The sequence below is a fragment of the Rhipicephalus microplus genome, chromosome 3, assembly GCF_043290135.1.
Source record: "Rhipicephalus microplus isolate Deutch F79 chromosome 3, USDA_Rmic, whole genome shotgun sequence".
Taxonomy (NCBI): Eukaryota; Metazoa; Arthropoda; class Arachnida; order Ixodida; family Ixodidae; genus Rhipicephalus; species Rhipicephalus microplus.
This window is the reverse complement of record NC_134702.1, coordinates 256018138-256302290: the sequence shown is the minus strand read 5'-3', so window position 1 is coordinate 256302290 and position 284153 is coordinate 256018138. Positions and strand designations below refer to the sequence as shown.

At 47.1% G+C, this 284153-nt stretch overlaps 2 protein-coding genes across 2 annotated transcripts in view; one reads left to right on the top strand and one right to left on the bottom strand.

Annotated features, from left to right (window-relative positions):
* The window catches only part of mRpL18 (mitochondrial ribosomal protein L18), a 36103-nt gene extending 24798 nt beyond the window's left edge, over window positions 1-11305 (top strand). The window contains exons 2-3 of the mRNA XM_037419980.2: window positions 1-179; window positions 11055-11305. The exon at window positions 1-179 is cut by the window's left edge and continues 56 nt beyond it. Coding sequence (XP_037275877.2) covers window positions 1-179; window positions 11055-11123 — 248 coding nt within the window. The 3' untranslated portion in view covers window positions 11124-11305. The remainder of the gene's footprint in view (window positions 180-11054) is intronic.
* Window positions 11306-42193: 30888 nt separating this feature from the next.
* Window positions 42194-262639, bottom strand: LOC119168590 (2-Hydroxyacid oxidase 1). Its single transcript, XM_075890919.1, has 8 exons — window positions 262416-262639; window positions 217119-217276; window positions 215515-215770; window positions 210409-210581; window positions 146826-146917; window positions 92539-92697; window positions 51177-51246; window positions 42194-42322 (listed from the first exon to the last, which is right to left on the bottom strand). Exons 1-8 carry the CDS (start codon window positions 262577-262579, stop codon window positions 42255-42257), a joined length of 1140 nt encoding a protein of 379 aa, XP_075747034.1. The 5' UTR covers window positions 262580-262639; the 3' UTR covers window positions 42194-42254.
* Window positions 262640-284153: the final 21514 nt, after the last annotated feature.

Sequence of the window (284153 nt, the reverse complement as noted above, 5' to 3'; positions counted from 1 at the left end):
GCCACGTGGTGCTGCGGGTGTCTAGCTCTGAGTGGGGCATACGGAAGCAGCTTGTCAGCGCTACTGACCGCAGTGCAGCTGCAGCTGTGGCATCTGTGCTGGCCAGGCGCTGCCTTGAAGCAGGCCTCCTGTGTGTAGAGGCTCCCACTGGTGATGGTGATCAGCAAGGCTCCCTGCGGGTGAGTGGGCCTTTCGAACCTCAGCTTTTCTTTGACACCACTGGAAGGAAAGGCCGAGCCTTTCCTTTTGTTTAATTTTCTTTAAATTTTGTTCAATTTCGCTGCAACACATCGCAGTAGTGTGACGTCATGAACCGGTAAGCTTTTTCTCATATTTGGGGGTTTAAAAAAAGTTCTTGCAGCTTGCAAAGTTCAGTGGTGGCTTCCTTGTAATAAGCCTTCATTAATGAGCAGTTGCTCTGGTGCCACTAATATCCACAATATGTGGGAATTTGAAGATGGCATTGCAACCTTTCCCTGTTTTGTTTTTGTCACTGTATTACTGCTTTTCTTGGAGGAATGTTGCCATCTTTAGTATAAAAGTATGTTTTACTGGTGCAGCCTCAGTGTTGCATCGAAGGGGCCGTTACATGCTCACCCAACAATTTCTAGTGTTCAGCGAAAATTAAAATAAGGTGGTCTCTAATGCTAGTACATAAATGAAAAGTGAGCCGTAAAAGAATATTTCAGTGTAAGACAGGCTCTAAAAATGGCTGGCTGTAAATGCTGCCCACCACTGGTGACCGCCATTTTGCAAAAGCGCCTGTAACATTACATGCAGCGAGGAGCGATACCGTTGTCTTCTAGCACAGTTTCAGCTGCTGCAAATAATTCAATTTCAGTGCAGGTGATGATGATGATTGCAGATTTACTGGCATAGGCGATTCCTTGCAGTCCAAGCTACATAGGTCATATAGAGAGGTTACAATTTGCAAGCAGCAGTGCATTTGGCACACTAAGAAAAGAATGGGCCTAAAACTGCAAAAACGAAAGAAAGCAGAGGCATTAAGTTTTCTGTTGGGAAAGCTTTATGTGGTCAGGGACGTCTTAGTGGTGTCGTCATGCCTGAAGTAAAAAATTTGCAAAAAGTGAGCATTACTATTTTCAGTGCTAAATCTGCTTCGGTGAGATGAAGAGTGGCTCATGACCATAATGATAGTAAAATAACTGCTATAGCTCTCATTGTTATGGAGAAAAAGGTACATAAACTTCGCCTAAAGTACATTGCGGGTATAGGGCGTATCCCGTTCCCTTAAAGTTAAAGATGTTAAAGGGGCGTTAAATGTTTTCCAAAAATTTTCAACTATGTTTGTATTCAGAATTCTGGCTGTCTTTTCAATGCTATACCTTGACTTGTTTGATTGTCTGGACTCGCTAAATAGCTAAAAAAGTGCAATTTCAGTTTCCCAGCTAATGTTTTCATCAACTGGGTAGCTGACGTCACTTTTAAGAGTCTCTGTCGTCGGCACAACGTGGCTATGCATTGATGTATTTGAGCCTTAGTTGACCGCAGTTTGCAGCATAATACTGTTTTCATTACGGCGCCGTCACCACCACGATACCATAACGTCACAAACACACAGCGTTGGATGGCCAACCTTCTCGAACTACAGCGTCATCTGCTAGAGCAAAGTCGGCTTTTGGGCTTTGAGCCGTATGCCAACGCACCTATGCGAGTGCAAGATCGGCCATCATCAGAGCAAGACGGCGGCAGCGACGGCGAAAAAGCCTGCGCCCTGGAATCATTTGTATCCGGACCGCGTGGCCGGATAGCAAGTTGAACTTCTGAGCTGTGCAGACGTGTCTTTGCGCCCTCTGCCAGCTTGGCAGATTTCACTATACAGCGATATGGGTTTAGCCATCGAGGAAGAAGAGCGAGAGAAAGGCTCTGGCCCCCACTGAAAGCAGCTTTCTGTCTGAACGCTGGATGAGGATTCAGCCTCCTCAGTCTTCACGATTGAGGAGTTGCAGCGAGAGTTGCCCACGGCCGAAACAGAGGAACTTCGGCGCCAGTGCCGCGAGCTCTGTAGACAGGCTCTAATGGACCTGACGAGGCAGGAGCAGGCGAAGAAGCAACAGCAGCTGCTTCAAGAGCCACAGGTGGTGGGCTACATTAGCAGGTAGATGGAGAAGGTGCAGGAGCACTTCCCGACACTGCAACCTCCGACACCTGCCCCAAACACCCCGACAGCAGCCACGACCATTCCCGACCTCGTGGGTGTTGCAGCCACCACAAGCCGTGCTGCCGATGAACCGGCTTCGTCTGCGCTGCCTAGCAGATCAGTCTCCCTGGTCGCCACGCCGCGCCTTCGCTTGAGCCCTCCTCTGTCTGCAGGGACGACTACGTGACAGTTGTCTAGAAGGCAGCCCAGCAGCAAGCAAGGACATTGGAGGCCACAGTCGTTGCGACCGATTTTGCAGTGGTGGTGACTGTACTCTACCATCTCACGACCCCTGGGGGCTCGTTCACAGGATCGCCACTTTTGACATTCGCGGCTGCGGTTGCTAAGCGGCCCAGGTAAACGGCGGTGCGCATTAACCATTGCTGAAACATCGTAGCTGCAGATGCGACGACGCTAGTGTGCTTGTCTGAGCTCCTGACCATCAAGGAGCTCAGCAGCGTTCCCGTCACTGCCAGGAAGCCTGCGGATTCTCGCAGTAGCGTCGCCTTCCTTCACAGCGTGGACGGTGACCTCACGGACTTGCAGCTGACCGCGGGACTCGTGTCGGCAGTTGTGGTCCTGGCAGCGAGCAAGGCAAGACAGACGGCAGTTGTGGTCCTGGCAGCGAGCAAGGCAAGACAGATGGTGCGGTTGAATTTCGTCGCCAGCTTACTACCGGATTGTGGTCTACAGCTGCGGGTGCGGCACGTTGGGCTGCGTCCACTACTCTGTCGGCAATGCGGGTGCTTTGGGCGCGTCTTCGAGGCATGCTCACATGCTGGCGCCTGTATCAGAAGCAACCGTCAACATCCGGCCGCCACTACCTGCCGTCACCGCTGTGTCAACTGCAAAAGGGGGCATCCTGCTGGCACGCTCACCTGTCTTCGCTGGCAGAAAGAGCGGAAAGTGGCCACTCTGCTGGCCTCGGTACCAAAGCCACTTTTGTGTTGCTTCTGTGTTGCTGCAATCAAGGCCAACCTTCTCGAGAGCCCCACCTAAGATCCCGGCTTGCAGCGCCCCACTCCAGTGACGCACCATCTACCCTGCCGCTGGTGAGCCCGTCCACTACGAGCCCACCTCCTGCTACACCCGCCAAGCCTCTCGAGGAGCCAAGTGACGCCCTCATTGGTGACCTCCTGGCGACTCTCCAGGCTGTTATGCAGTTCCTCCCTGAAAATCACATACTGCAGAATTCCTGCCTTCAAGCAGTGAGTGCAGGACTAGCTGGCGTGACTAAAGTCGCCCTTCGGCGATCCCACCACTCCTTCGAGACGCCCCCACAGGCCTCATTTCCAGCTGTTCCAGACTTCGTCTGCTACAGCCGAATGCCATTTCTGCCGTGACGGACTCGCTGCTGCCTTCTTCTGCGCCTTGCCTTTTTCTCATCTATCTTGTTCACCCCTATCCCCTTCAAGATGCTGCACCATGCTCCCTTAAGGGCTGCAGAAATTGGGCGTCTCTTCCTACCTCTAACCACAACCACCACCACCGCGTGGCAGAACCACCGTTTGCGGAAGCCCCGACCACGAGCCTCTACTACCACCGGGACCATTGTGGTTTATAGTTCGTAGCCACACTGCTCTGCGCTGTTGCTGGGAAGCTTGTAAAAGTGGACGTTGTTGGCACTTTCATAAGTTATGTGGCACTGTCTGATGACACACACAGTTGACATAGTGAGGACTAAGCCATCCAGAACTTGCAGTAGAAGACAACCTGAAGCAACAAGAAAAAAAAAAAACTAGGACGCTGCACTGGCTGTACTGATCAAGCCGAGGCAACTGGCTAGAAGGCTATGATACACACATGACAGAGCCTGGATGTACTTGGAAGTGGAACTGAGCAGTAATTACATAGCATGCAATTCAGAGAGCAAAAAGTGTTCTGTTATTTTCCTATTTTGTAGGTTTCTGTAAATTTATTTCTTTAGATCAAAATAAAGCTCTTTGTTTGTAACTTCTTTTACCCTGATGTTTCACTGACGTCACAATGTAGAGCATATAGGGGCCAATGGTGTCGCATGGTTGCTAGCGAGTTGAAAAAACTGTGGTTTCAAATGGGTGTCGTCAATTACAGACTGGGTGTTTTCCTGAAATGTTTCGGAAGTAGGGAAAATTGCAACCCGGAATTTAAATTTTCATTTCACGACCCCTAGTGTTGCATGTATATGACCGATTGTGAGTGTGCACCCTCTTGGTGCCTGTTACATTTTTCAGTAGCATATCTTCCCATTTTTGGCTTTACTGTGGGCAATTTGTTCCCATTTGCTGCGTTATATTCCTCTTTCATTTGCTTACGCATTCGGTTTCCGATGAGTGGCCTTAGGTCTCCATGACGACAGTTATAGTGCGAGAACAAAACGACGACACAGAGACAAGAAGGACACGAAAGTGTTGCATGTATATGACCGATTGTGAGTGTGCACCCTCTTGGTGCCTGTTACATTTTTCAGTAGCATATCTTCCCATTTTTGGCTTCTGTCTTTCGTGTCCTTCTTGTCTCTGTGTCATCGTTTTGTTCTCGTGCTATAACTATCGTGATGTCATACCAACTAGCCCAAGCTGCCACACTTCTCAGGTCCCCAGACAGGAAGACATCTACGTCTGCTGATGGGCGGAGTGGAGCAGACAGTGCAAGCTGGTCTGCTGCCTCATTGCCAGCAGTCAAGTCTCTACAGCCGTTTGTGGCTGTAGACAATTTCTTTAACTCAAGAGAATAAGAACAAGTTAACAGATGTAGCTCGGTTGTTGGAGTCACTACCAGCCCATGTTCAACACAGGGCTCGAACTTGTGCCACAACGCCTTTCAGTCGCACGCGCACTTCGTTGTTGTCATCTTCTAAGGTGTCATATCACTCTTCTTCCCTTAGACAAAGTCTCCATAGCAGTCTGGAGGGCGCCTAACTTCTGGCCGTCGTAGTTGCCAGTCGGTCACTGGCTGTGATGTCGATGGTTGCAAGGGAGTGTTGTCCTGCATAACGGATGAGTCGGACGGTTGAGTAGCAGAGCTTGACGGTGTCTCTTGTGGTGTTCTGTCCAATAGATCATCTGCTGTGCTGCACTCTGTCAACGATTTGTTTGTTTCTCTGGTCTGGCTCATTTTCTTCATGTGGTTGAGGTGATGCCAAACCTTTTCGTGGTTGCTTTTTACAAGCAAGGATCATGGTTCTATGCGGCGCACTATTTCGTCTTCAATCTGGCTTTTTAAACTGCCGGATAAGCACTTTACCGCCTACTGCGAAGAGGTGTGATTTGGTGAGTGTCTCTTGGCTCACAGGCATTTGTTTGTCTGCCTCCCGCTTGAAAGGATGGAGAGGGCAGAGGAGTTCTCGTCCTAACAGCACTCTCATCATGGGCTGCTGATAAAAAAATCTTGCAAATCAGCACTGCATGGACTTGTCTACAACTCAGCAGTGCTCTTTTCTGCTCCACCGCATAGCGTTCTGCCTAACCGTTTGTCGCAGGGTTGTACGCTGGTGAGGTTCCAGCCTCTTTTTCATTTGACACACAAAACTGTTTCATCTCATTGGAGATGAAGGCTTTTCTGTCGGAGATGTAGCACCATCCTCATTGACATTTATCATCATCATGCTTTTCTAGCTACAGCGCTGCTCCTCTCACGCAGCTGATGCTGGCAGCTCGAGGTGCGTGCTTGTCAGAACAGGTTCTCTTTCCTGGCAGTACAGATGCACGCAACCACTGCCACTCTGCTTTTACGAAGAATAAAGTGGGGTGTTCCACCATGTGTCTCTGCCTTGCGCTACAGTGAGGACCAGGGGAACAGGCCCTTCGGTGAGCATTCGCTGCTATGCTTCTGTGACAATGCCTGCCAGTGAAGCTCTTCCACCCGACCTACCCACTAAGATAGTTTATGCAGTTCGATGCCATTTTCACAATAACCGTTACTGCATGCCATCTTGCTCAATGTGCTGCCAGCAGAGCTATGCTATCTTGCTGCTGCATGTACAGCCAGCCCGCAGCCATATGATGCTCTCTGCGCTGTGATATTCGCCTGTTACTGCAACACCTACCGCCCGCTTCCGGGGACACGTGACATTCAAGTTTCCCCTCCATCACAGTGCGCAGTACCACCTGGCGCAAACTTCACTTGATCAAGGCTTCGCTTCCCCGGCTACCTCTGCTTTAACATCTTGTCCAGCCAATAGCGTAGCGAGTCCACCACGGAATCACATACCCGACGAGGCTCAAGATATTCCTGCTGCCATTTACCAGTCCGCCACGAGGTGCGTTTTTCGACGTTCTCGACCGATGGTCCTTCAGGCATGCTTGCCACCCACACGTCTTCTCCGACCTCCACAGCCCACGACCCCTCGGACACATAAGGCTCCATGACGGCTACCTCGCTCTACGCCCTGGAGTTTTCCACGACTAGTACGAACATTGTCACGGCCAATATTAGTTTCCCGATCCTGGAGGCTTCGCCGATGACGATGTCCAACGACGACTTTCTATTTACCTCGGCACTCTGCGCTTCCTGCCAGCAGCCACTAGCATCGCCCTCGATGTATCGTGCAGTAGAATGCTGCAGCTGTGACTGAAATTCTCGAGGTCCGCTCATCTGGCTCGCAACAAGTAAAGCAGACTACGTGTGCCCACCTAACCTTGGGGCAGACAACCTGTTTGCCTGGGCACATACATGCTCCCCTGATCTGGTCACCCAAGGTTTTTCGATGACTTCATTTGACGCACATTCCCGTCCCTTGTTCATATCCAATGTGTTTTCTGTTGACTCCAACATCTGTTCTGATGAGCAACTGCTGCTCAAGGGCAACTGACTGAACACTGGAACCACGAGCTTACCTGCAAAAGCACTGACTCCCTCTCCCATGTGCCGCAATTGCTCGTGCCAGTACAGAAAGTTTTGACGACAGATTGATTCACAGTTGGTCTCGCTATTGACTCGGTGCAGAGTCACTCTGCATACGAATGTCTGTCGATGGCTGCGCTTGTGCAGGAAACACGAACATCATCTAGTGAGATTCGTGCAGTGCAAATATTTAAACCTCTCTCTTTCGCACCCTGATTGCTTTCAGCATACACCGCGGCGTTGAGTTTAAGACCACAACGACATCCACGTTCATTCGTCTCTGCCATCCTTGAAGTGTCTCGCCTTCACGCAACTGTACCGAAGTGCGCACTCTAGTCGTATTTGTTGATTTGGCTTGCGTCTTGCCCACCACGAACCATGACGACATCCACGTTCATTTGACTCTGCCGTTCTTGAAGTGTCCCACCGTCATGCAACTGTTTACTCAGGTCAACTGTACCCAAGTGTGTACAGTGGTCATATACGTTGATTCGGCTTGTGGTTTATCCGCCAGGTTTCCTTTGTCCAGCCATGACACCTGTGTCCCCAACACCAACCGTTGTTTCCGTCAACTTGAATTCGTCACGACTCTTGCCCGCTGCCTAACTCCCAAAGCCACCCACCAGAGACCCACTGGTTCGCGATGACCCTTCTAGATTGATGACCTGCACTGTCTACAGACCCTTCCGTTTCGGGACGTAAAAACTATTGTATATACACTCTCATAGTTTTCTTTTTGGTTTAATTTCTGCGGATGTGGGGGGGGGGAGAAAGTGATCAGTAGCTCATCTTCATCGACTTTTATCATCATCATTTTGTGGCTCTTGTGCAGCTGATGGCAGCTCTAGGTGCATGCTAGATGCTAGTCGGAACGGGTTCTCACACTTGGCGGTACAAACGCACGCTGCCGCAGCCGCTTTGCTTTGGCCCTGAAGAATAATGTGGCGACATTCATCATGTCCCTCTGCCTCTCTTGACAGAGATGACTTTTTTTGAGAGATGCCAATAGTTGCGAAGAGGCATCGGAGCACGTCGATGACAGCTGTGGGTGTTGCTTGCGTCACATGCCAAACTTCCACCCACTTTGTCTGTGCAACCACAACAACCAAGTTCATACCTGCTGAAAGTGGCTGCCGGGGCTGAGTTTTTTCTTCCACCAAAGGTCGGATACTTTTCTAATAGAGCAACTGAATGTTTATTGAACAACTGCACACAAACCCAACATGAGCTACACAAAGATACGCATTTAATTTTATTGTTGTTTCACACTTTTCATGCTCTGTAGGGTTAGGCATGCATGTTTGACATGGCTGAGATGGTCCTTTTTTACGCATGCGCTGCTGTTTCATGTGTTTGGGTTGTGTGCAATTCCTCAATAAATATTCAGTTATAAGTCCAGCGCTTGTCCTGTATGGTTGTTCTTTTTCGCTGGTTTCTTCTTTCTTATATAGCTTGGGTAGAAGCAAATGCTGGTGTGAGCTCAGAAGAAGGAGGGTGGGGGTCAAGCGTGCCTTTCACACACTCCTGCCAACGGCGATGTATTAGACTTCAAAGCAAACATTGGTGGCGCTGCTGTCGTGGCATTGTGACCTCACGTCATGGACTCGTCTGCTTCGCCCCCGCTTTTCGCCCTTCTTTGCACTCGTCCCCCCACTACTTTAGAGATTAGATGGTGACTGATTACTCTCCAATTTCACGTTGCAAACTTTCAAAGTACCTGTTGGAACGTTTCATAACTAGTGAAATTTATGTAAGCTGTAAAGAGTTTTTATAGTAAGGCTTAGGATAGACGAACTCCCATCTGAATGGGAGACTCACTGTGAAAATCAAGTTGTTTGAAAGTAAGAAGCTTCTGGTTTACACTGCGAACTCCGAAAATGCATGCTATGAAAACATGCTGAGTGGTTTTAACTTCAGTACAACTTTCGGGGCTAAAACATGTGTGCCGAAGTATTCTAAATGATATTTGGATGTTTTCAGTTCAATAACTTTGTTGTGGTTTGCCATAAAAGTTATGTCTGCCTCTGCGAAAAATTGGGGTGATTTGGCAGAATGGTTCGTTCTCCAACGTCATGTGAATCTGTGTGTAATGAATCATTTAACATATTTAGAAAAATTAATAAAATAATACGGCTGCACTCACAACAGTTTAAAAAATGCTGAGATGTTCGTTTACTCAAATGCTGTGCAGATTTCTGAACAATCGTCACGGATTATCTAGTTGTAAACCTTATTTGCATGAAATTCTGGTTCGATGTACTGCTGCGTCACAAAGAATTAGGTTCAGGTGCGAGCACCGCAAATATTCACATTTGCAAAACAAATGCAATGGCTGAAATGAGCGCACTCAATTAGGTACGTGTCTCTTGCACCTTTCACCTCACTGAGGTGACTACTGGTCTCTCACGTCACGTCTGTCTACAGGTTCATGCTCAAGGGTAATCTACTGAGAGAAAAACCACTTTACAAGGTGGCTGCGTAAAGTGGTAATTCTGAGCACACAGCAGCTACGATGCTGCACGATGACACAATCTGACAGCAATGTAAGTTTACAGGCTTAGGCTCAATCATGCGTAACCTAAATAATTTGAGTGAATCAAAGCATTGAAATTATTGCAAGAAAAACAGGAAATTGAAGACCACGGTGACTGAGCAACTATGCGAGAGAGAAACGGACACAACAGCTGTGGTGCTATTTTAGGGTGAGCCTATCGCAGATATCTTGCAAGACACGATGCTGCACACGTGCACAGTGCTTGAGACAGCAGGAAAGACTCTTTTCGTAGATAAGCAGATGCGTACTCCGATACGAATACTAAGCCCAGTGCAGGTGAAGCCCTCAGAACTCTTAAAATCTCCCGTGAACAACCTAACCCTATGGCGCAAATTCAGTCTCGCAGATCGAAACTACGACATGATTATGCGGCAGTAATACGTTAGCAGAAACGTGATCTTTCTCTTCACCCCCGTCGTCTACCGTGACCCCCATTTTCAGCAGTGCGACACAAATTTGATTTCAATTTTCATATGACCGAGCTCTGGCACCATTGGCAGAATCTTTTTTTTTCAATTCTTGTATTACTAGGAACATTATCAATTATGTTTTCGTCATTTATCTGTGGCTTGAGACAAAGAGAAAGTGAATGCAAAAGGGGGGGGGGGCGGCAGCGTATTAAGGGAATGCATGTCATGTAGCTGCACGCAAGTGTGGGGGTCGAAAAGTTCTTGACGTGACGTCACCCAGGCCTCCTACCAGGCGGCACTGCTGCAAATTCTCAGGGGTAATAATAGCTTGACACCTGTAGTAATAAATAATAATATATTGGAGCTTCATGTTCCAAAACCACCATATTGTCACAGGGATGTGACATGGCTGAAGGCAGGAGACTGGATGGCCAGATCAAACTGTTTATTGGGGTGAACCTATGCCCGGTAAATGGAAAGTTGGGTTACAGTAGCATACTTGCACTGATAGCGGTGAACGGAGCATCGGCCGTCGATCAAGTGACGGCCAAACGTGTTGGCATTTATATACTTGCCATCAAATATTCTAGCGCTATCGCTAGCGGGGACATAGATTCCAGAATAATCTGTAATGTTCACGAAGTAGGCATATTCTTAAAATGTTCTTCTGCAGTCCCGAAGCGTATCATACAGTGTAGGTGCGGTTTGTGCTGAGAGTTACTGACATTGAAATTGGGTGATGACAAAACTTTAGGAGAGATTGTGGCAATATAATTATGAGCGACACCGTAGTAGAGGGCTTCGAAAATTTTGGCCACCTGGGGTTCTTTGACGTGCGCCTCAAACCTGAGCACACGGGCCTCAAGCATTTTGCCTCTCTTGAAAATAGTGCAGACGCGGCCGGGATTTGATCCCCTGACCTGTGGGTCAGCAGCTGAGTGCCCTAGCCACTAGAACACCGTGGCAGTGACACCTCTAGTGGAAAAATAAAGTTTCTTTCATATTAACGCCTCATGTTAATTATGCTAAATTGCTTTTACACTGTCCTTAACCTGAAGTGCACTGTCTATGTGATTGTGCATATTTGCCTTTTTTTCTGATGCAGCTTCAAGCTTTCTTGGATGGCATGAAGGAAGGTGGCGTCCTGTTGACTGAATCATGGAGTCCTCACTGACAGCAGCGCAAAGTAGTCTCTGTTTAAAAATTTCATGCTACTGATATTATATGAGAGGCGTGTAGTCAGTTTTGTGGTAGTTGAGTGTTGAAAATCTCACTTACTGGTGCCAAAAGCTAGCTAGATTGAGATTTTTTTGGTGACCCATTTGTGAGCTGAATAAAATATATTTCATTACTGTTTTGCAGCGTGAATATTCAGAACTTGAATATGTCATGTGTGAGTAATGTCATTATGTTGAAAAGCATGAGAAAGTGGGAGAGAAGGAATGTTCCGACAACCGGTGCTTACTTAATATGATTTCCAATTCTGAAGCAGCCAGCACATTATTGGCAGCTACCTTCACCTACGTATAGCAGTTTGATTTATAGGCACTAAGATATCGAGTTTTAGGCACCAAAAGTAGACGGGCAAAACACAGTTTTAGGCCCCCAAAATTGTAAATATATAGACATAATAAATTTTCACAATACTTTTTGAATAAATGCATGCGGGACCTGTATCTACGACAGGAAAGCAAATAAGCACGTTGCCGTGTCCATTTTCGGGATGGCTGAGAAGTGCAGCACTGAGAAGTGCACTTTTGCCTTTGCTGGCTTTCAACAATGAATTTTGAAGCTCAAATAATTGTGACAAGCTCTGCTGCTGTAGGCGATGTTTTTCGAAAAAGTTGGAAAACTTTTTCTATTTTATATGCGTGTATATGAAAAGTCGCAGTCGACGTTTCGTTAATTGTAGAGTCATCGGTGAAAACAAGTGTGAAATGATCTCGATGATTTCACATTTATTGATGTGTTAAAAATTTGGCTTCAAGGTAATGTATCGAGGATTTTTTCTTGCTCCCTTTGATGCCCAAAGTGACTGGAGGTCATGCAAGCTGCCAAGGAGCAAAATTGATGTCTGGACGCAACAAGTATTGTTCGTGTTGAAGGGCCGCCTCACAAGCTCGCAAGGCATCACTAATCAGCCCGCTTCTTTGCATACGTTTTTCACGAAGTGGATGGGCATAATGCTTTGGGATAAGCGGAGGAAGTAGGGGCAGACTTCTTGAATGCGAAGAACTTTAATTGGCGGTTGTCTTGCTTCTGCGATTAAGAGGCCACTGTGAGTTGAGCGGGGTAAGCCCAAGTAAAAATGAAGACTGTGGGCTATGATGTTGTTTAGTCTACGCTCATTTGCCTGAGACATATTTTGCATCACTGGTAATGCATACGTGATGGCTTGTCGAACAAGAGCTCTATGAACTTTCAGAAGTAGTTTTGATGTGCCACCCCATTTGGTTCCTGTAATACTTTGTAGAACATTCAGTGTCTGCTTGACCCGCTCTTTAATGTTGAAAATATGAGGTCCCCAGGTTAGCATGTGGTCCAATGTTATGCCTAGGATACGATACTTGCGCAAAACAGGTACTACGGACTGGTTGACGGAGAGGCTGAGCTGGTCGTGACGTTTTCTGGTAAAAGGCAATACCGCAGATTTCTCTGCTGAAATGTCCATGCCGCATTCTGTCAGGAAGCGCGTCGCTATATCCATGCCTTCTTGAAGCAGATGCTGTACTTCCGGGCATTCATGCCCAGACGACCAGAGGCAGATATCGTCTGTGTACATTGAAATATGTACTGATGATGGTAATTGAGTTGGCAGTTGGTGCATTACTATGTTAAATAGTATAGGGCTTAATACACTTCCTTGAGGTACACCTGCTATGAGGCTTTGTAGCGTGCTGCTGCCAGTGCTTGTCGCCATGAATACAGCTTGGCCGCTTAGGAAATCAGAAATCTAACGAAGTAGGCGTCCCTTCATTTCTAGACTATATAGCCCGTGCGAAACAAGTACGTGGCTGACTGTGTCAAAGGCACGCCTAATGCATAGGAAAGCTGCAATTTTTATTTTTTCGATTGTCCTCTTGTGCTCCACATGAGTGACAAGGTCTAAAACAGTGTCTAAAGCACCGCGAACGAAAACCAGATAATTGGTTAGCTTAGCGAGCATTCAGCCCATCGACCACTTCGAGAGACCCGCTTGCAACTCTTCAAACGATAGCACATTGCAGAATACCGACCGATCGGAGCGCCACAAGCGGATTGACCCTGTTTGTGCTTCACTTTTGATACATCGGTGCTGCGGCCGTTCTGAGCTCTCCACTGTTCTAGTACACTCTAACGCAGCATAGTTACGTGCCTCACACGATCGGCTATCCGCCCTGTTCTGTATGATGTGCTCCGTGCGTGCGCGCGCCTGTTGAATGCCGTGAAACGTTAAAAAAAGGAACGCCGCTGCAGTTGACCTGAATGAAACGGTGGTGTTCCTCCCGAAAGGAACTAGTTCCTGGAACGCCATGTAACTGGGCAGCTTGAATATAGCAATTTTATTACTGCTCAACGTTTCAGTGAGCATTATGGCCGAGTACTTGAATGAAAACTCAGTGAAGAGCTCTTTGGGACACGACACCTGATTTTAAGCAATGAAGCATTTAATGTTACTTTTTTTGAAGCATTTAATGCATTTAATGCACACATGTAGGTAAATGAATTAGAAGGTAGCTAACATACATCATTCAGATCATTTGGTAGTTCTTACGGTAGCTTGTAGCACAACATAAACACGGGAAGAACAAGCTTCTCTCGTGTTTATTTCGCTCTGAAAGCTACCGTAAGAATGAACCAACTCTTTCTACAAGTCACTCTAGTCATACAGACTCCACTGAAGTCATTTAGTAGTGTTGCGGTTTCCGCTACAGCAGGTCTCATTTTAATTGCGGGACATTTTTAAGTCCCACCATCTCACTCGTCGGCGGCGTCCACACCCCCAGTGCGCATGCTTGGCTCGTCTCTCTTCCCCCTCTGCCCTTTCATCCCTTCTCTCTCCCCCTCTATGGCTTGACTTCACATTTTGCTTGACTCGAGTAGATGCGATGGAAGCAACAGATGGCAACAGTACTCTGAACCAGTACTGTGGCACAACCCAACATCATCGTCCCACCGCTCGTTCGAGGCAACGTTTCCCCACCCTCACTGTCTTCAGGGTCAACAACAGCAAGTAACGCAGGAGACAAGACTGCGAAGAGATGAGCATACGACGCTGAACGCAAGCCTTTGAAGCGAGCTGCGCATCCTTCACTCGGAGAACGAAAAGCAGCTGCGAAACGGCAACTCCGAGCTGCGAATTCCGAACTTCGTGCACGAGAAGAAGCGGCGAAATGTGAGCAGCGAGCTTTAAGACCAGAGGTGCAGGAGCGAGAAACGGCGTGCAAACCTTGTCAACGAGAGGTGGCTCCCGGAAGTTGCTCGTGAACGCGAGCGTGTTGCGAAAAAGGTGGGGTGAGCCAAGTAGTTTGTGCAGCTGGTCGCTTGTTTCAAACGCGACTTAGCTGTAGGGTATGCGACCGACTGTGGTTCGACAACAACATTACGCTGGTCGGGATTGTTACATGTGTAGATTAACGGATGGCCAGGCGGTAGTGACTACCGTGAACAGTGGGCCATCAGGCCCGTGAAGAACACGAGAACATGTTGAGCCCTTTGCCCAGAACGAACTGTGTTTATAGTTTCCAAAACGGCCACCCACCACTGTGCCAGGCTTGCGCAGCTCAACACAACTGTCAGCGCCGCATGGGGGCGCTGCAATTGAGCTAACATTGTAACACTCCTCCCATCTTTGGAGGAAAACTACGGGGAGGACCTATTCACTGGTTTCCTAGTCCTCGTGCCACGTCGCAACTTCGGCGTGCTAGGCACAGGCACGACAAAGTCACTGTTCACATGCACACCACTGTTGAGCGCAGTCCCATCGCTCTCCGTGGCACAGCTACTCCCAGAGAAGCTAGTTCCTGGTAGCTGTTCCTGATGAGGCACTTCCGGAACAGCTGGTGCATTGAGAAGCGGCGGCTCCAACTGTGGTAGAGCTGCAGCGATAACAGTTTCAGGAGAGGCCAATGTTTTTGTCTGCACAAGGCGCAAGTGGTCACTGTGTCGGTTCCCCAAGGTGCCATCTTGAAAACGGACTCTGGCTGATGATGGAGTGACGTTAACAACACTGGCAGGCACCCAGGGTGTACCCCTGCGAAAGTTTCGAGCGTACATGTCATCACCTGGCTGCAGTGATGGAGCCTGCCGGGACCCTCTGTCAACTTCTGCTTGGGTTGTTTTAGGAATACAGAGGCCTGCAGGCTTGGCCTCATGACATTCAACGGATTCTTGAACATTCTTCCCGTCAAGAGTTCACCCGGTGGCCGACCTGTCACTTCATGTGATGTGGTCCTATAGTGGAACAGGAACCTGGAGATCTGCGTTTGGAAGTTCCCAGAGCCAGACTTCTTGAGTTTGCTCTTCACAGTTTGTACAACTCATTCAGCTGCGCTGTTTCAGGCAAGGTGATACGGTGGTACAAGTATGCGGCGTATTCCATTTCGAGTTAAGAACTCAAGGTACTGGGCAAAGATGAAGGCAGGACCGTTGTCGGAAACTATGACATCAGGCAGGCCATGCTGAGCGAATGCGATTCTCAAGGCGGAAATGGTAGCTTCTGCAGATGTGGAAGACACAGGAAAGACTTCTATCCACTTTGAGAATGCATCCACAATAACCAAGAATGTGTGACCTAGGAATGATCCCCCAAAATCAATGTAAAGCCTTGACCAGGGTCGTTGTGGAAAAGGCCATGGTGTCTGCTGAACCGGCTGTGCAGCTCGATGTTGAGTCTGGCACGTCTCGCAGCTCTTCACGCTGTTGGCAATGTCATTGTCAATGCCTGGCCACCAAACATGGCTCCTGGCAATCATCTTGCGCTTCTGGATACCTGGGTGGCTGGCATGAAGAACATCAAGAACTATGGCCTGCAATGACTTTGGGATCACTGCTCTTGATCCCCTTAGTAGGCAACCTTTATGGAAACTGAGTTCTGAGCTTCTGGTATTGAAAGGGTCCTACTCTGGTCCTACTGGGAGGCTTTCTCCTTTCAGAACAGCAAGAACAACATGGCGCAGAACTGGATTATTTTGTGTGGCTTGGGCCACAACAACTGGTGTAAAGAGTCTCGGATATGCCTCCTCTAGCAAGATTTTAGCAGGTCGTGGTAATGCAGTAGTGTCAGTTGGGAGATGCAGTATACTAAGAGCATCAGCGTGGCCGAGCTCTTTGCCAGGCTTGTATACAAGTTCGTACTTGTAAGCAGAAAGCTTCAGAGCCCACCTGACCACTCGAGGCGAAGCTTGCACGGGAACGGGCTTGTTGGCACCCAACAGTCCAAGAAATGACTTGTGGTCAGTGTGTGCTTCAAATGAGATGCCTCACACGTACTAGTGGAACCGATCCACACCAAACACTAGAGCCAGTGCCTCCTTGTCGAGTTGACTGTAGTTTTGTTCTGCTTTTGACAAGCTCCTCGAGGCAAAAGCAATGGGATGTTCCCGGCTATCAGCATCTTTGTGCGCCCGAACTGCACCTATACCATGAGGCGATGCGTCAGAGCTGAGGCGAACGGCCCTGGCAGGGTTGAAATGCATAAGAACTGGAGCTGATGTCACCAAGTGCTTGCAGGTAGTGAATGCATCTTGTTGTTCTTGTCCCAACTCCCACTTCTTCACTTCACAAAGAAGGAAGTACAGAGGAAGAAGGAGTGACAAAAGATTGGGTAAGAAGCGCCTGTAGAAGTTGACAAGTCCCAAGAAACTCTGAAGTTCTCTGACATCCTGAGGCACAGGAGCATGCAGAATGGCTGCTACCTTGTCAACATTTGGGGAAAGGCCTTCCTTGCTGATGATGTGCCCGAAATACTCAGCTTGTGGCATGAAGAAGTGGCATTTTTCATGAGGCCAGATTCCTGAAGCTTGCTAATCACAGCACGAAGGTTGCGAAGGTGCTCAGCATCATTTGCGCCAGTCACAAGAATGTCGTCGAAATAGACTGCTACATGTGGCAGTCCCCTGAGCAAGTTCTCCATCTCGCGCTGAAATATGGCAGGAGCAGATGAGATGCCAAAAGGCAACCGGGTGTACTGAAATGATCCCATATGCGTCGAAATGGTGACGTTCTCCCTGAAGGCCTCGTCAAAGACAACTTGCTGGTACGCATCTTGCAAATCCAATTTTGTGAGTTTCTCACCTCCAGCAAGCACAGCCCACAGGTCCTTGATCCTTAGAATGGGGTACTACTCCACTGTTGCCACTGGGTTTGTGGTGACACCAAAGTCTCCACAGATGCGTACATCCCTTTGGCCACAGGAACAATAGATGCAGCCCACTTTGCTGTCTTGACTGGAACAAGAATGGAATCTCTTCTTAGTCTATGGATTTCTTGAGTTACTACATCTGTCAAGGCATACGGCAGTGGACGTGGCTTGAGGCGGAGCATCTGAAGAAACATATAGAAAAGCTTTAGCGCCCTTGAATGTACCCAGGCCTTCTTCAAACACTTCGGCGTAGTCTTGGACTAGGTGTTTGACGTCAGAAAGTGCGTGGACATTCACTTCAACGTCGGAGACACTGATGCCCAGCCCACGCATCCAGTTCCGTCCAAGAAGAGTGGGCGATCCGTCTCCAATCAGAAAAATAGGTAGGTCGGCTTCTTTGCCATGAAACTTCACGTTGACGTCAGCTTTGCCCTGAACCTTTTTTAGTTCTCCGGAATAGCTTCACAGAAGCACTTGTGATGGCTGCACAGGAACCGAAGGCAAAAGCTAAAGAAGGCGCGACTTGGCCATGACAGAGACACTTGCCCCCGTGTCCACTTCTATGCGGAGCGGCTTGCCGCAAACGTCAACATTGACGGTGAAAGGCGGAGGCGGTGTGGCGTAGTTGACCGACCACATGTCAAAAACTTGGTTAGATGAAGTGATAGCGGCGTCCTACTTGCGAACAGTATTAACACGATGACCGTTACTCGACGATGGTGAACTGCAAGCCGAGAACGAATGTGTCTTGGTAAGGCTGTTGCTTTGGGCTTGGCTGTCCCTTCGTCTTGAATTGTACACCTTCGCCAAATGACCTCGTTTGTGGCAGTAATTGCAGATTGTCTTCTTATGCTTGCATTTTGATGCAAAATGCCCATCCCCGCAGCGGTAGCAGGTGACGCCCCTGAACCTGACGAGACACGGTGAGTTGAGAAAGTGGTGCTTGTGTTCGCTTGCGCTATCCCACCTGTGTCCTTTTTTGCTGCTTCCTTTGCCAGGGCAGTCTGCACGGCGTCATCGAAGGTGATGTCCGGTTTTTCCAGAAATCTTGTCTGGACATCCACGTTGTTTATGCCACATATGACGTGGTCGCGGCGCATGTTTTCGAGTTCAGCCCCGAAGTTGCAGTGCCCGGATAGGCTTTCTAGTGCTGCGATGAAATTGAAATTGCTGACGGATTCCCCTTCCGCACGAATGCGCGAGTTGAAACGAAAATGCTGCACAACGGCAGAGGGCTTCGGACAATAATGGTTTCCAAGGAAGAATCTTGTCCAGTGTCTTGTCACTGGGCTTGACCAAATTGCGGAGCAAAGCATACGTTTTCTGCCGCAGCAGCTGATGAACACGGCAGTACGCTTGTCTGGGGCGACATCATTCGCTAGGAAACATGCTTGGAGCCGGTCCACGTTAACAGGGCCAGTCGTCTCCTCCCCCCTCGAACGGCTTGAGGTTGCCGAAACTTGGCACGGTGAACAGATGGCAGAGCGATGCGGAAACAAAGAATTACATGAAACTTCTTTTCATCTTCGTCGCCAGTCGTTACATGTGTAGATTAACGGATGGCCGGGCGGTAGTGACTACCGTGAACAGTAGGCCATCAGACCCACGAAGAACATGGGAACATGTTGAGCCCTTTGCCCAGAACGAACTGTGTTTATTGTTTCTAAAATGGCCACCCCCTGCTGTGCCAGGCTTGCATAGCTCAACACCCCTGTCAGCTCTGCGTGGGGGCACTGAATTTGAGCTAATATTGTAAAAGGGGCATCAAAAACAAAGCGAAGCATACCAACGGGCTACGGGTTCTTTGGAGCACGTGTGGCAACAAGGGTAGCGCCGTCAACGACAACGTTAATAGGGACAACGATGACGACGAGAGACTGCTGGAGCCGTTCAAGTTGTACTTGATGTGCGCATCGTCTAAGGACTTGTTGGTACATGGGCATGTAACGTCAGCGAACGTGACCTACGGTTACCGTTGGCCGCCTCGACCCGCTCACCTATCGAAGATGAACGCGGTGGAAGAGCGGCTCATTTCACCTCGGCTACCGTTCATGAGCATCCGTTGACTGACGCGTGGCAATGGTCAGTACGGAATCAAGGGGCAGGTGGTGAACGTTCTAACCGACGTCCTCACCGTCCTTCAGTGCCTGCCGCGTAACGTTCCCGGGACGTACCATCGACGTGCACATCAAGCGCAGGCTCGTGAGTCCTTTTAATTCAATGTAAACATTTAGACAGTCTAAGAAGACACCACTTCCCACTATCCTACCGACAACATATACCTTTACACCCTGCAATGTTCGTCGGTAGGGAACCGCTTTTTAGTCACAAATCACTATTAGAGTTTTTAAAGGAAATTCATAATTTTCATATCATATACCCGGGCATACCGTAGCACGACCTCTCTTGAGAGGTTTTTGCTGCGGTGGCTACACAGGAAAGCACATGCCTCACGGCCCTTGGACGCAAGGGTATGAACGAGTGAGGCACTTGTGCTAATGCCATACATATCCACCATCGTCTTATTATCACCAACTTTTGTCATCATTCACACCACACACATCTTTCACGGCATGGTCATCATTTTATTACTTGTATGTTCTTACCCGCCTTATCGCGAGGAATTTTATGGCCCTTATACAGCCGCTTATCACAATCATTGTCCATATTTTTAGTAAGATGAAATGGCGCTCTTTGGCCAACAAATGGCCCTTGCGCCAAAAAACACCATATATCATCAGGCTCGTGAGTCCTGCGTTGAACAAGCGTGGCAGCATTCTAGCTTGGCTCCTTCTCCTGCATTGAATAAATAAGAATAATGAAGACAAAATAACAATTAAGCATTCCCAAACTATACGCAATTATGCAATAATCACGAGATATGCCCATCACTCTACGACGCATTTACTTGAGTTCCTCCCGTGTAAAGAGGCGGGTGGCTTTTTTTTTTGTTGCGGGTCCCTGTCGTAGGATTAATCGTTCAATCACTCAGATGAGGCGCTCGTACAAACAACAATTTATTTACATGTTTTAACTAAGGGTTTAGTAACGTAGAGTTTTGGGCGTGTTGGTACATGATACTGTAGTTTGTAGCGCATGAAAAAACACAGACAGATGCCCGCATTTACCTCTCCATGTTTTTTGTGCTCTAGAAAATGGTCAAGCTTGTCAGATTCATTGACAGACACTTGTTACATCGTGACCAAAAAAAAAAATCCTGTAATGTTTTTCGTAAAATGTATACAGTCAGAATAATCACATGACTTTTGTGATAACCGGATGATGACAACAAAGATAACGCGTGCCTCGGTGTTTGTAGCTAGGTGATGTAGCTAGGTGACGTCACATCTTCCCCGTTTTATAAGCATCATTGGCCTGGGAAGAAAGTAAGACATTTCAAAAATAAGCCATCAATACAAAATCTTTTCGGAACTCGTATGATACGCCGATATCGTGTTATTTTTTGCTTTGGGCTTCAAGTTTCGTTCGATGAACGAGGCTAGCTGTTGGATGTCAGGTGACTTGGTAGCTACGATGTCTTTGTCCGTCCAATGCCACCTAGGTTACTTCAGGCCTGCTCACTGTGCCGGCCACAGGCTCTGACGCCACTCCGTTTTGACCAGTGTGTTGCTGCACAAATGTGCCTACACTTGCTCTCTTTGCTCGAAAGACATGGATTGCCAAGCCCGACGAAATTTTTCGTGGCGTGCTAGTGTTCTTGTTGCCAACTTGAAAAGACCACCTTTTTATGTGTTTATAAACTGCAGCGTGGATATGTGATGTGTTTTGTGCACTGGATATTTGCAATCTGTACGGCTGGAAATCCGAAAGGTTGGGGGGATGCTGCGTGGCAAATTGTCGTGGCAAAGGACCGATGCTGCGAGTGTCTTTGTTTCCTAAAGACAATCGAAGTACGAAATGGGTGCGTGTCGTTCGTTAATCTGACGTCAACATCCGTTTTCTTCGTGACCTTAAGGTACGTGTGTCCGTACTGCTTATTTTAAGTCGTTTCCATGGCCCTATCGCCACCATGTTCTGTTCTTGCTGCAAAACAAAGGTGTCATGTTTGCTTCCGAATTGTTGCCGTATATGGGCCTGGCATTAAATTAATAAACGTGCGTAGCGGTACATCTTTAGAACAGGCATTTTTACGTCAGGGTCAGTAATCATTTTTCAAGTGACGATTAGCGTCGCAGAGTTGCATTACCTCTGTTCACTTGGGTGTCAAAAAATGGAAGAAATGCTTTTGCATTACTTAGTGCCTCGGTTTTGTGCATGGTATGTTCTTGCCGGTGTTCATATCATGTCATTGCAGTATTATTGTGGTCAGAATTGTAGTCTTATATATTTCCTTGAAATATAGATGCATGTAGACACTTACAATAAAGCGTTTTCTTGATTGGTTTTCAGGCGTGTTATCTCTACTTCAGGGTAAAAATATCAAGAACCACTACCAAAAATACCGATCCAAGAACTGGCAGTTCGGTAGAAGCGCCAACGGGGCTACGTGGTTTAATGTAGACCCAGTACTAACAGTTTTCCCAGGCCTTAAGTTATATGACCGACTACGCACCACTGTGAGAGGGGCCAGAGCAAACAAGTAAGCGCTGCTTCTTGTGTATATCTCAAAAGATTTTTGTGAAACGGAACCTCGTAACCTAGTTTCTCTGTGTGCCTTCCCGTAACATTTTGCTGGAGGTGCTGGGTACCAAAGCACGACGGAGCTTCGCAGCGGACGCCAAGTTGCCGCTTCTAACATGTCTATTGACAGGATGCTGCGCCAACAGCCATGCCTCGCGCATCAACAGCGCCCACCTCACCTGTGGTCATTGTGACCACTCCACCCCGCGATCCTGGCAACTTTTCGGGCAAGGACAGCGAAGACTTTGATGAGTTGCTTCAGCTATACGAGCTCGTGAGGGAAAACCACAGATGGGACCCAACCATGATGCTGGCAAACATTATCTTTTACTTGAAAGGTGTGGCCAAGGCATGGTTCAACAACAACGCGGAAGAGCTCACCAGCTGGGACGTCTGTAAGATGAAGTTGCGCGAGTTGTTCGGCCAATCTTACATGGTCATCGTTTCACCGTCACAACTGATCACCACGCCCTCTTCTGGCTCTCATCGTCAAAGGATCCCACTGGGCGTTTTGGTCGCCGAGCACTACGGTTCCAAGATTATGACTACTCAGTGTCTTACAAATCTGGCCGTTTACACCATGACCCTGAGTGCTTGATCCGCCATCCAGTGGACCCTCCTGAGACTTTAGATGAAGCGCCACCATGTGTGCTCTTTTCTTGCTTTGAGCAAGATGCGTAATGAACAGCGCCGAGATCCCGTCTTGCGTTACATTATTGAAAAGCTGAACTCTCCAATGCTCCATCCGTCTACTCGACTGTTTGTACCTAAAGAAGGCACCTTGTACCGCTCCAATGTCAACACAAATGGGTGCGAACTGCTCCTTGTGGTGCCTTCTCACCTACGTTCGAGTGTTATCGCCCAGCTCTATGACGCCCCCACCGCCGGTCACCTGTGTCTCTCTCAGACCTATGACTGTGTTCAGCGTCGATTTTACTGGCCCAGGCTTTATCGCTCCGTGCACTGCTACGTCGTCGCATGCGACCAGTGCCAACGTCGGAAAAAAAACCCCTATGAGTCCTGCCGGACTCCTCAAGCCACTTGATCTTTTTATTGATCCCTTCTTTCGAGTTTTTTTGCCTCACAAACCTCTACTACTTCTTATTATTTATTTATTTTTTTATTTTTTTTATTTGGGCATAACACATACAGGGTTTGCCCGCGAGGTAAGGCAAAAGGCGGACTTCAACCCCCTGACTAGGCCGTACCTCGCTGGGGCAGCAGAGACAGCAGATTCGAAAGTTGCAATTTCACTAGAACACAATAAGTCAACATGAACATAATCACTAGTACAATAAGAACATGATCGCTAATTACAGTGAGAACGTAATGACAGTAATGATATAGTAACAGCAAGAACATAATCACTAAGCAATAAGAACATAACAATGCAGTGACCAGTAATGCTTACTTACAGTAACACTTAGTACCAATGCTAATGCAGTAACCAAAGATATTAACATTTACACAACACATCCTATTCCGAAGCAAGAAACATGTTCATTATTGACTGTTTGAATTCATGAATTGTTTTACAAATTCTGGCTATTTTAACTACATTAGGATACGTATTACCAGAGTCCTTTAATGCATTGAAGGACTGTGATATTACATAAATACATAGTTTCATACTCAATGGTTTGCACACCATACTTTGTCCTGGCCTTCTTCATTACTATTGATGTAAGGCGTAAACTGTACCCTGTGTCTCGACTGAGGTACCGGTTTGAAAATGTCTCAAAGTTGCTGGACACTTCTTTAAACAGCCGAATGCAAATCTTCGATCTGTAAGAGTTTCCAATGTCAAGGATATTGTAGCGCATCATTAATTTAGAAGACCCTATGTATTGATTTGAAGAGTTAAGCAAACGAACAGGACTGCTAGTTTTTCTATATCGGTTTTGTTTCCGTTCCCCCATACTAATAAGCCATAGCTAAGATGCGAATGTACGAGTGAAAAGTACAATTGTCTGATGAACTTGACAGGCAGATAGCATCGGATTCGTCGTAGTAGACCAATAGAGCGTGTTACCTTGATGCGGACCTTATTTATGTGCTATGACCAGCTTAAATATTTATGAAATATAACACCTAGAAAAGAATGGCTTGTTACATGCTCTAGTTGCGATCCACAGTATAAAAATTTTACATCGTAGCTTATTTCTTTATTCTTAGAACAAAAAACCGTAAACTTTGTTTTCTTCGCGTTTAAGTTAAGCTGATTTACATTTAGCCATTGGTGAAGTACTTTTAACCAAGAATTTGCAGTAACTTCTAGTTCCTGAAGGTCAGCACCAGAAAAAAACACATTAGTGTCATCCACGTACATGATCGTTTCATCTGTGAGTGGAATGTTTACTATATCATTTATATACGCGATAAACAATAATGGCCCTAAAATTGAACCTTGTGGTACCCCATATATAATCGAGCTTTTGTCTGAACTGTAATCCTGCAGGGAAGTATACTGCAATCGAGAATCAAGGTAACTATTCATAAGTGCTAAGGCTGCGCCGCAAATGCCATATACGTGGAGCTTGTTAAGCAATATTTTATGTTTTATAGAATCGAAGGCCTTTCGAATGTCTAAAAATATATCAATAGTGAGTTTTTTTGTTCAATATTACTTATAATTGTATCTCTGATTCTTAATAATGCCATTTCGGCTGACTTATTCTTTTGAAAGCCATATTGTTTATGCGAAATAATACCTTTATACAGTAGAAAGCTATTAAGGCACTTATATATAATACGCTCAGCTATTTTTGAAAATAATGGGAGTACCGAAATCGGTCTGTAGTTCTTTAGGTCATTGTGATTCCCACCCTTAAAGATTACTGCAACACGAGCTAGCTTCTTCTTTCAGGAAAAATACCAGTGGAGAGTATACTGTTGCAAATATGTTCCAATGGACCGCATATTATGTGAGCAACTGCTTTAATAGGTTGAGCTTTGATGCCATCCTCTCCAGCGGCTGACTTGTTACTCAAGGAATTAATAATGGACAAAATCTCACTTCCAGATGTAGGCGTAAAAAATATTGTCTCGCTGACACGATTACCAATGTAACTTTCATAATTTTGATTTTAGGAAAAACCAAATATAGAGTTTGGAGCACCAGCATTGATAAAATGATTATTAAGGAAATGAGCTGCATCATTACCGCAGTACTTAACATCGTTTACAACAATCTCTGACGGCACATTTTGCGAACAGGAACCTATTAGCTCGCGGTATATGTTCCACATTCTACGACCATCACTCATGGAAGTTTCAAATTTACGCGTATAGTATTCAGATTTTTCTTTCTTCAGATCACTGTTGAGGTTGTTCCGGACTTGTTTGAATTCTTTTATTATTTGGGGGTCTCTTGTCTTTAAGAAGTGATTGAATAATTTGTCTCTGTGTTGAATCCGTTTATATAGTTTATGATTTACCCATTCCTTTGTAGCTCTTTTAGGCCGGACCACAGGGGAGAAAGGAAATGCTGCATTGTATATTTCTTTCACTTTGGACACAAATAGATCATACGATGCTGAGGGATTTCCTTCAGCATAAACATCAGACCAATCTGCATTGGAAAGTAACACTTGAAATAGCTGTATACTTCGACTATTTATAACACGCTTGAAGTTGTGATTTCTATCAATGCGCATAGAGAATGGTAACGCAGCAAATATCGGCAAATGATCACTTGTGCTGGAGCTTAGCACTTCAGAACATGTTTCGTTTTTTGTGAAAGAAGTAAAACATAAATCAATCAATGTTTTTGAACTCGGGGTTATCCGCGTAGGAAGTTCTATAAGGTTTTCACAACTATTTGTTAACATAGTTTCAATAAGTTGGATACTTTCATTATTTTTTTAAAGTAAGTCAACATTGAAATCACCAACAATAATCAAATGGAATTTCTTCATGTTAGCAAGTACAAGCACTGAGTCCATATAATGAAGTAATCCTGTTAGCGCACCTTGCGGTGGGCGGTAGACAGAAACAATCAGAATGTTTCTAGAAACTACAGCAACACATTCAAAATCATCGGTCACACACGTAAATTCAGGCAAGATTTTGAAACCATGGCATTCGCGAGCATACAGAGAAACGCCACAGCCTCGTTTTCTGGAACGATAAACTGAAATGGGCTTATAACCCGAGAAATGTATGACGTCATGCTCAGCCGCGTACCACGTCTCTGAAAAAGCTAGGAAGTCAAAGCAACAATTTAGTTGCGATAGGTATGTCTCCATGTCAACTTGCTTATTTCTTAAACTTTGCGTATTCACATGGAACAGTGTAAGCCCTTTGGCACAAAAACAGCTATTCTTTGCTACCAAGTAGTTAAAAGATGCAGCACTGTGATGGGATTCCATATTTGTGGAAGTTGGCAGTTTTTTATAATCTTAAACAATTTTTTCCAAGTCACTTTCCGTGGCCAGCCTTATTGCGCGAGCATTCGGCTGCTTGCGCGCAAAGATAGTTCCCTGTGAACTCCAAACGAATTGACAGTTCAATTCCCTTGCCCGGGTTTTCGCAAGATATAGTAACCGCTTTTTTTGTAGGAGTCAGGTTATCAAAGAATTTAATACCCCGTGTATTGCTCCCGAGATTTTTTTCTTTTCGAACAACGCAGTTTTTAATGTTCTTGTGGCAAAGCGCTTAAGAACGACAGGGTCCCTACCCTCTTTTGCACACAGACGGTGCATTACGTCCATATCTTTTTCAGATAGTGACGGCAGGTCAAGCTGCGCGGCAATCTTATTTATTTCTGTTTGCAGGTTCTCTTCTTCTCGTTGAGCCAGACTATGAATTTCCATGTTCTGTCTGCGGCTGTACTGTTCTAGAGTGTCCATTTGTTCTTTTAATATTGAAAGCACTGTCACCTCTTGCGACTGTTCAACAGCCTCTATTTGGCGGCGTAATTCACCGATACCTTCCTCCTGCCGATTTACAGCATCTTTAAGGTGATCGTAGGTATCAAACAAATGCTGCACTGACCTTTCGATGCTCTGCACAGTTTCTTGCAAGCACATCATTTTATCTAACTTTGCTTCTAGCGCTTGCATTTGCGACAGTTTTTGTTTATTTCAGCAAGCTCAGTTTGAAGGTACACAGATTGGCCTGCTGTGTCAGTGTTCCCTTGAGCAATCTTACATGTAGGACATCTAAGTGACTTTTTAGTCGCATCTTTCATCGTCTTAAACGACCTAGCTTAGATGCCGCTACATTTCCCGATGTGGAAGTCACCGCTGCAGTCAACACATCGCATGATGACACCATCACCACTAAACGCTGTTTTACAAAAGAAACAAGCCTTTGCAGTCATTTTTGCTCGAGGGAAATGATACACATGTGAAGACAATTTAAACAGTTTTCTGGACAGCAGCAGCAGCGGAAGTGGTGAGTGAAAAATAAGAATGCAAAATAATATTGCAGACACTTTCCACCAACCTGCAAGAATATCAAGCGTGCGTTTAGACTGGATCCACCCACACCAACCGCTACCGCTGCTGCCCGAGTGAGTCCGTTGGCTAGATGTCGATCCTTTTGTAGGCTCCGTCAGTGGTAAGGTCACGTGTCTCGGTAAGGGTCACGTGCCTCGGCGATCCGTAGTGGCAGCAGTTTGTTGTGATGCAATTTGATCCGGTAGCGCAAAAACGTCCAGCGATAATTGTCTGTAAGAATATCAGGCGTGCGCTTAGACGGGATCTACCCACGCCATCCGCTACCGCTGCTACCCGAGTTGGTCTTGATCCCTTAGGCCTTTTTCCTCAGTCTACCTCCGGAAACAAATGGATAGCTGTCGCTACTAATCATACAACCCGGTACGCCATCATGCCGGCTTTGCCAACCAGCTGTGTGTCATCCTCCATCATGGTGCTCCATGCCAACACCTCACAGATCGCGGACGCTATTTTCTCTCCCGAGTTATTGATGACGTGCTTCGCTCTTGCAAAACCAGACATAAATTTACGATGGCCTACCATCACCAACTCATGGGCTTACCGAACGATTCAACCGGACTTTAACTGACATGCTCTCCATGTACCTCTCCTCTGACCACCTAGACTGGGACGTTGCATTGTCATTTGTCAAATTTGTATACAATTATTCACCCCACGATATCGCTCGGTTTTCACCATTCTATCTCTTATTTGGCCACGACCCAACTCTACCTTTCGACACCATCTTTCCGACAGCTATCGATTCGCCGACTGAATACGCCCGTGACACTATCACCAGAGCTCGCAAAGCACGAGAAGTCGCTCAGAAGCACCTCTTAGCATCGCAAGAGCAACAGAAGCAACGTTACGACGCACATCATCGTGACATCTCCTTTGCCTCGGGTTCCCTTGTGTTGTTGTGGACCAGGGGCGGCGCCAGGGGGGGGCAAGGGTGGGCTGCAACACCATAAAACACCATAAAACACCACTCCGCAACACCATAAAACACCACTCCGCAACACCATAAAAAGCACCGAGACGGTGCTTCTGTACCCGGGGGTCATGTTACAAGACTACATCACGCTGAAGAATCAAGACAGACAGCGAGAAAGACGACGTGATTCTAGGATGTGGGACACGCTCTCGCTTGCCATCTTGGCTTAGGCTTGGCATTGTGCAAATATATCTTAGCTGTAACCTCGTTTCTCTGTGTGCCCTCCTGTAACAATACCATACTTGTGGCAGCAGCAAACACTCTCCTCAATAACTATGTCTATGAAGACAGATGTTGAAAAGAGTACAATAAAACGGCAGAAACTTTGCAAATGAGGTAGGAACAGTTTCTCTGCATGCTCTAGATAGTGTGTGTATATGGGCGTGGAAATAAATAACGAATGAATAAAAGTTGCCATATTTAATTTGTCAATTTGTTGGTCCATCAAAGTTTGCTCTTATAGATTCACCACACGTTCTGTAGCGTCCATCTTAGGTTTTTTCATAAAAAAAAATGGCTCACAGGTGAATCTCCAAATGCTTTAAAGCGCAGTACATTACTTAAACCAGTGCCTTTTTTTTACCCAAAAGGCAGAATAAAGCTGTTAAAGCGTTATGCTTTATCTTTCAACAGGATACGATTGTGGCAATGGATTCACAAACTTCCGTACGAGCTCGTTCGGGCAAAATGAGCGACGTCACGGCGGCGGTGAGGAGGCCTGATAATCTATAGGCGGCATTGGTCCGTCGCGTCCATTGGCTCTCTGTTGCTTTGTTGATGCTGCTCACCCTTTACGGAGCTTGTTTCTCTTCCTTGCGGAAGAAGGAACATATAATGCCTGTTTTTTCGTATGGCTTTCCTTTCAATTCGTACCCAGTAGGATAGCTCGGTGTTTTGAAAGCTGAAGAACCGTCCCTTCGGCGCATCTGCCTTTCAGCCACACATTAGTGCCTGCGGGTGGACAGGAAAGAGGTATCGAAGCATGGCATTTGTCAAAATACATCTTTTGTTTTTTTGTCTATATTTTTGTCGTGCTCTTTTCAAAAAGTCTTTACTACTTCTAGCTTAGCGTTGATGGCATGTGCGGTAACTTTGAGCATGAACTGCGGCTCATTAGCAGTGGCGCTGGGCTATAGCCGGTTCGATACAGTGTGTTTTTATAGTACAGCAAAGTTATACAGGGATCATCTGCCTTCTTTAAAAGTCTTTTAGGAGTCCCTATCATGCGCTTAATTTCCTAGGTCAGCCTTCTTAAACAGTATTTTAAGAGTTCCTATCATGTGCTTAGCTTGTGGGTAACGAGGATTTGCTGTAACATGCATAAAGCCGCAGGTTCTTGCACAATCCTTGAACGTGAATGATATTAATTGTGGTCCGTTATTAGATATTACTGTTTGCTGTATTCCATGCCTAGCGAAGCAGCTTTGTAGATGCTGGGTGACCGAATTCGTCAACGTTCCTTGATCCAGCAGCGCCAGCTCAGGATACCTGAACAACAAGATAGACAAGACAGTCGACAACGATGAGATAGACGGCTCACTTCATCTGAACTAAATCGATTCCTATTCTCTACCGTGGCAGCCTAGTTATTTTTGATGAAATTATTGGTTCAGAAAATTGGGTGCACTCTGCGGCGCATGCTTGGCAGTTGGCCATGATTTGTGCAATGTCTTAGCGTATTCCTGGCAGCGTGTTCAGCGCTCTCGGCCGTGAAAGTGTGTCTGCCGCAGCGATGCTTCTTCCCGGGACACGTGTAAACGTAAACGAGTATCGCATTATACGCATCCTGAACCTTTGGAGCCTTGGCTGTAGAGAGTGAAAAGAATCTCAACCCAGTAGTAGGAGTAGAGGCTTGTTATCCGTCTCAAATAGAAATGTGAGGCCTCTTAATAATTCGTCGAAGCGTTCTGCAGCCCAAGTTCAAGCAAACGCATCTTTTTGATCTGTGAATACCTCTGCTCTGTTTTTGTAAGTGATGTGGAGGCATATGCTACTGCACGTTTCTCGCCAGACGACTGATCCTGGAGGAGTACTGCGCCAAGCCCTAGTGAAGACGTGTCCACTGATACGGGGATTGTCGAGTACCGGGCTTTGTACCTCGCTAGGACTCTGTCTGAAGTGAGAGTAGTCTTGATGTTCTCAGAGCTGCCTCTTGTTATAACCCCACGACCGTGATTGATCATTGATATGTTGGATTTAACGTCCCAAAACCACCATATGATTATAAGAAATGCCGCAGTGGAGAGCTCCGAAAATTTTGACCACCTGGGGTTCTTTAACGTGCACCCAAATTGAGCACGCAGGCCTACAGCATTTTCGCCTCCACCGAAAATGCAGCCACCACAGCCGGGATTTGATCCTGCGAGTCAGCAGCAGAGTACCATAACCACTAGAAAACTGTGGCAGGGAAGGTCCCCACGAACAGTCGCTGTCTTTGTTAAGGAGGCTCCGTAAAGGAGCCGCAGACATTGAAGCTTCATGAGGTAGAGACCTTGCGAGGTGGTTTATCATGCCTAACAAGGATTGAACCTCACTGACGTTTTGGGGTCTGGCAATCCCTTGATTGCTCTAATTTTCTGGGGGTCCGGTACACACCATTGACATCGAAGATCATTCCCAAGAATGCTGGCTGTTCAACTGAGGAAGAACTTTTCTCTGTTGAGCGCTACGCCTGCTTGTTGAAGTCGTTCGGTGACTTTACAAAGCCACTTGCTGTCTCCTGCTTTGTTCTTGCCATACATAAGAATGTCGTCAATGTAGTTCAGTACACCATCTAATTCTTCAAAACTTGCCAGAACTTCCTCTGAAAAATTTCGGGTGCGGATGTAATCGCGAACAGTAACCTGCGGTAGCAGTGCCGCCCGTACGGCGTAATGAACGTGGTCAGCTTTTGACATTCCTCAGAAAGTTTTATCTGGTAGAGCCCAGAAGGAGTGCTCACTTTAGAAAAAACTTTGGTTTTCTAGAAGCTTCCGATTCCTTGCTCAACTGTTGGCAGTTCATGATGCTTCCGTCTGACAAACTGGTTCAATTGAGTCAAGTCAACGCATATCCTTACTGCTCCAGAAGGCTTGATTTCAGGAACTCTCGAACTGCCTGGTTGGTCTCTGTGATATGTTCTCTGCTGAGCATACTGTGGTCTCTGCTCTGCATTAGCTAGTCCCGCTGTCAACAAATAAATCTCCCTGGTAACAATATTCAGTTTATTTTTAATCATTTCGCCTACACCTAGACATGTAAAGCGCTGTTTTTCTAAGTATTTCTTGATTGAATTCAGTTTTCAGATTTTGCCGGGAGATTATTAAATGTTCGAACTTCGCGATACTGCTCTTCTTCAAAAATACCCTTCTTTTACGATATGCTGCCATTTCATGATATTCGAGATGGTGCTGTATCACTACTCTCCGATTGGCTGCTGCGCAGGCTGTGCCTGGCCGCCCGGTAAATGAGTGCCTCTCTCAGTCTCCTGGACTGTCGCCGTACGTGTCAGTCCGTTGGTGGGGCAAGGACGAAGTGGAGCGCCGGGCGCGGAGGGTCGCGGAAGCTCGTGCTCGTCGCCAGACAGGCAAACAGACGGATAGACAGGCAAACAGGCAAACAGACAGACAAGCAGGCAGATAGACGGACGCACGAACGGCAGCATGGAAGGACGCATGCATGGGCAGACGGTCGCACGGATGCAGGGACGAATGATCGGACGGACGGACTCCATTGTGCCATAATCATTGTGTAGTGGGCAGGTATTCACTTTGCCATTCTTCGTCTTTCTAGCATGGTACCTACTGCAATATTGGAAGGAACTTTGTGAATTCTTTGTGCTGTGGCTGACGACGATGAATTATGCCAGAAGCTTTTGTATCCCCACAATCCCTCAGAATGGGCTTGCGCCACCGTTATTAGGTGAACAAGAACAAGCTTGGCATCAAGATTGGCACACAAGTTTTTAGGTATGACGCGGCTAGTGATAGCGTGAAGTGCAATGTCCGATAGCCACGAATTGAACCTCTATCGCGCGAAAAGACAGATGCTGTAACGAAACTTAAAATAATTGTTGTAAATTGCCGTAGCCTCAAGAACAAAAAGGAGGAGTTTGGTGCACTCGTTGAACTAGTAAAGCCACACGTCGTTGTGGGCACTGAGTCGTGGTTGGATGACACCATAACTGACAGCGAAATTTTTCCGCCGAACTATACGGCATATCGAAAAGATCGCAATGTGCATGGTGAGGGCGTTTTCGTCCTTGTCCACAGTGCTATCAGTAGCGTGCCAATAAACCTAAGTACCCCATCATGCGAAACGGTCTGGTGTAAGGTTATCCTCGCTAACGGCTCCGCAATGGCTATCGGGTCGTTTTGCAGGCCACCTTCACAGAAAGACCCTGAGTCATTGTTTCAGCTTAGCAATATTTTACTAGCTCTAGATGCAACGCGTCTTATTTTGGCGGGCGATTTTAATTTGCCAAACATTGAATGGGTCCATCTTCAGCCTAAATCTAACACGTCGTCGCTTCTGTACTCTGCTTTTTGTGAAATGATTAACGCTCATTCGCTATTTCAATTTGTATCTCGTCCTACCAGACTAGGTTCCTCTTGCAATAATGTGCTTGATTTAATTTTTTGCAATGACCAAACTCTAATCTCTTCTGTCACAACAATACCAGGTATAAGCGACCACGAAGTCGTTGTTGGAACAATAAGTTGCGATATCGTGCGCCGCCCGAATCCGTTACCGCGAAAAGTGTTTTATTATAATCGCGGTGATTATGTCTCTCTTTCCCGAGAGCTAGATCAGTTTTTACCGGAGTTCAGACAACATGCTACCAACCTGGATTTGAATACTACATGGCACTTGTTCAAAACTAAGCTTTTATCACTGATACGCACTAATGTTCCGTCACGGGTGTTTTCCTCAAAGCGTAGAACTAGTAAGCCCTGGATGAACAGCAGCCTCAAGGCCTTGATTAATCGCAGGCACCGCGTGTATCGAAAGTACCGCCAGACACCACAACGCGGGCTACATGAAACGTTAAAAGAACTAAACAACAGTGTTGCTAAACAGATGCGCTGTGCTGAACTTGAGCATCTGGGTCGCCTAACTGATAGGATCAAAAATAACCTGAAAGAAGTATGGAAGTACGTTAAAAGCAAGCAGGCTGTGAAAGAAACGATTCCAGATGTTATAGATGACCTCAACTTCAGCGCAGACTTAAAGGGCAAAGCTGAGAGATTCAATTTCTATTTTCAGTCTGTTTTCACCCAATCAGTTTGCCTACCCAGCGGCCCTCAGTTAGTCAGAAAAAATTCAGAAATGATTGAAATATGTTTTACTGAACGTGGAGTCTTAGCTCTGCTACAAAAAATTAAGGTAAATGCGGCACCTGGTCCTGATGCTATTCCTAATTATGTTTTAAAAAAACTGTGCTGCCTCACTTGTACCATTTCTAGTCTTGCTCTTCGAAAAATCAATGGCACTTGGCTGTTTACCTGACGACTGGAAAAGTGCCAACGTTGCCCCTATCTTCAAAGCTGGAGACAAAACGCGAACAAAAAATTACAGACTGATCTCGCTAACTTGTGTAATATGTAAATTAATGGAACACATTATCTATACCAATTTAATCTCCCATCTTCAAGATAATAACCTTTTCTGTACTACGCAACACGGTTTCAGAAAAGGGTTGTCCTGCGATACTCAACTAATTGAATTTAGTCATGATATAGCTGCCTCGATCGACAATGGATGCCAAGTGGACTGTGTATTTTTAGATTTTCAAAAAGCCTTTGATTCGGTATCACACAATTTATTATTACTTAAACTGTCTGCTCTAAATATCCCTCCCTCTTTGTTGAAGTGGCTTGAAGCGTATCTTGTTGGTAGAAAACAGCGGGTTGTTCTCGAGGGAGTGTATTCATCTGAAGTAGATGTCTTATCAGGGGTCCCCCAGGGATCTGTTCTGGGACCCCTTCTTTTTTTGATATTTATAAATGATATAACCCAACAAGTATCCAGCCGCATGCGCATGTATGCAGATGACTGCTGCATATATCGTGACGTCACGTCTGCTCAAGATTCTGCTCAACTACAAAGTGATCTAGATGCTGTGTTATCATGGTGCACCACATGGAACATGACACTTAACTTTTCAAAATGTAATACCGTTCGCTTCACGAACAAAAAGAACATTCTAAATACGAATTACTTTCTTGGAGACAATCGTTTGGAAGTTGTGTCTAAATATCAGTACCTAGGCGTTTTCTTTACGAGCAACCTATCCTGGAACGACCACATTGAATACGTCGGTGCTAAAGCGAGCCGTGTATTGAACTTCCTGAAGCGTAACTTTAAACAGGCCCCACCTAAACTAAAGGAAACGCTCTATCTTTCTAACGTTCGCTCAATTTTAGAGTACGGTTGTGTGGCTTGGGATCCAGACACTAAAATATGTACTAATGCGCTAGAAAGGGTTCAGAAACGAGCAGCGCGTTTTGTGTCCGGTAACTATGATTTCACTTACCGCTCTTCGTGCATTCGTAAACATTTGGGTTGGCCTCTCCTGCAGGACAGGCGCAAATTCTTAAGATTAAATCTATTTCATAATATTTATATTGGTAGCACTGGTTTGAATAAAGACGTGTACATTAAAGATCCCACTTATGTATCCTCTCGCCTAGATCACTCCCGCAAAGTTCGCGAATACCGATGTCGCATAAATACTTACAAAAACTCCTTCTTCCCGAAAACCACACACGAATGGAACAACCTACCAGAATATATTGTATCCACCCCGCCACCCTCATTTCAAAATGCTCTGTCACAATTTTTGTTGAAATGAAAGATGCCAATTTCTGTCTGCATTTCTGTTTGTGTTTTACTTTTCCTTGATTGCCTCGTGTTCCCGAGAATGTGTACACACTGTATAAGCTGAGCATGCTTACTTGTTTTGTTATCGGTATTCATACCCTGTATGAATTTCAAGTTTTATGTCTCCTCCCCCCTACTGTAATGCCCAAATAGGGCGCTGTAGGTACTCGAATAAATAAATAAATAAATAAATAAATAAATAAATAAATAAAATGAAAAAGCTTTTGTAATGGGTTGAAGCGTTGGAGGACCCACTCGTTACTCAATTCCCATTGTGTGATGCCTTGTTTTCCCTTTGCTGTTCTAAAACGCTTTATAACTCATACTAACGCGATTCCTTTTCCGGCATCAAGCCTGCCTAAAGCCAATTTGCAACAGTCTTTGAAGCAGCGGCATGGCTCTGGAGTGAAATACGGGGCTGGCTATGCCAGCCTGGCACGCGGGGGACCCGGGTTAGAATTACACTGTGTCATTGGCGTTTCTAGTTACTAATTGTTTTCTTATTTTGTGCTGTATCGGTTTGGGACACCGGTGGCGGCGGCGAGCATCTAGGGCGCACGCAGCCATTGTTGTGATCTTACAACAGCTTTCCCTGTAAAAACCAGATGGAGAGGTTCCGTCATGGTGCATTGAACCAGCAACCTCTGGACATGCAGTGCGCAGGCTAATCACTAGACCACAGAGCATACGTTGTCCAAAGTGTTAATGACAAATACCATACACCGTTTGGTGGTCCTCAGATCACCGTAACTTCAGCGAGTTTGCGTCATCACTAGCAAGCTGATAGACGTCCGACTCTGGAGTTTTGCAGACATGCAGCACCATCTGCCGGCACAGTTTTGAGTAGTGCAAATTCCGACTCCCTTGCACACTTTGCTGCGCAACCATGTGCAACTACAGCGTACGAAACAACGATTGAGCTAAATATGAGATGTATTAGAGCATCGAACACTCAGAAAAAGAGCTACAAATTTCTCTCCGCTAGTTGGATGCAATACGAAACCCGTAAAGTACTGTTCACTCGCCTATGCGATGGTGAAAACAAGAGCAGACGCAACAGCTCTGCGCTCTACAAAAAAAGACTTCAGTCGGTGCTACTGTTGTGTGTTGTGAATTGCCACGAATGTAGATGACTTCAGTTTTACTGATTTCCGTAGCTTTGGCAAAACAGAATAGCGAGAGCGCTAAGTACAGGCTGTTGCGAACATGTTCGCGTTGTGTTGGGTAAGCGAATACTCGCGTTGTCCATATTTGTTCGCTTCAGTAAGTGTGATAATGTAGGTCTTCTGTTATTGTTCTGAGTAACCTTGACGGCGAATCATGGTAACATTAATTATGAAGGTTAACAGACAGGTGACGCACGGTCGTGATAAACATTGCACACGCTATGACCAAGTTGTCGCCACCATACAGCATTATGCACACTAGGGCTTTGAAGGCTCTAAGTGCCGCATTTAACTAGCAAATGAGAACACGTGCGTCATACAGGTAAATCGCAAAATGATCGCGACCACAAACAGTGGTCAGACACCGTAGTGGAGGGCTCCGGAAATTTCGACCACCTGGGGTCTTTAACGTGCACCCGAATCTGAGCACACGGGCCTACAACATGTCCGCCTCCATCGGAAATGCAGCCGCCGCAGTCCGTATTCGATCTCGCGACCGGCGGGTCAACAGTCGAGTACCTTAGCCTGAGGTAACTCTAACAAGGCTCAAGATAGGACACACATACACGACACACTCATATCTTTTGTCTGGTGGCGATCCACCATTGTGGGACAGATGTGGTGAAGCACTAACAGTTCTTCACATCTTAATCTAGTGTGAACGATTAGACACTCTAAGAAGACAACACTTTCCATTACCCTACCGAAAACATATACCATTACACCCTGCAATGTTTGTCGGTAAAGAACTGCTTTTCACTCATAAATTCTTGCTAACTTTTTTAAGAGATGTCCGCTTCTATCATGTAATATACCCAGGCATTGCGTAGCGCGACCTCTCAACAGAGGTTGCTGCTCTAGTGGCCACATTGAAAAGCACTTGCCTTGCGGCCCTTGGACACAAGGGTGCTGATGAAGCACTTGTGCTAGTGCCAAATATCTTTACACACAGTTTTATTATCAGAAGCTTTCGCCACCCATTTTACTATACATTTCACCATAGTGTCAATATTTTATTACTTTTATGTTTTATTCACTTTCGCGAGAGGAATATTAAAGCCCTTTTACAGCCACCCAACATATTCAATGTTGACATATCGTCTTATGACCTGGCGCTCTGTGGCCATCGAATGGCCCTTGCCCCACAAAACACCACACATCATCATCATCAGACATAGGGGGTGATCTGCGCTTCTTCATTTTTTACGCATCACATGGCTCAGCACAACCAACGCAAACAACCGCCTATTCTGTTTGGAAAGATATCTGCAGCAAGGGGTAATTATTTCAAGCATTTGGTTGAAGAAACCAGCTGGGAGCCTGTCCTGCAGATAACTGATCCTATTGTTTCTTGTGACTTATTTATTACAACATTAAAAGAACTATGTTGACTACATTGTATTTCCCTCAGAACAGCTTAAAAAGCATAAGAACTAAAAAAACCAAGGGTTGATGCCTCTTTACTGAAGAGAATAAATGCCCGGGAAACAAATTACATTGTTGCTAAAAATAAAAAAAAAGCTTGGTCAGCTAGCCGAATACAAAAAATGAAAAATAAATTGAGAGTTGATATTAAACAAGCACGTAACTTGTATTACGAGGCTAGGTTTATTAGTATTTCTAACCATTCCAGGAAAGTGTGGAATTGCGTTAATGAAATACGGAACGAAAATGAAAAAGAAGTAATATAGGAAATATTAATGGAGGGCGTACCATATTCGGGTAGTTCGCTTGCAATAAAATTCAATGAGTGTTTCTTAAAGGCCAGTCCTTGCACGTCTTCGCGGACCATTGATATGAGCTGAACATCTTACATCATCAACAGATCAGACTCAACAATTTTTGTGTCTCTCACTTCAACGCAAGAAATATGTGGCTCTGTAAAAACGGATTATTGATATGAGCTGCACATCTTACATCATCAACAGATCAGACTCAACAATTTTTGTGTCTCTCACTACAACGCAAGGAATATGTGGCTCTGTAAAAAAGTAAAATAACACTAAGAGTGCCTGTTGTGTAAACGGATTAAAGGCAGTGCTTTTTAAAGCAGTCACTCATGCTATCTGTTTACTTTTCTCGCACATATGTAATCTCATTTTAAGCTCCAACGTTTCCGAACTAACTGAAGATTGTAAGGGTATCAGCCGTTTTTAAAAGGGAAGATAAAAAACGATCTCGGTTACTATAGGCCAATCTCTGTTTTACATATGTTTTGTAAGGTTATAGAAAAAGCCATGCACTCCAGGCTTACTCCTTTTTTTTCAATAAAAGAATATTATATCGTTAAAAATGAATAAGGCTGCCAAAAAAAAAATCCACGGAAATGGCATTAATTGATAATAAAGGTAAAATAGTTAAAAAAAAAGCTACTCACGGTAAGCCTCTTTCTGGACTTCACAAAAGTATTTGAATCATCTGTTAAGCAGAAAATTTTACTGCTCAAACTATCCAGATAGAGTTTTAGAGGTATAGCTCTATACGTTGTAAAATGTTATTTAGAATATCGTGTGCAATATACAACAACATTGGCAATGTGAAATCTGAATGTCATAAAATTACATATGGCGTATCACAAGAGTCAATCCTTGGTACACTTTTGTTTTTTATGTACATGAATCATACAGGAAAAATACCTCTAGCACCTGAAATTATATTGTATGCCGTCGACGTTATTATATTCTTCTCGCAGCCAGATATTGATGACCTTAATTGAAAGCGAATCTATGGTTACAAGACCTATCTGAATAGGTTTCAGCCAACGGGTTAAATCTAAAGGCCAAAAACAAAATTCATTGTTTTTAACCTCGTAACTAAAGATGCACTAGCAGAAATATTATTAGCTTTCAGGGACAGCCTATTGAGCGTGTTGCGTCTCTCAAATCTGTCGGTGTCTTCTTTTACAAATATTTAGATTGTTCTGTTCATATAGAACTTGCGAGAGAGACAGAGAGAAGTAGACGTTTATTTTGAAACAGTGTTCCGAGTGATGCCCGGTAACACCCTAAGCAAGGAGGGTTTCTGGGCTCTTGCTTCGACTGTCCTTTTGGCCCTGGCCACGAGTTGTCACTGGTATTTCAGGTCCTCGAGGACGAGCTTGGCCTCCCACGTTTCGATTAAGTGGTTACTCCACTTATTACAAGTATGGTTACAAATACGTAACAATCTCGCAGAGTTAGAGACCAATCGGGATGCCCCCATTAAGTACAACGACGCCACAAAGCACTTTTACCTTGAACGCCGCATTTGTTCACATCCGAAACTTAACAGACGGCAGCCGCTAACGCTATGCCTGCGGTCTGTTAAGTTTGCGAACCCACACGTACCCGAACATTGTGAAGCTTCACGTTTACTATGCCGGTACTTATCCCAGCGATACGTGCCCCTCATGTGGACACATGGCGACACTCGCACACATGCTTTGGAAACGCTCCTCTTGACTCTACCTGAAGCAAGTGGGAGAGTTCTCTCAGAAGCTCACTTCTCGTCGACCAGCAACGGGCCGTCCAGCAGGCCCACGAAGCGGCCGCCAGCAGTATTCCCTAGGTGGGAGACGCCTACTTTGCGCCAAGTGCGTCTTCAAGGAGTAAAATAAAGTTTTCCATTTCATTTTATTCCATACATTCACACCTCCACTATTGTCTTCTGATATGAGGAACGACGACAAAAACTAACCTCAGCTATTAATATCTATTACAAAAACGAGCTGTGCAAATAATTGAACTCCTATCCTTTTGTTTGCACATGCCTCCCCCCCCTCCCCTTTTAGAAACACGTAATGGTCTTTAGTAATGTCCTATATAAAAAATTAGCAATGATCATATGTCGTGAAGTTAAATCTAACCAAATTGAAGTTTTGAGGAAGTTTCGCGAGCGGGACCACAGTAATAATTCACGACACATCAGCTTCAAGAAAGATACGCTTCATACTAAATACGCTTAGTACGAAGCGTATTCCCCACTTCTTTATTGGGCACCCTACTGTGATGGCATTCATTGAACAAAAATCTTCCATTTTTGTCTTGAAAACGAAGGCACACTTCCTCCTAAAAACTCAGACTTTCATACCTCTTCCTACTTATCGTTTAAATTCGAAGCATTTCTTAGGGAACGTCGGCAACTTTGATCGTATCTACCTACCTGCTTACCTGCCTCCGTGCCCGCCCGCCCGCCCACCTGCTTGCCTGCCTGCCCGTCCGTCCAGCCGTCCGTCTGTCCGCTTACGTTCAGGTGCTCTCGTGGTCACCCCCTTAACTTAACGTGAACCAAAATTAGCATGGGAGGGTAATGTAATTTAACGAATATGCCGCGCTGGTCAAGGCATATGAGTAATGTCTCAATCCCGTCGCGTACATCGTCAAACACTTCCCGCCAGAACGGGGCACATACACACGGGCGAGTATGTGCTGCTGGTATGTGCTCCAGGTTATTGACATTTACTATCTACTTAGGAATGATGAGAACACATATGGGTAATTTTAACGCGTGAGCGTTAAGCAATATCCGACATCGGTAGCGTCCTCCCAACAAAGGCGTAAAATAAACGTCAGTGTTACGAAAAATTGGACAAAGGTAGCGTTGACCCCCCGACGAATGAAAACTAATACATTTCAGTGTCCCAGCAGGAATCAAACCGAAGCATTCCTACTGGCAGTCAAGCATTCTACCAAAGAGCTACGCCAGGTCTCGGAAGTACTTTTCAAATATACGCCAATCTTCGTGAAACGTCAATGGTGGTTTCAGTGCTGCTAACCCAAATTTATAAACGTTACACATGCACTCCTTTGCTAAAACCGTCACATCGGGCATACGTCGATTGTGGTTAGGTGCCATGCACTGAAGTTGATTTATGTAGCACTGTTCAGGGCCAGCATCTTCGCGAGCACAGAGCTTCATATATCAGCTTCTGGTGTTGCTAGTACGCATGGTCCAGTTGACATCGTTGCGCAAGTGCCAACAACTGGTTATATAAACGTCTGCAACTCTTCAACATATGTCTGTGCGTACAACATTTGTACATATATTTAGCGCAATTTTATGACGTGTCGCTCATTAAAAATGCAACACGGTCACCTTTACTCTGCATGCTTCGCATAACGTCGATTCCCGGGTAGGTGGGATCTGCCTAATTTTTTTGTGCAACTTGCATATGGGGCCCCTACCTATTTTTTATTATTTTTTATGTTGGAAGCCATTGTTGTGAATAAATTGTTTCTCATTATTATTTATGTGCTGATCACAATTACATATATATTTTTTGTGAAATGGCTTGATGCCAGAAAAAAATGCTGTTGGGTCTATTGTATACATTCATTTTTAATCTGCTATATTTAACCATTTATGTATGTGTGAATACAAGAGGTTGGCGCTTTGTCTGGCTTTCTTTGCCTTTGCGCTAATCCCCTAGGTAAGTATGTATACGGGTTGCCAGAAACAAATATTACATAATATGGAAAAAAGTATTTCTTCGAATACAGCCGTATACGTGGCAAATGAGCGCTCTTCAAAAAGAACCCCACATGTTATTTTCTTCAGTAGGACATTCGAGTGAATACAGCAGTTTTCTACGCATTCCCCGAACACTCGTGCATGGCTACCCCTAATATTTGCAGCCATTTGATGTCCTGCAATTGATAAATCCACGCTTTCATCTGCAATAGATTTCAGGGTAAGTACTACAGTGCTGAAGAAGAAGCGACAGAACGAATAACACAAGTGCCTGTTTGCTTTCGTTCCACTTTGCGTCGCTTTTCCTTTAGCACTGCAATCCCCTTAAAGTGTACATTACTCAACACACCGTTATTTCTTGAATCCCCATCGTCACTTTTATTGCAAGCACCATGAGAATAAAATAGGTGAGTCAGAGCTTGGAAAAATGCTCCTCGCGAACCACCAGGTCTGGAGTGAGGTCGCTGATGGTGCGGCAACCTGCGCGTGAAAGAACAAAAAAATCCATATGCAATGCTTTACTTGTGATTTATATATAAAAGAAATTACCATGGGACGAAGAAGCAGACAGTTTAGTGCGTAAATACGTGGATTACTGGTATCAAGAAGTTCTACGTGGATCATAAAGAAATTAATTATCGTTTCTTTCCAGGCAAAGTCAAATGAAGTGCGGGAATTTAAAGGAACACTAAGGTAAACAACATCAACACAACATGAGCGTGTAATTTGCTACTTTGGCCACCTGTTTGTGTGGCAGATTCAAACCAGTTTTGCCCCATTTTATTACTTTTTCTACCCTCACCATGCACAGCGGGGCAGCGGACATTCCTGCCTCAGGCGGTCTCTTATATAAATATATGGTCTGTTTGTAACTTAATCCTTCCCATTCCACGTAGACTATAATTTCTTGGTATATCTCACTCTTCCTCACAAGCTTATGCAGTCATCACTAATGACAGATTCTTTCACTGTGCCCACAACATTTCCTAAGCATTGTATTTATAAGCTTCAGTGGTGTCTAGAAAATTCACATATTCTGTTTTATGTAAAGGAAGATATTACCCTACACTGGGTAAGAACAAATGGGTTATTTTACAGACCTTGCTAACATGGGCACCGCTATATTGCTTAGGGGGCGGTGCTATTCCTGGTCTGGCAACCCATTGGAGTGAGCGAATCTTCGCGTTTTAGAGGAAAGTATTCCTACGGTCGCAGTCAGCTTTGTAGGGGCGAAGCTCGTTTTAATCTAACTTTGTCCAGCGTGTGGCGTAACCAAGAGAAGAAAAATGAGAAAGGGTGAGAAGACGAGAAAAAAAAAAAAGGAAGCCAGTATCTCTCGAACAGTATAATACATGGCGCTGTCTCATAGAAGCACACGGAGAAAATGGAGATATTGATGGAGAAATCGATGGTTGCCCAGAGTGAACTACTGATGAGAATCACCGAGCTGCAGACTGTGTTGGCGACGGAGCAAGAGAAAACAAGGGCTATGGGAGAAAGGCTCAGATCTGCCGAGGAGGCACTAGCGTAGGTGAACAAAGGAGCGGCCGACGGAGAGAACGGAAGGGCACTGGTATGGAGACCAGCGGAGAAGAAAGAGCAAGCAAGTTTAAAGAAAAAAACAGGTTCAGCCGGCTCAATGGTCGCAAGATCCAGCTTTAGCGAAGCATTGGTGGGGCTTGGAGGGGACAAAGCAGCCGGCGTCACAGGTGCAAGTAACCCCCAGGTGCAGGACGCTTCAGTTGAAAAGTCACAGCACGTGATTATCTCCGGGGACTCGAATTTAAATCGATGCGCAGAAGCAATCAAAAAGAGGGTAACAGGTGACAAGAGAGTTGAAGTAGGGACGTTCCAAGGACGCAAGCTGGAAGCAGTCCTGAGGCAAGCGAGCGCAAAACTGAAAACTATAGCTGATGGACGAAACCTCGTGATAATTGCAGGTGGTTTAAACAATGTCTTAAATGAAGATATGGCAGGACTAGCGACCAGACCACACTGGCGAAGTGGTCGATGAGATGCGTATTATTTCTCTTCAGGTAAAGGTAGATATATACACGATACCGGAAGTACCGGTGCGTGACGGCAACCTGCAAAAAGCGGTTGTCAACACAAACCATGAGATATGGCAGATGAGTTTAGAGAAAGGCTTTGAGGTGGTGGAAATAAACAGAGAAATGCATAGGTGGAGTGGTTTTCAACGAGACAGAATTCACTTCATGAGGTGTGTTGGCGACTTGCAGGATGGGCAGTAGCTTTTTTGAGGAGCACGCAGGCCTTTCGGGGTACAGGATAGCTCGTAACGAGGAAAACAACAAAGGGGACTCTTGGACAGGTGGTATAGACACATACGATTCCAAAGTAGCACCAATATCTAAGACACGTAGAGTCCGGGGCAGAAATCGACGTAGCCACGAGGACTGAGCAAATTCAGACGCAGGGTATGTTAACATGCAGGGTGGCAGGAATAGGCTGAAGTTGAAAGAGATAGAAGAACAGTGAAAGGAGGAGAGGTCGATGGTATATGGTTTTGTAGAAACACATCTTATGGACATGAAACAACCTCCTAACAATCCGGACTACGCGTGAAATATTGTAATAGAAGAGGGGGCAGCAGAAAGCGGGTTGGTATTGGGGAATTCATTCATAAAAGTACAGACTGGCAAAGGGTCAAGCAGGAGTGCAAGGAAAATGTATGGCTAACAGAGAAAGTGGCAGGGCAAATGACGCTCCTGAGTTTCGCATACTTGTGGACAGGGGCAAAAGCCAGAGAAGAAAATCAACAAATGGTGCAGTGCATAGGGAATGACATTCAAGAACAAGGAGAAGAGTGCGAGGTAATTATATTAGGATATATGAATAGGCACATTGAAAATATGGATGGATATACTGACCCAACAGGCAGAATGCTAATGGATATTTGTGAAAGGCATGATTTAATCATTTGCCATTGAACCGAGAATTGCGGAGGGGTGATAACATGGGAGGTGGGAAGGTTGCAGACGACGATAGATTATGCAATAATGTCACATATGATGTACGATCGGCTAAGGGTGATAAACATAGATGAAAACTGGTCCAGAAGCTTAGGTAGGGATCACAAACGTATCAAGCTGAGTTTTGGAAGAGAAATGAAATTGGAAAGGCGGCATTACGAGAAACCACACGGTAATATTTATTCAGAAAGACAAATAGAAATAGCAACTAAAGAGATTGAGAATATAATCACCGAGGATACTAAAAAAGAGTGGGCGTACACAAATCTAACTCGATTGTTTGAGTTAGAGCTTGCTAAGGTACGAGTCAAATCAACCGGGAAAAGCAGACACAAAACCAAGAGCTGGTGGGATGAGGAAGTTAAAGGAGCCATAGTAAGACGTCAGGAAGACTCCAGGGAACACAGGTATGCCAATTCGAGGGATGAACCAGAAGATGATGTCAAAAGAGAGTGGGGCAACTTTTTGAGCTGCAGAAGGGAAGCGTCCGATTTGATCAGTGACAAGATTAGAAGAAAGGAGGCCGAATGGATGGTGGAAGTAAAGAAAAAGGATGGAAAGGCAGCTGCAAAGTTTTGGAACCATCTCAATTCTCTGAGTAATAAGATAAGCATGAAACAGAGGCTTATAACTACACTTCAAGGGGTCAGACTAGAAGGAGATGAGGCAATGGAATAAATAAAAACAATGATGACAGAAAATTTTAAACACCAAGTAAGCACTGCATGCACCGTACCAGATGAGGATGGACCAATTAGCTCAGTGGCTCTACTGGGACAACAAGAGTGGGAAAGGGCAGAGAAAAGAGTTCCTAATAGCACATCAACAGGCCCTTACGGCATCCCAATCATGCTAATAAAGAAACTAGGACCAAACTCTAAGCAAACATTGAGAGGCAGCGAGCAAAACTATAATGGATGGTGAAGCTCCCAATGGGTGGAAAGTAAGCAGGATGAGCATGATCTATAAAGGAAAGAAGGACAAAGCCGATATAAACAACTACCGTCCTGTAACAGTGACATATGTAGTTTACAGGCTGGTGATGCAGATAGTAAAGGAAATACTACAGACACGAATGCAGAATGAGGAGGTGCTGGGAGAACTACAAAATGGGTTCCGGAAACGAAGCAGGTTGAAGTACAATCTGTTTTCATTGATGCAGTGTATTGAAATAGCGGAAAAAGAACACAGGCCCCTGTGATTGGGATTTCTAGGTATCAAGGGGGCTCACGATAGTGTGATTCAAAAAGACTTGTGGGGAATACTGGACAGACTAGATGTGTAAGACGGAATAAACAATCTTTTAAAGGATATATATAAATGTAACAAGGAAGTTAACAAATGGGAAGAACAGGTATCTGAACCTATAGAGATGCAACGCGGGCTTCGACAGGAATGCCCCTTGACACTTTTCTTATTTATGGTGTATCTCCAGGGACTGGAAGCCAAATGAAAGGGGAGTCGACTCGGCTTCAGCCTCTCTTTTGCCAAGCAAAGAAAACATATAGAACAGTCATTACCAGCATTGATGTATGCAGATGATGCAGTTATAATAGCCGACAACAAGGAAGATCTTCAGGGATTGAAAGGCATCTTTGGTAATGAGGGAGATAGGTTAAATTTGAAGTTCAGCAGGGAAAAATCGGCAATCATGATTTTTAATGATAACAAAGGCAGAGAGCATAAGATACAAAAAGTCATGCTAGAAATAGTTAATAAATACAAATATTTGGACATATGGATAAATAACGGGGCTGAGTATCTATGGGAGCACGAAAGATACGTAATGACTAAGGGCACTAGAAATGCAGCTTAATGAAAAATAGGGCACTGTGGAACTACAATAGGTATGACGTTGTGAGAGAGATTTGGAAAGGTGTCATGGTCCCGGGCTTGAAGTTCGCAATGCGGTCTTGTGCATGAAATCAGAAGTTCAAGCAAGATTGGAAATTAAACAACGTGGCATAGGTAGACTTGCTTTGGGAGCACACGGGAATACCCGTAATATGGGGGTACAGGGAGACATGGGATGGACATCGTTTGAGTGCGGGGAAGCTAGCAGCAAGATAATCTTGGTGGAGCGATTGAGAAAAATTGGAGAGGAGCGTTGGGCTAGGAAAGTTTTCTGTTACTTGTACATGAATAATGTCGATACTAAGTGTAGGAAACGAACTCGAAAATTTTCAAGAAAGTATTTAGACAGCAGCAGAATACCAAGCCAAAAGGAAACATTGGTTAAGAAGAAGGTGAAGGCAACAGAGAGGGACATGTGGACGATGGGAATGCTTACTAAATCATCACTGTAGACCTACTGAACTTTTAAGCTGGAAATTGCAAGGGAAAAAATGTACGATAATTCTCGGAGTAGTTCTCTTTTCTTCGAGGCTGGAATGGGAGTATTGCGGACCAAGACGTACCGAGCAAAATACGAAGGCACAGACACGGTATGTAGAGCATGTGGAGAGGAGGAGGAAACGGCTGAACATTGGATATTGTTCTGTAAAGGGCTGCGAATTTTTCAAAGCGTTGGGGTTTAGGGATAGTAAATGCAAAATAGACTTTAAAGGGGTAGAAATAACCAAAAGAATGCTAACTTATTGGTGGCTATAATCGAGGTGCGAGGTAAATTCAATCCTTAAATACACAATTATAGTAAGTCATTTTATCGCTAGGTGGCGTGAGCCACCGCCCGATCTAAAGGGCACAGCCCCGTCCGTCCATCCGTCCGTCCGTCCGTCCGTCCGTCCGTCCGTCCGCCCATCCATCCATCCATCCATCCATCCATCCATCCATCCATCCATCCATCCATCCATCCATCCATCCATCCATCCATCCATCCATCCATCCATACATCCATCCATCCGTCCGTCCGTCCGTCCGTCCGTCCACATAGAAACTGCAGTGTAGTGAGGATAATCTCGGAGCTTCTCTCCGATTGGCTGCTGTGCGGTTTGTGTCTGGGTGCGCGAGGAAGGAGTGCCTCCAACGTTTATTAAAATAGGTCGCGAAGGCTAAGGAGAAAAACGGTTCAGAAGCTATTGTCTCAACATCAGCATGGGTAGTTAAGGGTGCTGAAACTGAAGTGCGATTATGTGTGGAGGGAACAAACACTAATAGTGAAAAATCAAGTTTGATTCTAAGTCGAAGCAATCAATTGGTTTTCCTCAACAATATTATCTAGGTGCAATGAACAAAGAATTTATGACAGTTTTTATTATTGCAAAAATTTTTTTCTAGCGCCCTCTGACCATGCCAATATTATTCAATGCTGCCCTTGCCCTTGCACTACATGGGTATACATCACGGCTCGTTTGTAAATATCGCCTGCGAAGACACACCCTCTCACGTGTTTTATTGTTCGGCGCTTGCTTGCGTTCTCAGTTGTGCGCGAATTCGTGAGGTGCGTTGTATCGTTGGTGAACGACTTCAGTGCTGTGTCCAACGGGGAGCGGAACGATGCAACTTACATTTCACGCTGACTGCTTTCGTCGGTAGCTTCTGAAACAATGTGCTGTGCAAGGATGCAGTAGCAACAAACTTATGCCTGGTGACCTATGTCTTCTAGATAAGAAACAAGGACAATGGTTTGGAATGCACTGTTCCCTGGAACATCAGTATTGCTGCAACCTGGTTTCCCTTTTAAGCATACAGTGCCGCCTTGTCGCGTTTTGGGTGAGCAGATTGCCAAGTTATTTGTCAAGGTACAATGCGGATGTCTTTATTGGCATATGTAGCGCTAATATATTGGAGCAAAATGAAAAAAAAAACATCACGCAGGGAGTGTCCACAGTTTTTTTTTGTTTTTAGTACCTTTGGTGCAATGCAATAATTTTGAGGTATTGTAACCATTGAATAAAACTCAAATATTATCATTTTAGCGTGACTACTTCTTTTTGTTAAAACAGAAGACCACAATCATTGTACATGCTAAAGAACCTGCGTATTTGTGAAACAAATAAGCCACGCTGCAGATATCACATGTATACGCTGCTACGCTGTTGGTTGGCTTAATCCACTGGTGGAAGGTGCCACGAACGGTGAATAAAAGTTTGAAGAATACGTTTCCTTGTAAAACCGAGGAAAAGTGAATGGTAGTACACTTAAGCATCACTATTTAGTCATGAGTTCGTATTAGATTAGCTGGCGTTGACTTGAAGCGCCCTCGTGGATGACTCACTGGCGATCGCCTTAGTGCGAGTCGTTAGCGATCGGGGGCCAATGAAAAGTAAGTTGAGGTCATGATTCGCACTAGTGCACACAAAATGACGTCACTTGTTTACCAGCTCTTGCGTCCAATCCGCTTTATTTCTAGATGCACCGTCACGCTCCGCTGACTTGCCTTCACAACAAAACGCCCATCACCAGCGGTAAGTGGTGGATATAATTAGCTTCTCATTTGCACGTTGAAAGACATGTCCTTGGTCGCTCAGTGTGGCCAAAATGTACTGGTCCGAATAAAAAAAAATGACTCTCCCATCTATTTAAAAATCATTTTGCTTTAAGCTCTATACAGGGACTCTAGGACTCAAAACGTGGATGCAAGGAAGGGGTGTGTTTGTACCGTGAGGAATGCACTGTTTTCTCTGTAGTAAACCTGAAACCATTGAACATGTCTTTCTCGATTGTTGGGAAGGGGTGTTCTTAATTCTGAAACATTCTGCAGAGAACTATCAAAAAAGATTTATCAATTGATGCGTACGGGATCAGGTTTTGCCAGTTAAAGAAGCAGACGATGGAGCACTTTATGATACTGTATGCTACTCGGCCTTCGCATCATTTGAAAAAAGTACAAGTTGGTCCGTTATGCCAACATCAATACACTGCCCATTCGTGAATATTTCTGCCAAATGATCACGAAGTTCATACAAGAGTGTAAAACTGAAGACCCAACTGCAGAGTGGCTCGAACATCTTGAGGCACTTATCCATATAAGAGAATTCTAGTCACAAGGTAACCATTTCGTTCGTTACCTCTGTATGTACTCTTTATGCACCATAATTTTATTGCAGTTTGTGCAAAAATAAGTAATAAAGAAAAAAGTCCGGAGGTTAACGCCTTCGTACTCCGGAAAAAAGGCCGCAGTGGTTATTGCCTCGCACTCATCACACAGAGGTTCTAAGTTCGACTCCGCGCACCGGAGTCTTTCTGGGTACTCTTGCGTTTTCATATATAAATATACGTATACATATACGGTGAGTGACGCCGACGCCAGCGGCAATATCCAGCCGAGAGTGTCCATATAAATGCCATCGCAATAATTAAGACGAAATAACAAATAAGCATTCCAAAACCATACGAAGTTAGGCAACACTCACGTGATACCACACCACTCTGCAACGCATTTACTCAATATATTTTGTTTACTGTGCACGACAGGAACTATGCACATCACAGCCACACATTTTGGTTCGCTATGTTCAGTCAAGCATGCATACGACGAATACCTCAACTGCTTTATTGGAAATTACAGACCATCTTTTCACGCTATCGGAGAAAATACTTTGCTTGAAACTGTGGACCGTTTCGACGAGTTTTATTAAAATATTGCTAACTCGAACTATTTCCATTTTTGTAGTCGTGAGAACAACGACAAGCATTGCTTTGACAAAGATTGCCTAAAATAATTACTATTTTCAACAGTAGTCGCCCAAAAGTGGAGTGGAGTTAATTGAGTAGCTTGGAATAGCTGTAGAGTTACTTGACGCTGTGGTGTGGGTATTTTACTGACGTAGCGATGTTAACGACATAAGTAGTTTGACTCCCTTGGAAGTGGTAGTGTGATCCTTCGCAAAAGAGACCTCTGAGTTTTCTTAAATCAAATTTGCGTTTGAGTATATTCTATAAACTGTTTTTCATTAGCTGTTCCCGTAGATGCTTTGTGGATGTCATTACCTGAGCAAATTTCTCTCATATATTTTTTTTTGTATCCTCGCAGAGGTATGATTTGCATGTAGCAACAGATTTATGTTTAATTTTACACTGAGAGTTGCGTTATTTTGGTGGGTTTTGGGTTTACAAGGCGCAGGCGCTTTGTCAGACTTTTATGCCTTTTCGCTGGTCCCCTAGGCAAAAAGGCAATTTGTGCACTTCCTTCTTTTATTGTACCGCTTTTCCTTTTGCATAAAGTAAACTTAAACCTCAACTTCAACTTAAAAAGGCCAGGAGACTCTCCTAGAACGCACCGACTCTGACCCACCAAGAGAGTTACCGCATTTCTATAAAGAGAGTCGTACACGTGGCAAGTCATAACTTTCAAAAAAGAGTCATGAATACTTTTTTCTTGTCATCGTGGGCCAGTGCTTAACAAGACGTCGACCATGAAACATGCGTGAATCACTCACCGAGAAGTCCCATGGCGCGGTCGAGCTCCAAGCGCAAAATGGCCAGTACATGGTCCACACCTTCCTTGCCCTGAATAGCGTATAAAAGGTTGCAGTTTAGGAGCGAGTTTCCGCAACCTCGTTATAATGCACCGTAAAAAAAGAACTCAACAGTCATCATTTATTTATTAGCCACTGAATCACAATGCATTGCATTGCTGAGTGACTCAGGGGAAGACTCGCAATTCATGATTGCTGAAGTAGACAAAGAGAGCAGAAAGGCGGGTTTTAAAATAATCTGCAGGAAATGAAATTAATGTAAGACAGCCTCGGAACGGAACAGTGCTTCGAGATAGGTAGCAGTGCAGTTAAAGTTGTGAAAGAGTACGTCTGCTTACGACAGGTTAAAAGTGCGGAACCGAACTATGTGAATGAAGTAACTTGAAGAATAAGAATGGGGTGGAGCACATTCGGCAGGCATTCTCAAATCATGAATGGTAAAATTCAACTATCTCTCAATAGAAAGGCATACAACAGCTTCATCTTACCGGTACTTAACTACGGAGCCGAAACCTGGACGATTGGAAAGAGGGTTCTACCTAAGCGGAGGACGAAACAGTGACCAATGGAAAAGAAAATGATAAGTATAATCCTAAGGGAGACGAAGAGAGCAGAGTGCACCAGGGAACACACGGGGCTTAGTCAAAATAAAGAGAAAGAAATGGTCATGGGCAGGGCACGTAACACGAAGGAAGATACCCGTGTGTATTAAGGATCACAGATTAGATTCCAATAGAAGGAAAGCGAGTGTAGGGGAGACAGGAAGTTAGGTGTTCCGATGAGATTAGGAATCTTGTGTGGGCATAAAGTGGCAGCAGCAAGCACTAGACCTAGTTGGCGGGCGGAACATGGAATAGGCATTTGTCCTGCACTGAAAGTAGCCAGGCTGATGATGATGATTCGTTCCCCACACCTCTAAGGTGAAGCATTTCATGACAGTCTCGACTCACTGCTTCGCGATATTACTAGATCTGTGCCTTGCAAGATCTCGCCTATTTTCTTGAAGCTTTCGGTCTGCGTCTTTCTGATAAATTCGCGAAAATATTTCTTGAACCACGTACGAAGAAACTTGTATAATGTGTATGGGACAACAGAGGGATGGGAAAACATGCTTTAAAGTTGCGTCGCAATACGATACAAGGTACTCTGGCACGAAGTATTGGCGATTCTGATGCAACATACTACCGCAAAGATTTATCCGATACGATACATTTGGACTGTATCTTAAGATATTTCAATACATTCACAAATGTGTTGCTAAAGATCCTTATTATGTAGTAGTGAACACCTAATAACTAAAAGGGTTTTTGAAAACTTCTCCAATGTGTCAAATTTAATAAAAATTCATGCATGGCTGCTTGTGTCTAGTAAGGTTTTACTCTTATTGGTCAAAATAAATTGGTTTACTTTCCAGTAACTTAAGACTTTCTTTAGCTACTTAACAGGGCAGCCCTTTGGCAGTTCGCTGACAGTGGTTCGTGCTTGTCATTTCTGTAACTGATGGGAGTCGCTGCTCAGCTTGCCAAGCAGCTAGCGGGTTGCCATATAACCACACGAGCTTGAATAAGAAAGAAGCTTTCGCACGATGACTCTACATGGGATCACTGACGCCCAAGGATGTGCTCCGCATGGGCTCAGTTTCCCACCTGTCATTCAGAAGTCCAGGCAACTCATCATCTCTTTCGTCGGTTTCCCTTCGCTCATCAAGTCACCCAGATCATTTTGAGTCCACTTCGATACCCGTGAGTGGGATATCGGTAATTTTTTCGCTAGTTTCAATCTTCGAACCAGCAGCTGGCAGAGACAAACATTGTGTTTCTTAGCCGCGGCCAGTCTCTACAGCTGGTGCGGTGTCGGCGTTTGACGGTGGCTGAACTGAGAATAGCAGCGTTTCTGCTTCAATGACCACCGATCCTATATATTCTTGTTAGCGTTTCTGTCTGTTATGCAAGTTTGTGTACTTATATAGCCTCCCTGTCATCGAACACGCCGAAGGAGCGTACAGCTTCGCCATGGAGAACTCCGTCGGTCCTCCAGGATAAGGTTACAGAGTTTGCTGTCAACACGATTGCGGCAGAAGCTATGGTTACGACTCCGGCTGCGTTCACTAATGACGGCACAACGTCCTCTTCTAACAATGAGTGCTCTGCTTGGGTGCGGTGCAGAAGAAATGACGCACGCTTGTATATCTGCCGGCCTCTCAGCCAAAGCAAGGCACTTTGATGAGTGAACTTCAAGGCCATACCACTGAACGTAAACCAACAAGCTCGCGGCCACCGCTTTTCCACGACTACAAAGCCATCCTACGCCCACTGGGAGCCCTAAGCTTGAACCAGTGGACTCGCCCCACACTGACGCGTGCTATTGAATTTGCCGCAAGCTTACCTACTGCCGAAGTCGACCGGCTAGTTTTCCGTTTGCGCCCTGAACAAAACCTCGCTGTTGTAAGCACGCCACATGAACACATCGCCCTAAACCTCTACAGCGTCCAGCACATCCACCTAGGCGAACATACCTATCCTGTGTCCGTTCACATTGCCGCTCCCGACAATTCGCGTAAAGGCATTATCTATGGTGGCGACCCGGAAAAACTCCATCCGAATTTATGGATCATCTCGTAATCCCTGGCTACACCGTTCTATAGGCAATAATGATTGTAAAAACGATTACGGCTTTCATTACCTCCCAAGCACTGCAGGTGCCACGATACATACGTACAGTACTGAATGCCGGTGCTATGTGCATTGCCCCCGCAAGCAAGCTTGCACGTTTTGTCTTCGGTTGGGACATTGTTCTGACAACTGCCATACATCTTCTTGCGTCCCATGCAAGACATGCGGCCTTGAGAAGCCGACACCAGGGTACTCATGCTCGCCAAGGAGCCGTTCATGCGTAGGTGATCACCCTACTATACTGAAACGGGCTGTCCCGCCCGCGTTAAGCCATCCTGCAACACGCAACGGGTTCGGAAGGCACTTCAGCAGGAACAGCAACAATGACATGTAGAACACCACTCCACACCATCATCTTCGTCACAGGGCAACTTGTCAGCAAGAGATACTACTCGGGATAGGAAATCCGGGTCACGGTCTTAGTCCAGGTGGGGGTCACGGAACAAGACCACCTTTCGTTTCCACTCCATGGAGGACGGGTTCACAACAACCACTTGTAAAGCGGACGGCCACTTTGGAAGATGCTGCACTACAGTATCGATGAACCATTCTTCCCTCCAGTTGACAGGTGGCAACCACCCGAACAAGGATCAAGAAGCCGAGCCAAGGAACGCCCGGCAAAACTTTGGGTGCTAAGCTGGGAAAAGGGGCTTTCCCGGCTCCCTCAATCCTCCGCTACCCCGTCCTCAACCTTAGCTCCAGCTTGACACACAATTCAGGCGTGAATGCGTTTCATCAGCTTCGTGCAAAAATTGAGGTCAAATTGCGTGATCTAGATGCTCGACTTCAACGCAAGATAGAGACCGCGGGTGCTACTATTGTAACGTCCCCGCAAACACGGACTGAACCCCGGTCCTTTCAAGATGTTTACGCTCGTTCTTAAACCCACGCATAAAAAAGGAAAAGAAAACCTTCGGTGTAACGAATGGGCATTCCGGAGTAGAGTACCTCGAAGGATTATTTCTACTGTTCTCGCGGGCTCCGCCACGCAAACACAAGGACCGGGTGGCGCCTTGTTGTCTACACACAGTGTGACAGTGTTTGGTGGCAATAATCCGCGCGCACCCTTCAGATGTGTTGCATGGGGGAGCAGCAGAGCACCTTTTGTTGGTTCGGGGAATGCGACTTTGCCGCAGCGCCAGTGCCGGGTCCGGCCTGACTTTCCGTCAGCCTCCGTGGCTCCAGGGCTAATTACTGCGTTCTGCGCGGATGGCCACCCGCGGCGTTGAATGACGAAGAAGCGGCGGCTACGGAGAATTTCGCGGAAAACACCGAGCTGCACGGAGACGTCGAGACTCGTTCTGGACATCGGCTCATCAAGTACTGGAAACCGGGGCAATTGGTTTGGCCGAAAACATTTTGGCACAACACTGCAAACTCCGGACGTTGGTTATTACAGACGACGCACTTTGTCGGAAGCATCGGGACCATTGTTCGCCCGTAATTAAAGTGTCTTCGGACAGCTCGCCCATCTCTCTCCCTGAGGCTTGAGTTTGAACATTGTTACTTGCTCGGCTTTGCTTGGGAGAGGGTTCTCCGCTGATGTGGGCCGTGGGGGTGGCCGTCGAAGATGACACACACCGACTGACAGAGAAATGTGTCGTGTCAACAGTGGCAATATGTTAGGTGCCACGGAGGGGCGGAGTCGGGTCCTACATAAAGGGACTTCGAGACGATGCGAGTGGAGTCAGAGATACGATGCGATGAGCTCGAGATGTTAGAGAGACGGAATGGAAAAGGAAGATAACGGTGCGAAGATATAGCGATGAGATGATGACTGGGGCAAGGACGGTACAATGAGGAATGAAAGTTAGGGATATGAGGTGAGTGAAGGGAGCGTTACGAAAGAAGACTAAGATGGAAATCATTGAGAGGCACGACAAAGGCGACGATGACGAAAACGATGAAGACGCTGACGAATCAGACAATGACCCCAGGAAGAAGCCCTGAGCCCCGACTCGAACAGCCAGCTCCGAGGCACCCGTCAACATGGATATTCTGTGAGACGAACTTCACCTCCCTTACTTAAACGAGCTTTGCGGGAAGGGATGCGGCATATTGAGACATTGCGCGGTTTTATTAATTAATGACTTTATCATTTGTGTCGTCGTGTGTTTACTCTGTATTGAGGCACCCTTGCTTTGTCACCGTTACTTCGCTTTTGTATCCTGTTTCACGTGTCGCGAGTAATTGCTCATGTGTTACAATTTCGTGTAACAGAGATGTCGTTCACGGACAGTATGTGTGTATGCCATTTGCACTCGCTATTGAATTAAATGCGTCCATGATTAAGAAAAGGTCGTGACGTCTCTTACTTCCCGGCCCCAGCACGAATCCCTGTATGTGGAAAGTGAATGAGACACGTAGCCAAGAGGGAACCGGATAAAAAGGGGATTGAGGGGTCTTCCCTCTCTTTGGCGATCGGTGGCGTAGTGGGGACGTCTCAAGTGGTGGCAGCGGTGGGATTACTGCTGGGGCAACGGTGCGAGATTTCACCCTCGTACTAGGGAAGGAGAGGCGGCAAATATGAACGAACAGGCTACCAAGATGTCCGATAGAGACGACCCACTAGAAATGAACGCGTTAATGTTAGCGGGCATGGTTCCATCGTTTACGGGAGGCGATACGGGTCTGGATATTGGGGTCTTCTTGAAAATTTTGGAGCAGGTTGGTCGCTTGGGTGGATGGCGGGATAGTGAGCTGCTCTGCATAGCACGATGCAAGGTGGTAGGCGCGGCGCATGATTTTGCGTGGTGAGATGATGGCGTCGCTGTGGCTTAAACTTTTTCTGAGTTCAAATATTTGGCCCTCAAGAGGTTCGATACGGAGCCACTTATCTTTAAAACGGAATGGTTTTTAAACGCGAAGCAGAAGGCAGATGAGGAGGTGAGGTCATTTGCGAGTCGCTTGCGCATGTTCGGGACCGCCACCCTGGCAGGCTCCGATGGTCAGGATCTGGTGAAAGCTTCACTGCGCCGCGAAATTCTAGCCGAACAATTGCTCTCGCAATTTTTATTAGGCCTGAGGGATCCGGTCCGCAGATTTGTTCTCTCTCGGGACCCGAAAACGTTTGATGAGGCCATTGCTATAGCGGTCAAGGAAGAACAGAATGAGAAAGTGTCGTGGAGCCATACGTTACCCGTTCGATACGTAGAAGAGAACACATATATTCATGAGATGCATAGCCGCCTTGACCACCTCGAAAAACTTCTGGAGAGCTTGGCAGTACGCAATAAGGTGAAACAGGATTGGCAGGAATTCCCGGAGCAGCTCCCTTATCCCGGCGGGTGCTATAACTGTGGTTGGTTTGGTCACTTTTGGCGAGAATGCTATGTACCGGCGACGAAAGTGGAATTCTACAGGTGGCAGCCGCATTTACAAAGACATGGAGATGGCAACAAAATTTGAATCTGAAAACCTAGACGCAACTCCTCCTCATGACGGTGACGCGCAGAGGTCAATCGCGATCGTAAATATTCGCGAGGAAAGAAGCTCCGTAAAAACGAGTCGCGGTTCACCGTGTGTGGATGTGGTTAATGTAATTTCCGTGATCGAGGAGGATGTTGCGCCATTGAGCGAGAGTGTGTTTGGGGGAAATGCTCGCACGCCGATGCCACTGGGTGAAACAAAAGCTGTCGAGGTTGCTAGAGCGGATACAGATGGTTCAGCTGTGGTTTCTACCTCGAAAGTCCCACGAGACGATGAGGCATTCCCAGTAGGAGTGGCAGATATGGAGTTGGATGAGAATGGGTTTTCTGAGGATGCAGTTGTCGGAGTCTTGGTCGACACGGTGGTAGACCGAACGTTAGAGAGAGTAAGTGGGATTGAGGAATGCCTACATCGCAATGGTGTGGTTTTTGTGGGGCCAAATGGGAACTGCAGCACACTCGATGTACACCGCACGAAACTCGGGCATGCGCAGCGCTGGTCTTATAAGATAGCTTCGCACATGCCCCACTCCGCGACTGAGTTGAGTAGGTGGAAGTTCGGACCATTCAATGAGAGTCCGGGACTTGGAGTCGGGGAAGAGGCCTGCATACTGGTAGACGCTGAGCGCTCGGGGATCGGCTAGGGTCATAAGAGTCCGCGATGTTGTATGCCATTTTATGTTCTATGATTTCTGCTTGGTCATTGTGCTTGTTACTTTAGTGGAGACTTCGTGTCGAAGTTTAAGTTTTTTTATTTTGTTTTGCTTTGGCTTGTACGCTTGTTTTATTTTGTTGATTGTGTTTTGAAATGAGGCAGGTAGTTCGCTCGGTTATTGTGATTTTGTGTTGCTTGCGGCATCTGATGTTGATCACTGAGTGAGTGGTACCACCGGGGATCGATTAACACCTAATGATGCGGGAAGACCATACAGTCAGTGAATGTGAGGTTACCGAGATCTCGCCACTTGTCGGAGAGGAAGGTGCAAAAGGGACTGTTTCAAGAAACGAGAAGGTTTAGAAAGACAGGATATGTGACTGGCATCTGTGGCCCAAGTTAGGTAGATTATGCGTGGTGGTAGGTCGAGCTACATCAATAGACGCTGCACAACAGGTGATGAGATGAGACAAGTGAAGATAACAGACAAGCTACGGCGTTTTTCCTACACAATAGTGTCGTGCCTCGATAGGAGGCGGGGAGGGATGGCTAGTGGGAAGAGATGAAGCAGCCCCGGTATCGACGAGGCGAGGTTAAAGTTCAAATTGAAATGGTTTCACGGCGTCTCCCCGCACGGAAGTGTCGCGCCTCGTTAGGAGGCAGGGGGCATCGTGATTGGTATTGATGTACAACGCCCAATGTCACAGTTGCATAGGACAGCATATACGCTACGTTCTCAGCCAATCCGAACACGCAATTTGTGTTGAAGGTCCCTTTTCCTCACCGACAGGTGCAGCAGAGGCCGGGCAGGAGATGGTATGTGAGGATAATTCAGTGTTGCTGCCTGTATGACCTATGATCTCTCGCCATCCCGCTTTTCATTTTGTTTGAAATGTTCGATAAGTTCTTAAAATTTTGTGCATGTGTGGAATGAAAGCGTATCGAAATGTGTGTATCCTCTGTTCAGTTGTGCCGAGAGTGGACAGTGCAGGCGAAGTGTGTTATGTGCTCGCATGGTAGTGAACCTTCCGCCCACATGACTGAACGCTGCGTGCCAAACCATCCGACGAGCAGCTGTGACCAGTGTGCGTTTTGTCCACGCGTCATCCACGAGTGTCTGCGGCGATTCTGAAGGTTTCAAGTATGTTGTGCGCCGTAGAAACACGGAAGCAGACTGCTTCGTGGTGGGTGATGATTCAGCGACAATCACAGATTGATTACCCTCAGCGACGCGCTTCCGCCAGGGCTGAATCACAAGTGTGCTGTGCTCGCATACCGTATGCCTAAGACTGCCGCAATGTCTCAATTTCGCTGCGCAACCCAAAGGCGCTATGCGCCCGCATTTCTCGTGTTTGAATTTCCCCGCTGGGAAAATTCTTCTGCAAGATCAAGGGATTGTGACGTCCCCGCAAACACGGACTGAACCACGGTCCCTTCAAGATGTTTACGCTCGTTTCTTAAACCCACGCATAAAAAAAGGAAAAGAAAACCTTCGGTGTAACGAATGGGCATTCCGGAGTGAAGTACCTGGAAGGATTATTTCTACTGTTCTCGCGGGCCCCGCAGCGCAAACACGAGGACCGGGCGGCGCCTTGTTGTCTGCAGACAGTGTGACAGTGTTTGGTGGCAATCATCCGCGCGCCCCCTTCAGATTTGTGGCATGGGGGAGCAGCAGAGCACCTTTTGGTGGTTCGGGGAATGCGACCCTGCCGCAGTGCCAGTGCCGGGTCCGGCCTGACTTTCCGTCAGCCTCCATGGCTCTAGGGCTCATTACTGCGTTCTGCGCGGATGGCTACCCGCGGCGTTGAATGATGAAGAAGCGGCGGCTACGGAGAATTTCGCGGAAAACACCGAGCTGCACGGAGACGTCGAGACTCGTTCTGGACATCGGCTCATCAAGTACTGGAAACCGGGGCAATTGGTTTGGCCGAAAACATTTTGGCACAACACTGCAAACTCTGGACGTTGGCCTTTACAGACGACGCACTTTGTCGGAAGCATCGGGACCATTGTTCGCCCGTAATTAAAGTGTCTTCGGACGGCTCGCCCATCTCTCTCACTAAGGCTTGAGTTTGAACATTGTTACTTGCTAGGCTTTGCTTGGGAGAGGGTTCTCCGCTGATGTGGGCCGCGGGGGCGGCCGTCGAAGATGATACACACCGACTGAGAAAGAAATGTGTCGTGTCAACAGTGGCAATTGGTTAGGTGCCACGGAGGGGCGGAGTCGGGTCCTACATAAAGGGACTACGAGACGATGCAAGGGGAGTCAGAGATACGATGCGATGAGCTCGAGATGGTAGAGAGACGGAATGGGAAAGGAAGATAACGATGCGAAGAGATAGCGATGAGAGGCGATGGGATGATGACTGGGGCAAGGACGGTACGATGAGGAATGAAAGTTAGGGATAGGAGGCGAGTGAATGGAGCGTTACGAAAGAAGACTAAGATGGAAATCACTGAGAGGCACGACAAAGGCGACGATGACGAAGACGATGAAGACGCTGACGAATTGGACAATGACCCAAGGAAGAAGCCCTGAGCCCCGACTCGAACAGCCAGCTCCGAGGCACCAGTCAACATGGACATTCTGTGAGACGAACTTCACCTCCCTTACTTAAACGAGCTTTGCGGGAAGGGATGCGGCATATTGAGACATTGCGCGGTTTTATTAATTAATGACTTTATCATTTGTGTCGTCGTGTGTTTACTCTGTATAGAGGCACCCTTGCATTGTCACCGTTACTTCGCTTTTGTATCCTGTTTCGCGTGTCGCGAGTAATTGCTCATGTGTTACAATTTCGTGTAACAGAGATGTCGTTCACGGACAGTATGTGTGTATGCCATTTGCACTCGCTATTGAATTAAATGCGTCCATGATTAAGAAAAGATCGTGACGTCTCTTACTTCCCGGCCCCAGCACGAATCCCTGTATGTGGAAAGTGAATGAGACACGTAGCCAAGAGGGAACCGGATAAAAAGGGGATTGAGGGGTCTTCCCTCTCTTTGGCGATCGGTGGCGTAGTGGGGGCGTCTCACTATTAAGCAAGAGTTCCGCGATACGCTCAATCAGGCGGTGTCTGTGCTCCAAAACTCACTAGAATACAGTAGCGACGCTCCACACTTTAATCGCTAATGGTATTTCCACTCGGTCTACCGAAATACAACAGCAAACTGAGCGAAACATACAACAAATTCGCCAGGAGTTCACCCCTGCTCTAACACTCGCCCCGAACACAAAGCACTCCCACCCATACACACGCCCTGCACCTCTTAGGAGTGAAGATGGCGACGCGTAACCCGAATCACCTTGTGGTGTAGCAGTGGAACTGCATGGGGTTATGTCGCAAGTGGGGCCCCCTGCAGCAGTACATTGTCATGACCTCAATGACTCACTACGTCACACTCCTTCAGGAGTCCGACTGCGCTCCCTCGCTTGCAGGTTTCGAAGCGTACGGTAATGATTCGGGTCTCATAGGGTACTTGTGTCTAAGAGTTTCACAGTTCGCCTACACTTGGTCGCCGCTGGCGCTCCATATTAAATATAGAAGTAGTCACACACTCCAAACGCAGCGATATTCTTTTCATTCAATCCCCTCGTGCCCTAGTAGGTTTGGCAATAAGCTGTTGGTTTGCGGAGATTTCAACACAGCGCACTCGGTTTAGGGATATCCTAAGAGCACTGGAAAAGGAACGAAATTCTAGGACAGCTTATGTAATAAGAGCTTCACGTTGCTTACTGATCCCACACAACCAAGCTGCGTCGGCAATAGCATCTCACGATGATTCGCGGTGATGGTGCAGTCGTCTCAAGTGGGCCCTTAGAGGAAGCTCTTGGGAGAGACCACCATATTATCGCAACCGCCCCTCCTCTTGCCAGTTCGCGCCGGCCTGAACGTAAAGTTCGTGTGATATGAACTGCCAGTCCAGAAGTGGATGCTACGACAGCTTGTTCGCAGCCCTTACGACTGACCTCGATGCCACCACGCAATTGATCACCACTACACCTATCAAGCCCGACGTCAACCTGCACCTGATTACCTTGTGGGATGCTAGAAGCGGGGTGACGAAGCGTTGGAAGCATCAGTACCTAAATCGTAAACTGAAATTTTGGATTGCGCGTATCACGTGACAAGCTCAGGAATACGCCGAGACTCTCACGAGAAACAACGGGAGGGGATTATGTATTCGTCTTTGCGGAACCCTGAGTACTGCTAAGACATGGAACATTCTCTGAGCACTTAGACTCATCGGGCACAAAAAAGCAGTCTCAAAAGCGGATGCATGTGCTCACCCATTCGTTCAGAGCATCTCCTGACCATCTCCTGCAGGAATTAGAGGCACTTTATCTCCCTTCTTGAGTGAGTCCCCGGTGTCACCTATACCCATACGACACAGATTCGCCCAGTGCCCTAGATGCCGAAAGCCCAATTCAAGAGGTATGCTCCATGTTGGAGGATATCTTCAAGAATTCAGTGCCGGGTACAGACAACATCCGGTATACGACATTTTGACATCTGAAGGACGCTGATCTTACGCCCCTGGTGCACATGTTTGATGGGCATTGGCGGAATGGCACGCTCACCGAAACATGGCGAATGTGGAAATTTTTCTCATCCGAAAACCAGGGAAACCCATCTCCATTGAAAATTTGCGACGTCATGTATAGGCAAGCTCGTGGAACTATTGTCCTGCGGCGCTTGCAGTCCTTTATCCAGGGCCAGTCTTTTTTCTCGCATACGCAGTTCGACTTTCGCTCGCACTTATCCATGCAAGATGTGTTGCTCCTGTTGAAGAACAGGTGTTAGGTCCATCGCCTGGGGTCCTAAACCCGCGCTTTGCTTGCGCTGGACCTCAAGTCACCCTTTGACAATGTGTAGCATGACCTCATTCTCAGAAACCTCACCGAATTGCGCTGCGGCGTTCGCGTTTATAACTATGTCAGAGCTTTTCTTCATGATCATACCACAACAATTGGTATAGGCCCGGATCGCTCAAGTATCATCCACCTACTAGGCAGAGGCGCCCGTCAAGAAGCTGTGATTTCACCAGCATTATTTATTATATTCATGGCAGGTATCTCTAAACAACTTTAGGAAGTTTAGGACCTGCACCATGCCATCTCTGCCAATGATATCACGTTGTGGACGTTTCGTGGTTCCGACGGCACAATTCAAGATCCGCTTCAACAAGCGGTAGAGGTCGTGTCAGACTATGCTCGACGGGACGGCCTCACCTGCGCTCCAAGCAAGTCTGAGCTCCTTGTCTTTAGCGGGCGCAGTAAAAATCCCCCACTGCACATCAATATACTTGTTGAGCAACACCTATCCCTGTGGCACAGACTTTACGTTGAAGCAGATGGCAGGGCACGACACACAATTTCCCTACTCTCACACCAAATGGAGCAGATCATCGCCATGTTCTGACGCGTAAGTAAAAGACGCTTAAGACTTGCGGAAAGGGACACGCTTCGACTAATGAAATCGTGCAATATAAGCCGCTTCAGTTATCACCACCCATTTAGCCGGATAACGCAAGCACAACATGAATGGGTGGACACGCTCATCCGCAAAGCCATCAAGGTCTTTTTGGGCGTTCCGCAGAATACTTCTACGCAGCATCTTTTGTCACTAGGAGTTCACAATACCCTCGATGAAGTACTCGAGGCTCAGTGGATTAGTCAGCGCCAACGCCTTCTTTTCACACCACCCGGTTCCCCCTGAGTCACCCGGTTCCCCCTGAGCTCCGGAAGCGCAGGAAACTTCTGTGCCACTCGAAATAGCTCGAGTGCTTCGCGTACATCCCCTGCCACGAAACATGCACCCTGAGCGTAACATCGGTCGTCGGCGGGCTCGGGTGATATACGTGAACCGCATTCACAGCGACGTTGAGGAGAATCAGCTCTACTACACGGACACGCCTTGCACAACAAACAGACAGAGTGGTGGTGGTTAGCGGTACTCATGAAGTCGTAAGTGCTGCTTCAATCTCTTCCCCATCTTCAGCCACCGACTCGGGTGAGACCCTGGTGGTTACCGTGGTGATCCAACACACCTTGTGCCTCTCCGCGGGAACACACTTCATTCTCGCCGAATCGCAAGCGGCATATAGGGCGTTCCTAACAGGCTGCGGCATTTTCAAAAGCTCCCAGTCTATTCTCTTACGCTCATCTAAAGTTGCTTCACACATCATACATCTGCTTTGGCCTCCTGGTCATGACTCAATGTTGGGTAATGAATGCGCTCGTGCGGCCGCTCGAGAAACCACCCGAGCAGCACTGCGCAGTGAGCCGGCCAATACAGAGCCAGTTTCCCCACTTCTCTTATATCACGAAGTTACAGAATCTTACATACGCCAACGAGACCAATACCAGCTCCCTCCAAACTCCTTCACACGCGAAGACGCAGTTGCGCTTCGCCAACTGAATAAAATATACCCGACTCGTTGTACTAATGCCTGTCCAGGCTGTGGCGCTTATGATTTATACGTAAGTTTTAACGTTCCAAAACCACCACATGGTTACGAGAGACGCCTTAGTGTAGGGCTGCAGAAATTTCGACCTCCTGGAGTTCTCTAACACGTGCCCAAATCTAAGCACACGGGCCTACAGCATTTTCGCCTCTATCGAAAATGCAGCTGCCGCAGCCGAAATACCATCCCCCAACCTGCGCGTCAGCAGCCGAGTACCTTAGCCACTAGATCAACGCAGCGGGGCCAGGCTGTGATGCTATCCCCACAGTTTTTCACGTTTCCGTGGAGTGCACCGCCGCCAACTTCTCTCCTTTCCCTCCGATCCTTCGGTCCTTCCCAGAGGAGTGGGGAGGCACCTGTTGCCACGCTGCCCCAGAGGTCTGCCGCGCCCTCATTCTCGGTGACTGGGCTGTCGCAGAGGCGTCCTGGAGTAAGGACCCTCCCCGTTTTCTTTGAATTTACAATAAATGTGTTTACCATCATCGCACAATGGCAGAGATTTCGGTGTGCGTTTTCCTTTGAGAAAGTACTTTTGTGCAATGCCGAAACACCGGTGTAGAACAGCAGCAACGCTGGTAGCGCCATTTTTTGAGGAGCACGTAAAGCTGAAGTTACTATTGACATCCTTCTTTTCTGCAACAGTTCGCAGAGCATACTTACGAACATGCAATCAATTTTTATTCGACGAGAGAACATGTCCGCCTCAGTAACGCCTCAGACATAGTCACGTGGCGGTGACTATATATATTGTCACGACGCGGACACAGCAGGAGTTCGATATAAAAGAGCTCACTTTAACTAAAAATGAAAGGCGCTCGTAAAGAGGACCGGGCAAGAGCTTCGTCTTCTTCTCTGGCTGTGCGAGCTATCCTCTGCAGGTTGAATGTAACATTTGCCTCCCTCCAGGAAGAGCATCGACCCGATGCTCGGCTACAGAATACGCGGTGTATGTAGTTGACGTATTACGCAACTGGCTCACTGCAATATGGCTTCATCCGCACAACGTGTACGATTTCAGATTTTTGAGCTCGCGAGGAACTGTCAGGGATGACCTCATAATTCACGTCACTTAGGCGTCGTATAACATTGTAGGGACCAAAGTACTTCTTCAATAACTTTTCACAAAGGCCGCGTCGGCGAATAGGGCTCCAGACCCACACTTTCTCGCCTGGTTGATAAGTGACGTATCGGTGTCGCAGGTTATAACGTTGTGCGTCATAACTCTGCTGTCGGGCGATTCGCACGCGTGCTAGCTGCCGTGCCTCTTCAGCTCGTTGGGTAAAGGCTTGAACATCCGTGTCTGTATCCTCGCAGTCGTGCAGCAGCATGGCATCAAGCATTGTCGTCACTTCACGGCCATAAAGAAGACTAAATGGCGTGCTCCGCGTAGTTTCCTGCTGCGCCGTATTATAAGCAAACGTCACGTATGGTAGAACGTCGTCCCAATTTTTATGATCCACGTCGATGTACATACTAAGCATATCAGCAATTGTCTTGTTGAGGCGTTCTGTTAAGCCGTTGGTTTGTGGGTGGCAGGAGGTAGTTTTTCGATGTGCTGTTCCACTCAACTCAAGCACTGACTTGAGGAGCATGGCCGTGAAAGCGGTACCTCTGTCTGTTATTATAATTCTAGGAGCACCATGCCTCAGAACGATATTTTCAATGAAAAATCGTGCCGCTTCTACTGCGGTTCCACTTGATAAAGCCTTTGTTTCTGCGTAGCGAGTAAGATAGTCCGTAGCGACAATTACCCACTTATTTCCAGTATGCGAAGTCGGAAATGGTCCAAGGAGATCCATTCCGATTTGTGCAAAAGGCATGGTGGGCACTTGAACTGGTTGCAACAATCCGGCTGGTTTTAAAGGTGGCGATTTTCGTCGTTGACAATCGAGACACGTGCGGACGTAATGCTTTACAGTGCCTGGAAGCTTCGGCCAGTAGTACTTTTGTTGGATTCTGGCCAATGTGCGCGTGTATCCGAGGTGGCCGGAGGTTGGCTCATCGTGGCAAGCGCTCAGGATCTCATCGCGAATGGATGTCGGGACGACAAGTAAGTGGGCATTTCCGCTGGGGGCAAAGTTCTTCTTGTATAGGACACCACTGCGCAAGCAGAATGATGGCAGGCTCCTTGCAAATATCTTGGGAACGCTTGTAGACTGGCCGTTAAGAAAATTAATAAGAGGGAGCAACTCACTGTCTTCTTTCTGCTTAGACGAAATGGTGAACGTGTCGACCACTCCTAAAAATGCCATGTCATCATCTTCTGAGACATCATCTTGCTTTATAGGCGACCTGGATAAGCAATCAGCATCAGAGTGCTGTCGTCCCGACTTATAGACGACTGTCACATCGAATTCTTGTAGGCGTAAGCTCCAGCGCGCTAGCCGACCGGATGGGTCCTTCAAGTTGGTCAGCCAGCAAAGAGAGTGGTGGTCGCTGACTACGTGGAAGGGACGGCCGTAGAGGTATGGGCGAAACTTCAGAACTGCCCATACTACAGCAAGACATTCCTTTTCCGTTGTGGAATAATGGGACTCGGCACGGGAAAGTGTCCTACTTGCATATGCAATCACTCTCTCGGCTGAGTCTTGCCACTGGACGAGTACAGCGCCTAAACCTACGTTGCTGGCATCAGTGTGGATCATGGTTGGAGCGTCCTCGTCAAAGTGAGAAAGCACAGGGGGTGTCTGCAGGCGCTGTCGTAGACCGTCAAATGCTGCTTGTTCCTCTTCGCCCCATAAAAATGGAACATCGTCTCTCGTTATGCGTGTTAAGGGCGACGCTATGTGCGAGAAATTGGCGATAAATCTGCGGTAGTAGGCGCAAAGGCCAAGAAAACGTCTTACGGCCTTCTTTTCTGTTGGCACCGGAAATTTTCGGACGGCGTCGATCTTGTCGGGGTCCGGACGAACACCTTCATGGCTCACCACATGTCCTAAGAATCGGAGTTCCTTGAAACCGAAATGACATTTCTCAGGTTTCAGCGATAAGCCAGCGGACCGTATTGCTCGAAATACTAATAGCAGCCGTCGTAGATGTTCCTCGAATGTTGGTGAGAAAACAATGACGTCGTCGAGGTATACCAGACACGTCTGACACTTAAGGCCTGATAGGACGGTATCCATCAGTCTCTGAAATGTTGCTGGGGCTGAGCACAATCCGAAGGGCAAGACTTTAAACTCGTAAAGCCCGTCAGGAGTAACAAAAGCAGTCTTTTCTCTGTCCCGCTCATCGACCTCGATTTGCCAATAACCGCTTTTCAGGTCCATCGACGAGAAGAAGCGTGCATGCCTCAGCCTGTCAAGTGAATCGTCAATACGCGGTAGTGGGTATACGTCTTTCTTTGTCACGCGGTTCAGCTTGCGGTAGTCCACACAGAAGCGTAAGCTGCCGTCTTTCTTCTTAACTAGCACTACCGGTGATGCCCAAGGGCTTTTTGACGGCTGAATGATGTCATCATTGAGCATTTTCTGGACTTGTTCTTGGATTGCTTCGCGTTCTTTCGGTGCCACGCGGTATGGGTTTTGTCGAATTGGTCTTGCCGTCTCTTCCGTTATAATTCGGTGCTTTGTCAGTGGCGTTTGATTTACTCTCGAGGTCGACGAAAAACAATCTTCAAACTGGCCGAGAATATCTAGAAGACTCTGCCTCTGCGCTGGCGATAAATCTGTGCTCACGTCGACAGGCAGTGGTGTTGAAGCGGCCGGCGTCTCTGCCTGTGGTACTGCGAAGCACTCGCGGAATTCTACAATTTCTTCAAAGTATGCAACTGTGGTACCCTCTGCAATGTGTCGACGCTCGTTGCTGAAGTTTGTCAACAGGACCTCTGCTTGCCCAGACACTACACTGACGAGACTTCTGGCAATAGCGATTCCTCGAGAGAGTAAAAGCGTCGATATTTGTTCCGCGACACCTTCTCCACTATGCTGCGTGTTACACGTGACAGAGACGAGGCGGCATGACAACGGTGGCATAGTCACGTCGTCAATCACGCGCATGGGCTTGCGCTGCAGCGCTGCGCTATGGTCCGCTGAGAAGGTCAGTACACCGTCCGGTATATTTATAATGGCACCGTACTCTCGCAGGAAATCCATACCCAAGATGGCCTGTTTACAACACTCAGAAAGAATAATGAAGGTTGCCACGAATGATGAATCCCCGATCTTTATTCGTGCGGTGCACTTTCCGGTAGGTGTCAACAGCTGGCCTCCGGCTCCTCGAATTTGCGGCCCCGTCCATTCCATTTTTACCTTCTTGAGTTGGTCGGCCAGATTCGCACTCATTATTGAAAAGTCCGCACCAGTGTCGATCAGTGCGGTCACGTCGTGACCGTCAATTGAAAGTGTAATGTCGGCGGTGACAATCTCGTCTTTCGTCGGTTCATTCGAAATGTGTGGCGCTTCATGCGGCGGCAATGGGGGATTTTCAAATCTTCGGCAATTCGCAACCTTCCCCCCTAAGGTCGCTGCTTTTAGTTTCCCCGGCGTGGACTGGGAGACCTTCCTCTCGCCATGTCCGTGGTGCTACCTCTATTAGATCGGGGAAAATGACCTGGGGAGGGCGAGCGTGACCGGAACCCAGGAGAAACGTCTCGCGGGATCGTCGCGCTCGTTTCAACGTTGCGTCTTCCGTCGAAATAGCGCCGAGGGGTAGTGGACGGAAATCCTTGATACCCGGCAACGCGATGAGGACAATACCGCACGATGTGGCCTGCTTCCCCACAATGGAAGCACAGGGGCCTGTAGTCAGGGGTACGCCATATGTCGGTTTTGCGGAGTGGGGGTCGCATCGGCGTCGACGTTTCCCTGTAGTACCAAGGCACTGTCGGCGGCTGTTGCTGGTGGTACTGTTGAGGTGGCGGCACGTTAGATCTAGGCTGTCGACGGAGAATGTCTGCATATGTTGGCCTAACTATTTCAGTGTTCGGCTCGGGAAGTGAAAGCGCTTGCCTTATTTCTTGGCGAACAACTTCTGTGACCGACGCAATCGCGCAGTCATTCGGTGTGGCGGCGAGCTTCTTCACCTCTTCTTGCACAATTTCGCGTATCAGGTCACGCAAAGAACGCTCGTCAGGAGTCACCGTGGTCACGGCGGTTGCGCTGATTTGTCCGCTGTTGTTTGGACGGTCGTACTGGCGGTACCGTAGCTGTAGTGCGCGTTCTATGGCGGTCGCCTCCTTCGAAAATTCGTCGACGTTTGAAGGTGGGTTCCGTACGAGACCAGCAAACAGCTGCTCTTTAACACCACGCATGAGGTGGCTGATCTTTCTGTTCTCGGACATGTCGGGATCGGCTCGATGAAAGAGACGAGCCATGTCCTCAACAAACATAGCAACAGACTCGTTGGGCTTTTGAATCCGCGATTCAAGGAGTCGTTGTGCATGCTCCCGCCTTTCGGTGTTTGCGAAGGTGTCCAGAAACTTCCGCCGGAACTCGTCCCACGTTGAACACACGCGATTTGTGAACCACGTGCGCGCCCCGTCTTGAAGAGGGAAATACACGTACCCCAACTTCTGTACGGCGTTCCACCCGTTAACGTTGGCTGTGCGCTCGAACTCCTCAAGCCAGTCATCTGCGTCCTCATATGAGTTGCCATGGAAGTCCACAGGAGTTTTAGGGGTGAAAACAGTCACCTGTGTCGTGCTTGGGCTCGTCATGGTGGGGCAACTGCTTCCCGGCGCGGTCATGTTTTCCGTCCAAGGACCGAACTCTGGGCTCAGGCCTAACAGGCGGCGCAGCGCGGTGAACGGGTGTTTCGACGAGCGGAAGTCTTTGTGGACTAGATCCCGGGCTGTTGGAAGGTGTCCTGGACATGTACCCAGCTCCTCCACCAGTGTCACGACGCGGACACAGCAGGAGTTCGATATAAAAGAGCTCACTTTAATTAAAAATGAAAGGCGCTCGTAAAGAGGACCGGGCAAGAGCTTCGTCTTCTTCTCTGGCTGTGCGCGAGGTATCCTCTGCAGGTTGAATGTAACAATATATATATATATATATATATATATATATATATATATATATATATATATATATATATATATATAACGTCAGTCATTAAGTTACAGTGGAAGTTCTTCATTCGGATAACTTGTGTTCAGAAAAATAGGTAGCTCAAAGCACAAAGCATGCTGTACTCTCATAGCGTCAACAAATTTGGTCGGTCACCGGTAATTTTTATTTGTTATTCATTAATTTAGTTATTTATTTAGTTATTTATTCAGTTATTGTACCCACAGAAAGGCATTAAAATGTGGAGTGGGATGCATAAATAGCACAAGAAACGATGAACAAATAAAGGAAAAATAAAATTACCAAGTGGACGGTGAACACTCACATAAAGACAAATAATAAGAAGCAGGAAGGGGAGTGAAAGAGAACAAGTTTGATATTAAGTAAAAAGTATACAAGATGTAACAAACACGGATATAATAAAAATAGCATTTGTTTTACGTAACATATGAATATATGTTATTTAGGTGATGTCATGAAGAAGGCCATTCTCACTTACACAAGTTCTGGGTATGAATGAGTCATCAAGAGAGAGAAATAACGTTTATTGCACCCGTCTAGAATGACGGGGGAGGAGGCTTCGGCCTCTGCCCCCAATCATGCCCCTAGCCATCGGCCGGAATCCCTGGGAACTCGGCGACGGTCAGGGCGAGACCGATGACTTGACGCTGTTCTTCGGCGTCACGGCTGTGTAATAAGGCCTCCCAGGATTCTACGTTTCTACTTGGATCATTGTAAGACGGGCAGGTCCATACCATGTGCACTAAAACCACAGTGCTGTTGCAGTGCGCACATCTGGAGTTGAACACTTCCGGGTGCCATTTACTGTACAGGTGAGGGTTTGGAAACACCCCGGTTTGCAATTTTCGCCACATAATTTCCTCCTTTTTGCTCAGCTGTTTAGCTGCCTCTGGATAAATCTTACGGTGGAATTTATAGTGTGCGGTGATTTCCTGAAACGTTCGTAGTTCGTCTCTTGTGGAGAGGGGCTGCTCGCGCGAAGGCGGCGGGTCAGCGTCGATCGACCGGAAAGTGAGCCCTCGGGCGATCGCGTGCGCCTTCTCATTCCCCTTCAGACCTTGATGGGCCGAGGACCATACTAGTGAGATTAGCTCTGCGGGTACTGGTCCTTGTCTTAGAATTTTGGCGGCTGTAGCAGAGATCCTGCCCATATCGTAGTTTTTAATGGCTGACTTAGATTCGCTAACAATCACTCGTGTGCCTTTTTGAGCTATTGCCAAAGCAATCGCAAGTTCTTCTGCCTCTGTGGTGGTTTTGTTCTTAGAGGTGCAGCACGAGACCAGGTCCCCGTTCTCGGGAACCACTACCGCTGTGTGTGCTCCCTTTCTTTCGTATTCTGCAGCGTCCGTGTAAAGCACGCCAGATCGACCTTCAAGTTTCGCCTGCAGGGCTACAGCTCTAGCTTTGCATCTGCCTTCATGAAACGCCGGATGCACGTTTTTCGGCAGCGGTATAATTTTCAGTCTTGCCCTGTTTGATTTAGGTATGCTATCGGTCTGCCTGGAACACTCCGTGGGCTCGAACCCCAAGCGCTCCATGATTTTCCTCCCGGTTCTACTTCTCAGAAGTCTTTGGTGCTGGGACATCATGGCGGCTTCTATTAGTTCACCGAAAGTGTTGGAGACACCCAGCCCAAAAAGTTTAACCGTAGAGGTGTTCGGGGGAAGCCCTAGCGCAGTCTTGATGCCTTTCCTTATAATGGCTTCAATTCTATCTTTTTCTGCTCTACTTAATTTAAGATAAGGGGCAACGTATAGTACACGGCTTACCACGAAAGCTTGAACTAATCTTAAAAGATTGGCTTCCTTCATCCCCGCATTCTTGTTAGAAATGCGCTTAAGCAGGTGGCACGTCTGGTTCGCACTAGCTTCGAGTCTCCGGATAGTTTCAGTGTTTTTTTCCATTTGCTTGTATGCGCATCCCTAGAATTCTAATACTGTCTACGGTTGGAATAGCATTACCATTCACTCGCAAAGCGATGCCACACCCTTCCGAGGGGATTCTTTGCTTTCCTTTTTTGCGATGGTAGAAAAAGAGCCTCTGATTTTTCTTCCGAGCATTTTAACCGTAGTGGATTGAAATATTGTTCGATGGTATCTATAGCCGCCTGAAGTGCGCTTTCAATATGTTCGTCGCTACCCCTGTTTTTCCACAGCGTCACATTGTCTGCGTATATTGTGTGATGCAGATTTTCGATTCCTTCCAACTTCTCAGGAAGTCCAATCATCGCTATTGTCGCGAGAGGAAACGATAGGCAGGAACTCGAAGTGGAGGACTGTTTACTCAGCCACAGCTGCCATTCACTTCTTCGCTCTCGTCTTCTGCCACCAACACAGCGTGGCATTACCCTCTCCCCAAAGAAAAAAAAGAAGAAGAAGCATCGCATGAATACCACGGCTCCGAAAAACAACGAAAGGTAGTCAGAAATGTCTGTGTCCTTTGAAAAGAAAAAGGACGAGATGAAAAATAAAGAAGCATGAAAGTAATGCACAATTGTCTTGAAGGCTATTGTCACATCACAAAGTTCTTGACTTGCAGTCAACGCGAATAGTACGGCTTCATCCTGGAGACGTGAACCACATCCGAGGAGCGTGGTCTGCGAGAACGGTGTGACGTGTCTGCTGTGCAACTTCGTAGTTCACTTCGCCGAGGCGATGAAGAACTCGGTAGGGTCCGAAGTACCGACATAACAATTTTTCTGAGCGTCCCCGTTGACGTCATCCATCATCATCATCAGCCTGACTACGTCCACTGCAGGACAAAGGCCTCTCCCATGTTCCGCCAGTTAACCCGGTCCTGTGCTTGCTGCTTCCAATTTATACCCGCAAACTTCTTAATCTCATCTGCCCACCTAACCTTCTGTCTCCCCCTAACCCGCTTCCCTTCTCTGGGAATCCAGTCAGTTACCCTTAATGACCAGCGGTTATCCTGTCTACGCGCTACATGCCCTGCCCATGTCCATTTCTTCTTCTTGATTTCAGCTATGATATCCTTAACCCCCGTTTGTTCTCTAATCCACTCTGCTCTCTTCTTGCCTCTTAAGGTTACACCTACCATTTTTCTTTCCATTGCTCGCTGCGTCGTCCTCAATTTAAGCTTAACCCTCTTTGTAAGTCTCCAGGTTTCTGCTCCGTAGCTAAGTACCGGCAAGATACAGCTGTTATATACCTTCCTCTTGAGGGATAGTGGCAATCTACCTGTCATAATTCGAGAGTGCTTGCCCGTTGACGTATAGGAGTCCAAACCCAGACTAGGTCACCGGGTTCGTATATTACTGCTCTGTGGTGGGTGTTGTATCGGCGAGCATCTTGATTTTGCCGCGATAAAATGCGAAAGCGCGCCAGCTGCCAGGCGTCTTCGGCACGCTGAACAAATACATCTGCGTCCGGGGTAATCGTGTCCGGCAGAGTTGTTTGCAGCATGGTGTCAAGCATTGTGGTGACGTCGCGGTCGTAAACCAGACAAAAAGGAGCGAAGCCGGTGGTTTCCTGCAAAGCCGTATTGTAGGCAAATGTTGTATACGGGAGGATTTCATCCCAATTCTTCTGATCCTTGGCGGCATACATCGAAAGCATATCTGCAATCGTTTTGATAAGGCGTTCGGTTAAGCCGTTAGTCTGCGGGTGGTACGCAGTTGCTGTTCGGTGCGTCGTGCCACTCAGCAACAGGATCTGTCGGAGCAACTGTGCCCTAAAAGCAGTACCACGATCTGTGTTGACGACAGCGGGAGCACCGTGGCGGAGAACGATGTTCTTGATGAAAAAGTCAGCCACCTCGGAAGCAGTTGCTCGCTGGGCGGCTTGTCTTTCGCAGTATCTTGTCAAGTAGTCCGTGGCAACCACAATCCAACGGTTACCAGTCGTAGACTCCAGAAATGGGCTGAGTAAATCCATCCCGACCTTTTCAAAAGGTGCGTGAGGGGGTCGCAAAGGCTGAAGCAGACCGGCTGGTTTCGTCGTCGGAGTTTCGCGGCGCTGACAGGCTGTGCATGTCTTGACGTACTGCCGGACGGTTTTCGTAAGTTTCCGTCAGTAGTATTTGTCTTTTATCCGCGCCAGAGTACGCGCGAAGCCAAGATGTCCTGACCATGGCTCGTCGTGACAAGCACGCAAAATATCATCGCAGAGAGCAGCAGAAACGACGAGGAGGTAAACAGTTTTCGTTGAATGAAAGTTGCGCTTGTAGAGGATGGCTTGGCGTAGACAGAAAGACGACAAATCACGCACGAACTGACGTGGGGGTTGTGGGCGACGTCCCTCAAGGTATTCGATCAGCGGTTGCAATTCTAAGTCTTCGCGTTGCTGCTCATCCACGTTTAATGATGCGAGAATAGCAAGGCAGCTGAAGTCTTCATCATTGTCTTTTCCAGCTACCTCGACGGGTGCACGGGAAAGACAGTCAGCGTCGGTATGTTTCTGGCCAGACTTGTAAACCATCGTCATATCAAATTCTTGTAACCGAAGGCTCCATCTTGCAAGACGGCCGAAGGATCTTTCCGATTCGCTAGCCAGCAGAGAGAGAGGTGATCACTGACAATTCGGAAGGGGTGTCCGTACAAGTAGGGCCTGAATTTCGTTATGGCCCATACAACCGCCACACATTTTTTTTTCATTCATCGAGTAGTTCTCCGCAGATGACAACGTGCGGCTAGCGTAGGCGATGACGCGTTCCACGCCATCTTGATATTGCAGGAGAATAGCTCCGAGGCCAAGGTTGCTCGCATCAGTGCCTACTTCTGCTTTGGTGTCGAGTTGACCAAGGATCAGTGGCGTTTAAAGGCGCTGTTGAAGGTCGCGGAAAGCTTCGAATTGTTTGGGGCCCCAGACGGAGGCGGCGTGTTGTAGAGGGTCGGCAATTTTCGAAAAGTTCGGCACGAAGCGGCAGTAATAAGCACAAAGTCCCTGAAAGCGGCGTATATCATGCTTTGTTCTCGGCATCGAGAACAAATCAACTGCCATAACCTTGCCAGGATCGGGGCGAACACCACTGCTGCTGACAACGTGGCCAAGGAATTTCAGTTCCTCATATCCAAAATAACACTTTCCTGGTTTCAGAGAGAGGCCAGCAGTGCGAATAGCCAGAAGAGCCGCCTCAAGCCACTCAAGGTGCTGTTCAAAAGTCGTAGAAAAAATGACTACGTCGTCTAAATACACTAAGCAAGAGTACCACTTCAAGCCACATAAAACTGTGTCCATCATTCGTTGGAACGTGGCTGGAGCGGAGCACAGGCCAAAAGGGAGAACTTTAAATTCATAAAGACCGTCCGGTGTAATAAACGCTGTTTTTCTCGCTCCCGTTCATCTACTTCAATCTGCCAATATCCGCTACGGCGATCCATGGAAAAGAAGTAACGGGCGTGTCGCAGGCGATCCAAGGAGTCATCGATACGAGGAAGAGGATATACGTCTTTTTTTTGTTATCTTGTTCAGTTTGCGGTAGTCCACGCAGAATCGTAATGATCCATCTTTCTTTTTAACCAGAACAACTGGTGACGCCCAAGGACTCGTCGATGGTTGAATTACGTCGTCGTCGAGCATTTGTTTCACTTGATGACGGATAGCATCTTGCTCCTTCTGCGACACGCGGTAAGCATGTTGGCGCACGGGTTGCACGTTCGGCCCAGTGATAATTCAGTGCTTCATTAGAGGAGTCTGCCGGACTTTCGAAGTAGTTGCAAACCAGTCACTAAAGGATGAGAGGAGACGGAGGAGCCTTGCCTTCTTAGGTTCTTCCAACTGGCGATTGACGTTGAGGCGACTAGTCATGTCATTATCGCAGCTGTTCTCAGTCGAGATCGTCGTAATCAAAGGGAAGGCGTCCAAATCATCCAATGCCTCCAAGTAAGATATGGTTGTGCGTTTCGCAAAATGCCTGTGTTCGCCACCGAAGTTCGTAACTAAAACCATAGTCTGGCCATTTCGCAGTTGAACGAGACTTCGAGCAATAGCCACTTCCCGATCAAGCAATAACGTCAGGTTACTTTCGGCGATGCCCGTAATCGACTGCTCCCGTGGACATTCAACAAGCACGAAGATACTACTGCGAGGTGGCAACGTGACGCAATCATCAACTACGCGTAAGGCCACGCCACGATGTTTGTTTTCGATGTCGGAATCTGGAGAAACACAGTACGAACAAATCACGCAGATTAATTATCCCTCCATACTCTTGCGGAAAATCCATGCCCAAAATGACCGGCCGAGAACAATTGGGCAGTACAAGGAATGATGCTACAAAGCCGACGCACAAATCTCAAGCCTGGCGGTGCACCTTCCTACAGGGGATACGAGGTGTCCTCCAGCGGTGATTAGTTGAGGGCCGTCCCACGTTGTCAGCACCTTGTGTAGACGGGTGGCCAATGAAGCACTCATCACCGAGTAATCAGCTCCCGTGTCAACAAGCGCAGTCACCGGATAACAGTCGACGGAAACGGTAATGGCAGCGGACGTTCTGTTGGCGGTTTCACAAACAGGCTTTAACGGCACGTCGTAAGGCAGCGGCGGAGGGTATTTGTCGGTTCGCGTGACAGCGGCCTCACCTCCGGAAATCGCCGTTTTCAGTTCCCCGGCGTGGGCTTGCGCCACTGACACCAGGAGACCCAAAGGCGGGTCGGGCGCAGTGCGTTGATGTGGACGGACGGGGTGATGGTGACCGTGACAGTAGGTTGATGAGCAAAATGTGCCGTCGACGGCGTAGAGGCGCGTAGGGCATCCACGTAGGAAAGCGTGGGAGGTTCGACTTGCGATGGTGGTGAGGAGTGAATGAACTGCCTGATTTCGTTACGAGCGACGTCCGTAAGAGCAGCGCTACTGGGAGGGGGCGCTACATGAAATTTCCGAAGTTCTTCGCGTACAACTTGCCGTGTGAGTTCTGTGAGGACCTCCCTGTTATCACCTCCTGGTACAAGCGAGCACGCAGCGGACATGGCCGTCTGACGCTCATACTGCGACACCCGCTGCCGAAGCATGCGCTGCATAATTGTGGCCTCACGTATGAGCTCGGACACAGTCGTAGGAGGGTTGCGCACAAGGCCCGCGAAAAGTTGCTCCTTTAGTTGCTCCTTTTATTAGCAGGCGCACTTTCTTGTCTTCTGGCATGTGGGGGTCAGCCCGTCGAAACAATCGCGACATTTCTTCGACAAACATGGCGATGCTCTCGTTCGGCATTTGAAATCGCGAAGAAAGTGCCTGCTCCGCTCTCTCTTTCCGTTCGGGGTTACTGAACGCCTCGCGAAGCTGCCGATGGAATTCCTGCCAACTTGTGAATGAAGTTTCGTGTTTCTCATACCACACTCTTGCCGCGTCTAAGAGGGAGACATACACGTTCTTCAACTTACGGCGATTGTCCCAGTCGTTGATGGCAGCAACCTGGTCGAAATGGTCAAGCCAGTCATCGACATCCTCACTGGAATCACCATGGAATATGTTGGGTGTGCGAGGCGTGTTGATGACACAGGGTACGTTAGCGAGTGGGTCATGCTCGGTTTGGGTTGCGGATGTGGCAAACATTGTCCTCACGGAACTTGCCAAGGGGCCGTACTGTGGTGGTAGTCCTTGAAGGCGGCGGCTGCTTCGATAGATGTCAGCAGACCCTTGTGCACTGACGGTGGTTGCTTCTGGTTCAGGACCAGCAGGCATAAGACGGTGCAGTACAGTACCCAGCACGTCCACCAGTCTGTCGCGAGAGGAAACGATAGGCAGGAACTCGAAGTGGAGGACTGTCTTGTCTTGTCTTGTCTCCTAGGAGATCTTGGCTCATACCCACATGGGGGATTGGCCACACTGTACCTCATAATAGATCGTTTTTTACAACGCGAAAAAAATAAAGAGAAATTAGATAGGAACAATAATAATGTTCCTTTGAAAAAAAAAACGTGAAAAATTGCAGAAGAATGCGATAAACCAGATTATATAAAACAAATTAACAAGAATGAGGAAGGGGGAGAAAGAATTGGATATATCTGGCAGTACCACTAGCAGCGTATCCTTCCGGTTGCCTGAATGAATTTATGTAGCGCTGACAGAATAGCACTGCGGCCCACACCCAACTGACTGGCTCCAAACGATAATAGGGTGGATGTATTGACTGGAAATCCGAGCATACGAATCGGTCTTTCGAAAATTATTCGGCGCAGTGAGGCGAAGCGGCGGCATGTGAGAAGAGAGTGATCTATTGTTTCCGGTTCATTGCAAACTACACATAGGTTAGTTAATGAAAATCCTGGTTTGTTGAGATAAAAATTTAACAGAGGAACTCTACAGCGAAAGCTTGTGAGGGTCACCTCACATTGGCGGGAAAGGCATTTTGTGGTGTTCCTTGTGAATTGCAAGTGGCGAAATTCTTCAGATTGTAGAAGCGACGTTTCGTTGATTTTTAAGATTAACAGGCGTTTGAATCGTTCGGCAGTAATAAAAGGAAACTGTGGAGCTACTAGCACCACCGGGAAACTTAAAGATGCCGAAGCGAGCGAATCAGCAATTTCATTTATTTCAATTCCAGCATGCCCGGGGACCCAAATAAACCGAACTTCCGATAAGCTATGCGGTATGAGAGACCAAAATATCCTGAGAAGAGGAGAATTCTTTGCGGACGTGAGATGTGTACATACAGACAAAGCATCCGAAATAATAATATCTTTTGATTGCTGATAATTTAGTTTTCGAAGAGCCAATGTAATAGCCAGAAATTTAGCGAGATAAATTGGTGTGGAGTCAGGCAATCGGAGCGCAAAAGACCAATTAAGCTGATGAGAAAAAAATACCTACTCCAGCCTTCTGAAGATTTTGCGTTGCGTCCGTCGAAATTACAACGTATTTAGGAAAATGACTGAGATGGTCTTGAAGGAGGCCCTCCAGAACATGCTTTGGAAGTAACTTGGCATTTTTCGGAAAAATATAATCGAAAATTAAGTCAACTGGCACCGAGCATTGGGTTTGGGGGGTTAAATGCCGAAGGGAAACGTGAAAATTTGATAATGATAACAGAGACTCGACGAAAATGACTTGGGGTCTTTGATAACGAAACCACGGGCGCTGAAAGAAAGAAACTGGATGTTGGATGAAAACTGTCTGTGACCAGAAGAAGGGTGCATCGTAAAGTTTTAAAAATGTTTGCACAGTAAGCTGTCGAAATCTAGCATCAAGTGGAATGATTCTAGCTTCCAAATAAAGCACGCTATTCGCGACACACCTAGGTAGCCCGAGACAGAGCCGCAGAGCTTGCCTTTCTAGCAATATTAGAGGTCTTAATTTGTACTCAGCACTTCCAGAAAACAGAGCGCAGCCAAACTCCAGAATTGGGCGTACGTAAATTTTGTATATCATAAGTAACGTATCCCTGCGCATCCCCGACTTCCTATTGCAAAACCGGCGGAGCAATCCAACGGCGCTTTCTGCTTTACGGGTGTTTGATTCTATTTGTTGCTGCCAATTTCAATTGTTCACGTAAACAATACCAAAGTATTTTAGCGCTGTTACTTGTGGAATCGGATCATTTCGATAATGCAGTGAAAGAAATACGGGAACGGATAGAGGGAATACAAGCAGAGCACATTTGCTAACATTAAGTGAAAAAGACAGCCCGCCAAGCCATACCTCAAGCTCACTCAAATATGACTGTAAGATTTGATACAAACTATTGATATCTCGGGATGACGAGAAAAAAGCAATATCATCGGCGTAGACATAAAGAGAAACATTTTTATGAATGGGAATAGATGATAATAATATATTAAGTAAAAGAGGTGACGGGACTGATCCTTGCGGAACACCTCTTGTTTGCTTATATGAGGCAGAAGTAATTCCCTCGTGGCAACAAAAGAATTGTCTCTCAAAGAGAAACTCCTGAATTCAAGATATAATGTACTTGGGAACCTCACAGTCCACTAATCTTGAAATCAATGTACTCTATTCCACACTATCGTAGGCTTTTGCGATATCTAACGTGACTAATGCAGAAAGCTCACCAGATACATTTGCAAGGCGAATTCGGCTTTCCAAATCAACATGAGCCGACCATATAGAGCACCCCTGTCTAAATCCTACTTGCCTTGGTGAAAGGATGTCCTGACGAGCGATGAATTCACTGAGCCTTCTATGAAGAATTCTTTCAATTATTTTAACTAGGTTTGAAGTAAGCGAAATTGGCCGAATGTTATCTAGGACATATCCGAGGCTTGGATTTTTTCGCAGCAACACAACTTTAGCAATTTTCCATGCGTTTGGAATCCATGCGTGCTGTAAGGAGCAGTTAACAATATTCAAAAGCTCCTCGGGATGGGAATTACTCAGCCACAGCTGCCATTCACTTCTTCGCTCTGGTCTTCTGCCACCAACACAGCGTGGCACTATATTAAAAAGAGTCGGAGAGAGTACAGACCCTTGTGGTGTTCCTTTATTTCCCAATTTAATGTTTTCGAGCGACTGCCCTCTCATGCTGATAGTGGCTGTACGATTTGAGAGAAAGCCCCTCACATAGTTGTATGTCTTGACGCCTACGTTTAGTGCACTAAGGTTCTTAAGTAAGGCTTCATGTTTGACATTGTCAAACGCCTTGGAGACGTCCAGACCCACAATTACTTTGGTGTCAACCGTCTTTTCGTCTATTATCTTCTCCTTTAGCTGTAGCATAATATCGCACGTCGATAGGTGGGATCTGAAACCTGTCATAGTATCAGGGTACAGGTTTTCATCTTCCATGAACCTAGCCAGTCTTGTTTGGATGACGTGCTCCATCAATTTTCCTACGCAAGATGTGATGGAAATAGGTCTGAGATGTTCAAGACTGAGCTTTTCCCTGGCTTAGGAATGAAGACTACATTGGCCGTTTTCCAAGCTTGCGGTATTTCTCCCTTGTCCCAGCATTCTTGCATATAAGCTGCAAGTTGAGGAATGGAGCCGTCGTCAAGATTCCTGAGCATTCTGTTGTTCATTTTGTCCGGACCGGCAGCCGTTTTTGTTTCAAGTCGGTTAATTTCAGCCCTGACTTCTCCAACCATGATGGGGTTGTCTAGGTCCGGGTTTTTTGAACCAGCGTAGTCTGCGCAGCAGAGGTATCGATCCCTAACCTCCGGTAATAACTCCGTCGTCTGACTTTCATATTTATACACAAGCTTTTGAAGTTGTTGTCGGGCCTCCGACTTGGTTTTCTCTGGGTCTAATAGATGCCGTAGTAGCTGGTATGTTTTAGTACTGCCAATCTATCTATCCATTTGATCACAGATACTACCCCACTTTTGCCTGGTAAGTTCTAATGCATAATCTTCGATCTCTTTATTCAGTGCAGCAACTTCCTTTCGGAGATTCCTGTCTCCTCTTTTCTGACTGATTTTTCGCTCTAGGTTTTTCTTTTTCTTCCACATGCTTACAAGATGTCTATCAACAACTTCCTCATCGCCAGCGTCAATCTCTTCAGTAGCGTGCTGAACCCACTGGATCACCCCTTTACTCCAATTGTTAATATCATTTATGGGGTCTTGTTCCGACCTGATATTTCTAAAGGTCACCCAATCTACAGTTTTTAACTTTTCTCTTATTGATCACCAGCGGGCCATTGGCAACAATAATCTCTAAAATTCTATGATCACTACCTGGGTCTTTGCCGGTATTGCACCACGTGGCGGCGGTGGCACGGCTGACCAGGGTAAGATCTGGCGTCGTGTTTTGAGATACGCTATTTCCTTTCCTTGTTGGCTGCATTGGGTCTGTTATAAGTATGCGCTCATGTTGTTGAATTTCGTTCCACAAATTTCTGCCCTTAACCTGGGTGAATTTATAACCCCATGTCGTATGATGCGCATTAAAGTCGCCCAAAATCAATAGTAGACCATTTCCTGAAATAACCTTCGTTTTCGTGAAAAGATCACCAAAGTTGATTTTGCGCTGCCTGTGGATCTATACACATTCAGGATAAAAAGAATCAGAATCAGAATCAAATTTTATTGTTACTATGAAGTAAAGTCTCGTGCCTCGCAAGCGCAAAGACTCTTGTCTTTGCGCCTGCGAGGCACGAGTTCGACTAAAACATGATCATCATCATCATCATCATCATCATCATCATCATCATCATCATCATAATTAATTTTACCCTTAAGAGCCTCTCTCGGGGCATTACATAAGGGGGGGGGGAACAATCCAAGTACAAATTTCAATGAAAATGCAGTTCATGGTTACAGTTTTTGAATTACTAAAACATACAGGTAGCAACAAAAAACAAAAAGAAAACAGAGCATGTCAAACGAAATATTCAACAGTCAATTCGCGGTCAAAAGTATACAGGCGGCAGAGAACAAACAACAAAAAAAGACAAACAGCGATTAAGAGTCAAGGGTAGCTAGTAATAAATCTCTAAATTTAACAGCAACTTGTTCGCTGACAATAGCATCCGTCAAACCGTTCCACTCATCGATAGCCGTAGGAAGAAATGATTTATTAAAAGCGTTAGTAGAACCAAACAGACGTTGGATACTCAGGGAATTAAATAGGCGACGATATGTTCGGACAGGCGGAAGTAAAAGTGAACCATGTAGGTGAGGAAAGCTGTAGTAAAGTTTGTGAAAAAGACAGAGACGTGAAATTTTCCGTCGAGCTGACAAAACAGGCAGACCGAGGGATGATTTGATTTGACTGATGCTTGCTCGTTTGTCATAATTTGCGGAGATGAATTTGGCGGCACGATTTTGGACGGTTTCCAGAATGTTAATTAGGTATATCTGATGAGGGCTCCAAATTGCAGATGCGTATCCCATTTTAGTACGAACAAAAGTTTCAAAGGCCAATTTGCGAAGGCTTGCAGGTGATAATGACAATGATCTCCTAAGATAGCCAAGAGTTTTTGAGGCATCGGCAGCTAGTTTGGTAATATGCTCGGTCCAGGTTAGTCTGCTTGTAATTACAACGCCCAGGTATCGGTAAGAATCCACTTGGGATAACACTGTTGAGTTTAATGAATACGGATGGATGACGTTAGTGTGTTTTCGTGAGACAGACATGAACTTACATTTGGAAGTATTCGGCCTCATCATCCACTGAGCGCACCAGTTATCAATGATGTGTAAATCTTGCTGTAGTATTAGCTGATCTTCGGGAGATGATATGCGACTGTAGATGACGCAATCGTCAGCAAAAAGCCGAACCGTTGATGAAATGCCGGAAGGAAGGTCATTTACGTAGATTAAAAAAAGGAGCGGGCCGAGAACCGAGCCCTGAGGGACGCCAGAGATTACTGGAGTAGTATCAGAATGGGCCCCACCGATAACAGTGAATTGCGACCGGTGGGTTAGGAAGCACTTAATCCATGATAAGGTCAGGGGGTCAAGGGAAAGTGAAGAAAGTTTGTTGATTAGTCGTTGGTGAGGGACGAGATCGAAGGCCTTTGAAAAGTCGACAAAAATAACATCAGTCTGAAATGACAAATCAAGGTTGAGATGAAGATCAGTCGTAATATCAAAAAGTTGAGTTTCGCATGAGAGCCCTGAACGAAAACCATGCTGCTTATGAAAAAAGAAAGAGTGATCATCGAGGTGACGAGCAACATGTGAATATATTATATGTTCCATAAGTTTGCAAGCGATGCACGTTAGTGAAATGGGGCGATAGTTAGATGGGTCAGATCGCTTGCCTGACTTGAAAACTGGTACAACCTTCCCAAGTTTCCAATCATCTGGGATGAAACCTTCAGAAATGGACTGTTTAAAAATTATCTCCGAAAATTTACTAGAAATGATATTAGTAGCCTTTAAGACTTTGGCAGGAATATTGTCAGGTCAGGGGGAGCTGGATATTTTTAATTTCTTTATCAGACTGCTGATGCCTTCGGAGGTAATGTCAATGGGTGGCATTTGTGAAAAATTAGATCTCGGCATGACTGGAATACTATGAAGTGGTTCAGAAGTGAAGACTGAAGTGAAGTAAGTATTCATAACGTCCGCCCGCTGTGGGAGAGGAACGTGTGAACCATCGGAGTTGGTTAAGGATATATTGTGCGTGTTATTGTTAGGGTTGAAAAGTTTCCAAAACTTCTTTGGATTAGTTCGGGCAATGTTAAGCAAGTCATTATGAAAAAATTTCTTTTTGGAGCGCTTCAGCAAGTGAGTGTATTCACGAAGGCATGCGAAATACCTGTTCCATTTTGTTATTGACTCAAAGTTTTTAGCAGCGCGAAAAAGACGTTTTTTCTTTTGAGATAGTTTCTTTAGGAGATTAGAATACCATGGTCGCTGAGCATAGCCTGGAACACGAATAAGGGGGACGTGGTTATCGATAAGGGTTAATAATTTCTGCTTGAACAATAACCAGTTTTGGTCAACTGTTCGGGTAAAAGCAGACAGGGTGAAGGAGACCAAAAATTTATTAAGTTCAGAGTTAATCGTCGAGAAGTTGGCGTTGTTAAAGTCGCGTATTAATTTCTTCGAAGGTCTTCGCGAAGGTAAGGCAATGGACAATGAAAACAATACAACATTATGGTCACTCAGACCGGGAATGCATGACACTGGCTGAATTAAATCTGGGTTGGAGACAAGAACAAGATCAAGAGTGGTTGTCCCACGAGTTGGCATTGTGACTGATTGCGATAGGTTAAAAAGGAGGCACAGTTCGAGGAAATCTCTGGATTGTCGTGAACTAGCACACAAGTTGTCCCAGTCAATATCAGGGTAATTAAAGTCCCCGCATAGCAAGAAGTTTGCGTGAGGAAACCGGGATATCAGATCAAAAAGAACATTTTGAAGGTCATCTGTGAAAGAGTGGTCGCAGTCGGGTGCGCGGTAACAGGCTATAAGAATGTTTTTGCACGTGGGAAGGATTATTTCAACACAAAGAATTTCAAAATTCGTGCAGATTGTCACAGTTTGGGAGGGTAGGCTGTCTTTCACGAAAACTAAAATACCACCTCCTCTGCGTCTGTTCCTATCAAGTCTGTAAGACGTGAAATGGGTGTTGCTGTGACGTAATTCATTGTCGTGAATATCAGGGGTTAGCCATGACTCAGTTAGGATTGCGATGTCGGTGCTGCGAGTTACCCGTCTCGTGCTGCAATGTCGCAATGTTTCTCTTTACGAAGGCGGTAACTTGGGTATCATTACCCGACCCGGCAAAAGATTTGGAACCTGCCAATTTTGCATTTTTCCCACACTCCTGGATCGCAATAACCTGCGGTCGATCGGCGTTGGTAAGAAAAGATTGTAAAACCGCACGTTTGCGCGAGAAACCCCTACAGTTTCACTGCCAAATAGTATTACTGTAAGGGTGCAGAGCCATCATGGTTTAGCTTGAGCGCTTGGCATAGCCATTCTATCTCTCGGTCCCTGCTAGCAAATTCAGCCTTAATTTGCTCAATAGCGTTGCCTACTTGTTTCATCTGTTCTAGTACAGCTTGGAGCATACCTTGTAATGACTTTGTTTCCACCTCAAGCGCTTCAATTCTCACTCCGTGATTCTCTTCAATTTCGGTTTCTTTAGCCCTCTTCTTCTTTAAAAGCGTTTGGTTTGCTACTTGGGGTGTTTCCAGCGCCTTCCATGGTTTACTGGTTAGATGAGCCTTAATCTCATCAAGCTGTTTGCGTAATTCCGCATTTTGCTCCTGTAATATTCTGTTTTGCTCTTTAAGAGCATTAATCCTCTCTGTACAAGCATCCTGGGAGACCTTAGTTACCCAACCCACCTGTGGTCCTGTGGATTTTGACTTCTCCTGGACACAATCACCACCATCATGGGATGCCTCGTGAGAAACTCCCGGCTTCTCCAGCGGTAGCAATCGGGGGAAGGATTCCGAGCGCCCTCTCGATCTACTTCGATGCTTGGATTTGCGCCTCGAACGATCTTGAACCCCGTCTGTCCTGCTGTGCCGTTGCGTGCCCTCTTCGGCCTTGCATCGTTCTTCTTGCTCCCACGCTTCTTCAAGCTTCATTTCCCACTGTTGTTTCTTCACTGTATAAGGTGTCCGAAAAAGTTCTTTGCACCTTTTGTCTCCGGTCACGTGTTCCTTGCCACACAGACGGCACCTCAGCGTACATTCATGGTCCTTGGGTGGGGAGGCCACCCCAAAACCATTTTTCGTGCGGGCTGTCACATACGTCGGATCGATGTCCCAGCTCACCACACTTGTAACACACTTCATATCTCTTCTTGTAGAGAAAGCATTTCATCGGCGTCCCAAAGCAGATCATCCATCTCGGCACGTAGTCGTCAACAAAGGTGATGATTACCGAAGTGGAGTTGCCCATCCTTCGCACACCAAGAATAGGACGATTCCCTTCGTGTGAGAAAGCCAGTTCCAATTCTCTCTCAGAGAGTCTGATATCAAGTCCACGTACCACTCCTCTGCCACAGCTTTCAGGCGCAGCCATATATGTCTTCACCTCGTACTCCTTGCCGTCGAGCTTTATGACTTTCAGGTCCAACATTTTCTTGGCATCCTCCTCCCTGGGCGTGCTGTATATCAATGTTCCTTGCTTGTCGTTGACAACGATCGTGTCCTCCTCCCGACCTTTCTGCCATGGAATGCCTGCTGCCATCCTTACTGCTCCACCAATCACAGGTGCCGAGCGTCTGGTGAGCGTCAGTCCTTCTTTGGGCCTGATAATAACCTTGTGATCCGCGTTCGGAAGACGAGGTAGATGCGAAGCTACTGACCGCTCCGCGAGCTTTTTTCCCGCCGGTTTTAATGAGGGTCTCCCGCTTACAGCATGCTTGTCGCCATTGAAGCCGGCCGGCATCGTGCTGTCTTCTTTTCCGCATCCACTGCTAGTTGACGCCGCCCTGGTGGCGCCATCGCGATCCCGTTGTTGACTCTCCTGGAGCTCCGCCACACGTTTCGACACTTTCGTCACCCAGTCCGAGCTTTCCAATTCTTCTTGATCGGCATCTCTACCATTAACAGTCACTTCCATCGTCATAGTGCTTGCTCTGACGCTCTACGAGCCGACGCCTGGAGCATCGAACGCCGACCCGACCGCCTCGGCGCTAGGCCTAACGGTGGAGTTGGCGAGACGCACAACGTAGCCGGACACCGAAGGTGCAATAAAATTCTTTAAAATCTACTCACAGTTTTCGGAATGGTAGCCACAGGATCCTGAGCACGTCCGCAACCACACACAACACTTTATCAGCTGGCTGTTGTTCTTTCCGCGTGAAAAAGTGGTAATTTCACGGAGCTGACGTGGAGCCGTGTCTCACGCCATTGCGAGCCTCGCGCGTTCCATGAGTCATCAAAACATTAGTTTGACACGATGTAATTCTATCTTCATTGCGGTGATCAATGCGAGCAGATGTATATGAGGGCATTGTGAGTAATTTGTTTTTCAGATGGTTGTTGTAGTAAATTTTATGTAAGAGAAATATTGAAGTTAGAGACCTGCGATGAGAGAGACGAGGGAGTGACAAACTTGATTTCATAGCGGTTACTCTACTTGTTCGGTGATGGTTACAGAGTATGAAACGACAGGCACGATTTGAACAGCTTATAAGTGTCAAATGAGTAAAAAAATGTCTGGTCTCCAGACAGATGCTGAATACTCTAATTTCTAGTGAACCAGTGTTTTGTAAACAGCGATTTTATTGAACTCGGTGAATGAGAAAAGTCTCTGTGAACATGCCAAAGAAGGTGGTTGGCATTATTAATAGTATTATCAATATGAGTTTTGCAGGACAGGTTAGAAGCAGTATGAACACCGAGGCAGTACATTATTAGAGAACATAGCTACAAGAGCAATATTGTTACAGTGCTAAGTGGGAGATCTGTCTGAATTTTGAAAAAAATACGCATGTTCTTGCACATAATAATGTTTAGTTTCATACTTTCTAGCGTTCCACCAATCGAAAACCTTGTTAATGTCTGATTTAAGGTAAGACCTTATTGTGATCCATTTCGCGGTAAATAACACAATCGTCAGCAAAAAGATTTATTTCTTTGAAGGATTGCGCTAGCGAACACGTGGCGCCCGGACGGAAGCGTTATAGGATCTTGCTTTCTGATAACATCGCTCTTCTTAGGCCAAGTCACAAGTTCAGTGCACTGAGAAATTTAAAAACAAGGTAGTACTCGGAATGGCTGCAACACCAATGTACAGCAAGGAAAGCCGTAATAAGTTTAATCCGCTTGTGGAACTGCGTCCGGTAGTCTGCAATATGTAATCGTTTCAAGAGTTGCGCACGGCCCCGCTAAAGTGGTGCAGGGTTAGAGTGCTCGCCCACCACTCGAAAGGCCCGCGTTTGAATCCCATGTGTAGCGGCTGAGCCATTATTTTCAAGTGTAACTTAATATAGCTGCCTTGATTTCGTTTGTTTATGAAAACTAGTACAGTTGGTAGGTATGGCAACAAAAAGTAATTTGGAATGTGCAGTTCATATAAATTTGACGCTGAACGCAATTATTTGGATTGCCACCGCATGGCATTGAACAAAAACGTAAAGTATGACCACCGAGATTTCTCAAAAGGTTGTTAACAGCCTTTTGATCACCTTTTTGTTGTTCACAGATGTTGCAGTTTCTATACATATGCTGTAGAGCGGTTCATGGACGGAGGTTCTTAATGTGCTTCACACCTAAAAGCACGTGGGCAAGCGTGTGGACGTCTATGTGTGCGCGCTTCTTTCCGTAGAGACTACACGAGTGCTGTTATGTTGGTCCACCTCACCAATAGGGACGCGCATGCCTCATCGCCTTCCCTAACTGGAAGACTTTGTAAGTAAAATAAAGTTGTGTCAAAGTCTTTAGTTTTATTCAGGTGGCTTAGTGGCACCATTACCAACTTCAGAAGCTGAGTTCAGTCAGCGACTATTGTTTCGCGTGGCAGTTGCGTAGTATTTTGTATCTCAAGATTTATGATACATATTGAATGTATCAGAAATGCAGATACAGATACTCGTCTTGCGAGACGTATCGTGATACAGAGACAGGATACCCAAAGTGTATCTGAGATAGTATCCAAGATGCATGCACCTTCGATACTGCCCAGCCCTGGGTTCGCAGGTAGGTAAATTCACTCATGAACCGAGTAGCTGAAAATCCCACTGAGTGAGGCCACTTGAGTACAATTTTTGCGAATTTAGGTGCGAGTGAGTCCGGCTGACTTTGATACTTGTGAGACAATTGTGAGCTTCAGTGCAAGTAAGCCGGTTTGAGCAGGATATTGGTGATTCTGAGTCCGAATGAACTCGACTAAGGGGAACTTAGGAATGTTTCCCGGAGGAGAATTTTGGAATAGAATGATTTAAAATTTGGTTCCAGGAATAAATATCATGTGTCAGGATAGTCGCTGGGAACAACATAATGTACCACTCATTCGTAAGTCGTGAATGAATGATAAGGAGACAGAAAAAAATTGAGGTAAGAACTTCAGTAAAGTTGATACCTTTTTTTTTAAATTTCATCCCTTCTCACCTGCACTAGGTAAAATTTACATCGATTCTTTGCAATCAGTACCTTTAACTACCAAAACTTCTGTTCTTGCGCAGGCGTCTTTGAAGGCTGGGCTTGTCGATTTATCAAGCAGTGTACCAAGGCACGAAACACCACTGAAGTAATGATGCGGATTGTGGTGCGTGGCCGGGACACCGTGGAAGATCTGGGAAGAAGCGGCTTATGATGAACATTACTGTGTCGCCAAAAGGAAGATGGTGATGATGATCGTGGCGGAGAAAGAACGTGGACCACAAGCTGAAGGGAAAAAGAAGGCTCGGGAGAACCAGAGTTTCCTTGACCGATCACCTTGAGTGGCTATGTTCCACAGTTGAAGGCCACAAACAAACAAACAAACAAACAAACAAACAAACAAACAAACAAACAAACAAACAAACAAACAAACAAACAAACAAACAAACAAACAAACAAACAAACAAACAAACAAACAAACAAACAAACAAGCAAACAAACAAGCAAACAAGCAAACAAACAAACAAACAAACCGAAGAAGTCAGTCTCTTGCTCTTCATTTTTGTAATGTTTTCTTTCTTCTTACATTATTTTTGATGGTAAGCAATGGTAGAGTTATCATCCACAGGCGACTGTATGTTTTCTTGGCCGATTCCCCAGAGTGGTTATGTGCCATAGTATCTATTCTACAAGGAAATAAACGGGGGATTGAGTAGAACGAGAGTGGGCGGACGTCTGGAACGGCAGTTCGTGTCGTTAGAGTGCTCGCGTGTCGGCGTCCGGTGTTCAGCTACCATGCCAACGGGCCGGAGATCCCATTCGTTGTTCCTCGGTGCACAATACGAGCGTCCTGTTGCGAGTGTTCCAGCAGTGCCCAGACCCAGTTCGTGGTTTCTCGGTGTGTTAGCGGCCTGGTGCGGGCATTCCTGAGGAACCGCGATCGATGTTCTTGAAGAAGCCTAAGCTTAAAGCGGCTGGCTAACCACTAGGTGGGCACAGCAGCAACCTCGAAGTCAACCGGCTGCTGGGACTCCCTGCCGACCCCTTTGCGACCGGGGCGGATGCGGTGATAAAATCGCCCTAGGATACGACGAGCCGTCTAGACCTTATCGTCAGGACACGCAGCGACACCACCACCACGACGACTGTCACGGTGACCTCGGCTACGGCCCCTTGAAGAAGGCGATCGCAAGTGCTAGACAAGTTGTGAATGAGATGAATGGTTGCCGAACATTGGTTAGTCTGCGTAAATATTGTTTGTCCTGTTATGTTGTGGATAAAGACGTCTGTATTGCATGGTGAAGGCCCCAACTGCCGCGTCATTTTAACGCGACAGCGTTAGGTCGTGTCGCAAAAATTCCACCGTTGGAGTCCGTACCGTTGGTTGTGAGCAAAAAATTCTCCACGAGCGAAAAATCAAGAAAAATGCAAATGAAATAAAGAATAAAATTTTCCGTCTGATTGAGGATTGAACCAGGGCCGTTCGCATGACAATAAGGTGCTCTACCACAAAGCCACAATGTTACTTGCAGCTGCTTCGGAAAAAAAAAACACTACATAAATGTCATGTAGTTGGAGGAGTCGTCTAAACGAATTTTGTTCGACAAGTGTCAGGACGAAAACGGGCACATTCGGCGATTTGTAGGCGCATTTGGGATGCCATCAAACTACGCCGAAAAAGGCTGGAATAATGCAGGTATCGCCGCTAAAAAACGGACAAGAACTTTCAAACAGCTCTAAAAATGGACAACTATGTCCATCTAGCAGAAAACATATCATGCCTTTCCAGAGGCGTTCATCAAGCAAACAGCAAACGCTAGATAATGTGCTGCCATCTGTGAGGCATTGTGAGACTCTATAGCCTCCAAGATCGTAAGCGTGCGGCGTGTATCTTGGAGGCCATGCGACTCTTGCTTTACATCAAAAACCTGCATGTACCATTCGCGCGCGTGCGCTGGTACAATGTACTGTGTGCGTGCGTGTGTGCATGTGTGGGCGTGCGTAACAAAACATATTAATAAGTAGGCAATCATCGGTTGAAGGGCGCACAAGGGCCGGATTTAGCTATCACGTTCAACTCTTAAAGGCGGAGCTTAGGGTCCTCCAATTTTCATGAAGAGATCATGGGCTCGAACATCAGCGCGTTTTCCGCCGCATCCACATTCTCCAAATTTGAGTTGTGCACACCTACACACCGGCTGCATTTTGGACTCTCATTAACTGATCTGTTCTTGGCGAGCGAAATGGTTCTTTCCCAGTCAAGTTTATGCAGCTTCAAGTTGAGCTGCGAGTCTGAGTTCGGCTGAGTAAAACTATGGCGATTGCTAGTCTAAGTGATCTAGGCTGAACGGAATATAAGTGGTCTTGAGTCAAAGTAAGGTCGATTGAGCTATGGTATTACACATACAGTTACTGCAATTTGAGGTCTAGTTATGAAACCTTGGGAGAACGAAGAGTGCTCATCGTTATACGCGGAAACTTGGCGCCATCATTAACTGAGAAATCATCCAACTGAGAATGTTTCTATGTTTTTATTCAACATAAGTCATCTTGTCTAAGAGTTGCCTCATTCCCTGTGCAATTATTTCTCAACACGTCTTTCCTTGTAGTATGGTTTTGTTAGTCTTGATAAATAGTTTTATGCAAGCGACAGCAGCTGGGGCACGTATGTGGCTTTATACAAATAAGGAAAGCCCCAAAAACCTTGTAGGCAAGTCCCCAGAGCACGGGCCTTCCGATGAACACGGCTTTTGCACCGAGGCAGAGGGCCTTGGCAACGTCGGTGCCGCAGCGCACGCCCCCGTCCAGGTACACCTCGCAGCGGCCCGCCACAGCACGAACCACTTCCGGCAGGCACTCGATCTGCAGAAGCAAAGCGAGTGCACATCCGCAACCTTAAATACCTTTATGACTGCACCAGAAAAAAAGACAGATTGATTGTGTTAACATTTCCAAACACTGTAGTTGAGCACTGCGTATCCTTTCGCCCGACTTTTTTGAAACGGTCAATTTAACAAATGCTAACGTGGCATGTGCGATGTAATACACCCCAGTCTCACGCCCAGTGACACTTTCTCTGCACCTTTGTCCGCCTCATACGCAAGGTGGCATTGGCTTTTTTGAAGTTGCAGCAATGCTTCATCCGGAAAGTCATGTTGTTTTTATGATGGCAAAATTTGTGAACACAAGTGTGCTCTAGCCGACAAGTGTATTTACGAACTTTTTCATCACAAGCTTCCTTTTTCCTCTTCCTGCCGCTTTTTGGCGTAGTCTTTCCGCATTTTATGTCACTTTACTGCATCACGTATATTGAACATTAGGACTCCATGAGGGCGTTTTTGAAAACAGGGTTCCAAAATGTGTGTTTTCTCATTTATTCGAGTTCATACAAACGTAAATAATGCTACAGTACGCGCTAACACATGCAAGCTCTCGTATAGAAATCGACCCATAGAAATCGACCCACTTGGTACCCATCAAAATCGCACGTGCCCCATCGCGCCATTTCCAATGCTCTTAAAAAGGCGAGATATGCAGGACCATAATAGCTCATTGGCAATACGGGTCCCAGTTGCCGGAAAAAAGTGCTTCCAAGGAAGAGTCGAGAAGCCAAGCGGAGCGAAAGCTGTTGCGCGCTGTGTCCTATTACGCAATATATTGGACAATTCCCATTGCTAGGTCTCAGAAGGCTACATTCAACGCAGATATAAACGAGGCTGAGTATTTATTTGCACATACAGCTTATTCATTTGCACTTGATCCACGATCTCCGAAACCTTAATTAACTATTGAAAATCTGTATTTGGAAATGACAGTAGTACTACCACTGATACTGGCAGTAACAAGAAAATGCCTCCGTTTCCAGGACTTAAAATTAGTTACACTGGCATTTGCAACCTTCTTTTAAGCATCGACGTTACCAAGTGTGCTCGACAGAATGGTGTATCAAATGTATTCTTGAAACGTCATGCGGAATGGAACGCTCGTTATTTAACCATAATATATTGTAAATCGTTAGATACATCTACTGTGCCGGCTATTTGGAGAATTACCAGTGTTATCCCGTTGTTTACATCCGGTAATAAGTAACTCGTTTTTAAGTACAGGCTTTTTTGTTTAAAAGGTCAGTCAACAGGCTCCAACATCTCCCCCCCCCCACCCACTCCCCTGAAGCAGCCCGACAATTCGTAGAGTAGGCCACGGCGATCACGTTTTCCGAATATTACAGCGCTGCGCGCCACGCAAAGCCTCCATTTCAAAAAGGAAAAAAAAATCCCGTGATCGTTTTCTACACCTTACCGATCCTCCTTTCACCCGGAGTGATGCAAGGTTCCGAGCGGGAACTTGACGTTGCACGCAGCTCGTCGATTGGTCGAAACCAGTCACGACAACGGGCTACGCCTTCCCCTCCGTGTTAGGGAGAAGGGTGGTGAGGCCGCGCGAAAATTTGAAACCAGCCTAAACTGATGTTCTAACCACTGTAGCTTCGTTAATATAGCACGTACTCGCAAAATATTTGTGCCAGCACGGTCACAAAGCAAAAGCCCACACGTTTCTTTTTATAACAATTTTTGTAGCTCAGGTTTATTTGCTGCCCCTTCAATGTGTACCTGTTGTAAACTCCCAGAGCACATAGTTTATAACAATAATTTCAGTACGTCTCAGCATGGTTTCAGCTTTGGCTATCCTACAACTACTCAACTATTTGAATTAACCCACGACATTGCTTCGGCCCTTAATAAGTGAGGTCAGTGTCATGCCGTATTCATAGATTATATAAAAACATTTGAGATGGTATGCCACAGAAAATTTACTAGACTCAGAAAAATCCTTACTGTCGATGAAATACTTGGCTGGATAGCGGATTGCTCACTCTGAAGGCCCCAATTTGTTACTTTCAATAATGCGCAGTCGTCATAGGCCACAGTTACATCCGGCGTACCACAAGGCTCGGTCCTTGGACGCCCATTGTTCATTATTTACATTACCGATGTCACAAAGGTAATTGGGGACTCATCAGAGAAACTGTGATTGTACACTGACGACTGCGTGCTTTATACACCAGCACGTGTAACCATCAAACTGGATTAAGATGGCCTTAATAATGCATTTGTGTGCTTTTGGGGCTCTAGCACTGTGTTGTAAATTAGTATTAATTGCCGAAACCCTGTACAAATGGCATTTACTAATAAAAAGCAGCCACTAGGTTTCAGCTATAGTTACATTGGACAATACCTAAATTATGCGCATGTCTTTCGAATATCTTGGCATAAAATTTGCTGAAAATATAACACCTTCACATTGAAACCATTTGCGCTCGGGCACTTGGGAAGTTGGGGTACCTAAAACGAAGTTTTGAGCACTCAATTCGAAACTGTAAGTTAACCACTTATATCCCTCGTCAGGCCGTTAGTATACAGTACGCCTCAGTAGTATGGTCACCTCACACCGCACTTAACATAAATAAACTTGAGGTAATAAAAAAAGCAATAAGGTTCAGTTTTCACCCACGTGATCGCAATTTCTTTCCTTGATCTCTCGCATTCGCTTGATTGTTAAAGCCACAGGCTCGTCGACGCACGCTTGAGAGTATCATAATGCCACGTTCCATTTCCCAAGTTTTCGTTATCGTCACAAAACACCACACGATTCTCAGCGCAAACCGCGCCTGCAGTTTTCGAGAAGGTTCCGGACTGTAGTAAATCATTTCGATAAGACCACGCCCATTATGCGAACGGTACAGATTGTTCTGGAACCTACGCCACCGCCAGCGATAACGCTAGAACATTCGATGGCAAGAGTATAAATGCCGACGCGCTTCGCCGCTTGTCAGTTGTAGAACAAAAGCCAACGCTATGTTCGCCGCTATCAGTCCGAGACTGCTATCTGTGCAAGACTGCTGCTGTAATCGAACTTTCCGTTTACTGGGCACAGGTTCGCCCAAATAAACAGTTAAATCCCAACACGAAGTCTCCTGTCTTCGGCCACGTCACGACCCCGTGACATCTGGGTGTTTTGGGACGATAACGAAAACTTGGGAAATGGAACGTGGCATTTATACTGCCACGGAAGCGGCGAAGCGCGTCGGCATTTATACTCTTGCCATCGAATGTTCTAGCGTTATCGCTGGCGGTGGCGTAGGTTCCAGAACAATCTGTACCGTTCGCATAGTGGGCGTGATCTTATCGAAATGATCTACTACAGTCCGGAACCTTCTCGAAAACTGCAGGCGCGGTTTGCGCTGAGAATCGTGTGGTGTTTTGGGGCGATAACGAAAACTTGGGAAATGGAACGTGGCAATATGGATGTATAAGATTGCACACGGCCACAGTTTCATTCAAGCTCCGACTCCTTTCAGTCATTCTACTAGGTGTGCCAGCTGCCGATCACACACGCCTAATATTATTTCTATTCGGTCATTTGTAATTTTTAAAATGTTTTTATTTTATTTTCCAAGCGTTGTCGACATTTCGAACAGCCTAGATAGTTTCTCAGTGGAGAAAAATTGCATGTACAGTTTATGGAATAAGTGCCGAACTAATTATCGTAATACTGTTATTATGCATTGTATCATTGTTGGCGATTTTACTAACTCATGTAACCACTTTTGCTATCTCAAGCCTACTGATACAGCAGTATTTGCAAATAAATAAATAAATAAATAAATAAACAAACAAACAAACAAATAAATAAATAAATAAATAAATAAGTTGATAAATAAATAAAATACTCCCGAGTTTTCGCGGAAATTACCAAACGTCTCTAAAGTTTTTATGACAGATAAAGTCTGTCGGAGGCAAGACAAACAACTCATGATATAATTTTATCTTACCTTCATAGCCGTCAGCAATATGTTGTATTTAAAGATAAATGCTCTGAGAGGGTTTCTGTGGAATCTGGCGTCCCCCAGGGTTCGGTACTTGGACCGCTTCTTTTTCTTTTATATATAAATGACATTGTGAATGACATACCCGTTAACATAAAACTCTATGCAGACGACTGCGTTATTTACTCCGAGGTAAAAAATTCTAATGACCAAATAAAGTTAAATGCCGCATTTCAAAAAGTTAAATCTTGGTGCGACAGTTGGCAGATGCCCATAAACTTTGAAAAAACCGTATTTATGCGCATTTCACACAAAAAAGAGCCCCTCTTGTTCCAATATTGCTGTAACAATACATACCTTGCTGAGGTGCAGTATTACAAGTATCTAGGGGTTTACATTACAAACAACTTGACGTGGAATAAACATATCGATTATGTTGCAGCTTGTGCTAACACAAGACTTTCATTTCTTAGGAGAGTTCTCAAGCACTCCACTCCCACTGTGCGCTTGCTGGCGTACAAATCAACAGTTCTACCCATTCTAGATTATGCAGTCGTTATATGGGATCCTTTTACGTTGACTAATAAAAAGAAGATTGAAAAAATACAAAGAAAGGCAGCCCGTTTTATATACAACAGTTATGGTCGCACATCTGTTAGTGCACTGCTAGCGAGAGCTAATCTTCCACCAATAACTGAAAGAAACCGAATTTCTCGTCTCAAATTTTTATATCAACTAATTAAGAAGCACTATAGGATAGACACTAGCAAATTATTGTCTTTCTCCTCTGGGTATCCGACAAGGCATCGCCATAACCTCTCCATTACGCCCTTTCAAACACGCAACAACTGCTTCACGTATTCATTTTTCCCGAGAACAGTCGGGGAATGGAACAACCTAACTAATGACGTTGTTTTACAGCCATCACTTGAAAAGTTTGCCTTGTGTTTAACTGCATAATACACATGTGTGCATATGTGTGTATGTATATGTATGTATATATGTGTATATATTTGAAATTGTGTAGAATTATCACCCGTGTTTTTTCCAATCCTTGCGTTTGTGACTCTGTTTCTGGAATATTTAATATCCTGTACATTTTGAATTGTATTTTGTCGCCATGGTTGATCATGTATTCGTGAATTTTGTATATCAGTTTTTCCCTTTTTTTTTGTAATTCCGAGAACTGTACTTTGCTTCCGTATTTTTGTTCTTGTTCACCTAGGAATATTTATGATTGTACTTCCCACCCTGCTATAATCCCTCATTTGGGATTGCAGTATCTACAAATAAATAAATAAATAGTGGCATCGCTTATAGTGTCAATGACTGATGGGGAGGATGAAGCCAAGAAGAGCGTAAATAAAATGCCTGAAAGCAAACTGCTGTCGTTAGAACTTTATATATTGAATTCACATTTCTTTTATTACTAGCTTTGCTGAACAAAAAAAACACCAAAACAACACACTTAAGTTTCGCCGCCTACCTACAATGGGGGTATCGTCAGGACACAAATGGCGTCATATGAGAGATTACATCACACCTATATATTGACACAAGCCACATTCAAACTACGCGCGCTCTCCGATTCTTATGCCTTCCCGATAGTGGACAGTGTACTTAGAATCGCCAATTCAGCAAGTAGCACGTGCTAGCACGAGCCATACAACAGCAGGTATACGAACCACGTGAGAGACTGAATAGAAAGAAAAAAAAGAAGATGAGGTGGATGATTTAGAAGAGACTGTTGGCTGGAGTGGCCACATAGATTTTATTTGAGTTGTCTGCTTCTTGGGTACAAGTTAGCCCGAACCACTTGGATTCATTAAAGAGTACCCTTTCATTGTGTGTTACAATACCGCCGTAAACATTCGGGAGAAGGCCACGATTACTATTGCATGTAGATTGAGTACAGTGTACGACGTATGGTGTACGACGATTCCACAAACCTTCTTGGGCCGCATCGTTGTTCTCGCGCCAAAGTCGTCGCATTATGGAGATCAAACACGTGTGCTTCTGTCAGGCAGTGGTCAACTGATTCTCTATAAGCTCATGTCACATGTGTGGCTTTCGTAATGTTCCTTGCATGTTCCTTGAGGCAGTAGGATGTAGTTGCCCCTTCTAACCAATGTATGTGGCAAAGCACTTCATGCAATATACCGTGCACGCAACGCCGGTTTGTTTGTCCGGGGTGTGAGGGTGTGTTCCTTTGGTTGCGGGAACACATTTGTTAGGCTGCACGTGGGCCTAAACAGTACGAACACCAAAAGGCTGCAATGCTCTACGCACTGCCCCTGACACACCACGAACATCCGGGATGCACGCATACGATGTTGCCTTATTTGTCCTATACTTATAAGGTTTTTGCATGCGGCGTCGAGTATCGTAAACAAACCACCAAGGACAGCTACGTTTATTTAGAGGATACCGGCCCAATTTGTTTCTTCCCGCTTCTTCAGGGCCTGCGTCAACGATAGCATGTCGCAGCGTGACAGAAATGTACGTACAACCGCATACTTGTGTTCTGCAGGATGGTGCAAGTTGAAACTCAGCACAGTGCCGCTATCGCAAGATTGGCGGTATACGCGTCGGACGTTCCGACGTACGAGAACATCTAGAAAGACTAAAGTGCCACCACCGTCCATTTCACAAGTGAATTGGATGGCTTGATGAACGTTATTAAGAGCCACATGCATATCCTGCATATTTGGCTCAGCTACAATGACGGAAGCGTTATATACATAGCGAAAGTACATTTTTACGTGGAAGGGCAAGGTCGACGAAATTGTAGTTTGCTCGTTTTGCAATAACATATCTGCCAAGATTACCGACACGGGACTGCCCATCGGGGCACCTTCTGTTTGGTGGTATACGATTCCCGCAAAAGTGAAATATGTTTGCTTCGAACAGAGCCTGACCAAAATCTTGATGTCATCTACTATAAGAGAAGTGCGGCTTGACACGGTGCAATGACCCTGCAGTCATTTCTCGATTAGGTATGTAGCCAATTTTATGGGTACATTGGTGCACGCTTTGTTCAAATTCTGTTCTTTAGTTAGTGTGTTCACGAGATTTTAGTTAGTCTCAAGCATTTATTTTGTTAGGCACACCATGTTGTCTCAATGCGTTGAAATAGCGCCGTGGAGCAGACTGTATATAGTGAGTATCTGAGCAGAAATTTCAGAATCCCTATACAATGATGCGTTTCGCGAAACCCGCCGCCAAATGCCCTTCAGAGATATAGAAAGGAAATGAGACGTGGTAAAGGACTTCTTTCAAATGACACCGTTTGCTAAAATCTTTTCCAAGCTGCCCCCTCCCCCTTCTTTCCACTCACGCTCTAGCCTTCTTCGCTATCCCGGCTCTCGGGAACTAAACTTTATTACGGAGGCCCGCTAGCTGAGGAGAGATTGAGACCTCTGCCACAAATAAAGAAACTATTAAAAAGGAAAAGCACCCGCGCTTCAAATATCTCTCTCGGTGAAAACTAACGTAAATGCGTTGCCGATTAGTGTAGGTCAAGGTGAAGCGTAAGCAGTAAAAAAAAAAAAAGAAAGCGATAGGCTTATGATCGTCAATTATATTGAAGCACAACCAGAAAAACCCACGAACGGAAAATGGGTTCTCATGAAACACATTTTGCCACTTTTACGCTTGCATTGAAGGCGTTCAAAACTAGCATCGATACTTAGTGCGGATGACTGAGGCGCAAAAGAGATTTCGTCAAACGGGAAGATCATGAATTAGAGAATTGTGGAACGCGACTTTCGGGTGAAAGTTCTATGCGCCACATTAAATTCTGTGCCACAGATGCTCTATTTGGGCAGCTAGAGATATTACTCCTGCACAAACAGCGAGATTATTTTTGGGATAGCATGAATACGTTGCCAACAATACAGCAAACTAAGGCAAACGAATCAATAGTTAGAAAACAAACAAACAAATGACGATGATCGCCAATCAAAATGAAGCAGAACTAAAATTAGCAGTTAATGGTAAGTCATGTGTTCGTTTTACAAATCCCACCAGCACTTCTAAGAGTGTGAGGTGATTCAACCCGCTCACCGTTTCCATGGGTTCGTTGACGGCAGTGCATTTGCAAGGAATGTACGGAGGCGTGTTTCAGTCGCTGCTGCAAGTTCACTCATTTGTTTTATACAAGGTCGGATCATTCTTACGGGAGATGTATTTCATGACGTATTGGCTGCTTAGCTTTCGCGGCATAACATTCATGCTCCCCCAAGGAGTCAGATGTACTGGCTCTTGGACACGATTTCACCTTGCAAAATAGAGACAGGGTGCCACGCATTCGTAGTTTGCTTGCACGGATTATTAGGTCGTATACCGCTTCTTCTAAGTAATGAGCTTCACAACGAGGGGAAGCTCACGCGGTGTTCACAATAAAAACGTGGAGTGGTTTTAAAAGAAGAAGTGAAGAAATAAGTGTGGCGTCGTAACCGTCTTCCGCTTCAGAGGTCACCTCAACAACACCACACGAGGGATGGGGGAATGGTAGTGAAAGTTGGAGAAATAAGGGATAAGAGTAGAGAAGGGCAGAAAAGAAAAAAAGCTCACTCGATCAGTCTCGCGCACGCATGAACCCTCACGTGCAACGCACAGGGAACATAGAATGCCGCCGAGATGACCGGGAAAAATAATCGCCGAAGAAAAAATACAAATGGGCGGGAGAGGCGCATTAGAAAAGTGGGAGCCCACTGAGCACTCGCTTGTGTGCGTAGCCCAGTCACAAGAAAAACGGAGTCCCATCCAACTCACGATTCAGGGTTCTTTGGCCTTCATGTGATTGCATCTGGCTGACTGAATCCCTGGCGCGATGGTGTCACGTGCGAGAAGAGCCTCGGTACATAATTCAAGCACCAGTGAGTCAGCCGGCAACATCAGAAATCAGAATTTTTTTTCAACATCAGACTCAGGAAGAATACAGATGTTGAGGGCCGTGGGCTAAAAGCCAAAAAACGGCTTGACGAGGCCCACGGTCCCTTGAACTTGGCACTAACGGCAAAATAACAAAGAAAAACACATCACCAGCACTGCTCAAAGTGCCAGAGCGAGTGCGGCCATCACCACAACATTTTGGGCCAACAATTTCAGATGCGAAGCACCTTAGGGTCGAGCTCAATCCGGTGTGTGGCATGACCACCCTTACTGAGTATGGCTGCCTGCTCCCACTCTCTCTCCTCTCCTTCCTTCTTCCTCTCCCGCCTCGCAACGCCGAAGCAGCAAGCATCTAATGACCTACGCTTGCTCTCCTCTGTCTCCTCTAGGCCCACTACTTCGCGCTGGTAGCACTTCTTCGCGCATGCGCGTCTTTTCCATTTTTTATCGCCTACTCTCTCCCCTCTTTCGCCTGGAAATGCCGACACAGGCAGCCTATACTACACTTTAAGGTAAAATTACCTAAAAAAAGAGTAACGGAGCCCAATAGGCGCGTGCGATGAACGTATAGACCGTTGAGGAGTATAACCACAGAGGGATGCGTGCCGCGTGCAAACCACTTAGTCTCCAAAGGGTTGAACCGCGTGGGAGATGTGGGCCGGGTGCAAACCGCTGTCGAGGAAACTAGCCGTCCTCCTCTCTGTTGGTTAAGTCTTCCCCCTTATTTTGCTGGGGAGAGTTGACGTTTTGTCGCACTCGGAGAGCTCGAAGATCTAAGAATTGCGCCGCGGTGCTTTCTGTGCACATTTGGATGAGCGTGTGATGCTGCTTTTACGTTTCGCCGCACCCACGAAGTCTGGAGACGGTCTCGACACGTCGCCATGCCACGCTGTATATATCTGGCTTAGTCAAGATGGTCATGGCCAACTAACGACACCACCGGTTGAGAATGAAGAGTACAGTCAGCCGAGAAGGCAGCAGACCTATCGGATACATTATTTCAGTCTGACTCAGAGCAGAAATCAGCGCTGGATTCTTTCATAAGTAGGTCATCATGATCTATTCTGCTGTACTTATCGTCGGGCGTGCGGTATACAAATTCAGAAGGCTGTGTGCGCTGGCGTCTGCAATGCCTCTCATCTATCGATTCCATCGGAGGAGCTTCACAAGGACTGTACAAGATGTGAAGATGAGGCTGTACTTGTACGTTTTACTACAAATTCTCTTAAAGAATCTAGAAACTTCTCAAAGGTAGATAAATATTTTTTGCGTCCTTTTTTCCGTGCTATTTGTTTCTGACTGTGAAGAAAACAGGTGAAAAAGTATTCGGCCGGGTGGAGAGTAAATAGAAAAACAATATTTGAACTTGGGATAAAAAATTCATCTGATCGGAGTATTTGAGTGGACCAACCGTTCGTCCGGTGAAGTGCAGCTCTGAGGACTAATGGTTGCTCGTTAAGGTGTAATGTGAGAATTAATTGTTAGTCCTTTGAGGTGATTTGTGGGACTAACAGTTACCCACTAAGGTGTATATGTGAGGACTAATAGTTAGCCCCTTGAGCTAGTCTGTGAGGACTAACTGTTGGACCTGGTGCCATTAGTCACTAAAAGAAGTAATGGTTGTGGCAGCCCCATTATAGCACAAAAGAACGAACCACACCCTTTTAGCACCCTTTTGCTTTAGAGTGTAGCGAGTTTTTTGATTGAAAAATTGGTGGCCTGTCTGCGTGTCTCACTGGCAAAAATCATCGAAAGACTATTCTTATGTCTGGAGAGAAAGAATAGAACGTATATTTGACGATCTGCTCAAGAAAACCGGCGAGTAGTCATTGCATAAGATATGAGCTTCATCTAGCAGTAATTTGAAGAAAGGAAGATTTAAAAAAAACGCTAAGTTGCTTGTATATGGCAGTACCGTGTCGATTTAGTGAGGCGTAGGAAACACCCGTTTTCCCGGTTATAACGTTGCATTGCCAGCACCGCGTAATGAACACTGTGGTTTTTATAATTACGCATCTATGCATTTTAGGAATAAATAAGCACACTACATAATGACCTCGTATTCATGTTGTGCCAAATTACGCGGACTATATATGTTTTTGATTGACAATGTAAGCACGTATGAATGCAGAAACCAGATCAAGCTGGCTATTCACTTCGCCATGAATTGGGTGACCGATAGAAAAACAGGGCACACACTGTGGAGATAAGTTTGCGAAAGGCTTACCCTACGAAGCGACCGGCAAGGTACGCGACGCTGTCCGCTGTCGTCACAAAGACGCAAAGGCTGGGTTCGCCGTCTGTACAACAAGGCGTAGAGATGGCACTCAAGACAGGTCGTCAACAAACACAGGTTTATTTACCCAAGATACCGAACAGTGTGACGATCAAGCGCTTGTGGGCCGGCAGAGAACTCGGCAAGACCGACCAGGTGTACGCGTGCCACCAGGCGCTAGCGCTATCACACAAAAGGCACCAGCCAAGCGCGCGCACGAGAAGCGGCTCTTAAAGAGAGAGAGAGAGAGAGAGAAATAACGTTTATTTGCACCCGTATAAAATGACGGGGGAGGAGGCTTCAGCCTCTGCCCCCAATCATCCTCCAAGCCTTCGGCCGGAATCCCTTGGGACTCGGCGGCAGTCAGGGCAAGATGGATGACTTGACGCTGTTCTTCGGCGTCACGGCTGTGTAATAAGGCCTCCCAGGATTCTACGTTTCTAGGTGGATTATTGTAGGATGGGAAGGTCCATACCATGTGCACTAAACCAGCAGTGCTGTTGCAGTGCGCACATCTGGAGTTGAACACTTCCGGGTGCCATTTACTGTACAGGTGAGGGTTTGGAAACACCCCAGTTTGCAATTTTCGCCACATACTTTCCTCCTTTTTGCTCAGCTGTTTAGCTGCCTCTGCATTTAGATGCCTCTGGAATTTATAGTGTGCGGTGATTTCCTGAAACGTTCGTAGTTCGTCTCTTGTGGAGAGGGGCTGCTCGCGCGATGGTGGCGGGTCAGCGTCGATCGACCGGGAAGGGAGCCCTTGGGCGATCGCGTGCGCCTTCTCATTTCCCTTCAGACCTTGATGGGCCGGGAACCATACTAGTGAGATTAGCTCTGCGGGTACTGGTCCTTGTCTTAGAATTTCGGCGTGTGTAGCAGAGATCCTGCCCATATCGTAGTTTTTAATGGCTGACTTAGAGTCGCTAAAAATCACTCGTGTGCCTTTTTGAGCTATTGCCAAAGCAATCACAAGTTCTTCTGCCTCTGTGGTGGTTGTGTTCTTAAAAGTGCAGCACGAGACCAGGTCCCCGCTCTAGCGAACCACTACCGCTGTGTATGCTCCCTTTCTTTCGTATTCTGCAGCGTCCATGTAAAGCACGCCAGACCAACTTTCAAGTTTCGCTTGCAGGGCTATAGCTCTAGCTTTACGTCTGCCTTCGCGAAACACCGGATGCATGTTTTACGGTAGCGGTATAATCTTTAGTCTTGCCCTAGTTGATTTAGGTATGCTAGCTGTCTGTCTGGAACACTCCGTGGGCTCGAACCCCTAGCGCTCCATGATTTTCCTCCCGGTTTTACTTCTCAGAAGTCTTTAGTGCCGTGACATCATGGCGGCTTCTATTAGCTCATCTAAAGTGTTGGAGACACCCATCCCAAGAAGTTTAACCGTAGAGGTGTTCGGGGGAAGTCCTAGCGCAGTCTTGATGCCTTTCCTTATGATAGCTTCAATTTTATCTTTTTCTGCTCTACTTAAATTAAGATAAGGGGCAACGTATAGTACACAGCTTATCACGACAGCTTGAACTAATCTTAAAAGATTGGCTTCCCTCATCCCCGCATTCCAGTTAGAAATGCGCTTAAGTAGGCGCCCTGCCTTCTTTTCCGACTCCGCTGCTGGTAGACGCCGCCCTGGTGGTGCCATCGCGTTCTGGTTGTTGACTCTCCTGGAGCTCCGCCACACGTTTCGACACTTTCGTCACCCAGTCCGAGCTTTCCAATTCTTCTTGATCGGCATCTCTACCATTAACAGTCATTTCCATCGTCATAGTGCATGCGGAGACGCTCTACGAGCCGACGCCTGGAGCCTCGAACGCCGATCCGACCGCCTTGGTGCTAGGCCGAACGGTGGAGTTGGCGAGACGCACAACGTGGCCGAACACCAAAGGCGCAAGAAAATCCTTTAAAATCCACTTACAGTCTTCAGAATGGTAGCCACAGAATCCTGAGCACGTCCGCAACCACACACAGCACTTTATCAGCTGGCTGTTGTCCTTTCCGCTTGAAAAAGTGGTCATTTGACGGAGCCGACGCGGAGCTGTGTCTACCCCTTCTTCCCCGCTGGAGACCTCCCGGCCTCCTAAAGCCACTCGTCTACCTCTCGCGTAGGCTTGGGTACATCCGCCCGGCGGTGGGCGAGCGCCTGGCGAAGGCGAGTTAACGGGGGAGGGACTGTCACGGGCGGCCAGTGAGGTTCACTGGCGCAGCACCGTGACGTGTGCTAGCGTGACGTAAAAAAAGGAGGTGCGTTGTACGGGTAACTTTGGACATGCCTCTCGATGTAGGAAAAACCGACGCACGGCTCGTGCCATAAAAAAAAAGGCTTGGCGGTGAAACCACGGGGGCGATGTTTCCGATGCTCGAGCCGTGCAAGGCAAACACTTATGCTAGCACGGCAGCGAGGCGCCAGAAAGGGAGTGCCCGCTCGATTCTCACATTCTCCCTTGCTAATGATTGAGGCAAGCTTGTGAAAAAGGTTGCGAGAGGCCAAGTAGCAGAGTTGGCTCAGCCGCAAGGGGGCAGGCCACCGACAGGGCAATGTCTAGCAGGATGGTGTCTCCACGAAGGTCAGGCGAGGAGAAGGGTGTCGCAAAACACGGCTAGGCGAGGTTACCCCTTGTCGACATGAGTCCATGGTGCACCAAAGCCACAGAAAAGTTCCACCAAATGTTCCACCACACCATGGAGAACACTTTGCGAGGAACGTGGTCTGCAGCCTCGGAATAACAGGGCAATCGGCTCGCGGGAAGCGTGCGCACCGGCTATCAAGAGATAGCGGAAAGTGTTGCGCAGTAGCGGTGTGCGTGACCCACTTGCGCCCTTCAAAAGGGCCAGCCTGCGAGCTGCCCGGGAGATAAGGGCCATAGCTGCCATGCAGAATTGCAACTGCCCGAGGATCCTGGTCACCGCGCCGCTGTCTCGTTCCTGGGCCAACCCTGCCACGTATGCCGCATACAGATATATAAATTATTGTTGTTTGTTTTGAAGTCAAGCCTCCGTTATCTTTGCTTTAACTACGAACGGGGTGCAGCAAGCCCAATATCCACAGCTGGCGTCCAACGTGGTTTTTGCTCCCGCCTGTAGGAATGGCACTGCGGACGTAAGTCCGCACTTGCGTTTTGTTTGCCGAGCTTACCTCTACAAAAACTTTTTTTTGCGTGTGTTTTTGATTGCAAGGTTTCTTTTTCTCCCTATGGCGCAGGAAGACAGATAAAAGCTCCGCTTTGAACGATCTTCCCTGCCGGCGACAAGGATTCATCTCTCCATCTGGCGAAACAGCTGCTGGCACAACAGTTGGACACAGTTCGGCGTGTCGCTGAGTTACGGAACATGGTCACAGACCATGTGAGCCGTCTGCCCGCGGTGCTCCACAGTGTAAGTGAGCCACAACTCCGACCACAGGTCAAGCTACCCACATATATGGGCTACGGTGACCTAAAATCAGTAGCTGTCTTTCTAGACGAAGTAGACAGCTTTGCTAGGGCTACTGACACCTCGTAAGCGTACGACGGCTCCAATCCTGCCGTTGGCTTTAAGGGATGCCGCAGGATGATGATGGAGGCTACAAGCGCCTTCCACCACATAAGTTTTTGAAAAGCGATTACGATAGGAATTTCTGCCTCGTACGTACGAGCAGCCAGTCCAGCGTGAGCTCGAACTGAGAACCCAGCATCCGGACAGAAGTTTGCTGGAGTACGTCCGGATGTTATAGGTTTCTCATCACCGAGCAGCCTCTTGTGGTTTGTCTCTCATGTGGCTTTGGTCAGTCCGCTCGTGGAGGTCAGTCGTGCACGCGGAGGGCAGCCAGCTCGTTTGAAGGATACCTGACGAAAATTTGTGGCTGGGAACGTGCCAGGCGTAGCTGCAAGGTGCGTGCAGCAGCCAACCGCCTAATGTCGCTGGGAAAAGAGCTGGAAAAAACTGCAGGCAGCCAGGAATGGAAGCCGGAGTGACTACGCTTGGGCCTGGGCCTAACCTTGAGTTGGTGGACCAACCACCTAAAGCGGCTACCGATGCTGCTAGGTGGGTTGGGCTTCATGGTAATGCCGGCAGGGCAGAAGGTGGGAACCGGACCACAGCGGAGAGTACCAGGGACGGCAAGCCGCTTGTCACGAACAGGCTGGCGGCATGGTAGAGTCGGGCACTGAGAGACGATGGGACCACATATAAACGGACGACGATGCCCCCGGCATAGTCGGCTTGCCGAAAAGGGTGCCTGTCTGACGGTGCTACCCAACAAGGGGCCGCTAGCCAGGCTACACATGAGAGAGTATTGCATAGGCAACACATCGGCGAGTATTTTCGGCCCAGAGGGCCTTCTACTACTTTAAGACGTGTATCCGTACGCCATAGCGGGTATTCTCTTAAACTAACGAGACCTGGAATAAAATTCAGCTACTGTAAGAGAAAGGTTACATAAGAGCGCTAACGCAGGCTGTACTGGTCTCGTGACTTGAAGCCAGCCCTACAGTCTTCCTGCGGTTGTGTGACCACCTCCACTCTCCGAAGTCGCTGCTGTGGGCGGCAAAAGGGTTTGAGAGAGGCTGCATGAGCCTGAAGGGCTTGCCCGCAACGAGGCTTCACGCAGTGTTAAACGTGTAATGCAGAGCGTCATGCTTCATGCGTGGCCAGGTAGCAGAGATGCACAACATTTAGAAAGTTTTACGGCCCCTCGCATCTTAGACCAACCGCGAGTCATGGAAATAGCCCGGGAGTCTCGAGAATGAGGGTTACCTCTACCTTCGAAAACTCCTGGGGATTTTCTCCACGTGAGATGATGCGCAGGAAAACTGCACTGGTTACAAACACATGCGAATATAACGAGCCTGCAGCAATACTAAACTGCGTGAATGACACACGGCGCCGACAGCAATACCAGGCTCTCAATAATACGCGCCCGCTTCTTTGGAGCACACTAAACGAATCGCACGGCTACGCTTTTAGTAGTTTGTGTCTGCTTATGGTGATACCGGCAAAAGTGACATGTTGACCCGCGGTGATTGACTCGAAAGTCACATCCCCATCGGTGTTCACGCCTTTCGACCCATTGGAGCCAGAGGCCCAACACTGGCTCCTTTGTGTGACTGCTCTCAGGAATGGCGGACACAAGTGTTAAACGCCGAAATGGGAGAACCATATACAAAGACGAGAGCCACGACATTTTAACTCCTTTCCCGGTAGCGCGTGACAAAGTTGCACTACTGCAAAATCAACGCCTATGCGCGAAGCGGCCTTGGACTCGCAGAATTAAGCTCTTAAGCAACCACTCCGCCTTCTACGCATTGCTTGCGGACGCACTGTGCTCGCTGCACCCGATGAATGAATTTCTATCGGGCAAATTAAGAAAACTTATGATGTTCGTTTTTCAATAGCACCTCGTTTTAATGCTTGGTTTGAATAATTACCTAATAATAATGAAAATACTGTGAGCAACAAAACGCGTTTTTGTTTACAAGCCTCCGTTGTACTGCGAGTACGGTGAAACAATTCAACATAACAAAACGAAATTCACTGTGCCTTTAAATAAAGTTCTATTCAAGGTTTATATGAAGAGATATTGTATACACAGTAATTAGACATTTATTTACTCTCCAATGAAAATGGAGAAATTAATGAAAGTTCGCGTGTAAACCTCTTTTTTTTTTCAAAGCAAAACCATATTCTACAGTGGTTCTGTAGAACACAATACACCTATTTTCCACGTCAACTTGCTTTGTGCTCTTTTAAAAACTTGATTAAATTTTATGGTGTCAATGCGGCAGTTTAGGGTTCTACTTAGTCACGCATTACCGATAAACGACAAAACTGTACAAGATGATTCTACGAACTCCTAAATAATGAAGCAGCAGGCCCCTTTCTATGACTTTATGAAGAGACTTTTTTTACCTTTATTAAGGAACCTACAAGGCAGCAGTGAATTTGGATAATTTTTCTGCTGGCCCGTTCGGTAGAAATTATCTTGTTTTCTCTTTTAGACGCTAATTATCGACGCGAATTGCACATTAGTAGACGCATGTTGTGTATTATATCTACTTGTGCCTACTTACTGGAATACAGAGTGTTTAAATCAACACATTTTTCATAAAACATAATTGTGACAAGCATTTTTTGTAGTAGCGCCATCTATGAAATAGAAATGCCATTCTTTTATGCGAGTTCAAACGGTCGCCAAACGTGGCGCAATTAAACATGATAAACTGGGTAGAACAGGCATGAATTATATCTCCAGGCTTCATAGTTTCCCTCACGAGGTAAGTGAAGTAGCCGGGCGTAACAAACACCAACCGTAAAAGGAGGAGGGTTCAGTTATGAATACTTTCCACTCGCACCACATCAGCAGGTGGGGGGATTTCATAAAGCGGCAAATGGTTTCGGTACGCCGGAAGATTGCGCGTTCGTCACGCGTCCGCAGAACCAGCGTTCCCCAGCGCGTCTTTAGTGATGTGCATTTTTTCGTGGTTGAACGGCTCGTGTCTTCAGCGTTTCTCTGCGTTTTCTCTTGCCTGCGAAGTTCGAAGGTGTGAGAGGAAGGACGCTGACATGCCATGCAAATGATATGTAGTGCCGCTTCAAACGGAACATGATGGTAAACGCATGAAAGCTTGTCATTGCCGGAAATTTAAGATTATGCCTGTCGAGCACTTGCCGACAACTTCCGCTGACCAGTAGTGCTAAGTTGTACCCAACCTGCTAATTACATCCTAGTTGCAACGATGCGACAGAAGAGGGACTTTGTTGAAGATTCAGAATGTTCTCGTCAACGTGGCAGGATATTCAATGTACGTGATCCTGGAAAAGTGGCATTGTGCTAAATGAAAAGGCGCACTCACTTCGGATAAGACGATCACTGTCTCTGCCACTGATGAGCCCTACGGTGTCGGGAAGCAGTTCGACCGAGGAGGACTACTCCACTTAGTGACAACACTCTTGTTCACAGCTACTTTGTCGTAAAGCGGCTTACTGTGCAGCCACAGCTACTGCTAATGCGCGGACAACAACGGTTCGTAACAAAGCACAATGCGGACGGTGCAAATTCTCGTCAACGAAGAATAATCTGACTTAGATGCACGTGAGAGGGGGCACATGAACAAAATAGTGCTGACACGTATGCTGCGGCACTGACGAACATTTTGATGAAAAATTTTAGCACAGCAACCTAAATGAGAAGCTTGCCGACGGTGCCTGCAAGTCAAAATAAAGGAAAGCCACAGCTTTCCATAACAAATACGGGTATTCCTGCTTTTATAGAAGCATAAATTAAAACTGGATTTTGTAAATGTCTCGCAATTGAAACGTATCTTATTCGGATTTCTTTAAAAATACGTGCATGCTGATGCTTGCAAGAAAAAAAATATAAGAAACAAAAACAACTATTACGTATGGAACCTCTCCTCAAAAGCACTCCAAGAGCGCCTACATGACCGGCCATGTAAGCTCACAAGGGGGGGGGGGGGGGCTGCTTCTTCGTGTGCACGCCTGCGCTGGCCGATGTACCTATACTCAGTTTCATACAAAATATGCAACGCTGTGGAAGTTATGCAAAAGGTTCGGTTAGCAGTAGGTGTGACTACGCGCGTATTGCGCTTTGCTTTCATCATTCTAAACGCTCATGCTGCTAGACGAGCACGAACGCGCCTGCACAAGGTCACGAAAAGCTACAAACGAAAACAAAGAGACGAAAATAACGAGGTGTCTTGATCTCCAATGCACAAACCATGTTCATTTATTACTGTGCAAAAGGGGAAAAGAAATCATGCCTCGCGTGAAAAAAAAAATTGGCAGCATATCCACGGAGTGAATGATGGAGAGTGGGGCGAAGCATTCGTCCGTCCATTCGTTCTTGCTTCCGTCAGTCCATGCGTCTGTCTGTGTGACCATCCATGCGTCCATCTGCCCGTATGTGCGTGCGTCTGTTCGTGCGTCCGTCCCTGCGTTCGTCTATGCATCCGCCCCTGCGTCCGTTCATGCGTCCGTCCATGCATCTGTCTGTGTGGCCGTTCGTCCATCTATTCAACACTCCAAGTACCACCATCTCGCATCTTTTCATCATATTGTTACGAGTGACTGTGTTTATTTACAGATGAGGTGAAATGGCGTTGTGAAATAGCAGCGTACTTCTGAGACAGGCCTAGACTGCTTCCACCCAACCACACAGTCCAGGCGCCGCTCCACTACTCTTCTTCTTCCGCGACCCGAAGGCTCGCGCATCTTCGTTTCATTTCCCGCGGCAGCAGACGAAGCTCGCCGAGCAAGTTAAATAGGCCTATGACGGTACTGTTTGAGGCGGGCTACGTGAACAATTTGCGTAGTGCGCGAACGCCGGTTATTGGCTGTGACTACGGCGACAACGTAATTCACGTCACTGAGACGAGTGACTATCACGAATGGGCCGCAATAGTTTGCTAGAAACTTCCGGTACAATCCTTTTCTACAAACAGGAGTCCACAGCCACACGTAGTCACCAGGAGAAAACTTTACGGGGATATGCCTGGCATCGTAGCGACTTTTGCTGTGTTCTTGTGAAGACAATGTTCGAAGACGCGCTAGTTGACGTGCTTCTTCAGCGCGACACAACGCCTGAGCGATGGACAGATCTTCCTGATGCGAGAAAGGTAATAGAGTGTCCAGAAAACTCTGTGGATTTCGTGCGTAAAGCAGAAAGAAGGGCGAATGTCCAGTAACTTTATGCTTGGCGGTGTTATACGCGTAAGTAACAAACGGTAAGACGGCGTCCCAGTTCCTGTGGTGAGCATCAGCGTACATCGATAGCATATTCGTGAGAGTTCGATTTGTTCTCTCAGTGAGACCGTTAGTTTGCGGATGGTAAGTGGTGGAGTGGCGATAAGAGGAGCGACAGAGGCACAAAATTTCTTCAACCACATCGGCGATAAATTGTCGTCCACGGTCACTGATGACAACCCGTGGAGCACCGTGACGCAGTATGACCCGTTGTAACAGAAAAGGAGAAACAGCGGCTGCTGTGGCCGATGTCAGTGCGCCCGTTTCCGTATAACGCGTTAAATATTCCACGCACACTATAACATATCGGTGGCCCAATATATAGGGTCTTAGGAAGGGGTCCGAGCAAGTCGATGCCGATTTTTTTAAAAGGGGATGTCGGTGGAGGGATGGGCTGCAAATAACCTGCCTGGGCAGTGATGGACCGCTTGTGGCACTGATATATAGCGCAGCTGGTGACGTACTGTTTTGTGGTCCTCCACATTTTCGGCCAGTAGAACCTTTCACGTAGTCGATGTAGCGTACGTGTGAAACCAAGATGACCGGATGTTATGTCATCGTGCGCAGAACGAAGGACGACCTGGCGCAGGCTTTTCGGCACCACTAGAAGCAACGGGAGGCCATGCATCGGCTGAATAGTTTCTTTTATACAGCAAGCCATCTGAAATTTTAAAGTGCTTGTCGACGGAAATATGTGCACCTTCGAGCAAGGGTTTCAGAGTAGGGTCGCGCTGCTGCTCATGTTTGAAGCTGCTGGTATCTGGGAAGTCGGGCGAGACAGAAACTAAATAGTGATCAATGTCGTTGTCGTCAGCATTGGTGTGCACTGAAGGAAGGCGGGGTAAGCAGTCGGCATCTGTTTGACATCGTCCGCTCTCATAGGTAACAGAAAAGCTGTACTCTTGGAGGCGCAACGCCCAACGAGCCAGCCGGCCAGACGGGTCACGAAGTCCCACAAGCCAGCATTGTGAGTGGTGATAGGTCACTATTGTGAACTCGCGGCCATGTAGATACGGTCGGAACTTCTGAATGGCGAAGACGACTGCTAAGCACTCGAGCTCGGTAACGGTGTAGTTTTTCTCTGCTCGAGTCATGTCCGACTGGCATATGCAACGACGTGCTGACGGCTGCTGCAGAGTTGGACCAGCACAGCACCAACACCTAGCCCACTAGCATTAGTATGAAGTTCGGTCAAAGCATCTGGATCAAAGTGCTTTAGGATGGGTCCTGAAGTCAATAGAAACTTCAGCTGATGAAATGCAGCCTCACATTTATCATCCCACAAGTACGGTGTGTATTTATGAAGAAGGGACGTCAGTGGGGAGGCAAGTTGTGCGAAGTTCTTGATAAATCGGCGGAAATATGAGCACAGGCCCAGAAAACTTCGCAGGTCCTTCACTGTTCGTGGTGGTTCAAAGTTGCGAACCACTGCGGTCTTCTGTGGGTCTGGTCACACGCCTTCTTTATCCACGAGAAAGCCTAATATTAGGGCTTGACGTTCTCCAAAATGACACTTCTTTGAGTTTAAAACAAGGCCAGCTTCGCGTAAGCATTCAAACACAAGCGACAAGCGGTGGTTATGCTCTTGAAAAGTCTTGCCGTAGATAATCACGTCATCTAAATAGCACATGCAAATTTCCCATTTTAGTCCACGGAGTACTGTATCCATAAATCTCTCGAATGTCGCTGGAGCATTGCACAAACCAAAGGGCATAACGTTAAACTCAGAGACCGTCTGGTGTTACAAAGGCCGTCTTCTCTCTATCTGAGGGTTGCATAGTAATTTGCCAATTCCCAAAACGCAAGTCAACTGAAGAAAAGTAGGAGGCAGAATGTAGGCAGTCCACGGCGTCATCTATACGCGGCAAAGAGTAGACGTCTTTCTTTGTGATGGTATTTAGGCGACGATAGTCTACGCAGAATCTCCATGAATTATCCTTTTTCCTGACAAGAATGACAGGAGCTGCCCATGGACTACACGATTCTTGTATGACGCCCTTTAGCATGTCTTCAAGTTGCTCAGCCATGGCTTTCCTTTCGGAAGGCGATACACCATAGGGCTTCTGGCGTATTGGTGGTGCTTGGCCTGTATAGATGCGGTGTTGCGTACGTGAAGACGGTGGCGTAACGGTAGACGTCTCGTCTTGGGCAAAGTCAAAGACTGAGGCGTAGCGTGCAATCACCTCCTGCAGCCGCGACCGTTCAGTTGATGAAGTGACTGGTTAATCAAACGGTCAATGCTGGCCGAATAGTCGGGGTACGAGTTGGCGTGGGGTTTTTTGACATCACCGACAGTTGGAGTGACCGTATGGTATGAGTACTTTGCTCTTGAAAGCTTGCCAATTTAAGTCCTGCAGGCAGATATATGGGCTGCGCGGAAACGTTCACAGTCCACAAATCGGCACAACCATCGACGGTGAGCACGAGGCAATGAGGCACAATAACGTTTTTCTTAAGTGCATTACTGAAGTTCGGCTCGGCTAAAGCGTAGTAAGAACCCGCACAAGAACGCGAAGTGTTTACACGCACAAACATTGCGGTATGTGGGGCCAAGCAGACGTCTTCAGACACGGAAAACACTTCCAAGCAGTCATCAACGGTATCTTTCGTGAATGGAGACGGCAACACGGGACGAAAAATAATCCCACCACTACCACAATCTAGAGTTGCACCACATTCCCGCAAAAAATCTATACCTAGAACGACGTCGTGGGTCGCTCGTGCAAGCACCGATAGTTCAGCTCGAAACGTTTGATTTCCTACAGAAAGTAAAACAGAACAAACTCCAACCGGGCTCAACGTTTCTCCCCCTACGCCGCGGAACGTAGCACTCCGATTCTAAGGAAACAGTACTTTCGTCTCAAGGCGATTTTTAAAAGACATGCTCATTATAGAAACGGCAGCACCGGTATCAACTAGTGCAACAGTACTCACATTGTCTACAAAAACACTCACTTTGTTCTCAACCATTACAACACAAGGGGGTCTTGCGGAAGATGATTTTGCGGCGCCCCCATATGTCGCACCAGTTAGTTTCCCAGTGGTGGTGGCGTGCCCGAGCGGTGACGCGGAGGCGGGGATCACTGTTGGAATGCGGGTGGTGGGGTAACGCTGCGGTCGGAGCAAGGCGAGTCAGCACGTGCTGCCTATTGCTGTTCGAAAGAGCCCTGAAATGGTCGAGACTCGCCAGCAGGTACATAGGGCGTGTACACGTTGAATCGTGGAGCTCGCTGCTGGCGATGGTAGCAGTACCTAGCGATGTGTCCAGGTAGCCCACAGTTGTAGCAAGTACGGGTGTCGCGTCTAGTCGTCCCCGGCGAAGTAAACCTCGACGGTTGATAAAAGCCGGGCCATGGTGGTCGAGGAGTAAATCGCTGTGACGCAGCTTGCCTGCGTTCCTGGTTTTCTAGTGGTCGTTCACTCCTTCGTTCGAACCGATCAGTGTAATTCGGGCGAGGCTCAAAGTAGCTCTGTCGCATTCGAGGTACCAGTGGTTCAAGGGGCCGTTGGTCGAATGCACACTGATGGCAGACACCAGTGGTGTCCACAGCTTGCAGTTGAGCAAGTTCTTCCTTGACCACTCGTCTTATAAGAGAAGAGATGTCGTCCTGCGATGGAAGGTTGACACTTGCAATCGTGAGCACATTCTCAAGACGTCCGAATTTCGGTAGGGCTCTCCTCCTCTTTAGCGCTTCGAACGCTCGGCAGTGTCTCCTTAGGTCGGAAGGTGTGTGTAAGTCTTCCTTAGTGATAAGGAAATTGTACACGTCTTCCGCGATTCCCTTGAGCAGATGACCTACCTTATTTTCGTCACACGTGGTCGCACTCACGATTCCTCAAACTTCAAGGCGGCCTCGATGTAGGTGGTGCATGTTTCGCCAGGTAACTGAGCTCTGCGTGAAAGTGTTTGCTCCACCTGCTTGACCTTAGCTGTTGAGTGACCAAAACACGTCTTCAGCTCGTCCACAAAAATGTCCCATGTGGTCAATGCACTCTCATGGTTGTCGAACCAAAGAGACGCGGTGCCGACGAGAAAAAACACCACGTTCTCGAGCTGCTTATCAGTGCTCCAGTGGTTGCTGCGACTCACTCTTTGGTAGTTCTTGAGCCAGTCGTCAACATCGTCATCCGGCTGCTCCGAAAAGGTCCTCGGCTGACGTTCCGGCATGCCGCAGCGATCTTGTCCTGGCGGGTGAGCGTGTTGCTCATCAGCAATGAGGTTGTTATCGCCTGCTCCTGCGTCCTCCATATCTGGTAGCTGCGGTGGCAAGCCTGCCAAGCGTCTGCTCCGTCGCAACATCGGTAGAGCTGGGTCGTCCAGATCGATGTACCCGGCACCTTCCACCAAACTGTTACGAGTGACTGTGTTTATTTACAGATGAAGTGAAATGGCGTTGTGAAATAGCAGCGCACTTCTGAGGCAGGCCTAGAACGCTTCCACCCAACCACACAGTCCGGGCGCCGCTACCCTACTCTTCTTCTTCTTCCGTGCCCCGTAGGCTCACGCATCTTCGTTTCAATATATTCTCCATATAGAAGCACCGCCATCCAGCGGACATTCCAAGGACTAAACGAGAGGTTGCGCACGCACACGTTCTTACGGCTTGCGCTTCGGGTCTACTTCGCACCTCTAACCACCTCGAGTTCATGGTATATACTAGTTCACTGTATTCACGGCATTGCGGCCCAACGCTCGCTAAACCTTTCTAAAACCAAGGAGGTTACGCCCAGCGAGTACAACGTAGCAACTTTTTCCTGTCAGATAGTGCTCAATGTACATGCCAATGGCTGCTAATGGGAATTGAGAGACAGGAGAATTCGGCTTTTACTTTCTTACGGCTTGCGTTTCGTATATACTTCCCACCTTTAACCACCTCAAGTTCATGGTATATACTAGTTCAATGTAATTATGGCACTACGGCTCAACGCTCGCTAAACCTTTCTAAAACTAAGGAGGTTACGCCCAGCGAGTACAACGTAGCAACCATTTCTTGTCTTCTGTGCGTTGTTGAACAATAAAAATTCGCAGCGTGCGCGTCAACTAAAAACCGAATGCTCCTGTCTCTCATTCCCCATTAGCATCCATTTGCATGTACATTGAGCACTATTTTTTATTGTTCAGCAACGCACAGATGAAATGTTTCGCCAGCACCACCTTGGAGGTCAAAATGATATACTTGTTACACTCTACAATGGCTACAAGGGAGGAACGGGTGCCGCTGTAAGCAGCTTCGCCCTTAAAAAAATCATCGTCTTCTTCCTTACGCAAACGCATTTAATGGAAGACGTCTCGCTGGCCTCCACAGCGTTGCACATGTTGTATAAAATGTAGTATAGAAAAAGGCATTCGTTGAGCACATGAACATGGGCTCAAAAGTTTCGCTCTTATGTATATTTTCTATGAAGACCATCCTACTTACCTATGATTTACGAATATGCATAGCCTCCTCCCCACCATGCCACTGAGTACGATGCAGGGCGGGATTGTGCTGCTAATTCCTAAACTTTGTGGTCGAGCGCTTCGATCGCACCTCAAAAGTGACTGTCGGCGAAAATTAAAAAAAAAGAAAATGCAGGGTGGTGCGTCAGTTTTGGCGACGGCCATCCCATACCTTTGGTTCTATGGTTTGTAGGACCGGTGATCGAGTGCGAATTTCCTCAACCCAACACATTCGAGGCATACGCTCCGTTCTTATTGCTGAACGGTGATACTTTATTATGCTCTTAGTAAGATGGCTGCCCCAGCCGCTATTTTGCCAGAGGCACGGCTTCACCCCTAGGCACAATGATTTACATTCCAGCAACTTTTTTAATCCTCCTCGTGAGATGCTGTTCTCTCAAGGGCTGCAATAGAAAGCGTGCGTTTGTCCTTACAACCTGTACCGCAACTTCGATGTCATTTTACAGCCAGCCGTTGAATGGTAACTCACTACAGCGTTGCCTTTCATCTTTGTCCTTTGTCACGCGTGATATTGCTTTCATCAGTGAGTTGTGCGTTCTTAAAACCTGCATCTAAATCATTTGCGCTTACATACCATGAGAAGGCTGAGGGAGGCTCTGTACAGCGCAAGCCAACAGGATCATTGGCAAAAACATCGAAAGCACCTGAGTGCCTTGACAATGAAAAGGTAAGCTTCTCATTCCTCAGTCTTTTTCTGGCAGTAGTAGGTCGTGTACTGCTTCTATGCTTACCGTCGAGATAGTACGTTTTTTTTTCTCGCCTTGCTGTCGGCCATTCATTTACGACATTAGGATTTCCAGGACAATGGAAAAAAAGTCGGCTCCACCATTCGTAAACATTCAAACTTCTGATATTATTTTTCATCCATAGTCACCAGAGGTCTTGAAGATTTGTTATTTCTTTTTTACAGAGAAAAGCCCAAGCGACTTTTGCAAGCCTGAAGAGTTACAAAGCTTCTGACGAGTGTACCAAACTTCAACCGGAACTGAGCACTGGCAAATGTGCTGAACTTTCTGCACAGCACTTGGAAGGCCTTGGAGTGGACAAGCAGTTACCAAACCTGAGCATTACGAGTAATTCAAATGACATTTGATCAGAGTGCATGAACATATTATGAAGAATAATTGTTTCAGTCACTCATTTCATAAAGGCGATACAAGAATTCGACCACCATCGTTATACCAGTCCACATGGCGGATACATTGAATTGCAGGCAGAGCACAGAGTAGGCTTTTCGTCCGAATATATGTTAAAGTGCTATGAATGTGCTGAAAACAGGAAGGTCACCACTGACCCTATAGCAGAGCCAACACCTCTAACGGATAGACGGCGCTAGGAGTCAATGATGCGGCTGTGTGGGGATATATGAGCATAGGTTCTGGCCAATGGCACCTAGAAGAGGCGATGTCCGTCATGGAAATCCCTACATTGAGCAAAAGATAATTTCTGCGCCGAGACGAAAGCATTATAAGTTAATAGACTGATTATTTTATCTTTTATATAGCTGAATGCACCGATCAAACACACGGATACGCTGCTAGGGCTTTGATTTATTCTCTGGGCGTTTTGAATTATAAGGTAGTATCCCGCAAGCCCAATCTTTCGTTTTTACTTTTTAGGACGTTCTCGGCGAAATTGCAGTGATCCGCTTGCCCATTTTGGTTAAGTGTAAACAATGCAAATCTCGCGAATAACTGCGCATCCAAATGCCCGCACAGAAGACGGCGAACAACGCCCGGAGGTTGGGAGGATGGCCCCCACATTTCCGAAAAATCAGCGTGAAAATGCTTAAGTCGTCAGTTTTCAAACTTTCAGTTAGATGTAATTACGACTAGACGGCATTTTATCTGACCCTTGACTCGAGTGCTTGCAAACCCTGTCGAAAATAGTCCGTTCGTGCCGTTTCATGATGGAGGTATGAAATGCTGTTTGGGATAGTCTGCCCCACGGCACGTGAGAACAGAACGCTGTCTGCGGGTGGAGCCGGCGTCGATTCTGTCATGCTCTTTTCAGTGTTCATCATGTAGAAAAGTGCAGTGAAAGAACTGTCACGCGAATACGGAAGCGAAGTTTAGCATTTCAATTTTCTCGATGTTTCAATGTTTCTGAATTGTGCCATATCTGATATTGACATCACGCAATGTCCAGCATTATCGCCTTTAGTCCGCCTACGCGTAATATTGCAATCAACGCCCACATCTAGTATGCTGCTTCCCAACCGTTTTTCACCTCATCGGCAGAATGCGTTCAGTTCACTTCGAGCAAGCACGTTGTCCTGCCTATTGTCAGGGCACTCGCTTTAGGGCTGCTGGGAACCGCAGTCCCACCCGACTCCGTAAAAAATATTCTTACGGCGAAGATTTATTCACCGAGAGCTGGTCTTGCTAACGGCTTAGAGAGCGCACAGTCATGCAGGCCAACGGGAGAAGCTCGAGAGTCCAACCCACAACAACAACGTTGTCGTCTTCTTCATTTGGGTGCCAATTCAGCTGTGTCGGGGCGACAGTTCCATACACGTATCAATATTTATTGCGTTCGATTTTTTATTTGATTAGTGCGAGCCGCATGTGGGTGAGAAAGGTTTTTCGTAACGCAAGTTACATAGGCCAGTCAATACAAGTTTCGCTTGAACAAAAAGTGAGCTGTGACCATGTGCCAAACTGCACACTTGCACCTGTGTCCTCATTTCCGCCAGGTGCACCGTGCGAACTGTAGATAATTAGCCTAGGACTACTACTGCTTTACTTGGAAAACAATCTTGCGATGCCACTAGCTTTAGTACTTAGGCCAATTGGAAAGCTTTGACGTGTCACGATTGAGTACGTGTCAACATTGCGGCTTCATTATGCGTGCACAGCGCTGCAATTGCGCTTTCTAGTCGCGAATAGGTTTTTATTTCAAGCACCGGGCCAGTGTTATTTTCGGCCTCTAAATTACTCACGGCTACAAAGGCACCCTTTAATGAAGATTATGTTTAATGAGAAATGACATCCCAATACAACTGTTATAGTGTCCGTAAAAAAATGAGCCTCTAAGAGGTGAATGTTGCCTTCAAAAGTAACTTGAAATGTTGATGCAAGCTCCGCCGTCTCTATATCTTACATTTCCGAAAGTGGAATGTTGCGCTCACAAAAGAGATGACTGAGGCCGGGGAAGAAGAAAAAATGCTGGCAAAGGCAGCAGGAGATTTCTGCGAGGATGGCAGCATCCCATACTGTAATTGTGGACGGTGGCTGGTCCCATAGTAGTCATGGCCACAGGTACTCTGCGGACTCTGGTGTGGCTGTCATCGTTTGAAAGTGCACACAAAAGCTTCTCTACTTGGGTGTGAAAAATAAGCTGTGCAGCACTTGCGAATACTATACCAAGAAAGGCGAGAGAAAAGAGCACTCATGCTACAGAAACTGGGATGAAAGCTCTGGCGCCATGGAGGCTCACATTCTTGTTGAAGGATTTCAAATAAGCACTGAAATGCATGTCGTCCACTATCGTACTTTCATAGGTGATGGAAACTCCTCGCTGTATTACCAACTTCAGACAAGGGTAGACAGTGGTTGATTCATAAAAGAAATGAGTGCACGAATCATATGCTCAAGTGCTAGCCATCTCGGCTTTACAGCATCGATAAAGAAAGCAAAAACACTCACTCGCTACTGTTGGGTCCCAGAATCAAGCTAATCAAGAATGGTGCATGAAAGGCTGTGAGCCACTACACCGAAGTTCTGCGTGATTTCAAAGACAGCGAACAAGACCTCAAGAAAGAAAAGGCAAGGCTTATTCAAGATCTAGCTTCAGACCTCAGAAATAAACCGCTACGCGTGTTTGGGAGTCACGATGGTTGTAAAGGCTATTTTTTGTAATTGAAGCATAGGGAACAACCTGTAATAAGGACTTCCTAAAGTACAACAAGTGAAGCTTATGTCTGCAGCCACCATCATCACAGACAAATACGACAGTCTGATAACAGCCGACACCAGCAACCTTGCTGAAGTCATAATGTCTCTCATGGCTAAATTATCTGGAGGAAAACAGATCGCTCATTGCCAGAGGGGTCCTTATGAGAGTCGCTGTCAAGATGCAAGTCTTTCAACAGGGACTCCAGTGGCAAGCTAAAGGTAGCTAGGGCGTCACTTGTGCACGTGGAGCCTCTATCCTAAAGAAATACACACAGAAGCGACTAAATATGAAAGGGCAGGTGATGTCGTGCGAAAGGCGACGGCTTCAAGAGTCATGCTGTAGTGAGCGCACATACAGTAATCACGCACTAACTGATTCAGCACCTCACAATGGGTCAAAAAGTCAAAAGCGAGATATGTCAGATGCCTTACTTTCTGCGAATTCAGGAAAGCAGCCGCTTTCCTGAGATCGGTGGGCGAACTCAGAAAAGCAAACAGGCGGATGAAAGTCGGCAAGCAAAGATCGAAGAAACGCGTGGCATGGCTAGCAATCATGAATGGCACGAACAAAAAAAGGCTTTGCTTCACCGCATCTAATTTTCAAGCCGTTTGCACAAGGAAGGGCACCATAGATTGTGATGCGCTAGTGAGGAGGCTTTGTACAGCGAGCGCAATTCTTATACCACCAAAACACAGCGTCGTTTGCACTGAACGCGCCCCGCGCCGCCGAATATATCATATACCACGGGGCGAACGCTTGATGGATGCGCTTTCACCCGGTTAATGTCGCGGCTCGCAAACGCCACATAAGCTATCCGGTGGTTTAAACTTCGATGATTCTCGTACGCAAGAAGAAGCAGGACAGCTAACTTTGCTTGCAGGTCACTGTCTTGTAATGCATGAAGAGCAGAAAAACCTCGGATGCCAGCGGCGTAGGTTGATTAGTATACCGCGCCAAGCTTGGTCACCTCTTCCACGAAATACGGACGTGAAGAGGGCAAAGAGTGGGTTAAACACCCGTCGTTTACAACATACAGTTGCGTGCACTGCTGCATGACAAGTGAGTAGGCATTAGCCGCCATTTTTCAAAATTCCTTGACTAGCGCTTCTATTGGTCCGCGGTGACTGATTCAGCAGCAGACGCAGCAAAAATCGGTTCGAGAGTGATCGGCGCGAAGAGGGTCCTTTCGGCGGATTGTCCCGCCACTGAATCGGATTGGGCGCACTTTCAGAGGCCGGAATGCTCAGTGTGAACTCGAGGGCGACAGCGCAGGCCGCTCCCACGTGGGGACAGTTAGACCTTGCCTAACCACAGCATGGCAGCCTCTCTGGACAGCCCAAAGCTGATGTTGATAATCCGAGTTCTTGAGTGCGGGGGTTTCTGTGTCGAAATGAAGCCTTGCGTTTCTCATCGCCCATGAGAAGTGATGTCATGTTCCAATAAGAAAAACCGGTCCATCAATGCGTTCTTTGCGCCTCCCCAGATTTCTCTCTCCTGCGCAACGCTGCGATGAGCGCCAACATCAACGTCACCGCAAGTATGAGCGTTAGTTCCCGCTGCTTCGCATCTTCACACGTACGGTTCCCTTCAGTGCGCAATGGTACAACTTTTTTTTTAGTAACGTTGCTTTGGGGAAGCGCAGGAGGCCGACGGAGGAGGGGTGACATTGTCGCCGAATTTGTGGCGGTTGCAGGCGCACTCACAGGTGAGTTTGAGGTGGTTGCCAAGTCGTACGTCTGCCTCCGGCTAGAGCGTCGCGAAAAAAAGCATAAAAAATTGAAGAAGCACAAAAAATATCAGCATATCCACGGAGTGAATGATGGAGATTGGGGCGAAGCATCCGTCCATACATACGTTCTTGCTTCCGTCCATTCATGCGTGCGTCTGTGTGACCGTCCGTGCGTCCATTCGCCCGTCCGTACGCGCGTCTGTTCGCGCGTCCGCACGTCCATCTGTGCGTCCATCCCTGCGTTCGTCCATGCATCCGCCCCTGCGTCCGTCCATGCGTGCATCTGTCGGTGCAGCCATCCGTAAGACCGTCCATGCATCTGTCTGTGTATGCGTTGGTACATCCATTAAACACTACGAGTACCACCATCTCACATGTTTTCATCATATATTCCCCATATAGAAGCACCGCCATCCAGCGGACATTCCAAGGACTAAACGAGAGGTGGCACATGCACACTTTTTTACGGCTCGCGCGTCGTGTTTACTTCCCACCTTTAACTACCTCGAATTCATGGTATATACTAGTTCACTGTATTCATGGCACTGCGGCCCAACGCTCGCTAAACCTTTCTAAAACCAAGGAGGTTATGCCCAGCGAGTCTAACGTAGCAACCCTTTCTTGTCAGATTGTCCTCAATGCACATTCCAATGGCTTCTAAGGGGGAATGAGAGACAGGAGAATTCGGCTTTCAGTTAACGCGCACGCTGCGATTTTTTTATGGTTCAACAATGCACAGAAGAAATCTCTCACCGGCACCACCTTCGAGGTCAAAATGTAAGACTGGTTACACACTACGATTACTACTACGACTACTAGGGACGAACGGGGGCCGCTATAAGGAGCTTCGCCCCTAAAAATTGTACAAAACTTTTTGCGAGTGTGTAGCTGGTGCCACGCTTCTCCGAAGATTAAAGAGCGATGGCATACTGAATGACTGCCTATTACACAAACATTATTCTAGTTTATGGCGTAGTGGGTACCCAGCAAGTGGGCTTGTAGCAGTTACCCAAAGAAAGTTTGAAAAAGGCTCTGAAAGGCCGCTTTTCGGGCCTTCGCATTGACTGTGCGGCGCGTTTCAGACAGGCAGTGGCGTGCCAACTCTTTCGCGAGTTGGCGCCTAACCTACCTCACTCGTCCACCGATATATATATATATATATATATATATATATATATATATATATATATATATATATATATATATATATATATATATATATATGTGTGTGTGTGTGTGTGTGTGTGTGTGTGTGTGTGTGTGTGTGAGTGACGCTATAAAATGGAGACACGTCGTGGTCCAGATGCTATGCGTTTATTCTAATGCATGCGCACTTCCTCTTCGTCGGCTTCTCCTAGAATCACCTTGTTAATGCGTCACACTTCCCCCTCCCCTCGAGAAAGTCTCAGTTCAGAAGGTTCAAAATGCCACCGCAGTTTGCTAACATGCACAATGTCAGAGTTTCTTCGTAAGGGTAGCACGGAGTGGTTGATCTCATAGTTCACTGTTGAGACCTTGCGTAGAATCTTGTAGGGTCCTTCCATGACGGAACTCACTTTGCCGTTGTTGGGATGCCAAGGTGTCTCGTAAAGGACAAAGTCACTGACTTGGAACTCAATCGGAAGAAATTTTCTATCATGAATGACTTTGGTCTTATTGTGGTGGGCGATAGAATTGGTAACTGCAGTTTCTCGCGCTTCTTCGACAGTTTCTTCTCGTTGTTCCAGTACAGTAGGATAAGATGGAATTCCACACATCAGAAAGGAAGGTGCGTAGCTGGTCACTTCGGGGGGTATTCTGTTGTATTCGTCAATCACCTCCGGAAGCAGCTTAGTCCAAGACTTCCGTGGTTCGTCATTAATCTTACATTTAAGTCTCGTTACGATAGTCTGGTTTGTCCGCTCGTTCATGCCGTTGCATTGTGGATGATGAGATGAGGTGAATAGTTGGTATATACAATTATGTTTTAAAAGCTGCTTGAATTTTACTGCGGTAAATCCTGTTCCACGATCTGAAAGGAGCTTCCGTGGTTTTCCAGACGAAAAAAAAATGTTTTTAAGCATGAAATGTAGGCGTCGCTGTTCTCACTTTTATGAGCAAACGCCCATACGTAGCGAGTCGCATGATCAATAACCAAGTGTATAAACCTTTTTGACGAGCCACATCCAGAAAATATTCCAATGGCGTCTATTGCAAAGAGTTCGAAGGGCTCTTCAGCTGGAGGCAGTGATTCAAGCGTCCCAAACTTTTTTGTTTTCGTCTTTTTGCATCTCTGACATGTATCACAATGCCCAATGTAAGTTGAAACATCGGTTACCATATGCGGCCAATAATGTTGCGGAGACAGGAGTGACAGCGTCTTCTTCACTCCGACATGCCCAAAATGTTGATTTGCTTCAGAATGGTTGGGCGCAGTTCACGGGGCACGTATATTTTCCGTAGTGCTTTTCTTTTAACGACGATGATGTTATTTTCCAATTAGTGCGTTCTTTTTGGACGCTCATTGTTGCTTCGCTGAAGGTGGTCGTGTGATAGAATATTAACTATTGGGGCTCGGGTGAGCACACCTGCTTCGACAATAATTGCGCCCTTTTGATGTTTGATGTTCACGTCATATATTGACAGTTTCAAAGACCACCGGAAGAGACGACCTTGAGGATTTTTAACATTTTTCAGCCACTGGAGAGCAGAGTTATCTGTTACAACAGTGAATGACTTTCCATTAAAGTAGTAATGCCATCTATCAATGGCATCTACAATGGCAAGACATTCTCTTTCTGTAATAGCATAGTTCACCTCGTGCTTAAGTAGTTTGTGGGAATAGTAAGCAACAGGATGTTCTTTGCCTTTGTCATCAGGTTGTTTCAGCACTGCACCGATGCCTTCGCCAGATGCGTCACAGTACACAGTACAAGGTCTCGAAGGGTCGTATATGCGAAGCACCGCTTCTTCAGGTATCCGCTCCTTCAGTTCACGAAAGGCTTGCTCGATTGCTTCTGTCCACACCCACTTGCTGCCTTTGTGGAGTAGTTTTGTGAGTGGAAGAGCGATATCGCGGAAGTGGGGAATGTACTGATGGTAAGTGTTTACAGTGCCCAAAAAACGCTGGAGATCTTTTTATCGTTTTGGTGTCGGAAACTTGAGTATGGCAGCCACATTACTTTGCTTAGGTGTCACTCTTCCTTGTGAAATTTTGTGGCCCAGGTATTCAATGCTGCAGCGTGTGAATTGGCACTTTTTTCGTTTGAGTTTTACATTCTCGGTTTTGAGAGCTTTCAATAGCGCCTCAAGGTGTCGTATATTATCATAAAATGTCTCTGAGGATACGACCACATCGTAAAAGTAGTTAATAACATTGGTGAGCTGATGTTTCGCTATTATTGATTTCATGGCTCTTTCAAATATAGCTGGAGCGTTCTTCAACTCAAACGGCATTACCAACCGCTCTAAATGACCATCAGGCGTGACAAATGCAGTTTTCTAAACATCGTCAGGATGCATTTGGACATGCCAGTATCCCGACGTTACATCCAACGTAGTGAAAAACTCCGCCTTTCCTAAGTGGTCAAGAATATCATCTATACGTGGAATTGGTTGAAAGACGGGTACCGTTATGGCATTGAGTTTCCGGTAGTCAATACATGGACGAGTGCGTCCTTCACCTTTCTTTTCTGCTAGAATCACAGGTGTGGCGTAGGGCGATAATGAAGGCCTCACAACACCTTACTTGAGGAGAGCGTCAACTTGTTTGTTGATCTCCACTTTGTCTGCCTGTGAACATCGGTATGGTGCTCGACGAATAGGGACAGCATTGGTAAGTGTGATCCTATGTTTCTCAGTAGTGATGCACCCAATATCTGTCTGAGATTTCGAAAATATCTCGTCATGCTTGCTTAAAAGAGTGTCGAGTGCCACAGACTCATGCTCCGATAAATTTTCTGAAGTCAGTGTTCGCATCAGCGGGGCTTGAATGGTTTACTTTTCATTGTAACGCGGAAGGTTCATATTCTCACGTGCTTGTGTCACTGACTTGCTTTTCACATTTACAGAAAGATTGAAGCATGAAGCGCTGTCTAGGCCGAGAATTAATTGCTTTCTCATGCCTCGCAGCACATGTGCATAAACTTTCTTTATGACGTTCCCAATTTGTAACTGAATGTTTACGCGACCCAAAGTTCGAATGCTTGATGTAACTTGCTGGACCATGATGCTGGAGTCTCTCATCAACTGATGTTTTAGCTGTTTGTACACATCCTCGCTGATACAAGTAACTGTTGCTCCTGTATCGAGAATTACATTTACTGCCTTTCCGTTGATGAAAGCCCTGAAGTGTATTAAACTCTGGGTCGCCCTCCTCGTTTCCCCGTTCAGCATCAATAGCGGACACATTGCCGCAGCGCGGACATTCATTGTGCAGTGAAACTGTCGTAGGAAACCAGCAGCTGAGCACTATCTACATTCGTTTTGCGGGGCACGCGGTTGAGGAGTTATTGTTGGCTGCTGCGGTCTGCTGAAGAGACGTGGAGCTCCTGATGCGATACTAGCGTTACGAGAAAAGGAAACTCCTCTCATTCGTTTTAAAGATGTCTTGACCCATTGAGCAGCGGTGAGCCACTTTAATGACGAGTTGAAAAACAGTCTGACGAGCGCCAGTTCTACATCAGGAGGAACACCATCAGTCAGTCCAGAAATGATGTGGCACTCTTTCAGGTCAGCCAAGGGACCCAGTCGCTTTTTCTCGTCCTAGTAGTCCTTGATGATCTGCCTTTCTTTCAGTCGGTAATGAATGAAGAGACGGAAGGCATCTCCGTCAGTCGTAGCAAAGCGGGCTTGCATGTCACGCTTGATATCGTCCCAAGTTGTCTCGCCGTTGCCGAAAATCTCTGTCAGGTACCACTTGAACGCTTCCCCTTCAATGTATTCGCTGAAGTGACTGACCCGATCGCGGTGAGTCCATGACGCCTCGGCTGCCTTCATGTCGAAAAGAAGAAGCCACTTGTCGATGGGGACGTCTTCTGGTGTTCCCTTGAACTTCTGTATGTTGAGCGGAGGCTTTGGATAGGTCATGGTACGTTGATGAGGTCGATCCTGTCGACTCGTGTGACGCTACAAAATGGAGACACGTCGTGGTCAGATGCTATGCGTTTATTTTAATGCACGCGCATTTCCTCTTCATCGGCTTCTCCTAGAATCACCTTGTTAATGCGTCACAAACACACACACACACACACTATATATATATATATAATAAGGGAAAGAAGTGTATACCCAAGAGTTCGTTTTTCTGTGTTTTAACACAATAATAATGAGATCTAACAGACAGTAATGCCAAGGAATGCACAGGGGAAGTTATTAGAACCAATGGAATGTAAATAAGAAGAAAGAAAATTGGATGAAAAAATCAAAAAGAGAACTTCATTGACGAGCTCGCACTTTGATATAAATTTGCGTACACAAAGGTTAGAGGACTCGCTTTCTAAGGTTCCACGAAGTTCAATCACAGTTTAACTGAGAAATGGCGGCCTTAGCCCGATTTCCGCGTCCAAAACAATTCTTCACACTCATCGGCTCACAAAACTTTTAACAGAGCAGCAGTGACGATATATATGCTTCTTGAAGAAAATTATTTTCAGGAAGCAGAGAATGCTTTGACCAGTCTTTAAAAAGTGTGCTTCTTCCCATACTTTCTCAACAAGGCACAGCAGAATAAAAGCATGAACAAGTGATGTAATATCATAGGGCCTGTAAGGTCTGGCGTCGCAGGCCACGGGAGTGAGTCTTCTCGGTCTCAAAAGGGCGCGCTTCCCAAAAAGCCTATTCTCGGGAGACGATAATCTCGGCGTAAGCGCGCCCCTTCTGGCAAAAATACCGCGGTTAATCGCCGCTTCTAGCAACCAGCTAAATGGTCCCCGGAATGCGGATTGCCGGCGGGTGACGGGAGGACAGTGCATAGCCACCCATCCGTCAGGAGTAGAGCACGCGGCACGGCTGTCATGCTGGACAGCGTAGTCATCTCGCGGTAATGCAGGAGGCCCGCAGCCGAACGGCGCCACTATTGTGTGCGTTCGCACAGTTCGCGGCACGTTGGGGGCAGGCCGGTCCTTTCGTCTCTCTCTTTCCGACCGAGCAGTCGAGTGCGGGAAGAAGAGAGCGAGAGGAGGGGACGGCAACAAGTGTGTTGTCTGTACAATAAACGGACTAAATTGCTTTGGTTGGCCGTGAGAAGAATCGGGAGGGGCAACCGAGGTATTAAAACCTGGCTTCCGAGTCCTTGCGGGGGAGTCTGGTCGCAACAAAGAGTGCTCTGCACTATCGGCTCTGCCGAGGCAACTTGCGACGGTTCCGACGGTCAAGTCTTGTAAATATGTACATAAGTTTCTGTATATAAAGTCGAGTTGTTGTAACGTTTGAGATGTGCCGGCTTCCATCTCCGAACAAGCAGCAGCTGCCACGACAACACAAGACAGACACCGAGAAGCAACCAACCTTTCACTCCCTTCTGTAGCAACAGCCGCTACGCAGCTGGGAGAGCTCTGCTCAAGGGAACAGGGGGAGTGGGTAGAAGGCTGAGTTTTACTGGCGCAGTCCGACAGGATCGAGACGACGACGACAAGGAGCGCTCTGTGCAACAAGGAGATCGTCGTGTGGCGGAGAACACGCAAGGCCAAAAGCCAAGACATTGGCTGTTCCAACGAAGAGCCAAGCGACCGAGCTGAGGAGGCGGCAGTGTGGCAGCCATCGACCCGAGGAAGCCAGGGGTCCAGCTACGGTCATCCCATTTCATCATCCCGGCGACATCGAGCAACCAGCGGGCGGAAACTTCGAAAGTGGTGAGTCCTCTGGTGTTCTTACATCTCAGGGGTGCCGCTGCCTTGTTTTTGAGTTTTAAGGCGTCCTATGGACACGAGGTTTGCCCACTTAAACCCTGACAGGCGAGCGCAGGCCATGAGTCGTGAGTCGGGGGACGAGAGCGACGGGGGAAACCCGGGAGAGGGTATTGCGCGGGAGAGCCAGAAAGATGATTGTTTCGGAAATCTCACGCCGGAGCGTAGACTGCAGGAATTGCGATTGGAGATGGAGAGGCTGTCGCAGATGATGGGCGGAAGCTCTCGGTGGAGTGGACCCGAGTTCGGCAGGCGGGATCCGTGTAGCGAACTGACACGCTACTCAAAAGTTCTCACGGGGGTGTTACCCAAATTTCCTGCCGAGGCTGGAGCACCGGTGTGGTTTGAGTCCGTGGAAAGTGCCCTAGAAGCGTACGAGGTACCGGGGGAGTTTGGGGGACGGTTAGTTTTCCCGTTGGTAGTGGAGAGAGTCCCGTTTTTGTTCACGCGGCTAAGCCCAACAGAGCACAAAGACTACCAGGTAATCAAGCAAACGGTGCTGGACGAGCTCAGACTTTCAGCCGAGGAATTTCTAAAAAGATTTTGAGGGTCAGGCAAGCGTGCGAACGAGGGGTGGAGACCTTTTTCGACACGTTTAGAGAGCTACCTCCACTTTTACCTTGAGGCAAGAGGGGTGTCGACATTCGAGGGCCTGGTCAAGCTTTTGGTGGCCGACCAAATAAAGAAAAATTTGTCGGAGGAGGCCTTGCGATATGTGACACTCCAAGAAGGTAGAGCGTGGATCAGCGCCCCAGAGATATCCGCGTTGCTGCGAACGTTTGAAGAAGCACAGGGGACGAACAGTGCCGCGAGGCAGGCGAAGCAAAGCGTGGCGGAGTCGAAAAGCGCGAGCAAGGCTAGATCCGACGAAGAGACAATGAAGGGCCACGGGGCTGGAAAAAAACGTATCGTGGAGGGGAAACCAAAGCCCAGGGCCTGCTACAGTTGCGGCAGTACAGGGCACCAGAAATAGAATTGCCCGCAGCGTCAGAAACAGCCGACGGAGGTGCTTCCGAACAGTAAAGAAGACAGCTTAGCGGCGCGGGTTTCGATTGAAGGTCCCCCAGCCGCACACAGTGATTTAATCCCAGTATCGCTCGACTGCAAAGACAAACATATAAGAGCAGTGTTAGACACAGGGGCGGAAATTACAGTAGTCCGTAAGAGCGTGGTCCCGCCAGAGTTGGTGCAACCGCATGGGATGGTCAACCTGACTTCGGCGTTCGGGGAGAAAGTACAGGCCAAGCTTGCAGTTATTCCACGGACTATGTCGCGTGAGCGTGGAGTTTTTTTCCGACGTTAGGGAACCAGTCCCAGTGTTGTGCGCGTTAACAGACCGTCTAACGGCATGAACCGATTGCCTACTTTCCGAAGAAGCATGGAAACTACTACACGAGAAGAGCATCCTCGAAGGGGTAGTGGTAGGCACATCAGAAGTGGGCGGCGATCGGCCAGAGTTCGAAAGCGAGCCTCAGCACGCCCAGACCGTATGGCGTCAGGACGAGGTGGACACTCGTGTACAATTGGTAGAGCGACACGCGACCGAGGAGGTGTTGATCAGCGAGGTAGCTGTAGCAAGCCGCGATGAAGGCTATCAGCGGGATGACAGCGTGTTGCCTAACGAAGCCCAGAGCATCGGCATGAAGGAGAGGTCCGCGTCAGACGAATTTCGCGAGAAACAACGGGGAGACTCGACTTTACAGGAAGCGTGGAGAGGAGCGGCGGCAGGAAAAGGCAGTATGCTAGTAATCGGCGGGTTACTTTATCATAAGGATAAGGTGTTGGGGCAATCAGTAACGCAGCTGGTACTGCCGGAATGCCGCAGAGGGGAAGTTTCGCAACTGGCGCACAAGTCAAGCTGGGCCGGGCATTTTGGCTGCCGTAAAACGTGCTCTAGGATCAAGTACAGTTTTTATTGGCCAGGCGTAGGAGACGACGTACGACGGCACTGCAACAGTTGTCATGGTTGCCAGGCGAGGGCAGACTGGCGTCGCGGGAACAGCGTCCCGATAGAACCCCTTACGAGACCAAGATATCCGTTTGAGCAGGTTAACGTGGACGTTATTGGGCCGCTGGAGCCAGTATCAGGCCGGGGCCATAAGTACTGTTTATGCGTCATCGACTTATGCACGCGCTGGCCCGAGGTGGTATGTTTGCGTTCATTAAGCGCTAGGGCAACCTGCGATGCACTACTGGCAGTATTTAGCAGAACAGGCATACCCGAGGTTATAGCATCCGACTGCGGCACTAACTTTACAGCGGCACTGACAAGAGAGTTTTTGTCGAAACCTGGTTGCTCCCCTCGATTTTCCACGCCGGGACACCCTGAGAGCAATGGGGTGGTCAAGCGATGGAACAGGACCTTTAAGAACATGCTATATCACATAATAGAGAAGGAGGGGAGGAATTGGGATCAATTTGTGCCTTTCTTGCTGTGGGGGTACAGGGAAGTCCCACACGATACGACCGGAGTAGCGCCTTTTGAGATGCTGTATGGCAGGCAACCAACGGGTCTGTTGAGTATACTTAAGAGGGCTTGGACGGGGGAAACTGCAGTGCCAGGAGAGTTGGGGGTGTCGCCAGCGGCGTACATGGAAGAATTACGAGGGCGGCTCAGGCGCGCGGCGCATGTTGCGGAAATGGTCAGCTTGAAATCGCAAAACACCTACGCTGCGCAATTCAACAAAAGGGCGAAGGCAGAAGAGTTTAACGTTGGTGATTTGGTACTTGTGTTTGATAATCAACGACCAGGGAAAATGTTTCCGAAATGGGAAGGGCCAGGCAGTGTCACCGAGAGATACCGCGAGCATTCATACTTCGTGCAGATGCCAGCAGGTAACCGGAATCTGGTGCACGCGAATAAGCTGCGCCCATATCAGTCCAGGGTTATGTCGGTAGGAGTAATGTTTGAAGAGGACGGTGATTTCGGTGAAGTAGAGTGCGCCCCACAGCCAGGGGCAATGCGTAGTGAAGAAGTTTTTCCGTCACGCGATATGGTAGCTCATTTAGTAGAACGGGAACGCGGGGTGATCTGCGAAGTGTTCAAGAGACATGTGGAGCAGTTTGGCGGGGGGGCGACGGTAGCGGCAGTAAGGCCACATGAGATAAGGTTGCAAGACGGGTTTGTCCGCAGAAGCCCGCATCCGTACTGGGTACCCAAAAGCTTACAGGCCGAGGTGTGGAGGCAGGTAGACGAGCTGCTCGAATTGGGGTTGATCTTTCCGTGCGGGAGCCCGTATGCCCATCCGCTGGTATGCGTTCCGAAGAAAAACGGCAGCATGCGACTCTGTGTCGATTTTCGGGCATTAAACGCGGGGACGGTGGCGGACCCATACCCAATGGCCCTTCAGCAAGAACTCATAATGAGCGTAGGAAAAGCGAAGTACATAACACTGCTCAACCTGCGAAGAGGTTATTGGCAGGTACCACTCGAGTCTTCTTCGCGCCTGCTGACAGCGTTTGCGTGTCATCGCGGACAGTTTGCCTGGACGGTAATGCCCTTCGGACTTAAAAACGCTGCTCAGACATTCCAGAGGGCAATGAACGAACTGCTAAGGCCACACAGCGGATACTGCGGTGCATACCTGGATGATATAGCCGTTTTTAGCGAAACGCTCGAAGAGCACGCGGAACACCTGGGGCAGGTGTCTGAAACCCTAAAGCGGGTTAAGCTGAAGGTCAAGAGGGATAAGTGCCAGATAGCTCGTCCATCGATCCGGTATTTGGGACATGTGGTAGGCTCGGGAACGCATACACCTGACCCTGAGAAGCTTGCAGCGATCAAAGGTTTAAAGGCGCCGGAGACTAAAAGAGAACTACGCAGCGTACTGGGCTTGTGTGGCTACTACCGAAGCTATGCAAAAGATTACGCAGAGGTAGCGAGGCCCCTGACAGAGCTAACGGGGAAGCGAATCCCGAACCGAATTCCGTGGTCCGCGGAAGCTGAAAGGGCGTTTCAGCGGCTTAAAATCGCACTGTGTGAGGCAGCAGCATTATCGACCCCAGATCCCGAGAGGCCGTATTGGCTGTTTACAGACGCGTCCGCGGTCGCGGCTGGAGTCTGCCTGTCGCAACGTGCGGACGATGGTACCGAGATGCCGATCGCATTTGCGAGCCACAAGTTCTCTCCAACTCAAACGTGCTGGTTGACTATTGAGCGAGAGGCCTTTGCAGTCATCTGGGGGTCTGGAAAAATTTGATTTCTGGCTCTTCGGCGCACAGGTTGCCGTGGTGTCGGACCACAACCCACTAGCTTTTCTCACCCAGGGCACTTTTCCTGGGGCTAAGCTTACCCGTTGGGCCTTGGCGCTTCAGCGGTATTATGTAGTGGTGCAGCACAGGAAAGGCGTCGAGCATGGCAACGCAGATGCGCTTTCGAGGGTGCCTAATGAGTGCTGGGGAATCGGCAGCGGTGCTCCGGGGGTCGAGACACTAGAGGACGAGGCGCATGCTGGACACTCAAGAGTGACGTGCGCGAACCTGTGGACACTTGAACAGCACCACGCGTTGAAAGGTCTATGTGCTTCAGTGAAGTGTATTGTTTCTCTTGTGCGTGTGTGTAGCATGCAGGAGTTATTGGTATTTTGGTTGAATTTGAACGGCACCATGTGCCGAAGGGTGTGTGTGTGTTTCAGGGAAGTATTTTTTTGTGTATATGTACTACAGTAAGCATGTAGAAGTTTGTTGTTCTTTTACTTGCCTGCTTTATAGATTGTACTTGTGTGCACAGTGACCTCGTGTCGGTTATTTTTTTGCTATGTGGTGGCGTCCGTTTGGTGGGGCCCCAAAGGTCAAGCAGAGAAAGTATTGCACGCGTTGCAGAAACGCCTCTAATGTTCAAGGAACTGCGAAGTATGGCCACAGGGTTGGGGACGTGCGGCACCCTACCTTTATGTTGTTATTCGCGCAGCTGCATTTGAGCGCTTGCGCGAATCTTGGAAGAGGCGTGTAAGGTCTGGAGTCGCAGGCCACGGGAGTGAGTCTTCTCGGTCTCAAAAGGGCGCGCTTCCCAAAAAGCCTATTCTCGGGAGACGATAATCTCGGCGTAAGCGCGCCCCTCCTGGCAAGAATACCACGGTCCATCACCGCTTCTAGCAACCAGCTAAATGGTCCCCGGAATGCGGATTGCCGGCGGGTGACGGGAGGACAGTGCATAGCCACCCATCCGTCAGGAGTAAAGCACGCGGGACGGCTGTCATGCTGGACAGCGTAGTCATCTCGCGGTAATGCAGGAGGCCCGCGGCCGAACGGCGCCACCATTGTGTGCGTTCGCACAGTTCGCGGAACGTTGGGGGCAGGCCGGTCCTTTCGTCTCTCTCTTTCCGACCAAGCAGTCGAGTGCGGGAAGAAGAGAGCGAGAGGAGGGTATGACAACAAGTGTGTTGTCTGTCCAATAAACGGACTAAATTGCTTTGGTTGGCCGTGAGGAGAATCGGGAGGGGCAACCGAGGTATTGAAACCTGGCTTCCGAGTCCTCGCGGGGGAGTCTGGTCGCAACAAAGAGTGCTCTGCACTATCGGCTCTGCCGAGGCAACTCGCGACGGTTCCAACGGTCAAGTCTTGTAAATATGTACATAAGTTTCTGTATATAAAGTCGAGTTGTTGTAACGTTTGAGATGTGCTGGCTTCCATCTCCGAACAAGCAGCAGCAGCCACGACAACACAAGACGGACACCGAGAAGCAACCAACCTTCCACTCCCTTCTGTAGCAACAGCCGATACGCAGCTGGGAGAGCTCTGCTCAAGGGAACAGGGGGAGTGGGTAGAAGGCTGAGTTTTACTGGGCCCCTGTTCAGCGCTTATCTGCTTTGAAATACTACAAGACGCAAAAGCATCGCATAGGTGACCCGCACCGCGAAGAGCTCAAAAGGAAAATCATCACAGAGGAAATGCTTCGAAATTTCACTATATTGTAACATTGCCTCGTAACATTTGCATTCTCCCGTAAGAACATAATCGAGTGATTACTGTTGTGCTGGAAAACTTCACTTTAGTTGCTGAGTTGCCCAGCGCGTAGCAATAGTGATCACTATCAAAAGTGGGGGGCCCTGCCCCCCTCAACTTTTCTCAGTGGGGGGCTCGCTCCCCCCTTGCCCCCGCGACTGATACGCCTATGCAAGCAGGCCTGGTGGCTTTTTTGGCTTTCGCAACACATTCAGTTTCTGGTAGGTGGCGCCACTGTCCCAGCTTCAGCCTGTAAACGATATCCCGATAAACTAAAATGCAATGCCTGCAATGAACGTCTGTTGCGCGTTAATGTCCTTCTCTTACTACCCCCCCCCACGCTAACGTTAACCTGTCCGTTAAAAGCTGTAAACGACATTGGGTATTCTTTGCGTCTGTTCATGCTTTCCACTACGTGATACCACGCGAGAGGCAGATTTCATGGCTCGAGTCATAAACGGTGGCTGGCGTAGCTGTCGTGGTGAAGAAGTGAGATATAAGGCGAGTTTGAAAAGCTTCGTACATGTGTTTGGCAAAAGCTCCGTACAGTTGGTAGAGCGTTCGTAACCTATAACCGTGGACCGAGAGGTCGCGGGTTCGGCATCCACGTCGAAACTATGACCGAGAGCTTAGATGTCGACGAAACTTATTAGTCTAGTTTCTTTTTGTCAGTTGTTAGTGTGCATGTTACCAACGTCGTGTCAGTGGTGCAGGCGACGTCAGTGAAGTTTTGGTGGACCCGGGATTAAATTAATCTTATGCTAAAATTACTGAATATAAGTGAGGTTAGCTGCAAACTTCGTGCATAAGTCCGGAAGTTTTAATGCCATAACAACTATAAAGGCCATATTGACGGGTTTTTGCCGTTTACATTACCGCCATGTCCCGTATAAAATCCAAACTGACGCGATGCCTCAGTGCATTGCATGTTCTGGCACGGGTTACAGCGCGAGAGCGAAGGCGACGAACGCGTCTGAAGCAGAGGTCAAACGAGCTGGCCCATCGCTCGGAGCACGCATGCGGTCCCTGCCTGTCGTTGAATGCTCAAGGTCAATGGAAGCGCCCCACCCGACGCTGCAAGGACCTGTTCTTGGAGATGGATTTTCTGCGTGGATATGGCCCCGATATAAACATTCCTGACAGATCAGTTACGTTTGGGATGACACCAGGTCCGATTTTGGATGAACCCTACGAAGATCAGCAACCTAAGCCTCTGCGTGTCTTCGAAGATGACGTGACAATCCCCCCATGCTGAAGCGTGCTAGTGGCCGGGAATTGTGACGTGCCAGGCAACTCCGAAAACCTCGCCGAGCAAATTCCAATGTTGCTATTCAGTCATTGATTGTCTGTTGCAAGAGGTGTCACCAATATAAAATGCGGACACACACATGTCCTCGTTACGAACTTCAGCGCTGAGCGCCGGCATCTTCTGTGAGAAATGGCAGTTGCGTACGTGAAAGAGTTTGCTGAGGTGACAGATTGCCTGACTGTTGAGCAGGATGATTCAACGGACGTGTTGCCCACACGTCTAGCCGTGGATGTTGGTCCAAGTTTGCTACCTGCACAGAGAAAATCGTCCTAGAGCTTATTAAACGAGTTTCAGAACTGTTTCTCTTCGACTTCCATGGTTCGTCAAACGCCGCTGACAAAACATCGAATCATAACGAATGACATGACAAAGCCCATAAGACGAAACCCGTACTGAGTAGCTCCACGGAACGAGAAGCCATTCAAAAACAAGGTGCGAAAGAAGCTTCAAGATGATGTTATTCAGCCGTCGAAAAGCCCTTGGGCTTCGCCAGTTGTATTAGTGAAAAAAAAAAGATCGCACCTTACGCTTCTGCGTGGATTACCGCAAGCTCAATCAGGTCACAAAAAAGACGTTTACCCGCTACGACATATAGAGGATTCACTCGATTGACTACGGCATGCTCATTATTTCTCGTCGATGAAATTAAGGATCGGGTATTGGCAAATAAATGTCGACGAAAAAGACCGTAAAAAAACAGCATTCGCGACACCCGACGGCCCTTACGAGTTTATGGTACTTCCCTTCGGCTTGTGCTCAGCCCCATTAACATTTCTGAGGCTAATGAACACCGTACTATCAGGCCTCAAGTGGCAGGCGTGCTTAGTGTATTTGGATGACGTCATCGTATTTTCTGCTATATTTGATGACCACATTAGGCGACTGCACGCAGTATTTCGAGCTATATGTTCTGCAGGACTAACGCTTAAACCGGAAAAATGCCACTGTGGCTTCAAAGAGCTTTTCTTCCTTGAGCATCTGGTCAGCAGTGAAAGAGTGTGGCCTAACCCCGAAAAAATAGCTGCAATTGCAAAGTTTCCAGCGCCATCTGACAAAAAGGTGGTCCGACATATTTTAGGGCTCTCCGCTTGCTATCGACGCTTCGCTGAGAACTTCTCACGCATAGCCTCACCGTTGACACGCCTCACCAGGGAAGATATCGCATTTGTGTGGAATGACAAACAGCAAAAAGCCTTCAATGAGCTGTGGCAGCGTCTCCAAAAACCACCAGTCCTCGAACACTTTGACGAGGACGCCCCGACAACGGTTCACACCGACGCCAGCAATGTCGGCTTAGGAGCTGTACTCGTGCAGAGGCAGGATGCCGCCAAACGAGTCATCGCTTACGTGAGCAGAACCCTTTCCCGATCAGAACAAAATTACTGAACTGAAGAAAAAGAGTGCCTTGTGGTAGTGTTGGTCGTTATGAAACTTTGCCAATATTTGTACGGGCGCTTTTTAAATGTGGTCAGTGACCATCACTCCCTTCGTTGGCTGACAAATTTAAAAGCACCATGCGGACGGTTGGCGCGCTGTAGCCTCAACCTCCAAGAATTCGACAGGACTATTGTCTACAGGTCGGGAAAGCGACCTTCAGACGCTGGTTGCCTTTCTCGTGCACCATACAAACCTGTGAAGGCAAAAGATGACGATGCCGTGTTTGTAGGAGTTTTAAAGACGGCTACTGTTACACGGCTAAAACGAGCCGACCCCGAACTAGAACCCGTCCTTCGTTTTTTGGAAGGTCGCACTTCAGCTGTGCCGAAACTGTTTGCAAGAAGGCTATCCTCGCTTTGATTGCGCAACGACGTCTTGTGCAAGGTGAACTTTTATGTCAAACGGAAGCGACCATACACTTGTCGTCACAACTTCTCTGAGGAGTGAAGTATTACAGGCATGCCACGATGAACCAACATCCGGCCACTTAGGTTATATGCGAATACTATAAAGAGTGAATCAGAAATACTACTGGCCAAGATTGACGGCAGCTGTTCAACACTACGTCCGGACATGCATTGATTGCCAGCGCAGGCAAGTCCCCCCGTCAAACCAGCAAGACTCCTTCACCACATTGACGTACCGCGTGCTCCATTTGCCCAAGTCAGAATGTATCTCTTGGGTTTATTTCCAACCTCCTCGGCGGGTCACTGATAGATTATAGCCACCGACTACCTCACTCGTTATGCTGAAACTAGGGCTCTGGAGAGAAGCACAGCAAGTGAGGCAGCCCAATTTTTCGTTGAGAATGTGGTGCTGCGGCATGGCGCTCCGTCAGTTGTGATAACCGATAAGGGAAACCGCCGAACTATTGCAAACAGTTCTAAGACTTAGTGGCACATCTCACCGGCGAACAACGGCGTATCATCTGCAAACCAACGATCTGACGGAGTGCCTCAACAAGACACTTACAGATATACTTTCCATGCACGTCGATGTGCAACGTAAGAACTGGGGTGAAATCTTGTCATACATCACGTTCTCATGCAACATGGCATATGAAGAAGCAACACGAGTGACGCCATTTCGTCTTCGTCATGGCAGGGACGTTACAATGACGCTAGATGCTATGCTGCGACATGAGTGCGAAGGTGATGAAACGGATCTGCATTACATCACCCAGCTTGCCGAAGAAGCCTGACAACTTGCGCGCATACGTGTTCGTCGTGAGCAGGAATATGACTGAAGACGTTACAACCTTCATCACCGACCAGCTCATACGAGCCCGGAGAGAAAGTCGGGGTCTTGACTCCAATTCGTCGTCGTGGCCTCTCGGAAAAACTTTTGAGACGGTACTTCAGGCCATGCAAAATTCTGCGACGCCTCAGTTACGTTAACTATGAAGTCGTTACTGATGGTGTACACTGCTCAATACGTCAAAGGCGTGCACCACAAGTCGTGCACGTTGTTCGAATGAAACTATAGTTGTCCAAAAGAACTCATGCGCTGCCAGTGGATACAAACACCTGTGATGAAGCATCAGAACGATGTTCTCTTGGATGGGAGGCTAATGTCACGTCTAAAAGCCATCAGGATGGCCGGGGAAGATGAAGTAGCGAGCACGAGGAACAACCACGACTGAGATCTGAGGAAGACAACCTTGGGTCTTTTGTTGTGGTTTGCCATCTGTAACTACAGACTTTCGTTTTTCCTTGTCAAACCAGACTTCTGTCTTTTCTTATTTCCGCGTTGCGACAATATGGGGATATTGTCAAAACAGCATTTAAAAACACCACCAAGAAACTTTTCTTCCTCCTCTAGCTTTGCCCAACGGCACCTACACAAGTTCTGTAATAAAGTCTGCCCGGATCCTATTGGATACATTGGTAGCAGTAGACAGATGTTCTCAAGACAACACGCCCCACACAATCATGCGGGACATTGTCGCCAGTCCTTACCCATGGCACACTTCCGACCCTAAATTACATTACCTGAGATAGAGCGTGCGGTGAAAGAGGGCAATTCCCACTCTTCTCCTGGACACCACGAATTGAGCTACATGTTAATGAAAGTGTTATTTGAGTGTCATCCCCAATTTTTTTCATTTAAATGTGAAAACGGCTTAAAAATTGAACATTTCCCGCAGGCTTGGAGAAAGGAAAAGTTATACTCATACCGACGCCGGGTCGGCCGCTCAATTCGCCTAAGGCATATAGACTGATACTTAGGAGCTCTGTTTTTAGCAAAGTATTAGAAAGATACCTGAATGCTCGTCTTTATTATTCCTTGCTCATTAATAATCTTCCTCACAATAAGTATTCAGTTTTACGCATGATAAAAGTGCTGATTTAGCCCTGTACACACACCGAACGAAATTATCTGAGTGAAAGGCATCCAAATTTTTTACCATGCTCATATCTCTTGATTTCGTAGGAGCATTCGATAGCGTTTGGTATCATGCAGTCTTAAACGTTCTACGGAAGCACAGGTGTCCACAAAACTTGTACTGCCTACTCAAATCGTTTTTGTCAAACCGTACTGTAAGTTTTTCAACCAACGTCGCTCATGAAACAGCTCACACAACCTTTGGAAGCCCACACGGATCTTCTTTCAGCCCGCTACCATAGAACATAGTAATACACAGCTTACTCAAACTACCCATGCCATCCGGCGTACACTGTTATGACCGTCGTTAGTAGACGCCATGCTGTCGCTGAGAAACGTAGCCGGGCAGCGCTCCCACGCCCGGAACTCCAGTTTTCTCGGAACCAGCGTCCAGTGGCGGGGAGCGAAAGGAATTAGAAGACGGTTCATGAGCCAATATCCCCACAAGCGATTCCTCCGGGCCGGCTTGTTTAGCGAGACGGCGAAGCAGACCGACCGCACAGATTGTGTCTCCGCGATTCAAGTGTCTACTCCTTGGCTGCCCTTCCAGGGAAAGACGGAAGAAGCTACCCAACTGCCAAATTGTTCCGGGAGAGAACCCCATTTCCCCTCTTCTCAGAGCATTGCGTCAAGAAGTGCAATAACTATTCGGCGAACCATGTGCTACTGAATTATGCCCTGTGGGCGGTGTCTTGTGTGTGTGATTGGCGTTCCACCATCGCGGAAGAGGAGCCCGACAGGGTTTATGACGACGCTGCAAAGTGCGGGACGTTGCTCTGAACCAAGAAACGGTTCAACCACCACGCTCGTGATTTGTAGAACTCCTAAACTCATGCTGTAATTAATTGTAAATAGTGCCATAAACCTTTGTTTTTCGTATCCTCATCTTGTCAGTGTTCGTTTCCTCCACTCGAAGTTACGCCACGCTACCACAAGAGGCTGGGGTTCGACGTATCCCCGATGTTCAGGTAACCCACGTCATCGGGGAAGCGTCGGGTAGACCCCGGTCTGGAACAACTGGTGATCAGCGCTGGGATTCGAAGCGACTACTGGTGAACAGCGCAGAGATCCGCATCAACGGATATACGCGTATGAGGACGATACCATCATTGCCATTACAGATACGTCCAGACTCTAGTCACAAGCAAAGGCTAAGCATGTCCTGGTTTTGGTATCCAGGTGGGCATGAGAACAAAAAGTTACGGTAAGCGCCGAGAAGTCCTTCTTCGTGTTCTTTAACGACGGACACATTGGTACATCAAAACGTCACTCGCCTATCCACACAGATAGTGTTTTCCTCAAACACAACAAAGAAATCAGAATTGTAGGCGTATTATTTGACCTATCTTCAAATTTTCATGCTCACATTGGTTACATAAAAGGAAAAGCTAAAGTGTCTACGTCCCACTTCCTCGCATTTGTTAAATCACACCGTTCGCTATGCAGTGCACTAATTAGCTGGACGACACTACCGTCAAGTGATCCTGCCCTCTCTCACATATGCGTATCCAGTATGATAGCCCATGTTCCCATGAAAATTAATTAAGACGCGAGTTTTATCGGTTCAGAAAACTCGCTTATTTCTTTAACAGGTGCATTTTACACCACACGTACGTCATCCTTACAAATTTTTGCTGACGCACCTCCGTTACCACTAGAATCGTTCAGACAATCGGCAGAATTTTGCTTATTCATACTCTGGAACATAACTCAATATGGTGTAAAACCTTCATACTGGCTGACATACTATATCCACGCACTCCGTGGGCTCATCACCCCAATAAAAATTATAAACTTAGTTTCACTAAACTCTTACCAGCACAAGAAGCGGTTGTTTTCAAAACAAAAACCATTTACGTATATACACCGACGGCTCATACAAGTCATACGCGGCGGGGGCGGTATACATTGCTTTGACGAAAGATGAAAACTTATAACTGTCAGGAAATTTTAGACCCGCGTCACTTCAAGCGCATACGCCACGGAAATAATTGCATATTAAGAAACACTCAAGTTCGTTTTTACAAACAACTTTAACAAGACAGCCCACATTTACTCCAACTGTATATCGCATCTAATGAAACTTTCAAGTCTCACTGAAAAGGACGAAAGAATTGAGAACATCAAGCTGCTTCATAGCCATATAATCTCGTCAGACAAAATTATAAAACTATCATGTGCACGGCCATATGAAAATTTTGGGAAATGAACTAGCTGACGCAGCAGCTCTATCAGCAGGGAGATCAGGCTTCGTGCGTTACGCCTGAATATCAATTTGGTCAGTACGAACTCAGTGTCATAAAATCTTGAATTCATATTGGTACACCCATTGACAAGCTGGGGCACCTGAGACAACATTATTTAATTGGATCTCAAGCCCGTACAAAATTTCTCAGTGATTCCACCTAACACATTTATTGTATGGTCACGGACACTTTCCGTATTTTGTTTATCGATTTAATATAACTACATCAAACAGGCGTATATGTGGTGCACCTTGCTCGAATGAGCAGCACTACTTCAATGAATGCCCAAATACGCAAAACTTTGTGACCTATTTACTTGTGTGCACCAGTGATACAACACTACGCGTGCATTATCAGTTGTTGACCAATAAAAAATCTCGTGCGTATCTACTTTAGTTGGCGTCTGTTTTTTTATTGAAACAGAAAATGAACAAAGCAGTTTTTGTGACCGTTACTTGACCATGGCTACCCCTTTCCACTTGACTGTAACAAATGAAGAAAAAGAGCGAATTTGGATATATACATATATACAGTCCTGCATAGGCGAGATAAAAAGTTTTCCTATGGCCAGAACAAACACGTAGTCGTCACGCTCACTTTTAACTATAGTCCCCTCAGTAGTGGTCACGAATCTTCGTTTCTTCGAAGAAGTGTTGCAGCACCTTCATTGCTTTGCCATTGATCCCAAGCAGCCATTTGCCAACGCTAATGGCTCCTGGGGATCTAACTTATGGAGTTGCTGGTCTAGTCGCCCTCGGTGTGTGTCGTATTTCGGACAGTTCAGGAAGAGGTAATAGATGTCCTCGTTGTCATGGCCGCATGAACATGCTGACGATGTTGAACGCTGAATGCGAAGTATGAAGTGCTTTGTGTAAGCAGTCCCGAGTCTTAGGTGGTGTATGAGTCTGTCGAAACGACTTGGAAGGTCACGGTCTAATTGGCATGCAAAATTAGGATCAACTGCATATCGGATCGATTGCATTGTTTTGTCTGTGAACCAGGTAGACAATCATACTTCACGTTTCGATGTTCTTAAAATTATATTTAAATTCCTATTGAGATACAAGAATGCGGCACGTTTGTGTAGAATGATAAGCGGTTTTCGCTAACTCGTCTGCCATTTCATTTCCCTTGATTCCGCAGTGACTGGACACCCACTGAAATGTTATTCGATGATTCGACTAAAGCTCTTTTAGTATAGCGTATATATACTATACGCACATCAATGGGTCTTGAAGTGGCATTTTCCACACATGCAAGTGCCGCCAAAGGGCCTGTAATTACCACCCATTTTCTTGGTGTCGTTGACAGTTTAATAAAGCTTACGACTAGCAAAATTGCTACGAGCTCAGACGTTGTTGAAGAGGAGAAGTGGCCCAGCCGACACGCATATTCTTCGCGCAATTCCGGAATTGTAAATGCTGATGTCGCTGTCTCTTTGGCGACGGAGCCGTCAGTGTACACGTGAGTGTAGCCTTGGCACCAGTCAAACAGATGATGTGATGCCAACTGCTGTGCGGCAACCATTGACACTTCATGTTTGCTGCGAAGTCCTTCTATTGACGTATCAATTTGCTCAAGCAGCCATGGCGGGTAGTTTTGGTCCAGTGGCCAATGTGTCGACGCAGGAAGCCGGGAAATGTACTTTTGGTACTCCTGGTGTATTTTCGCTCCAGTACGGTTCACGATGTGTGATATAAGCGGATGTGAAGGGTGTTGCATGACTAGACGAAAGAGATGCCGACATGTCTCCACATTTCTAATTACTATAAAGTTGGCTTCCCTTGCCTCTGCCAGTGTCAGAGAACTTGATATTGCCTGCAAAACCCCTAGACATATGCGTAGGCTTCGTGCTTATAACAGCTGAAGTCGGTGTAGCGACGTCTGAGGGATGTTGTGGAGAACTGGCGCAGAGTAGGCAATTTTCTGTCAGATTAGTGCACATCGGACGTGGAGTAGAGACACTCATGTACCGCCCCATTTTGTTCCCACTATGCGACTCTGTTTCTATGGCATCCCTATGACGCACATTAGTTACGAACACTTTACTGAGGCGTCGCATCATACACCGAGTCACCTCCGTTGCTATCGTAATTTATCATAATTTTTTGCGTGGATGTTCTCGAATATAGTCGCAGTTATGTCAAGAAAGGTAGGGGAAAACCCCTGTGACTGATAACGATAGCATCAATGCTCCATTTTCTGTAAGTAGATGAACCATAACATCCGAAACGCTTGCGCGAGTAATTGACCCTGGCTCATTTTCCTTTGAAAAGCATGCTACTATTTAAACTGGTGCATTGTCCAAGTTCGCAGGGGCAAACAGGCTGCTTAAGGTTTCCTGTTGCATCGCTGGTTGGAACGGTAGACTGCCGTGCCTGGCTACACTGCTCCTGGTGAAGAAGTGGACTTCAGCTTCTGAGAGACTACTGTTACTATGCTCATCAACGCTTAGCCCATCCTCCAGGCCACTGGCTCGCATCCCATTTCGTTGTTTTGTTTGGAGTTTTCCGCATTCAACAGCAATGCATTTTAAATAAGTGAGCGCGCACACACACACACACACACACACACACACACACACACACACGCGCACACACACACACGCGCACGCACGCACGAACCCGAAACACTGAACTTACGAAAATACAATGCTGCTGCATGTCGACCTGTTCCTTTCTGAGAAGCTAATGGGTTTATTGCTTGCACTTCCATGTCGCACTCATGTTTTACCCTTATTATATTTTTGAACAAACTGTTAACTTGAGAAATTGCCCCTCTTCATTCATGTTAGATTGGCTTGAGCCTGTTATACCTCCAGGAGATACGGGCTACCCCCTTTTTCGTTTTAGTTACTTTTCTATATAGCGGGTGAAAGAAGCGTGCGCGCACACACACGAACACACACGCATGTATATACACACGTACGCACGCACACACACAGGAAAAAAACGAGAAATACGTACCGTAGATGGTTCTCCATCAATCTGTCGCGCACCGTGATTCGATACCAGTATGGCGGCCGCGCCGTGATCCACAGCCTCAGCGGCGTCGTCAGCTATCAACAGTCAGAGAGAGTGGGCAGAATTAGGAATCAAGTGGCCGCTGCGAAAAAATTGTTGTTTCACTGCGCTAAAGTCAGACTCACGTACAAAACAAGAAGGCACCAATTAGCAACTGTTTGTTTTGCTCACGTCATAAATGGTGTCCCATATATGACGCAGAACGTTTACAAAAAAAGAGTAATGGCGTTACGCGAGACAGAACAAGTGCATGTTGTCGCAAAGTCGTGACGCCGATGAAGGAAGTTGACGGTAGGTCTGAGATAAAACTGTTTTCTCCGCCAAACTTGTGGCCTGTGAACGGAAAGTCAAATTACAGCGATACACACTGGCCCTGATAACGGCGAGCTGAGCGTTGGTTGTCGGTCAACTGACAAGTGGTGAAGCGCGTCGGCATTTATACACGTGCAGTCAAATAACCAAACGTTATCGCTAGCGGCCACACAGCTTCCAGAATAATCTGTAATGTTCGCGTACTGGGCGTAATCTTAACGAAATGATCTACTAAAGTCCCGAAGCTTCTCGACCACTGCAGGCGTGGTTTGCGCTGGGAATTACGTACAGTGTAACGGGGTGACATTAAAATTTAAGCAAGGAAGGTGGCATTTCCCCCCTCTGATAAAGGCGTCGTCCCGATGATTTAACAGAATAATGATGCAAGTATGTAGAAGCAATGAAAAACGATAACAACAACAACAAAATGCACTATTTTAGTTCGTTAATTAATGCGCATGAAACGGCTTGAGGCGCGCCACATGAACGACTTTAGGTCGTGATCAGTGGCGTTGAGAGTTCGTAATGCCGTCGGGGACAACATCATCGTCGAGTGGGCCGAGACGTCCAAATACGCTGTACGGTTCAAAGTACCGTCGCAGAAGATTTTCACTAAGGCTACGTCGGTGGATCGGCGTCCATGGCCGGAAATGGTCTCTGGGCTGGTGCTTCGTCGAAGATTCGTCGAAGATTCGAACGGCGATTGTCGGTCGCCTGTTGATTCTTGATGCACAGGCGGGTGAGTTCTTAAGCTTCTTCAGTGCGCTTGAGGTAGACAACCACGTCGATGTTTTCTTCATCGCTGACGTTGGCTAACATGGCGTCGAGCATCGTGGCTAGACTCCTACCATACAGCAGCTCGCAAGGCGTCATCTGCGTCATCTCCTGCACGACCGTGTTGTATGCGAAGGTCACGTGCGGAAAGGGTCACGTACATACGTCTGTGCCTTAAGGCGAGTGCTGAAGTTGCGTCAGGTGACATCATCATCATCATCATCATCATCATAATCATCATCATCATCATCATCATCATCATCAGCCTGACTACGTCCACTGCAGGACAAAGGCCTCTCCCATGTTCCGCCAGTTAACCCGGTCCTGTGCTTGCTGCTGCCAATTTATACCCGCAAACTTCTTAATCTCGTCTGCCCACCTAACCTTTTGTCTCCCCCTAACCCGCTTTCCTTCTCTGGGAATCTAGTTAGTTACCCTTAATGACCAGCGGTTATCCTGTCTACGCGCTACATGGCCGGCCCATGTCCATTTCCTCTTTATTTCAACTATGATATTCTTAACCCCCGTTTGTCCCCTAATCCACTCTGCTCTCTTGTTGTCTCTTAAGGTTACACCTACCATTTTTCTTTCCGTTGCTCGCTGCGTCGTCCTCAATTTAAGCTGAACCCTCTTTGTAAGTCTCCAGGTTTCTGCTCCGTAGCAAAGTACTGGCAAGATACAGTTGTTATATACCTTCCTCTCGAGGGATAGTGGCAATCTACCTGTCATAATTTGAGAGTGCTTGCCGAATGTACTCCACCCCATTCATATTCTTCTAGTTACTTCAAACTCGTGGTTAAGCTCTGCGGTCATTACCTGCCCTAAGTAGACATAGTCTTTTACAACTTCAAGTGCACTATTACCTATCTCGAAGCCCTGCTCCTTTCCGAGGTTGTTGTACATTACTTTCGTTTTCTGCAGATTAATTTTAAGACCCACGTTTCTGCTCTCCTTGTCTAACTCCGTAATCATGAGTTGCAATTCGTCCCCTGAGTTACTCAGCAATGCAATGTCATCAGCGAAGCGCAGTTAACTAAGGTATTCTCCATTAACTCTTATCCCTAACAGTTGCCATTCTAGGCTTCTGAAAACCTCCTGTAAGCACGCGGTAAATAGCATTGGGGAGACTGTGTCCCCCTGCCCTACACCCTTCTTGATTGGTATTCTGTTGCTTTCTTTATGAAACACTATGGTAGCAGTTGATCCCCTGTGGATTTCTTCCAGAATGTTTATATATACTTCATCTACGCCCTGATTCCGCAGTTTCTGCATGACGGCTGATATTTCTATTGAATCAAACGCCTTCTCGTAATCTATGAAGGCTATGTATAGTGGTTGGTTATACTCTGATGATTTCTCTATTACCTGATTGATAGTATGAATGTGGTCAATTGTTGAGTAGCCTGTTCGAAATCCTGCTGGTTCCTTTGGTTGATTGAATTCTAATGTTTTCTTTACTCTGTTAGCAATTACCTTTGTAAATAGCTTGTATACTACAGAGAGCAAGCTGATCGGCCTGTAATTCTTCAAGTCCTTGTCATCTCCTTTCTTATGTATTAAGATGATGTTAGCGTTCTTCCAAGACTCTGGTACCCTTCCCGTCAGGAGACACCTCGTAAACAGGGTGGCTAGTTTTTCTAACACAATCTATCCTCCATCTTTCAGCAGATCTGATGTTAACTGATCCTCACCAGCAGCTTTGCCTCTTTGCATGCTCTCCAAAGCTTTTCTGACTTCTTCTATCATTACTGGTGGGGTGTCATCTGGGTTACTGCTAGTTCTTATAGTATTAAGGTCGTGGTTGTCTCGGCTACTGTACAGATCTCTGTAAAACTCCTCCACTTTTTTAACTATCCTATCCATATTGGTAGTTATTTTGCCTTCTTTGTCCCTTAGTGCATACATTCGACTTTTGCCTATCCCAAGTTTCTTCTTCACTGCTTTGACGCTTCCTCCGTTTTTCAGAGCGTGTTCAATTCTCTCCATGTTATATCTTCTTACATCGCATACTTTACGCCTATTAATCAACTTCGAAAGCTCTGCCAGTTCTATTTTGTCTGTTGTACTTGACACTTTCATGCTTTGACGCTTCTTAATTACGTTCTTCGTTTCCTGGGAAAGCTTGCCAGTGTCCTGTCTAACTACCCTGCCTCCAACTTCCACTGCACACTCCGTAATGATACTCGTTAGATTATCATTCATTGTATTGTCACGGGGTCGTGACGTGGCCGAAGACAGGAGACTTCGTGTTGGGATTTAACTGCTTATTTGGGCGAACCTGTGCCCGGTAAACGGAAAGTCCAATTACAGTAGCAGTCTCGCACAGATAGCAGTCTCGGACTGATTGCGGTGAACGGAGCATCGGCCTTCGATCAACAACTGACAAGCGGCGAAGCGCGTCGGCATTTATACTCTTGCCGTCGAATGTTCTAGCGTTATCGCTGGCGGTGGCGTAGGTTCCAGAACAATCTGTACCGTTCGCACAGTGGGCGTGATCTTATCGAAATGATCTACTAGAGTCCGGAACCTTCTCGAAAACTGCAGGCGCGGTTTGCGCTGAGAATCGTGTGGTGTTTCGGGACGATAACAAAAACTTGGGAAATTGAACGTGGCATTGCCCCCCTCTGAAAAAAGGCATCATCCCGATGCTTTAACTAAAGATGAAGGTACAATAATAATGTAAGAAAGTACAATGAATAAATTACGATTCAACAATAATAAAAAAAACACTGTTTCAGTTTGTTAACGCGCATGAAACGGCTTGAGGCGCGCGACATGCACGACTTCAGGTCGCGATCGGCGTCGTTGAGAGTTCGTGATGCCGTCGGGGACAACCTCGTAATCAAGTGGGCAGAGACGTCGAACCACCCTGTATGGTCCGAAGTACCGTCGCAGAAGCTTTTCACTTAGTCCACGTCGGCGTATCGGCGTCCACACCCAAACACGTTCACCGGGCTGGTATTCCACGAAGCGTCGTCGAAGGTTGTAACGGTGGCTGTCGGTCGTCTGTTGATTCTTGATATGGAGACGCGCAAGTTGTCGGGCTTCTTCGGCGCGTTGAAGGTACTCGCTCACATCGAGGTTTTCTTCGTCGGTAACGTTGGGTAACATGGCATCGAGCGTCGTTGCCGGGCTTCTTCCGTAGACCAATTTGTATGGAGATATCTGCGTCGTCTCCTGCACCGCCGTGTTGTATGCGAAGGTCACATACGGAAGAATGGCGTCCGACGTCTTGTGTTCGACATCGACGTACATTGACAGCATGTCGGCGACCTTCTTGTTAAGCCGCTCGGTGAGGCCGTTGGTCTGTGGGTGGTACGCTGTCGTCCGGCGGTGGTTTGTTTGGCTGTATGCCAAGATCGCTTGAGTTAAGTCGGCAGTGAATGCCGTTCCTCTGTCGGTGATAAGGACCTCAGGGGCGCCATGACGTAGGACGATATTTTCGACGAAGAACTTAGCTACCTCGGATGCACTGCCTTTTGGCAGTGCATCCGAGGTAGCTAAGTTCTTCGTCAGCGTAGCGGGTGAGGTAGTCGGTAGCTACCACGATTCACTTGTTTCCGAAAGCCGACGTCGGGAACGGCCCCAGTAGGTCCATACCAATCTGCTGGAAAGCTCGGCAAGGTGGATCAATTGGCTGCAGAAGTCCCGCTGGCCTTGTCGGCGGTGTCTTGCGTCGCTGACAGTCCCGGCATGTCTTCACATAACTAGTGACGTCGGTAGTAAGGCGTGGCCAGTAGTACCTTTCTTGTATCCTCACGAGCGTGCGAGAAACACCGAGGTGCCCTGCCGTCGGATCGTCGTGCAGGGCCTGCAGGAGTTCTCGTCGCAGAGCTGAAGGCACCACAAGGAGGTACTTAGCTCGAAGCGGTGAAAAGTTTTTCTTTTGTAGAAGACCGTTTCGTAGAAAGAACGACGCAAGTGCGCGCTTGAATACCTTCGGGACTTCGGCGGTCCCGCCTTCGAGGTATTCTATTAGGGCCTTAAGTTCCGGGTCGGCCCGCTGTCGTTCAGCGAAGTCGTCGGTAGTTATCGTTCCCAAGAAGTAGTCGTCATCCGGGTCGTCGGGTAGCGGTTGGTCGACAGGCACACGAGAGAGACAGTCGGCGTCGGAGTGTTTTTTGCCGGACTTGTAAATGACAGTAATGTCATATTCTTGAAGTCTCAGGCTCCATCGTGCGAGGCGACCTGAAGGGTCTTTCAAGGTGGCTAGCCAACACAAGGCGTGGTGGTCGCTCACAACATTGAAGGGCCTGCCGTAGAGGTAGGGGCGAAATTTCGACGTAGCCCAGATGATGGCGAGGCACTCCTTTTCTGTTGTGGAATAATTTGCTTCTGCTTTGGATAGCGATCGGCTGGCGTAACTAATAACCCTTTCAAGTCCGTCAGCGCTCTGCACAAGAACGGCGCCAAGACCTACGCTGCTTGCGTCAGTATGTATTTCTGTCTCGGCGAATTCGTCGAAATGGACAAGTAACGGAGGCGTCTAGAGGTGATGTTTAAGCTCCTGGAAAGCGTGTTCCTGTGGCGTTTCCCACTTGAACTCCACGTCGGCCTTGGTAAGGTTAGTGAGAGGATCGGCGATGCGGGCGAAGTTTTTCACGAACCGCCTATAATAGGCGCACAGGCCCAGAAATCGGCGTACGGCTTTCTTGTCTGTGGGCGGCAGGAAGTCGGCGATGGCGGCTGTTTTCCGTGGATCGGGATGAACTCCAGACTTGCTGATAACGTGCCCCAGAAACAAGAGGTCCTCTTCCGCAAATCTGCACTTTTCTGGCTTCAGTGTGAGTCCGGAAGTCTTGATGGCTTGAAGTACAGCTTCAAGGCGCCGGAGATGCTCGTTAAAACTCGAGGAAAACACGACAACGTCGTCCAAGTACACAAGGCAAGTCTGCCACTTCAATCCTGCCAGTACTGTATCCATAACGCGTTGAAAAGTTGCAGGCGCTGAGCAAAGGCCGAAGGGCATCACCTTAAACTCGAAGAGGCCGTCCGGTGTTATAAACACCGTCTTCTCTCGGTCTCTTTCGTCGACTTCGATTTCCCAATAGCCGGTCTTGAGGTCCATTGACAAAAAGTACTTGGCGTTATGGAGCCGATCAAGTGCGTCGTCTATTCGTGGGAGAGGATACACGTCCTTTCTTGTGATTTTGTTCAGGCGGCGATAATCGACGCAGAAACGTAGGGTCCCATACTTTTTCTTCACTAACACCACGGGGGATGCCCATGGACTCTTGGACGGCTGGATAATGTCATCCCGCGGCATTTCATCAACTTGTCTCTTTATGGCCTCACGTTCTTGCGTCAAAACCCTGTACGGACTCTGACGGAGTGGTCTGGCATTTTCTTCGGTTATGATGCGATGTTTCGTGATTGGGGTCTGCCGAATGTTCGATGACGACGAAAAGAATCTTCGTATTGCAGGAGCAGGGCCTTGAGCTGTTATTGCCTATCGTTCGGAAGTCTGGGATTGACGTCGAAAGCTATGGGAGGGGCTCGGTTCTTCTGAGCAGGTTCCGCAGAATCGGCGAGGGCGAAAGCACTGGTGGCTTCGACAATTTCTTCGATGTAAGCGACCGTTGTTCCTTTGTTCACATGTTTGTACTCATTGCTGAAATTCGTGAGCATAACCGTTGCTCTGCCTCTTTGCAGCTCTGCAATTCCTCTTGCGACGCAAATATTTCGGGTGACCAACAGATGCTGACTGCCTTCGACGACGCCTTCCAAGTCAGGTGATTTAGGAGCGCCGACTGAAATAATGACGCTTGAGCGAGGCGGAATGGTGACTTGTTGTTCCAGCACATTCAAGGCATGGTGTCCTGACGGCGTGCGCGGTTGTAGTGCTTCTTCTGTTGATAACGTTATCGACTTTGTTTTTAGGTTGATGACAGCACCATGGAGGCATAAGAAGTCCATGCCAAGATGACATTTCTCGAGCAACGCTGTAGGACTACGAAGTCTGTAGGATAAATACGGCCGTTAATGGTGACTCCCGCTGTGCAGATTCCTGCAGGCGTTACAAGATGACCTCCGGCTGTGCGGATTTCAGGGCCTTTCCAAGCTGTCCTAACTTTCTTTAACTTCGCGGCGAACGACTCACTGATGACAGAATAGTCGGCTCCAGTATCGACGAGAGCGGTCACACTGTGGCCGTCAATAAGAACGTCGATGTCGCTAGTTCGCCGTCTCGCATTACAGTTAGGGCGTGGCGTCGGGTCACGGCTGCGTCGGCTTGATCCGCTGCTTCCATGTTGTGTCGTCAGGCCACCTCCGGTAAGTGAGCTTTCGCCGTCAGGGCTTTGCCTGGTTGGCATTGTGTTCGGAAAGCTCCGTCGCGGCGTCGTCGTCGTCGGAGGATCTTCGGTAGTTCGTCGGACAGCAACCGCACCTCCACCGGTTGCTGCCCTTAGTTTCCCGGATACGGGCTAGGAGACCAGCCCCGCGTTGGGCCGGAGTACTGACGGGGGTGCGGTGAGATGCGGCGGCTGGGCGACGGCGAACGGGAAGGACTTCGGGGTGTCCATTGAGTTCCTGTCAGGTAGTCGGCGATGTCACGCGGCCGTTCCCCTGGCTGCGGACGTGGTGCATCGACGGCGAAGCCACGCAGTCCCATCGGTCGGTACTGGCAACGGCGGTAAGTGTGCCCGGCCTCGCCGCAGTGGTAGCACAGTGGGCGGTGGTCAGGGGTGCGCCAAACGTCGGTTTTCCTCGGCGCACTGCGCTGGCCCGCTGGTGAACGGTAGGTTGTCGTTGGGAGTGGTGGCGGCGGTGGTGTCCGGCGACGGAAGTGCGACGGGGCGGCGTTTTGGCGTGGACGGGGAGGAGCGTTGTGGCGCACTGCAGCGGCGTAGCTCATAGTTTCTGGCTCGGGCAGCGGTGTTTGGGGAATTCGAAGTGATTTACGAACTTCTTCTCGCACAATGTCGGCGATCGAATCCACTTGAGGGTGCGCCGAAGGCAACAGTTTGCGCAGCTCTTCCCGCACGATCGCTCGGATCGTTTCACGCAGGTTTTCGGAGTCACTGGTTTGAGCAGCAGCGCATTCTGGAGTCAGGCGACGATTATACTGTCTGGTGCGCATGTCAAGGGTTTTTTCGATGGTGGTCGCCTCGGATACAAATTCTTGGACGGTGTTCGGTGGATTCCTCACAAGTCCCGCGAAGAGCTCCTGTTTGAGCCCTCGCATGAGGATATGAATTTCTTCTCCTCAGGCATGTCTGGGTCAGCGTGACGAAATAGGCGGGTCATCTTCTCTGTGAAAATTCCAACCTTCTCATTTGGTAGCTGAACCCGGGTCCCTAGTTGAGCAGCGGCCCTTTCTTTGCGAGCGACGCTCGCGAACGTTTGCAGAAATGCGCCTCAGAAGACATCCCACGTTCGGAGCGTGGACTCACGATTCTCTAGTCAGGTCCTTGCGGTGTCTTCCAGGTAGAAGTACACACGACGGAGCTTTTCTTCGTTGTCCCAGTGGTTGAGGGCGGCCACACGGTCGTATGTTTCTAGCCAGGACTCCGGTTCTTCGAACGATGACCCATGGAAAATTGGTGGTTCCCTGGGTTGATGCATGACCATCGTGAGCTGGGATGCGGCGGTTGTCATTGTCGCTGCAGTCGCGGTCATGGCCTTGGTCTTCCGCGCCTTGTCTTCTAGAATCCCGTACTCCGGTGGTAGCCTTTGCTGTCGGCGGCTTGTTCGCTGCTCCTGGTTGGCGTCAGTGTCTTCTCCGCGACGTGGGCTGGGTTCACGGCTTGACGGGGGCGTCCGGTACATGAACGAAGCAGCACCTCCACCAGATGTCACGGGGTCGTGACGTGGCCGAAGACAGGAGACTTCGTGTTGGGATTTAACTGTTTATTTGGGCGAACCTGTGCCCGGTAAACGGAAAGTCCAATTACAGCAGCAGTCTCGCACAGATAGCAGTCTCGGACTGATAGCGGCGAACGGAGCGTCGGCCTTCGATCAACAACTGACAAGCGGCGAAGCGCGTCGGCATTTATACTTATGCCGTCGAATGTTCTAGCGTTATCGCTGGCGGTGGCGTAGGTTCCAGAACAATCTGTACCGTTCGCACAGTGGGCGTGATCTTTACGAAATGATCTACTACAGTCCGGAACCTTCTCGAAAACTGCAGGCGCGGTTGGCGCTGAGAATCGTGTGGTGTTTCGGGACGATAACAAAAACTTGGGAAATGGAACGTGGCAGTATCTACGCTAAGGTTGGTTTCCTCACTAAGAGCCGAGTACCTGTTCTGCAGCGACACTCTGAATTCCTGTATTTTCCCTCTTAGTGATAGCTCATTGATTGGCTTCTTGCGTATCAGTTTCTGTCGTTCCTTCTTCAAGTCTAGGAGAATTCGAGACCATACCATTCTATGGTCACTGCATCGTACCTTGCCAACCACTCAGGTAATATACCTTGCCAATCAGGTAATATATTTTCCTGTATACGCCAGTGCAGTCGAGGACTACTAGTCGATTGACAAGAACATGTCGATGTACCCCGTAACGCTTGTACGAAAGAAAATAAGAAATGTGCCATAGACTAGAACTTGCTGAAAACTTCGCATGAAATCGATTCCCAACATTCATGGAATTCATGTCATTCGGCAATAGACGCATGGTATGGACGCTTGACCGGTATCAATACGGTAAAGTGCACATCATGCTCGACCTATGAAAGGCTGGTCATGGTGAAAGGAGGCACGAAAATGCTCCAGCACCTTGATCATTGGTCCCTGCTGCCTATGCGTGAGATGGGAGTCGATGGACTTGCGGTATACGTCAATAACGCCATCGGTGAGATGTTCAGAGGTGATTACATAAATCTGAGCGAAGACTAGTCAGGAAGCATTGGGCCTTCGAAAATGCAATCTAGGTATCGAGGCTCCACAGACACTCGTCGTGTAGTAGGATATACAAACAAGCAGAGAAGTTGCACGTGAAGAGTATCGCGGAACCAATGAAAAAGTTGATGAGGGCAAAGGAGGGGAAGACGGTGTGGTGGCGCGCAGTAGCTACACATGGCTGAAACAGTAGCGTCCAGTTAGTGACAGGAAGCAAAAACACAGGCACTAGCACGGCAGACAAAGGCGCGATACGGACGTCAGCTGCAGCAAACACTATATATATATATATATATATATATATATATATATATATATATATATATATATATATATATATATATATATATATATATATATATATATATTGTAAAGAAGCGGAAGTACTCCGGCGCAGAGGCAGCAGCATCGAGTGTGCCGCAGCAGCTCGAGCTCGGAAATTGCGGCTGGTGCATCGCCTTCATAGCCTTCCAAGCATCAACCTTTCTACTTAATAAATCTCCTTTATAATTAGCGGAGCCGTGCCGGGTACAGTCCCCTACACCTTCCCGCGACCATCCTGGAACTCCGTTCTCGACGGCTACCTTCTGCTATGCCGGACGCCGATCAGCAGACGCTTCCATCTCTTCCGGCCACCTGTCCAGGCAGTGTTCCTCAGCGGGAGCCTTGATTGATTTGTGGGGTTTAACGTCCCAAAACCACCATATGGTTATGAGAGACGCCGTAGTGGAGGGCTCCGGAAATTTTGACCACCTGGGGTTCTTTAAAGTGCACCCAAATCTGAGCACACGGACCTCGACATTTCCGCCTCCATCGGAAATGCAGCCGCCGCAGCCGGGATTTGAACCCGCGACCTGCGGGTCAGCAGCCGAGTACCTTAGCCACTAGACTACCGCGGCGGGGCTCAGCAGGAGCCTCCAATCTTCAGTGGAACAGATGACAACGACGTTGAAGATTGGCTCTCGACTTTCGAACGGGTGAGCGCTTTAAACAGATGGATGAACGTGGACAAGTTGACACGCGTGTCGTTCTACCTCGCGGGTGTAGCCAGCCTTTGGCTTAGAAACCACGAGGCAGACGTCCGAACGTGGCCGCAATTTAAAACGTCGATTGTATCAGTCTTCGGTCGACCTGCCACCCGAAAACTTCGTGCCGAGCAACGTTTACGCACACGCGCACAAGAAACGGGTGAAACCTTCACAAGTTACATAGAAGACGTCGTCGATTTGTGCAGACGCGTGAACGCCGAAATGACGGAAGCTGAAAAATATAAGCACATCCTCAAAGGGATTGACGACGACGCTTTTCAAATGCTCTTGGCGAAAAGCCCGACCACTGTTAACGACGTAATTAGCCTCTGCCAAAGCTACGATGAATTGCGGAAGCAGCGAGCTCTGACAAGACGTCCTTCAGCGCACGATTTGGCATCGCTGTCTAGTGTGATCAGTGGTCATGACCAAGCGTCACTAATAGCCGAAATAAAAGCATTTGTCCACGAAGAAGTTGCACGACAGCTTTCCTTGGTGCCTTTCACACCAGAAGCTACCACAACTTTACCATCGTATCTACGTGACGTCATTCAAGGAGAGGTCGCCGAGGCCTTACCAGTTGCTCGCGAGCCTAATCTTGTGGCTTCTCCTCTTACCTACGCCGCGGCTGCAGCCATGCCAACTCGCAAGGCGCCTGCGCCTCCATTCCAGCCTCGCGAGAGCTATCCGCCACCTCCAGTTCACGGGACCAGCACTAACACCGCCAACCCGTGGCGCACCTTCGACAATCGCCCGATATGTTACGCTTGTCGATACCGCGGACACGTCGCAAGGTATTGCCGCCGCCGGACGCATATCACCAATGAAAACCGCCGTGAGCCTTTCTTTCCGCTTGACTCCAACGCGTGATACGGTTCCTCCACTCCAATGCCAGCTCGCTACCAGGACGACCACGGCCCTCGGTCGGGACGTCTTCGCTCGCCATCCCCACGCCGCCGCTCGCCTTCTCCTATGCGTCGACGGCCCGCGCCTAACGAGGAGAAAAACTAGACGACGCAGTTCGTGAGGCAAGAACTGCGCAAGTTTCGGTTTGCCCAAGTCCTCATTTGTCACCTACCAATGTTATTGATGTGTTTGTCGAAAATATCCCTACTGTCGCTCTTGAAGATACCGGTGCAGCTGTTTCTGTTATAGATGCTGGATTTTGCCGCTCAATTCGTAAGGCTACGACGCCTTTCTTCGGATTATCGCTTCGCACAGCCAGTGCTCAACCTATTCAACCAACCGCAGTATGTACAGCCCGCGTGACAATTTTGGACGTTCTGTATACGATAGAGTTCGTGGTTCTTTCATCCTGCTCCCATAATATTATTTTGGGATGGGACTTTTTGTCGCGTCATAACGCCGTAATCGACTGTGCTAGGGCTGAGGTTGAATTTTGCTCACTGGATGACCAAGCGTCCGTCGACACCCAGTTTGCCGCTAAACTTGTCGTTAGCGGTGGCACCTACATCCCTCCATGCTCTTTTGCGTTCGTGCCAGTTTCATGCAGCGCCATATCCGACGGCACGGTCTTCTTCACACCATCTCCAATATTCGTCACCCGAAGAGCCCTCCCCCTGCCTTTTGCTGCTCTCGATCTTGTAAAAGGCTCAACCATAATGCCAATTTATAATCATGAGTCGTCGTCTTTATCCCTACTTTGTCACGAGTGCCTTGGCCACGTCGAGACAATCAGTTCTTCCAGAATTATATCCGTCCCCGATGAGGCGCCTTCTACCTCCGTCTGTGAACTGGCTGTCGTCTCAGCGCCTGACTCAACGTCGGCAAACATATTTCAACCATTCATCGCTGCAGATTTGACATCCTCGCAGCGTTCACAACTCCTCACCATTCTTGAGAGCTACCGCCATTCTTTCGACGTTGAACAAACATCTCTCGGCCGTGCCTTAGCAGTAGAACACCACATTGACAGTGGGTCCCACTCACCACTGTGACAACGACCATATCACGTGTGCGCTACAGAACGCCGCGTCATTGCTGACCAAGTCGACGACATGCTTCGCAGAGGCGTCATTCGACCTTCACAGATCCCATGGGCATCTCCGGTGGTTCCCGTCAAAAAGAAAGACGGTTCTATTTGTTTCTGTGTCGATTTCCGGCGATTCGTCCGAAACTTCGCGTCTATTATATCACCTCTCACGCAACTTCTCAGCAGCTGTAAAGACCTCTTATCGTGGTCCCCTGCCTACGACGAGGCTTTCACCACCTTGCGACGGCTTCTCACGACGCCACCCATTCTACGCCATTTCGATCCTGAAGCTCCAACTGAAATCCACACCGACGCCAGTGGTGTAGGCCTGGGTGCTGTGCTCGCACAGCGTAAACCGGAGCATCAGGAATACGTCGTGGCATGTGCTAGTCGCACCCTTACCAAGGCTGAGAGCAACTACAACGTCACAAAAAAGGAGGGCTTGGCCATTGTGTGGGCCCTTGGAAAGTTTCGCCCATATCTATATGGTCATTCTTTTGACGTCGTGACCGATCACCACGCGCTGTGCTGGCTTTCGACGTTAAAAGACCCATCTGGCCGCCTCGCTCGCTGGGCGTTGAAAATTCAAGATTACGACATACGCGTGGTTTATCGGTCAGGACGGACGCACGCTGACGTCGACGCCCTTTCCCGTTCCCCCCTGTCCCAGAATACCACAGCTGACTCCGCTTGCGATTCCACATTGTCATCGCTTGACTTTGACACCATTGCTATCGAACAACGCAATGACCCGTGGACTGCGTCTCTCCTTAATCATCTCTCCGACACTTCTGAACTCCCAAAGACGCGAACGCTTCGGCGCCAAGTTCCACACTTCTTGATACGTGACACGCTTCTCTATCGACGCAACTACGCACCAGAGGGACGCAAGTGGCTGCTCGTCGTTCCACGAACCCTGAGGTCGCAGATTTGTTCCTCTTTCCACGCTGACCCACAATGTGGCCACGCAGGAGTCTTCAAGACCTACGAAAGGCTTCGACATCGCTACTATGGGCGTGGTATGTATACCTTCATCCGCAACTTCGTCCGCTCTTGTGCCGAATGTCAGTGCCGAAAATATCCACCACACGCCTCCGCCGGTGAACTGCAGCCTTTACCATGCCCTTCTCGACCCTTCGAACGGGTTGGAATAGATATTTATGAGCCACTTCCACTGATTCCGACTGGCAACAGGTGGATAATAGTTGCTATCGACCACCTACTGCGCTATGCTGAGACCGCTGCTCTTCAAACGGCTACAGCACAAGAGGTTGCCACTTTCCTACTGCGTGATTTTGTGTTGCGTCATGGAGACCCTTAAGAACTCCTCAGTGACCGCGGCCGCGCCTTCTTGTCCGAGGTCATTGAAAATTTGCTCGCTGAGTGTGCTATTGTACATCGCACATGTACCGCTTACCACCCTCAAACGAATGGGGCTACCGAGCGCTTTAATCGTACTCTCGGTGACATGCTATCTATGTATGTGACGCCTGACCACTCTAACTGGGACTTAGTCCTCCCATTCATTACATACGCCTATAATACGGCAACGCAAGCGACAACAGGCTTCTCCCCTTTTTACCTCCTCTACGGCCGTCACCCCTCCTCACCATTGACATCATTTTGCCCTATCGACCGGACGCGTCCGAGTGCCTACTGATCTTGGACGCCACCAGACACGCAGAAGAATGCCGCCAGTTAGCTCGTCGCTTTACCTGCGATGACCAAAACAGGCAAAAAGCAATTCATGATGCCCAGACCTCAACTCCCGTTTTTCTTGCGGGTGCTATTGTATGGCTGTCAGTGCCGCATCGCACACCTGGGCTCTCTTCCAAACTTCTGCCAAAGTACGATCGGCCATATCGTATTCTCGAACAAACTTCGCCAGTAAACTACCTCATTGAGCCTCTTACGCCACCATCAGGCTTGCGACGTCCCAACCGCGAGGTTGTACACGTCCAGAGGCTCAAGCAGTACCACGGTTCAACGCCGCCTGCACAGGACTAAGTCGCCAGGATGGCTCCTTTTTTTCTCCGTGGGGCCATTGTAAAGAAGAGAAAGTACTCCGGTGCAGAGGCCGCAGCATCGAGTGTGCAGCACATGGTTTGCTTGGGTGAGATCGAAGGGTGAAAGAAGACAAAGACGATCTCTCTGAGCCGCTGCTTGAGTAGTCGACTAAACGAGCCCATTTTTTTATCAAGTTTGTCGAGAGTAACGTGACAAGACTGGTGGAGGTGCTGGGTATGAGCGGGTTCTGGATGGTGCAGTAGATCGGCGTGGAAGATGTCAGAGCTTGCATGGGATCTTGTGTCGAAGTCATAGTCGCTGCGTCAGTGGTTGGTGTCTCAGGTGGTAGGCCTCGTTGACGGCGACTTACTCTATGAACAGCAGTGTCCACGGGTGCAGGGCTTGTGTTCCGGCTGCTGGACGGGGTCTTGGGCATCGGGTGGATTGCGAGACGTTGTACCCAGCAACTCCCAGTCGTTCTAGTAAAGAAAAAAGACGGAACGCTGCGATTCTGTATTGACTACAGGAAGCTTAATAGCGTCACAAAAAAGGACGTCTACCCGCTTCCACGGGTAGACGACTCCCTCGACAGGTTACGACGTGCGAAGTATTTTTCGTCCATCGATTTAAAGAGCGGCTATTGGCAAATTGAAGTGGATGAACGAGACCGAGAAAAAACCGCGTTTGTGACTCCAGACGGACTTTACGAATTCTGAGTTCTTCCCTTCGGCCTCTGTTCTGCACCAGCCACTTTTCAGAGGATGATGGACACAGTTCTCGCTGGCTTGAAGTGGCAAAGCTGCCTTGTCTACCTCGATGATGTGGTCATCTTTTTCGAGAGCTTTGAAGAACATCTGAAGCGTCTGAGAAAGGTTCTGGAAGCCATTCGCACAGCTGAACTTACGCTGAAACACCAGAAATGCCATTTCGGCTATGAAGAGCTGAAATGTCTGGGACATGTCATTAGTGCAGATGGAGTGCGACCTGATCCAGACAAAACTGCTGCTGTCGCCGCCTTCCCTGTCCCATCAGATAAAAGAGCAGTACGCCGTTTCCTCGGCTTGTGCGCGTATTATCGCCGATTTATCGCCAACTTTTCTAAGATAGCTGAACCTCTTACGCGACTCACCCGAGATGACGTGCCCTTTACTTGGGGCGCAGAACAAGATACAGCGTTCACAGAGTTACGACAGAGAATGCAAACAGCCCCTGTTCTTGCCCATTTTGATGAGGACGCTGCTACAGAAATTCATACAGATGCCAGCAACGTCAGACTTGGCGCTGCCCTTGTACAACGACACGGCGGCGTTGAGCATGTGATAGCTTACGCCAGTCGTACTCTTTCTCGAGCTGAGACCAACTATTCTACGTCAGAAAAAGAATGCCTCGCAGTCGTGTGGGCGACGACCAAATTTCGGCCTTACCTACGGTCGTCCCTTCAAAGTGGTGACTGACCACCACTCGCTCTGCTGGCTGGCAAATCTCAGAGATCCATCCGGCCGTCTCGCACGGTGGAGTTTGCGTTTGCAGGAGTTTGATATTACGATTGTGTACAGGTCAGGGCGCAAACACGAAGACGCCGACGCGCTTTCTCGAGCACCTGTGGGGAACGCTGTCAGGGGCTCCGAAGATGAAGATGCCTTTCTCGGAGCAGTTAGTGACTCCGAATTAATGTCAAAGCAGTGGGCAGACGATGAATTACGCCCAGTCATTGATTCCCTGGAAGGCCGCAACTCTCAGGTCCCTCAACACATTGCTCGCGAACTGTCCTCTTTTTGTCTAAGAAGAGGCATTCTTTACAAGAAAAACGCCCGTGGTAGCGACAAAGCCTTCCTACTCGTTGTTCCTACCGACATGCGTGATGAAATCCTCCTGGCGTGCCACGACGAGCCCACGTCAGGACATTTGGGCTATTCGCGAACTCTCGCCCGAGTACGCCAACAGTATTGCTGGCCGCGACTATCAACTAGTGTACATCGATATGTAAAAGGCTGCCGTCAGTGCCAGCACCGCAAGACTCCGCCTGTGAGACCCGCGGGCCTGCTCCAGCCGATCGCACCACCACGGACACCGTTTGACCTCGTGGGAATGGACCTTCTCGGGCCCTTCCCTTTGTCGTCCTCGGAAACAAATGGATTATAGTTGCGACAGATTATCTTACGCGTTGTGCTGAAACAAAAGCGTTACCCCGTGGCACGGCCTCTGAAGTCGCGCAGTTCTTCGTGCACCAAATCGTCCTACGGCATGGAGCCCCGTCATGCGTGATTACGGACAGAGGGACGTCGTTTACAGCACGAATGATGGAGGACATTTTTAAACTGAGCTGCACAAGTCATCGAAAAACAACGGCTTATCATCCGCAATCCAGTGGACTGACAGAGAGGCTTAACAAGACCATAGCGGACATGCTGTTAATGTACGTGGACGTACAACATAAAACCTGGGACGAGATTCTTCCATACATCACGTTTGCTTATAATACGGCAACGCAAGAAACAACGCGATTTCCGCCTTTCCGACTTGTTTACGGACGCAACGTGCGAACCATGCTCGATGCTATGCTTCCGTGCGACCAAAGCAATGAACTTGCTCAAGATGCTGAGCAATACACTCAATACGCCGAAGAAGCTCGTCAGCTAGCTCGCATAAACACCAGTCACTAACAAGATGCAGACGCACGACGTTACAACCTCCGCCATCGAAATGTCACTTCCACCCTGGGGACCGAGTGTGGATGTGGATCCCTGTCCGGCGACCAGGCTTATCCGAAAAACTCCTAAGCCGTTATTTTGGACCGTACAAGGTTCTTAGACGAATCACAGATCTTACCTACGAGGTATTTCCGGACGGCGCAGCGTCTTCTCGTCGACAGCTACAACCCGAAACCGTGCATGTCGTTCGGCTGAAGCCCTACTTCACACAGTAGCCCTTGTGGTTTCACGTGCTACGACATGCCGTGACATTGCGTTGCTGCTGCTGTTTGTGTTCTCGTGTGTTTTTATGCCCTTTCTTTTTGCGCTTGGCGGAAGCGTTGGCGAAACTTCCTCATTTGCGCTGCGAGTAGTGGCACTCTCCTTCTTTTGGTTCTCTATATGTGCGTGTGTATACCTTCATTTTTTTATTTACGAGCATCGAGTCGATGCTTTCAAAGGGGGGGGGGGGGACTATTGCCACATGGTTTGCTTGGGTGAGATCGAAGGGTGAAAGAAGACAAAGACGATCTCTCTGAGCCGCTGCTTGAGTAGTCGACTAAACGAGCCCATTTTTTATCAAGTTTGTCGAGAGTAACGTGACAATATGTATATATATATTGGAGCGGCGCTTGGACTGTGTGGTTGGATGAAGCGTTCTAGGCCTGTCTCAGAAGTACGCTGCTCTTTCACAACGCCTCATCTCATCTTTAACCTCATCTTTAAATAAACACAGTCACTCGTAACAGTTTGGTCGAGGTGCCGGGTACATTGATCTGGACGACCCAGCTCTACCGATTTTGCGACAGAGCAGACGCTTGGAAGGCTTGCCACCACAGCTAGCAGACATGGAGGACGCGGGAGCAGGCCATAAAAACCTCGTTGCTGATGAGCAACACGCTTACCCGCCAGGACAAGTTCACTGCGGCATGCCGGAACGCCAGCCGAGGACCTTTTCGGGGCAGCCGGACGACAATGTTGACGACTGGCTCAAGCACTACCAAAGAGTGAGCCGCAGCAACCGCTGGAGCACTGCTAAGCAGCTCGAGAACGTGGTGTTTTTTTCTCGTCGGCACCGCGTCTCTTTGCTTCGACAACCATGAAAGTGCATTGAACACATGGGACATTTTCGTGGACGAGCTGAAGAGGTGTTTTGGTGATTCAACAGCTAAGGTCAAGCAGGTGGAGCAAACGCTTTCACGCAGAGCTCAGTTACCTGGCGAAACATGCACCACCTACATCGAGACCGTCTTGAAGTTTGAGGAATCGTGAGTGCGACCATGTGTGATGAAAATAAGGTAGGTCTTCTGCTCAAGGGAATGGCGGAAGACGTGTACAGTTTTCTTATCACTAAGGAAGACTTACACACACCTTACGACCTAAGGAGACACTGCCGAGCGTTTGAAGTGCTAAAGAGGAGAAGAGTCCTACCGAAGTTTGGACGTCTTGAGATTGTGCCCACGATTGCAAGTGTCAACCTTCCATCTCTTCTTCCAGGAAGACATCTCTTTTATTGTAAGACGAGTGGTTAAGGAAGAACTTGCTCAACTGCAAGCTGTGGACACCGCTGGTGTCTGCCATCAGTGTGCATTCGACCAACGGCCCCGTGAACCACTGGTACTTCGGGTGCGACAGAGCTACTTTGAGCCTCGCCCGAATTACACTGATCGGTTCGAACGAAGGAGTGAACGACCACTAGAAAACCAGGAACGCAGGCAAGCTGCATCAGAGCGATTTACTCCTCGGCCACGATCGCCCGGCTTTTATCAACCGGCGAGGTCTACTTCACCGGAGACGACTAGACGCGACACCCGTACTTGCTACAACTGCGGGCTACCTAGACATATCGCTAGGTACTGCTACCGTCGCCAGCAGCGAGCTCCACGATTCAACGTGTACACGCCCTATGTACCTGCTGGCGAGTCTCGACCATTTCAGGGCTCTTTCCAACGGCCACACGCAGCACGTGCTGACTCGCCTTGCTCCGACCGCAGCGTTACCCCAACACCCGCACGCCAACAGCGATCCCCGTCTCCGCGTCGCCGCTCGGAGACGCCACCACCACTGGGAAACTAACTGGTGCGACCAATGGGGGGAGGCCGCGAAACCATCTTCCGCAAGACCCCCTTGTGTGGTAACGGTTGCGAACAAAGTGAGTGTTTTTGTAGACAATGTGAGTACTGTTGCACTAGTTGATACCGGTGCTGCCGTTTCCATAATGAGCATGTCGTTTAAAAATCGCCTTGCGACGAAAGTAATGTTTGCTTGGAATCAGAGTGCTACGTTCCGTGGCGTAGGGGGAGAAACGTTGAGCCCAGCTGGTGTTTGTTCCGTCTTACTTTCTGTAGGAAATCAAACGTTTCGAGCTGAACTAACAGTGCTTGCACGAGCGACCCACGACGTCATTCTAGGTATAGATTGTTTGCGGGAATGTGGTGCAATTCTAGATTGTGGTAGTGGTGGGATTATTTTTCGTCCCGTGTTGCCGTCTCCATTGACGAAAGATACCGTTGAGGACTGCTTGGAAGTGTTTTTCGTGTCTGAAGACGTCTGCTTGGCCCCGTATACCGCAATGTTTGTGCGTGTAAACTCTTCGCGTTCTTGTGCGGGTTCTTACTATGGTTTAGCCAAGCCGTACTTCAGTAACGCACTTAAGAAAAACGTTATTGTGCCTCGTTGCCTCGTGCTCACTGTCGATGGTTGTGCTGATTTGTGGACTGTGAACGTTTCCGCGCAGCCCATATATCTGCCTGCAGGACTTAAATTGGCATGCTTTCAAGAGCAAAGTACTCTTACCATACGGTCACTCCAACCGTCGGTGGATGTCAAGAAACCCCACGCCAACTCGTACTCCGAGTATTCTGTCAGCATTGACCGTATGAGTAACAAGTCACTTCCATCAACTGAACGGTCGCTGCTGCAGGAGGTGATTGCACGCTACGCCTCAGTCTTTGACTTTGCCCGAGACGAGACGTCTACCGTTACGCCACCGTCTTCACGTACGCAACACCGCATCTATACAGGCCAAGCACCACCAATACGCCAGAAGCCCTATAGTGTATCGCCTTCCGAAAGGAAAGCCATCGCATAGCAAGTTGAAGACATGCTAAAGAAGGGCGTCATACAAGAATCGTGTAGTCCATGGGCAGCTCCTGTCAATCTAGTCAGGAAAAAGGATAATTCATGGAGATTCTGCGTAGACTATCATCGCCTAAATGCCATCACAAAGAAAGACGTCTACCCTTTGCCGCGTATAGATGATGCCGTGGACTGCCTGCATTCTGCCTCCTATTTTTCTTCTGTTGACTTGCGTTCTGTGTATTGGCAAATTCCTATGCATCCCTCAGATAAAGAGAAGACAGCCTTTGTAACACCAGACGGTCTCTGAGTTTAACGTTATGCCCTTTGGTTTGTGCAATGCTCCAGCGACATTCGAGAGATTTATGGATACAGTACTCCGTGGACTAAAATAGGAAATTTGCATGTGCTATTTAGATACGTGATTATCTACGGCAAGACTTTTCAAGAGCATAACCACCGCTTGTCGCTTGTGTTTGAATGCTTACGCGAAGCTGGCCTTGTTTTAAACTCAAAGAAGTGTCATTTTGGAGAACGTCAAGCCCTCGTATTAGGCTTTCTCGTGGATAAAGAAGGCGTGCGACCAGACCCACAGAAAACCGCAGTGGTTCGCAACTTCGAACCACCACGAACAGTGAAGGACCTGCGAAGTTTTCTGGGTCTGTGCTCATATTTCTGCCGATTTATTAAGAACTTCGCCCAACTTGCCTCCCCACTGACATCCCTTCTTCATAAAGACACATGGTACTTGTGGGATGATAAATGTGAGGCTGCATTTCAACAGCTGAAGTTTTTGTTGACTTCAGGACCCAATGATTGATTTGTGGGGTTTAACGTCCCCAAAACAATCATATGATTATGAGAGATGCCGTATTGGAGGGCTCCGGAAATGTCGACCAACTGGGGTTCTTTAACGTGCACCCAAATCTGAGCGCACGGGCCTACAACATTTCCGCATCCATCGGAAATGCAGCCGCCACAGCCGGGAATCGAACCCGCGATCTGCGGGTCAGCAGCCGAGTACCTTAGCCACTAGACCACCGCGGCGGGGCAAAATAAATTGCTCAAGACTGCCAGGATTCGAACCTGGAATCTCCTGATCCGTAGTCAGACGCGTTAACCGTCGCGCCACAGGCCCACGCTTTCAGGACCCATCCTAAAGCATTTTGATCCAGATGCTTTGACTGAACTTCATACTGATGCTAGTGGGCTAGGCGTTGGTGCTGTGCTGGTCCAACTCTGCAACAGCCGTCAGCACGTGGTAGCACATGCCAGTCGGACACTGACACGAGCAGAGAAAAACTACACCGTCACCGAGCTCGAGTGCTTAGCAGTCGTCTTGGACATTCAGAAGTTCCGACCGTATCTACATGGCCGCGAGTTCACAATAGTGACCGATCACCACTCACTATGCTGGCTTGTGGGACTTCGTGACCCGTCTGGCTGGCTGGCTCGTTGGGCGTTGCGCCTCCAAGAGTAAAGCTTTTCAGTTACCTATAAGAGCCGACAATGTCACACACATGCCGACTGCTTATCCCGCCTTCCTTCAGTACACACCAACGCTGATGACGATGACATTGATGACTTTAGTTTCTGTCTCGTCCGACTTCCCAGATACCAGCAGCTTCAAACGTGAGCAGCAGCGCGACCCTACTCTGAAAGCCTTGCTCGAAGGTGCACATAACTCCGTCGACAAGCACTTTAAAATTTCAAATGGCTTGCTGTGTAAAAGAAACTATTCAGCTGATGGCCTCCCGTTGCTTCTAGTGGTGCCGGAAAGCCTGTGCCAGGTCGTTCTTCGTTCTGTGCACGATGACATAACATCCGGTCATCTCGGTTTCCCACGTACGCTACATCGACTACGTGAGAGGTTCTACTGGCCGAAACTGCGGAAGACCACTATACAGTACGTCGCCAGCTGCGCTATATGTCAGCGCCACAAGCGATCCACCACTGCCCCGGCAGGTTATTTGCAGCCCATCCCTCCACCGGTATCCCCTTTTGAAAAAGTCGGCATCGACTTGCTTGGACCTCTCCATAATACCCCATCTGGCCACCAATATGTTATAGTGTGTGTGGATTATTTAACGCGTTATGCGGAAACGGACGCACTGACATCGGCCACAGCAGCCGCTGTTTCTTCTTTTCTGTTACAACGGGTCATTCTGCGTCACGGTGCTCTACGGGTTGTCATCAGTGTCCGTGGACGACAATTTATCGCCGATGTGGTTGAAAAAATTTTGCGCCTCTGTGGCTCCTCGTATCGCCACTCCACCCCTTACCATCGGCGAAAAAGACGAAAAGACGAAAAAAAGACGACCCATTAACGAGAAACCTTTCCTTTACACACACCGCCCGCCGCCCGCCGAACGACCAAACGACCAATTACGGGGAAACCCCTTTCTTTAGGCACGCCGTCCCGGACCCTCCCGGCACCGCGGCGACAATCTTGGGTGGCCCGACACACGCCAAGAACTGAACAGCACGTGATATGAACCGTAGGTGGATGTAGACGGACAGTTGGCTTCGTTCTCAGTGTTGACAGTGGTTCTTCCTCTTTTTTACTTTCTTTCTTTTCTTTCTTTTTTTCGTCTTTTTTCTCTCTTTTTTTTCCTTCTTCCAGTTCCCTCTCACTCTCGCAAACGTCTTTCAAGGCGAGAGGGACGCGGCAGCAAGGAAGTTCATGTCAGTATAACTCATCCCCTGATGAAGGGAGGTCCCCTCCCGAAACTGTTGGGAAATAAATATATTTATCCTTGTTGACAACGCTCCCGTTGTGCCATATCCCATACCTTCACGAAGACTAACTGGCCCATTGAATTATTACTCCCACTGACCTGAACCATGGCTGCCAGTACATCATCAACGAAGCGTTTGTCGCGGAGATATCCAAATTACCCTACGAAGTGTGCCGTCATCGTGGACTCAATCATGCGGTACGTCCACACGCACTTCAGCCCGAACGACTCGTCGACGCCGTGCTTCATCTCCTATGGTGGTGCTATGTTTTCGGACATTCCGGCGCTACTTGAGTACCTACCTCACCGGGTGGACACGTTGTGTCTGCATGTGGGCACCACGGACATCCTGAAGACGAGCTCTTCAAGATCACTGGATTCGTTGAGGGAGGCATTGAAGCGAATGAGGCAGATGCGCCCGAACATCAAGACACTGCATCTTAGTCTGCCACTACCTCGCGCACCCAATCGCCGACGGCGGGACTCGAACTGGCGATCAATGAATCGGTTTAATATGGAGGTACAGCGATTCAGCAGAGAGGCCCGCCGTCTCTGCCACTACGGGTTGTTGGGAGCAGGCGTCTATTACGTCGAACATGGTTTCTCAACACTCCCGCTGCGCCGCTTCCTGGCTGCTGACGGCTTACATGCAAGCTTCGAGGGAGTCGCGCTACTGGCACAGCACACGAGGGTGCAGCTGCGATGGACGTCGGCGGCATGGAGATCGGCGGCAATCGCTTGCACGGACAACTCCAGTACCAAGCCCCCTCAACAACAAGAAGCCGAGCGACACACAGAGCCATCCAGGGCACCAGCAGTGACGATGTCTCCACTACCAGCAGCGAGGCCAGCGAGCCAGCGGGTCCCACCAGTGAGTCAGAGATCGGCGGCAACGGCTTGCACGGCAAACTCCAGTGCCAAACCCACTCAACAACAGGGAGCCGAGGGACACAAAGAGCCATCCAGGGTCCCAGTAGTGATGACGTCGCCACTCCCACCAGCGAGGCCTTACAACACCAGGCGGACGAATGCGGCGAAGACCAAGGCGGCGGCTTCCAAATGACACGGGGAAACAAAAGGTACGGGCAGTCTTAAACACGCATGGTCCCACTCATTTCTATCGATTAGGAAAATCATTGAAAAGCGGGTGCAATAGGAAAAACACGCAGAACAACTAAACAAATATCTATCTCACGAAATTGCACCTAAGGGTCTCCGCCTAGCCTGCAACCCCTCAATGTCTACACTAAGTGAAGCAGAAAGGGGGAAGTGGGAAAAAATATTACTAGAAGCGTCCTTGCAACTGACTCGGGTCATTGCGGACCATTGTGAGCGTAAGGCCGCCGAACACAGTGTCACGGAGGCCACGCAGAAATTGGTATCTAATCTCGGAGAGCATGAGGCAAGAGAACTGGAAAGATATGAACTAAAGAAGAGAGGCGAAATTTCAGTAGTAAAAGATAGAAAATTCAAGCGGGATTGCAGTAGCTCCACTGCTCTGCAACAGGAAAATAGGAATGAGGCCGTACAAGAACACCAGGGACCACCCGTACCTCAACCTAACTTTGAGGAGAAAAATGGGAACTCAGAACCACAGTGCAATCCTAATCAAAACATCCTTACTCTCGAATATGACGCTGACACTCCCGTGCCACGTGATAGCCAAGAGCAGCCGAAAACTTATGAGGAAAATGTACTCAATCTGTCAAACACAACACTCACACCCGATCAGCTTCAACTTTTGTCGAGAGGCTTGACCTTTTGTCCATCATCCGGTAAATTCAATGAATTTGAACTGTACCAAGACCTCGATAACTTTGCGCGTAATCTCCGCCTCCGTGAATACTTTCATGATCGCAAGGACTGCACGAACGAAAATAGAGTGATTGGTGGTGACAGATAATGGTGTCCGGGTGAGCAGAGGGACAAACACCTCGATATGTATATATCAGCAGTTCAAAAAGATATCATCAGAGCGTATAGAAAAAATCGGCCATTTCGAAACAACATATCAAAGTCAGAACGAAGGGCACTCGATGAACTACGAAAAAACACTGGAATTACTATCAAACCGGCTGATAAAGGAGGCTGCATAGTAATTCTAAATACGTCGGACTACTTAAAGGAAGGGGAACGACAGCTATCAGACACAAAATTCTACAAAGAACTTCCAACGGACCCGACTCCCGAATTTGAAAGGGAGATAAAAGTAACCCTAAACAATCTCCGCCGGGACGAGAAAATTACCGGCAAAATGTTAAAAGCAATGTTACCGGCCCACTCTGTTCCCGGTCGATTCTATTTGCTCCCCAAAATACACAAGGCAGGTAATCCGGGACGTCCGATAGTATTCAGTAACAGCACATCAACAGAAAATATATCAGAATTCATCAATTCCTTAATAAAAAACATCCCCCCAAATTTTCCCTATTACCTAAAGGACACAAACCACTTCATCTGCGAAACTTCAAGTCTCGACATCCCAGGCGGCAGTTTTCTGGTGACCATGGACGTCTGCTCACTGTACACCAACATACCCCACCATGACGGAATAGCGGCTATGGTTTCTGAATATGTAAAATCTGACTCATCAACTAGTGTAAGTGGCGAGGTACTGTTTACACTTCTTAAACTCGTACTAAATTATAACCATTTTGAGTTCAACGGCAAGCATTTCCTTCAGGTCAGTGGCACTGCAATGGGCACGAAAATGGCCCCAAACTTCGCGAGCACCTTTATGGCTTCACTTGAAATCCCATTCATTGAGGGACGCACCTTGAAACCTTTCTACTACAGAAGATACTTAGACAATATTTTTATGATATGGAACCATGATGAGGGAAGTCTTTTCCGCTTCATAGAGGATTTTAACAAATGCCACCCGTCAATAAAATTCACGCACAAAATTTCCAAAACTAGCATTAACTTTTTGGACGTTACCGTCACGGTCGAAAATGACCGCTTGTCAACAAACCTTTACAAAAAGCCTACAGACCGTCAAATGTACCTACATTTCAACAGCAGCCACCCAAAGCATTGCAAAACGGGTATTCCATATTCTCAGGCCTACCGGTACCGAAGAATATGCACCGATATGCGGGAATTTGACAGACACGCGGAACACCTAAAGCATTCCTTATTGAAACAAAATTATCCGGAAGACATTATTGACGATGCCATACTACGTGCTCGCAACGTGAACAGGAATGATATAATTAAGGGACCAAACAAAGTACCTAAAACGACTTCCCAAACGAACCTTGTACTAACTTACTCCTCATCAGCGCCACGAATCAACAACATACTTTCCCGCCATTTCAACATAATCAGGCAAAGCAAACGACTAACTTCTATTTTCGCGAAGCCACCTCACGTGGTGTACCGCCGGGATAAAAATCTGAAGGACATTCTTGTCAGGGCAAAAACAAACACCCCCAAAATTCAATCAGGGTGCCATCCCTGCGGAAAATCTCGATGCAAGGTATGCCCACAGATGCTCACAACACGTGAATCCAAAGCGAACTTCTCGGATTTCAAATTCTGCATAACTGAAAGCCCTAATTGTGACTCCAGTAACGTAGTATACATGCTACATTGCAACATCTGCGGACAAGAATATATCGGCCAAACAGACACGCCATTTCGGCTGCGGTTCAATAATCACCGGTACCACGCCACTTCACTGCCGAAGCTACCTTTATCTAGACATCTGCGCCTGCCAAACCACAGTTTTAAAAATATTAGCGTAACTCTTTTGCAGCCCGGTTTTTCAAACAGACGCGAGCGCGAACAGCGTGAGGCATATTTTATTTTCAAATTTCGTACATTAGTAGCCGGTATCAATGAGGACCCCGGAAAACTCAACTGCCTCCGAGAAGTAAGCCAGGAGAAAATTGGTGACAAAGATTGATAGCTGGAGACCATGCTTTTTTCTGACTGACTCGTACGTGTACACTGCCCTCTTCTTTTTTTTTCTTTTTTTTTCTTTTTTTTCACATGCACATACAAAGTGTTCACGTTCGCCTACCACTTCATGACCGTTGAAGGGAAACGGACGAAGATTAAAGGTAAATAGCCGACCGACCCATTAACGAGAAACATTTCCTTTACACACACCGCCCGCCGCCCGCCGAACGACCAAACGACCAGTTACGGGGAAACCCCTTTCTTTAGGCACGCCGTCCCGGACCCTCCCGGCACCGCGGCGACAATCTTGGGTGGCCCGACACACGCCAAGAACTGAACAGCACGTGATATGAACCGTAGGTGGATGTAGACGGGCAGTTGGCTTCGTTCTCAGTGTTGACAGTGGTTCTTCCTCTTTTTTACTTTCTTTCTTTTCTTTCTTTTTTTCGTCTTTTTTCTCTCTTTTTTTTCCTTCTTCCAGTTCCCTCTCACTCTCGCAAACGTCTTTCAAGGCGAGAGGGACGCGGCAGCAAGGAAGTTCATGTCAGTATAACTCATCCCCTGATGAAGGGAGGTCCCCTCCCGAAACTGTTGGGAAATAAATATATTTATCCTTGTTGACAACGCTCCCGTTGTGCCATATCCTATATATATATATATATATATATATATATATATATATATATATATATATATATATATATATATATATATATATATATATATATATATATATATATATATATATGCAGGCATGGTGGTTGAGTGGCCGTAGCGTTGAATATAGTCAAGTAAGTCCTCCGTGAGCGGTCATAACGTGGTTTATTTCGACGTTTCCGCCTAGAGTTTGGCCTTCATCAGGATCCTGATGAAGGCCAGACTATTATATATATATATATATATATATATATATATATATATATATATATTGTGAAGAAGAAAGAGCATCGTTGGCAAGCAACATCGCCACCGCTTGGGTACTGGGTGCGGGGCTTCGCTCGCTCGGCTCGTGCTGATCATCGCCGGCATCTGCTTGACCGTTGCTCTTGCACGATCGTGTTTCTTCTTAGGACCACCGTTCCAGCAGTCGCCAATAAACCCTTTTTCAATTGGTGGAGGGTGCTGACATTCCCCGTCGCCTGAACCTGGGTGCTGCCATTCGCCGTCGCCTGAACCTGGAGCTGCGCAACCGAACGCTACCTCCCATCATGGCTACCAACAACGCGCAACCTGGCTCTTCCACTCCATCCCCCAGCAACCCCGGCGTTCTTCGTTTGCGAGAGCCCAAGGTCTTTAGTGGAGCTGATGAGACCGACGTGAAAGACTGGTTCGCTAACTACGAACTGGTGAGCGCAAACAACAAGTGGGATGACGCGGACAAATTGACTAACGTCATCTTTTACCTCACTGACGTGGCCGAAATGTGGTATAACAACCACAAAAACGACATTACGACGTGGTCCATCTTCAAAACGTCGTTTGCTGACGTTTTCGGCCGACCCGCTGTCCGCAAGTTCAGAGCCGAACAACGCTTGCGGACTCGCGCACGGAAGCCACCTGAATCGTTCACCAGTTATATCGAAGACATTATTGGTCTTTGCAACCGCGTGAACAACGCCATGCCCGAGTCGGAGAAGATTCAACACATCCTCAAAGGGATAAATGACGGTGCATATCAGCTGCTCCTGGCCCGTAATCCTGCCACCGTTTCGGAACTCGTCACTTTGTGTCAAAGTTTCGACGAGTTGAGCAAGCAGCGCGCCCTGACTCGGCCATTTTCCTCACACGCCGACTCGCTCTCCAGTCTCACTTCTGTTCCCGACCACTCACCAACCCTGCAAGAGATTAAAGACTTCGTGCGTGAAGAAGTAGCTCGGCAACTGTCGTGGTAGTGGTTAGAAGATGAGAAAAGGCACCTAATTTCTGCAACCCGGTCGGGAGCACGGCGCAGTGCCTAGGCAACTGTCGTTGATTCCCTTCACGCAGCAGCCGCCGTCCTCTCGTCTGCCCTCACCACTCCGCGACGTTATTGCCAAAGAGGTAGCTCAGGCTGTTCCCGTCGCTGCCCACCAGCAGCCTGTGGCCATGCCTGTTGCCCATGCGCCGGCTATGCAGCCCGTGGCCGCGCCTCTTACGTATGCCCAAGTGGTACGTAGCAGACCCCGCCAGCAGCATTTGCCACCCATGTCTTCAGTCGCTCCCCACTCCGCCCCTTTTTCGACACCTTGGGCCGCACCACGAGTCAGCAATTCCTGGCGCACTCCTGACAATCGACCGATCTGCTACGCCTGCGGTACTCCAGGACACGTGGCACGATATTGTCGCCGTCGCTTCCAGCCACTCCACGACGCTACTCGGCCGTTACCGTATGACCCACAGCCCATGCATATACCTGCTCCCTATCCCTCACCGCAGTATGGATACACTAACCTTCCTGAGTCTCGGTCACCCCAGCCTCAAACTCACTCTCCCCGCTCCCCATCTCCTCGCAGGCGATCACTGTCCCCAATGCGTCCTAGACCCGCTACCTCCAACCGGGAAAACTGAACACCGCAGTTCCAGAGGCAAGAACTGCGCCGTCGTCGAAATGCTCAAGTCCTCGCACTTCACCAGCTAACGTCGTCGCTATATCTGTCGATGGCGTTTCTACCTTTGCCCTCGTCGACACAGGTGCTGCCGTTTTTGTTATAGCCGCCCAGCTCTGCCGCTCCCTACGCAAAGTGACCACGCCGCTCTCTGGACTATCGCTTCGTACAGCTAGCGCACAACAAGTTCGACCTCTCGGCACCTGTACGGCCCGCATATTCATCCAAGGCTCTATGTACGTTGTCGAGTTCATCGTCCTTTCGGTGTGCTCGCATGACGTTATCCTCGGGTGGGACTTTCTGTCAAATCATCATGCCATCATCGACTGCGCACGCGCTGAAGTTCAATTTTCGCACCTGTGTGACGAACCTTTGCACGAAACCCTTGAGCGGTCGCCAAAACTTGTCGTGCGTGAGGACACTGAAATTCCGCCAGCCTCTCTTGCCGTTGTCCCGGTTTGCTGCGATGACTATAAAGATGCTACAGTAATGTTTACACCTTGCGACATTTTCATGAGCCGCAGAGCCGTTTCCTTGCCTTTCGCTACACTCGACGTCACTACGGGCTGAAGCGCTATTTTCGTCCACAACCCCCTTTCTGCACCGCTTACGCTACTTGCCGGCGAATGTCTCGGTCGAGTGGAATACCTCGATTCCTCTTTATTCCTTAACATGCCAGACGAATCGTGCAGTAGCGCCTCGACCGAACTTCATGCCCTTTCCCCACTGGAATGCTCATCGAGTAACACCTCGAGTTCCATCGCCGACACCTTAAGTGCCCATGAACGCGCCGAGCTTCTTAATCTCTTCCAGCACTTCGCGAATTCATTCGACGTTTCTCAGTCGCAATTGGGTCGGACTTCCGAAGTGCACCACTACATTCACACCGGTTCGCACCAGCCATTGCGTCAAAGACCATACCGTGTCTCTGCTGCAGAACGTCACGTCATCAACGACCAAGTCGAAGAGATGCTACGCCGTCGCGTTATTTAACCATCGCACAGTCCTTGGGCATCTCCTGTCGTTCTAGTTCGAAAGAAAGATGGATCGATTCGATTTTGCGTCGACTACCGGCGATTAAACAAGGTGACGCGGAAAGACGTCTATCCATTACCGCACATAGACGACGTCCTTGACAGCCTCCAAGGAGCCGAATTCTTCTCCTCCTTAGACTTACGATCTGGATACTGGCAGGTTCCTATGGCAGAAGCTGATCGCCAGAAAACTGCGTTCATTACACCAGATGGCCTGTACGAATTTAACGTAATGCCATTTGGTCTTTGTAATGCTCATGCCACGTTTGAACGACTCATGGACAACACACTGCGTGGACTGAAGTGGTCTGTGTGTCTATGCTATCTCGACGACATTGTCGTTTTCTCTCCCGATTTTCCTACGCATCTGCTTCGGCTCCAACTGGTTCTGACGTGTTTAACCAACGCTGGGCTCCAGCTGAACCTTAAAAAGTGCCCCTTCGCCGCGCGAGAGCTGTCCATCTTAGGGCACATCGTCTCCAAGCATGATGCTCGACCCGACCCTGCGAAACTGCGAGCAGTCGCTGAGTTCCCGAAACCTACTACACTGAAAGAATTACGCAGTTTTGTCGGACTATGCTTGTACTTCCGGCGCTTCGTGCGAAATTTTGCATCGATCATGTCACCACTGACCAACCTCCTACGCGGTGATGCAGACCTTTTATCCTGGTTTTCTGACTGCGACGTCGCGTTTGCCACGCTCCGTAGTCTGCTAACATCTCCTCCAATTCTTCGGCATTTCGACCCAACAGCTGCAACGGAAGTTCACACAGACGCTAGTGGGGTTGGTCTAGGCGCCGTCCTCGCCCAACGCAAGCCGGGCTACTCCGAATACGTCGTCGCTTATGCGAGTCGCACACTTACTAAAGCTGAGGCCAATTACAGCGTCACTGAAAAAGAGTGCTTGGCGATAGTGTGGGCGCTTCGCAAGTTCCACCCTTATTTGTATGGTCGCCCATTCGACCTGCTAACGGACCACCATGCACTTTGTTGGCTCGCCACACTGAACGATCCTTCTGGCCACCTAGCTCGGTGGGCACTGCAAATCCAGGAGTACGACATTCGTGTCATTTATCGCAGTGGACGCAAGCATTCTGACGCCGACGCCCTGTCGCGTTCGCCTTTACCTCCCGACTCGGCCTGTGGAACCACTGGTACCAACTCCATCGCATCTCTCGACCTCGACTCCTTTACCAGTGAACAACCCAAGGACCCGTGGATCGCTTCTCTTTTTAACTGTCTTTCTGGATCGTCAACCACTGCGGTACCACGATCTCTCCGACGTCAAGCTGCTCATTTCGCCATTCGTGATCGGCTGCTACACCGACGCAACTACGGCCCCAAAGGTCGTAAGTGGCTCTTGGTTGTCCCGCGCTGCTTGCGATCACAAATCTGCGCCTCCTTTCACGACGATCCCCAATGTGGTCATGCCGGAGTTTTCAAAACTTACGAACGCATTCGCCATTGCTTCTACTGGCGCGGAATGTGTAATTTCGTTCAAAAATTCGTTATGGGCTGTCCTGACTGTCAACGCAGCAAATCACCGCCTTTCCACTCGTCCGGTGCGCTTCAACCGCTTCCGTGCCCTGCCAAACCTTTCGATCGGATCGGAATTGATCTCTATGGCCCTCTACCGACAACATCAGATGAAAATCGGCGGATCATAGTCGCTGTGGACCATTTAACACGCTACGCTGAGACCGCCGCCCTTCCAAGTGCCACTGCGCGGGACTTAGCATCCTTCATCCTTCATCGCTTCATACTACGACATGGTGCACCTCGAGAACTACTAAGCGACAGAGGTCGAGCCTTCCTATCAGAAGTCGTCACGTCTCTGCTTTCTGAATGCCATGTTGTTCATCGCAAGACCACGACATGCCACCCGCAGACTAACGGGCTCACGGAAAGATTTAACCGCACCCTTGGCGATATGCTCGCCATGTATGTGACATCCGATCATACTAACTGGGATCGCATTCTTCCGTTCATCACGTTCGCATATAACACCGCGGCACAGTCTACCACTGTATTTTCACCTTTCTTTCTTCTTTATGGACGCGAACCATCCCACACCATCAATACCCTCCTTCCCTACCGTCCTGACGCATCCGAATGCCCATCTGTGTCTGAAGCTGCCCGAAATGCGGAAGAGTGCCGTGAACTCGCACGCACCTTTACGTCACAAGAACAACAGCGCCAGAAATAAAACAACGCCGACTCTTCACAAAGCCCCAGCTATTCCCCGGGATCACTTGTATGGCTGGCTGTTCCTTACCAAACCCCCGGCATTTCCTCAAAACTCGTTCCAAAGTACGAGGGCCCATACCGCGTTTTGGAGCAAACCTCGCCGGTGAATTTTCTCATCGAGCCACTTTCCCCATCTGACGACATGCGCCGGCGTGGACGTGACATCGTCCACGTCGCCCGCCGTAAGCCATATCATAGCCCTCTGCCTCCAGACTCTTAGGTCGCCAGGATGGCTCTTTTTCAGCGGGGGCAAATTGTAAAGAAGAAAGAGCATCGTTGGCAAGCAACATCGCCACCGCTTGGGTACTGGGTGCTGGGCTTCGCTCGCTCGGCTCGTGCTGATCATCGCCGGCATCTGCTTGACCGTTGCTTTTGCACGATCGTGTTTCTTCGTAGGACCACCGTTCCAACAGTCGCCAATAAACCCTTTTTCAAAATATATATATCTATATATATATATATATATATATATTTATTTATCCGGACTGTGGTATGGTCGCCTTGATGTTTGCAAAGAAGTGACTTGGCATCTGGACATGTTTTGATTGTGGAAGATGAGGTAGGATAGAAGCGTGGGCTCTATGATGGTTAGAGCGTAATTTGAATGACGTTTCAGTGTGACCGATGTATTGCTGGTGGCATGTGGAGCACTCAAGTATGCACACAACATTGGTGCTGTCGCAAGTGAAATCTCTGTTGATTGCTAGTTACGGAGTGCAAAGTTGTCTTGTGGGGGCACACCTTACAACGGGGTTTATTCCAAGGGTGACGGCCAACATAGTTCAGTCGGTTGTTTATTTTGGACGAAGTTAAGGCATCACGCAGGTTTGGCGATCGGCGATAAACCACCTTGGGTGGTTCTACAAAGATGTCATTTAGGCAGTCACTTTGAATAAATATGCTGTGGTGTTTCTTGAGAATGTTGGTCACATTCGGAGCTGATGCTGAGCGCGTTAAAATGAGATTTAAACTGTTACATGACGAGCTTGTTGGTTTGTTACCCGTGAGCAAATCTTCGCGGTCGATGTCTTCCGTCTTCTTGAGGGCGTCGACAATGGTTCATGAGGGGTATCTGTGTCTGGTTAGTGCACCTAGAAGGTACTCGCAGTTGCGAATGAACTCATTGCTGTCGGAGCAGATACGTTTAAAACGAATGGCCTGACTGTATGGGATGCTGGTTTTGCAGTGTGTGTGGCTACTTTGAAAATGAAGCTATTGATGTTTGTCACTTGGTTTCCTGTACAGCTTCGTCGTGAGTTTTTGATGGTGCAATGTCAACGTGAAATCAAGGAAATTGACACTGATAGCTGAGTATGAATGCGAAAACGAGATATTTGAATGGAAATTACCGAAATACTCGATGAAAGAAAGAAGATCAGATTCACCATGGTGCCATATTAAAAAGATATCAGCGATAAAACGCTTGTAGTAGAAAGGCTTCAAGGCACGGCGTGAAAAGAACTCGTTTTCTAGGAGGCCAATAATGATATTTGCACAATTGGCTCCAATCCTAGTGTCCATTGGAGTACCACTAACCTAGACGTAATGTTGACCATTGAACTCGAAATTGTTTAATTCGAGAATCAACCTAAGAAGCGTGGCCAGTGTGGATGAATCGATTGCTTTATCGAGATCAGACCCGAGATCAGACTCGTGTTACATTGCTAATACAAAGACAAAAGGCACGCACACCAAGAGAACAAATAAAACTCGCAGGAAGAGAATGAATAACTAACCAAACGTCAATGTGTAGAGTAGTGTCCTAAACAAAGTTACAGTCGCCCGACACGGGCTCACCATTTGGACAGTCAAAGTTCAGGGCGAGAAGTGGTGACATAGTGCCGAAAACGATGAAGACGAGAGCTGGCATTGAAGAGATCGTTTGAGGTCTGTTAAGACTGACAACGAAACCGGAGCCTCGTTGAGGAGAGGTCCAGGGGACGTCACAGGCCACGCTGAGCCCGTCGCAACACCACGTGGACCGCTTCTGACGCGTCGACCCTAGGGCACGGTAGCTAAATGTGTCGAACACCCGGCATCACCTCTCTTCAACCTCGTTTTCTTTTCTCCTCCTCGGGGAAGCTCCATGAGCGGAATCGTTCCAGACGTGATTCGCATGGACTCCGCGTTTTGTTTGATAATATAGTGGTTTTCTTTGACGTATCCCTTCAAATTTTGGTGAGCAACATCGTTAACACCACCGGAATTAGCGGACTGTGTGTATTCTTCAACAATCACCCGACTGTTTTTTCATCGATGGAAGTTTGGGCCTACCTGATGGGTTGGGCCTAACAATTCTTAAAGGGCCAGTCAACAGGCTCCGAAATGCGCAGGATAAGCTGGGGCATTTTTCCTGCGCGTGACTAACCTCCTTCAACGCGTAGTGACTTCAACTCGGCGATCGGCAACGTGAAGTAGCACGCAGCTCGTCGATTGGTCTAAACCAGGTATCAATAAAGAGTAAGTCAACGTCACCGATCGCCGAGTTGACGTCACTGCGTGTGGAAGAAGGTTGGCCAGGCGTACGAAAGATGCGCGAGCTTTTACTGCACGTTCCTGAGACTGTTGACTGGCCCTTTAGGCTCAGCTCGCCTACCTCCGCGCCGGTTGGCGGTCGCGTCCATGGCTGAGTTCGCTGCAACAATAAAGTTGGTGCACGCCCCTGCATCAGTAGGTGCACTTTGAACAACTGAAGCTATACACGGCAACACTCATGGCCTCTCGTATGGTTGAAATCCCGACGGAACCTTGGAACACCACCTCAACGGGGCCGGAAAAGCACCCGGTACTTGAAGCAGACACTGTGGCGGCGTCGGCCGGTTGAGAGCGCTACACTGACGGGACTCACTGCAAGGAGTCCCGGAGACAGTGTGCATCACGAGGACAATGAGCCGTAGGAATGGGACATGGTAAACTACTTCAAATAGACGACACAAAGACTGAAGGGTGAACTGTGCTCAAAGAACGTGAGTAGGCCTGACCAAATGCATATACTGGGAAATCTGAAATCAGCAACTGCGACAAACTGATCCCACCGTCATGCCGCAGGACATTCTGCACCTATGTATAGAGTTAAGGCCAATGCAGTTAGATTGTCTATTTCGGATAAGGAACACTTGCACAATTTGCCAGTCCAAGGAGAGGTGGCACTGGGATCGGCAGTTGAGGCGCGCAGGATTCTTATTGACATAGTAGGTACAACACAACCTGCTGAGGCCACTTGCAAAAGCGTCGTGAAGATTCGAGCGGATCACACTGAGGAAGATATTGCCATCTCATTCGTTGCAAATTCGCCAAAATTCTGGGATTTCGGATAAGGGGAGAGACACAGATGCTTCTGGTCACATTAGATACACCACGTCCCTCGAAATGGTTATCTTTGCATTGCAAGACTGTGCCAGTATATGAGCAGATGCCTTACGCCCTAGCATGTTTTCAGTGTATAGGGCTGAGTCTCATAGCAAAGTTCTGCCTATTGCAAGCTGTATGTCCTCGCTGAATCCGCATGCTCGAGGAGGATAGCTAGTGTGAGAAGACACTGTTAAGCTTGGCCTGCAAAACAGCAGGCCACATTTCTTTGAACCACAACTTCCCCTCCTAGAGCATGCAAAGCCACAAGCCGGCGTCTGTCCAAGAAGAGTGCTGCCACAAAATCACAACAAAGAGAGCAGCCAGCCACAATAGCTAAAAACATACACACTCCCTTCCCGAAAAGGCCGCGGGTGACAGAATCGAATGTGGCAACAAAACTCAGTAAGGTTGAGGAGAAAATAGAGTGTTTCGAACAAGCCCACACAGCCTCAACTTGTTCCTGGACCTATTTTCAGCAACAAATAGAGAACTTCATGCAACAGAAACTAGACGGAATTCAACAACAGATCCTATCTTGGGTGCAGGCCTCACAAAGAATGTGCGAGCAAACAGCGATGAACTCGCCACCGCAGAGAAAGCCTAAAAACTTAGAGGAACCACCGATCCCTAAGAAATCGGGACCACCCGCTGCAAAGTGCACTTCGCAATCAACACTGCGACGCAACAGGGCATTGAAAAGCAACACGAGCTTCACAAAACTCCTCACACCCTCGAACGAGTATCGCGCGTTATGACCAACCAGGCACTGGACCCCATCAAGCCTCTATACAACTCGGGCCCGTCCATATACTGAAATTCCGCTTGACAGCAATTTAACGAGCTATGGTGCAACAGGAAGAAGTAATTATGCAACATCAAGAAGAAAATGAACGGGAAACCACACAAATTAAAGCGACCCCAGATGAATGCCAGGGGAACTACCGGCGCGCAAAGAATAACCATCACAGTTCCTAATAATATATTCATTCAATGACACTGCAGAGGCGTCTCTCGAAAAGGTGAAACATTAAAGTATCAAGTTGACTTCTTATCATTCGGCTTAAAAAACAAAGACCATGTGTCGCTGTGCAATCATCAGAGATTCGCCTACCCACCTACGACTCACTCCCGCACGACGCCCTCTGATCATTCGCTTTGACGAATGGGCAGGCGGCAGTATTAGTTCACCGGTCTTGCACTGCAATACCTATGGACATCATACGATTGAGTAATCAGTACAGGGAGATCCGCCGGTCAAGCTCGATCTGCCAGGGAAATACAAGCAGCACTCAGTGATGGTCGCCTTGGTCTACTATCGTCCTTGTTGCGGCGGCACTTCACCGCATGAGTACATGTGGATACAGCAAATGTTTCACGAGGCCAAGGACATTCAGATAATATTAGGTGGTGACTTCAAAGCCAAAATCGATGTCTGGGGATATACTACTACTGGCTCCAGAGGATGCGTTCTGGCTGATGAGTTGGATTCACTACTGCTTCATATTGTCACGTTACACAGTAACTGATACCTGTAGTTAGGAGCACAAAAGGTCGTCAGGCTGGATCAACCACTGGCAACACGACTTTATCCTCTTTTCCAAAAGCTCGTCTTTGTCCTCTTTTTTGACAGCGGCACATACAAGCCTGTCAGCATCAATAGAAACAATTCTAGCAGAACTTATGCTAATGGCATTACCTCATCTTTCCAAACATCGTCCTGATCTTACGACGAAAGAAAAAACACACAATAACTAGTACACAAGCGAGTGTTTATGAGCCCAACAAGTCTACAAAAGTGAGTTCGACAAATACTCAGCTTTGGTAAAACAGTTTCATTCTCGCAACATGGACGACGTGTAGTTGTTGTGAAGAGCTGCATTAATGAGCCGTGTCCTCGTCAACAACTTTGTAGTTCACTTTGCTTAGACGACGGATACATAAATAGCTATGTAACAATTTTTCGGACCGTCCCGTTGTCGAATGGGAGTCCACAATTATACTCGTCCTCGGGGTTGGTAAGAGACGTCGCGATGACGGGCATTGTACCGCAGTGAGTCGATGCGTTGTTGCTTATAAATTCATTCGACTGCAAGCTTGCGAGCTGCATCCGCGAGTATTATCGTTCGTCTTGACGCTATTCTCGTGCCTGTTTGGTAGGAGCACGGCATCCAGCAGTGTAGTGGCCTCGCTGCGGCGAAGCAACTGGAAAGGGGTGAACCCAATAATTTCTTGCACAGTGGTGTTGTAAGCGAACGTGACATAGTGGAGGATGTCACGCCAGTTTTTGTGGTATTGGTCAACGTACATGGATAGCATATCGGCGATCATCTTGTCTAATCTCTCTGTAAGGCCGTTGCTTTGTGGGTGGTATGCAGTAGTTTTTTCGATGAGCTGTTTCACAAAGCTGCATGATGTCTTGTATCGTCCGGGTGCCAGAAGCTGTGCCACGATCAGTTATGACAACTGCTGGTGCTCCATGAGAGAGGACATTGTTGTTCATAAAAAATGGATATTCTCAACCACGGTGGCATGTTGTAATGCCTTTGATTCGTAGTAGCGCGTCAGGTAATCAGTAGCGACTACAATGCAGCGGTTGCCGTCATGAGACATGAGAAAAGGTCCGAGCAGGTTCATGCCCATTCGCTGGAATGGTTGTGTCGGACAAGCAACGGGCTTCAAAAGCCAGCTGGGTGCTGATGTGGTGCTTTACGGCGCTGGCACTCATGACACGCTTTCACGTAATGCTTTACGTCCTGATAGAGCTTAGACAAGTAGTAGTGTTGGTGAATCCGGGCTGAGGTTCGTGTGAATTTCTAGTGGCCGGAGGAAAGCTCATCGTGACAGGCAGATAAGACATTGGCTCGTAACGCTGGCGGGACAACGAGCAGGTGCCCAGTGACGTAAGAGTCCAAGTTTCTTTTATAGTGGATACTGCTGCGAATGTAGAACGATAATTGGGAGCGCACGAATGCTGGTGGCGGATGTCAACTGCGGCCTTCAAGATATTCGATAAATTGTCGGAGCTCAGAAACGTTCGTCTGCTGTTCAGCCAAGTCAGACTAACGGCGCAGAGAAAACGGCCGTCGAGTACGTAATCACGTGACGCCGTCAAAACAGGAGGTCGGGAAAGGCAGTCCGCGTCAGTATTACTCCGGCCAGACATGTAGACGACACTCAAGTTGAATGGATGAAGGCGTAAGCTTCTTTTGGTCACATGTCCGGAAGGGTCTTTAGGCTTGCCAACCAGCAGAGTGCAAGATAATTGGTAACAACTCTGAACGGGCAACCATAGGTATGGTCTGAATTTAGCTATTGCCAAGGTAGCAGCTAAGCACTCCTTCTCAGAAGTTGCAGAATTCGTCTTCGCAGGGATGATAAAATCAAGCTAGCATAAGCAATAGGACGTTCGACGCCGCCTTGCCACTGGACGAGGACTCTACCAAGGCCTGCGTAATGGCGTCTATGTGTAGTTCAGTGTCGGCATCTTCATCGTAGAGTCTGAGTAAGGGCTCTGTCTGGAGACGTTGATGAAGCTCGGAGAAAGTACGTCATTGCTCAGGCCCCAGACGAAGGGAACATCTGCTTTTGTCAGTCGAGTGAGGGTTTCAGATATGTTTGCGAGATTTCGCACGAAACGTCTGTAGTATGCACAGGGGCCTAAAAACTGATGCACATCCCGTTTGTTGGCAGGTTGTGGAAAATTAGCGACAGCCAATGTTTTGTCTGGATCCGGCCGAACACGATCGTCGCTAACAAGGTGGCCACGGAACTTCAGTTTGACTCGCTCGCTGGATTTCATGCTGACCGGTCGTGCCCCTGCGATCTCCAACGACAGCACAGCTCTGGCCGACAGGCTCGCCCTAAACCATCTCCTGATGCCGACAAGAGCTCTAGCTGAGTGGTGCCCTGTCCTCGGACTCCTGAGACCGTGTCCATCTTTCCTATCTTCTCCATACTTCCGTATGTCGCTGTCCCTGCGCCACGCTCTCTCCTTTCTGCTCTGTCTATCTTTATGCCATTAATCCTACCCTTTTATTTCTTTCTTACCCCTATCCCTCGTGAGCTACTGTTGAGGTGTCGCACTCTGATGCAAACATTTACGGGGCTCACTTTTCTCTGCTTTTCTTTAAGAATCACAGAAACTTTAGTTCGTCGTAAGAAAAATAGCATTTTTATGGTTTCACCGATAGGCGTGCCGTGCGAATCGCAACAAAGATCAAAGTCACTGCAAGTGCTGCACACGGTCGCGAGTATGACCATGTGCAAATTCTTCTCACTATGAGACTAGGTAAATCGGGCTAGGGTAGGATGTGAGCGGCCACAGTCACCCAGCTCATCACTAGCACCCTCTACGGCGTTTGTAGCACGATGCAACGCCATGCCCAAGTGAGGGTGAGATTCTCGTTCTCTCGTGCGCCGCTGCGACTGATGGCCGCACTGAAACATTTTCCTCCGCACTGCCCTATGTTTCAATGACTGTTTTGTTACCTCAGGCCTTCGCCCTCACGTCCCAGACCCTTGCGCTCAGCCTTTACACCGGACGTAGCCACCGCTCGCAATCGCAGCCATGCAGCAACGCATAGGTAAGCAAGCCTAACTCTACCCTGCTACAGACGCTACAGGTAGTCCGCCACTCCTTCTTTATCAGTGCCTCAACATTTCTTGCTGTGCACTCGCTTCCGTATGTGCGCGCCTGCGTGCGCTTGCAGGTGAACACATTGAGTAACAGTGTGTTTTGTGTGTAAACGTCGGCATGTAGCCAGCCCTGAGGAAATTCATGCCGGGAATTGGGTGGCAGAATCTCGACCCCGTGACGATGTCGTGCCTCGGCGCCGACCTCATACAAGAAGAATTAGCCCGTCGACATTTAGACATCACAGGTTCGAAGCAAAAGATTGTTGAGCGTTCGCAAGCAGACATCCAAGAGCAGCGTGAAGCCACACACTCGATTGAAACGAATGCATCGGCCTCGAACGCGTCCACACCTTTGACGCTGAACCCAGCCAGTCTAGAGAGATTCGCTTTGCTGTTTCAGCAGCTACCTCTCTCTGCATCAACGGAGACGACACTGTCTGATCTCTCATCAACGATCCCACAATTTGCTGAATTGCCAGCCACAGTGTCAACATTTAGCTGAACGACGTGCGACGAGTGCAGCAGCTGGCATCCTGGGATGACGCCACCTCGCGTCTTATTGCGGGTAGCAAGCTCAAAGGCACGGCATGAGACTAGAATAATTTGCTTGGTAACCAGTACAGAACCGGGCCTACGTGGAGTGACGCTCTGAAAGACATTTCGTACTGAATCGTCTCTCATCGAGTGGCAAGAGCAAGTCATGAGCGTAGCCCAGACCACATCCCAAAGCTTCCACCAGTATGCCTTTCTAAAGTTGAGGATCTTCGAACACTGTCCTGTTCACCCCTCTGATGCACAAAAGATTGACTATCTGTTACATCGTGTAGTCAACCACACATTCTCGCTGCCATAGCAGCCAACTGACTGCCCACGGTGGCGGATTTCATTTCAACCTGTGTTGTCCTTGACAGCAGTGCGCAACATCGGTACGCCGCAGCAAGCCCTTCGCATTGGCCGGATCTTCGTTGCCGCCGTCGGAGCCTCTTCGCGTCACTAGGCCCACAGAGCATCAGCAGCCTCGCTGAGAGCCAGCACCACCACAGTCCAACCGAGGGGCCGCATCAAGAAGGCGCATTTCAAAGCTATCAGCCGAGCAGCAAGAAGTTACTTATGAAACTAATTTGGCAATTTGGCGCAGTAAGCGCTCCAGTGTTTCGTAGCGGTCAAGACCCCTCGTAGGCCATCTGCTATCAATATCATACTTTAGGACGTCTTGCGCCTAAGTGGCCTACACGCACTAGCCGCTTACAGTCAGGGCCTCCAACCAAGCCCGAGACGCAGCAGCCTTCTGCCTTGCACAGTGCCCCGTTTCGTTGGACGGCTCTAAGCTGCAATGCACTTTTTTCGACTCAATTCTTAGCGGAGTCGGTGAGCGCGAAGCAATTGCCAACTATGGTTCTAAGGTGATTCTCATCACATAAGCCTCTCTATTTTTGAGCACGATCAGCCCATGGACCGAGCCCCCTCTGGCCATGGTAGGAGAAAGCACAGTATTGCCTGTTGGGGCTGCATTTTTGAAAATCACGATTGGCCCATCCATGGAGACTTTCCATGTGCTCTCCCTCATCCTTGGTGAGGCACGTCTTATTTTCGAGCCACCAAAGCCAACACGATTGCAGCACACCGCCACGAGCATCATCATTACTGAAAATCAGAAGCTAGACCCAAGAATAGGAAATGCAGTGCCCCCGACAATTCAATTCAATGAATTCAATCAATATTGTCCCTGTTCACATTTGAAGGAAAGGGGACAGGGCTAAAAGCTACTGCAGCTTGACAGAGGCCTTGCCCCCTTTACAAATTACAACTTCACTGGTATGCAACACCGCATTGACCTGCTACCCAATGCTGTATCGTAAAGTCGGAGCCCATACCGGTACTGTGCAGAAGATAGAAAGTTCTGAGAAAGGCAGGTGAAGAAGTTGCTTCACCGAGGTATTATCCTCCCGGCTTCTGGCCTGTGGGCTTTTCCATTTGTTGTGGTGACCCGTGTAGAAAAAAGGCGCTTGTGTGTGAACTATAAGCCTTTGAATGAACGCACAATCACTGTAGTGCTCCCGTTGCTCTTGGTAGTTGAAATCATCCAGGACATATCAGGCTGCGCATACTTTGCCACCCTCGACCTAAGATGTGCCTACTGGCAAGTGAGTTGGCGCACAAGACTACGAGGAAACAGCATTCAATACTCATCATGGCATATACACGTGGACGCGCATGCCGATTGGGCTGAAAAATTTTCCAGCTACTTTTTAAAGAATTATGCAAATTGCATTTCAAGACCTGCAGCCCAGGCCTGAACGATGTGGAGTCCGCACCTATCTGGATGACCTTCTCATTTATGCTGAGTCTTTTTCCGCGTTTGTAAGCATCCTAAAGGAGGTGTAATAATTGCTGCAAACCAACAAACTGAAAGCTTCATTGAAAAAGTGTTGTTTCGGCCAACCCTCTGCTAGGTTTCTGGGCTTTCTTTCCTGCCTAGGCCACCTCCCAGATCCTAATAAGGCTCCTGCTATGAGTAGAATTACAGTTACGCGGAGTCAGAAACAAGTGCTATCCTGGGAGTGAACAGCAAGTTTCTATCGTGGTTTTATTAAGAGCTTCACAAAAATGGTCGCCCGTTTGCAAGCTCATCAAGACACCCATATTTGTTATCAGTTAAAGCGCACGAAAAACAGACAGGAAGAGAGGACAAGCGCTTGTCCCCGAGAGGACAAGCGCTTGTCCTCTCTTCCTGTCTGTTTTTCGTGCACTTTAACTGATAGTTATACCATGCATATCCAACTAGCCCAACTTTCGATTCTGTTGCACCCATATTTGTTTGGAGCACTGAATGTGAGCAGACCTTTCGACAATCCGTTCCACCATAGCCCAGCCACCCCTTCTGGCGCACTTTGACCAAATGGCAGCCCCGACGTTAACCACAGACGCCTCCCAGGAAGCCATTGGAGTGGTGTTATCGCAGGTTCACGACAGCAGAGTATGCACCATTGCCTACGCCAGCCGTGCACTTGCGTCAGAGGAATGCTAATTGCACAACAATATATGCGAATGTATTGCAGTGCACTGGGCAATAACAGTCGAGTTCCCTCAGTACCTCCTAAACAGAAAATTCTCTCTTGTCATAGATAACGGGACTGTTGCCTGCTTAAAGGCCAACGAATGGCCATCTCGTTGGTTCACTTCCATGCTCATGGCTTAGTAGAGTTTGATTTTACTGTGCGACATCGGCCAGGACGTCAAGATGTTGTAGCCGACCATTTATTTGTCCCGATTGGCATGTGCTGTCACGCACTATCCGCAGTCACTGGTTGTGATGCAACGAGAATATCCTCAGTGCACATAGACTCTTTCCCGCATGGCCAGTGAAGAGGACTTGGCCCAGTACAACAAACTAGATGACATCCTGTACCGCCGACTGTCATCGGGAACATACGCGGTAGTCGCTCCGTCCAAACGGCGTCCTGCCATTCTGCAAGCTTTACACGATGGCGCAGGGCACTTTGACACAAAGCGTAAGTTACTAAAAGTTCAGGATTGTTATTGGTGGCCGGACATGGAACACTCAGTCGCAGCCTGTATGTCATCTTGCCAGTGTTGTCAACAGTTCAATCGCCACACCACACGCAACGTCGGTATTCTTAGCAGAATGCCTACCCCAGAGATTCCTTTTTCGAGCGTAGCAATTGACCATGTAACCATGCCACCATCCAACTCAAAGCCCTACATTCTCAAAGTCATTGATTTTGCCACCCACTCTATTGTACCCACCACAGTATCTTCTATGTCTACGGGCGGAGTTATCAAACATTTGCACAACGTGTTTTGTACCTATGTCATGCCAGACCACTGCCTCTTGGACCGTGGCTCGCCCTTCTAGTCTAATAAGTTCAAACACTTCATGAAGCTTCATTCAGTGGAACTCCATTTCACAACTGCCAATCACCAATGCAATGGCTTGGTTGAGAGAAGCAGTGGAACTCCACTGGCAGTTCTCTGCAAGCTCTGTGCAATGGAACCACTGTATAGGCCTACCAAACTTCAAGAGGCAGGTTTCGCAGTAAACGCATCCATGAAAACGTACAGTGCAAGACCCATGGGATTCACGACACAATTCCAAGAAATGTTTAAACACTAAATATTAGGAGAAGTGGTTTTTCAATTCTTTTGTAAAGGTTTCCGATTGTATGACGTGAACAGGCAAAGAGGTCCATTCCTTTATGGTGCGCGGAAAAAAACTGTTCGTGTGAGATTTGGTTTTGGCGAATATAGGCGTAAGAGAAAAGCTGTGTCTGTGTCTAGTCGACCATGTGCTTAGGGGCACTAAAAATGAGGCTTCTGAGGGCCAATTTTCCCATTTATTATGTTACGCAGGAACTGTAGGCGACTAAGTATACGGTGATGCTCGAGTGAACTTAATTTATTAGTAAGCATTAGAAGTGAAGGGGAATGTTCTCTTTTGTATTTTCCGAAAATAAATCTAACAGCCTTCCTTTGCACACACTCGAAATTCATGATGTCTTTTTTGGTGTGAAGATCTCATACAACCGCTGCATATTAAAGTTTTGAGCACACAATTGCGTTGTATGCCAAAAGCTTTGTACTCGCCGGAGCTTTGCTAAGCTTTCTTTTCAAAAACCACAATTTGCGCAAGGCTAAAGAGCACGTAAAAGATATATGATCTGACCAAGTAAGCTTCTTATTAAACGTAACGCCTAAGTATTTATACTGGTCAACCTCGGTTGTTATGGTTTCGTTCAGAACGTAAGAAAATATGCTAGGTTCTTTTTTTCTTGTTACTTGCACCAAAACTGTTTTTCGTACATTTATTTCCATTCCCCAAAGTCGACACCACTCTGAAATAGCCGTGAATGATTGCTGCAAGCTTTGGTGATCATTCTGTGAGGTAATTTCTTTAAATATGACACAGTCATTCGCAAATAAATTGACATGCACGTCACTAGGGAGTTTTTTTGCGATATCATTTATATAAATAAGGAATAGGAGTGGTCCCAGTACGCTGCCTTGCGGCACTCCCGAGGTTACATGGCGCGCAATGGACGAGCATTGCTTAATTTCTACGAACTGTTGCCTGTGCCGAAGGTATGTCTGGATCCATGATATATTGTTTGAAGGGAGACCAATGCACTCGAGCTTGTTGATTAATTTTCCGTGAGGCACCATATCGATGACTTTACTGAAATCGAAAAAATAGCATGTCGATTTGTCCGGACGAGCCAAGTACCTCAGAGATATCAGGAACAAGTGACGCAAGCTGAGTTGTTTTCTATAACCCCTTTCGAAATCCATGCTGTTATTGAGAGAGGACCTTGTGATCACTCAAATACTGGCAAATAAAACATGCTACAATGTGTTCTAATAATTTACTACAAGTACTTGTAATAGAAACTGGTTGATAATTAGAAACTGCAAGACAGTCTCCCTTTTTATAAATTGGGACAACTCTGGCTTTGCGCCAGTTGGATAGAATATTCTCTAAGCGTAAACATAACTTGAAAAATTCGGTTAAAAAGACACAAATCTGTTCCACGTCACGTCGTAAAACATTCAGTATCCCGTCAGAGCCTACAGATTTACGTACACCAAGATTAAGAAGCATTTCCGAAACACCTTCTCGAGCGATTGTAATCTCGTGCACTGCAGGTCTTGCATTGCTTAGTTCATAACAGTCTAATTAAGAAAACACACTCCAGAAGTAATCATTGAAATGTTCTGCAATTTTTTGTGGGTATTTTATAATTTTACCATAAATGTTTACTTTTTGTGCGGCTTTTTTGACTGGCCTTGGTAGCTCCAAAACATTTGGGGAGAGTTCGTAATAAAATCAGAGAGGCTATGATTGAAAAATCTATTTCCCGCCTTTTCCACTTTAGCCAGCCATTTATTCTTTATTTCTATGACCATTGGACTCTTGGGTTTATGTTTCATTTTCATTCTCTTGAGTCTGCGCCTTGTTGGATGATGTCTTTGTTTAACCAAGGGTTGGACAAGGGTTTCTTAACGCTCTTCAAAGAATTGAATTTGTCAATACAGTAAGTGATGGTGCCCGTAAACACTTGCCAAGAAAGCTCTACATCGCTGTCAACAATACTTAGGTGCAAGTCTAAATAATCAATAATAGATTCATCATCCGCTTTACGATAATCTCTAACGTCCGTTTTTTCACAGGGTAACCGTACATTACTCACACTCATTGAAGTGAAGGAAATCAACTGATGATCAGAAATGCCATTCTCAATCTCAACAACTCCTTCGCTGAAAACGTCACTAACAAATAACAAGTCAAGAATATTGCCACCACGAGTAGGTGCATGTACAACTTGATGGAGATTCATGTTTAGCAGAAGATCAATGAGTAAGTCACAGGACAGGCTATGTTCATATCTCCAATGATACAAACCTATTTGTGGGAGATTAAAATCACCAGTAGTTATTAGGTTTTTCCTTTGAACTTCAAAATGTGATCATATAACTTCTGCATGTACTGATAATGAGCATTTGGGGCTCGATACACAGAACATAATAAGAATTGCAAATATAGTTATGCCGCGGGTAACGCATATTAGCCGAGCCAAGAGCGCCGAAAGGTTCGCTTCGGCAATATCCCTACTACCATAAGTGTCACACTGTACGGTAATGAACATGCTGGTTCGTGGCGAACGTGTGACGGTGTGGTCGACAATATGAAGCGCGGTCATCTGCGGATTGGTATTTCGAGGTTTTGGGGTATTGTCGTCAGGAAACGTTACGAGGAAGTCTCGAAGAGGAATGACAGCGCCGTGCTCATGAAGGAAATTCATGCCAAGGATAACTTTCCGGGAGCATTCGAGAAGGATGATGAAAGAAGCAATAAACGTCAACTAACAGAATGGCCAGCTTTGCGGTGTATCTCCCGACCGGTGCCAAGAGGTGACCTCCTCCTGTCCGGAGGTTTCGTACCTGCCCCTACGGAGTCGTAACCTTTCTGAGTTCAGCCACGAGCTCAGCGCCGATAACTGAGTAATCGGCGCCAGTGTCGACCAGAGCAGTTACCGGATGGTCGTACACAAGAATGGCAATGTAAGCAGAAACAGATTGGTTGGGGATGAGGGGTGTCAGCTGAAAGGAATTGTCGAAGGTCAGCGGATGGGTCGGAGGAGGACTTTTTGACGATAACTTAACAGCGGTACCACCCCCAGAGGCCACTGTTCCTAGTTTTCCCGGCGTGGGCTTGGAGACCTAGCTGATTGTCCCAAAACAACATCGGCGAAAGTGGAGTATTGTCCCGGGATGTATAGCATCGAGGAGACGGAGAGCGCGAATGGCGTTGCTGAATATTCAAAGACGGTAGGCTCGCCAAGTACTCTGCAATAACTCGGGGTCTATCACCATCCCGGGGCCGACGAGCATGTGGCCGAAATCCACGCAGGCCTATCTGTTGGTACGAGCACTCCCGGTACAAATGACCTGTCTAACCAAAGTGGTAGCAAATTGACCAATTGTCGAGAGCCCACCACACACAAGATTTCCACACGTTAGGTCGCGGATTTTCATAGTGTCTCATGCCCGAGAAGTACTGCAGCATCTGCAGCCTGGTCGGTCGGGGAAAATAGCTGGCTTCCAACTCGGGAGTGCGTACAACTTCTGTATACGTTAGCAGAGGAGCTTCGGCTGGATGCGCTAATAATGGCATACCAGCTGCTGTAAATATTCACGGAAGACGTCTTTCAGAGCAGCCGATTGAGTCTGTGAAGGCGCTGTGCGAAGATTTGCAGCTCGTCGCGTACAATGCCACGGAATAGCTCAGCAAGGTTTCTCACGCTTGTGGCGTAGGGTGTTGCCAAGGGTGCTGACAGACATGCAAGGTTGCCCGGCCGCTCATACTGCGAAGACCACTGTCTTAGCATTCGCTTCATCGTTATCGCTTCATGGAGGAATTTCGCCATGGTAGCTGGCGGGTTTCGCACAAGTCCAGCAAACAGCTTCTCCTAAGAAAGCGTACCTTCTTGTTTTCCGTCATTGCGGATTCAGCTTGACGGAACAGACGAGACACCTCCTCAACGAACATTGCCACGCTTTCGTTTCGTCTTTGATAGCGAGAATTGAGGCTTGTTCTTTCCTGTCGTCGCTGTCATACGTGTTCCGAAGCTGAGTGCAAACAACCGGCCAGCTTCTCAGGGCAGCCTCGTGGTTTTCAACCCCAATACAAGCTGAATCCTCCAGGTAGAAATAGACATAACGGACTTAGAGGTTCTCGTCCCACTTCTTGGCGACGGCAGCTCAATCGTATTGGTCAAGTCAGTCTTCAATGTCTTCGTAGGGCTCCCCATGGAAGGGCTTTAAGATTTGAGGGGCTGGCGGCCATGGACCTGGTGGAGTCATAGTCTGTTCAATCTGGCTTGCAGTTGTAGCACTTATCACGGTTTTCGAGCGTTCTGGAAGAGGGCCGAATGGGGATGGTAGGCCTAGTTGCCACCGCATGTGCCGAAGATCGGCTGTTTCTTCGAAGGCGTCGATGAAGATGTCGAGACGTTCCTCGTGGTCACGGTTCATAGACTGTTACCCAGCACCTCCACCAGTGTCACGTTACACCATAAGTGAAACCTGTAGTTGAAAGCATACAAGGATCTTAGGCTGGATCGACTACCGATGATACGAAGAAAGGAAGGAAGGAAGAGCCTGAAATCTGTAGCACACACCCACGCTGGGGGACTGGCCAAGAACTGGGTAGTTTTGACAAAATACTGTTAATTTGTCAGCTCACATCTTTTAAAATAATAAGAGGGATCAAGAGAAAAAATAAATATGAGAAATTTACAAGTTGAGAGAACATATATAGAAAATGAAGCAGATAATTTTAGCGACAACAATTATTATATGCACGAAGAAAATAGTTTTTATAAAAAGTAACTTAGGAATAATAATAAGTTCTACACTATCAACGTCTTTGAAGCTTTATTAAACTCCTGCAAGGCATCGACAGCTCTCCCGTCACTGAATTCTAGGAATAAAGCACCCAAAGAAAGTACATTTGAAGTTTTAACTCCAATTTTACGAGATGGAAGACAGAATCTGATGTAATGTTGGGTAATGTGGCGTGTGTTTTACAATATATAGGATAATGATCAGTGTCTCAGCGACCTCACAAAACCAACAACACGACTTCACTGTATTGTCGGCAAGCTCGTCTTCGTCCTCTATTTAACAGTGGCACATACAAGCTTGCCAGCATCAATAGAAACAATTCCCGCAAAACATACCCTAGCGACAATATTGGCAAAAAAATTTGGGTTCACACCAGAGCTGGGCGGCATGTAGAGCTCTCTGACACCACTCCCGACTTAAGGATCGCCCCCCCCCCCCCTAAAGCACTGAAGTGTTGGGAGACTCACTCTACCACATGGGGCAGTGCTCATTAACCTATTATTTTTCTGCTAATAAGAAAACCTGCTAGTGAATCATGGTCCACTATTTTCACTATGAATGAGAAAAATCGCACGGAGCGCGAACGTATGCGACCTCTGAACTGGCCCACTTTCGGGATGCTACCAAAGCCTAACTCGAAACCATTGAAGAATTCGGACGACATTTGCGTAACAACCTTACCTCTGTCACCAAAGAAACCTTTGGTGAAGAGGATGAAGGAGGCGTTGACTCGCATACGATTGCTTTATAAAATAATGTGCAGATTTAGAGCACTGGAGGTTATATAACAGAAATAATACAGATGACCTAGAAAATTGTGGTGCTTGATGTAATGCATATATTTATATAAATAAAGAAAACAATTTATTAAAAAATTAGAGCACTACTCTAATTTTTATATGGATATAGTGTTGTACACGTTTCGATAATTACACAGATTATTTAGTCAATCAAAGAGTTTCATTAATACAGTGCCGGACAGCCGCGCATACTCTTGAACTGGAGAGCCCAGAAATGAAGGCTCCAAAATACGAAACTACTGGCACAGTTCACTCTATACTAATACCACGAAAATGTATTTATAAAGGGGTTTTCGTATTGTAGCAAACCTCCTGCAGATAAAAAAATGTTCTATTGTTTTTAGTTCACCCCAGAACGCGCACAGTGGCAAAGGTGCCTTAGCAGACCCGTGTTTGTAGAAATTTAAATTCAGAACCAGGCAGCGAAGCCTTGTGGCAGCTACTTCTAGTTTACAAGTTTGGCAAAAAGCTATTGGCGAGGTATATAATAAATTACGATGTACGGTAGCGTTTTTTAGAGCTGTGCCTCCAAATACTTTATAAGCGTATGCTTGTAGAATCGAGCAGCAGTCACATAAGCGGATGTTGGAAAGTACAGTAGAATTGGTACGTTCATGGACCACTCAATTCTTGGCCGATCCCTCACAGTGGGTATGCGCCATGGGCAATAGGTGAACAAGAACAAGATTGCTTTATAGAGGAAAGGCGACACGTGCACACAACAGTACAACACCAACGGCGGATGGTACCAGACTCTCCATCGCATCAGGGAAATTTTCAGGTTTAATGAACCACACGGGAAGGAGCTGAGTGAAGCCCAGTGGTCCTCCACTTGTGAGATACTTGGAAAACTTAGAGGTTTGCAGCAGCAGTGGCAACTCTTCGGAAAACGCTTGGCAAAAGCGTAGCATCCTGACCACTCGAGACACTTGCACTGCGATATGACAACGACGAGCAAAAAGATGAAATTATTTATGCAGTTTTTTCTCATACCAGCATAACAGCGCCTTCGCAACTTGAAACAACAAAATTCAGTCCATTAGCCCAAACCTAAATGCTCCTTTCTCACTCGGAGAGCCTAATGCAGCTGTGAAACACGGAAAATGCGATTCTACGCTGTGACATGACAACGTAACTTGCAAAATGCTACGCAATTTTTTCCGAAACAGCTAAAAGAGGCTTCCTAGAGGTCAACAAGGAATAGTGTGAGAGAGTACTGCCTGTACATCTGCGTCTGTCGATCATCAATTCTATACCAAAAGCAAGGAATGATCCTACTATATTAGCCAAGCTCTGTGCCATATAACTCACACTGACCATTGTTGCGACTGGGCGAATTTGTGCGGATTGCAGCCATCCAAGTGTTAGGGCATAGACGAGCAGAGGAGCCAGAGCTGATAACAGGAACGTTTATTCTCATGTTGATGGTAGAGTGATAGTCCATAAATGATTACAGCATCAGTTTGAGCGTCTCGACGCACACGTATTATAGCCGGGGTCTTCCCAAGCATTTCATCAGGGGAAAACAGTGATGTCCAAGGCAGTGCAATAAAACGCTTTACAAAACAAAATATTTTCATTTTGTTAATGCATTTTATAGCCTGAGTTGTCCTAGGGCGTCTCCCAAGACACCCATTTCAGGCGAGCTCTGGGAGATGCACATTCCAGTTTTCGAGGGGCCAGCTCTTGACGGAGGGATGAACAGCTAACTTGCCGAAGCACCCAGTGGCGTGATTCCAAAACTCTGAAAGACGGGAATAATGACGGTTTTGCTTCCTCAATATTTGCCTTTGGTAAAGCAGTTAGCCTTTTGCCAGGACGGGGAACAATTTCGTCATTACTGCCCTGTACGCGCCACCTCGCGTTGCCCCTCTGTCTAGGCTGCAATGAGAGATGAGACCAGGTGCCTCAATTTCGAAATTATTTCCTTCGTGACCCACTTCACGCCTGATATCATTGTCAGTGGTAGCATCGACTTGGCATGCTTTTTCGGGATAGCCGGCCTGAGCTTGCATCTATTTTCAAAGCGCCTGTTGCAGATCTGCGACCTAAAATATGCTTAATGTTCTGAGAACCCGAGGCATGGTATTGGGCTACTTCAGCCCGTTTGTGTCAACTTTGACTTTTCGCGTTCACCTTACAACCTACCTATAAAGTTAAATAATATCAATATGTGTTTTAGGATTGAATTTTCCTCGCGCCTGAATTGTACCCACCAATCAGTTAGCCTGATTCTGGTTATTTCTACGCGTTTAAAGACTATTTTGCCTTTACTGTCCCTAAACCCCAATGCTTTGAAAAATTCCACGCCGTTATCTCGGACTGTAGGGTGGAGCCCTTAACACAGAACATTATCAAATGTTCAGTCATTTTCTCCCCCTCTCCACACGCTCTACATACCGTGTCTGATTGATTGATTGATATGTGGGCTTTAACGTCCGAAAACCACCGTATGATTATGAGAGACGCCGTATAGTGGAGGGCTCCGGAAATTTCGACTACCTGGGGTTCTTTAACGTGCACCCAAATCTGAGCACACGGGCCTACAACATTCCCGCCTCCATCGAAAATGCAGCCGCCGCAGCCGGGATTTGATCCCGCGACCTGCGGGTCAGCAGCCGAGTACCTTATCCACTAGACCACCACGACGGGACACATACTGCGTCTGTGCCTTCGGATTTGGCTCGGCACGCCTTGGTCCGGAATAGTCTTGTTCTGGCCTCGAGCAGCAGAGAACTACCCCGAGCATTATTGTAGATCCTTTCTTTTGCAATTTCCTGCTAGAAAGTTCGGTAGGTCTCCAGTGATGACTTTTTTAAGCAATCCAATCTTACACATGTGTCTTCCTGTTTCCTTCACCTTTTCGTTAACCGATGTTTTCTTTTGGTTTGGTATTTTTCTGCTGTGTAAATACTTGCTTCACAGTTTTCAAGTTCGCTTCCTCTATTCATTATTTACAATTTCATGTACAAGTATATGAAATTTTTCTAGCCCAACGCTGCTCTCCAATTTCTCTCAATCGCTCCTCAAATTCTATCTTGCTGCTAACTTCCCTGCACTCAAACGATGTCTATCCCTTGTCACTCTGTATTCCCTGATTTGGAGTATTCCCGTGTGCTCCCAAATCAAGTCTACCTATTCAACGCTGTTATTTTCTAATCTTGCTTGAACCACTGATTTCATGCACAAGACCGCATTGTCAAACGTCAAACCTGGGACCATCACACCTTTCAAAATCCCTCTCACAACGTCATACTTAATGTAGTTCCACAGTGCCCTATTTTTTATAACAGCTGCATTCCTGCTACCCTTAGTCATCACGTGTCTTTTGTGTTCGCTTAGGTACTCATCCGCATTACTTATCCATACGCCCAAATATTTGTATTTATCCACTATTTATAGCGTGTCTTCCTGTATCCTATGCTCACTGCCTTTGTTATCATTAAAAGTATTGGTTTCTGATTTTTCCCTGCTGAACTTCAAATTTAACTTATCTCCCTCGGTACGACAGATGTCTATCAATACCCGCAGATCTTTCATGTTGTCGGCTATTAAGGTAATATCATTTGCATACATCAATGCTGGTAATGACTACTCAATGTGTCTTCCTTGCTTGGCTGAAGAGAGGCTGAAGCCGAGTCGACTCCCCTCTAATTTGGCTTCTAGTCCCTGTAGATACAGCATAAATAACAAAGGTGACAAGGGATATCGCGGTCGAAGCCCGCGTTTTATTTCTATAGGTCCATATACCTGTTCTTCCCATTTGATATTTACCTTGTTACATTTATAGATGTCCTTTAGAAGATGACGTATTCTATCTTCCACATCTAGTGTGTCTAATATTCCCCAAAAGTCTTCTTGAATCACGCGATCGTAAGCTCCCTTGATATCTAGAAATGCCAGCCACAGGGGCCTGTGTTCTTCTTCTGCTATTTCAATACACTGCATCAATGAAAACAGATTGTCCTCTGATCTCCTTCGTTTACGAAACCCATTTTGTAGTTCTCCCAGCACTCCGTCATTCTCCACCCATCCATGTCTGTAGTCTTTCATTTACTGTCTGCATCACCAGCCTGTAAACTACGGACGTCACTGTATAGGACGGCAGTTGTTTATATCAGCTTTGTCCCTCTTTCCTTTATAGAATATGCTCATCCTGCTTAGTTTCCATCCATTGGGAACTTCAGCATCCACTATTGGTTTTCTCGCTGCCTCTCCTAATTTTACTTAAAGTTTGGTCCTAGAATCTGTATTAGCATAATTGGGATGCCATCAGTGCTTGTTTATGGGCAATCAGGAACCATTTTTTTGGCCCTTTCGCACTGTCGTTGTCCCAGTGGAGCCACTGCACTAATTGGAATACGGAAACCTCGTGGGTTATCCGATTTTTGTAAATAGCTTCTTCTATCTTTTTGGGCTCAGGCAGCCGGGCGTCTTTGCTGCCTTGTTTTGTGGCTTGACGCTGGGGCATCGTGACACTGTCCAGAATTGTGGGCACCGATCGCTCGGCAGGCAGCTGTGTGCGGTGAGAGAGTGGGGCCGCCTTACAGAGTGGTCGTCTCCTTGCGGCTGCCTCTTTTGCGCCTAGGCTGGGTGCTGGGCGGAGACCCGTTGTTGTCAAGTGGCTCATTAGGCCTAAGACTCTGCGCAGCCGCCTGTCGCACGTGGAACAGCTAGGTGGATCGTAGCGATGATGCTTTGCAGTCTGTTTTCCTCACTTTATTTTTTATCTTGTGATGCACGCGTTAGGAAAAGTGATTTTTATTTTATTTTTTAGCCGAGTGACTCGGCCGCTGCCAATGTATTTGCTAGTAGTACTGATCATCGAACCACGTGAGAAGGAGCCCGAAGCTCTCTTGCTTTTGCCCTGCTGCATTGTTCTGCCGATTGCTTTAGAATGTATGCTGCTGGAGTGGTGTAACCTGCGGCCGGCTGTCTTCTGGGCATCGTCAGCGCCGCTGGCCAGGGATGCAGTCGTGAGGTCGGGCGATGGACATGCCTGGAATCTGCGCAGCTGCCTGCAGTCCGGCGCCCTCATGAGTGCTGGTCGTAACCAGGAGACGTGTCGGTGCGAGTGACGGTTCCTCGCGCCGACGCCGACGGCAACGTTGCCGTTGCGGGACTGGTACTGAGGTGAAGTCGTCCACCCGACAAGTGCAGCAGTGTCGGCTGGCGGCGGTGTTATGGTGCACAGGCATTCTTTAGGTACATGGGTTGTCATGCTTTCTTAAAGCTTGTGTAGCTGTTTTCCGTTCATGCTGCTGTTCTTTTATATAGTTTGAAATAAGGTTAGGGGATGTGGGGGTGCTCACACCCTCTGTAAAGTTGTTTGCGCCACGTGGCGCACGTGTCACGCGCATGCCGGACGGCAGGCGGCGTAGTGCTGGCCAGCGTGTTATCACCATCATCATCATCGTGGTTAGTGCGTAGCGCCGGCAGTGACGCCTAGCGGTAGGCCTCGGTGGCGGCGCCCGAGATTAAGCAGTGCTCTTTGGCGGGTGGTGGTCGGCGTGAATGGTAGTGTCTCACGAGTGTCGCCGGTGCACGGCACCGCGTGTTTCGCCCTGGGGCCCTTGTGGCGACTCAAGCGTTGGCGCAGCCACCCTGCGTGTGTTCTTGTGTTTGTGAAGTTATTAGGTGTTGTGTAGTATTGCGTAAGGTTGTTTAGCGTGTTGATCACAATTTATGTTATAATAATTCGGCTGACCTTGTTTTCATTGTAAAAGTAGTTAAATAAATGTTGGTTGTTTGGTTCGTTCTAACCGTGCCTACTGTGTCTGTTCACTCTAAGAGCGTGTGGCGCTGACCACTTCGAGACCCTACATTTTCAACATGACACGTATATCATGATTATCATGTTTGGACGTGTTGTTTACCTTAACCATTCATTCACGTCCCGTAATACCAAACGTGGTATATGTGAAGCTAGCGAAATGACCACGAGTGCACTATGAGCGTGGCGTGTAGTCATGACTAGTCATAATATGAAAATCATGACATGCATGGCATGATGTTAACGTTAGGCTCTGTTACTTATGTTCGTCATGCAGTCATGGTATGTGAAACCATACCAGTTTCACAAAATTTCATGTGAACGAAACCACCACAAGAGCAGCAAGACCATGAAATGTAAATCATGACATTTAGGACATACTTATTATAATTTTTATGTTTTGACTAGTCAGGCACATTGTTTACACAGTCCTGTTATGCCATATAAATTTGGTATTGATACCATTATCAAGATGGTCAGGAGAGAGAAAAGGCGTTGGCGGCTAGATAGATAGATAGACAGATAGATACGCTAGAAGCCGCCGATGTTTCCTAAGGAATGCTTCGCATTGAAAATAATTGGCGTCATCCATTGGTGGATTTGGATTGACCGATGAACTCTGCGCCGGAGCACTCCACTCTGTCGGAGTGCAACAGAAGGAAATCTACCAATGAAGCACACGCACTCCCTCTGGAGCAAATGGCAGGGTCAGAATGGGACGTGATGCGCGCGTCTCATTTCTTGCTTAAGTGGGCACGCTAAACGCAGCGACGCTACGCTAGTAAAACGAGGGCTCCGAAGCGAGGCACAACTGACGTGACTGGCGTCCATTGGTGCGCCAGAAATTGGTACCGTTTCAAGAAGTTTCAAGGCACGAGGCACTTGGGACTTCCAGTCTAATCCGCCGATTTTGTCGGAGTACAAAGAAAATTGGCAGATCCCACGTACAATGGAAATCAATGATATATGAAGCACGAATGAGGAAGGTTGCCATGTCACCTTACAGTCAGCACAGTGGTATGAGGCGGAGTTGAATTATGCCGTGCATGACTTCATGTCATGATTATCATGTTTGGACAAGTAATTTGCCTTCGCCATCTATTCACATCACCTAATACGAAATTTAGTGTATGTGGAGATAGCGAAACGGCCTTGAGTCTGCTATGAACGTAACATTTAGTCATGAGTTACATGACACGCACATGTTTCGACGTGTCATTCACCTTCGTCGTCTATTCACGTCACGTGGTGAGTGAGAACAACTTTATTATGGTCCAGTGCAGACGCTGAGGTAGCCACGCTTCACCCTGCTACTTCCAGGTGGGGCAGGTCTAGCCTGGCGGCCCTGTCGCGAGCACGCTGGACGGCCAGGATTTGGTCCTGAAGTTCTGCGCTGTGCAGAAGCGCATCCCACTCGGGTTTGCTACAAGTCGGTTCAAGTGACCCGCAATCCCTGAGCATGTGTGCTAATGTAGCGGTCTGCCCACAAGTGGCGCAGGCGGCATCGGGGAATTTGTGAGGACAAACATCATTTAGGTATGCTAACGACGGGTACAAATGGGTTTGAAGTAAGCGCAACGAGACGGCCTGTGCTCTATTGAGTTTTGAAAGTGGCATTGGGAATGCCCGCCTCGCCATGTAGTAATACTTGGTAATCTCGTTGTGTGTAGTAGGCGTCTCTTTATGTCCCACGTCGTCGGCACTGGAGCTGTCGCCCAGGTCGAGAGCAGTGTGGTCAGTGAGCGCGCGTGCTGCTTTGTGGACCGACTCATTCGGGTTCAGTGCAACGCCGTTTATGGTGCATTCAGACGACGGACCGAATCCGGATGCGGTGGGACGGACGGTGTGTCACGTGACCTCACATCAGCGATTCCTCTCGTCCACGACTCGTCCGCGTGGCTCGCGGACGGATGACACCAACCTGTTTCTCACATCGGGATTCTGGCGGGAGAGAGCCGGTACTTCAGCGGATTAGCTCGAGGTTTCTGGCAACCAGTACACTTTTCGTCTGCTCGCGGCATGTCCTCCATGGCTCGCGGACAGCTGCATGACTGGTCGGCACCATCTGTGCTTGAGAGCATGGTTTACTTAGTTTCCTGGGGCTTTGTTCTCACGTGATTAAATACGCAGAAATCACTTTTGGTGGTTCGAGAAATGTCGACGCCGTCGTTTGACACGCGAGATTCTTAGCCGTTATAGTGGTGAAATATTCTAACTTCTGCAACCGGCGACGTTCCGCTTCTTCAAAAAAAAAAAAAAAGAATGGAAGACGCGCTCAGAAGTTCTACAAGTGGGGAACAATGTTGTTGAAAGAACATTCTGCCAGCAACTCCCGTTTCTCCTCAAAGAATAACACTCCTCATTCATTTGTCACAACGCGAAAGACATCGCAGCCAAGTGTCACTTCTTGCGGGCATTTATGTTGAATACTCTCAAACCAGTCTGGTTTCAGCGGGCGCAGGTGAGCGCCGAACCTGCTGTCGAGAGTAATCCGGCTGTTTTCTTCTAGGACACCGTCCGTCGTGTGGATGCGCCTGCAGGCGGATCATCCGCGGATTAGCCGTCAGCGTCCACGACAAATCCGGATTCGGTCCGTCGTCTGAATGCACCATTACGGAGCCGGCATGCGCGGGGAACCAATGTATGGTGTGAGGGACAATCGTATCACTGGTGGAGCTGTTCAAGATCCTGGCTGCCTGTGTTGATATGCGGCCCTTTTGAAAGGCTCTGACTGTGGCTTTGGAGTCGCTGTACACCTCTTCGCACCGATCATTTAGCAGAGCGAGTGCGATGGCGACTTGTTTGGCCACCTGAGGGTTCGTGGTGCGTACCGTGGCGCAGTTTGTAGTCGAGCCCGTCTGGTCCACGACCACCGCTGCGAACTTTTTGCCGTTTCGATATGCTGCAGCGTCAGCGAAACTTGAACTTACGCCACCTTTTCCCAGTTGCTTCAGTTGAGCCGTCGCCCTTGCCCAACGAAATCCCTGATTTTGTACAGGGTGAGTGTTGCGGGGTATTGCGGCAACAATGACGTTTTGCTGTATATGTTTTGATATGCGCACGCTATTTGTTTCCAGCTCCATAGGGTTAAAACCTAGCTCGCCAAGTATGCGCCGACCAGCCATCGTAGTGGACAAGCGAGCCAACTGCGAGCATTGCTGTGCTTCCGCTATCTCGGCAGCAGAGTTGTGCACACTGAGCACGAGCAAGTTCTCGGTGTGTGTGCGTGCGGGAAGCTCCAGTGCCTTCTTGACGATCTTTCTGATAGCCACGTCGAGCTTGTCCCACTCCGACCTAAGCCAGTTGTGCATGGCAACGGTGTAGGTAAAGTGGCAGAGCACAAAAGCATTGATGAGCCTTAACAAATTGTCTTCCTTAAGGCCTCTATGTCTCCCGGAGACTATTTTCACGAGTCGGAAAGCGTTGTCATTTTCTTATTTCTTTTAAATGCGAAGCGTTTCTGAGTGAACTTTGGTGACTTTGAGCGTGTCCGTCCAAGCCGTCCGTCCAATCCGTTCGTCCGTCCATCCATCCATCCAATCTAGCCGCCTACGACTTTTAGCTCCCCAGGCCGTTTCGATGATGGTATCAATACCAAACTTGGTATGGCATAACATGACTGTATGAAGAACACATTTGGCTAGTCATATCATGAAAATCATGACAGATATGTCATGAATGTCATGGTTTGCATTTCATGGTCCTGCAGCTTTTGCGGTGGTTTTGTTCACATGGCATGATGCAAAAGTGGTATTGTATGGCATGATTGCATGGCGAACACAAGCGACAGACCCTAAGATGAAAATCATGATATGCGTGTCATGTAACAACATGACTACATGCCACGCTCATGATGCGCTCATCGCCATTTCGCTAGGGTCAGGCATACCGAATTTGGTATTACGGTACGTGAATGGTTTATGAAGGTATGTGACTGGTGCGAACATGATAATCTTGAGATGTCTGTCATGTAAGAACATGACTACATGCCACGCTCATGATGCGCTCGCAGCTGTTTCACTAGCTTCACATGTACCAAACTTTGTATCATGTGACGCGAATGGATGACATGGGTAAATGACACATCCAAACATGACAATCACGACATGCGTGCCACGAAACAACATGACTACGTGCCACCCTGGTGATGCGCTCGCAGCCGTTTTGCTAGCTTGACATATGCCAAATTTGATATAACGTGACGTCAATGAATGACGAAGGTATGTGACTGGTGGAAACATGATAATCATGAGATGCATGTCATGTGAAATTATGCCTACATTCCACAGTCAAGGCGCCAATACCTTTCGGCGTGACGCGGTGCGCGTGCTCACTGGTGTCCATTAAGTCGCGTCACGCCGGCGTTGCCCCGCCAGGCGCCGGTCCTGCCATATACTCGCAAGCGCGCGCCGTGCTGCGTTGCTTTGACGCATGCGCGCTTCAGCGCGTCTGGCGTCCCTCCGTCACGAAAAGATTGAGGCTCAGTGTTGTCTGGGTAACGAATCAGTGCAAAATGCAGCATGCCGCATTTCGCACTGGTTGCCGTCGGGCCGCGCCAACGGACGCTGGTCGCACCTGGCGTCAGACCATAGAGTACTCGCGTTTCGCTAACGTAGCGTCACTGCGCCCAGCGTGCACGCCCGTCAACGTTACATTGGTGTGTAATGGGCCCTTCATGATGCGCTCGCGTCCATTTTGCTAGCTACACATATACCAAATTTTGTGTTACGTGACGTCAAGGGACGCCGAAATATGTGACTGGTTCAAATATGCTAATTCTGACATGCGTGTCATGTAAATACATGACAACGTGCTACGTTTATAGCGTGCTCGCGGCCATTTCACTAGCTCCACATGTACTAAATTCGGTATCACGTGACTCGAATAAATGGCGAAGGTAAACGACACATCCAAACATGATAATCATGGCACGGAAGTCATGTACGGCATAATTTACCCCCATATCGTAACGTTGTTCTCAACATTTCTCATTCGTGCTTCGCATATAATTGATTGCCACTGTATGTGGAATCTGCCAATTTCAATTTTTTTGCAGTCACTCGCTTTCTGTTTAGCGCCGTCCAAACGATGGCGCTACATACTCATGCCAGAAGCGGTATGTATATATGAAGGTATGTTCTTGTGTGTTTTGATATGCGAAAAAAACTGATATGAACTCACCAAGTCGAGCCCAACATACCAGCAATGGAAGGCGGAAAAAGGACATGGTTCGTAAAGTCCTCTATAGAGAACTAAACGGACACACAAGAACATACCTTCATTGGTAAGATAAACTCTATAACGTCCTAACATAAAAGAAAATGCCCACAGCAGTGAGCTCTTCACAGAAATATAGAAAAGTATAAAGAAACAAAAGACAAATTTTTTTTGAAATGCAAGATTTTTATACAACTTTTCTTCATTTTTTACTTTGGGTCATAGTAGAGAAAAAATAAAGGCATGACCTGTACTGTCCCGAAAAAAGGTGCTAACACTCTCAAGAAAAACTGAAGATATCGTGTGTGTGTGGTAGTGTTCTGGCGTTTGGAGCGCATAGTTTGTTCTTCATCGGGGAACCTTCCAATATCAATCCATCTAGTTATTCCAGAGGAGGTGCTTGTCGGCAAGCATTTCATGAAGCAACGATCGTTACTTCGTTTGATAACTTCAGTATTTAAAGACACCAACAAATACTGCTGATATGTGTCCTTGGATGCAAACTCTTTGAATTTAAGAAAGACCAGGTGCGTGAATTATTTTCGGTATATGCAACAGAATGTAATTTTCTTGAATTGCGAATAACTTCTGCTTTGATCGCAGGGCGTCAGTATCCCACATGAAAAGACGATCGTGTAGCTGCTAACAAAACGGCCTATTATCAATTATTAACATCTAAGCAGCCGGTAAAAACGGCTAACATATCCTGACTATGTCTGACGCTCTACATAACTTGATTCTTGCCATTTCGCGATGTGAATCCCTACAGATGAGCTGATGAAAAACAGTTCCCAATGCTTTAGGAGTCGAAGAAAACCATTGATAGAATCATGGAGGTGCAGCTTCAAAGTAGCCTTGTACGTTGTTCATTTTGAGCGAAAGAGAACGGCTTTGGTTCTTACACAGCTGGATTGTGTTCGATATTCAGTTGATGGTGTATACAGGTCATGTAGTGTGTTACTAAATAAGGTCGTTTAATTCTACACCTGTAAAAACAAAGTAGTGTCGTCTGCATACATAATATATCAGATTGTATCATGACGCCCGCAACCGCATTTCGGTGGTAGTCTTGTCGTGACCGGACAATCGTATTAGTGAGACACCCTTGCAATCTATTACCAAATTCGTACTACAGTGAACTAGGAATCTAATCAAGAGTGCACACGAGCTTAAGTTCCTAGACACGCAGACGGACGGACGGATGATTGGACAGACAGACCGACGGACAGACAGACAGACAGACAGACAGACAGACAGACAGACAGACAGACAGACAGACAGACAGACAGACAGACAGACAGACAGACAGACAGACAGACAGACAGACAGACAGACAGACAGACAGACAGACAGACAGACAGACAGACAGAAACAGTCAACGTACCAGCGGTTCGCTAACAAATGCTTCGCAAATAAAACTCCATAAAATAGTCAACGAAGCGTTCAGTAGTGTTGTGCGACCGAATAGTGTTTCTCTTGTATGGGCTCCTACTGCGGTTGAGACTGTCAAGAACGAGTTCACATTATCTTGCACAGATTCGACAGTTCGTTACCTAATCAGACTGCATTAGGATTGCAAAATGCAGCGGATTACCTCTGAGGATGCCTTTGATAATGACCGGCAAGTGAGTGATGCTTTTTAACCAATCCACGTCTTTCCACGTCAGAGAGGGGTCGAAAAGCGCAGAGGCGTATGTCGACAGGCCGGAGCCGCCACCCGCTGCTGGAGCCACGTTTTGGAAGTCAGCCTCCTTGAAGTTGGCCATCCTGCGTTGAGATAATAGGAGCTTTTTGCTTGTATGTACACCTCTTTACGTTACCGTTTTGCCGGGCACCGGAGAGACTCGCTGCATGCGCGGGTCTTTACGGAACGCGAACCCTTAGGTAACGTAAACTATGCGTTGGATGGGTTTTACGTTTGCGGTTCTATCTCGCGAATCCCCCTTCATTCGTAAAAAATTGTGATATCCACACTCATACCCAGGCCCAATCTAACAGTCCTTTACCGGCCCATCCCGCGGGCCGGGCTCGTGCAGTGCTGTAGTTCTAACGTTAATAATGCAATAAATTTTCTTGCTTTAGAAAAAACTTTCTTGATTCTTGTTTGCATTTTTTCTTGTTAATATTTTGATGTGCATGAACATCGCAGTAATCACTACTTACTTTCAGAAAAAGTATCATCATCATTATGATCATGATCATCTTCATCAGCCTCACTATGTCCGCTGCGCGACAAAGGCTTCTCCAATGTTCCACCAGTCAAGTCGGTCATGTGCTTGCTGCTGCCACATTATACCCACAAACTTTCTAATATCATCTGACTACCTAATTTCTGCCTCCCCCTAACTCGCTCGCCTTCTCTGGGAATCCAGTCAGTTACTGTTAAAGACTAGCGGTTGACCTGCCTACGCGCTACATGCTCGATCCATGTCAATTTCTTATTTATTTCAACTATTATATCCCTAACCCCGGTTTGTTCTTTGATACACTCAGCTCTCTTATTGTTTCTGAAGGTTACACCTACCATTTCCCTTTCCATTGCTTGCTGCGTCGTCCTCAATTTCAGCTGAACCCTCTTTGTAAGTCTCCAGGTCTGTACTCCTGCTAAGTACCGGCAAGATGCAGCTGTTCTATATCTTCCTCTTGAGGGTAGTGGCAATCTACCTGTTACAATATGAGAGTGCTTGCCAAATGTGCTCCACCCTATTTTTATTCTTCTAGTTACTTCCATCGCATGGTTCGGCACAATTTCAATTTTAAGACCTACCTTTCTGCTCTCATTGTTTAATTCAGCAATCAGGCGTTGTAATTCATTCCCTGATTTACTCAGCAGTGCAATGTCATTGGTGAATCGCAGGTTGTTAACGTTCTCTCCATTGAATCTTATCCCTAATTCTTCCCATTTTAGGCCTCTGAAAACATTCTTTGAGCACATGGTAAATAGCATTGTGGAGATTGTATTCTTGTGTCTTACACCCTTCTTTATTGGTGTTCTGTCGCTCTCGTTACGGAGCGCTATGGTGGCAGTTGATCCTCCGTAAATTTTTTCCAGCATGTTTATAGATGCTTCGTCGACGCCCCGATTACGCAGTGACGATATTTTACTGAATCAAATGTGTTCTCGCAATTTTATTATAAGTTGGCGTATTTTGAGCATTTCTCTAATACCCGATTGATAGTATGAATTTGGTCGAATGTTAAGTAGCCTGTTCGATATCCTGCTTGTTATTGGGTTGATTGGACTTAAATGTCTGAATTTTGTCAGCAATTACCTTTCCAAATAGCATGTATTGAGGGCGAGGTCATACTGTGGCGTCATCTGCCGGGATACTTTTGTGACATCACGTGGCACCGGCTGGGCTGTGCGACGTGCTCGACAACTCCTGCGATTCAAGCTGTTCTGCAGTGGCTGTTCTCACTTCACAAGCGTCGGTTGTGTTTCTAACCGCTGCGAAACAGTCTAGAATGTTTGCCAACGAAAAGTTTTAGCGAGTTAACGTATGGTGATTGACGCGCCGTGCTCGTTCGACGGAGCGCGTGCGCATGGCGCCATGGACGCACAACGTGAAGAGGCGTTTTGGTAAAACGTTGGTTTTTATGCAAATCATCTACTAATCTTTGAATCAAAGCTTTCTCGCATTGCAAGAACATTTATGTTTGCTGATGCAAGCCTGATGGCGTGCACCTGTATTATGCTTTTGCACGGAAGTGCGTGACCAAGACCGTACCGATTATATCAGGGTAGACTGCCGCACAGGATTCATGGCAACACCTCACCGTATAGTTTTCAGAGCTGTATCAAGCAGCCGAAGGAAACAGAGGATGCTTTGGCATTGGCTAAATTCGCTTGACCTTTTATCAGGGTATCGAAAGCTTTTTACAGCATCAAATTCCTCTTCACAACAACTTTTGTTGATGCAGCCTGCTAGTTTGACCAGGTATATAACAGCGCAATTTTTCATAAGACATACTTCAATAAGTGGAAAATCACCCCCACATATTTTATATCCCTGACCCTCACTTTCATTACAGGTGCTTCTCGACGCCGGGTAGTGAAAGCGGGAACTGATGTATTTCGCGGACTTTGCAATCCTACCTGCTACCATGGTTTTTTTTACTACTAAGTACAATTACCGTATCTTGTTTAGTGACTCTGTTGGTCTATGATATCAAGCAAAATGTTTAACAGCAGCTCCGTTCATCGCGGCTGCTTATAGAAGAGACGTCCGAATATGCAACGCAAAGGGACGGCATTAGGACAAAATGATTCTCGCCTCCCTGAGCTGCTGGAAAAAACCTGTCAGCCTGGCTAAATAAATCGCTAATTCCTATATGTACATTTCTGGAAATTTACACGTCGTATACGTCAGATATCAACTCCAACGAAGTACAGCAAGGACTTTCGCGAAAGTGCTTGCTGCACACACGATAATCAATACTGGTTGGTTTCCCCATTCTCGGCAAGTTATCGAACATAAAGCTTCCTAATTTTAGCCTATGCACAAAAAAAAAAAATCTCACCAGGGTGAGAAGCAGTTTCGCATCATGCGTTTCTTTAACCATAGAAGGGCCGAATAGAATGGTTGCTGTGATTCGACGCTTCGGTAGTCGTTCTTTCTAGCCTGGTACGAATAAACGCAATAAAACCTCCTGCCTAGAAATTCGCCAAGTACTTCGTCAAACATACGGAACATTTTATCTCCAATCACAGATCCAAAACCTTTGCGAATTCCCGCATGGTCAAAAAAAAAAAAACGTGGCCACTGAGTGTGCTGCACACCTCAGGATGAATGCAGAGTTGTTTCGACATTTTCAGTTTAACAGTGTCGGTGCCGCGACGCTTTGGAAGGGCTCATTTACATTGAGGCTCTCTCGAAGGCGTCGGGTACGGCGGTAACGAGAGTGCAAACAAATCTGCAAGTAAGCAAATCAACTGACGCTAGTTGAAACCAAGCGCGCTGCACTGACGATGGTAATGCCGTTTACACGTGATGCCGTTTACTGCGTCGCAGTGACAGCAGCGCTGGCCTCTCCAGTGGTCGCCCTCGCTGCCAATAAGACAGAGAGCAAGCTGATCGGCCTGTAAATTTTCAAGTTCTTGTCATCTACTTTCATATGTATTAAAACGATGTTTGCATTCTTCCAAGATTCTGACACCCTCCCCGTCAGGAGACACTTCGTAAACAGGGCGGCTAGTTTTTTTTAACGCAATCTACCCTCAGTCTTTCAGCAGATCCGATGTGACCTGATCCCCACCAGCAGCTTTGCTCTTTTCATTCCCTCTAAGACTTTTCTGACTTCTGTGATATATGGTGGGATGTCATGTGGGTCACTGCTATGGTTCTTATATTAAGGTCATGGTGATCCCGGCTACTGTACAGATCTCTGTAAAAATTCTCCGCTATTTGAACTATCCTAGCTATATTTGTAGTTACATTGCCTTCCTTGTCATTTAGAGCATACAGCAGGTTTTTGCCTATCCCAGGTTTCCTCTTCACTGCGTTGAAGCTTTTTCCGTTTTTTAGAGCATGATCAATTATCTCCAGGTTAGACTTTCTTTTACCAGATATATTATGCTTATTATTCAACTTATAGAGCTCTGCCAGCCATATTTCTCTGTTGTGTTTGAGGCTTTAATGCTTTGAGGTTTCTTAATAAGGCTCTTCGTCTTCTGGGGCATCTTGACAGTGTCCTGTCTACCATACCTACTACTGACACTGCACACTCCAAAATGATAGTCGTCAGAATATCACTTATTGCGTCAACGCTAAGGCTGGTATTCTCACTAAGAGGGAACCAGCCTCATTGATTGACTCATTGATTGGCTTCTTGCGTAGAAGTTTTAATTGTTCTTTTTCCAAGTCTACGTGAATTCGAAACCGTACAGTTTTATGCTCTGCGATGGTTAGCAGGGATGGCGTAATGGTTAGAGTATCAGCCTCATGTGCAAGACGTCCGTAGTTCAAGCCCCGGTGCGCGGAGTTCGAAACCGGAATGAACAAAATGATCAGCGGGATGATTAAGAGGCCTGGTGTGCGGCCTCAGCGGTGACGACCACCGGTAACGCACTCCCTCACCTGAGTACGTTTGGCGACCCTGGTGGAGTATCTAGCCACTACCTCCCACATGCTTACGTCAATTAAACCACGGCCCTCATTCCCCAGTGGCTGTGAAGGAACTGACCGCGGCGGCGGTCATATCTGCAACGCAGCAGAGGGTGCTAAGAATCTGTGGACCTGGATAGGCCGCCATTGAAACCGGAACCTGGCAACGCTTAACGCTAGAACCTTATTTATTGAGGCAAGAGTAGTGGTACTGCTCGAAGAAAGTGTATCTTGCGTTAAAAATGCTCTCAGGCTATAGACTATAAACGTGTTCCGAGAAAACGATAGTGAATTTCAGAATACCTTCAGTTTGGTAAATACTGAGGCGGTATAAACCCCACGGGGTGCGCCAATTGAAAAATCAACCTAACACCGCAATTAAAAGCCAATAACTATATAATACATGGTGAGTTCTGAAATCACATGCCTTTATTTTGGACTGCATGACATAATTTTCCCCCGGATGGCAATTAAGAACGTTTAAATAACCAAAAAAAAACGAAATCTCATAAAAGGAATGACCTAGAGGAGGGTATTATAAGCGTGTGCTTGATAGTGAAATGTCATGCCTCAAATATATGGCACAAAAGGCTCACTTGAGTCCCGGCGGCAGAGCAAGCTTGTTTCTGACGTCAGCCAGGCGTTGGCCGAAGTACGGCGTGTCAACGGTGAGAACCAGGGCCGAGTAGCCAGCCTGCTCAGCTCGCTGTACCAGGGCGCGCGTGACATCACGATCTCGGTACACGTACAGCTGGAACCAGCGGCGGCCGTCAGGTGCCGCCTCGCGCACATCCTCCAATGACGTGGTCGCGATGGTGCTCACGATCATCAGAGTGCCAGCGTCTCGAGCAGCTGCATGCGCAGCATTCGTTGCGCTCGTTCGGTTCACAAGGAACGGCAATAATTATACGAGAAGTACTCACTAGCCAGCGCTCAACTATGTGCAAACAAGTACTGAGTTCGAACAGTGCATTCTATCTTTTTTGAAGTGCACTTAGGCTTTGTTCACAGTCTAGAGGGGGCAGGAAAGCGTTGAGACGAAAGCAGCAAGATGTTTTTTTCCCGCGCCTGTTCAAGATGCGCGGGCCTCTGCCGCTTCCGTCACTTTGGATCGCCAGTTCTACTGGTTCGGTAATCAGACGTATGCCAATTTACTGTCACTACGCATTTACAGCGAAAGCTGTCACTAGATTACAACAGCGGCTGTTGATGTCCGTAAATGATATCGACTGCAATAAGAATAAAATAACACGACAGATCCCTCCGTTACAGCAACTGGTATAACACGAAAGTGAAACGCGTGTTCACACAAGCATCTACAGTGAGCCTGTCATCCTCCACCTTCAGTGAATTCGTCGTCCAACGCACGCGTTGATCAGCCGGAAGTTCTCGAGAGCGTACGTCAGCTATTACGGAACATCATGGATCTGACGGCGTCCACGACATCTCCATCATGAAAGTGGGGTACCCCCGAATCAACGTCGTTATATTTTCCCAGTTTTGGTTTTACCAGCCAAGTGCCACGTATTTTTTTGGACTTGAGGTAATGTTAAAACTTACAACGGGATCTGTCCTACACGTATGGCACTGAGTAATCTAATCGTACACCAACAAGGTCAAGCTGTTTGCAGTCCGCTGCGCTAGGGTAGCGGTTACGGTACTCGGCTGCTGACCCGAAAGTCGTGGTTTGTTCGCGGCCCCGCGGTCGTTGTTCAGTGGAAGTGAAATGCTGCTGTACCGTGCGGTGCCGCGGCACGGTAAAAACACCAGAGGATCGAAATTTTCGAAGCTCTTAAGGATGACCTCAAGGGACACCTTAAGGTATAGGGTGTCCCTTAATTATATCGTAGTTTTGGGACGTTAACCCCCCTGTGTATTGTGATTATCAGAAGCTGCTTGCATGCAACGTATTACGGATGATAGGGCGATATCTTCAGATGGCCCAATTAGGTTTCAAACGCTGAAAACTGAGTAGTGCTGTCCACGATTACACCCGAACGTACCGTTCTGCAACAACTAACTGCGTAGTCAGGCGAGCAGAATGATCCTGTCTGTGTCATCGAAACAATCACAGCGCTAGTTTTCTCAGTAGAAGCCCTCACGGCCAACAAAATACCACGCCAGGCTGCGCGAATCCTTGTGCATATGCGGTAGATGCGCGTTTCTTCGCAGCCGACAGGGCAGCTGAGCATGCACGTACCTCTTGCAGTGGCTGCCTCTCCTTCCGGGTGTGCCATCTTCTGCATGGCGCTGGGTGCTATTCCGATTGGGAAGAAAAGCCGCTCACGCCCGCCAAGCAGCGTAACGCCCATCTCACGGTGGCTGACGTCTCGCAGCATCCGGGGAAGAAGCCGCAGTCTGCGCAATAAACATTCAAGTTTTCATTAAAAAGACTGACAACTGCCCAAAACATAAATCAGATGACTTTATCGATAAAAAGATTGTCCGTCACGCTGACTAAAACCAGTCATGTTTTTATTGTGAGAGGTAGACTTATATTTTGAACATGAAAGCGTTTCACGCAGGAGGCCACTACAGCCTCACTGTCGTATTTACGTCACGGGGTATGACGTAAAAAAATATATATGTTAAGAGACTGCAAAGAAAAAAAAACGAGAAAGAAAACTTCCACAGCGGGCTGTCGATCTAGTGACCTATCTGTTGAGGCACGCGACTCAAGCCACTCTGTCACGGAGCGTACACTCCTAAACTTGCTAACAGCAAGTTATTCATATGCACCATACACTGTTGACAGTCCTCAGAACTCCTCAACTTCACCGCGTTATCATCATCAGTAGTGAGATGGCGCAACGGGCTCGCGCCGTTGAGCGCCTCTCGCATTTTTTTTATGCGAGAGGCGCTCAGAGGCGATCTTATGCATATAAGATCAGACTCGTGATTGAGGAAAGCACGACAGTCTCTTCGCTCGCTTCCGCGTTCACGGAAAGAGCACGCGGCTCGAAAACGATGAAGTAAGCATTGTGACGGTTCCTCGCACTCGTCCTGAGTATATTTTTGCGTTCGTTTCGTGCACTTTTCTTTCTGTTGGAGCACCGTACTTTTAGGGTCGAGCTAAGATAGTTTGTCGACGCTCGTGCTGTGTATGCTCATTTCATCAGTGTTTCCTGCTTGAGGTGCGCACTGTAAGTTTCGAGCTGCTTGCTGTTCTTCACGTGAGTGTGCAATTTGTTGCTATAGCATACATTCTTTCACTCTTTTGGCGGAACAATGTAGAATGAACGTTTAACTAGCTCGGTGAATACACGTTACACTTTCGTGTTATACCAGTTCCTAAACACAGAAATCAGCCTTGCTTTTTTATTTATTCATCGAAAGTCGCAAAATATGAATAAACTGTGGTGCCTTTGAAGACAAAAACATCAATGATCCGATGTATCTGTGTTGTAGATATGTTCAGACACAGGCATGACGCGGCGCGAGAAGTTTTGGAGGCACTTTTCATTAAGAACGCTGGAGAGAGTTGCACCAGCTCTCTTTCAGTGGGATTGTCGCGGACCGAAATCAGGTCTTTGAATGTGTTGTAGATAGATGCTCTTGGGGTTTTGTGCTTTGTTTCGTTATGTTTTTGCTGTCATACCTTGTTGCTACCTATCCGGTGTTAAAACTGTTTATCGATTGTGGTTTCTTTGGTTTGCTTGTTTTTTCTTGCCTTAGCAAGATTATCACGTGGGGGCGATTGCGCAGTTCATCTGGGTCACTTTTATGTATGTTTTTTCATTATTTTTACCTTGTAACTTACGAGTAAACATTGTGAGTGTTGTGCTCTAGCTTGCACAACTACGAATAATGTGAAACCATACAAAATAGCCCATCTGTCGACCTTGCTATCTATATGCCTGCGTTGATAGTATGCACTAAAGTGGCGCTGTCATCGCGAGACGTTCGAATACTATGCTCGTCGGCGTGTTTTGAGCGATTTGTCAGCGTGCATGTAGTTTACAGGTCGGCAAATTTTGGATTGTTTCCCTACCTATACTTTGTTTCAAAAACGTGGTGCAACTCCGGGGGTGCAGCTTGTCCCGGGCGGCTGGTCCGACGCCGGGACAAGTCGCCCATGAGAGAGGTGCAAGCAACCTTGTGCGCAGGGACACGCAACGAGTTACAAACACAGGGAAAGTGTATAGTGCCACATCACCTCATTGTAACTGCTTGTTATTTTCAAAAATCATTGAAAGTGCAAGATAAAGCTGGTGGTGCACAGTTACAGGAACCCCTGCGAAAGTACAATGATGACAGATTTCCCAAACTTTTAGAAGAGCTGGCGGCGTCACTATCACTTCTCAGCGTGGCTGGAGTGTATCTCTGTTTGGAGCCTTTCAGGTTGAAAAATAGTGTTTGTAAAATAACTACGCTTCTTTGGGATTAACAACTGTAGTTAGAAACAACACAAAAGTTGAGATTTTTGTCGCATAGTTAAAAACATGGGTTGAGAAAAAGTATTTGTCGGTCTCTTGAACGCATCAGGGGGCTCATGAAACAAAAAAAAGTTCACCATGGGTGCCGTAAACAGGAGTCATGCCAAAAATCGTCATCACGTGATAATGTACCTATAATACGTCATCATGAACTCACCAAATTAGTGATGCCACTTAATGATGCCATCATATTAGATTGTCGCTTGGTCATAGGGGGGTCGAGGTTCAGAAAGCTAGCCAGGTGAGGCGAAGAAGTTTTCTATAGGCAAGAAAAAACCACTTCAGGCACTTTCGCAAGTTGTATCCATACATGGACTGAGTGAAAGATGGCTTTCGCAATAGATTCAAAGGAAGAGAGCTAGATATTAGATAATCCGCATAAATGTTACAAAGTATTGGCTAAAACGAGTCCTGTAGTTCTCATTTGACTAGGATATATATTATGAGGTCTGCGTTTAGACAGTGTTCACTCGGCCCAAGGACCCGGCAGCAAACAGGCAGACTGAGACACAGTGCGCACACACACGCTGATGATTCTGATGACACCCGGTGATCGCGACTGCGGACCGAATCGCCGGTGTGCCAAAACCATGATATAGCTGCTTGTAGTGTCAGAGGGCAGCTGCGATTGACCCGTGCCTAGACGCTCGAGTGAGACACGATGAGCAGGTCTGCACTGGCGGCTACTTTTCACCAAATTGGCGAATTTGAGAGGCTCGTGGCGACGTAAAGTTATAAACGGAAACTTGGCAAATTTTTAGGGCCGAAGCTCCCTAGGGCGTGGGCTGTGCGTCCCCTGTAGCCTGTATGTAGCCACCTCTAGTTTAGTTCTTGCAGTGTTCACTAGATGGCGGTACCGTCCCCTGTATGTAGCCACCTCTAGTTTAGTTCTTGCAGTGTTCACTAGATGGCGGTACCGTCTCCTGTATGTAGCCACCTCTCGTTTAGTTCTTGTAGTGTTTACTAGATGGTGGTACTTGTAGCTGATGATGAAAAGATGCAAGATGTTATAAACTAGAAAGCGGTACTTGTAGTTGATGAAAGACGCGAGATCTTATAAAATAGGAATGATGTCACATATGGCGCGTGTCATTGGTTGAAAGCAATCGTTCGATTTAGTGCGGCGACGTACGCTAGGGGGAGCGATGTAATAAAATCGAGTGGGCAAAATGTACAGAGGATTCATGGTTTACCAGGTTTACCTCCGGAGCTTCGCCCACTCATCATCATTCACTTCGTGAATATGAAGGAATTTTTTTTGCTTAGGTCTCGACCGAGTTATGCATTCGATGCTCCGTATCTTCGAAAAGGAGGGGTGACAACATTTTTTAGATGCGAAGCATTTTTTAGTTTCACGATGTCAAGCATCGTGCGTCGTTGGCGATGCCACGCCACCACAGCGCATGCTCGTGCTTCGCTAATCGTGCCGCATACGTGCGTCTCGAGCCAACTGTTTGCTCCCCTCTCTCTCGCCTCGCAAGGCCAACGCAGGCAGGGTTTGCTAGGAAAAACGTATATGTAGACATTGTTTCGCATATCAGGGTCTCACCCCTTGTTGAGGGCAACGCATCTTCTTCATTCAATAAATAGGACAATTGAAGACGAAATAACAATTAAGCATGCTCTAACCATACTCAATTACGCAACATTCATGCAATACCCACACCACTCTGCGACGCATTTACTCGAGCTCCACCCGTGGAATGATGCAGGTGGCATTTTTTTTGTTTTTTTCTAGTTTTACACCCCCAGTAGAATACACGCTTCATGAGCACATAATTACGTCTGTAAAGTTTCTCGGGTATATCTCCTGAATTCACCTAGATCCTGGCAGCACTAGCACACTGGTGCGTTCTTTAGCGACCTCTTAGCAAAGGTCAAGTTAGCGGACTTCTCCGAGCACCACGAGGTGGTGGTGTTATACTGAGTTTTTCATGCGCTTTGAAGCTTTTGTGAAGTTTCGCTTCTGAAGTGGCCAGGTGACGGTTAAGCCGTGTGTTCCGACCACAGCTCCAACTGCCCTGAGTAGCTTGTCAACTTCTTCATTCCTGTCTTACGCGCTAATTTAGTGTACGCAGAGTTTAAATTGGTTTTTAACATAGTTTTCGCACCCATCAAGAAATCGGCTTTTTGGGCAGCCTTCGGAAGCTGCGCTGACACGAATTCATAGCGTAAGCATGAGTGCACGGAAAGGGTGGTGCAGGCATTGCGATGGTTACGCAGTACTTTAGAATTTATTTTCGTTGATTTATAATGAAGTTTTCGAATATAGAACTCATGATACCACTGCAATGAAATTCTCTATATCTGCAGGAAGGCTACGTGCGCTATCCCGCTCTTGTTGTAGCGACTGCCTCACCTTGTACTCGCGACAGCAGAAACGTCACAAACAAAGTGACGAGGTGGCAGCATTCAGCGACACTGCTGGTGCGTGCATGCCATTTCTTAGCTAGTACTCCGATGGTGAAGTGGACGATGTGAATCGAAGCCCACAAAGCCCTGTGAAATAACTGGTCACAGCATTTGAAAAAACAAGACTATATTTACATTGTAGCGGGTGAGGACGCCGGTGATCGCGATAATTTTATTTGTCTGCGCATACCGATTCGTATGCCGAGGCGCACGGCGCAGACGAATTGGTATGCGCACACAAATTTACACATAGCAGTTGGAACTGTCTATGGCGGACGCTTTCGTCTTTCTCTTCTTTCTTGAGAGTTCACCCGTTATTTTCAACGGCTTCTTCTTCTTGATCATCTTCTCAAGGAAAGAGAAATATTCAATATCCTCCTACCACCGCCAAGTCCCGCACTTTGAGTTCGTTACATCGAATACAGTTCCATCAGATACAGAAGCTGGATAGGTCGTCATAGCCTCACATTCCACAACAAACCCCGGATTGTTCTTGATTTTCTTTCCCAGACACTTCAGTCGGCTCATTGCTTGCATTCGGTGACCATCTAGTTGTCCCAAAATTTTTTTCAAGGAAGCGCGACTTGATAGCGACCATTGAAGGAGGTAACGTCCTGTTCAAATCTTTCTTTTACCGTATTTTTTTCTTTGGTTGGAGTGTTGTCGGCTGGCATAATGCCAATGCTCTCAAAGTCCCTAAACCTCTGTAGAATATTGTCGGTAGAGGCAGTCGTGCTCAGTCGAAAGACGCATACGTAGAGAGCTGATTTCAAAGGGGTGTCAAAGGAAAGTGGTCCTCGCAACATCCATCCAAAAGCAGAACCTATAGCCACCAAGCTTTTCGGTCCATGGTACCGCTTCGTCATGAATCGACATGAATCGCCCAAGCTGATCAGCACCGATTAAAAGGCTGATCCCTGGAACTGCAGCCATGCCCGGTATCACATATTTATCAGCAAAGAGATGACCCCTGATTTCAATGTCTCTGACAACGTAATGATCGACTGGTACTTGCACAACCTCCTTGAAGACAAATGGTACTTCTATGACGGTTAACACGTACTCCTTGGTGTCATACTGAATGTGAAGCTTTAGTTTGACGACGTGATGTTGTCTCGGAACGGAGCTAGTCTGTCCAAATTCATTTATCTCTAAATTAACCAATGCAAGTTCTTTAAATCCAAGCGTCTCGGATACATCTTCACGAATAAATGTACGCTGGCTTCCACTGTCCGCAATGCCACGAATATAGGCCTTTCGCGTTTCCCCCATGACCCATGCCCAAAATGTTGGCAATAGGGCATCAGAGTCAACGTACGAATGAGAGCAAGTATGCGGACTGTTTGCAGTTACATTATCTTTTTGCTCTTTCTTCTTCGGTCCCATTTGGGATTGCACACTGAAGAAACGTGTCTACCTCCGCATATTCCGCACTTGACTTTTCTATAGCAGTCCTTGGCTACATGCCCTCCTACGGTGCATCGATAACATCGCTTTTTGGCAGCCAATTTCTTCAACTTTTCTTCATGGGTAATACTGCTGTCACAAACTGGGGTACCGTGCTTTGTAGACAGACAGTCTCTATCCTTAGCTTTCGATTAACACTGCAAGACCACTGTTGTTGGTAGAGTGGCGTTCAAGTTCCTTTTCTCTTTGGTTAGAAGGGCACCTCTCTTTCCTTTAAATTCATGGGCTTCACTTCTTTCATGGCTTTCAACTTCCATGCGAAGATACGCCAGGAGTTCTTTCAACTCCCTCTCGGCTGTGGCTGTTGATGATGAGTCATGCTGTTGTTGTCCCGAGCCTGCATTGTCTGTCGTAGACGGTGGTAATCTTAGGTTGGCTTCTTTCCGGTAATAACCAACGATGATGTCTGTTGGCAATGCCTTCAACCAAATCTCCGTCATCATAGTTGCATAACTAGCATGACTGATGTTTAATCCTTTCAGACCTCTGATGTGACACTGCACATAATCCAACAGCTTTCGAAGATTGTAGACGTCTTCAGAAAAATGAACTGCTGGTAGAGCACGCAGTTGGTGTAGATGGTTCTGTACAATACGCCGGTTATCTCCGAAACGACATTTCAAAATCTCGATGGCATCGTCGTAGCACTCGGCCGTCGGTTGCAGCCGAGAAATCGCGGCGGCTGCGTCTCCTTTCAGAAGATTCTTTACATATTGAAACTTTTCTCCCTTTGTCAGGTTCACGTTTTCATCAACAGCGGTGCTAAACTGCTCCCAAAACAAAGTCCAGTGGTAGAGCTGTCCGTCAAATGTCAGTAGCTGGAGTGTGGGAAGCTTGATTTCCTTGCACTGTGTGCGATCCTCGGGTGTCTGGGATGGCCTTGAAGGTAGAGACTGGGTTGTCGTCGGACAATAGGTTTGATGCAATTGCCACTCACGAGCCTTCAGCTGTCCCAGCATATTTAGCGCAGCGTCTTGATATGTGAGCACAGCTTCAAACTCTGTAGCAAACTCGTCCTTTCGAATAAGATCTTCATGCTCGGCATTAACTTTATCTGAATCTGCTTTGTTGCCTTGTAGCCATTCAATCAAAGATGAAATCACTTTGCATCACGGCTTTGGCTTCATTGATAAGACGCGTATTCATCTGTCGTCATGCCGTTCGCTTCTCTTTCAGCACTCTGACGCTATTCATCTTGCTTCAAAAATGTGTGACCATGCTCACCTCAATCGACTGGTCTGTTAGCTGTCACGGCAAAAAGCAGCGGCATATGTCCCCTCAGAACTTCTTTTCTGGCTTTCTTCTAAGGTTGCCGCTGTCCTCCCGACGAGCTGTCTTCCGTTCGAAAGTTCCCCATGAGCACTGGTATCATGTACTGTCCCAGTGAGTACTCCGGATGGGTTTCGGCACCACTTTGTGAAATATATGGTCACAGCAGTTGAAGAAACACTACTATATTTACAATATTTACACATAACAGTTGGAACTGTGCATGGTAGATGCTTTCTTCTTTTTTTCTTTCTTGAGAGTTAACTCGTTCTTTTCGACGGCTTCTTATTCTTCATCATCTACTCAAGGAAAGACAAATATTACATAAGCCTTTCCACGAACCAGTGAGTTTAGTACTTGCGTAAGCCCAAACAATGATTCGACCAACGATGTGGCCATTTATTCATTCTTTCTCCAACCCCCCCCCCCCCTTTTTTTGCGCTGTTCCCCGCGGTATCACGTACCAACTGGACCTTCAAGATACCCATCTACACACAACGAACGCGCGTGCACACGTGATTGTCTACAACGTAATCACGTCTGCCGTTACACAACGACATCTACTGGACCATAAACAAGTACGCGCATCTACACTACGCGTGTAGCTGACAGGTGATGCCACCGACCCCACATCATCCCTCCCCCCCCCCCCTTCGATAAAATCAGCAACCACATTACCAGGGTCCATACTGAAGCATGATCACACAACAAGAACAGCGGGGATGACGGTCAGTTCACGCACACCCATAAGTGGCCCTAACACATCACACATAATGTGCCGTAGAATGATCCGAAGATAACACTGATGATCTTGAATTCCACTTTCGTAAGGGCCGTTCTGAATAAGTCGACGACACCCCTCGAAGGCACAGGCTGGAAGGGGCGGTCATGCGGCAACGGAGGAATGTTTCCGGCTGCGCTGTACCCCCTACCGTGCTGCAGAAATTAGGCACCTTCTTCAGCTTCTAACCACTACCACCACCACACCTTTGCGAAAATTCCCAATCGTTACGCGTTACAACACTGACTCCTGGGTGGACGATTTCGCCGTTAAGGCCTGATTCCACGTATCCGCTGGTACCTCGTGGCTTTTTGACGCAGCTCTGTGGGGGGGAGTGATTTCGATGAGGGAATGAAGATATGAGCGCACCCCGCAACTGCCTCTCAGGGGTAGGACACCTCAGCAGTGGTGCACAAAAGAGGGGGAAATTGGAATTCAAGAAGTAGTGGTAAGAGAAAAAAATAGAGAAAAAGAAGAAAAATTAGATGCGCTCTCGAAGTCCACTGTCCTCCAGGTAGTCAAGGAGCGCAGAGAGGGCACGCCTGGCAGAATTCCGGTTGAAAGTAGGGAACAGGAGTTGGCTTGAGTTGGCCCGAGGGAGCCCAAGTCGGGAATAAACCGCGACGCGAGCATGAGGCTCCTGCTTGTATCGCTGTGCTCTCTTCCGATGAAGAGAAAGAGTGCGTGGTTACGCGAAGCTGCACGCTCTTTCTCTACATGCTGGATAGGGCTTGGTGCCGTGTCAAAAAGACACTCGCTGACGTGCTGCAACGGATACGAGGCGTAAGGCTTTTAAAGTGGTGCCATCGCTTCCCGCAGGTGCGTAACGTTTGTGCCCAGAAGTCTCTTTGAAACCTTGCTAAAAACGCTATCACGGCCCTCCTATGACGCTTGCGGCTGGAAGTCACCAACCTGTTGTTGCCGCAAGCGCAACGCAACGCCACAGCCTCCTTGTCTGTCGCGGGCATCTCAATCCATCGCATGCTTCATCGCGACGCTGTTCTGTCCGACAGCTATAGTTGATGGATCACTTGCAGACACCGGCGCAGACGTGGTGTTGCCTGGAGTGTGTTGGGCTTCTTATAGTTTTCTAGCTGTTATCTTGCGTAGTCCTTCATGTCCCACATGCTAATAAGTGCAGACGTGCGTCGCGCGTCTGCCAGTCACTTACCGCCGGCTGCCTTGAGGTGGCTCTGAAACATCTTCCAAGAAGGCCACGGAATCAGAGGCGGCAAAGCAGCTCGAGAAAGACCGGAAGATGCTCTAAAAGAACCATGCCGGCAAAATACATACAAGAATGATGCAGACGCAGTGAGGGCGAAGGTCTACGTCAAAGATGTACAAAGTACGCACACAAAGCGCCCTAGTCCTCGCGACGCCAGATGCGTCAGAAAAAAATTGCCCGCAGCTTCCCTCGGGGGAACACTGAGGAGGATGCGGAGCATATAATTGGTTAACGGGGTGTTAAAGTGCGACTTACTTGGGTCGATGGCTAAATTGGTTAACGTGGTTGTGAAATGGGGTGTTAAATTTCGACTTACTTGGGTCGATGGCTAAATTGGTGAACGTGGTTGTAGGAGGGGGTGTTAAATGAGTGAACACGTACACACGTATGCGAAAGGGCGGCGCTGGTCGAAGGGACGTCGATCATTGTGTTTGTGGATTCGTTGGAATTCATTTCACCGCGACCTTGGACGTCGACGCGCCGTACAAACCAACCGACGAGCGGCAACTGAGCGAGCGAGCGCCGACCTTGAGTATATATACAGCGCGACGGCGCATGCACTGTCAGCTGTCGTATGTTCGAGAAGGGGGAGAAGCGCAACGGCGCATGTGCGCGCGTCAGCTGCCGATGTTCTCGAAGCGCGACGGCGCATGCGCGCGCGTCAGCTGCCGATGTTCTCTAAGCGTGACGGCGCATGCGCGCTACATTATACAGCTAGCGAATGTTCGTGAAGAGGAGAAGCGCACGCGGTGTGTAGAGGAGGAAGGGTGCACAGATGGTGGAGGAGTGAAGCGCGCGCGGTGTGTAGAGGAGGAAGGGATGCACAGATGGTGGAAGAAGGAGGAGGAAGCTTGCGGACGGCGCCGCACTGCAAGCCTCGAGTATTAGATGCTCTGCATCTAAAATTGGCGAAGCTTACGGGAGCTCAAATGTTTTTTTTGCCAGGGCCTGAACCCCAGCGTAGAATTACCCTCGTCGCCATTTGTAGTGTCGGTGGGTGGCAGCCGACGACCCGTGCCTGGACGCTGGAGCGAATCGAGACCGGCGCCAGCATCCTTGTTCACCGAAGCCCGAACAAGGATGCGACCGACGATGCGGCCCTCTATTTACACAGCAAACAACGAACACGCGTGCAAACGTGATGGGTTACAATGCAGTCACGTGTGCCCCTACACAACGGCCTCTACTAGATCATTCATTAATACGCGCACATACAGTACGCGTGCAGCTCACAGGTGATGCCATCAAGACGACCCTGCTGCTCGATGGTTGCCCAGGCGGGTAAGTCGACGACGTGGCTGAAGTACCACCACGTCTTGGCGACGCTGGCAAAATAAAAGAGACATGACACAGCTTGGCGCTTTCGTGCCAATGATTAGCAACGCTCACGCGGCTGTAATTGTCGAGCCAGTCCTCCACGTCTTCTCCGCGAAGACCGGTGATGAGAGGGGGAGGACGCAAATGGCCACGTACGAAAACAGGAGGTGTGGTGGTTGTGGTGGTGCTAAATATTCTCACTGGGTCGTGACAACAATGAAGAGAGCAGACAGTAGGTCGAAGATTGATTGATATGTAGGGTTTATCGTCCCAAAACCACCATATGATTATGAGAGACGCCGTATAGTGGAGGGCTCCAGAAATTTCGGCCACCTGGGGTTTCTTAAAGTGAACCCAAATCTGAATACACGGGCCTACAACATTTCCGCCTCCATCATAGTAGGCCGAAGATTACACTGTTTATTTGGGCGGTACTTGTGGCCAACAAATGAAAAGTACGATTACAGCAAGACACTAGCACTGATAGCGGCGGGCAGAGCGTCGGCCGTCGATAAACTGACAAGCGGCGAAGCATGCAGGCATTTATACACTTGCCATCTAATGTTATAGCTTCATCACTTGCGGCGACGTAGGTTCCAGAATAATCTGTACTATTCACGATGCGGGCGTAATCTCAACACAACGATCTACTACAGACTCGAAGACCCTCGAACATCGTAGGAGTGGTTTGTGCCGAACGTAGTCTAACGAAGCGATCACAAAAGTTGAGGAAAGAAACGTGGTAATGTTTATTAGTAAATGAGAGGTTGCCGGAGAAACTAGCCCCTCGTGGGTCAGCTTTCCTACAGTACTACGTGGAATCCCTAGTCAGGGAGCCCATTGGTCGTGGCTGATGTCTTGGCGCACTAAACTATGGCTTGTTGGGCCAAAGGGTCCTGACAACCAAGCAAGGCCGCCCCCAGTTTTCTCTGGTTGATTGGATTGATTGATATGTGGGGTTTAACGTCCCAAAACCACCATATGTTTATGAGAGACGCCGTAGTGGAGGGCTCCCGGAATTTTGACCACCTGGAGTTCTTTAACGTGCACCCAAATCTGAGCACACGGGCCTACAACGTTCTCTCTGGTTGGTTTTGGGTTCGGGAATAAAGAAGGATTGAGCTGGCATGCGCATACCATGTGGTAGGTGTCAGCCACCTCCACAAAGTATTGGTAGAGGCCGGAAAGGAAAGTTCTGTGACATACTTCTGGACATTGGGCACTAGCGGTGGCCTGAACGAAGCTCCAGGGGGTAGAGTGGGCTGGGAAAAGATCTTGGATCATAAGTTCATCTCCACTACGTATGACGTCCAGGTTTAGACAGCGTTTATTCGGCCCAAGGACTCGGTAGTGAACAAGAAGATGAGGCAGAGCACGCACATACACAGTGATAAACGTGATTATAGCCGATGAAGACAGGGAGAGAGAGCCAGACGCATGATGATTATGACAATGTACAGTTGAGAAAAACGCGTCAGAAAAGCCCACATTATATATATTTTTTCTGGCCTAATGCCAGTTTTGGTCCCTCACATGGCACAAAATTGAAAGTACACCGATGGCAGAATTTTTTATAGGGGCTGCCGGTAATGTTCTTCATATCAGTGTAGAAATACACCTTTGCGGAATCATTTTGTTTCTAATTTGAGATGAGTCATTGCGCATTCATTTGTAGCAAGCAGAATATTGCATGACACCATCTTGGTGCGACGTAGGAGCAGGTACATTCGCTAGGCCCAGCAGAGTGGGACCATGGAGCTGGCAGTAATCGGCTAAAAGCCACAAAAGTGTTTGATGACGTGGTACACCACAGCTATGCTAACGTATTTCTGCCGTGAATAATGTGTTGTGAAATTCACTATAACAGATGTAATAAAAAAAAGTTTCATCGCTGACCTCTCACTCTGCAGCACGTGGCGCGAGACTACTACGCGAGGACGCAAAGCGTACTTTGACGAGCTTGCTAACGGCAAGCTAGGTATGCTAGACGTCTAAAGAAATGTGTTCATCAATATTTAAAGAATTACATAAAGAAGGTATCTGCGTGCTACCTCGGCGTTTCCTTTTTTGTTGAAAAAGGCATCTTCAGATAAGCAAAAACATTATTTTGACGTAATCGCGATATTTGAAACAAATAAAATATTTATTGTAGTAACAGCGCGACAACTGTAGCAACAGACAAAAATGACAGGAGAGAGCGCTGTTTTATGTTTATTTTGTATCTCCCTACAGTTATCGTGGTGTCATGGCGATACAACTAGGATGAACCAACGTATTAAAATTGAGCTCTTGCTGCTGTAAATTAATTTTATTGCGACAGCAAATATATGGACACACTCAGTTGGTTTTTGCCGCTGGTGTCGAGGTCGGCGTTCGGGGTCCCCGTTATTTACCGTATATGTATACGTATCTACACATATCTACGAGCAGACGTCTCTCGTTAACTACCGAGTAACCCCTGTTGTCATGCCTTCCAATGGCCGTTTTTGTGGTACGGAGGTTGTTCACGTGTCACGCTTAAAAGCATTCGTGCGACGTACACAACCATCATAAACCGCGCCCAAATTGGCCACTTACTTCCACACGAGAGGGAAATTAGTGTAAGCACAATATTCACAGCGTTTGACCTTCATCTTCTTCATCTGTATATGATCATCATCACGAAAAATGTCGTCTTCGTTCGAAGCGTTGGTCAGGCGTTTCGGCCTGATAAACGCCGTCGAGACTCCGACGCTGCTACTGTCTTACGATTATATATATATATATATATATATATATATATATATATATATATAAGTCAAGTAGATCCTCCAAGAGAACGGTAACAACGGAAGTGTTTAATTCGACAGTTTCGGCCAGAGTCTGGCCTTCATCAGGAGTCATGGTACATTCTGTTTGCGCTCACATTTATAGTATTTTGGGTAAAAAATACCCAAAATACTATAAATGTGAGCGCAAACAGAATGTACCATGACTCCTGATGAAGGCCAGACTCTGGCCGAAACTGTCGAATTAAACACTTCCGTTGTTACCGTTCTCTTGGAGGATCTACTTGACTTATTGCAACGCTACGGCCATTTTCGCCACCATGCCTGCCTATATATATATATATATATATATATATATATATATATATATATATATATATATATATATATATATATATATATATATATATATATATTAGCAAGAAAAAAAAAACAACCCAGAAAAAGACTCCGTAGTGCGTAATCGAACATGAGACCTCTCACTTCTACGCACGTTGCGTTAGCCACGCAGCCTAGAAGGAACACCTCCTTCAACGTTCAAACGGCAAGCAATTTATATTAACCATTTACCGCCGGCCGTGTCGATCTCTGGGGAAATAGCGTGTTTTCAGTACTAGCACCGAGGTACGGCTATGAGCCCGCTCGGCGTGAAGTACCTGTATATGCTCCCTACGGGAGCAGAGTAGCGCAAAGGTCGGCCATCTAGCCTGGTTAGCAATCATAGTTACGCGGCGAAGCCACGCTCTGTTTTTACAAGTGACTTCCTTAAGCCTGTCGCCAATCGATGAAGTGAGTCGCTGATCGTCAGTCTAGGCGCCTGGCATGTCAACGATCGGCGAAGAAGGAAGGAGCACCTGCTTTCGGGGCTGTGCCACGTGAGTTGAAAAACATCTTTTGCTTTTTCGGTAACGTATAGCGCTAAGGCATAGCGTAGTGCCTAGAGTGTCTCGATGCGCTCGTTCGCCTCCGCTCCGTCGAGAGTGGAGACAAGTGCGACGTCAACTACATCTGTCGCCATTATTTGGCCCACTCAATGCGCGTACTGCAAGCACGCGGCGTCGCGGCGTTTTGCTGTTGAGTAAAGACACATTGTGCTGAATTGCTTTCACAAACACAAAATCGCAAACGAATGTTGCTAGTTATGAGCTTGCAGGCACCCATCTTACAAGTAGAAGAATGTTTTGCGCCTTAAAGTGTTGCAGAACGTATCGATCCTGGCTGCAGGCGGCGTGGCCACTCGACTGCGGCTGAGTGATGAATAGCTGCAGACATCACTATTCATTGTTATACTTTGCAGGTGCACATGTTCGCATGTGTTTTTTATGCTTATTAAGGCAGGTTAGAGATGCGGAACACCGCGTACTAGAAAACAGTCATGGAAATGCGTGATTTCTTGGACTGTCGAAACAAAAAGCGCTGCAATGATGCACCAACCACTACGGCATAAAATATACACTTTTATGCACGTCGGACGTTATTCCAGCTCGAATTCCCGAATTTCGGCACACAGTAATTAGACGCGCACTATATATGTTCCAGTCTTCCTTGAAATGAACGGGCAACGTGTTTAGAGAAGCATACTAATATGCGAAATATAAAAATCCCAGCATATCTGCGGAGTGAATAAGAGTGAGTGGGGCGAAGCGGTCATCCGTCCGTGCGTGTATTTGTCGATCCGTTAATTTGTAGCTGCGTCCGTATCTCTGTCCGTCCGTCCATGCCTTACATCTGTCTGTCCGTCCGTGCATGGGTCTGTGAATCCATCCATGTGTCCGTCCATGCATCTGTCTGTGTGCCTGTTTGTATGTATGTATGCATGTATGTTGTGCTTGCTACGCCGGAGGAACGCGGGAGTACCCTCGAACATAAAGAGCCCTGCCCTAATATACGAGAACAGAGCCCGCAGATTGGACGGTTAGATTAGATATACAGTAGTAGTAAACTAAAATTAAACATATCAGAGCATGACATTTCCGTCCCATTCCTAATTGCGGGCTCACTCAGGGAAGTTTTAATTTTTTTACCTGCCAACTCTGCTATTAGCTAACACATGCACCACACATTTGAACCGTGTCACTGGGAATGCCAAACAATGTCATGAATGTCATTGGTGCATGTGTCATGAATGTCATTGGCACACATGCACCAATGACATTCAAACCTAGTTTAGGTCAGCTTATAGATATACATGGTATAACTATCATTTAAAGCGCACGAAAAAACAGTTACAAAGAGAGGACAAGCGCTTTCTCGCAACTAAACTGTTTATTAGAAAGGGCGGAATATATATACAGGCAACTGAAAAACACGACTCATGCATGTGCAGGCAAAAAAGTACATCAGTGGCACATCAAGAACACATGGTAAAAGAAAACAGATTATCTCGGAACATACTCAAGAAAAACAAACTTTTTATCGTGCAGCAAAACAGAAGGCTGGCTGACGCATTGATCCCCTCTTTTTCTTATGTGAAACGCTTCTGTCAACTCGCGAGTTAATTTATTATTTGACCGAAAAACCACTTCCGTATCCTGAAAAAGAGGGTGACAACCGCACTCTCTGCAATGAGCCGCAAGATGCGATGCCCCTACAGATTTCAAGGAAGAATCGTGCTCTCTGAGACGAACATTGACGCATCTTCCTGACTGACCGATATACACTTTACCACAGCTAAAAGGAGTCACGTAAACAATGCCCATTGCGCACTCCACGAACTTTTTGCTGTGTTTTATGTGACATTGCGGAAACTCTTTGCGCATGCGTGAACAAATAGACTGTAGTTTGCCTTTGGCTGAGAAAAGCACATCGGCTTTATATCTATTAGCTAATTGCTTAAGTTCATGTGAAGTCTTATGAAGGAAAGGAATCACTGATATCCTCCTATCCTTTCTGCTCTCTTCACGACGCTCCGAGTGATTCCCTTCAAATTTAAGTTTCTTAATCATGTTGTCACAAACTGACGTAATGACATCATTAGGATACCCTGCTTCTACTAGTTTCTTTACTTGACTATGACAGCTCATTTTCATTCTGTGTTGACAGGACTTTTTTAGAGCAAAACCCAAACTCGTAGTAACGATACCTATCTTCACCAGCTTAGAGTGGCTCGACCTGTAATTAAGTATAGGCTTTACAGATCTGGGACAATAAAACCAGCAAACATGCTGGGGTTCAAAGATCAAGTTGAGATCTAGAAATTGCAGTTGATTTAGTCGCGGCAATTCAAAAGAAAAGTTTAGTTTCTTGCCTGTTTCCTTAAAAATCTTGACAATATTCACAACATCTCGCATAAAATCTGAGGACGTGTGAACACAAGAAAATCGTCGACGTATCTGAATACGCGAACCGGGAGTCCTGAAAAATGATTTTGAAGTGCTACATCAATTTTTCCGAGAAAAATTTCGCTTAAGATCGGAGCTACTGAAGAGCCTATGCAAATCCCTGATCTCTGGACAAAAAGATTGCCCCTCCAAGCCACAAAAGTTGACTTCAGGTAGCAGCTCAGTAACTCTAGAAAGCTGGATATAGAAGTTCCACACTTCAGGCTGAAAGACAATTCATCATTATCTTGCACGATGCAGCCTTGAACGCTTGCCATCAGCTCATCTTGAGGTATGGAATAGTACAAGTCCTCAATGTCTATGCTAAAAGCCCTACAATTGCTAGAACTATTGGTGCTCAGAAACTGTACCACCTCTTCTGAATTACGGACACGATAAGGATCCGGAATAGCAAGAGTTTCTAAACAGCTTTGCAGGTATCTAGAAACAACACTTTGCCGCGTGTGCCTTTTGGACACAATCGCTCTAAAAGGCATTTCTGGCTTGTGTGTTTTGACCGAAAAAAAATATATCAAGTTCAGAGCGCTTTGCAGATTTGACCTCAGAAGCTAACCGCTCAAAATTCATGTCAGAGAGCAAAGAACAAGCATTTTTCTTTACTTTTGAACTCTTGCAATTTGCAGGCACAAAGTTCTTGTCGAGTGCTTTCACGGCCTTCTCTGAAAAGTTTCCCTCATTTATAACAACAAAGAAACCTTCCTTGTCAGCTACAAGAAGTTGTAGTTTGTTACCTGCCAAAAACTTACAAATTGGACGAACTCTGTTCCTACACTGTGCGTTCGTCACAGTCTTAACAATGGCATCCACACACTCCGAAATGCATCTGGGTCGCTCCTCTTCCACCACTTGCCTGGAAATGGACCGTGCTAACACCAACTTGTCCACCCGTTTGAGTGACGGCTCGAAACGAAACTTGGGACCAAGACGAAGAACATCAAGGTACTTGTCAGGAATTGTTGTGGCGCTCAGGTTCAACACTTTTCCAGCTTGCGCAAGCGACTTCTTGCTCTTTGGAAGTAGCGGAAGAACTTGTCGCCAGAGATACTCGGCCGTGTCATTGCTAGTGCGGCACCAGTCCCTGTAGAACGGTTGCCAGCTAGTACCCTGAAACAAGCTTGCCGACACCTTCAACCAGTCCTTGTATCTCCTTACTTGCCAGAGCAATTCGGACTGCAGAATTCGGCACAATCTTCTTGAATGCCTGACGGAGGGAAGAAACCATCCACACAAGGCTTGAAGATCGGGAGGACAGGTTCCATAGCAAATGTGCCAAGATGCCACTCTTGCCTTGCTAATGCATACGGCAATCATTGAAGCCAGCGTGGCCGGGTCCGATATATTGAGGTGAGGAAAAGAATTAGTGCCCTGGGTACTAGAAATGAATTGCAACAGAATCGAAAGTTGGGCTAGTTGGATATGCATGGTATAACTATCATTTAAAGCGCACGAAAAAACAGACACAAAGAGAGGACAAGCGCTTTCTCGCAACTAAACTGTTTATTAGAAAGGGCGGAATATATATACAGGCAACTGAAAAACACGACTCATGCATGTGCAGGCAAAAAAGTACATCAGTGGCACATCAAGAACACATGGTAAAAGAAAACAGATTATCTCGGAACATACTCAAGAAAAACAAACTCTTTATCGTGCAGCAAAACAGAAGGCTGGCTGACGCATTGATCCCCTCTTTTTCTTATGTGAAACGCTTCTGTCAACTCGCGAGTTAATTTATTATTTGACCGAAAAACCACTTCCGTATCCTGAAAAAGAGGGTGACAACCGCACTCTCTGCAATGAGCCGCAAGATGCGATGCACCTACAGATTTCAAGGAAGAATCGTGCTCTCTGAGACGAACATTGACGCATCTTCCCGACTGACCGATATACACTTTACCACAGCTAAAAGGAGTCACGTAAACAACGCCCATTGCGCACTCCACGAACTTTTTGCTGTGTTTTATGTGACATTGCGGAAACTCTTTGCGCATGCGTGAACAAATAGACTGTAGTTTGCCTTTGGCTGAGAAAAGCACATCGACTTTATATCTATTAGCTAATTGCTTAAGTTCATGTGAAGTCTTATGAAGGTAAGGAATCACTGATATCCTCCTATCCTTTCTGCTCTCTTCACGACGCTCCGAGTGATTCCCTTCAAATTTAAGTTTCTTAATCATGTTGTCACAAACTGACGTAATGACATCATTAGGATACCCTGCTTCTACTAGTTTCTTTACTTGACTATGAAAGCTCATTTTCATTCTGTGTTGACAGGACTTTTTTAGAGCAAAACCCAAACTCGTAGTAACGATACCTCTCTTCACCAGCTTAGAGTGGCTCGACCTGTAATTAAGTATAGGCTTTACAGATCTGGGACAATAAAACCAGCAAACATGCTGGGGTTCAAAGATCAATTTGAGATCTAGAAATTGCAGTTGATTTAGTCGCGGCAATTCAAAAGAAAAGTTTAGTTTCTTGCCTGTTTCCTTAAAAATCTTGACAATATTCACAACATCTCGCATAAAATCTGAGGACGTAGTGAACACAAGAAAATCGTCGACGTATCTGAATACGCGAACCGGGAGTCCTGAAAAATGATTTTGAAGTGCTACATCAATTTTTCTGAGAAAAATTTCGCTTAAGATCGGAGCTACTGAAGAGCCTATGCAAATCCCTGATCTCTGGACAAAAAGATTGCCCCTCCAAGCCACAAAAGTTGACTTCAGGTAGCAGCTCAGTAACTCTAGAAAGCTGGATATAGAAGTTCCACACTTCAGGCTGAAAGACAATTCATCATTATCTTGCACGATGCAGCCTTGAACGCTTGCCATCAGCTCATCTTGAGGTATGGAATAGTACAAGTCCTCAATGTCTATGCTAAAAGCCCTACAATTGCTAGAACTATTGGTGCTCAGAAACTGTACCACCTCTTCTGAATTACGGACACGATAAGGATCCGGAATAGCAAGAGTTTCTAAACAGCTTTGCAGGTATCTAGAAACAACACTTTGCCACGTGTCCCTTTCGGACACAATCGCTCTAAAAGGCATTTCTGGCTTGTGTGTTTTGACCGAAAAAAATATTCAGAGCGCTTTGCAGATTTGACCTCAGAAGCTAACCGCTCAAAATTCATGTCAGAGAGCAAAGAACAAGCATTTTTCTTTACTTTTGAACTCTTGCAATTTGCAGGCACAAAGTTCTTGTCGAGTGCTTTCACGGCCTTCTCTGAAAAGTTTCCCTCATCCATAACAACAAAGAAACCTTCCTTGTCAGCTACAAGAAGTTGTAGTTTGTTACCTGCCAAAAACTTACAAATTGGACGAACTCTGTTCCTACACTGTGCGTTCGTCTCAGTCTTAACAATGGCATCTACACACTCCGAAATGCATCTGGGTCGCTCCTCTTCCCCCACTTGCCTGGAAATGGACCGTGCTAACACCAACTTGTCCACCCGCTTGAGTGACGGCTCGAAACGAAACTTGGGACCAAGACGAAGAACATCAAGGTACTTGTCAAGAATTGTTGTGGCGCTCAGGTTCAACACTTTTCCAGCTTGCGCAAGCGACTTCTTGCTCTTTGGAAGTAGCGGAAGAACTTGTCGCCAGAGATACTCGGCCGCGTCATTGCTAGTGCGGCACCAGTCCCTGTAGAACGGTTGCCAGCTAGTACCCTGAAACAAGCTTGCCGACACCTTCAACCAGTCCTTGTATCTCCTTACTTGCCAGAGCAATTCGGACCGCAGAATTCGGCACAATCTTCTTGAATGCCTGACGGAGGGAAGAAACCATCCACACAAGGCTTGAAGATCGTACTTAATTACAGGACTGTACTTAATTACAGGTCGAGCCACTCTAAGCTGGTGAAGAGAGGTATCGTTACTACGAGTTTGGGTTTTGCTCTAAAAAAGTCCTGTCAACACAGAATGAAAATGAGCTTTCATAGTCAAGTAAAGAAACTAGTAGAAGCAGGGTATCCTAATGATGTCATTACGTCAGTTTGTGACAACATGATTAAGAAACTTAAATTTGAAGGGAATCACTCGGAGCGTCGTGAAGAGAGCAGAAAGGATAGGAGGATATCAGTGATTCCTTACCTTCATAAGACTTCACATGAACTTAAGCAATTAGCTAATAGATATAAAGTCGATGTGCTTTTCTCAGCCAAAGGCAAACTACAGTCTATTTGTTCACGCATGCGCAAAGAGTTTCCGCAATGTCACATAAAACACAGCAAAAAGTTCGTGGAGTGCGCAATGGGCGTTGTTTACGTGACTCCTTTTAGCTGTGGTAAAGTGTATATCGGTCAGTCGGGAAGATGCGTCAATGTTCGTCTCAGAGAGCACGATTCTTCCTTGAAATCTGTAGGTGCATCGCATCTTGCGGCTCATTGCAGAGAGTGCGGTTGTCACCCTCTTTTTCAGGATACGGAAGTGGTTTTTCGGTCAAATAATAAATTAACTCGCGAGTTGACAGAAGCGTTTCACATAAGAAAAAGAGGGGATCAATGCGTCAGGCAGCCTTCTGTTTTGCTGCACGATAAAGAGTTTGTTTTTCTTTAGTATGTTCCGAGATAATCTGTTTTCTTTTACCATGTGTTCTTGATGTGCCACTGATGTACTTTTTTGCCTGCACATGCATGAGTCGTGTTTTTCAGTTGCCTGTATATATATTCCGCCCTTTCTAATAAACAGTTTAGTTGCGAGAAAGCGCTTGTCCTCTCTTTGTGTCTGTTTTTTCGTGCGCTTTAAATGATAGTTATACCATACATATCCAACTAGCCCAACTTTCGATTCTGTTATAGTTATAACTATGCATATGTAAATTAGGGTTTGTACAGCTATAGGCAGGCGATCGTATGATCCTTTTGCCGCAATAGGTCATTTTCAAGCAATGCCAGGAGCTCAAGTGGGTGCGCGAAACACTAAAGAAAAAGTCTGTACGTTGAGTGCGCTGGCTGTTCCATTGCGCTCTCCTCGCTGGTGCCTTGGGATCCAATGAAAAAAGTATCTAATAAAAACAACCCAACCTCAACGAAATGGCTCATGATCGAGCACGAGAACTGACCCGCCGTGACGATCAATCAGCCACCGAAGAGCTGGGCCCAGACGTGCAGTTTAATGACCCACTACTCACCTTCCATGAAATTACCTCCCACTACCGACACAACAGAAGCCGATACCCTTTACCCCATTCAAAACTAGAACGCGCGCAAGAAGTAGCCTTTAGAATGTTACAAACGAGATCGTACCCATCACGGGGCCGACTCAGCCATTATAACTCAGACATAAATTCACAGTGCCCAGATTGCACAGAAGTGTACTGTTCACTCGCGCACATGCTCTGGCAATGTCCCGCGTTACCTCAGGGACCTCTCACCAGTGAGTCCGACTGGGAGGAGGCACTCAGGAGCCCCAATCTCCGAAACCAACTTAAGGCAGTCCAGAGGGCCCAAGAACTGGCGGAACGCCACCACGTTCCCGCCCCGACTCGGGCGTCGCCTACGGTAGCGGCTGCTAGGATGTCCCACGTGGGCACCCTGGTGGCTTAAACTCCTCAGGACCATATATTAAAGTTCTTGACTGACTGACTGATAAAAATGTCGCCACTTTTGACTATATTTAAATCCTATTACTACGCATGTCTGAACGCACTTGCATGTATCTCCAAGCAAGAAATCGGTGCATAATAGTGCATATTATTGAGTCAGTGTATAAATTGCTGAGGGATTGTATACGTCATGTAGCTGTGAAGCGGCGTGCGAGTTATCACGGGCCGATACGTGCAGTCGAAACGTACTATGTGAGCATGAAAACCAAAATTTTTATTGGTAACTTTTTCTCCGCAAGAAAAGAAACCACGGAGTGAATTGTTGCAGTTAATTATTTTTACTGGCTCTCACTTTTACAACACTCGTAGTGTGATCCCCGAATGGGATGCACTTTGCAGTTTAATAGGCTCATTTTCATGTGATGTCGTACTATTAACAGAAACGTGGCTTAACGCATCCATTGACAATTCCGAGATTTTCTCCTCTCTTTCACAATCTGACACATTCTGGAAAGATAGAACCGATAACTCGCGTAGTAATGGTGTAATATTCGCCATTTACCGGAATCTGCATTGTTCTTTTGTAAGCGTTCCTTCCCAATTGGAAATGATAAAGCTTCAATGCACTGCCGCACACCCTCATTGGTATTTGCTGTAGGCCCCCTAGTTCCGACAGTTCATTCGCGCTTTTACTCTATGAAGGTTCACATACATTGATCGAGAACTATTCTAATAGCCCAACCCTTTTGTTCGGAGATTTTCATTTTCCCATCACTGACTGGTGTGATCCCGCTTCTTCATTATCTAACAGCAGCCCAGCAAGCGATTTTCTTAACACGTGCATGCCATTCGGCCTAACGCAGCTCATCACTGATCCCACGCGCATCACTCATCACTCTTTTAACGTCTTGGACTTCGCGTTAACAACACATCCTGATAGCTTCACGCCCACCACCCTATTGCACGGCTTGATATATATCCGAACAGTGCACACCTCCTTTTATTGGAAGGTATGAAAGAAAAAAAAATTGAAAGACAGTTACCGTTTGCAATAAAGGACAGCATGTTGGCATAAACTAAAAATTACCCGAATATTTACTTTATTTACTTACAGATAGTGTAAATCCTCATCAGGACCAAGGCAGGAGTGGTAACAATACATCAACATACAGCAAGCAGTCAAAGAAACATGAGAATACAGCGATACAGTGATATACGCCCTATTGTTGAACATATTCGCACAAAAGTGCCAAAAACTGATCACGAGTCCCGGCGTTTACAATGTTTGCAGGGCGACAATTCCAGTCACGTTCTGTCGAAACAAAGAACGAGTATTTGTAGCAATTCTTGTGAAATATATTTTCCTTAACGTGTCTACTATGTATGTTTCGCACTATGCGAGTCTTAGATTCATTTATGTAGCGAGACTTATCAACAAGTAGCAGATCATTAAAGATCAAACATAAAAAAGCTAAGTTGTGTCTCCTTTCTCCTGACGTTAAGTAGGCGCAGGTTTGCCCTCACGTAATGTGGTGCTACGGCGTGTTGCCGACGGTATCGGGAATAAATAAACCGCAATGCTAGTCTTTGAACTTGCTCTAGTTTTGGCTCTGAATCTTTCAAATACGGATCCCACACTTCACATGCATATTGTAATATTGGGCGCACGAGTACTTTACAAGCACTCATTTTCGTGGCTGGAGAATCCAGTTTAGGGACACGTCGAATATAACCTAATATCTGGTTAGCTTTCCCTACTACTTTTTTTAATGTGTGGTGTGCCACTAATGTCAGATGTTATTAAAACTCCGAGATATTTGTACTCTATCACGTGATGAAGTCGTTCTCCTTGTAGAGTGCATGTGAATGACAGATGTTCATGTTTGTGTGTGATGGTCATACTGACCGTCTTTGGTGGGTTAAGATACATCTGCCACATGTCGCGCCATTGTTGCACTTTTCCTAAGAAATTATTTAAGAGTATCTGGTCACTAATAGATTTCACCTCTGTATATATGACACAGTCATCTGCGAATAACCTTGCTGTAACGGTGGCCGATTCTTCGATCAGGTCATTAATGTATACCAGGAACAACACAGGCCCAAGAACTGAGCCTTGTGGCACCCCTTATCTCACATCACAGACCCCGGACTTGTTTTCATCAATACTGACGAACTGTCGGCAATCAGTGAGAAAGTTTTTCACCCATTTCACTACATCTGTATCTCCTAAAATCGCCTTTTTAATTAACAGTTTTTTACGTACAACCTTATCGAAGACGTTCTTGAAGTTTAGAAAGATCAGATCTATTTGTCCCTTGCCATCAGTAACTTTACTAAAATCGAGAACACTTTCCAGTAATACAGTAACGGTTGACAAACCCTCGCGAAACCGATGTTGATATTTACTGATAATTTCGTTCTGGGACAAAAACAGCCGAATGTACTTAGAAACAATAAGTTCTAACACGTTACCACAGCCTGAAGTTAGCGCAATGGGCCTATAATTGGCAGCAGACGTCGTGTCACAGTGTTTAAATACGGCTATAACTTTACACATTTTTCATTCTTTAGGAAGTGTACCTGACCGTAGTGACTTCGTGAAGATAATTGATAGGTACTTCGCAGTACATTCAGCATACCTCTTTAAAAACAAGTTCGCTATCTCATCGAGACGTGCCGATTTTTGTCGAATTTAGGTTCAGCAGCGAATTTAATACTCCTTCATATGTTAACCGCACTTCCTCTGCAGCTCGAAGCTGTTGGTGTACCTCAAATTTTGACTGCGTTCTATGATCATTGGTGAAGACACTAGCAAAAAAGTCATTGAAGGCGTCTACTACATCACATTTATCCTCAATAGATCCTCGTTTTCTGCATATTTTAGTGACTGCCTTCTTAGTTTGAGCCAGGTGCCTCGAAAACTTATTTGGTGATTCGTGTAGAAATGCATTCATAGTGACAACATGGTACTTGTCCTTAGATTCCTTCATCGTTAGTTTTAACTGTTTACTTAAGTTTGGCATGTCATCTTGAACAGCGGAATCACGTGTACGTTTATAAAGTACGCTTCTCTCGAAAAATCATGCACGCACATAATGCAGGCATCATTCGAGAACCAGATCTAGCGGCTTGAGGCTGCGAAGTTCCCTGACTCGTTATTGACAGCTGTCTCCGAAGCGCTTTCGTGGAAAAGGAGTGAAGGTACAAGAGCTGCCACGGGGAACAAGGTACTAAAATCGTAAGATCTGCAGTGATTTCTTATGTTCATAAGGTCTCCCACAACTTGAAAAAGGTAGAAGGCCGCTATGGGGTACCTGTCGCCTATTCCGCGCCTTAAAACTGGCTCAGCTGTGCCCGAGAACTGCACGGGGGGTGGAGGCGAGCCACCAGGGTTGCGGCAAGAAACATGGCACAATCTACGGGAAATGTGCCAAAGGCGTTGTTTAGGAGATTCCCTTTTCTTGTGGCAACTCGTACATCGGGACTACCAGGCGCTGTATTAATGAACGGGATAGGGAGCATGAACTAAATTTAATGAAAGATGGCTTGGAACATTTGCCTATGCAATGTAAAGCCTGCGGGTGTGTACCACGTTTTAACGAGGTTAAGATTCTTGGTAGAAGTAGGCATAAAACTGCGCGTGAGTTGATGGAAGCATATTACATTAAAAAGAAAGGTGAAAATTCTATGAGCGAACCATCGGTGACATTGTACTTATTGGAAGAGAGATTGTTCGATAGCTGGACAGCGTAAGGCTGTGTGAAGACTGCACATGTCTGTATGTTGTTACTTAGGCCTGGATTTTCGCCCGGTCTACTTTAGTTGGAAGTGCCGCTTGTGCTTGTCGTTGAGTGTTTTTTTATTCTGTGTGTGTATTATTTGCGGCCAAATCATGTCAGTAAGCAAGTACCAACTAGGCCAACAATCAGTATTGTTACAATAGATTTGGGATTACCGCAGACCCCAGCGAAGTACCGTACTACTTGTGGGTACGCGAAAAGCACATATATATAATTGCTGCAACTGCATCACGGTCTCGCGTACCCGTTTCCATTTCGTCCCATTCAATGTCTGGAACATTAAAATCCCCCGCTATGATAACGCTTTTGTTCTGAACGCGTAAGTCATGCAGTTTAGACATTTTTGCTGCTAACTTCCTATTGAATTCTCTCGAGTCAAATGGGTTGCTTTTAAAAACAGAGTTGCATCTTCGTATACGTACTTATATCCCGACCATTACAATATCAGAAAAAAAAACTCCCCATGGTTCCATGTATCCCTCAAACAGCTAAATAATAAAAAAAACGTCTATGTCGAGCTGCCAAACGTTTTAACTGCACTTCTGCATGGCAGAAGTAATACGCAGTGAATAAAGAATATTGTAGGGTAGCGATTGAAACAAAGCGCCAGTTTTTCTCTAACACTCTACCACCCATCCTGCAAACTAGCCCCAAGTGGTTTTGGAAAACAAATATTCCTTCTCGCTTGAACGAAATTTAACCCAATGACAACTCTGGATTTTCTATTCCTGAAAATGAAGTGGCCAATTGCTTTAAGATCGTATTTAGCACCGTTTTTACGATTGAGCCACCCGATGTTTTACCCGATCTTCAATTTTCCACGTATCCGCTAATTCAAAACATCACATTTCATTAATACAGCGTTATCAAAGTTATTGACTCATTGAATAACTCATCAGCCAAAGCAGTAGACAGTATCAGCGCTAAAGTGCTTAAAAATACTAACCAAGTGTGTTGCCTGTTTTTATCCTTCTCATTTCAAAAATCACCCGGGAGTGGTTCAGTTCCCCATGACTCACAGGTAGGCAAGGTTATCCCAGTCTTCAAGGAAGGAAAGAGAACATCGCCGAGTAACAAGCGTCCTATTCCCATAACAAGTGTGATTTGTAAAAAAGGAGCATATCATCTACTCTCATACTGCTAACTTCTTCCGTAAATTTTTTCCACGCAAGTCAGCATGGTTTCCGCATAAATTACTCCTGTGGCATTCAACTTAATCGTTTTCTGCATGATCTACACATAAACCTAGACGGTTACATTCCGACTGACACAATATTCTTGGATTTTGAAAAAGGCATGCGATGTTTACCATAGGCGTCTTTTATTAAAACTATTCCTTCTTAACATCCATCCCTGTGTGTTAAGTTGGATTCGAAGCTTTTTAACCAACCGCAATCAATTCGTTCATGCCAAGTTATATTCTTCATCTCTAACACTGTCTTTATGGTGTTCTGCGACGTACCCTACTTGGTCTCCTCCTCTTGTTAATGTACATTACTGACCTCCTTTCAAACATTACTTCCAGTGCATTGAAATTGTGCATCGAAATATTAGTTTGTAGCACGCTTGTCTATTAAAATTTCGAAAAATCCGTTGGTAACCTCATGCTTATTGAGTCAATCAACGTTAAATGTACACTGAAGAAAAATATTAGGTCGACGTTCATTGTTGACATAGAAGTCCACAAACCTCATATTGCTACTCTTGTGTCAAGAAAGTGCTTATCTTGAAATAAAACTTGTTTTAGTGGTCCACATCACGTTAGCGCGCTTCAGATCACCCACCTAAAAGCAGTCTCTCTGACGTCACTGTTGCCGTGCCGAACGGTTCCCGCTTTACTGCGCGGCCGCTGACGCTTGCAGCAACAGAGAAAAGTTGCAAGAGCCACAGAAGCAACAATTGCCATCGAAAAGCTTTCTTCTTGCTCGGTTCACCTGGGCCCCGCTAAATGGCGCCACCTATGCAGCGGACCAGGCTAAACAGAGTATTTGAACCCCTTACGCCATTCCCCATAGTGACTCCTGGTAATTATTTTTTCTTATAGATCAAAGACAAACGAACAAGCAGCATTTTTTTAAGTATTTTGAAGCAATAGAGGTTCTTTTTTTATTGCAGCTAGTTTATTGAGTGGTGAGTAATTGTGGTCGGATGGTCTCACTTCAGCGAGGTCCTTTCCCACACGACCTACTCATTGTGGACCTTGTGTTGTAGTTAGCTCGGATTCTCGGTAAATAGGGCCTTGCTGCCGGAAATATTGCCGTTTTAGACGTTGTCATGCAATGACCTTCCACTTTGACATAGTTTGTTGTTTGCCTTTAGCGTCCGTTCAAGCTAAACGCTGCAATGAACCCATTTAAACAGTTATTTTTTCCGCGACCAATTCAGCAATTCATCAAAAAGAACGTCCAGAAATAGTCACCGTGACCTTTGAAACGTTCGTGATTGCATTTTTCAAGCATAGCCCGAGTTGTATATACTTTCGTTTCTTCCTTGTACACTAGAGCGTTTTTTTTTAAATATTATTTTAGGAGCTTGCACGGAAAGCTTCCGATGCAAACGCCTTGCCAGGTGGCGGTGGGTACACTTCTCCGGTGACATCAGAAACACTGACTAGGTAGTGCCCCGGTTCTCATAGCGTTGGCTCTCTGGTGAATCCAACAACGCTAACTAAATGATGCGTGGCCCGCCGTTGCTTGATGCGGTTCACACCACTCTCGGACCGTGCACTTTGTGTTATTTACCGGCAGCTCGCGCAGTGAAAACCGTTTGGCACCACTCGGCCGCATGAACACGTCAGACGTCAAGGCGCAGCAACTGGGGCACGCTACCACGACCCAGTGGTGAAAGCCCTATAAGCCGAAGCAAAAAAGGCTGGTCGTCAGGCTATTTGATTCGGCTGAAGCTCTCGCATTGTCAATAACCAGCCGAAAATCGGCACCGAACTTGTTGGAAGGAGACGTGACCAAGTACATCGAGATGGCAATGCATCGTTACAAAACCTAGTTCAAACACGGTCCCTTCGCGGAGATCAGAACGTTGACATCATGCAAAGTGATTGGCAAGCCCTACACACGTCAGGTTATGCTCTCCGGTGCGTATCGTACGACTGCACGCGTCCCACTACCATCAGGGCACCTGTATCGATGTTGCCTTTTCAAACTTTCCATTGCGTGTCATAATCGATGATTCTGTGGCAACATGCAATAGAAATCATAAAGTAATAATCTTTAAAGGGAAATGGGTCCCCGAGCTCATAGATGGACGTCTGCCCCGCCGGCGTGGTCTAGTGGCTAAGGTAGTCGGCTGCTGGCCCGCAGGTCGCGGGATCAAATCCCGGCTGTGGTGGCTGCATTTCCAATGAAGGCAGAAATGCTGTCAGCCCGTGTGCTCATATTTGGGTGCACGTTAAGGAACCACAGGTGGTTAAAGTTTCCGGAGCCCTCCACTACGGCGTCTCTCATAATCAAATGGTGGTTTTGGGACGTTAAACCCCACATATCCATCATCGATGAACGCTCTTGCACTTTGTAAACGAACATTCCTTGTTTAATTGTGTTTCTTTCTTCGATACTGTGAGTCTCAACAGGCCCATACAGGTGTGAACAGTGAATACATAGGTTAATGTTGCAACAGCATAAAAGAAACACAGTCATCACACTTCAGCGTAGTGTTAATACGACAAAGCCTTATGCACTGATCAAAGCGAAAAACAGGAGAGAACTGCATTTTTACTTAAGTTAGTGTTATGGTGAATTTGGAAATGTAGAAATATAGTCCCTTGACAGGGTTATACGAATGTAAAATGCTCAATTTCAGTAGTGAACGCCACTAAGGATTTAACATCTTTGCAAGCAAGTGACTGAACATTCCAGTTTTTTTATTATAGACGGGAAGAAACAACATTTGTAAGTGCCGCACTGTGTTACGTATAGTCTGATACACTTTACATGGTCTAGTCTGGCTGGAAGAACACTGGGAGGGTGGTTTGAGGTGTAGTTGTTTTTATTAATATTATGTTTGTCGTGATATAACAAATACAACATTTTAAAGAGGCAACGCGTCGACGGTTTTGAAGTGCCTGTATCGCATTGCGAATGCCGAGCTGCGTCACACTATAATTTTAAACTTTTATTTTGAAACCTCGAAGACACCAGCTGGTGTATTCCACGAGGGAAGGGCATGAGTTACAGAATAAAAGAGTGGCTCGAGGCAATCTTAAATTGAGGAGGGTTGGAGTGGTGCATGGTAGATGCAGGTAGATGGCTGGAGTGCCGTGCGATTGTCACACAAAAAAAGGAGCAAAGATGGGATGTGGTTACCGCCGGCGGAAAGCACACTGCATTTGTATGGTTTGCGGGGCTGAATGTATTGTGCGATGAGTTGTCATAACTGCTGGAATTTCGATGGGAGCATGATAAAACTTTGAAAAAGGCGTAGCAGACATATGAGTCGTCGTGATTCTAGATCAAAAACATGAGCCTGGGATTTGAGTTCGGAAACACTGCAATTATATTAATATACAGAGCAGTTTTGGATGAATTCTTGAGCTTTGGATAAATTAGACTGACGTTGACACCCAATAGCACACGCATACTGTGAGTTAAGATGAACAAACGCAGTATATGGTAATAATTTGACTGATCGGGGTGCAAGTCTTAAGTGTCAATGCAGAAAACCAAGAGTGCGATTCGCTGAGTTGGCTATGTTAGTAACGTAGGCTGACCAAGTACTGTTACTTGAGAATGTGATGTTAAGATAATTGTAGCACTCAGTGAATGGGACCATGGAGCCGGAAATGGTATATTCTGCTCACTAGTGGGGGGGGCCTGCCATGAATACACATCAATGAAGTTTTGTTTACGTTTAGACACTTTAACCACTTACCACACCCCGATATTATAAAGTTGAGATCGTTATCTAAAAAAAAAATAAGGAAAGAAAATAGGAGGAAAAGAACGGCAGGGAGGTTAACCAGCCTACAGACAGCCGGTTTGCTACCCTGCGCGTGGGAGGGGGATGGGGGAGATGGAAGATAGACAGGAGAGAAGGAAGATAGATAAACACAGCACGTTCGGCAGCACACGCGCGCACACTTTCTAAAGACTTTTTTTTTCTAAAAAAAAAAGAATATCTGCGTTGTTCGCTGTGGGACGCTATATGACGCCGTCGTCTGCAAACAGGCATATGCTAGAAAGGTGTTTGATCGAAGGTCATTGATATTGATACATAACAGCCGCTAAACGCGGCTGCATGAAAGAGGAGGACGAAGTGCGTTTTCGATTGATGCTGTACTCACGCCATCTCGCTCGTCGAGTTCTGTGCGTTGTAAATAGATTATTAAAGAAGTTACTCGTAACATTATTGGTGGAGGTGGACGACCTCCGTACCTCGATGGAGATGCGCAGTGGTCGCAACATCGGCGACCCTTCGACTGCTTCGACTGCTGGTACTTTCTCTACGCCGCCCTCATCAGTCCAAGGCACCACCTACGTCACACTACCACACCTCCGAGATCCCGGAACTTTCTCCGGTGATGGAACGATCGATTTTGACTCTTAGCTGAGCCGGTACGAGCGCGTCAGTGCTACTCACAACTGGTATCCCAAGCTCATGCTCACAAACGTGCTTTTCTACCTGAACGGCACTCCCCGAACATGGTTTCAAAGCCACGGAGCCGACATAGCGAGCTAGAATCTCTTCAAAGAAAAGATCCGCGACCTGTTTGGCGATTTATGTGGTCGTCAGCTCGCTGCGAAGAAGGTTCTTGCCACACGGGCCCAGTCTTCTACCGAATCATGCCTCCTACATTCTTGACGTCTTGGCCCTTCGTTCCAAGACCGACCAGTGCATGTTAGAAGACGAAAAGGTTAACCACGTCTTGAAAGGCATTGCCGACGATGCTTTCAACATGCTGGTTTTAACAACGTCTCGAGCATCAACACCATCCTTAAAAAATGCCGACGTCTCGAACAAGCTAAAGCGCGCCGCGTAGCCCAAACCATCGTGCGCCTTTCGAACACAGCGGCTACTTCTTCGTGTGACCACGCCTCCCACCAGGCCCCTCAATGTGACAACCTCACTCGCACCATTCGTCGAAAGGTCGAGGCAGCCAACCGGTAGCCACACCATTCCCTACGCCTGCGCCTTCCCCGACCACGATCTCTTTGATACAAAGCATCGTTCGTCTAGCGCTATCAAATGTCGGCCTACATCCTGCTCGTGCCGTATACTCTGCTGAGCCTTTTTATCGTCTTCCTTCTGCTCTTCGCATCCAACGCAATCCGTCCGAATGGCGTACCCTTGATGACAGGCCCATATGTTTTAACTATCGACGCGTTGGTCATATCGCTCGTCACTGCCGCAACAGCTGGGCTCCACCGTCACATTATGCACATCGGTCTCAGGCCACTCCTCTCCGCCAGTCGTCTCCATCACTTTCTCCATCAATGCCGACCACATTTTCCGCTCCTGCAGCCCCTCGGAGCAGACCTCGCCACGACTGGTTACCGTCCCCTGCTCGTCGTCAGTTCCAGTCACCCCCACAACGCAATGCTGCCTCCCCGACCTATTCGCAGCCCCTCCGACCGGAAAACTAGGCCATGCAGCTTCTGGAGGTGGAGCTGCGTTGACGACCTTCGTAAGAAATCCTAGCTTAACGTTAACGACGAACCGGAATCTTTTGGACGTTACTGTAGACAATGTTCCTGTCAGCGCATTGATAGATACTCGCGCGCATGTGTCCATTATGAGTGCTAACCTTCGCCGCCGACTTAAAAAAAGTTGTCACGCCCGCCCTCAACCGAGCTGTACGAGTCGCCGATAGAGGAAATGCCACAATTCTCGGCATGTGCTCTGCGCGAGTTTCTATTGGGGAGAGAAGTACTGTTGTTCTTTTCGCCGTTATCGAACATTGCCCTCATGAACTCATTCTTGGTATGGATTTTCTAGCCACGCACTCTGCCCTTATAGACTGTTCAGCTGGCTCTCTCCTCGATTTACCTCTCTTTTCCGACCCGACCAGCCCACCGCAAACCAGCCTCTGTTGCATTGATTTCACGCGCCTCCCACCTAACTCTGTTACATATGTCGACTTATCCTCGACGCCGCCAGTACCCGATGGTGATTACATGGTGGCCGCGATTCCTGCCGTGATGCTTTCGCATGGGGTTGCTGTGCCCCATATGATTCTGACGATTACGAAAAACCGCACCTTCCTTCCACTGGTGAATTCTCACTCACCACCCAAGTTCTACCACAGGGTATCTCCCTGGCCAAAATTACCGCTCTTCAAGACGACCATGTCGAGCCCTTCAGAGTGGACGATTGCTGCGCTTCAGTCAGTGGTTCAAGTGTTCCACTCCATCACGTTCTTGGGGCACCGACATTGAGCGAATGGTGTCATCGGACCTCACGTCTGAGCAAGCTGCAGTGCTTTGCAACCTCCTTGAGGGCAATCGTACCATTTTCGACTTTGCCAGCAACTCTTTAGGCCAAGCCACCATTGTCATCCATCGCATCAATACTGGCCATGCGACTCCTTATTAGTTTAAGGTGATGCCCTTTGGTCTCTGCAATGCGCCAGCCACATTTGAAAGAATGATAGACTCGTTGCTCCAAGGGTTGAAATGGTCCCCCTGCTTGTGTTACCTTGACGATGTTATTCTCTTATCGCCCACATTCGACTTCCATCTCGATCGTTTATCAGCTATTTTGGACGTTTACCATCAAGCCGGACTTCAGCTTAACGCCTCCAAGTGCCACTTCGCTCGTTGTCAAATTTTCGTGCTCGGTCACCTTGTCGATGCCCAAGGCGTGTGTCCAGACCCAGAGAAAATTCGCGCAGTCACAAAATTTCCCGTTCTGAGGACCACAAAGGATGTCCGCAGTTTTGTGGGGTTGTGCTCCTAGGTATTTCGGACGCTTTGTAAGGAGTTTGTTACCATTGCACGCCCCCTCACAGACCTCTTGAAGAAAGACGCCTCGTTTATCTGGGGACATGCGCAAGCGTCATCGTTTTCATAACTTATGGCCCTGATTACAACGCCACCAATCTTGGCTCACGTTGATTCATCAGCCCCAGTCAAGGTTCACATGGACGCCAGCGGACACGGCATATGAGCTGTGCTATTGCAGCACCAACGGGGACACGACCGTGTTATAGCCTACTCTTGTCGACTGCTATCTCCAGCCGAGCGCAACTATTCCACCACGAAGCGCGAGTGCCTCGCCCTTGTATGGGCAGTCTCCAAGTTTCATCCATACCTGTATGGGCGCTCCTTCCATGTTGTCACGGATCATCACGCGCTCTGCTGGCTAGCCTCCCTATAGGACCCCACAGGACGTCTCGCTCGTTGTGCTCTACGCCTTCAAGAATGCACTTTCTCCGTAATGTATAAAACAGGGCGATTACGTCAGGATGCGGACTGTTTATCCCGCTACCCTGTTGACGAAGCAACGGATACTGACGCTATCACGGACAATTTTTCCGTGTCGCAGCTGTTGAACATTGGCGAAGAGCAACGTCGGGATGCTTTTCTATGAGCCATCATTGACAAACTGGAGTCAACGCCTCACGACCCGTCCCTATGAATGTTTTTGGTGAAAGACAGGGTCCTATACCGCCGTAACCTTGATTCCTTCAGATTTGACTTACTTCCTGTCATCCCAGCGCACCTGCGTTCCACTGTCCTGCACCAACTTCATGACGCTCCCATGACGGGCCATTTGGGCGTTTCTCGCACATAAGATCGAATACGACGTCGGTTTTTTCGGCCTGGATTTGCCCGCTCGGTACAACAATATGTCGCCGCTTGTGAGCCTTGCCAGCATCACAAATTGGCGTCTGCCCTCCCAGCCGGCTACCTTCAGCCGATCGACGTTCCCACTGAACCTTTCTTTCGAGTTGGTCTCCCTGTTGGGCCCTTTTTCACTCTCCACAGCCGAAAGTATATGGATTGCTGTTGCTACAAACTACGCGACGCAGTACACAATCACACGAGCACTCCCAACCAGTTGCACTACCGACGATGCGGACTTACTGCTGTACGACGTATTATTAGTGCACGGTGCTCCCCGCCAACTTCTCACCGACCATGGCCGCACGTTCTTATCAGCTGTCGTTCACGAAATCCTGATGTCTTGCCATTCCAAGCACAAATTTACTACTTCGTACCATCCCTAGTCAAATGGCCGCACGGAGTGCCTCACCAGGACCCTAACAGATATGCTTGCCAAATACGTTGCGCAAGACCACCAGGATTGTGATATTCATTTGCCGTATGTCACGTTCGTCTACAATTCATCCCGTCACAACACTGCTGGCTATTCGCCCTTCTATCTCTATGGCCGGGACCCAACTCTACCTTTAGACACTTTGCAACCTGCGGCCACTGAATATACCGGGGAAGACATCGCCCGCACCGACCACGCACGCCAAAACGCCCGTAACCGTCTACAGGCCTCACAGGCTCACCAACGACAGCTTTACTATTCTTACCATAGGGACGTGTACTTTTCCCCGGGTTCTCTCGTGCTCCTCTGGTCAACCACTCGGCGTGTGGGACTGTCTGAGAAACTGTTGTCGCCCTACACTGGACTATTTCGTATCGTTCACCAAGCGACAGACGTCACGTATGAGATTGTCCCAACATCCAACAAAGTCATTGTCAGGTCCGAGCGACATCGTTCACGTGGCTCTGCTAAAGCCCTATTACCCCCCTTCGACATAACCTGCGTAGATTTAACACCGGGATGGTGCTTCTACCGCGGGGGGTTACGATACATAACAGCCGCTAAACGCGGCTGCATGAAAGAGGAGGACGAAGTGAGTTTTTTGATTGATGCTGGACTGGCGCCATCTTGCTCGTCGAGTTCTGTGCGTTGTAAATAGATTATTAAAGAAGTTACTCGTAACAATATAAATGAGAAAAAGTAATGATCCTAGCACTGTACTTTGCAGTACACCAGGGAGAAAACAAAAACGGCCAGGTGAAACAGGGTTAGCATAAACGAACTATTGGCGGTTAGTAAGAATACGTTGAATCCAGCCAGTTAAATACATTTGTATTTTATTGTTTGAACAAGAAAACTTTCGCAGTAGCTGGTTACGCGGAAACTTGCCGAAGGCTTTTTCAAAATCTAAGAAGAGGGCGTTAACATGTATGTTCAGGTGAAGGTTGGAACTGATATCGCGATAAAATAGAGCTAGTTTCGTCAGGGGTGAAACCAAGGGGTCGCACACCAGGCACATGCCCCCGCCCCTAGACTTTTTTTTGTCATAGCACAGACAGAGGCAAAATGATCGTTTGAAGGGGTGCCCCTCCAAAAATCAAGGTGTTGCCCCCACCCCTCGAAAAAAAATTTCGGTGACACGCAGGTGTACCACAGGAAAATCCGGAGCGAAAGCCATTCTGACTGCAATTTAAAAAGTTATTGCCGGCTAAGAACTTGGCAATGTTAGAATGGATCACATTCTATATTAGCTTGGAGCAAATGTTAGTAAGGGAAATGAGGCGATAGCTGCTGCAAAAAGATGAAGGACCTTTTTTTGAGACTGGAGCAATCTTGCCAACTTCCAGTCTTCTGGCACCGCTCCGGATGAGAGTGACTGCTGAAAGTTATAGCAAGGTAGGGTACTAATGATTTATTTCGTGTTTTTCAGCATTTTTGCATTCATACTGTTCATGCCGCATAAAGATTGAAGCTTTAGTGAGTCGAGTAGTTTAGCGATGCCGTTTGGTCAGTATGTGATATGGTCGGAATCGAGGAATGAATGGAAGTTGTCGACAAGATAAACGATAAACACGAAAAAAAATACCGTTGAGTTGCTCAGCAACCTAAATATCGGTAATTGGATGGTTCTGATTGTTGTACAGTGTTGACGGTTGAAAGTTTCTGGTGTTAATTGTGTTCCCGAATCTGAGGGGGGGGGGTTCCTTAAGTATCGGGTATTGTTTTTGAAAAAAAGATATATTTTTTTTTGTCAGCAAGCATTCTGAATTTTTTTCTTGAGCGCAGTAGCTGTTGCATGCGCTTCCGCTACTGAACTACCCTGCTGACTGAAAGAGCCGTTTTTTTTAAATATTTAGGCGTTTCAATGTGGTGTTAAACCACTAGAATGACTTTTGTTTTGATTACATCAATTTAGGGCACAAGGTTAGTGAATGAATATAGCGTTTTGTTTTTGAACAGTAGCCCATTTTGCTTCAAGTGAACGTTCTGAAAGGTTAGTAAAAAAGTTTCGAATTGTTCGAGATACACGTTTATAGCAGCATAATTGCCCCTATCATACAGCGTTATATTTTTTGTTGTTTGTGTTGGATGCAGTAGTTTACATCAATAGGTTGCATATAGTACTAAGTAGTCACTGAGTCAGGATGGGAACGCCATCTGGGACACTTTTTCAGGCTGAGAAGTAAGGACAAGATCAAGAATATTGCCGCGTACATAGCTGCGGTAAATGATGCTGTGAAAACTTCATGAAATAATGAAGTCACTTTCTCTGCATAGCATCTAAAACATGTTAGAAATATTACCAGATTCAAGTGACTTTGACGCCCATTGTAATGAGAAGGTGTAGAATTCTATGCCTTGAACATTCGACAGGCGCCATTATTTATTCATGGACTCGCATTTCAACGTGTTCTGGAGGCTCTGTGGTAACTTTTCTGACACCTCTTGCTTAAAACTCTTATAGCTAAAAGAATCAAGGGGCCTCCATTTCGCTGTCTCGAATCGTACTGAAATTCAAGATCGAACAAGCGTTTGCCCTTTTGCTCTACGCGAGGTTTCTGTCCTCGCTGAGCTTGCCTCATGACACCTGTGTTACCGTTTGACAGATGTACCGCCCCAATCAAACTCCCCGCCTGACACTGTCCTCGGAACGGGTCTCGCAGGCCGAACCGGCACCCCGAATAGAAAACGAGGGCCCATCGCTTGACGCTAGAAGCATGGACAACACATTGGTCCGCTTCCTGCTTCACCGAGAAAGTAAAGAAACGATGAGAGTAGTGGTATTTCACTGGTGGCCACGAAGACACCGCCGAAACGAGGCTGTATCCCGTGACCTCCACTTGAAGACGGGCCTCCCAATGAAGACGAACTGGAAAAATATTCGTTGAACGCTTTTGTAATAGTGAGAGCATCATCCTTAATTACGCTATCAATTTCTAACTGCTCGACACCAATTTTAGTCTTGAAAAGATAGCGCAAAATTTGTTTGGTTCATCTGTTATGAAAGTGGTTCGTGTGGTGGCCAAAAAAGTGTAACGTTCCAAGCTCATTTTCTCTTTTAGCTCAAGTGTTAAACTACGTACTTATTCAGAGCAGCTATTGCTTTTGTGCATGCACTTCTTTTTTGCTTTTTTTTGTCAATAATACTCCTTGGTATCCAGGGTCCTCTGCACTTTGTACGTTTTAGTTTTGTTGGGACAAATGTCTCTTCACAGTGAGCAATCGGCACTTTAAAAGCGTGCCACAAATTCTCCACAGTACCATATTTTCCAAACAGAAGTCGTCAGATAATGCTTCCAACTAATCAATGACACTGACATCTTCTGCTGTGTTATAAACATTGACGGGGACACGCGATTGAGAACGCAGACTTTTGAAAACAAGATGCTGTGTCAGTATCAAAAGGATATGATGAGATATTCTGTCCTCTACTATTAGTTCAGATGACGAAGTATGCGGCACAAATGCAATATACAACACTGAACTTGTTTGCTGTTGCAGGCGCGTGGGCTGCTTCACAAGTTGATTTAAACAGAAACTGTTGCCTATATCAAGCAGATATGAACAGCTAGACGCTTCCTTGTTGGTTATCAATAATGTACTCCAGTCAATAGAAGGAGGATTAAAATCGCAAATAAACACTAATCTTTCGTTATCATTAAGACGTGTGCTAAGGTAATTGTGAATTCGCATCAGATATTTACCAAAAACATTTGGCTTTCGATAATTCTTATCTAATAATATTGTTACGGAAGAGAACGCCGTATGGATGAGGCTGTGGATGAGATATGTTTCAAACCAGCAACAGCGGCGAGACCGGTTGACCAGTGACCAAGCTTGTTTATTTGTTTGTTTTCTTCGACAAATGGCGCGTACCACTTTGGGGGATTGGCCATGAGTGCTACGTTAAGACTATTAAATGCTACTTTATCTAAGGTATGTGATTAAAAACCAAAAATAAGGAAATGAAATGGTAATATTATGTAAAATATTCAACTTACACTACAAGCTATATGTATTTGAGCTTGTATTTCTGGCTGCCGTCTTTACCTGATGAATTTTGAAAAATTAAGTCAGGTTTTCACTTGCTGAAATGACAAATAATTTTAAATACCAGACTAAAGACTTATAGAGTAGTTGCAATAAAATTACACACAGAATCAAAGGCATTCGTGTGGCAATATCTCAAGCTTGAGACACCAAAGCTTAAAACATTTTCGTCCGATAAGGTCAAGCATATTTTTGCAAGAGGAGTAATTAGAAATCAAGTTCTGATACGAGAATATCTTGCACATGACTAAAATTAAGGTGTGATATTTTCCAGTTCTCCACAGAATTGGCAAAGAGGTGATATCGTCAAACCATTCCTAGACAAGTAAATGTTCCTTGGGGAGACACTACATCGAAATATCGTGATTGTCACTTCGGATTGTCGAGATTGGCTCTACTGTGACTTCCATGGATAGTATAGGTGATTATATTCCGTCCTCGTGGTTACTGCTTCCATATTATCTGTGTGAATAGATAATCTTCTATACCTGATAGCGGTGAAGTATTCTACTACCGGGAGACCCTGAACTATTGAAAGATCGAGCAATGAGTGAGCTAAGCTGTTGGCTATTTCATTTGTAGTTAGCCCACAGTGACCTGGTACCTATGCTAATTTGAGGCACTTCAGCTGAAACGGAACTAAACATCGCAAAGTCGTGATGGCACGAGAGGTATGAGAAGCTGTAAGAGCTGTACATACCAAGAGCGAATCAGTAATTATGACTGCCTTATTCTTATCCATCGAAAGTTTTCGCAGTGCCATGATGACTGCCATAAGCTCCGCTTCCATAACCGGAGTGAAATTGGGTAGCCTCACGGCGAACGATCAGCCAAGTGATTGGGAGACTATTGCTACGCCTGCTTTCTCCTCATTTATGGGAGCATCTGTATCTAATATGCTACGTGTAAGTGTATGTACCTGTAAACCTGCTAACCTGTTCTCCAAGAGTTCGCGGGATCGAAATTTAGAATGTGGAGGAACAATCTTATCATATCCTGTAATAAGACTCTGGTTTGAGTTATCAGATGCAATTACCTATCTAATGTTGAAATTTATACTTGCCAGTGTCTTTTGTACATAGATTATCTGTGGTGTTTGAAAACGTGACAAATAAGCGAGAAAACGAATCTGGGTCACTGCTCAAAACACATTCAGCCCTTCTCACTGGCAAGCTGTAAAACTTTAGGAATGTTTGAACTGTTAACAAACGGAATCGACAAAGCAATGTAGGCAGACGTGCTTCCTGATAAATAACAGTGATTGCTGCAAACTTAGGGAGCCCCAAACACAGACGCAGAGCCTCCCGCTCCAAGAAAACTAATGGCTTTGTTTTGTATGCAGGCCCTCCTGAAAACAATACACATCCAAATTCAAATATTGGGCACATATAGATTTTGTATACCATTACCATGGGGCCTCTACGTGGGCCAAATTGCCGATTACTCATCCTTTGCAGTAAGACTAAAGCCCGTTGAGGCTTAGCCGCGATGTATTCTAAATGTGGACTCTAGTTAAGTTTTTAATTGTAGAACAGACCGAAATATTTAAGGGAGTCTACTTGCGGAATGGGTTCCTGATTATATGGATTGACGAGCGAAATTGAACCGGTTTTAGGGAACGCCAGGAGAGCACCCTTATTTACATGTAAATCCATTGAAATTGTTTGCTGCCATCTTTCCAGCATGTCCAAGTATATTTGTAATTTTTGCTGTGAAGTGTAAATATCACTGCCAGCTGAAAAGAAGGCTACATCATCAGCATATACTTATACATAGATATCTCGGTAGGTCGGTATGAAACTCATTAGTATATAAAATAAAAGAGGTGATAGAACTGATCCTTGCGCGACTCCACGAGTCTGTTTGTATCTAGATGACGAGCTTCGATTCTTGACGCAACGAAATTCCCTTGAGTTTAAAAGCTCTGCTTAACACGCCGTCACGTACTGTGGCAAATTTGAGGTCAATAGCCTGTTTAGTAAAATGAAATGTTCAATGTGGTCATAGGCTTTTGCTATGTCAATAGTCACAAGCACCGCGTATTTTCTTCTTTTTGTAGCAAGCTGTATTCGGCTAAGTTTGCATTGGCACATCAGATTGAACAATCAGACCTATAGCCAATTTGTGATTTCAGTATTGAGTTACCTTCTATCTAACTAGGAATTCTGTTGTGCAGAACCCTTTATTTGAGTTTGACCAAGTTAGAAGTCAAAGATATAGGTCTTGTATGTTATATGTTGAATCGTGATACTTGTTTACTAGCTATCAGAAGTACCTTCGCTATTTTCCAATCATAAGGAATCTATGCGTGCTTCAGCGCAACCAAGCGGACACAACCATTAGTCCTCCTCGTCCGGTACACACGCGCATAGTCCCACAAAATGTCAACGTGCATGTAGCAATATGAAGGTATCGTGAAGCTATTGGGTATATATATATGCATAATTATGTCTGTGTAGTGATAAAAAGCTCATTTCCAGAAATTCTGGTGCCAGCGTCGGCGTCGTTGGTTGTGAGGGAAACATCATCATCTTATGCGTGGCAAAAAATTAAGAACGGTGAAAATAGACTAAACAAATGATAAAAAGCTTTTGGAGCACAGTGGGAACCAAACCGGGGTTGTTTGGGTCCAAGTGGGAATTGAACCCGAGTCGTTCGCTTGGTGACCAGATGTTCTACCACACCAGCTTGTGAAAACAGTGAAAAGAACTTCCTTTAGCTGCTTGGAAATGCAGTGAAAGTAGCTTTCATGCTTTAAAAACACACGCGTCCTGTAAGGTTCTCTGTAATTCATTGATTGACTTCGCTGTATTCCATGATTTTACTCAAGTTGCTCACAGTCCCCCTAGAGGTTGTTCAATCTTGGACCTTGTTTTCGTTTCATCTCTCCTATTGAATGGTGACTGAGAGTGCGAGGTTGTAGAAGGTATCTCGGATCACAATGCAGTCTTCGTTCAATTTTCTATTCACTACGAACTCAAGAAACCAGAATACAAAGTTGTTACGGATTTCTCACATGCCAACGATGAAGGCGTACTTGCTCTGCTAGCAAATTATTACGTAAATTTTCTCCTTTGCAGCAACAGCTGTGCTGTAAATGCGTTGGTGGAGGACTTTGGCATGATTGCGTTCGACTGCATACTTAAATTCATGCCAAACAAATGTGTGAAGCGCAATCCTGAACACCGATAGTATAACCGAAAAATAATACAGCTTATTCGCCACATGAAGTGACTACCTCATCGATGCCGCTCCAATCCAAACCACCAATCCACATGTGTGCGTTGACGGCAACACTTAAAATGAAATGCATGAAGCTAGAGAATTTTATTACAATAAAACGTTGTCAACGTTCATTAGGAAACATCCGGCCAAACTTTGGAAGACAATTATTCCACCCTTTACAAAAAGTTGCTCATTAATTATTGAAAACTAAATATGTACAGGCGTTCAGAGAATCTCAGAGGCCTTCAATAGGTATGTTAAGTCTGTTTTTACCGTTGATAACGGCGATGTTCCTTTTTTGGTCACATTCTTTGCATCGGTAGCTATTTCGCATATTGAGTTAAGTTGCTCTGGAGTTCGTAATCTTTTACTGAACATTGACATTGCTAAAAATGGTGGTCTAGACGGTATCCCCAACGCTTTTCTGAAAACGTATTCTGAATGGTGTGCACGATACCTCATAATTATATTCCGGAAATTACTTGACTCCGAACGGGTTCCGCAGATTTGGAAGATCGCTAATGTTGTTCCTATTCTTAAATTGAGTAAGAAGGAAATTATTTCTCACCAGAGACCAGTATTATTATTATCCACGCGCTGCAAGCTACTCTAGCAAATTATTCCTAAGCACATTATTCAATAACTAACTGACAACGATATCCTTTCACAGCATCAGCATGGTTTTTACGGCGGTTTTTCCACTGTCACACAACTGATCGAATTAGCACATGACATCGCCTCATCACTTAATAACCACAAAAAATTGATACCGACTTTGTTTATCAATGCAAAGCTTTTGATAAGGTATGTCATAAAAACTCCTGCTAAAACTTTGTAATTTATCACAGGCCCAAATGCTGACAAATTACTTGATTGGATTACGGATTATTTGCACCTGAGGAGTCAGTTCGCTACAACCACGAATAGTCATAACCAGCTTATATTTCCTCAGGTGTTCCACAAGGCTCTGTCTTGGGACCCTTTTTATTCAAAATTTACATTAACAATGTTGTTCAGGCTATCACTAACACTCCAGTTAAGCTTCGTCTATACGTCGATGAAGTGTATTGTATTTCAATGTTACTAGCGTCACTGACCAAGTTTTGTTGAATGATGTGTTTTGTTCCTTTTGCGAATGGAGTAGAACTTAGAAAATGGAGCTTACTTTTCAGAAAACTGCGACAACGGCGTTTACAAATAAAAAAAAATAACAAAATAAAAAATAAATCAGCATATCCAATGCAATTTAGATATGGTGACTACGATCACACACGACACAAAGTTAAGGAATTTAAGTATCTAGGTGTTGTATTATCTACAAATTTGAAGTGGCACAAACACATATTCCTTATTTCTGCAAAATCGCTTCAGAAATTACTTTACCTAGGAATAGCGCTAAAGGGTGCCACAAAAGAATGCAAGCTTGTAGACTTCAAATCGCTGGCCAGTCCTCTTCATGAATATGCATCCGTTGTGCGGCCACCACAGCTTGCAGTTGACATAGACAAACCTGAGGCTGTCCAGCAAAAAGTGATTAGACTCATATAACCGTTATGACCATGATTTCTCTTCTTCAGAGCACTACCATACTTTATTGCTGAACCGTTTAGAACACAGACGTGTGTGTGATCGGCTTATCATGCTACATAACATCGTGCTCAAATATGTCCTCATAGCCACACCCGTTTCATTCGCAAATAATCCAACCCATGTGACACGCCCATACAATCCTTTGAACAATGTGCCATTCAGATGTTTTATTGTCGTGCACAGTTGACACTTCGAATAATATGGACACTTTTTTGAGACGACTACCGCATGCACTATTTATTAAACAAGTATCTGATTATTCACTTTGATGTTTTCAATTTGGTGTTGTTTCTTTTGTTTGATCATTTATTGTTTGTTAAACAGGAGTTAAATTTCTTAATTTGATGTATTTATATCTGCTGTTTTTTGTTTTGTTCATTTATTGTATTCACTCCTGCAATGTCGCAAACATGAGACAGCAGTATCTGTAGAAAAAATGTACACGCTTCACAATGCAATGTGAAGTATTGCAGTAATAATGCGTTGTACAAGTGTCCATTGACAGTGGGTGTCAAAACATGTAATTATCACAATGGCTCCATGGTTTAAAGCCTGTCACCCACTACGAAAGGCACATACGCTACTGCGTTTATTCACTTAAGGCCACGCAGTGTGTGCAGATGAAGTTCGAAAAGGTTTCACGCTCAATTTGTTTGAAGTACGTACTAGGTGATAAGATATCGCTATTGCGGTGAGCTCCTAAGGCAAAGCTTTAGGGTCCCCTAATTTTTTACTGTCATTATCTCCTCCCACACTAATGCCGAACGGTCTAGCTGATTGCGCCACAGAGGCAGTCTCCCACACTAATGCCCTACGCGGGTGTTGTAGGTAGTGTAAATAAATATATAGATAAATAAATTTAAAAAAAATAAATAAATACTGTCCGAGCAAACGTGTGTCATTCAATAACGTGTCTGTGCTGGGCTAATGAGCAGATTTATGGATTGTTAAATTCATTTTTCACTGAAGCTGAAGGGAATTTTCTTCGGTGACCGTCGTGTAGCAGCGAAGCAGTCTCTTGAGGTGATGGACTGACCTGCGGTAAGCGCTGGTGTTCTCCTGTAGCGTCTGCTGCTGGTCCGCTCCACTCTGGTAGTAGCCACGGGCGCTGGTGCTCATGCGGGCCGTGCCCAGGCGCTCGATGTCCGCCAGTGTGACCACAACGTCGTCGTCGTCATTGTCGCCGTGCCTGTGGGCCATTTTCACAAAGCGCGCTGCACGCTACGCCTTATCGGCGGTGTCTGCCGCCGTGGTCTGGCTTCGTTCTCGAATATTGCGATGACGAGATAGCAGCGCACTCTCGAAAAGCGGCGCCTTCACGCACTCAGCCGCTATCGGTGGCACCACAATTTTCATTTATGTTGCCATCAGCGGCGACACCGAGAGCGTTGTTTATGTTTTCCGGATATAGCTTTTGTCCTAACGTATGAATCGTTGGTGTATTGGAAGTTTCATGCTTTAGATAGCTAGCGTTATTAGAAATATTTGACTGGATGCTCATTTCGCGAAAGCTTTTCTAATAAGAGCCGCTCACAGCTTGAGCGAGTTTGCACCAACAGTTTAGAATACGCAAGCATTCCTAGCTATTTAGACCCCAACAGATAACTGTCCATCCACCCATATTCTATCACATAAAATAATACGTCAAAATATCCCAGTGCTCGAACCTAGGCCCCTACGCTCCGAAAGTCTTGGCTACATAATGATGCTTTCTGGATATAAATATGCCTGTATAAACATAGTATATTAGCACCCGCACTCTAAAACAAATGTAGAAAGTGGTTGCTTTAGGATCGCTGAGTTTCATGGTTGTGAAGCAAATGCCCTCTGCAAGACAAAATCTAGGAAGATGTAGACACACCCACGAAAAATTGATATGGAATCCGAATTTGATGCCAAAGAAGAGTTTGTCTGGTCGGGGGATGTACGTGCCATAAGGCGTTGACAACAGTACTATCGAAGACGCCTCGACAACGCCACCCGATAACAATGTTAAAAAAAGGCTACAACTTAGAAGTAAACACTATGTTTTCGTATTACTAAGACGACTCCCTAAGCAGTTCTACGTGGATTTATGTCAGTGCGTGAATGTTTTGAAAGTAACTTATAGCAGCATTGCAATTGACACGCAGAAAAGCAACTGCGGATGATAATAACAGTAAGCTTTAAAATATATAGTTTTATGCATGTAACATACAGCTACTTGTAATTTGGAATTATTATTCGGGGACCGTCCTTGCTTAATAACGTCATCAGTAGTGACGCAGTCTTTCGCACCATACCATTTTACCACGCGGGTTTGTTACTTTCACTTTTGTTTCATTTGGTTTTCGCCCACAAAGCCTGTCAGGTACGCTCAGCGCTCACTGTGCCTCATTGTTAGAAAAGGCTCGGGATTAATGTAGCTTGTTTTGTTGAGATTGCGCGCAAGACGGGAACACCCTAGATTATTACAGAGCTTGCGATACGACCACTTGCTTAAGGCCGCGTGCACACTGAGCATTCCGGCCGCCGAAAGTGCTCCGAATCCGGTTCGGCGGCGGCGAGATCCGCCGAAAGGGCCTTCTCCGCGCCGATCGCTCTCGGACCGATTTTTGCGGCGTCTGCCACCGAATCGGTCACCGTGGTCCAATAGGAGCGCTAGTCAAGGAATTTTGAAAAATGGCGGCCAAGCCCTACTCGTTATGCCGCAGTGCACGTAACTGAATGTTGAAACCAACGGGAGTTTAACCTACTCTGTGCCTACTTCGCCTCCGTATTTCGTGAAAGAGGTGGCCGAGCTTGCTGCGGTCTCGCAGAGCAAAACGAACCCACCAACGTCAGTGGCGTTGGTGGTTTTTCTGCTCTTCATGCATTACAAGACAGCCACTTTCCAGGAAAGTAAGCAGCACTGTCTTTTCTTGCTTCTTGCGTACGAGAATCGTCGAAGTATACACCACCGGATAGCGTAGTAGCGTTTGCGAGCCGCGACAACAACCGGGTGACCGCGCATCCATCCCGCGTTCGCCCCGTAGTAGATGGCATATTCGGCGGCGCTGGGCGCGTACAGTGCGAACGACGCTGCGTTTCGGCGGCAGGGGAATTTTGGTCGCTGTAGAAATCGGATGTTTCAATGTAAACTAGGCATAAAGACTGGTGCACACCAGCGACTAGCAGCGGTCGCGCGACCATTCGCGACTGGCGACTAAAAAGCGACTGATGTTCACACCGACAGAGGCTGCGTGCGAGTCACCGGAAGTGGCGAAACTGGAGAGTCACGTCCGAATCTTGTTATCAGCGAGAAATCTGCAGACCGGTGCCGATCAGCTGATCGCTGCCAGCTGAGTGAACGGAGCGAACCGAGCGCGCTGCATTTATTGTTTTCGTCCGTTTTCGCACAGCGTTGAAAAAAACAAAAAAAAAACAAAAACTGAGCATCGCTGATTGGTTCCAGCAGCTTTGCGACTGCAGTCACGTGACTGAAAAGTTGGTCGGGACGTGACTAGCCAAATCAGTCGCTTTGCGGCCGTTTGCGACCATTCGCGACTGTTTGCGACTAGTCGCAACTGGTTGAGCGACCGCTGCTAGTCGCTGGTGTGCACCGGCCTTAAGGCTGCAATATTTGAAAGCATATGTATTATTGCCGACGCGCTTCGCCGCTTGTCAGTTGATCGACGGCTTGCGCTGTGTTCACCGCTATCAGTGTCAGTGTGTATCGCTGTACTCAGACTTGCAGTTTACCTGACACAAGTTCTGCCAAATAAACAGATTCATCTTCTGGCTACAGTATGCTCTCTTCTTCCACGTCCCTACCACGTGACATCTGGTAGAAGTGCTTGACGGACCATGTACTGTACGCCACCATCCATCCGTGAGCTAAGCCCGTACCGTCGGGAAAACATCGACGCCAACGCTGAACAGCGAGTAGCGAGTGGGCAGGAAGGGCTCCCACCAGTGTGCGGGCCTCTACCTGAACTGAAATGTAAGACTGAGAGCCTGAAATCGACTACAGCTACGATGGCAGCCCCTATACACTTGCACCTATTCTACTTCAACAACCCAAAAAGCCACCGACTTTTCACGGTTCAGAAATGAACGTACAAACGAAGACAAGCTTCGTCATGTGTACGTCGCCTTGCAAAACACAGCTCGTACCTAATTAGAGAACCAAGAGCGAACCCTGACAAGGTGGGACATACTGCGCCCCAGGTTCCTCGCAAAATTCACTACGTCATTGGCAAGCTGATGACCAAGGCGCTGCTTGAAACCCATTCGCAGCTCCCAAACAAAAGTTTGACGCTCATCATGGAAGAAATGACCAGACTATTCCCCCACGCTGACACCGATATGCCTCAAGACAAGAAATTTCGCTTCCTCATGCCAGGAGTAAAGCATGAGCTGTTCGCGGGTCTGATGCGGAACCAACCAAGCACTATCCAAGAAGTCATCTCAGAAGCAACGGTGATTAAAAAAGACACTGGAAATGCGCACCCGACACTGCAATCGCCGCTCAATGCCAGAGCACACAGATGTTCAAGCCCTCTGCTCCGATGACCTGCGTGAGACCATCCGAGCGATCATGTGGAAGAAACTGCGCAAGGTGTTATCTTCGGGTCAACCTGAAGGCGATCCGATTACCGACATTATACGCGAGGAAGTTGGAAATCACTTCTAATTCCCGAAGCACCACCGCCGTGCATTTTGTATGTCTTGTATGTCTTGTCGAAGCACCGTGCACTTTGTATGTCTTGGGCTTTGGCCGTGATGCTTACAGAACGCACGAAGGTGACTTCCCTCGCTGCAGCAGCCGCGTTTGCGAAAAGGGCACACTGATCAAACACAAAGGAACAACGTTGTTAGTTTGTGCTCGTCCTGGGTAGGTTTGTGCGCTCATCTCGTGCGTCCATCGTGTTTGAAGAACGCACTTGAAAAGTCGAGCTATAAAAATTGTTAGTTAGCGCGGTATCTATGTGTATTGTTTTCGTGCGCCTTTTGTGATTGAACAGAGCGCTGCTAGTTTCGAATTGCTTGCACTCAAGTTCGAACTCGATCGCAATAATTGCTTCGCTCTTGCAGCGAAAACTATTAGTTTCATATGGGCTCGTTGGTGTTATTGTTTTGCGCGTAGTTAATGACATGCTAATTCCAGGTATATGTTAGCAACTTCAGCTATATCATTATGTTTTAATTAAGATCATAGACTTCATTTGTTGGAATGAAGACGTACTACTATAAGCGCCAACGTGAATATATCCCCGTCATATGTTGTCATACATGCCAAACACCAATAGACATTGTACAAGGTCTCATATAATAGTGCACATTGAACTATCTTTGTAACGTACAGTTCAATGAACACTTTTAATAAACTAACGTAGGCAGGGCGAACTTGTACCAGAGAATGATAAGAGAGTTAGAAAAAATCTCCTAGCAGTCGCGAGGATTCACTTCTGCTTCTTTCTCCATGTTCTTCTATTTTTCCAAAACGCGTCGTGCGCAGCTGGGCCCCGCAGGCTCGTGCACCGCAAACCATCCGGAGGGCATAAGTATCGGCTAGCGAGCGTAACTTGAAATTACATTGTGTCATTGCCCCCCTTTCCAGAGTGCATCGTCCCGATGCTTGTGCCAAACTGGTCGCATGGCGGCCATTTATGACACCTCGTCGTGTATGCAGGTAACGTTGAACAACTTTGTGTCCTCAACGTTTCATTGTCTGTCGTAATGCAGTTTCACCCTGACGACATGCACAATTTCCGTGCGATGCCGCGATCATGATGAAATATCCTGTCCCTCTGGCATAACTTCGTAGTTGAGGGAGCCGACGTGGCGGAGCACTCTGTACGAACCGAAATAGTGGCGAAGTAGTTTTTTTTATTGGTCACGTATTCGTACAGGAATCCACACCCATACTCTGTCTCCTGGTGCGTACTGGACGTCCCTTCGTCGCAGATTGTATCGGTGCGTGTCGGTTTTCTTCTGTTAGAGAATGCGATATCGTGCCAGCTGTCTGGCTTCTTCGCTCTTTGTATGTAGTCTCGAACATCATAGTCATTCTCGGACGTCTCGTCCATAGGTAATATTGCATCTAAAGGTGTCGTTACCGTCCGGTCAATAATAAGTTGTAATGGCGTCATCCATGTTGTCTCTTGCATCGCGGTGTTAAAGGCGAATGTTGCGTAGGGTAATATTTTATCACAATTACGGTGTTCTATATCCACGTACATTGACAATAGATCAGGCAGCGTTCTATTCAGTCGTTCGGTAAGACCATTGGATATAGGATGATATGCCGTTGTTTTCCTATGACTGGTGTGCGTCAATATCATAATACATTTCATCAGGTCGGCCTTAAATGCAGTTCCGTGGACCGTGATCAACGCGCTTGGAGCGTTGTGCCCCAGTACAATGTTGTACACGAAGAATTCAGCTACTTCAACGGCTGATCCTTTAGCAAGAGTCGCTGTTTCGGCATATCGTATAAGATAGTCGGTCGCAACTATTATCCACCGTTTTCTAATGACGACGTAAGAAGTGGGCCCAGTAAGTCCATTCCTACTTGTGTGAATGGGTTCTCTGGTGGTTCTATTGGTTTAAGGAGACCTGGTTGATTTAGCGGTGGGGTTTTACGTCTTTGGCAGTCCCGGCAGCTTCCGACATAGTGTCGTCCAGAGCTAAGCAACTACGGCCAGTAGTACTTAGTGCCGATGTGGGCTAACGTTCTGTTTACTTCTAAATGTCCAGCTGATGGATCGTCGTGGCAAGCCTCCAAAATCTTTCGTCGCAGAAGTGAAGGGATGGCAAGCAGGAATGTCGCTGTATTGTTCTCAAATTTACTCTTATACAGGATGTTGTTTCGTAGGACGAACGCTGACAAGACGCCGGCAGAAAGTTGTGAAACATCGACAAACTGTCTTTGTAGGTACTTGAAAAAGAGGAGTAGCTCAGGGTCAGATCGCTGATAATGTGCCATCTCTGATGGTGTCACAGCTTTCAAGAAAACAAATCTTCACCGTCGTCGGTGGAAGCAGAACAGCAGATAAAATTGGAGCAGGTGACAAGCAATCCACATCAATGTGCTTGTGACCTGACTTAAACAGAAGCGTGATATCGTACTCCTATAATCGCAGGCTCCATTGTCCAAACCGTCCACATTGGCCCTTGAGATTAGCCTGCCAACATAGCGAATGGTAGTCGCTTGTAGCTCGAAAAGGCCTACCATGGAAATATGGTCGAAACTTGCTGATAGTCCATACCATGACAAGACCTTCTTTCTCGGTCACTGAGTAGTTCACCTCAGCTTTTCAAAGAGTGTGACTGGCATACACAATGAGTCGTTCTTGTCCGTTTTGCCATTGGATGAGCACGGCCCGATTACCTAAATTGCTTGCATCCGTGTGGATATCGGTTTCAGCTTCCTCGTCAAAATGCGCCAAAACAGGATGGCTTTGAAGACACTTCCGTAGTTCATTGAAGGCATACTCTTGTTTGGGAAGCCATACGAAAGGCATTTCCTCTTTCGTCAGCCGCGTCAGTGATTCAGCGATTCGTGAAAAAGTTTAACGAACCGTCGGTAGCAGGCACAGAGGCCTAAACATATTCTAAGAGCATTCTTGTCTGTTCGTTTCGGAAATTTTGGTACAGCCTCAATTATTGCAGGGTCTGGGCGAACACCTTCTGCACTGATGACATGGCACAGAAAAAGGAGCTCACGGAAGCCGAAAGGACATTTCTGCAGTTTATCGTCAAGTCCACTGACTTGATAGCAGTGAGCACGGCCCGGAGCCTTTCCAAGTGTAAAGGAAAACTATCGATCAGCGAAAAAACCAGACTGAACACCGTTTTTTCTTTACAACTTATTCTTCTTCTCTTGCAGGACCAGCCTGCACATGTTTTTTTTTCCAACATGCTCCCGCCCCCCAGTAGCGTCGCTCCATTCCAGCCTGTACAACTTCTGTACTGGTTTTCTGAAAACTTCCCGTCTTGATCTTTCTCTCGACAAGTTCGTATTATACCGTTTTGTCCAGGGTAAACGTTTGTTATTCACCCAAGGGGCCATACTCCTCTGGAAATGCCGGGCTCTTCGGTTATCACCACGTCATTTACTCGGAGGCAGCTGCTGGGACGAGCTGCGTATAGGTGAAGTGCCCGTAGTTCTAACAAGTACTATTTTTTCCATCGCATCCACATATGATCGATCATCTTCTGTCGGTATCCCCACTTCTTGCTATCTTCGATAGCACTGATTACATCATAGTCATTGTTGCTCTGCTCCGAAGGCGCTGACAATGAACGTCCAACAAGAAAAAGCGCTGGACATATCGGAGAGGGCTCCTTGGCGTCTGTATACGCGTGGGTTAGTGGTCTTGAATTACCAACCGCTTCTACCTCTATTTGCATCGTCTCAGTTTGTTAGCTGCTGAGCTTGCTCTTTCTCATCACCTTGCGCAATGATGACTTGACAGTCCGGACAAGCCCCTGCCACCAACCACCACACCAAGGTGCACCTGGCACAGAAAACTTCCACTCTATGTGGTAGGTCAGCAAAAAAGATGCGAATGGAGAGCTCTTCATGACACTCCAGATGTTCCTGAGGTCCCGTGACGCTCTCTTAAAGGCGAGAGCGTTATCCAAGTACGTAGTTGCGGGTATTGCTCTGCGAGCAAGAAAGCTCCAGAACGCTAGCTAGGTGCTGGTCGAGATCGCACTCGTCAGTTCAAAGTGTACTGCTCTAGTCGTCGCACAGGTGAACAGCTGAATATAAGCGTTTGATGTGTCACCATGTAGCTCCTGTTGCTTTATATATAGTAGACCTGCAAAGTCCAATCCTACTACATCAAATGGCCATGACGAGAGAAGACGTCAGGCATCTTCAGGCATCGTCGCATCATGCACGTTCCCAGGTTTCACATTGTACCTTCGGCAGAGAAAGCATTTGTTGGTAACTCGCTTGACTTTTTGTCGAGCGCGGATGATCCATTACCGCTGTCGTATTTGCATCATAGTGCTTGCCACGCCACCATGTAAAGCTCTGCAGTGAGCCTCAGTCACCGCCAGAGGCGCGAAAGGATGTCTCTGTGGCACTATGACTGGATGTTTTTTGTCATATGTGGCGCCCGTTCTCTCGAGTCGTCCGCCAAGCCGAAGCTGTCCGTTTTTTGTCCAAGAAAGTATGAATATCGATCAGCATAGACTGTTTGGGGAAAGTGTGTCCAAGCTGCAGTTGTTAGACGTCCTTCGCGAATACTTCCAGCAGACCCTATCGGACCCAAATAATTTCAGACTTGCTCAGCTCCCGTGCCGAAATGGTTTCGCTGAGCGAGGTTTGAAGTCCACGGCATCGATCCACAAAGCAAAATACCCAGGTGGTGACGTGCAGCAGCTTCTGCAGGTCGCTATGCTTCCTTATATCAGTCACCAGGTGTAATTCCCTGGATGAGACTTGAAGAAATACATGTTGCGTCTCAATCTCTGCCTCTTCGTTTATCGGTGTGTACCGGTTAAGTTCTGGTGGCCAGCTTGATTTTGTCTGGGACAACCATTCAGGTCCATACCACCAATAGTGACATGCACGTAGAGTGCCTATCGGTATGCCTCTATTCAGTACATCCACCGGGTCGCCTTCGCCCGGGCAGTAGCGCCACAGCGCTGTTTCAGTAACTTGCGCTAATTCAGTCACTCTGTGCTTTACAAACTGACTCCACTTGCTATCATTTCCGCGGTCCCAGCTCAGTGTGATCATAACGTAAGTCGACATGACGTAATGAAAATGCTGTAAATCCCACGATGAGCAAATATATTTTAACTGGCTCCCACTACCGCAGCCATAAGCTCGAGCTTCGGAAGCGTTAATGTCTTAATAGGTGTCACTCTTAACTTCGCTACTATCAGTGAAGTAGCTGAGTTCCCGCCTTTATCAAATGCTCTCAAATAGGCACATGATGCATAATCTTTCAGGCTGGCGTCGACGAATATATGCAGTTCAGCCTCTTCAAATGCTCCATGCAGTATGTCTCTCACGCAGCGCGGAATCTTTATGTGGCCGAGCTGTATTACATCTGCACACCAGGCTGCCCACTGCGTCTTGATCTCCGCGGACAATTCCTCATCCAGGAATGGCCTAAAACGCAAAGGCGTTGAAACAAAAGCTTCGCAGTGCTGATAAATGGCGATAGAATGCCAAGCGGATCATAAATTTGAGAAGCAACCTTCAGTAGGGTACGTTTCGTGTTGAGCTGGCCAGCCAGTAAATACTGGACCACAGACTTGAAAGAGAACTTGAAGTAAGCATTTTCTATATCCCATTGCATTTCCAAGGCCGGAGCTGCTTTTCCCGATGCTCCTTCTACTTGCCCACTTGCTCTTCTTGTTTGCCACAAATGTTCTGCAGCTGATGGTCATTGGTCTTCCACTTTCTGAGGTTCATGCCAGCATCTTTCATAATTTCTTTCGACTGGTGATAGGTGCGCAGACCTTCATGGCATGTGTCCGCACTCACCAATAAATCGTCGACACAAAATTCCTTCTTTTATGTAAAAGCGAGCTCTTTGTCTTCACATGCGTTATCTAAGTAACAGTGAATAGTTGCCATGAGCAAGACAGGGCTTGACGTTGATCCAAATGGTACCTATGTCATGCGCCATTTGACGAGCTTATGGTGATGGCTTACGCAAACAGAGTCAAACCGGAAAAACCGAAATGCATCTCGGTAAGTCCCCTGTACTTCAATTTGTAAGAATGCCTTTTTGATGTCGCAATTGATGGCGACAGGAAACACTTGCAGCGATTCTGGATTGAGGTTCACTCCTTTATCCAAGCAGTCGTTAAATGATTGTACACCTTGGGTGTATGACAATGCGTCGAACACTACACGCTGTTTGGTAGTTGCCGATTCCTCTCTTAGTACTTCCCTATGTGGCATATAATATATGGCGCGATCTCGATCCCAAGGAGTATCCTTAGGCACCACTTCTGCGTGACTCAACTACCGATATTGCCGGATTACTGTGTCATATTGCTGCAACATTACTTCCATTATTGATAGCTTCCGCGTTAATCTTTGTAGACGCGATATCACAATTTCCCGGTGGTTCCCTTGAAGCGGTTTCTTATCTTCCTTCCAAGGCAACGCCACAGTGTATCTTTCACTTTTCTTGCTAATGGTTTCATGGAATCGTGCAACAGACTCGTGGGAGAAAGGTTCCGTGGAATCTGCGATGCCCATTGCTTCTAGTTAACAAAAAGATTACAAGATCTGCGAGGTTGATTTGTTATCACCAATTACTTGCACTTTCAGACTGCCGACCATTAGGCTAGAGCTGCAGTCAAGAAAGGCTTTTTGGTGAATGGGTCCTTGTAGCGTCCATTCAAACGCTGTAACAATTGCTACCAGTCCTGGAACGTCTGCACTTTTGATAATACGTCCCGACATGATTTGCCAGAGGTGGACATCACCTGTAAACAAGCTGAGGCTATTTTCCATTTCCGCATCAAACTTATATTCGTCCGCAATTACGTTGCCTTCAAGACGCAGGTACTGAAGGAAATGGCTGCCAGCTTTCAGGGAAGCAATATCGTGACAGATAACTGGAACAACTATTGCGCGCAACGTGCAGGTGTCAGAACCATATTGGCTACGCAGAGGAACTTCTACCACTTGCCGTCTTTCCACAGTACTTATTGATGAACAGCCAAACGTATTCAGCGCAATTTTTGTTTCTCCCTGCACCTGTAGGTGTTATTCCTTGGCGAGATGTTCCATGACGAAGGATCGCTGACTCCCTCTGTTGAGAATCCCTCGGACATGCCTTGTGTTGCCTTTTTTGATTACAAAGGCGCGAAATGTTTGCATATATACTTCACTGTGATTTGTTATGCGCCCGTTCAGTAAATTCTTGTCACACAGCCTGATTCTGACGACACCCTTTCTACTGTGCTGTCGGAGGAGTCAACTGGGCGAGATGGAGTCGTTGTTTAGTTCGATGTGTAGTGCGGGTTGCACATACTTGATGCGTGCCTCCCATGGTAACTCGAACAGGTAAGCTTGACGCGGCACGAACGTGCCTGATGTCCACGGGATGTGCATCGATAGCAGCAGCTGTCTTTCGCAAGCATCACTTTTTTTCGAATCGATGGCAAGGTTCGCGTCACAAGCGCGAAGCCATGTTTCTTCGACTAGCAGAAAAAAACACTCACCCTAGCTGCTCGATGTGTTGTGCAGCACAGAAGCCATGCTGGTGCTGCAGCTTCCAGTCCTCTGTCCACGGTCATCCAGCAGTTGGTCATTAAAAGGCTTCCACTGCTCCCGACTTTCGAGCTAAATACGTGTATAGGTGAGCAGCTCCTTTAACTCCGCCTCAGTTGTAGCAGCAGCCACGCTTGGCTCGAAGACGTTGGCAGCAGACCCGTTTCCTCTTAGTGCCTCACTGCGCTTTGCACGTGTACAGGCCAAAATGGTATCGTACGGTAGAGATTTATTTAAAATGTGAATCAGCATAGCAGAAAAGCTAAGCGTATGAACATTTAGCGCAGTTTTACGCGGATATGTAGCTACACAGCATCGTAAAGTTGCCTCAGGCCGCGGACGTCACTTCCCGACTTGATGTGAGGTAGATTGTGAAGCGCTGATAGGTGGTGTTGCTCGAGTCGTTTTTGATCTCGGAAGCGTTCTTTCAGTAACCCGGTGACGTCTGCATACCAGACTTCGGTAGATGAAAAGCACATATAGCAGCAGCTGCTTCACCCGCAAGATAATGACGTAGATAGAACTTCATCGTTGTTGACAAAGGGTTGTTCCGGTAGACATTTTGCTCGAACTGCTCCCAGAAAGCCAGCCATTCATGTATATCACCTCTAAATGTTGGCAAGCCAAGGTTCGGCAGCCTTGGGCCAATTCCGGTCGGCACGACAGAAGGTGATGGGGTTGCGTTCTTAGGAGCAGCCGCTGCTTTACTGTCCCTGTGTCGCAAACCGTCTACCATGCAGCGAACCTCAGCAAGCATGCTTATAGCTTTGTCGTTATACTCTGTTGCCGTGACACACTCCGCTTCTAGCTCCTCGTCCGCTAGGTACTCCTCGAGAGCATCAATAATCTTGGAGATATTGTTAATGCAAGCTGACAAACTGTCACAGATACCTGTCAGCTTGGGCTTGTCAGTGGTAGGGTCTGTTAAGAAGGACCTTGCTTCCTGCAGGAACTTCATATTCTGGGCTCATCGAGCCGAGCGCTTGGTCTTAAAACGATTCATTGGATCCGGTATTCAAGTCCATCAGTCTGGTTTACGCCGATCAGGAACCATCCGTTGCAGTCCTCGCCGCCCGCAGAACGACGTGGTCGAGTAGCAGGTCCCCTCGAGTCGTGCGATGAAGAAGACGTGTCCGCACGAGGGGTTTCGGCACCACGATGTAAAGAAAAACTATCGATCAGCGAAGAAACCAGACCGAACACCGTTTCTTGTTTCGAACTTCTTCTCTTGCAGTGCTAGCTTGATTGATATGTGAGATTTGACGCCCTAAAACCACCATACGATTATGAGAGACGCCGTAGTGTAGGGCTCAGGAAATTTCGACCACCTGGGATTCTTTAACGTGCACCCGAATCTGTGCACACGGGCCTACAACATTTCCGCCTCCATCGGAAATGCAGCCGCCGCAGTCGGGATTTGAGCCCGCGACCTGTGGGTCAGCAGCCGAGTACCTTAGCCACTAGACCACCACGGTGGGGCTCTTGCAGTGCAAGCCTGCACACGTTTATTTCTTTTCTTTCCCAACGCCAAATGATACTTGAAGGTAGCAGAGAAGACTACAACATCGTCGAGATAAACCCAAGCACGACTGATATTTCACACTGCAAAGCACTGTGTTCATCATCCGTTGGAATGTGGCGGGTGCTGAACAAAGGCCAAAGGGGAGTACCTTGAACTCATATAAACCGTTCGGTGTTACAAACGCTTTCTTTTCGCGATCTATTTCGTCAACGTCTATCTGCCAATATCTACTTTTAAGATCCAATCAGGAAAAATATTTGGCATTTTGCGGCCTATCCAGAGTGTCATCAATTTTGGGAGAGGATAAATATCCCCTTTGGTGACGGCGTTGAGCTTCTGGTAATCAATCTAGAGACGTAAGGTTTGATCTTCTTTCTTCACAAGAACAACGGGTGACGCCTATGGACTTGATGAAGGCTGGATTACGTCATCCTTGAGCATTTCTTAAACCTTATTGCCAATACTTTCCCTTTCTCTTGGTGACACTTGGTAGGGATGCTAGTATATGGGCCTCACTGACTCATCACCAATGAAGCAATGTTTGGCGATAGGAGTACGTCGAACTTTAGGTGACAAGAAGAAATGATCGGCGAATTTCCTTGCAAGACCATCTATTTGCTCTGTTTGTCTTGGTAGTAGCCCTGGCTCGATGTCGATGGCTGCAAGGACAGACTCCACGTCTTGCAAGTCAGACTCATTGGTTTCAAAAGTGTGCAGCTCCGTAACCTGGATGAAATCACCCAGACTGGCGATGATGGTTCCCTCTGCAACGTGCTGCACCTCATTTTTAAAGTTTGTAAGTAGAACATTCCTACATCCTTCACGTAACTTAACAAGGCCTCGTGCCATGCAGATCCCTTTTTGGAGTATTAAATCAGTGTTGTTGTCAGTAAGTCCTTCGAATTCACTGAATGCTTTGTTGGTTACTGCGACAGATATGCTCGATCTTGGCGCCAACATGACGCCATCATCTGCAATACAAAGGTCATATACGTGTTCTTCAGTTTCAAAGGTAGCAATCACGTGCCTTGTCGAGAACGAGACGGAAGATCTTCATAAGTTAATTACAGCGCCACTAGCTCCTAAGAAATTCATGCTGATAATCAAATCTCTTTAGCTTTCCGGCAGCACAATAAAACTATCGAAGTACGTGAAACCTCATATTCAATTTGTTGCCATACATATTCCAATTGGGTCGATGAGGTGCCCTCCTTCTGTGCGAACTGATGGCCCCTTCCAAGTAGTCAGCACTTTCTTCAGTATTTTAGAAAGTCTGCTACTTACCACTGAATAATCTGCACCTGTATTTACAAGTCTGATGACTTCGTAACCATCTACAAACACACACAAATCGAAAGCAACGTCACTATCTAAGCACCGGTTTCTGAGTTGGTCGTCGTTCAGAGGCAGCGATGTAGGTTTTTCTGCATTAGCGTCAACAGCGGCCTTGCCTTCGCAAGTCGCTGACTCTAGTTTTCGCGACGTGAGCTTTAGGAACGAGACCTTGGGTAGGTTGCTGAAGGTCGGGGGCTAGGCAACCTATACCTACCCGTGGTCGTTGCTCGAGGTTGGTGTCATAGGAAACCACTTGAGCTTTGGCGACTCGACAGGCATTCTTCAATTTTGAAGGGGCACTCATTATTTTGTGGTCAAGGTGCATTGACAGGAAAACCACGTAGTCCTGCCTAGTGGTAGTGGTACGTTCGGTAGAGGTGACCAGCCTCCCCACAGTGGTAACAAAGCGGTATCCTATCATGAGTGCGCCAGACTTCGTTTTTCGTGAGTCTCCTCTCGGGCGTTGGCTGCAGGGTGCTCGGCCGCATCGGGTACTGCATAGGTGTAGCCGCCGCGACGTCTGCACGTCCTGGAGATCCTCGCAGTAGCATATCGGCATACGTCATTCTCGCCTGCTGTTGTAGTAGCAGTTCTGGCTGTGCGTTGCTCGAAGGTTCGTGTACCACCTGCCTGACCTCCTCACGGACCACGTCGGCCAGAGACGAAAGCGTTGGAGCGTTCTGGTGAAGGCACTGCTTCTGGAGCTCTTCTCGTACAACAGACCACACTAGCTCGCGTAGTGCTTCCATGCTGTTACCGAAGACTGGTGGCAACATGTCCACGGAAGTGATGATCGCCTCGCGGTTGTCTAACCTTGCTCGATGTTGTAGCGTCCTTTCCATCGTAGTCGCCTTGGAATGAAACACGGCGACGGTGCGTGGCGGGCTCCAAATTAGTCCGGCAAAGAGTTTTTGCTTCGCGCCTTGCACCAGAGGACCCAGCTTCCTGTCTTGGCTCATATTAGGATTCACTTGGCGAAATAGGCGAGACATATCTTCCACATACAAGGCGACACTTTCATCATTGCGCTGATTTCTTGTCTGGAGCGCAGCTTCAGCTCTCTATTTGTGGTCTGTGTTCAGCGAGCAGCTCCCGTTAAAAGTCACCCCACGACCTGAAGGCAGCTTCGTGGTTTTCATACCACGTTTGTGCGCTATCTTCTAGCGCGAAGTAAACACTACCTTGTTTGCGCTCTTCCTCATATCCTTTAGCTTTTGCGACGCGTTCAAAGTGTTCAAGCCAGTCTTCCGCGACCTCGTAGCTTTCGCTGTGGAAAGGCTTTGGTAGTATTGGCTTGTTCACTAGAATGTTGGCTAGAGTGACCGGAGCTGTCATACTGGTTGCGTACCCGTTCACAGCCGTTGTGGTTCTAAGGGAAGTCGATAAAGGTGAGAATTCAGGACCCTCACCACGTAGGCGTCGACTGCTGCGCTGATGAACAGGTGTCAGCTCGTTTGGTCCAAATTGCTGTGGTTCTGGACTGTGCCCCGTCACTCGAGAGGGGCTTGTCATCACACCCAGCACTTCCACCAAATTTGTAACGCGCAGTTCAGTGAACACTTTTATTAGACTAACGTAGGCAGGGCGAACTTGTGCCTGAGAATAATAACACAGCTAGAACAGAATCTCCTAGCAGTCCCGAGGCTTCACTTCTACAACTTTCTCCACGTTCTTCTATATTTCCAACATGGGTCGCACTCAGCAGGGTCCCGCGGGCTCGTGCGCCGCAAACCATACAGAGAGCATAAGTATCGGTTAGCGCGCGCAACTTGAAGTCACATTGTGTCAATACGTTAACAACCTTCAGCTTTACATTATGGTTCAATTACAATCATAGGCCTAATTTTTCAGAATGGGGACGTACTACTATAAGCGCCAACGTGAATGTATCCGCGTCAAATGTTGTTATACATGCCAAACCCCGATAGACATTGTACATGGTCTTATGTAACAGTGCACAATGTGAAGACATAATTCACTTTCATGTTTTACATATTTCACGAAGGAGAGATCAGCCATGTTTTTTTGTTCAGTTTATTTACACCGCCTTTTAATTTACTGCAGGAAGGCCGTCTTAGAAATGCAACTTCATTGAAGTACACTGCCCTTAGCGCATCTATATTTTGGCGGATCAACAAGAGAGAGGCCAATGAGTGGAGCTCCAGCTAGACGGTCGACCATGGCGCCTGAAATATATTTCCTGTTAGACCGATAAAACACCTTAGTCCTTTCTTTGTGTAACCTAAAAACTTTATCCTTATATTAACCGCTGCTTCATAGCAAATACTCCCAAGTTGGCCAGAACCAAATCAAAACTGTCAAGCAAGCAAGGCGCTAGCCTGAACTTTCTGGGTGGGACCCGCGTTTCACGTGACGGACAGATGTGCCGTTTCTCGACGCTCACGTTTCTGATAACAATTATTCACCCAGCGTTGGTGTGTACCGGTGCGGCCGAGTCATGCCCTTGGTCTGTCCTGTACTGTATGACGCCCGACTCTTCATTGCTGGGCCTTCACTCTAGCAACTATCCGGACCTACCACAGAAACGTCGTCCTGCGGCCCAACAATTCAGGAGCGTGCCATCGCCACAACGATAGACGGTACCGACGAGACGAAAGACTGGAGCTTGTTTTCTCTGCTTGCGCTCGTCTAACGTACCCGTTAGTTTTATCCCCCATCCAGAATAAAGCCTCTATGTTTCCATTAGTGCATCCTTGCGCGTAAGAGCACTGTACTGACATTATTACCACAAAGGTCCTCACCTTCAGAATGAATGCCAACTGCAATCAATGAAGGCACGCTGTCAGGCTAGTTGCTTGGGGCCGCGCCGTGATGGTCTAGTGGTTAAGGCACTCGACTGCTAACCAGCAGGTCGCTGGTTCGAATCTCGGCTGTGGGGGCTACATTTTTGATGGAGGCGAAAATGCTGTAGGCCTGTGTGTTCAGACTTGGGTGCACGTTAATGAACCCCACGTAGTTAAAACTTCCGGAGCCCTCCACTACTGCTTTTGTCGTAATCGTATGCTGGTTTTGAGACGTTAAACTTTTCATTATATTAGTTGGTTGGGGTCCATCATTCATACGCCTATACTGCACCACGACAAGAACACAGAAGACACAGTGCTAACTTGCAACTAATAATGTACTTGCGATCACACGTGTGCTTTGTACGATAACAGTACATCTATAGAACCCAGAAAACAACATTTAAAGGCCGAGCACAGATCATGCCCCTAAAATCGTCCAATAAAGCAATCGGCACCTGCCAACGTTGAACCGATCTTTCTTGATATCACTATTCCTTAGCTGACAATGGCCACGGAAGTCAGGTTCACACACTCTTCTTAAATTTTTTCCATTTCATAGGATTCAATTATTTCGTGCGTTGTTCTATCGTGGGCCGTATCGAGTACATGGGCATTTTCAAACATTATGGTCCAGTAACACTATTAATAGTGAATTCCCGAGAGACCAGTTACAGCTATTTCTACGTTTTACCGGTGTTTGCACACCGTTCAGTTTGGCCTATATGCACGCGTTCACCAGTCAAATGAATTCAAAGAACAACACGTCGACTGCAATTGAAATTCTTTCCCGTGATCTAACAATTCTCTTTCCTGCCAGTAGCTGTATTAACCTTTTTGGGTATTTTTTGCAACCGTTCGGGAGCAGAAAACTCCACGTCCGCACCTGCCTTTCTAACTATCCTTCGCAAATTATGTGAAATGCCGTAGGGCACTACAGCCAAGAAACAGAAAACGATAAAAAAAGAACAGCACAGAAGTTTGGCCAGTGAAAGAGACAAACGAAGCTCTTTTCCAGCGTACAGTGGTTCGCGCTGTTTGTTCGCTTCATTGATCATGTACCAACCGGCTTAAATAAGCATTAAACACCCTGGAGTGCTTAATGATGTCTGAAATAAGGACTTTTGCGCATAGCTCTTTATTTGAAAACAGAAGTACTGAATTTACTGCTACTTCAAATGTAGCATTGTTCTCTGCAGATGCACATCAACGCCCCTTTCCTCATGAAACATTGATTGATTCATATGTGGGGTTTAACGTCCCAAAACCACTTCATCATTATGAGAGACGCCGCAGTGGAGGGCTCCGGAAATTTCGACCACCTGGGGTTCTTTAACGTGCACCCAAATCTGAGCACACGGGCCTACAACATTTCCGCCTCCATCGGAAATGCAGCCGCCACAGCCCCCCATGAAACATTCAAACTGCGATGTTATAACAGCATACATATGTTCTGTGTGTCCTGAGATGTTTCATTTTCTGTACATGTAGATTTAGCAATTTTTACTTTCTGTTCAAGACAATATAGCGGGTATATTTTTTTTAATGTGACGTGATTTGTTGACGCGAGGGAAACTAAAGAAACGTTAAATGTGGTTCGTCGAGGAGCGGCAAGAGTCAAGCAGCCACAATCCGGGCGAGCGCGAGCTCGAGTCTGGTGCTGCTTCTGACGCTGGTGCTTACTTCTTTAGTCGTATGTTTTGTCGTCGCCTTTTTTTCACATTTGCCCCCGGTGATTATAGGAGACATTCTGGTGACTCAAGTCGTTGGCCAAGTCATAGTAGGGCTTGCTGCCAGATACGTGGGCGATTTTTCCGCCATGACGACGCAATCGTCAGATGGTATCAAGGGTCCCTCCTCAAAATCGACGGGAGAAGTGCGAACAAGAATTGGGCAAGGTTCGTTATAGCAGGCCAACAACTTGGAGGACAAGTATTCAGTGGGACCCAATGCCAAACAATGGCACCCATCTTGAAAGCACGGTCTAAATTTTTTCACGTGTAGTAAGCGTGAAATGCGCCCCTCTGCATTGTACAATTTGTTTTCAACACCATTTACTCAAGACACGCGCTTTCGCTCCGCCAGAGCATGATACTGGTCGAGAAAACAAATATTCTCTTTATCTTACGCGTAACGTGGGGTTCTATGCGTGAGAAGGGGGGAACTCAGGCTAAGCAAAAGTCGGCACCGCTGATCGCACATCTCGGCACCCGTATCCTGATACACTTGGAATGTCCTCACGCCTAGCAAGCGTGAAACACGCTCGTCAGTAGTGTAAAAAATTGTTTTGAACGCAATTTACTCAAAATACACGAGGTTTTCTTCAATCGAAAAGTGGCTTTTGTTGGCAAAACAAGTATTCTATAAATTTATGCGTCTTGCGTGGTTTTATGCATGAGAACTCACGCCAATCAAAAGTCGCCACCACTGATCGTACATATTGCTGCCACGCGTATTCTGATGTATCAGGGCCGCCATGTGATGTCTTCGTTATAGAAGAAGAAGAAGAAGAAGAAGAAGAAGAAGAAGAAGAAGAAGAAGAAGAAGAAGAAGAAGAAGAAGAAGAAGAAGAAGAAGAAGAAGAAGAAGAAGAAGAAGAAGAAGAAGAAGAAGAAGAAGAAGAAGAAGAAGAAGAAGAAGAAGAAGGAGAAGGAGAAGGAGAAGAAGAAGAAGAAGAAGAAGAAGAAGAAGAAGAAGAAGAAGGCTTCCCAATTCCAGTTCCGCAAGCCGCACCTTTGTGGGCCGATTGAGGGAACCGCTATTCAACAGCCGCGAAATAGCAGCCTCTGGACGTTGTGTCTACTGATACGTAATGTGCTCCAATGCCGGGGTTGCTCCGCACTACGTACATGTGTCGTTATATCTATGAGGGTACATTCTGTACAACCCGTGTAATTGTAAAGAAGTGTTTGTTTGCAGGCGACGCCAGTTTCGTGATTCTCTGCTGTTTAGGTTAGGGTGAGGTGGCGCTTCGGTTCCCCTACCTGGTCTTTGAAAAGTGAAAATTATTGATTTTTTGGCGTGCCAGGGCTTGAATAATACTCCCGGTCGTTATGCGTATCTGATGGGCTGCTGTGACTTGCGCTTCCTTTTATTTATTTTAGCTTTCAACGCGAAGGCCTCGAAAAGTGGCCCTCGCCTTAGTTTGGCGAGAAAACGGGGTTAGAGCTGTTGGCGCTATGGACTTAGCAGACATTTTGAGTGTCATCTCTACAAGTGTCTGCCTGCCCTTCGAACGTTTACTGTGCGGGGGCCTTGCTTTGCGTGGTTAAAAAAGTGGTAAAGGAGGAACAGCTTAAAGAGAAACTTGACACCGTTTGACTTGCGTGGTTTGCTGTGCAGTCTACGCAAGAACACGGAATGCGACGGCGTGAAGTTGGCGACTGCCAACTGCATGCTGTGAACTCGCCCACCTTTCACAGCCGCTAAGAATAGCTGGTGTGATGAGTGAAAAAAATAACGACAACGAAAGTGTGGGGCAATGTGCTTGTGATTTTGAACAAACTCTGCATGTGAGGTCAGCCAAATGGCTGATGACCTGTGGTGGCCCATAGAGGTGGTGTGCCACGATTCGGTCACACATGAAGAATACGTGGTGGGAAGGTTCGTGGCTTGGGACGAGCAGAAGCAGCGGCAGACGGAAGGCAGCAGGCTGAAGAGTCGGATGCTGGCTATCGAGGTTCTAGCCAGGGAACGCGGCCGTCCTCGCAACTGCCGTCCAACCACCAGCGGGGCGGTGTGGTCGCCACAAGTACTGCATCTCGGGGCGTCGTATGGACTGCTGTTCTCTTCCTTGCCGAGCAAATTGCGGATCTCCATTGTCAGCCATTCAGCACAGTGACGAGCATTGATTGGCCAATGGTCACAGTTGCACCTAGCACGGCGTCTCGACGGGAGCTGTTCGCTGGACCGGCCGATCATTCCCTGCATGGAGCAGCGCGTCTCCTATGTGGGTTGACTGCTACGTAGTCAAACCCACGCCGTCGAGCGTCATCGTCGCCACGGCGTCTCACATCGAGACGCACTCTGCTCCACATCGTCTATCACCGCCCCCTACCCTGCACCTCAGTGTTCGTCGGGCCTTCCAACGCATCGTGATGTCTTGGAACTTGCTTTTGAATGGACGCTCAATATAGCACTCATTCACCTCAGTCTGTACGTCATGTACCAATGTGTGTAGCTGTCGTTTTGTTTTTGTTTTACACGTCATGTGTGTTTTTACCGCGTCTTCCCTCCGTCCATTTCTGTTGATACGGCACGCAAAACAAGCGTTGACGAACTTAGTCCTTGAATATTTCCATTACACTTGGGTAAGCACACTGTTTCAAAATGTCCTTGGTTAACATATATTTTGGATCTGTTTTCTGGTCAACGACGCTCTTAGTGTACCTGCTGAATATTCTCCGAACTTCATAATATTTGCAGGCCATGCTCCACAGTTCCTCAGGTAGAACTTCAAAACTTATTCGTTGAGCCGCCGCGGAGGTCTAGTGGCTAATGTACTCGGCTGCTGACCCGCAGGTTGCGGGATCAAATCCCGGCTGCAGCGGCTGAATTTATGATGGAAGCGGAAATATTGTAGGCCCGTGTGCTCAGATTTGGGTGCACGTTAAAGAACCCCAGGTGGTCGAACTTTCCGGAGCCCTCCGCTACGATGTCTCTCATAATCATATGGTGGTTTTGGGACGTTAAACCTCACATATCTTAACTTGTTCGTTTACTGTTCTTGCTGGCCTCCAATGCCCCGACAACTATACAAAGAGCAACGAAGTTTTCATGAATGTGCGCTGTATTCTGTATTCGTGACATTTATTTCATGTTTTCTCGTTCAGCTTGCCTTCGAAGATAAATTGATATTTTCAAGCACGCTCGAGGGGAATGTCAAACACGTAA

What these genes read in the sequence shown, in the direction of transcription:
- LOC119168590 (XM_075890919.1), bottom strand. Translation starts at nt 262,579, where the DNA reads ATGGCCCACAGGCACGGCGACAATGACGACGACGACGTTGTGGTCACA. An exon ending in GCTCTGCCGCCGGGACTCAA is followed by an intron (nt 210,582 to 215,514) that starts GTGAGCCTTTTG and finishes ATCTCAACGCAG; the next exon opens with GATGGCCAACTTCAAGGAGG. An exon ending in TTGATGGAGAACCATCTACG is followed by an intron (nt 92,698 to 146,825) that starts GTACGTATTTCT and finishes TTGCTTCTGCAG; the next exon opens with ATCGAGTGCCTGCCGGAAGT.